At 42.3% G+C, this 245,848-nt stretch overlaps 1 protein-coding gene across 5 annotated transcripts; it reads right to left on the reverse strand.

The window, feature by feature from the left end:
* Positions 1-115,486: 115,486 nt before the first annotated feature.
* On the reverse strand, positions 115,487-222,483 carry LOC132832296 (brain acid soluble protein 1-like). Of its 5 annotated transcripts, XM_060850179.1 has the most exons (3): positions 221,432-221,597; positions 207,028-207,112; positions 115,487-116,954 (listed from the first exon to the last, which is right to left on the reverse strand). In XM_060850179.1, the coding sequence occupies exon 3, from the start codon at positions 116,941-116,943 to the stop codon at positions 116,200-116,202; it is 744 nt and encodes a 247-aa protein (XP_060706162.1). In that variant the 5' UTR covers positions 116,944-116,954; positions 207,028-207,112; positions 221,432-221,597; the 3' UTR covers positions 115,487-116,199. The 5 variants fall into 5 exon arrangements, with proteins under 5 accessions (XP_060706162.1, XP_060706161.1, XP_060706159.1 ...); XM_060850178.1 differs by lacking the exons at positions 207,028-207,112; positions 221,432-221,597 and adding an exon at positions 222,192-222,483; XM_060850176.1 differs by lacking the exon at positions 207,028-207,112.
* Between the last annotated feature and the right edge of the window lie 23,365 nt (positions 222,484-245,848).

Consider the following 245,848-nt stretch of genomic DNA (forward strand, 5'->3'; position numbering starts at 1 on the left):
GTAAAATAGGCAGTGTTGTGGATAGTGAGGAAGATGATCAGAAATAGCAAAGATAAGTGGGAAAACGGAAGACTGGGAAGCTTTTAAAGAACAACAGAGGATTACTAAGAAGGAAATACGCAAAGAAAAAAATAAGGTACGAAGGTAAACTGGCCAATAATGTAAAGGCTTTTTTTAGGATTGTGAAAAAAAAATGGTTAAGACTAAAATTGGGCCCTTGGAGACAGAAACGGGTGAATTTATTACGGGGAACAAAAAAATGGTAGAAGAGTTGAATTGGTACTTTAGATCTGTCTTCACAGGGGAAGACATGAGCAATCTCCCAGGTGTAATAGTGGCTGAAGGACCTGAACTGAAGGGAATTTATATTAAGCAGGAAATGGTGTTGGAGAGACTGTTAGGTCTGAAGGCTGATAAGTCCCCAGGACCTGATGGTCTGCATCCCAGGGTACTGAAGGATGTGGCTCTAGAAATCGTGGATGCATTGGTGATCATTTTCCAATGATCTATAGATTCAGGATCAGTTCCTGCAGATTGGAGGGGGGCTAATGTTGTCCCACTTTTTAAGAAAGGAGGGAGAGAGAAAACAGAGACTTATAGACCAGTTAGTCTGATCTCAGTGGTGGGAAAATTGCTGGAGTCAATTATAAAGGACGAAATTACGACACATCTGGATAGCAATAACAGGATAGGTCAGAGTCAGCATGGATTTATGAAGGGGAAATCATGCTTGACTAATCTTCTGGAATTTTTTGAGGACATAACTCTGAAGATGGACAAGGGAGATCTAGTGGATGTAGTATACCTGGACTTTCAGAAAGCCTTTGATAAAGTCCCACATAGGAGGTTTGTGAGCAAAATTAGAGCACATGGTATTAGGGACAAAGTACTGAAATGGATTGAAAATTGGTTGGCTGACAGGAAACAAAGAGTAATGATAAATGGCTCCCTTTTGGAATGGCAGATGGTGACCAGTGGGGTACCGCAGGGATCAGTGGTGGGACCGCAGCTTTTTACAATGTACATTAATGATTTGGATGAAGGTATTAAAAGTAATATTAGCACATTTTCTGATGACACAAAGCTGGATGGCAGGGTGAAATGTGGGGAGGACGTTAGGAGATTACAGGGTGACCTGGACAGGCTAGGTGAGTGGACGGATGCATGGCAATGCAGTTTAATGTGGATAAATGTGTGGTTATCCACTTTGGTGGCAAGAACAGGAAGGCAGATTACTACCTCAATGGAATCAATTTAGGTAAAGGGGCAGTACAACGCGATCTAGGTATTCTTGTACATCAGACAATGAAAGCAAGCATGCAGGTACAGCAGGCAGTGAAGAAAGCTAATAACATGCTGGTCTTCATAACAAGAGGAATTGAGTATAGGAGCAAAGAGACCCTTCTGCAGCTGTACAGGGCCCTAGTAAGACTGCACCTGGAATATTGTGCTCAGTTTTGGTCTCCAAATTTGAGGAAAGACATTCTGACTATTGAGGGAGTGCAGCATAGGTTCACGAAGTCAATTCCCGGAATGGCGGGACTATCTGACGCTGAAAGATTGGAGCAACTGGGCTTGTATACTCTTGAGTTTAGAAGGCTGAGAGGGGATCTGATTGAGACATATAGGATTATGAAGGGATTGGACACTCTGGAGGTAGGAAGCATGTTTCCGCTGATGGGTAAGTCCCAAACCAGAGGGCACAGTTTAAAAATAAGGGGTAGGCCACTTCGAACAGAGTTGAGGAGAAACTTCTTCACCCAGAGAGTGGTGGGTGTATGGAATGCTCTGCTCCAGAGGGCAGTGGAGGCCAAGTCTCTGGATACTTTCAAGAAAGGGTTGGATATAGCTCTTAAGGACAGTGGAATCATGGGTTATGGGGATAAGGCAGGAACAGGATACTGATTGAGGATGATCAGCCATGATCATAATGAATGGCGGTGCTGGCTTGAAGGGCAGAATGGCCTACTCCTGCACCTACTGTCTATTGTCTAAATTGCAGCAAGACCTTGATCAGATGGGGAAATGGGCTGAGAAATGACAAATAGAGTTTAATATAGTTAAGTGTGAGGTCTTGCATTTTGTAAAGTCAAATCAAGGCAGGAGTTTCATGGTGAATGGTCAGGCCTTAAGGAGTGTAGTGGAACAGAGGGACCTTGAAGTTCAGGTGCACAGTTCTCTGAAAGTGGAGTCACAGGTAGACAGGGCAGTGAAGAAAGCTTTTGGCACACTTCATCAGTCAGGGCACTGAGTATAGAAGTTGGGAAGTTATGTTGCAGTTGTACAGAACATTGATGAGGCTGCACTTGGAGTAATGTGTTCAGTTTTGATCATCTTGTTATAAGAAGGATGTTACTAAATTAGAAAGAGTGCAGAAGAAATTTATAAGGATGTTGTCAGGACTCAATGGTCTCAGTTATCGGGAGAGGTTGGACAAGCTAGACTGAGACTGAGGTGGGTGGGGGGAGGAATCCTAATTGACGAGTGTATAAGATCATGAGAGGATAGAGTGAATGCATTCAGTCTTTTTCCCAGATTTGGGGAATCAAGGACTGGAGAGTATCAGTTTAAGTTTAGAGGATAAAGAATTAAAGGGAACCTGAGGGACAACTCATTTACATAGAGTGTAGTATGCATATTGCAAGGAAATAGAGTTAGCATGCAGTGATATTTTGGTTGGTATGGAGCAGTTTGGGTTGAAGGACCTGTCTCTGTCCTGTAAATTCTATGATTCAAAGTGTTTGGAGTGATATGGGCCAAGAGCAGGCAGTTTGGACTTATTTAGTTTGGAGTTATGGTTGAAAGGTCTGTTTCTGTTCTGTATGACTCTATGTTCTGACTGTATGTGTTTTACATGTATACATATGTTTTTGCAACTTTTATTTTGGATTTTTGAATGTTGAACAAGTGGCATATGACTTTCTGTGTTCTTGAAGTGGTTTAACAACAAGCTTATCAGTATTTCTGTAGCCATGGTGATTTCTTTAAAATCTGTGTTAGAGAGAGACTACCTGAAAAGTAATTGTGCTTTCATTGACAGAGTTTACAAGCTAACAAATTAAATTATTGTGATTTCGACTTTTAGTTTAGGAGGTCAGAGAATTTTTTTCTTTGTTTAGTGGAAACACTGACAGCTTGGCAAAATAAAGATATTGGTCTCAAGTTTCTGGAAGTCATGGTGAAAGCTGGATATGTAAAACAGTTTCTCCTGCAGTAGAGAGATAATTTTAGAATTGTTAAGAACCAGATTATCTCATTATAGGCAGAGCAAGTTAGAATTTCCATCCCAGAAGTGTTTTGTTAAAATCCTGAAGATGTTACTTCAAGCAAAGGAAGTCTAAAGTCATTTGTATGAGGAGGTCATTAATATCTCTGGTCTGAGAATTGAAGCTGTGGTTAAACTGAGGCACATAGAGGTGATATAGAAGGAAAGTCTCTCTTTAATGAGTACTGTAAAGGAGTGTGTTTGGGATTAATGGTATTTTATTGGGTATTTCTAAAGCTACAAACTTCATTTTATGCAAATAGCTTGATTTATTCTAATTCGTATTAATTTGTGTAATAAACTTATGCTTTGTTGTTAAACCAAGTATCCTGCAGAGCGTGCTTATGTTTCAGGTGAAAGACAACTTTGTTAAAACTAATAAAGAACATGATATGGTTCTATTAAATAAGATACCGTTCAGGGATCTGATATAATCAGTAATAATATAAACTGGGATTATAATAACACACATTGCACTTGTTTAAATGTCAAGCAATTTACAGCCATTCTCTGGTTTGTTTCTAATGCCCTGACCAATCAGAGTCCACTGTCTGTCTTAAAGTGCAAACAAAATCAACTGGTACAGTCTCCATAACAAAGCCTTTAAAAAACAGATTCAATTTGCCTTCTAAGGAGTAATGTTTCACTAAGTGATTAATTTGAATATGCTTTTTCTGTACAAGTTCAACACAAACATATATTTATTATGTAGAATCCAGTTCATACATTCTAATTTGCTGCAAAAACATGGCAAAGTAATTTAAATAGTGAGAACTTTGGGACATGGTCATAATCTAATTTATGTAAAATTAGGCTGATAAGCAATCATCAAGCACAGCTCGTACAGCCTCATGTCTTTTTTTACTGGCCAATCTTGGGTAAGCTGGAAGTTTTTGTTGCAAACGTTTCATCCCCTGGCTAGGCGACATCATCAGTGCTCTGGAGCCTCCTGCGAAGCGCTTCTTTGATGTTTCTTCCGGTATTCTTCCGTGACGGCACTGTTCACTTCGATTGACAAAACCCTAGCCAGAGAAACAATAGCCAACCGACTGGACATACAGAACAGAAAACAGGAGGTGGAACCTATCAACAAAGACGGCATACTTAAACTACTGGACTTGTGCCTCACTACACACTTTACATTCAACAATCAGATATACGAACAAATCAACGGAACACCCATGGGATCACCAATCTCGGGACTCATAGCAGAGGCAGTTATGCAAAGGTTAGAACAAACAGCCCTACCACAAATTCAACCCAAACTCTGGGTCAGATATGTCGATGACACGTTCGTAATCATCCAAAACACGGAAATAGAAAAAACACACTGGATCATCAACGCCACACTCACAGGAATCCGATTCACGAGAGAAGAAGAAAAGGATAGCCAACTCCCATTCCTAGACGTGATAGTACAGAGAACACCGAACGGAGAATTCATCACAAGGGTACACAGGAAAACAACACACACAGACCAAGTCCTAAACTATGAAAGTAACCACCCCAACACACACAAACGAAGCTGCATCAGGACACTATTCAAAAGAGCCACAACACACTGCAGTACACCAGAACTGCAAAAAGAGGAAGAGGAACACCTATACAAGGTATTCGCCAAAAACGGATACCCGCGCAACTTTATCAACAGATGCCTAAGAGACAGACCACGGAACGAGGACATGCCACAACCAAAAGGACTAGCCACACTACCATACATCAGGAGCGTTTCAGAACTGACAGCCAGACTGCTGCGACCCTTAGGACTCATAACGGCACACAAACCAACAGCCACGCTCAGACAACAACTCACTAGAACAAAGGACCCAATACCCAACATGAGCAAAACTAATGTAGTTTACAAAATACCATGCAAGGACTGCACAAAACACTATATAGGACAAACAGGAAGACAGCTAACAATCTGCATACATGAACATCAACTAGCCACGAAACGACACGACCAGCTATCCCTAGTAGCCGCACACGCAGACAATAAGCAACATGAATTCGACTGGGAAAACACTACTATCATAGGGCAAGCCAGACAGAGAACAGCCAGGGAATTCCTAGAGGCATGGCATTCATCCACAAACTCCATCAACAAACACATCGACCTGGACCCAATATACCAACCACTACAGCGGACAGCTGAAACTGACACCCGGAAGCGACAAGGACAGACCACTATAAATACCGGAAGAAACATCAAAGAAGTGCTTCACAGGAGGCTCCAGAGCACTGATGATGTCGCCTAGCCAGGGGACAAAACGTTTGCAACAAAAACTTCCGGCTCGGCGAACAGAACCACAACAACGAGTACCCGAGCTACAAATCTTCGCACAAACCTTGAATCTTGGGTAAGCTGAATTGTGAAATAAAATCAGAGAAGCTGCTTACTACAGTAATAAAAACATCTGGGCAGATGCTGATAGCCGCTCGAGTAGCTTGAAGATGAAGAGGATAGAGCAGGTGGATGAAATGGAGTAGACTTATTGCTTGACAGAGTTAAAGGACAAATGTTAAAACTAACTTTAATTTAGACAAACATTTCTTCTGATGCTATTTCATTACAAGAGAAACATCAAAATAGTTGGATAGTCTAGGACCACGTCTAATGGTTTCTTGTATCATACCTGGAAGTGCTGTCATTTCCACTAAAAAACATTAAATGGAATTAGTTTGACCTTCTTTTATAGTTGTACATATCCAGTAAAAGAAAAAGCCAATATGTCAGAAAATGTGATTGAATTCAGAATAAGGAATTGCTACTCAACTATCAGGTCTTATTCAACATTTACAGCCACATCACAGACAAAGGTAAATAGCATACAGTTAGTATAGATGACATTTATTGCATATAATATTTTCTGAATGTGTAAGGTGAGAAGGATTACAAAAGATTGAATAGTAATATTATGAAATAATCAATAATAGTGTTTCATTACTTTACAGCATGTTTTTATTGCTGTTTAGCATTACTGAAGCATTATATTTGCCATTCATGTTTCTAAATAGTCTTGAAATTACATTTACTGAAATTTTAAAATCACAATTTCTCACTACAAGCAATGTAGTAAAATTGATCTCAATGCATCAAATTAGTTTTTGACTCCAGCTGTGGGATGAATCAATATTTTAATCTTTGGTTCTGGGTATTAAATAGAAAATCTAAGTTAAATTACTCAAAAAGTTCAGAAATCTGAAAATGTTTGTCATTAATCGTTCTGTTTTGAAAACAAGTTCATTAAAAATTGAAAATAAATTAGCAATTTTAAGCCAAATATGAAATTGATGATATTTATCTGATTATTAAAAAGGTCAAAAAGAAATTTGTGAGCAGAGATTTCAAGCAAGCATATAACTTAACTTGGCAGATACTTATCTGGGGTGATAATTGCGAGGATCTTTTAATGAAACTTTTACAACCTACAGAAAAGATAGATAGCCAGGGCCACAAACAGAGTTTTGAGTTCAGAAGAAAGGATCTCTTCTGGCAGAACTGCAGTTTTAGTTTATGGAGGTCATCGGGACAATAGAGGTAGTAAGAAATCTTAAGTTGCTTTAGCAATTCAAGTACAAAGGCAGAAAGAAGCATATGTATTTTTATCAATGAGGAAATGTTAGTGCATTAGTTGGTCTGTTTCACTCTGGAAGAGACAAAGAGAATCACACTTGGAAAATATGCTGGAAGTCACCAAAAGTAAACACCTCTGACTTGTTCAGTTAAAAATTAAAGAGTTAAGAAAGAAATTGACATCTGACTGAGGTTGAATGTCTGTCAAAGATGTTGCTGGGAAATTGGGTTGTACCTTTCTGATTTTTGCTGTTTATGATAAGATCATTCAAAATGTCTGATACAAACCTTTGTTTTTGTTCTCTTTTTTCTATATATAAAAAAAATCTTGTTAAACATACATTGGAAGCTCTTTATGAATATCTTCAGTGACTCAGCACCACAGTAAACAAACTGAAAAAATGAAACTTATGATCTGTCAAGCCAGGTTTCAGTATGGAATTTGAGGTGGCAAATATTGTCATTAGCTGGGATTTTCAGAAAGAAAATTACTTTAGATAAACTAACTATTATAAATGTGCATCATTAGTGAAAGATGGTAAACTTCTAGCCTTAAGATCATTTAAACATTTTTAATACTAACTCTTCATAGATTAGCATCTGAATATTGCTAAAAAACATATTATTTTGTCAAAGATTTTCATCTTGCACGCATCAGGTCAATTCATAGGAAATACCAAAGTAAAGGGAAAATAACATTCATATTAGAGGTGAGAAAAGTACTTATTGGTTAGCAAGTAGATTCTGATTGGTAGACAATGCATCAGTTAATGATGATTACAGTTAACTGTCATGGTTTGTTTAATTATTAAACCAGACAGGTTGACTCTGATTCAGCAAGGCATTATCCTGATAAATGGACCAGCAAATGTCTGTCACCTATTTTCTTGAGTTAAAACAAGCACAGAATATATACATGGTCTTTATGACTGCAAAGAACAAGGCACTGTGTATTATTAAATTCAGCTTCAGTTATGCGCAAATGCATCATACTGGCAAGCCTGACAAACAACCTGAAATTGGTTGGTTAGTGTAATTCTTTGCACATTCGGGGTTATCCAGTAAATGTCCAAGTGCAGAGAACATTTCATGTTGGAAACTGTGTTACGAGTTTTGCAAATGTGAGCTGGTTGGATACAGTCTGTACCTTGCTTGTTATGATATGTCGAAGGGATATGCTATTTGTTGCAATCCACCAGTCTTTGGGATTAGAATGACATTATTCACCAGGTCCTACACTAGGGACCCATTAAAAATACAGGTGCCTATGTCACTGGTCCTCTGATTAGAAAGGAGCTTGGACAGGCAGTCCATGATCCCTAATTAGATGGTGGTTCAGATGGCAACAACCTCTTCCTTAGTCACTGTTAGTAAAACCAATCATGCAAACCCACAGGACAGGAAAATTCCAGCTTTTGTCTTCAAATGGAATCGATATCCATTTTCGACAACCCTTCTAGCACAAAGTCGTAATACACATTTTGTAGCATGTGTTTCAAATGAATGATTTTTGTCATGCAGGTAAAACACAAATTGTCAATCAAAAAATTAAATCTGATCACTTTGAAATGTTATGAAAATTGTTGTTGACATTGGAAACATCCTGGAAGTATGAAAAGGCAGAATAATCTCATAACAAACTCAATGCTATACACACCCGGCCACTTTATTGAAGTTCTGCAAAGAAAATCCATTTCTGTCCTTCATTAAGATACATTCTGACACAGACAAAATCATCAAATGTTATTGTGGTTCTGTTCGCCGAGCTGGGAATTTGTGTTGCAGACGTTTCGTCCCCTGTCCAAGTGACATCCTCAGTGCTTGGGAGCCTCCTTTGAAGCGCTTCTGTGATCTTTCCTCCAGCATTTATAGTGATTTGTATCTGCCGCTTCCGGTTGTCAGTTCCAGCTGTCCGCTGCAGTGGCCGGTATATTGGATCCAGATCAATGTGCTTATTGATTGAATCTGTGGATGACTGCCATGCCTCTAGGAATTCCCTGGCTGTTCTCTGTTTGGCTTGTCCTATAATAGCTGTGTTGTCCCAGTTGAACTCATGTTGCTTGGCATCTGACTGTGTGGCTACTAAGGATAGCTGGTCATGTAATTTCATGACTAGTTGGTGTTCATGGATGCAGATCATTAGCTGTCTTCCTGTTTGTCCTATGTAGTGTTTTGTGCAGTCCTTGCATGGGATTTTGTACACTACATTGGTTTTGCTCATGCTGGGTATCGGGTCCTTTGTCTTGGTGAGTTGTCTGAAAGTGGCTGTTGGTTTGTGTGCTGTTATGAGTCCTAGTGGTCGCAGTAGTCTGGCTGTCAGTTCAGAAATGCTCCTGATGTATGGTAGTGTGGCTAGTCCTTTGGGTTCTGGCATGTCCTCGTTCCGTTGTCTTTCCCTTAGGCATCTGTTGATGAAATTGCGCGGGTATCCATTTTCTCGAATACATTGTAGAGGTGTTCTCCTTCCTCTTTTTTCAGTTCTTCAAAGTTTGTGAGAAGATTTGTAGCTCGGGTGCTCGTTGTTGTGGTTCTGTTCGCCGAGCTGGGAATTTTTCTTGCAAACGTTTCGTCCCCTTTCTAGGTGACATCTTCAGTGCTTGGGAGCCTCCTGTGAAGCGCTTCTGTGCTGATTCCTCTGGCATTTATACTGGTTTGAATCTGCCACTTCCGGTTGTCAGTAGCTGTCCGTTGCAGTGGCCGGTATATAGGGTCTAGGTCGATGTGTCTGTTGATCGAATTCGTGGATGAGTGCCATGCTTCTAGGAATTCCCTGGCTGTTCTCTGTTTGGCATGTCCGATAATAGTGGTGTTGTCCCAATCGAATTCATGTTGTTTGTCATCTGAGTGTATGGCTACTAGGGATAGCTGGTCGTGTCGTTTCGTGGCTAGTTGGTGTTCAAGGATGCGGGTTGTTAGTTGTCTTCCTGTTTGTCCTATGTAGTATTTTGTGCAGTCCTTGCATGGGATTTTGTAAACTACATTGGTTTTGCTGCTGCTGGGTATCGGGTCCTTTGTCCTGGTGAGTTGTTGTCTGAGAGTGGCTGTTGGTTTGTGTGCTGTTATGAGTCCTAGTGGTCGCAGCAGTCTGGCTGAGGCATCTGTTGATGAAATTGCGCAGGTATCCGTTATTGTTGAATACCTTGTATAGGTGTTCTTCTTCCTCTTTTTGTAGTTCTGGTGTACTGCAGTGTGTTGTGGCCCTTTTGAATAGTGTCTTGATGCAACTTCTTTTGTGTGTGTTGGGGTGGTTGCTTTTGTAGTTCAGGACTTGGTCTGTGTGAGTGGCTTTCCTGTATATCTTTGTGGTGAATTCTCCATTCGGTGCTCTCTGTACCATCACGTCTAGGAATGGGAGTTGGTTGTCCTTTTCTTCCTCTCAAGACACTATTCAAAAGAGCCACAACACACTGCAGTACACCAGAACTGCAAAAAGAGGAAGAAGAACACCTATACAATGTATTCGCCAAAAACGGATACCCGCGCAATTTCATCAATAGATGTCTAAGGGAAAGACAACGGAATGAGGACATGCTACAACCCAAAGGACTAGCCACACTCCCATACATCATGAGCATTTCCGAACTGACAGCCAGATTACTGCGACCACTAGGACTCATAACAGCACACAAACCAACAGCCACTCTCAGATAACAACTCACCAGGACGAAGGACCCGATACCCAGCATGAGCAAAACCAATGTAGTGTACAAAATCCCATGCAAGTACTGCACAGAACACTACATAGGACAAACAGAAGACAGCTAATGATCCACATCCATGAACACCAACTAGCCACGAAACGACATGACCAGCTATCCTTAGTAGCCACACACGCAGACAACAAGCAACATGAGTTCAACTGGGACAACACTACTATTATAGGACAAACAAAACAGAGAACAACCAGGAAATTCCTAAAGGCATGGCACTCATCCACAGATTCTATCAACAAACACATTGACCTGGACCCAATATACCGACCACTGCAGCGGACAGCTGGAACTGACAACTGGAAGCGGCAGATACAAACCACTATAAATGCCGGAGGAAAGATCACAGAAGCGCCTCACAGGTGGCTCGCATGCACTGAGGATGTCACCTAGACAGGGGACGAAACGTCTGCAACACAAATTCCCAGCTCGGCGAACAGAACCACAACAACGAGCACCCGAGCTACAAATCTTCTCCCAAACTTTGAACATCAAATGTTATCCTAAAACTAGTGTTTATATTTATAGATTTGAAAATGTTAATTATTTGTGTAAGAATTTTAGTCTGTTGTTGGAATTTGAAGAAATATGAAGACATTCATCTTAACTGACCTATTTTGTAATAAAATTAAACAAAGAATATTGCAGTAAAGTATTTTAAGAATCTGATTAAAATTGACTTCACTACAAGAGTTGTTAAGAACTGGAGAGTCTGCAGGAAACTGCTGCCACAACATGATCTCAACAGTTAAATTAACAGCAGGAATAAAGATTTCCTGAAGACTTAAAAAAATGTATCCAGAGTGGAAAGAATGAAAAAAATCCTCTATTTGATGTATTTTCTGTGCTCATGTATCAGCTGTTAGGCAGCGGTGTACAAGAAACCAGTTCCTGTGCAATGGTCATCTACTAGAAATGAAAAAAACGTCAGGTTCTGATCTGGAGAATTCAGAGAATAAATCAGTGACACTGTCCCTTCAGTCAGATCAGCAACCAGCTCTCACTGTAGTGGTTCCTATAGGAGTAATCTGCACTAAATACTGCACCGTTACAGATGCCAGCTGAAGAATCAGTCATAGAGTCATCAAGATATACAGCACAGAAACAGACCTTTTGGTCCAATCAGATATCCCAACCTAGTCAAGTCCCACATGCCAGCACCTGGTTCATATCCCTATAAATCCTTCCGATTCATTTACCCATCCAAACGCCTTTTAAATTCTGTAATTATTTCATCCTCCACCACTTCCTTTGGCAGCTCATTCCATACACACATCACCCTCTGTGTGAGCAAGTTGTCCCTTAGGTCTCTTTTATATCTTTCCCCTCTCACCCTCAACCTATGCCCTCTAGTTCTGGACACCCACTCACCCCCATCGCCCCTCTCCTGCAGCTACACACATTGACTGCCTTGCCATTCTTTGAGGTGCCCTTTTCTCTCCCTAGTTACCCTTTTGTATTTGTAAAAACCCGTCAGAGATTCCCCTTAACCCTATTTGCCAAAGCTATCTCATGTCCCCTTTTTGCCCTCCTGATTTCTTTCTTTTGTATACTCCTACTGCCTTTATACTGTTCTAAGGATTCACTCGATCTATCTTGTCTATAGCTGAAAATGTGTTGCTGGAAAAGCACAGCAGGTCAGGCAGCATCCAAGGAGCAGGAGAATCGACGTTTCGGGGGCATGAGCCCTTCTTCAGGAATGAGGAAAGTGTGTCCAGCAGGCCAAGATAAAAGGTAGGGAGGAGGGACTTGAGGGAGGGGCATTGGAAATGCGATAGGTGGAAGGAGGTCAAGGTGAGGGTGATAGGCAGGAGTGGGGGTGGGGGCTGAGAGGTCAGGAAGAAAATTGCAGGTTAGGAAGGCGGTGCTGAGTTCGAGAGATTTGACTGAGACAAGGTGGAGGGAGGGGAAATGAGGAAACTGGAGAAATCTGAGTTCATCCCTTGTGGTTGGAGGGTTTATACCTGACATATATTTCCTTTTTTTATCTGAACCAAGTTCTCAATTTCTCTAGTCATCCAGCATTCCCTATGCCTATCAGTCTTTCCTTTCACTTTAACAGGAATATACTGTCTCTGGACCCTCACTATCTCATTTCTGAAGGCTTCTTATTTTCCAGCCATCCCTTTACCTGTGAACATCTGCCCCCAATCAGCTTTTGAAAGTTCTTGCCTAATACCGTCAAAATTAGCCTTTCTCCAATTTAGAACGTCAACTTTTAGATCTAGACTATCCTTTTTCATCAGTCTTTTGAAACTAATAGAATTATGCTATTCTTCAAGGGCTCTGTCTACCTTCAGCTTCCTAAACCTTAAATATGAATCCTTTATCTTTTTGACGAAGCTCTCAATTTCTCTTTTCATCTAAATTTCCTGAATCTTGCCATCCTAATCCTTCATTTTCACAGGAATGTGCTGGTCCTGAACTCTAATCAACTGGCCTTGTAAAGATTCTCACATGCCAGATGTGAATTTATCCTTAAATAGTTGCCCCTGATCTACATTCCCAAGTTACTGCCTAATGTTGTGGTAGTTAGCCTTCCCCCAGTTTAGCATTTTCACGCAAGGATTCCTCTTATCCTTATCCATAATTCACTTAAAACTTACAGAATTATGGTCACTGCTTTGAAATGTAATGTAGGAAATGCAGCAGCCCATCTGTACACAGAAAGATCGTATAAATAGAAATGTGGGAATAAGCAACTTTTTTTTCTAATATTATCCAAAACGCCAGAGATAACTCCACTACTCTTTCTTCAAATATTAACTTGAGATCTTTTATGTCCAACCAGACAGGCAGATTGGAATTTGGTTTAGAGTCCCATCCAAAAGTCAGCAGCTTAGTTAGCTGGATAACTGGTTTGTGATCCAGTAACCCCAAAATTGTTGGGCCAGCTCAGGTGACCTGAAGCTTTCCTTCTGAACCTCTCCCATTGCCTGAAGCAGAATGACCTTCAGGTGAAATCACCACCAGTCATCTTGCTTGAATGAGAGAGCAGCCTTATGGTCTGGTGAAACTGTGGAGACTTTATTATTTACAAATGTTAAAGAGAAAACAAGTTGTGAGGAGGATAGAAACAGCAAGATAGACAGATAGGTTACTAAGTGGGAATAATTTTCAATTCCTCCCTCACCACTGGAGAGGTGCCAGACAATTGGAATTCAGCTGATGTGGTGGTGTTATCCAAGAAGGAAGCAAGGGGCAAACCAGAAAATTATAGATCAGTAGTCTTATCTTGGTGGGGAAACTATAGGAATCAATTCTAATGGACATAATTAATCTGCATTTGGAAGTCAAGGATTAATCAAGAACAGTCAGTATGGCTGTGTGAACGGGAGGTCATCTCTGATCAACCTGGTTGAATATTTCAAAGAAGTAACCAGGTGATTAGATAAGAGTGATGCATTTGACGTTGTGAACTTAGACTTCAGCAAGGCCTTTGATAAGGACCCTCATGGAAGACTGATAGCAAAGGTACGAGTGCATGAGATCCATGGAAATTTCAAGAAATTGGATCATGAATTGGCTGAGTGGCAGTAAGCAGTGAATGGTAGTCGAGGGATGTTTTTGAGACTGAAAGCTCTGAGGGATCAGTACTGGGCCCTTGCTGCTTTTGCTGTACTAAGTGATATAGATTTGAATGTGGGACAGTTGAGCAGTAAGTTTACAAATGGTATAAATATTGGTGGTGTGATACCATGATGAATAGTAGGACTCCGGGAAGCACAGACGATCAGAGGGATCTTGGTGTGCATGTCCATCGGTCCCTTATGGTGGCTACAAATGGATAATATGTTTAAGAAAACATATGGGACACTTGCCTTTATAATTTAAGACATAGTGTTTAAGAGCAGGGAATTATGCTGGAACTGTAGAATCATGATTATGACACAGCTCAAGGATTATGTGTAGTTCTGGAATCCACATTGTAGGAGGCATATGATAAGACTGGAGAAGGTGCAGAAGAAATTTACCAGGATGTTGCCTAGGCTGGAGTGTTTTAGTCATGAAGAGCAATTGGACAGATTGAGGTTCTTTTCCGAGGAGACCGAGATGTATAAAACTTTGAGGGGGCATAGACAGGGTACACAGGAAGAAATATTTTCCCCTTGGGAGAGGGATTAATGACCAAGGGGTATAGATTTAAAGTGAAGAGCAGGAGGAAACTATTTTCACTTAAAGGGTAGTGGGATCTGGAACTCACTGCCTGTAAGGGTAGAAGAGATTCAAAACCCTTATAATGGTTAAGGAGTATTTACATGTGCACTTAGAGTGCCAAGGTATACAGGGCTGTTGGCTAAGTACTGAAAATGGAATTAAAATAGTCAGGTAGTTGTGTTTGACCAGTGATGAGTTGATAAGCTGAAGATCTTTCTCTGTGCTGTAAATTTCTGAAACACAATGACTTGAAAGTGGCTAAAAAACATGTCAGATGAGCTGCATGGGAAAACGTGAGGTTCTTCTTGTTGACAGGATATACATGGAAGTGGAGCATTAATTACATTTTGAGAGACTGAATGTTGCAGGACAGAGGGATCACAGACTGTTAGCACACAGACACAGCAAGTAATTAAGAAGTCAAATAAATGTTAACTTTTATTGAAAGAGAAATATAGACATAGGACAATCTTGCTAAAACAGTACAGGAGAGAAGAGACTCCACCAGGAGTTCTTATTAAGGAGTGATATATTTGCAGTCAAGAAGGCCTTAAAGTGCATCTCCATCTCTGAGCCAAAAGTTCTGGGTTCAAGTCCCACACCAGGACTTGTTGACGATAGAAGGTACATTCACAATGTGGCTGAGCAAGTTCATTATGAACTTGTAAATCCTTCCAAAATAGCTGCTGGTGAGCAGGAGGAGTGGAAAAATCGCTTGGACAGCCATCCTACTTTGCTCATAAAGGTGAAGCAATCCGATTAAAGTTGTTGGTCCAAGTTCCAGATTCAAAGATGGGATAAAAAACAGAAATATTGCTGATGGACATTAGAAACATAGAAAATAGGTGCAGTAGCAGGCCATTTGGCCCTTTCAGCCTGCACCACAATTCAATACAATCATTCCTAGTCATGCAATCACAGTATTCCACTCCCATCCTCGCCCTATATCCCTTGATCCCTTTAGCCATGAGGGCCATGTCCAATTCCCTCCTAAAAACTGAATGAACTGGACCCAACAGCTTCCTGTGGAAGGGAATCCCACAGGTTCACAGCTCTCAGAGTGAAGAAATTCTTCCTCATCTAGTTTTGAATGGCTTACCCCTTATTCATAGTCTGTGACCCCACCCCCCTCCCCAGTTCTGGACTTCCCCAACATTGGGAGCGTTCTTCTTGCATCAAACCCATCCAGTTCCATCAGAATTTTATGTGTTTCTATGAGAACCCTCCTCACTCTTCTAAAGTCCTGTGAGTGCAAACCCAGTCTTTCCTCATCTGTCAGTCCTGCCGTCCCACGAATCAGTCTGGTGAACTTTCACTGGACCCTCTTAATACAAAGAATGTCACAGAGATATAGAGATGTACAACATGGTAACAGACCCCTTGGTCCATGCTGACCAAATATCCTAACCTAATCTCGTCCTATTTGTCAGCACTTGACCCAAATCCCTCTAAACCCTTCCTATTAATATACCCAAATAGATGTTTTTAAAATGTTGCAATTACACCAGCCTCCACCACTTCCTCTATCAGCTCATTGGTTACACGCACCACTCTCTGCGTGAAAAAGTTGCACCTTAGGTCCCTTTTAAATCTTTCCCCTCTCACCCTAAATGTATGCCCTCTAGTTCTGGACTCCCTCACCCCAGGGAAAAGACCCTGTTCATCTAACCTATCCATGTCCCTTATAATTTTATAAATTTCTATCAGGTCACTCCTGAACCTCTGACTCTCAGGAAAACCTCTGACTAGGAGAAGAGGACAGCACACAATACTCCAGGTGTGGTCTCACCAAGGCCCTGTTTAACTGCAGCAAGACATCCTTACTCTGATACTCAAATCCTCTCACTATGAAGGCCAGCAAGGCATTAGCTTTTGTCACTGTATGCCAAGTGACTGTCCCACCATGACACTCAGGTCTCATTGCACCTCACCTTTTCCGTAACTGTCATAATTGAGATAATAATCTGCCTTCCTGTTTTTGTGACCAAAGTGGAAAACTTCACATTTATCCACAGTATATTGCATTTTCCAAGTGTTTGCCCAATCAGCCAGTCTGTCCAGGTCACCCTGCAGCCTCTTAGCATCCTCCTCACAGCATACACTGCCACCCAGTGTAGTGTCATCTGCAAATGAGGAGATATTGCATTCAATTCCTTCATCCAAATCATTAATATATATTGTGAACAGCTGGGCTCCATGCACTGCCTGCAACTCTGAAAGGGACCCATTTATTCCAACTCTCTGCTTCCTGCCTGCCAACTAGTTCTCTATCCATGTCAATACATTACCTTTGATACCAGGAGTTTCAAGTTTGATTACTAATCCCTTGTGTGGAACCTTGTCAAAGGTTTTGAAAGTCCAGGTACACAACATCTACTGATTCACTGTTGTCTACTCTACTGGTCACATCCAGTATTCCAAAATATTCCAGAAGATTTATCAAGTGTTACGGCACAGGGTAAACCACTGTCCCACTCCACAGAAAAGATTCACCCCATGCTGTAATCTATTAAAATTCAAGAGGTCAAGAATTGTCACAAAGATCACTATTTAAGGTAAAAATTCACAACTATACTTTTTAAAGTCTAACAGAAAATAATTAATAAAACTATTTACAACTCCTTTCTCAATCTTTTACTTTCCTTCTACAATACTGGTTTGATTAAGATTTACCAAAAATATTCAAATTTCAAAACCAGCCAGCTATCGAATCTTCTCTTTGTATCTTCCTCTGTCTTCTTTTCTTAGGGATATCTGTTTTACAGGTCATTGATAGATAAAGATATCTTTAAATGAGCTATTCTTCTGGCAGTGTGCAGATGTTGGTGGCTTGGCAGTACTCGTCCAACTTTTCTTTTCGGTTTTATACCTCAAAGCATAGGATCATTTCATTGGTGTTAATATTGTCAAAATACTAAATTCAATTTGGAGTGTAGTATCTTGGGGCATAATTTAAACTGGTCGGCTGAATTTAAATTTATGTTTATCTCATAGCAACCCAGGTACTGCTAGTTGCTGGACCAAATGTTATATTTCAAATTCTCCAGCACTCTGTGTGCTTGCTCACTCCTTCCTTTCTCTTAAAGGTACACAACCCCTTACACCTTCATAACTTTTCCCCCCTTAAGATAAAATGAACCATCATAATGAAAAGATGGCTTCATTTCTTTTCCTGTTGTTCAAATACATTACCACAGCATATAGCTAACTTTAATCAAAGTTCACCTTATCTTCTTCCCATATACATACAATATTGCAAAAATGCAAATCTCATCTAAATTTTATTAGTTAAATCCACAATAACTCATCTGTGATTACATTCTTACAACCCTCTAAATGTACGATTTTTAAATTAAAAGTCTGTATTATAAGACTCCAATGAAATGATTTCATATCTTGTCTAAGAATGTTCTAAGAATGTAAGCAGATTGTGATCTGTGCACACAACCATCTCCCACACATTGTTGGTGACATACACATGACAATGTTGTAAGGCCAGTACCAACCCCAATAGATCTTTTTTGATCATGGAGTATTTCCTCTGGTGGATGTTGAGCTTCTCTGAGAAGTAACCAAGGGGCAGTTCAATCCCATCCTTATCTGCCTGTAGGTGTACACCTCCTACTCCAATGTCACAAACATCAACAGCGACTTTAAAAGGTTTTGAAACATTTGCTGTGGCGAAAACTGGTTTGGTGGTTAATATGGTTTTCAGATGGTCAAATGCCTCCTGGCGTTGCTTTGTCCACCTAAACCTGGTGTTCTTCTTCAGCAAATCGGTTAATGGTGCCTCAACGCTGCTGAAGTTTGGAATAAACTTTTGATAGAATCCGCTAAGTCCTAAGAATCAAAGTACCTCTTTCTTTGAGGTTGGTCATGGAAATTCCTCGATAGCCTTCAACTTTGCATTCCATAGGGGCAACCTTCCCTGACCAATGTTATGTCCCAAGAATGTCAACTCTGCTTTCATGAATTCAGTTTTGCTTAAGTTTATTACCAGTTCTGCTACTCATGGTCATTCAAAGAGGTCTGTCAACTGTACCATGTGATCTTTCCAGGACTTACTAAATATCACTACATCGTCCAAATAGTCTACAAGTTTGTTACCCTAGCCACAACTCTGTTCATGAGTGTTTGGAATGTGACAGGTGCGTTCTTCATTGCAAAGGACATCACTTTAATCTGATATAACCCATTTGGGGTTACAAACACAACAATTTATTTTGCTGTCTCTGATAAAGGTACCTGCCAGTGACCACACATTAAGTTGAACTTGGTGATGTAACTGGCTTGTCCGACTGTCTCAATACAGCCCTCCAGTCTCAGAATTGGATATGAGTCTGATTTTGTAACGACGTTGACCTTCTGATAATCCATGCAGAATCGTTGGGACCTATCCGGTTTGGGAACTCAGATGATTAGCAAACTCCACTAGCTCTAGCTTGGTTTGATGATATCCTCATTGAGCATGGTCTCCACCTCCTTCTGGATCTGTCTGGCTTTCAAAGAATTAAGCCGATAGGGATGATTTGGAGATGCTGGTGTTGGACTGGGGTGTACAAAGTTAAAAATCACACAACACCAAGTTATAGTCCAACAGGTTTATTTGTAAACACTGGCTTTTGGAGCGCTGCTTCTTCATCAGGTGGTTGTGCAGTATAAGGTCATAGGAAATAGAATTTATAGCAAAAGTTTGCAGTATGATGTAACTGAAATTATGTATTGAAAAAGATCTGGATTGTTTGTTAAGTCTCTCATCTTTTAGAATGGGCATGTTGGTTTCAGTTCTTTCATATGTAAATCCCAGAACTTCCTTAAAGTTACATTCTCAAGTGAACTTTAACAATAAGTGCCATGTTGGCCCAGATAATGTTTTGAAGGTGTGAGGTGCCCTGTGTGAGGCTGTTCGGTACCAATGGGAATGGCCTCAACCGGGACCTTGGGTTCATGTTGCACTGCAGGTGACCCCACTGCACCGCGTGTGGGCCCGCGCGCACACACAACACACACACGAGCTCTCTGTCATATGCTTGCACATACACTCCCAGACTCACACACGCACCCTGTCACAGACTTATTCACCTTTAAAATTACAGTCACACACACACACACACACAAGTTTGCGGGGTGAATATGTACTTGCAGAATTACATCTTATTTTTCTCAAAAACTGCATGAATCCATGGAAGATTTTGTAAATCCCTTTTTTAAGATTAGAATCAGTCTGAACATTGGGGCACAGATACAGATTTGTAACTATGTAAACCGACAGGGGTATTGTTTTATCAAAGTATTCCCTCCATCTATGTCGTGTATAATAACATTAGTCCTCCCCATCTGATTACTACATATGTCCTTACACTGAAGTAACAAATCTTTCAACTGTGTTCTGTGATGCTGCCTAATCTGCTGTGCTTTAACCACCAACACGTTTTCAGCTCTGATCTCCAACATCTGCAGACCTCACTTTTTACTCCTGAGACAAATAGCTTACTAACCTGTCCTACACCTCAAGAATTTCTCCATTTTTAAAATCTATTTTGAGGCACATCAAAATCCACATCATCTGGATTTGATTCCTCACTCTGCTAATACCTGTTTCTCCAGTTCTTTCTCTCTAGTATGATACAGTTTCAACATGTTCACATGACATACCCAATGCTTTTTTTCTATCTGGCAACTTTACTGGATAGTTCACCTGACTCAATTTTTTTCTCACTGGTTATCACTGGTCACAGTACTAACATATTATCCCCTTGGGATAACATCCAAGTCTCAGAGTTTTTATCTGCCACCTGCTTCAGTCTATGCTGTGCCCTCTTTAGGGATTTTGTACACTACATTGGTTTTGCTCATGCTGGGTATTGGGTCCTTCGTTCTACCAGTACTAAATCCCATGCAAGGACTGCGCAAAACATTACATAGACAAACAGGAAGACAGCTAACGATCCGCATCCATGAACACCAACTAGCCACGAAACGACACGACCAGCTATCCTTAGTAGCCACACACGCAGATGACAAGCAACATGAATTCGACTGGGACAACACTACTATTATAGGACAAGCCAAACAGAGAACAGCCAGGGAATTCCTAGAGGCATGGCGCTCATCCACAGATTCAATCAATAAGCACATTGACCTAGACCCAATATACCGGCCACTGCAGCGGACAGCTGGAACTGACAACCGGAAGCGGCAGATTCAAATCACTACAAATGCCGGAGGAATCAGCACAGAAGCGCTTCACAGGAGGCTCCCAAGCACTGAGGACATCACCTAGACAGGAGATGAAACATCTGCAACAAAAATCTTACCAGTGTTGTCTACTCTTTCTTTCATAACGTAGGATCTTCCCTTCTCCCAATTACTATCCCTCACAGGACGAAATTTTGGGTGGAAGCTTGTCCTAAGCACCATCTGCTAATTTTGCTGCTTTTCTCACTTCCTGAACTTTCTGTTCTTTCACATGAATTCTTACTTTACCTGGAAGTGGGTATTTAAACTCCTCCAACAAAATAATCTCTCGTAGAGCCTCAAAGCTCCTATTCTATCTCTAAAGCACACACTCATCTATCAAAATGACTATTTTAATTCTTTCAAACTCAACATAAGTCTGACCTGGTTCCTTCTTTGTGTTTCTGTCTATATGCGTCTGGTACTAATTCATAAGCACTTAAAATAGCCTGTTTAACCTCTTCATAATCTTGTGACCCTTCATCTGACAGCATGATAAATACATCACTAGCTCTGTTGACCAGTTTTTTTCTGGACTAGCATTACCCATAAATCCTCAGATCACTCCATCTGCCTCGCCAATTTTTCAAATGAAATAAAGAAAACTTCAACATCTTTCTCATCAAAATATGGCAGAGTTTTGCCATATTTGTATACATCACTACCTTCCCTTTTAATCTCCATCCTATTAACTTGACTTTGCTGATGAAGTCGCAATTTCTCAAATCTCTCTCTTTTTGCTCAGCTAAGAACCTTCTCTGTCTTTCTTTTTCCTCTTTTTCTCTCCCTTTCTTCTCTCTCTTTGCACAGCTAAGAACGTTCTATCTCTCTTTTTTCCTCTCTTTCTTTCTCTATCCCTTTCTTCTCTCTCTCCTTTTCTCTCCCTTTATCTCCGAACTCCATTTTCCTCAATTGTAATTTCTCCCTCTACTGCACTTGTCTGTTTCTCTGACACACCTAATTATTTGAGTAAATCCCTTGCAATGTCAACTTTACTTTTGCCCTTGGTCAAACCCAAATCTAATTTTTTTTTGCTAATTGTAAAAGCATGGCCGATCTCTTTTCTTCTAAACATTCTTGGCAAATTTGAGAATCATCTTCAAATCCCAGAACCTCTTTAGCAATTTTAAGAGCCATCTTTCTCACTTTTAATTTAATCAACCACAAGTCACTGAAATTAAATGAATTGTCTTAGCTACATTTTACTTAAAGATCTAGGACACTAACCTACAAGTGCTTAAATCTGCTGGGATTTTTCATATCCCCAAATCTATGCAAATCAGTCAAAACCAGTTCAAATCCCGGATGAGACCCAACCTGTTACGACACAGGGTAACCCCCACCGACTCCCCCCCCCCCCCACCTGCATCACCAGCTACATGGAAAAGATGCACCCCACGCTGTAATCTGTTAAAATTCGAGAGGCCAAGAACTATCCCAAAGGTCACTAATTAAAGTCAAAATTCACAACTTTATTTTTTCAATTTAAAAATCACACAACACCAGTTTATAATCCAACGGGTTTATTTGGAAGCACTAGCTTTTGGAGCACTGCTCCTTCATCAGGTTATAGCAAAAATTTACAATATGATGAAACTGACATTATACATTGAAAAATACCTGGATTGCTTGTTAAGTCTCTTATCTTTTATGAGAGACTTAACAAATCTGTTGGACTACAACCTGGTGTTGTGTGATTTTTAACTTTGTACACCCCAGTCCAATACCAGCATCTCCAAATCATTATTTTTATAAAGTCTAACAGAGAATAATTAACTAACAACTATTTGCAGCTCTTTTCTCTAACTTGTCTTATCCATTCTCTCTATAATACTTGTCTGATTAAGATTTACCAAAAAATTCAAATTTCAAACCCAGCTGGCAGTCGAACCTTCTCTTTGTACCTTCCTCTGTCTTCTTTTCTTCTTCTTAGGGATTTCTATTTCACAGGTCATTGATAGATAAAGGTACCTTTAAGAGAGATATTCTACAGGCAGTCTGCAGATGTTGGTGGCTTGGCAGTTCTCCTCCAATTGTTCAATTTGTCTAATATTTATATCCCAAAGCATCAGATCATTTTATTGGTGTTAATATTGTCAAAATACTAATTCAAACTTGATGGAGTTTGGTATTTTGGGGCATAATTTAAACTGATTGGCCGAATTTGAATTTGTCTCTGTCTCATAGCAACCCAAGTCCAGCTCATTGCTGGACCAAATGTTATATTGCAAACTCTCCAGCACTCTGTGTGCTTGCTCAGTCCTTCAACTCTCTTAGAGGTACAGTACCCCTTACATAACATAAGCATGATTTCTTTTTTGTGAATCCATGCTGATTAGGACCAATTCTGTTACCGCTTTCTACATGCTCAGTTACTACATTCTTAATGATTGACTCCAACTTTCTCCCCACCACTGATGTCAGCCTGGCCATCCTATAATTCCCTGTTTTCCCTCTCCCTCCTTTTGTAAATAGTGGGGCTACATTAATTACCCTCTAGTCCATTGGAACTCTTCCAGAATCTACAGAATGGTAGAAAATGATCATCAATGCACCCACTATTTCTAGGGCCACTTCCTTAAGTATCTGGGTGTAAAGCACAGGCCTTGGAGACAGATTAAGTTTTACTCCCACCAACTTCTCCAAAACCATTTCATGAATAATAAAGATTTCTTGCAGTTCCTCCTGCATTCTTGACCCTCTGTCCCCTGGCATTTCCAGAGGGTTATTTGTGTCTGCCTCAATGAAGACAGATCAATAGTGTGTGTTCAACCGGTCTGCTGTCTCTTTGTTGTCCATTATGAATTCACCTGATTCTAACAGCAAGAGACTTACATTTGTCTTACACATATCTGTAGAAGCTTTTGCAGCCAGTTTTTTATGTTTTATCCAAGCTTACTTTCATATTCTATTTTCTCTGCAAATTAAACCCTTTGTCCTCTTCTCAATTTTAAATTTCTCCTAGTCCTCAGATATGGGAAATAAGGCAGGGCAGGTGCCTGAGGTGTCAGTGGGGGAGCACTTTGGGTCCAGCGACCGTAATTCTATTAGATTTCAAATAATGATGGAAAAGGATAGACCAGATCTAAAAGTTGAAGTTCTAAATTGGAGAAAGGCCAATTTTGACGGTATTAGGCAAGAACATTTGAAAACTGATTGGGGGCAGATGTTCGCAGGTAAAGGGATGGCTGTAAAATGGGAAGCCTTCAGAAATGGGATAACGAGAATCCAGAGAAAGTATATTCCTGTCAGGGTGAAAGGGAAGGCTGGTAGGTATAGGGAATGCTGGATGACTAAAGAAATTGAGGGTTTCAGTAAGTAAAAGAAGGAAGCATATGTCAGGTACAGACAGGATAGATCGAGTGAATCCATAGAAGAGTATAAAGGAAGTAGGAGTATACTTAAAAGGGAAACCAGGAGGGCAAAAACGGGACATGAGATAGCTTTGGCAAATAGAATTAAGGAGAATCCAAAGAGTTTTTACAAATACATTACGGACAAAAAGGTAACTAAGGAGAGAATAGGGCCCCTCAAAAATCAGCAAGGTGGCCTTTGCGTGGGGCCGCAGAAAATGGGGGAGATACTAAATGAGTATTTTGCATCAGTATTTAGTGTGGAAAATAACATGGAAGATATAGACTGTGAGGAAATAGATGGTGACATCTTGCAAAATGTCCATATTACAGAAGAGGAAGTGCTGGATGCCCTGCAACGGGTAAAGGTGGATAAATCTGCAGGACCTGATCAGGTGTACCCTAGACCTCTGTGGAAAGCTAGAGAAGTGATTGCTGGGCCTCTAGCTGAGATATTTGTATCATCAATAGTCACCAGTGAGGTGCTGGAAGACTAGAGGTTGGCTAATGTGGTGCTACTGTTTAAGAAGGGTGGTAAGGACAAGCCAAGGAACTACAGACCGGTGAGCCTGACCTCGGTGATGGGCAAATTGTTGGAGGGAATCCTGAGGGACAGGATGTACATGTATTTGGAAAGGCACGGACTGATTAGAGATAGTCAACATGGCTTTGTGCGTGGGAAATCATGTCTCACAAACTTGATTGAGTTTTTTGAGGAAGTAACAAAGGGGATTGATGAGGGCAGAGCAGTAGATGTGATCTATATGGACTTCAGTGAGGCGTTCACCAAGGTTCCCCATGGGAGACGGATTAGCAAGGTTAGATCTCACTGAATACAGGGAGAACTAGCCATTTGGATACAGACTTGGCTCAAAGGTAGAAGACAGAGGGTGGTGGTGGAGGGTTGTTTTTCAGACTGGAGGCCTGTGACCAGTAGAGTGCCACAAGGATCGGTGCTGGGTCCACTACTTTTTTCTCATTTACATAAATGATTTGGATGCGAGCATAAGAGGTACAGTTAGTAAGTTTGCAGATGACACCAAAATTGGAGGTGTTGTGGACAGCGAAGTGGGTTACCTCAGATTCAAACAGGATCTTGACTAGATGGGCCAATGGGCTGAGAGGTAGCAGATGGAGTTTAATTCAGATAAATGCGAGGTGCTGCATTTTGGGAAAGCAAATCTTAGCAGGACTTATACACTTAATGGTAAGGTCCTAAGGAGTGTTTCTGAACAAAGAGATCTTGGACTGCAGGTATATAGCTCCTTGAAAGTGGAGTTGCAGGTGGATAGGATAGTGAAGAAGGTGTTTGGTATACTTTCCTTTATTGGTCAGAGTATTGTGTACAGGAGTTGGGAGGTCATGCTGCATCTGTACAGGACATTGGTTAGGCCACTGTTGGAATATTGCATGCAATTCTGGTTTCCTTCCTATCGGAAAGATGTTGTGATACTCGAAAGTGTTCAGAAAAGATTTACAAAAATATTGCCAGAGTTGGAGGATTTCAGCTATAGGACAGGTGAACAGGCTGGGGTAGTTTTCCCTGGAGTGTCAGAGGCTGGGGGGGGTGACCTTATAGAGGTTTACAAAATCATGAGGGGCATAGATAGGGTAAATGGGCAATGACTTTTTCCTGGGGTCGGGGAGTCCAGAACTAAGGTTTAGGGTGAGAGGGGAAAGATATAAAAGAGACCTAAGGGGCAACTTTTTCACACAGAGGGTGACATGTGTATGGAATGAGCTGCCAGAGGAAGTGGTGGAGGCTGGCACATTTGCAACATTTAAAAGGCATTTGGATGGGTATATGAATAGGAAGGGTTTGGAGGGATATGGGTCGGATGCTGGCAGGTGGGATTAGATTGGGTTGGGATATCTGGTCGGCATATACCGAAGGGTCTGTTTCCATGCTCTACATCTGTATGACTCTTTGACTCTAGGTATGGTACTTTTTCTGGCCAATTTATATGCCTCCTCTTCGGCTTTAACACTGTTCCTGATTTTCCTTGTTAGCCGTGGTTGAGCCATCTTCCCTGATTTACTCTTACACCAGACAGGGATGTACAATTGATGAAGTTTCTCCATGTGTTCTTTAGATGTCTGCCGTTGCCTATCCATTGTCAGGGGAAAGTGAGGACTGCAGATGCTAAAGATAATTTCAAAAAGTGTGGCACTGGAAAGGCCGAGCAGGTCAGACAACATCCGAGGAGCAGGAGAGTTCGAGGTTTTGGACATAAGTCCTTCATCAGGCATGTGGCAGGGGCAAGGAGGCTGAGAGATAAATGGGAGGGTAGGGGCTGGGCTGGGGGAAGATAGCTGGGAAGGTGTAGGTGGATACAGGTCGGGGATGATGGTGATAGGTCAGAGCGGAGAGTGGGATGGATAGGTGGGAAGGAAGATGGAAATGGTAGGACAGTTCAAAAGGGTGGTGTCGAGTTGGAGGACTGGATCTGGGATGAGATCGGGGGAGGGGAGAAGAGGAAAGTGGTGAAATCAACATTGATACCATATGGCTGTTAGGAGAAAGTGAGGACTGCAGATGCTGGAGATCAGAGCTGAAAATGTGTTGCTGGAAAAGCGCAGCAGGTCAGGCAGCATCCAAGGAGCAGGAGAATCAACGTTTCGGGCATGAGCCCTTCTTCAGGAAGAAGGCTGCTCCTTGGATGCTGCCTGACCTGCTGCGCTTTTCCAGCAACACATTTTCAGCCACCATATGGCTGTTATCAAAGGCTGCATGATGGTTATCTTCAACTGAATCCTGCATCCCAGATGTGGTAACTTACAAAGTCAAATAGCCTTTTCTCTCTGCTGATCACTTAGATCCACTGTCTATTGTGATGCTCGCTCATTTATAGGGAAACTTGTAAACTGATCTCTAAATGGCTTATTCTATCCTTTTCTCATGGCAACATGAAATTCATGAACTTCGACTCTAGTTAGACATGTTAATTAACTACTATTGGGCTCAATTCCCTTTCATACTAGATGTAAAGTGGTATTTTCCAGCCCAATTGTTCACATCCCAGTAACTTCAATACATTTTGAGGACTAGAATAGTCAAGTGCATAAATAAATTTGTAAAATAAAGCCAATCTGAAATACAGTCCATTGGTGTATAGATGTTTATTTACTCTTGAACTGGAAGGCTCTGGGGTAGATTGTCTGATAATCTGGCTAATTTCTTGACCTCACCAAGTGAAATTTAAATATCTCTGAAACTGGAAAAATTGCAAAATCAATGCTTCACAAGCAAAGTTATTTATTTGGACTTCTAAAATACAGTGTGGGTGCTGCAGTTTCTACTAATTTGTGAATCACAAGTGAGGGAAGAAGCAGAATTTCCCTTCTATTAATTAGTTTTGTCTCTAGTAATTGTGCTGAATTCAGAATCAAGCTTCAAATCACTGCCAGAACATGGAGTCAGCTTAATTGTTCTTCTGGGAAATATTGATTGTCTTGGTTCAATCCTATACACAGAAGCAAAAACATGGACGTACAGACAAGCACACACAGATAAATGCAGATAGAGATATACGGATAAGTACACACACATAGATAATCGTAAACAGACAAGCTGACACAGGCACAGTCACAAAGACACATGCCGACCAACAAAGACCACACACACACACACACACACACACACGAACACACACACGAACACACACACACAAAGGATCTGAAACATGAGGTGAGGTTCAGAATTCAGTAGGAAGCTAAGAGTTGCATAATTAAATAAGTGAGATGTGACATGACTGAGAGTGTGTGTAATGGCAGTAAAAAGAGAAAGCTATGCAAACTGACAGACCCAACCAACAGAACATGGATGTGTCTTTCGCTGTATTTTGTGCAACATGCCATGTTTACCATTGTATACTATCCCACTCAGACTATTTACCACGAAGTGAGTTGTAATCTGCACCATGGATGTTGTATTCTGCGTCTGGCTATTTTCCCTTAAAATTATAAATGTTGTGAGTGAATGAGCAATAACCTCAGAAAGTATTTGTTGCTCATCAGAACTCAATTCCTCTCAACTTGGAGCCTGTATTTAAATCTAGTCTGTCAGAGGCAACACCACAATACTTTTGTAAATGGATCACAAAGTGTGCTGTCCAGAAGATAAGGCAGCAAACCAGTTAAATTAACAGACAACATTTGCCAAGAGTTGATATGGTTATTTCTGTACATTTTATTTTGTTTCTGCTGACTAACTAACTCAACTATATCATTTTATTTTATCAAATGCAGAGAACTATTTTTCATGCATGGGTGATGCAAGAATGCTTTTTTTCAAATTAAATTACCTGAACAAAAATAATGCAACTAGGATTAAACTGATTATATATCTCCATGGCAAGCAGCTTATTACAGTTGAGCAACTAATAATGTCAGTAAACATTAGTGGCAGTGTCAGGTCACCACCCCAGCTCCTGTCATTGAGCTACAGCACTGATGCTGCCTGCGTATGTGCATTCCCAAAAGCAGAGCTGCAAGCCACTGACAATGTATTCACTAAACCTACAAAGAACTTGGTTGGTTTGTTGCCTCCCGGGTGCCAGGGTCTGAGACGTCTTGGATCGTGTCTTCAGAATCCTTAAGGGGGATGGTGTGCAGTCAGAAGTTGTGGTGCACATTGGCACCAATGACACAGGTAGGAAGAGGGGTGGGGAGGTCATTCAGGAGCTCAGGGAGTTAGGCTGGAAGCTGAAAGCTATGACGGACAGAGTCGTCATTTCTGGGTTGTTGCCGGTGCCACATGACAGTGAGGCAAGGAATAGGGAGAGAGTGCAGTTGAACACGTGGCTGCAAGGATGGTGTAGGAGGGAGGGCTTCAGGTATTTGGACAATTGGACTGCATTCTGGGGAAGGTGGGACCTGTACAAGCAGGAGGTAGGTTTGCTAGCACTCTTCGGGGGGGGGGGGTTTAAACTAATTTGGCAGGGAGATGGGATCCGGACTTGTAGTCCAGCAAGTAGGTTAGCTGTTTTTCAGGATGTCCAAGAATGTAGGGAGGCTGTAGAGAAGGTAGCACTGACAGGGAATACTTGCGGCACAGAGATGGGTTCAAGTGTGTATACTTCAACGCAAGAAGTATCAGAAATAAGGTGGGTGAACTTAAGGCGTGGATCGGTACCTGGGACTACGATGTTGTGGCCATCACGGAAACGTGGATAGAAGAGGGACAGGAATGGTTGTTGGAGGTTCCTGGTTACAGATGTTTCAATAAGATTAGGGAGGGTGGTAAAAAAGGAGGGGGTGTGGCGTTGCTAATTAGAAATGGTATAATGGCTGCAGAAAGACAGTTTGAGGGGGATCTGCCTTTGGAGGTAGTATGGGCTGAAGTCAGAAATAGGAAAGGTGCAGTCACCTTGTTGGGTGTTTACTATAGGCCCCCCAATAGCAGCAGAGATGTGGAGAAACAGATTGGGAAACAGATTTTGGAAAGGTACAGAAGCCACAGAGTAGTAGTCATGGGCGATTTCAACTTCCCAATATTGATTGGAAGCTCTTTACATCAAGTAGATTGGACGGGGCGGTGTCTGCAGTGTGTCCAGGAAGCTTTTCTAACTCAGTATGTAGATTATCCGACCAGAGGAGAGGCCATATTGGATTTGGTACTCAGTAATGAACCGGGATAAGTGATGGGCTTGTTAGTGGGTGAGCATTTTGGTGATGGTGACCACAATTCTGTGACTTTCACCTTGGTTATGGAGAGATATAAGTGCGTGCAACAGGGCAGGTTTTACAATTGGGGGAAGGGTAAATATGATGCTGCAAGACAGGATCTGAGGAGCATAAGTTGGGAGCATAGGCTGTCAGGGAAGGATGTCATTGAAATGTGGAACTTTTTCAAGGAACAGATACGACGTGTCCTTGATATGTATGTACCTGTCAGGCAGGAAAGAGATGGTCATGTGAGGGAACCTTGGTTGACGAGGGAGGTTGAATGTCTAGTAAAGAGGAAGAAGGAGGCTAACATAAGTTTGAGGAAACAAGGTTCAGACAGAGCGTTGGAGGATAGCCAGGAGGGAGCTGAAGAAAGGGATTAGGAAAGCTAAGAGAGGGCATGAAAAATCTTTGGTGGCTAGGATCAAGGATAATCCCGAGGCCTTTTATGTGTATGTGAGAAACATGAGAATGACGAGAACGAGGGTAGGTCCGATCAAGGACAGTAGTGGGAGACTGTGCATTGAGTCGGAAGAGATAGGAGAGGTCTTGAATGAGTACTTTTCTTCAGTATTTACAAATGAGAAGGTATTGTTGAAGAGGAGAGTATGAAACGGACTGGTAAGCTAGAGGAGATACTTGTTAGGAAGGAAGATGTGTTGGAAATTTTGAAAAACTTGAGGATAGACAAGTCCCCTGGGCCTGACGGGATATATCCTAGGATTATGTGGGAAGCAAGAGAGGAAATTGCAGAGCCGTTGGCAATGATCTTTTCATCTTCACTGTCAATGGGGGTGGTACCAGGGGACTGGAGAGTGGTGAATGTTGTGCCCCTGTTCAAAAAGGGGAATAAGGATATCTCCAGGAATTCCAGGCCAGTTATTCTTACTTCTGTGGTAGGCAAAGTAATGGAAAGGGTACTGAAGGATAGGATTAATGAGTATCTGGAAAGACACTGCTTGATTAGGGACAGCCAGCACTGATTTGTGAGAGGTAGGCCTTGCTTTACAAGTCTTATTGAATTCTTTGAGGAGGTGACCAAGCATGTGGATGAGGGTAGAGCAGTGGATGTAGTGTACATGGATTTTAGTAAGGCATTTGATAAGGTTCCCCATGGTAGGCTTATGCGAAAAGTCGGGAGACATGGGATAGTGGGAAATTTGGCCAGTTGGATAGAGAACTGGCTAACCAGTCGAAGTCAGTGAGTGGTGGTAGATGGTAAATATTCAGCCTGGAGCCCATTTACAAGTGGAGTTCCACAGGGATCAGTTCTGTAATTTTTATTAATAACTTGGAAGAGGGAGTCGAAGGGTGGGTCAGTAAATTTGCAGACAATACGAAGATTGGTGGAGTTGTGGACAGTGAGGAGGATTGTTGTCAGCTGCAAAGGGACTTAGATGCAGAGCTGGACTGAGGAGTGGAAAATGGAGTTCAACCCTGTCAAGTGTGAGGTTGTCCATTTTGGAAGGACAAATAAGAATGCGGAATACAGGGTTAACGGTAGGGTTCTTAGTAAGGTGGAGGAGCAGAGGAATCTTGGGGTCTATGTTCATAGCTCTTTGAAAGTTGCCACTCAGGTGGATAGAGCTTGTAAGGAGGCCTATGGTGTATTAACGTTCATTAGCAGAGGGATTGAATTCAAGAGTCGTGAGGTGATGTTGTAGCTGTACAGGATCTTGGTAAGGCCACATTTGGAGTACTGTGTGCAGTTCTGGTCGCCTCACTTTAGGAAAGATGTGGAAGCTTTGGAGAGGGTGCAGAGGAGATTTACCAGGATGTTGCCTGGAATGGAGAATAGGTCGTACAAGGATAGGTTAGCGCTAGGCCTTTTCTCATTGGAACGGCGAAGGATGAGAGGTGACTTGATAGAGGTTTATAAGATGATCGGGGAATAGATAGAGTAGGCAGTCAGAGACTTTTTCCCCAGGTACAACAGAGTGTTACAAGGGGACATAAATTTAAGGTGAAGGGTGGAAGGTATAGGGGGGATGTCAGGGATAGGTTCTTTACCCAGAGAGTGGTGGGGGCATGGAATGCTTTGCCTGTGGGAGTGGCAGAGTCAGAATCATTGGTGACCTTTAAGCGGCAATTGGATAGACAATAGACAATAGGTGCAGGAGTAGGCCATTCAGCCCTTCGAGACTGCACCGCCATTCAATATGATCATGGCTGATCATTTCTAATCAGTATCCGCTTCCTGCCTTATCTCCGTAACCCTTGATTCCACTATCCTTGAGAGCTCTATCCAACTCTTTCTTAAATTAATCCAGAGACTGGGCCTCCACTGCCCTCTGGGGCAGAGCATTCCACACAGCCACCACTCTCTGGGTGAAGAAGTTTCTCCTCATCTCTGTCCTAAATGGTCTACCCCGTATTTTTAACCTGTGTCCTCTGGTTCGGCACTCACCCATCAGCGGAAACATGTTTCCTGCTGCCAGAGTGTCCAATCGTTTCATAATCTTATTTGTCTCAATCAGATCCCCTCTCAGTCTTCTAAACTCAAGGGTATACAAGCCCAGTCACTTTAGTCTTTCAGTGTAAGGTAATCCCTCCATTCCAGGAATTGACCTCGTGAACCTAGGTACATGGATAGGTGCTTAAGCTAGGACAAATGTTCGGCACAACATCGTGGGCTGAAGGGCCTGTTCTGTGCTATATTGTTCTATGTTCTATGTTCTAGAATGGGCCTCCAACTAAACATCCAGAAAGTAAAGGTCTCGACCAGCCTGCTGCTGTCACAAGATACTGACCCCCTGACCATCAAAATCCATAGTGAACCCCAGGATAATGTGGATCATTTCTCAGACTTTTGAGCTTCCTCTTAGTATACATAGACATTAACAATGAATTTCAAGATCAACTCCAATGTAGCAGTACAGCCTTCAGACACCTGAGGAACAGAGCATTCAAAGGCCAACACCTCAAACCAAGCTCATGGTTTATAAAGCAGCTAAGGTCCTCATCCTCCTGGATGCATCAGAAACATGGACAATGTAAAGCAGACACCTCAAATTTCTGGAAAGGTACCACCAGCACTGGCTTCACAAAATTCGCAAGTATAAACAGACCAACATGAACATCATCTCTCAAGCCAATATTACCAGTATTGTGCCACATGATCAGCTATGATTTATGACCCACATTGTCAGCATGCCCGACCAAATCTCCCTAAATGAGTGTTCTACTCCAAGTTCTACAATGCATACTGATCACGAGGAGGATGGATGAAATGCGACAAGGACATACTGAAAACAAATGGAACATCCTCACTAAGGCTTGAGGATCACTTTCCCTAAAATGCACTAATTAAAAATGAATCTTGCACAAGGACACTAACAACTTGGGGCATCACTGAGTGTAGCGCATGGAGTCAACTGCAGGCAGTGGAAAGAGTGCACAGAATCCCACCTATCTGCTACCTCAAATACCACATGCTCCATTTGCAGCTTCAGGGTTGGACTATTTAGCAACTGCAGAACATCCTACTGATTGAAAGCAAGTCATCTTTAACTGTAGGGGGCTTCCAAAGCAAAAAGAGAAGAAACACTAGTGTACCCTCTTCTTACTTCAGGCTGCCAATGAGAATACAGTGGCAGAAGATACATCATTCAACCAGTGAGATTAAAATATTGCAACAGAACATGCATATCAATGCAATCTTTGCTGCATTCCATAATTCCATATCACACACAGGTTTACACGTGACACTTGTGCAGTATATTCCCATGAGAGGGAAAGTAGAAAACCAAAGCGAGAAATATTTGATGATGGAAATATTAAGAATTAACATGACCAGAGAAAGGGTGCGTGCATCAGATGACAAATTGATGAAATAGGTCTGAGCCCAACTGAGTTCAGAGATTAAATAAAAAATAAATGAGATGCAAAGAGATTATGTCAGGGGTCAGGCAGAATCCAAAAATATTTGAGATATAAAAATAAGAAAAGGGAGCAGAGTGGACCAATATAGTGTATTTTTACTTTAAGAGTAGTGTCCCATGCAATATGCACATAACCCTTAGTGGTTCAGTGGTCAGTACCAACTACCTCACAGCGCCAGGAACCCAGGTTTGATTCCAACCATAGGCAACAGTCTGTGTGGAGTTTGTATATTCTCCCCATGTCTGCATGGTTTCTTCCAGGTGCTCCAGTTCCTTTCCACAGTTCGAAGATGTGCAGGCCAGGTGAATTGGCAATGCTAAATTGCTCATAATTTTCAAGGAGGTGTAGGTTAGGTACATTACTCAGAGGTAAATATAGGGAGATGGGTCTGAGTGGGTTACTTTTTGGAGGGTTGGCGTGGACTTCTTGGGCCACGGTAGGGATTCTATACCTGGATCCTATCATGTGAAGCCACAGGCACTTTACATTGGAGCATTCAGGACATCGGCTGTGTCTGGAGACCACTCTAAAGCATTTATAATTTTAATATAAATAAACCCATCAGTGACCGTAAAACAATTCCACTTACCTGTTAAACTCCAAGAAGGGCCAGGGAGGCCAGTGTTAAATAGCAGGAGCTTTCTTAAAGAAACGTTCTCTCTGCAAACAAAATTATGACATCATTATGTCACAAACCTTTAGTGACAGTCCCCCAATACTTAGACAGTTACATAACATCCATCCCTTTTCATAAGACCATAAGACATAGAGCAGAAATTAGGCCATTCAGTGCATCAAGTCTGCTTTGCCGTTCAACCATGACTGATGAGTTTCTCAACTCCATCCTCCTGCTTTCTCCCCACAACCCTTGATCCCCTTGATACTCAAGAACCTATCCATCTCAGTCTTAAATATGCTCAGTGACCAGGCCTCCACAGTCTTCTGTGGCAATGAATTTCATAGATTCACCACTCTCTGGTTGAAGAAATTTCTCCTTATCTGTTCTAAAATATGTTTCCTCCACTCTAAAGCTATGCCCTTGAGGCCCAGTCTCTCTCACCATTGTAAACGTCTTCCCAAAATCTACTCTGTCCAGGTCACTCAGTATTCTGTATGTTTCAAATAGATCCCCCATCATTCTTCTAAGCTCCATTGAGTATTAACCAGAGTCCTCAAATGTTCCTTATATCAGAGGTTCCCACAATGAAAAGCACTCACAATATTTATAATCATATATCCAACACTTAGGAGGTAAAACTTTGCAGAAGGCATCAGTTCTAGGATGGCTGTTTGTGAACCTCAGGTGTCTATTTATTTTTCTCATTGTATTTATTGTCTAGTGTTTTATTTGTTCTAGGGGCATCATTTGTCATTGTCTTTTCCTGAGACAGCTGAACATTTGGAGATTCACACAATGTTGTGGTATTCTCTATGGTACTATCTTACTCAGGTGCTCCAGTTACTATTCCATCCTCAGATTTCTCCAGGTCTCTATTTGACATGGTTATTTTGTGGATCTTCAATCAATTCTGTCTCTGACATACACATTCTAGTTGCCAAGACTTATCTGCATGAGAGTGGTGAACTCGGCCCGGACAATCACAAAGGCCAACCTCCCATCTATAGAATCCATCTAACAGGCTCACTGCCAAGGAAAGGCAGCCAGCATTCTCAAAGATCCATCCCATCCTGGCAATGTTTTTCTACAACCTCTACCATCAGGGAGAAGGTACAGAAGCCTGAACACATGCACCGGCCGGTTTCACAACAGTTTCTACCCAACTGTTGTTAGAATACTGAATGGACTCACAAACTCTTAACATTTGCCTGTACTTGTGTTTTTTGTTTTTGTTGCTGTTTATCTATTATTTACTTGTCCATGCTACTTAACTCTGTGATCTGCCTGTATTGCTCACAAGGCAAAGCTTTTCACTGTGCCTCAGTACACATGAAAATAAATTCAATTCAATTCAAATATTCTGGATAATCAAACCTCGTAAAGACCTTTCCCAATACTTCAGTGGTTTTCTCTGATGATGTCATCTTCATGATAGCAACTTCAAGCCATTTAGCATTTCTGTCAATCACTATGAAAAACATTCACCCTCAAAAGATATGGGTAGTCAATATGGATTCTTTGTCATCACCTTTCTGAGAATTTCCAGGAGTACCAATAAAGTTCGGTTATGGACTCGGATGCCAGTTGCACATATTTCTGCCTTCTCCTGAACTGCAGAGTCAAGACCACAAAATTAGCTTCTGGATATCTCTTTCATTCTAATAATGTCACAGGGATCTTTGTGTAGTTACTTTAACACACATTGCTTTGGCTGTGGTGGAATGATGACCCTCAGTCCTCATTGGAAATATACTACTTGTATGGGTCATTCTAGCCTTCTTGTGATGCTTACCATCAGTTCTGGGCTGGTTCCTGTGATCTTCCCATGAAGGATCATGACCATCACTTTTGATTGTAGATCATTTCTCATGTTCTCGTTAAATTGTCTTGCTTTTCTTGCACTGGCTTCTAACTGTTTGAAGTTGAAAATGACTACATAAGGACTGTTTGTAGTCAACTCATTTGGTTTAGGTAATCTAGAAAGCCCATCAGCATTCCCATATAAGTTGGATTGTCATTACTTAATTGTATAACGGTGAGCTGAAAGAAACAACACCCACTTCTGCATATGGCTTACTGTTAGAGAAGGGATCTATGTCTAATGTCCAAATATTGTGGTCAATGGTCTGTGGTCTGTTTGTAGGGTAAATTCCTGACCTTATAAGTATTGGTGGAGCTGTTTAATTCCAAAAATGATTCATAGAACTTCTTTCTCTGCCTGTACATAATTTATTTCTAATTTATTTACTGATCTTGATGTAAAAGCTATTGGCTTCTCTTCCACACTGGGCAATGTGTGAGAAATGACTGCGCCCTCTCCACGAGGTGATGCATTGCATGCTGGTTGCAACAGTAACTTTGGGTCAAAATGGGTTGGGATTTCTGATTGTTCTTGTGCCTCTTTGGTTTGTATAAAATCTCTTTTACATTAATCTTCCAATTCAAATTCTTGTTTTGGCATAAGAAGCCATGTAGCAAATTAAAAGTAAATTAATCACAGCTTTGACAAAGGGTCAGTTAGACTCGAAACATCAGCTCTCTTCTCTCCTTACAGATGCTGCCAGACCTGCTGAGATTTTCCAGCATTTTCTCTTTAGGTTTCATAGTAATCACATTGGTTCCATTTGTAGAATCTGAATCTTTAATAATCACTGCTGGTTTTGGTGAAGAAAGGTTCTGTGAGATTCTTACTATTTTGTCGTAAGTTTTGGAACTCGGTTTCTCTGGCTGTACCAAATTCCTCAGGACATTAAAAGATTTTTTGTCCTCCCTCTTATCATTCAGGAATGGAGGAACAATGAGATCTGTTTCAGCTGTAATCGCTAGAACAAAGTAATGGAATCTGTCTGTGAAGGAATTCTAGCGCCCTATTTTCATCATTTGGTCCCATAAAACCAATTGTTTCTCTTTTTTAGAAATGGGAAGGGAATAGTAGCTCATGGATCTTTGAAATTTTAGCACTACCTTCCTCATACCTGTTTAAAACAAGGTATTCCTGCAAATATTAACATATTAATACTCCCTGACTTCCTCGAGATGGTTTATATTGATATGTCACTGTTACTGTGTTCACTTAAATGATCATTGTCAGTAAACAATATTCTGAAGGAAAAAACATTTCTCCAAGATATAGTTAACAGGATTCAGAGACAGTTGTCAAATGTAATAGATTCTGCTCTTAACTGTGAACTGAATTACTCTGATAACATTATTAATTTGGTGGTATAATTACTCTGATTGTGTAATTGCACGGATGTTATTACTTGTTATCAATGACCTAAGGCAATCTAAGCCGACAATAAATATACCATTATGATATTATTAGCTCAGACTTATTGTTGGTGTTAAATTGACTCAAAGCTATTCCAGTCACAAAGTCTTGGACTGATATTGTTCCTAGCTGTGTAGATTATAGATATGGTAGCTAAAGTTATCGACTAGGAGTCAGGAGCAGCTAAATCGCAATAATATTGAGGTATTGTAAAGATTGCATCATTTTATTTCCTTTGCTTTTGGAATATAGACCATAACTGGAAGATTTAAAAAACACAGAACTGCAGATGCTGAAAATCAGAAACAAAAACAGAAATTGCAGGAAAAACTCTGTGGATCTGGCAACACCTGTGGAGAGAAAGCAGAGTTGGTGTTTCAGATCCAGTGATCCTTCTTCAGAACTAGTTGTAACTGGCAAATGTTGGTACATGTGTAGGTGGTGGGTTGGAGGGGAGGGGTGGAGAGTAAACAATATAAGATAGAACATAAAACATAGAATGGTACAGCACACTACAGGTCCTTCGGCCCCCAATGTTGCACCGATCTGCAAAATTAATCTGATGCCTATCTAACCTACATCGTTCCATTATAATCCATATGTTTGTACAATGTCCATTGAAATGCCCTTAACGTCAGTGAGTCTACTGCTGTTGCAGGCCACTCCACGCCCCTACGACTCTGAGTAAAGAAACTCCTTCTGATATCTGCCCTAAATTTCACCCCTCAATTTAAAGCTATGTCCCCTCGTGTTAGTCTTCACCATCTCACTGTCCACTCTATCTAACCCTCTGATTATCTTAAACATCTCAATTAAGTCATCTCTTAACCTTCTTATCTCCAACGAAAACAGCCTCAGTTCCCTCAACCTTTCCTCATAAGACCTTCCTTCCATACCAGGCAACATCCTAGTAAATCTCCTCTGAGCCCTTTCCAAAGCTTCTGCATCCTTCCTATAATGCAGTGACTAGAACTGTACACAATACTCCAGGTGCAGCCTTACCAGTGTCTTGTAGAGCTGAAGCATGACCGCTTGGCTCCAAAACTCAATCGCCCTACCAATAAATGCCAACACACCATATGCCTTCTTAACAACCCTACGGCCTAATAGGTGGAGATAGAGCCCATAGAGAGAGAAGAACAGTGGGACAGACAAGGAATGGGCTCCTGATGAAGGGCTTTTGCCCAAAACGTCGATTCTCCTGCTCCTCGGATGCTGCCTGACCTGTTGTGCTTTTCCAGCACCACACTCTAGACAAAGGAATGGGTAAAGATCAGCCTGGGAGAACGACTAGCTGCTAACGGGGACCATTAGTAGCTGACAATGAGCTATTTGTGATAGCAGCCCATTTGATAACAAGGTCCCTCTGAACAGACTGCATTCCATGCTCTCCAATTCAACCCTAACTTTGTAATTAAGGCTGCCAAAAAGGGTGGTGCTGTTGTTGTCTGGAGGACTGACTTCTACATTGTGGAGGCTGAGCACCAGCTCTCAGATCCCTCCTCCTATCCCTCTCTGGACTATGAGCCCACCATGGAAAATCAGGCTACTGTATCAACCATGGTTGCTCACCTTATTTCATTTGGCAATCTCATCCCTACTATCTGCAACCTCATTCTCTCCTAATCCCACACAGCCTACATCTACCTCTTTCCCAAAATCCACTGCCCGGGCAGACCTATTGTTCCTGCCTGCTCCTGCCCTCCAGAACATAGCTCTTCCTATGTCAACTCGGTTTTTCTCATCTTGGGCAGCACGGTGGCTCAGTGGTTAACACTGCTGCCTCACAGCACCAGGGACCCAGGTTCAATTCTGGCCTCGGGCAACTGTCTGTGTGGAGTTTGCACATTTTCCCTGTGTCTGCGTAGGTTTCCTCCGAGTGCTCCGGTTTCCTCCCACAGTCCAAAAATGTGCAGGTCAGGTGAATTGGCCATTCTAAATTGCCCGTAGTGATAGGTGCATTAGTCAGAGAAAATGGGTCTGGGTGGGTTACTCTTCAGAAGGTCGGTGTGGACTTGTTGGGCCTGTTTCCACCCTGTAGGGAATCAAGTCGAATCGAAAATAATTGTCCAGTCTCTTCCCACTTGCATCTGTGACTCCTCTGATGCTTTATGCCAATTTGCAGGCTCCAGCTGCCTCCTCTTTACCATGGATCTGCGATCCATTTACATGTCCATCCGCCATCAGGGTGGTCTCAGGGCTCTCCACTCCTTCCTGAAAAAAGGCTGAATCGTCCCTATCCATCATCACCCTCCTTTGCCTGGCTGAGCTCATTTTCACTCTGAACAACTTTTCCTTTAACTCCTCTTAGTTTCTTCAGGTCAGAAGGGTGGCCATGGATATCCACATGGCCCCAGATATGCTTGTCTCTTTGTGGGGTGCGTTGAGCATTTCTTGTTCCAGTTCTACTCTGGTCTTCACCTGCCACTCTTAATAAATTGGTGCTGCCCACCTGGAATTGTAAAAGTTTCTCTATTTCACTTCTAATTTGCATCCTGCTCACACCTTTACCTGGTCCATCTCTGACCCCTCCATTTCCTTACTTGTCATCTCTGTTTCCATTTCTGGGGCTAGACTGGCCACCAATATCCAAAACAAACCCACCGACTCTTACCCCTGCTTGTTTATTCCTCCCTTCTCAATACTCAAGGGCCCAAACTCACCTTCCAGGTGAAGCAGTGCTTTACCTACCCTTCACAAAATCTATTCTACTGCATTCACTACTCACAATATGGTCTCCTCTACATTGGGAAACAAAGCAGAGAATGGGTGACCTCTTTGCACAGCACTTATATTCTGTCTGTGAAAAAGACCCTGAGGTTCCTGCCACTTCAACACACCAGGCGAAAGTGAGGGCTGCAGAGGCTAGAGATTAGAGTTGAAAGCCTTTCTGATGAAGGGCTTTTGCCTAAAGTGTCGAATCTCCTGTTCATCGGATGCTGCCTGACCTGCTGTGCTTTACCAGCACCACGCTCTTGACTTCAACACACCACCCTGCTGCCTGGCTAATATCTCTGTCCCACGCTTGCTGCAGTGCTCCAGTGAAGCTTAATGCAAGCTGGAAGATCAGCACCTCATGTTCCAATTGGGAACTCTACATTCATTTGGACTCAATATTGAGTTCAACAATATTAGGACTTAAGGCACCATCTTCCATGTCATTACCTCAAGCCCCACACACCAGGCCTTGTTGTTTGCTCTTACACATAACCCATTGTTAGTCACTAATCATTCCCATTAGCAGCTATTCATTCTCCTAGCCAGATCATCACTCCTTTGTCTGTCCAACTGTTCTTCCGTCCCTTTGGGCTCTATCCCCCCCTGTTGTTTACTCCTTACCCCATCCCCTACCCTATCTCCTGCATAATAACCAACTTTTTCCAAGCTACCATTACTTCTGAGGAAGTGTCACTGGAAACGTTAACTCTGACTTCCCTCCACAGAGGATGCCAGACCTGCTGAGCTTTTCCATTAATTTCTGCTTTTATTTCTGTTTTCCAGCATCTGCAGTTCTTTTGACTTTTATTCTTGAGACTGCCTGCAGTTTTTTTGAGCTTGCAACTCTAACTCAAAATTTCTCTCATTGAGTATGCGTGTGAAATTTAGATGGGATAAGATTGATATGACAACATGTCAGTCTAAAGATGTGCAGGTCAGGTGAATTGGCCATGCTAAATTGCCCGTAGTGTTAGGTAAGGGGTAAATGGAGGGGTATGGGTGGGTTGCGCTTCGGCAGGTCGGTGTGGACTTGTTGGGCTGAAGGGCCTGTTTCCACACTGTAAGTAATCTAATCTAATCTAATCTAATCTGAGATTATTATCGCATGGGGTGCAGCTGGGGTTTTCCTTTTAAATAAGTTGTAGAAATGATACAGTTTGAAGACCAATAGTAGAAGTAGCAAACAAGAAATAGTAATCTAGGAATTTCCTCAGTTCAGAATTCAGAAAACAAAAATCAGAAAACAAGACACAGAAAACAGTAGGGAACAAAACATTTTGCACAAATCGAGAATCCCTCTGAGTTGGATGAAGCTAAGTAGGCACCAGCTGAATGGTAAGAAGGAAGACTGAACTTGGATCTGAAGATGCCACCAGATGCTATGATGAGGCACAAACAGCAGACAGAACAAGAAGGATGGGAACAGCAGGAAGGAGTGCACAATAGATCTGGTTAAATAAAAACAACAATTCACAAATTTCATAATCAGACAGAACTGAGTTAAGACTTTGTGTGCAACAACCATCAAAAAGACAAACTGGTTTTCCACATTGTGAATGTAACACAATATCAGGATGAATTCAAACAGAAAGAAGCTTTTCTCATACATTCATGAGATGTCAGCATCACTAGCTAGGCGAATGTCTATAGTCCATCTCAAATTGCCATTGAGATACTAGTGCCTTCTTAAACCCCTGTAATCCATGTGCTGTAGGTAGACCCATATACCCTGAGGGAGACAATTCCAAGATTTTGTCCCAGTATCACTCAAAGGATGGCAATGTATTTCCAAGTCAGGATGGTGAATAACTTGTAGGGTGGTGGTGGGGGAGGGGCGGGGGGGGTGGGGGGATGGCGGGAGAATGTTACCATATGTTTGCTGCTTTTGACCTTCTGGATTGTAGTTGTCACGGCCTTGGAAAGTGCTTTCTGAGGATCTTTGGTGAATGTCTGCACTTGCAGATGATATACATTCCTGCTTCTGAGCATCAGAGGTGGAGGGAGTGGAGTTTTGTTGATGTGATGCCAATCATTAAGCTGCTTTGCCCCTGAAGGGGGCTAAACCTCTCAAATGTTGCTGGAGTTATTCACATCCAGGCAATTGGGGAAAAGCCTTTCACCAGACTAGTGCCTTGTAGATGGCCAACACGATTTGGGGAGCCAGAAGTTGAGATCCTACTGCACGATTCCTCCCCTCTGACCTGTACTTGCAGATACAGTATATGGCAGGTCCAGTTCAGTTCCTGGTCAATGAAATACTGATGATAATGCCATTGAATGTCAGGGGGTTGTGGTTAGAACATAGAACAATACAGCGCAGTATAGGCCCTTCAGCCCTCAATATTGTTCTGACCTTTTATCCTAGTCTAACATCAAACTAACCTACACATCCTAAATTTTACTACCATCCATGTGACGATCCAAGAGACACTTAAGTGTCCCTAAAATCTCTGACTCTACTACCTCTACTGACAGTGCATTCCACACACCCACCACTCTCTGTGTAAAGAACCTACCTCTGACATCTCCCCTAAACCTTGCTACAATCACCTGAAAATTAGGCCCCCTTATCTTAGCCATTTCTGCCCTGGGAAAAAGTCTCTGGCTACCCACTCTATCTGTGCTTCTCATCACCATGTACACCTCTATCAAGTCACCTCTCTTCCTTCACTCCACTTGAGCTCCCTCAACCTTTCTTCATAAGACATGCCCTCCAGTCCAATAGCATCCTAGTAAATCTCCTCTGCACCCTGTCAAAAGCATCCACATCCTTCCTATAATGCAGTGATCAGAACTGAACACAATATCCCAAGATTAGTCTAACCAGAGCTCAATAGAGCTGCAGCATAATCTTACAGCACTTAAACTCAAACCCCCTGCTAATGAAAGCCAACACAGGATACGCCTTCTTAACAACCTGACCAACTTGGGTGGTAACTTTGAGGGATCGATGGAGGTGGACCTTAAAATCCCTCTGTTCCTCCACACTGCCAAGAATCCTGCCTTTAACCCTGTCATCTGCATTCAAATTCGACCTTCCAAAATGAAGCACTTCACACTTTTCCAGGTTGAACTCCATCTGCCAGTTCTCAGCCTAGCTCTGCATCCTGTCAATGTCTCATTGCAATCTACAACAGCTGTCCACACTATCCACCACACCACCAACCTTCATGTTATCAGCAAACCTACTAACCCATTTTTCCACTTCCTTATCCAAGTCATTTATAAAAATCACAAAGAGCAGATGTCCAAAAACAGATCCACTGTGGAACATCACTGGTCACCGAGTTCCAGGCTGTATATTTTCCACCTACCACCACCCAATGTGGGCCAGCCAATTCTGTGTGCAGACGGACACATTTCCCTGTATCCCATGCCTCCTTACTTTCTGAATGACTTACCATGGTAACCTTATCAAACACCCTGTAACATTCATGTACACCATATCCTTTGCTCTAGCTTCATTAATGTATTTTGTCACATCTTCGAATAATTCAATCAGATTTGTGAGGCATGACTTGCCCCTCACAAAGCCATGTTGATTAGCTCTAATCAAACTATCCTTTCCTAAATAATTATAAATCCTGTCTTTTAGAATCCCATCCAATAACTTTTTTTTCTATAGGCCTCCAAATAGTTCCAGAGATTTAGAGGAAAGGATAGCAAAGTTGATTCTTGATAGGAGCGAGAGTAACAGGGTAGTTATTATAGAGGACTTCAACTTCCAAATATTGACTGGGAATACTACAGTTCAAGTATTTTAGATGGGTCAGAGTTTGTCCATTCTGTGCAGGAGGTTTTCTGTCACAACATGTAGACAGGCCAACAAGGGACGAGGCCATATTAGATTTGGTACTGGGTAATGAACCCGGCCAGGTGTTAGATTTGGACGTAGGTGAGCACTTTGGTGATAGTGACCACAATTCAGTTATGTTTACTTTACTGATGGAAAGGGATAGGTACACATTGGAGGGCAAGAGCTAAAGTTGGGGGAAAGGCAATTACAATGTAAATAGACAAGATTTAGGATGTATAGGATGGGGAAAAAAACTGCAGGGCATGGGCACAATAGAAATGTGGAATTTATACAAGAAACAGCGACTGTGTGTCCTTGATAAGTGCATACCTGTCAGACAGGGAGGAATTTGTCAAGTGCAGTAGCCATGGTTTGCGAAAGAAGTTGAATCTTTTGTCAAGAGGAAGAAGAAGGTTTATATTAGGATGTACAAGGTTAAAAATCACACAACACCAGGTTATTGTATCACCTTCATCATGTGGTATACACGGTGTTGTGTGATTTTTCAACTTTGTACACCCCAGTCTAACAACGGCATCTCTAAATTATGTTAGGATGAGATTGAAGGCTCAGTTAGGGCGACTGAGAGTTACAAGGTAGCCAGGCAAGACCTAAAGAGAGCTAAGATGAGTGAGGAGAGGATATGAGACGTTGTTGGAGGATATGAGCAGGGAAAATCCTGAAGCTTTCTATAAGTATCTACGGGATAAAAGAGTGACTAGAGTAAGATTAGGACCAATTAAGGACTGTGAGTGGGATGTTGTGCATGGAGTCCAAGGAGATAGGAGAAGCACTAAATGCATATTTTTCATCAGTATTCACACTGGAAAAATACAATGTTGTTAAGAATACTGAGATACAGGCTACTGGACTAGATGGGATATAGGTTCATAAGGAGGTGGTGTTAGAAATCCTGGAAAATGCAAAAATAGGTAAATTCCCTGGGCCGATGGGATTTATCCTTGATTTCATTAGGAAGCCAGGGAGGAGATTGCAGAGCCTTTGGCTTTGATCTTTATTGCGTTATTGTCTACAGGAATAGTACCAGAAGAGTAGACAATAGCAAAATGTTCCCTTGTCCAAGAAGGAGAGTAGAGATAACCCTGGTAAATTATAGACCTGTGAGCCTTACTTCGAGTGTGGGTAAAGTGTTAAAAAGGTTATAATCATCTCAATAGGAATAAGTTGATCAGGAATAGTCAGCACAGTTTTGTGGAAGATAGGTCGTGACTCACAAATCTTACTGAGTTCTTTGAGAAGGTGACCAAACAGGTGGATGAGGGTAAAGCGATTGATGTGGTGTATATGGATTTCAGGAAGGCATTTGATAAACTTCCCCACAATAGGCTATTGCACAAAATACGGAGGCATGGGATTGAGGGTGATTTAGTAGTTTGGATCAGACATTAGCTAGCTGAAAGAAGACAGAGGGTGGTGGTTGATGGGAAATGTTGATGGGAGTTCAGTTATTAGTCGTGTACTATAAAGATCTGTTTTGGGTCCACTGCTATTTATCATTTATAAATGACCTGGATGACGGCATAGAAGAAGGGGATAGTAAATTTGTGGATTACACTACAGACAGTACAGTTGTGGAAAGTGCTGAGGGATGTTATAGGTTACAGAGGGACATAGATAAGCCACAGAACTGGGTTGAGAGGTGGCAAATGGAGTTTAATGCAGACAAGTATGAGGTGATTCACTTTGGAAGGAGTAACAGGAATAAAGAGTATTGGACATACGGTAAGATTCTTGGTGAGCAGAGAGATCTCGGTGTCCATGTACATAGATCCATGAAAGTTGCCACTCCAGTTGGGAGGGCTGTTAAGAAGGCGTACGGTGTTTTAGCTTTATTAGTAGAGGGGTCGAGTTTTGGAACCATTAGGTCATGTACAAAACTCTAGTGCGGATGCACTTGGAGTATTGTGTCCAGTTCTGGTCACTGCATTATCGGAAGGGTGTGGAAACTTTGGCAAGGGTTCAGAGGAGATTTACTAGGATGCTGCCTGGTATGGAGGGAAGGTCTTATGAGGAAAGGTTGAGGGACTTGAGGCTGTTTTCCTTAGAGAGAAGTTTGAAAGGTGACTTAATTGAGGAATGTAAGATAATTACAGGGTTAGACCAGGTGGACAGTGAGAGCTTTTTCCTTAAATGGTGATAGCTGGCATGAGGGAACATAGCTTTAAATTGAGGGATGATAGATATAGGACAGATGTCAGAGGTAGCTTCTTTACTCAGAGAGTAGCAGGGGTGTGGAACGCACTGCCTGCAATAGTTGTAGACTTGCCAACTTTACGGGAACTTAAATGGTCATTGGATAGGCATATGAATGAGAATGGAATAGTGTAGGTTAGATAAGCTTCAGATTGGATTCACAGGGTGGTGCAACATTGAGGGCTGAAGGGCCTGTACTGCACTGTAATGTTCTATGTTCTATGTTCTAACTTTAATCAGAAACAACTAACGGCATAAAGCTGAAAGCAATCTGGGCTCTGGGCTTGTCTGAAATAGTTCAGTTGGGAGAGTATTTGACTGAAAATCTTAAGGTCCATAGTTCAGTCTTGGGTTCTGGGAATAATTTAGAGCTGTTGTGGTGCAAACGTCTATGTCTAGATTCCCTATTTCAAATTCGACCAGCTCCAGAGGTAAGTGACAATAATTCTAAATAGTCATGATTTGGAGATGCCGGTGTTGGACTGGGGTGTACACAGTTAAAAATCTCACAACACCAGGTTATAGTGCAACAGGTTTAATTGGAAGCACACTAGCTTTCGGAGTGACGCTCCTTCACTTGATGAAGGAGCGTGCTCCGAAAGCTAGTGTGCTTCCAATTAAACCTGTGGACTATAACCTGGTGTTGTGTGATCTTTAACTCCAAATAGGCAGATTACAAAATAAAAACTGAAGGGTAGATCTTCCCATTCTAACTCTTGTTGACTGAGCTGAGCTATCTCCCCTCTCTCCCTCCTCTCCCTCACTTTTGACAGTTACCAGGTTTGACACCAAAAATAATCATTTGGAAAAAAATGAGTGGCTTGCTGATGGCCTTTAATAGTTTTTAAAAAACCATGGATGATTGGATGATGGAAAAAAAGGTCAGTTGTGTTAAAAACTATTTCTTGGATATAAAATCATGTGGAAGGTCGCTTGTGGGGTTGTAGTGTTGCGGTTGCAGTGTCCCTACCTCTGAGCCAGAAGGCCTGTGCTTGAGTCCTACCTGCTCCAGAGGTATGTAATAATGTCTTTGAAAAAATGGACTAGTAAATATCTTAAAGAGGTGTGCAACATGATCTAAGAGGTGCCTGGCTTCTCCTGAGAATCCTGGCCAGATAGAAGGGAGGTTTAATCTTCAAAGAAAGCAAGTCATCGTGCTTGAAACTATTTGTATTGTCACAATTGCACTGAGAACATAAGGACCTGGAGTGAGGCTGTATAAGGCATATCCAAGACACCATCCAGAACAACGGAGCAAACATCAACACTTACACAAGACTTCATTAGCCCCTGGCTAGAAAATTGCTATTGATTTATTTACAATAAGTGGAGAAAACATTCTCTTAAGCACTGATGATTTCTCCAAATTTCCAATTGTCAGGCAGATCAAGAACAATTCAATTGCATAACGGCAGACATGCCAAGCGTCAAATTGAGTCTGCTCAGTGCACCTGAAGGGGTCAGAGTATTGAGCACAGGAGTTGGGAGGTCATCTTGCAGCTGTACAGGACATTGGTTAGGCCACTGTTGGAATATTGTATGCAATTCTGGTCTCCTTCCTATCGGAAAGATGTTGTGAAACTTGAAAGGGTTCGGAAACAATTTCCAAGAATGGTGCCAGGGTTGGAGGATTTGAGCTTTAGGGAGGGGCTGAATAGGCTTGGGCAGTTTTCCCTGGAGCGTCAGAGGCTGAGGGTGACCTTATAGAGGTTTACAAAATCATCAGGGGCATAGATGGGATAAGTGAACAAAGTCTTTTCCTTGGGGTGGGAGAATCCAGAACTAGAGGGCATAGGCTTAGGGTGAGAGGGGAAAGATATAAAAGAAACCTAAGGGACCAATTTTTCACACAGAGGGTGGTACCCTGTATGGAATGAGCTGCCAGAGGATGTGGTGGAGGCTGGTACAATTGCAACATTTAAAAGACATTTGGATAGGTATATGAATAGGAAGAGTTTGGAGCGATATAGGTTGGGTACTGGCAGGTGGGACTAGGTTGGGCTGGGACATCTGGTCAGCATGGACAAGTTGGACTGAAGGGTTTGTTTCCATGCCATACATCTCTATGTCTCTATGACTCTATGGGTCTGCAGGGTCCACTGCTTTTCATCATTTATATAAATGATTTGGATGCGAACATCAGAGATATAGTTAGGAAGTTTACAGATGACACCAAAATTGAAGCTGGAGTGGACAGCAAAGAAGAATATTTCAGAGTACAATGGAATCTTGATCAGATGGGCCAATGGGCTCAGGCGTGGCAGATGGAGTTTAATTTAGATAAATGTGAGGTGCTGCATTTTGGAAAAGCAAATCAGAATAGGACTTATACACTTTTTGGTAAGGTCCTGGGGAGTGTTGCTGAACAAAGAGACCTTGGAGTGCAGGTTCATAGTTCATTGAAACTAGAGTCACATGTGAATAGGATAGCGAAGAAGGCTTTTGGTATGCTTTCCTTTATTGGTTAGAACATTGAACATAGGCGTTGAGAGGTCATGTTGCAGCAGTACAGGATGTTGGTTAGGCCACTTTGGAATAGTGTGTGCAATTCTGGTCTCCTTCCTATCAGAAGGATGTTGTGAACTTGAAGGGGTTCAGAAAAGATTAATAAGGATATTGCCAGGGTTGGAGAATTTGAACTATTGGGAGAGGTTGAAAAGGCTGGCACCCTTTTCTCTGGAGTGTTGGAGGCTGAGGGGCGACGTTAGACAGCTTTATAAAATCACAAGGGGCATGGATAGAATAAATAGATGAGGTCTTTTCCCTGGGGTGGGGGAGTCCAGAACTAGAGGGCATAGGCTTAGGGTGAGAGGGGCAAGATTTAAAAGGAACCTAACGGGCAATGTTTTCATGCAGAGGGCGGTGCATGTATGGAATGAGCTGCCAGAAAAGTGATGGAGGCTAGTACAATACAACATTTAAAAGATGGATGGGTATATGAATAGGAAGGGTTTAGAGGGATATGGGCCAAGTGCTGGCAAATGGGACTAGATTGGGTTGGGATATCTGGTCAGCATAGACGGGCTAGACTGAAGGATCTGTTTCCATGCTGTACATCTCTATGACTCTCTGACACATTTCCAACAATGGGCTACAGTATCTGGACAGACCTGAGAGGGGTCTATATGCTAAATGGAGTGTAAACAATGTGATGTTCTCACCACAAACCTGCAAAGAAAAATGCACAACACACCTATCGTGAACACAAAAAATATACTCAAATGACAACACTGAAATGGAACATCAGCACACCACCAGCTATGGTGGTGGAAGCAGAGTCATTGGGGACATTTAAGCAACTACTAGACATGCACATGGATAGCAGTGAGTTGAGGGTTGCGTAGGTTAAGTTACAATATTTTACATTAGGATTAAATCTCGGCACAACATCGTGGGCCAAAGGGCCTGTTCTGTGCTGTACTTTTCTATGTTCTATGTTCTATGACAACAATCAACATACTGGCAACATATCTATCAAGCACGAATAGCCAAAAGTATAACCCACACTTCCAGAAAGTTACACAATGACATTAAGAAATCAAACATAAAATTGAACTTTGACCTGGATGTCATCATGTGACCTGAGGCCAGAGGCACTTTGCATTGTAACACCTTGGACGAGAGATCACTCTGGAATATTGATACTCCTTTAGCTATAAATGAATATATCGGAGAACTTGAACTAATTAGAATCCATGTACCCCATTTGTTTTACACTTAGATATCGCTGGAATATCATGACACAAAGGGGAAGGGGCAAAAGAAGTCTCTGCTTGAACGTCTGCAACAGACCTAGGGTTAGGGTTTGAGGTAGTAAGTGAGTATTTTCCATTAGAAAGGTAGAAGATGTTGTCAAAATCACAGGGAAAGAAAAGGGAACTGAGGTACAGGATTAACCCTGTGGGGCGGCACGGTGGCTCAGTGGTTAGCACTGCTGCCTCACAACACCAGGGATCCAGGTTTGATTCCAACCTCGGGCAACTGTCAGTGTGGAGTTTGTACATTCTCCCCGTGTCTGCGTGCGTTTCGTCCGGGTGCTCTGGTTTCCTCCCACAATCTAAAGATGAGCAGGTTAGGTGAATTGGTCATGCTAAATTGCCTATAGTGTTCAAGGATGTGTGGGTTAGGTGCACTGGTCAGGGGTAAATGTAGAGTAATGTGGAATGGGTTTGTGTGGGATATTCTTCAAAGGGTTGGTGTCAACTTATTGGGCGAAGGGCCTGTTTCCACACTGCAGGTATTCTATAATTCTATGAACTAAAAAATGAAATTACTAGGAAGGCTGGCTCTAGTTAAAGTTGGGAAATCTCCAGGACTGAAACAAGTGAAGTAAGAATGGAAATTGGGAGCATTGGCTATTACATTCCACTATCAGTGGACTCGAAGATAGTGCCACAGAACTAAATGTAGTGATTGGAATAAGGTCGGCCAGAGGGATCTCACAGAATATGAGTTCCCTGATTGAGGCTGATATAAATATGCGCCAGCACTGAGCTAGCTGGGTCAGTGTCACATAATAAGCACATGTAAATAAAGAGTGACTTGGTGATATGATACTGGCATTCATGGAGTTATTTCAGTGGCAATGAGAGGAAAATTTGGTCCTGAAGAGATTCGCTTGCAACATTTGTCTTTGAGTTGGGGTAAGCATTTCTGGCATCGCACTGCTATTTGGGAAGCTTGACTTGTTCGATCCTGCTGTCAGAAACTGGGTCTAGTACGTGGAAAGAGTGCATTATTTCAGGCAATTGACACGGGGGGCAGACAAAAGGCAACGGGTAATTCCCCTGCCAACTTGTGGACCCAAAGCTTTTTCAGCTCTTAGGATCTTAACCTTCCCTGAGGCACTAAATACTAAAACCTTTCAAGAGTTGACAGATTTAGCTAAGGAATACAATCATCTAATTCTAAGACATTATCATTTTTACTCAACAATTTGAGAACCAAGAATCTATATTAGGATTTTTGACAAGATTTAGATGACTGGCAGAGGTGTATGATTTTGGTTTAACCCTAAGTGAGACGCTGAGAGAACATTTGGTATCTGGGATTCATGATGTAACCATGCAAAAGCACCTACTGGACATCAAACAGGCACTACAACTGGCTTTGTCATTGAAAAATACAACAAATGGTTCTTTTGAATTACAGGGTATTCAAATGGAGTGGACACCCTGGCCAGTCTGACTGAGCTTGGGGAACACCACTTGAGTGAAGGCAGTTGCATAACCTTACTCAGGATATATCCTGAACAGAGGGACTCTGGGTCAGCCCCCAACAAAACCCCAAATGGTTAACATTTTCTTGAGGATCTGAGCCGACAGGCCATTGTAGTTGCTGCCGGTATGCAGTCTCGAAAGACAGCAAAAGAGCCCCACTGGACGTAAGCTGGAGGAAACAAGGATCTAGCACAGCTTTAGAGGATTACAAGCTTGCTAGAAGGAGCTTAGAATGGACTGAGGAGAGCCAGGAGGGGGCACATAAAAGGCTAGGAAAGAAGGATGAGGGAGAACTCAAAGGCATTTTACTCATGCATGAGGAATAAGAGAATGATCAGGGAGAAGTAGGGCTGATCAGGGATAGTGGAGGAAACTTGTGCATGGAGCCTGAGCAGATAGGGGAAGCCCTAAATGAGTTCTTTGCTTTGGTTTTCACCAAGGAAAGGGAACTTGTTGTAAATGAAAACTTAGAGGAGCTAGGATACAGGCTTGATCAGATCAAGATTGATGAAGTTGATGTGCTGGAAATTTTGGAAAATCTTAAGATTGATAAGTCCCCAGGGCCAGAGCAGATTTATCGTAGGCTGCTCCGGGAAGTGAGAAAGGAGATTGCTAAACCGCTGGTGAGGTTATTTGCCTCCTCGCTCTCCACAGGAGTTGTACCTGAGGATTGGAAGGAGGTGAATGTTGTTCCTCTTTTCAAGAAGGGCAATAGAGAAACCCCTGGCAATTACAGACCAGTCAGTCTTACATCTGTGGTCAGCAAAGTTTTGGAAAGTATTCTGAGGGATAGGATTTATGACAATTTGGCAAAACATAGTGAAATTAAAGGCAGTCAGCATGGCTTCGTGAGGGTCAGGTCATGCCTCACAAATTTTATTGAGTTCTTTGTGGAGGTGACAAGACAGGTCGACGAAGGTCGAGCTCATTCATTAAGTCAGGAAATATGGGAAACAGGGAGATTTGGCTATCTGGATTCAGAATCGGCTGGCTGACAGAAGGCAGAGAGTGGTTGTAGATGGAAAGTATTCTGCCTGGAGGACAGTGTTGAGTGGGGTCCCGCAGAGCTCTGTTCTTGGGCCCCTACACTTTGTAGTTTTTATAAATTATTTGGATGAGGATGTTGAGGGGTGGGTTAGTAAATTTGCAAATGACTTAAAGGTTGGAAGTGTCGTCGATAGTGTAGAGGGCTATTGCAGGCTGCAACATGACTTAGGATGCAGAGCTGGGCTGAGAAATGGCAGATAGAGTTCAACCCGGATAAATGAGAAGTAATGCATTTTGGAAGGTCAAACTTGAATGTTGAATATAGGATTAAAGACAGGATTCTTCGCAGTGTGGAAGAGTAGAGGGATCCGGGTGTGCAAGTGCATAGATTCCTCAAAGTTGCCACCCAAGTGGATAGGGTTGTTAAGAAAGCATATAGTGTTTTGGCTTTCATTAACAGGGGGATCGAGTTTAAGACCTGCGAGGTTTTGCTGCAGCTCTACAAGTCCCTGGTGAGACCACATTTGGAATATTGTGTCCAGTTCTGGTTGCCCGACTATAGGAAAGATACAGAGGCTTTGGTGAGGGTGCAAAGAAGGTTTACAAGGATGCTGCCTGGATTGGAGGGCAGAAATTTCTCTCTGGAGAGAAGGACGAAGAGAGGAGATCTGATCGAGGTGTACAAAATAATGAGTGGAATAGATAGAGTCAATAGCCAGAGACTTTTCCCCAGGGCAGGATTGACTGGTACAAGGAATCATAGTTTGAAGATATTAGGAGGAAGTATAAAGGAGACGTCAGAGGTAGGTTCTTCATGCAGAGAGTTGTGAATGCATGGAATGTGTTGCCAGCTGTGGTGGTGGAAGCAGAGTCATTGGGGACATTTAAACACCTGCTGGATATGTACATGGATAGCAGTGAGTTGAGGGGTACGTAGGTTAAGTTACTATATTTTACATTAGGATTAAACCTTGGCACAACATTGTGGGCCAAAGGCCTGTTCTGCGCTGTACTTTTCTATGTTCTATGTTGTATGTTCTAGACCTTAATAGAGTAAGAGCATTCACTCGCTAGTATCCAGGAAAGTGCACACCCTGGAAAGTCCACCTACAGCTGGTTTGGAACAGTTACATCGCTCAGCAACATCCCAAACCTGAAACAATCAAAATAAATATCTAGTTAAATGGAGTTCCAGTTCTAATGGAGTTCCAGTTCTAATGGAGTTCCAGTTCTAATGGAGTTCCAGCATACCAGTGATTGAGGAACCAAGCTTCAACAAATTCACTATGGACTCCAATCCTTAAGTTTGCACAAGACCTCGCACAGGCTAAGAACCTATACTAGGGAACCTCTATAGGTTAAGTGTATAACTTTGGCTCCTGTCTCTTATGAATAACAACTGGTTGAGTTACCATTGGTTGTAGTAATAGGCTTATGCCCAAGCTTGATGGAGCAAACTTGGTTGAGAAAGACCCAGCTTGATTAGCTCAACATTTTTCAATTAGAAAATAGCTGCCTGAGTGAAGTTCTAATTAAATACTTGGAAGATTTTCAAAAAGATCTTAGGACTACCAAAGGAAATAAGGCCACATTACATGTTGACCAAGATGCAGTTCCATGATTCTGCAATGCTTGCCCAGTGCCATTTGCCTTACATGCAAAATTGGAGGCAGAAATCAGGCGGCTAGAAAGTGAAGGAATCATCAAACCTGTAAAGTCTGCGGAATGGAAGACAGTGGTCATAGTGATTTTAAAGCCCGATGGGTCAGTTCGTCTTTGTGTGGATCTTAATCACACAGTGAACCATTTTTCACAGCTGGATAAATATCCAATCCCTTGCATCGAGGACTTATTCACAAAGCTGGCAAGGGCCTACCCTTCATGAAGCTGGACATGCATACCTGCAGTTGTGGTTGATGAGAATTCCCAGAAGTACACTATGATGAACATATAACAGTTTGCACCAATATACAAGACTGCCTTTCGGAATATCATCATCCTGTGCCATTTTCCAAGGGACAATGGAGAACATTTTACAAAGTCTGGCCCAGATCACCATTTATCTGGATAACATACTAATAACTGGGAAGATCAATAAAGAGCATTTAGAGAACTTGGGCATACTGCTTAAATGTTTCTCCAAGGTACGTCTCAGGAGGGAAAATATGTTTTCCAGGCACCTCAAGTGACCTCCTTTGGCTACAGAATCAACAAGACCATGTTACACCCTTTGGAAGATCAAGTGAGGGTGATTGAATTTGCTCCAGCTGGCCTCCATTCTGGCACCCTTACATGTGCTATTGAAAAACAGTCAGCCTTGAAAATGGGCTCGTGGCCAAAAGCTAGCCTTGAGGGAATTGAAGTTGCAGCTGTCAACTTCCAAGGTGTTGGCACACCATGGCTCCAAGCGAATTGTGGTGCTGACATCCGATGCCTTCCCATATGGCAACAGAGTAGTGTTGGCTCACTAGTGGCCGAATAAAGATGAGCATCTAGCACATCCTTCCGGACTTTGGTTAATGCCAAACGAAGAAAAGCCCAGATACAGAAGGAATGCTTGGTAGTCATCTTTAGTGTGAAAAAGTTTCACTAATACATTTATGGATGTAAATTTCTAATAGTAAGGGTCCACAAATCCCTGCTAGGGCTAATTAAAGAGGACAGGTCCATACTACTCATAGTATAAAATTACAAGTTAGAACATCAGTTGTGGGGCGGGGGGGGGGGGGGCAAGTGGCAAATGTGGATACCTTGAGCCACCTCCCACTGGCAGAAGCGTCTTCAACGGTGCCACCTCGAGAAGAAAGTGAGGACTGCAGATGCTGGAGATTAGAGTCAAGAATGTGGTACTGGAAAAGCACAACAGGTCAGGTAGCATCCGAGGAGAATCGACATTTTAGTCAACTTTCCTGCTCCTCAGATGCTGCCTGACCTGCTGTGCTTTTCCAGCACCACACTCTCGACTCCCACGTCTAGAATAGTCTGTTCTGGTTTTAAACTTTATGGGCACTCGTCTGGTCACTACTGACAATATCTGACTGTGGACACAAAACGTTCCCATCTTGGCAAAACTAAAACAGCGGGTGGTGGTGGGGGATACCAAAGGGACATCACAGTCAGAAGAGAAACCTTTTTGAACCTGAAGAGACCAGATCACAGTTAAGGACAGCATATTAACATGGGGAGCAAGAGTGATTATCTCGAGGAGACTAAACTCCACCAGGGTCATCCAGGGGTTTCCAAAAGAGTATGTTGGTGAGAAGTTATGTCTGATGGACAAGATTAGATGCAGACACAGCTGTGTTGGTGGGGAATTGCCCAGAGTGCCATCAAGGACAAATGTTACCAACAACAGCTCCCTCACATTTGTAGAAATGGTCAGGTAAACACAGTTAGAGGTTGACTATGCTGGTCCTTGCATGGGCTGTCTGCTCCTGGAGGCTGGCTGGAACACATTCAATCACCCTCACAGTATCTCCAACATATGTGACATGGTCTTGTTGACTCTGTAGCCCAAGTAGATAACGTAAGGTACCTGGAAAACATGTGCATTTTGATGGGTTGGCTGTGCATAGAGTTCAATTGTCAAATCCAGCGATAATGATTGAAAAGTTGTGAGCATCTTTTGCAATTCACAAAATCCTGGGGGTGTTGATCACAGACAATGAGTCATCATTTTTCCAGCAAGGAATTTTAGTATTTCCCAAAAGTGAATGGCTTTTGGCAAGTAAGGACGGCTCCAAACCATCCATCATCCAATAGTCTGGCAGAAAGAGCAGAACAAATTTTAAAAACAGGCTTAAAAAAAACAGCCTGTAGCTTCACTTGATGCCAAACTGTCCCAGTTCCTGTTTGAATATAGGATCACCCCTCGCGCAACTACAGGCATAGCTCCAGCAGAGTTGCTAATGGGGGAGAAGACTTTGAACCAGGGTAAATCCATCTTCCCAGACATGGTGGGGAGGGTAAAACAATATCAGGAATGCCAATGCGAGGTAACAAGACTCCTCTAAGCAAGAGAGATAGTTTACTTCAGGGCTCAAAGTTTGGTGTCAAAACCATGTGAATGGCCCTCCACAGATAAGAGGCATGTTGACATGAATCCAGGTCTCATGATGTGCAAAGTCTGAAAGGTGGTTCTAACCAAACACATGGACCACATGAAAGCTGCAACCGCACACATAGGGCAAGATCAAAACATACCCAGCTGCTCAGAACATCTGATAGGACTGGAATAACTTAGAGATTCTATCCCTCTGTCTAGTGTCAAAGAAACATCTGAAGATGAGAAGGACACAACAGATATTGCAACTTTGATGCTTTTACAGCCTGAAGAAGAGGATAAATTTTGGCAGAGGAGCTTCCGGTGCAAGAGCTGGGCTACGGTCTGGTACACACTATCAGTATCCGAGGCAGATTTGGAGGAACCGCAGCCAGTGCAAAATGCCTCAGGGGAAGATTGCAGGAAAGAGAACAGGCCTCCATCCCAGGCATTAGAGGAGGAGGAATGTAGTGATTGGAATGAGGTCAGCCAGGTGGACCTCATGGATTCAGTTCCCTGATTGGGGCTCTTGACCTGTATCGATAAAATGTGGGGCTGGATAAAGCACAGCAGTTCAGGCAGCATCTGAGGAGCAAGACAGCCAACATTTTGGGCATAACCCTTCACCAGCAGGGACTTTGAGAATTTCCTAAAGTTGAATGGCATTTGCCATCTAAGGATGGCTCCATACCAAGCATTATCCAATAGTTTGGCAGAAAGTGCAGTCCAGCTTCACTCAATACCAAACTATCCCAGCTCCTGTTTGATTTTCGGAGCACCCATTATGCAACTATAGGTCCTAATGAAGGGTTATGTCTGAAATGTTGATTCTCTTGTTCTTCAGATGTTGCCTGACCTGCTGTGCTGTTCCCAGCTCAGCACTTTATTGACACTGACTTCTCCATCATCTGCAGTCCTCAATATTTCCTAGTTGCTTTTAACCTGGGCTGATCAGGGAATCCTGGCTGACAGATATAAATAGGAGTTTCAGATTTCTGCTCACTCTGGGAACAGGCTCTGAGCAAGCTGGGTGAGTATTATATATTATGCACATGTAAATAAAGGGTGACTTGGGGACAGGATTTGGCCTTCAGGGAGTTAGTTCACTGGAGAAAGCTACAAGATTAGAGTGGTGCTGGAAAAGCACAGCAGGTCAGGCAGCATCTGAGGAGCAGGAAAATCGCCGTTTCGGGCAAAAGCCCTTCATCACGAATCCTGATCTCCAGCATCTGCAATCCTCACTTTTGCCTGGAGAAAGCTATAGCCTTGTTCAAAAAAGGCCATAAGGTTCAATGCAGCAGCAACAGGCCGGCTTCTCCTCAAGCAAGTTTTCAGAAATGATCATTGGAATAATATGGACAGACCCTTGGACAAATGTGAATTAATTAAGAAAAATAATCATAGATTTTTAAAAAATTAAGTAATAATTCATTAATTTGATTTGATTTTGATGAGCAAACAAAGAACATTGATGAGGGCAATATGGAATAAAAAAGACAGTTACAACATTGATATGAATTTAGCTAAGTGGCAGAAAGCGTAGAGGCATTGATAAAGATAAGCAGTGGGACTCTCCAGAGGTCAGTACCAGAACTATATTTTTTCTAGATCTATGTTAATGACCTTTCTTAAACTATACTGGACACAATATCAAAGTTTGCAATGACACAAATTCTAGAATTATTATGAACTATGAGGACAAGCTAGTGTAATGGCCAAACAAGTGGCATATGAAATTTTATACACAGAAGCTTGAAGTGATGCATCATGATTGGTGAATGGGAGAAGTAATGCAAAATTCAAGATAGAATTCTAAATGGGTGCAAGAGCTGAGAGACCATACAGTAGATTGAAAGCATTGTTAATATCTCAAGGGGAATTCTGGGGCTTATAGATATAAAGGGACAACACTGAGGGAAGTATGACAAACTATAACTATGACAAGCAATCTGGAATATTACATTCAAGTCTAGAACCTTCTTTCGTAGGACATATATGAGGTAAAACACAACACATTTGTTTTCCAAGGGCTCTTCCAAAGATTTTATCCATGGTAACAAAACCTCTGGTTTTCAGGAGCTAGTTTCAGTCTCACTGACTCCCTTATTCAGTAATGTAGTCACTCCGTACTAATACAATCTATCCTCGTGTTGATACCCTGTATGTGGCATTTGGATCCATAGAGTAGCAAGGATTAAATTCAATTATCAAGTCTCTGCGACTTAGTTTGGACAAAAATTCAAACTAATAATGTTCTGAAAGAAAAATATTCCTCATCTCTGACTTAAAAGGGAGATGTCTTATTTTTAAACTTTGCCTCCTATTTCTAGTCTTGCACACAATGGGTAAAATCCTTTTAATATCCACCCCATTAAATCAACTGCAATGGGCACAGGCCATCATTTTTCCAGTCTTTCACAAGGTGTTGGGGGGGAGGGGTCACTGACTAGGTCAGCATGTATTACTCATACCAAATTACTCATACCTTGAGAAGATTGTCCTCAACCACACCATGTACATGAAAGTACATGCAAGAGAGCCCAACTGACAATCTGAAACATGTTGTTAGTGTAATTCTTCACACACTCAAGATGCACCAGCAAATGTTGCCCAATTGCAAAATTGCATTGAATGTTGACCACTGTGTCATGAGCTTTGCTAACATGAGTTGATTGGATACAATCAACATTCTGCTTTTTGAATTGCTGAAGCTGCGCTGTTTGACAGAATCAGCCAGTCTTTGTGATGCACAGCCTACATACCTGGCATTACTCTGGCTTTCCAGTTCAAGGGGTTTTCAATATGTTTCAGCAAAAATACAATGAATGGTCCTGTTCCCCTAAGAACCCTGGCCTTACCACACTTCCACCACATTGGCTTGTCTCTTTTCCTGATTTGTCACGGACTGTAACATAATGAAGATATCATGTTAATGTGTCTATCGTCAAATATCATCTGAACATTAACCAAATGCAAATGCTTTCCTTTCACAAATATCACAGAACAGCATAAAGATCCACCAATCGATGTGGGCAGAGCTTCACTACTTTGAGGAAATGTTGTCCAAGAATGGATGGAAAACAGGATGAATTATTCAAGTTATTATATCAATTGGGCACTACTAAAGAGAGTGATAATCAATGTAGAAGATAATTAGTCCCCAAAAGGGTTCATTGGCATCATGAGAAATGCTCCACCCTTCAAGAGATAAAAGAACTCGAGGTTTTGTGGTGCAGTAGTGGCATCCCCACCTCTGGGTCAGAAGTTCTGGTTAAAGTCCCACCTGCATCAGTGGGGTGTGTTATAACACATCCAAACAGATTTATTAAAATGACTGAAAAGGACTGTTCTGGAAGGAGTTAACCAATATTATGTTGTTTCTACATTGCACAGTAGAACCATTCAGTATCAGTAATGCATACTTACTGCTAAATGTACTCTGATGTTTTACAAAGGCTCCTGCAACTCAGATGTAGTGTAACTGACTACTAAGTACTGAATAATATGCCTATTCTGTTGATCAAGCCTGACATAATTTCTGCTGAGACATCCTGTGGACATCCTTCCGCATTGCTAGCTGAAATTAGTTTAACGCAATACTGTGGGTGGTACAGTGGTTAGCACTGCTACCTCACAGCGCCAGAAACCTGGTTTCAATTCCCGTCTCAAGCGACTAACTTTGTGGCTTTTGCACATTCTCCCCGTGTCTGTGTGGGTTTCCTCCAGGTGCTCCAGTTTCCTCCCACTGTCCAAAAATGTGTAGGTTAGGTGAATTGGCCATGTTAATTTGCCCGTAGTGTTAGGTGCAGGGGTAAATGTAGGGGAGTGGGTCTGGGTCGGTGTGGATTTGTTGGGCTGAAGGGCCTGTTTCCACACTGTAAGTAATCTAATCTAAATAAGAGAGATTGTTGGAAGTACTCAACCCAAAACATCCCAATTGGTTCCAATGGACATGACCACTACATGGTGGTAGCCATGGGACTTTGCTACATATGATATACATGGGACAAGTTAAGAATATGTGTATTGAGGAGATGTGAAAAACAGAACGAGGAACAGCTGTTGTCCAAAAGCAAAAAAATAGAGGAAACAAGATCAAAAATGCAACATTCAACATAAACTGCTCATTATTATGTTACTCATACTTTGGCCATATATTTTGTTGAAAAATGTCATGCTGGAAAAACACAGCAGGCCAGGCAGCATCCGAGGAGCAGGAGAATCAATGTTTCTGGCATAAGCCCTTCCTGCTCCTCGGATGCTGCCTGGCCTGCTGTGTTTTTCCAGCATGACATTTTTCAACTCTGGTACTCCAGCATCTGCAGTCCTCACTTTCTCCACATATTTTGTTCCTTTACTTGTTCCACTATCCCTCCCTTTGACACTGCCACATAAAGTATTTAGTCATGAATGTCTCCCATTCGTTTTTGCAATGCTTCCCTGTTTTACTGAAAAAAAAGCTTATTATACTTTTAAATTTCCCTATTCTAATGAAATGTCATTGGCCTGGCATATTGCCCTGCATTTACCTCTCATGGTGTTACTTCAGCTGTTATTGGGAAGCTCAAACAGGAAGCATAGGGTTCCACAGACTTATATTTACCAGGTCATTCACAATGAATGGCAATTTCTATCAAGTGAGCAATATGGTAGATTGAGGTAAAGTGATGTCAGGATCAATATTGAAATAGTTGCTGCAAATGGATTTTTTTTTTCTCTCATGTTGATATTTTCATCCAGGTAACTGAAAGCTGTGTGAGTTATGCCACTTTAGTCAATTTGTGAGCCTTGGGGAACCCTGCTATGGAGTTAGGAATCTTTTAGCAAGCAAGTTTAAAAGTTTAAAAACTTTCAACTTCAAATGTTATAATTTGATACTGTTTGATAAAGTGCATCTTTAATGAAGGACTCTGACCTTAAAAGAAAAGTGACCATGAAATTTACCAGCTTCATGAAGGTGCTCACATGCATTAAAATACTTTATCCAATGGATAATGTGTCCTTAAACATTCAACAGGATTGAAAGTCTGATTCAAATGGATCATTCAGACACCACCCATAATTTTTACATTGATTTGAAGTTCATACACTTCTCAAGTCTGTAAACAACTAAAGAAATGCCAGACTGCTTTGATTGAAAATCCAGCTGGTGTGACTTGGAAACAAAATGAGCATATGGCTGACAGCTCATCAGGCAATTTCAAACATTGTATTGTGTTGAGTTCCGTAGAGTTTGTTTATTAACACTGCTAATGAATTTGTTAGCATTGGTTAGTTACTCAGCTGAGGAGGGGACTGTTCACTTTGCTTGATTAGAGGTCAATAAATAAAAATCACACAACACTATGTTATAGTCTAAAAGGTTTATTTAGAAGCACTAGCCTTCAGAGAGCTGCTCCTTCATCAGGTAGTTGTCTGAGCACCGGTCCAAAGGAGCAGTGCTCTGAAAGCTAGTGCTTCCAAATAAACCTCACAGAGATGCACAGCAAGGAAACAGACCCTTTGGTCCAACCCATCCATGCTGACCAGATATCCCAACCCAATCTAGTCCCACCTGCCAGTACCCGGTCCATATCCCTCCAAACCCTTCCTATTCACATACCCATCCAAATGCCTTTTAAATGTTGCAATTGTACCAGCCTCTACCACCTCCTCTGGCAGCTCATTCCATACACATACCACCCTCTGCATGAAAAGTTGTCCCTTAGGTCTCTCTTATATCTTTCCCCTCTCACCCTAAATCTATGCCCTCCAGTTCTGGACTCCCCCACCCCAGGGAAAAGCCTTTGTCCATTTATTCTATCCATGCCCCTCATGACTTTGTAAACCTCTACAAGGTCACTCCACAGACTCCGATGCTCCAGGGAAAACAGTCCCAGCCCGTTCAGCCTCTCCCTATAGTCCAAACCCTGGCAACATTCTTATAAATCTTTTCTGAACCCTTTCAAGTTTCACAACATCTTTCCGATAGGAAGGAGAACAGAATTGCACGCAATATTCCAACAGGGCCTAACCAATGTCCTGTACAGCCATAACATGACCTCCCAATCTTGGACTCAATACTCTGACCAATAAAAGAAAGCATACCAAATGCCTTCTTCACTATCCTATCTATCTGCGACTCCACTTTCAAGGAGCTATGAACCTGCACTCCAAAGTCTCTTTGTTCAACAACACTCCCTAGGACCTCACCATTAAGTTTATAAGTCCTGCTAAGATTTGCTTCCCCAAAATGCAGCACCTCGCATTTATCTGAATTAAACTCTATCTGCCACTTCTCAGCCCATTGGCCCATCTGATCAACTGTTGTAATCTGAGGTAACCTTCTTCGCGGTCCACTACATCTCCAATTTTGGTGCCATCTGCAAACTTACTAACTGTACCTCCTATGCACACATCCACATCATTTATTTAAATGACGAAAAGTAGAGGACCCAGCGCCGATCCTTGTGGCACTCCACTGGTCACAGGCCTCCAGTCTGAAAAACAGCCCTCCACCACCACCCTCTGCCTTCTACCTTTGTGCCAATTCTGTATCCAAATGGCTAGTTTTCCCTTTATTCTGTGAGATCTAACCTTGCTAATTAGTCTCTCATGGGAAACCTTGTTGAACGCCTTACTGAAGTCCATATAGATCACATCTACCACTCTGCCCTCATCAATCCTCTTTGTTATTTCTTCAAAAAACTCAAACAAGCTTGTGATACATGATTTTCCATGTTGACTATCCCTAATCAGTCCTTGCCTTTCCAAAACTATACATCCTGTCTTTCAGGATTCCCTTCAATAACTTGCCCACTACCAACTTTAGGCTCATTGGGCTATCATTCCCTGGCTTGTCCTTACCACGTTTCTTAAACATTGCCACCACGTTTGCCATCCTCCAGTCTTCCAGCACCTCACCTGTGACTATTGATGTTACAAATATTTCAGTAGGAGGCCCAGCAATCACTTCCCTAGCTTCCCACGGAGTTCTAGGGTACACCTGATCAGTTCCTGGGGATTTATCCACCTTTACCCATTTCAAGACATCCAGCACGTCCTCCTCTGTAATATGGACATTTTGCAAGATGTCACCATCTATTTCCCGACAGTCTATATCTTCCATATCCTTTTCCACAGTAAATACTGATGCAAAATATTCATTTAGTATCTCCCCTATTCTCTGTGGCTCCACACAAAGGCCACCTTGCTGATCTTTGAGGAGCCCTATTGTCTCCCTAGTTACCCTTTTGTCCTTAATGTATTTGTAAAAACCCTTTGGATTCTCCTTAACTTTATTTGCCAAAGCTTTCTCAGATCCCCTTTTTACCCTCCTGATTTCCTTCTTAAGTATACTCCTATTGCCTTTATATTTTTCGAAGGATTCACTCGATCTGTCCTGTCTATACCTTACATATGCTTCCTTCTTATTCTTAACCAAACTCTCAAATTCTTTAGTCATCCACCATTCCCTATACCAATCAGTCTTCCCTTTCACCCTGACAGGAATATACTATCTCTGGACTCTTGTTATCTCATTTCTGAAGGCCCCATTTTCCAGCCGTCCCTTTACCTGTGAAAATTTGTCCCCAATCAGCTTTTGAAAGTTCTTACCTCATACCATCAAAATTGGCCTTTCTCCAATTCAGAACTTCAACTTTTAGATCTGGTTAATCCTCTTCCACCACTGTTTTAAATCTAGTAGAATTATGATCGTTGGCCCCAAAGTGCTCCCTCACTGATATCTCAGTTACCTGCCCTGCCTTATTTCCCAAGAGTAGGTCAATTTTTGCACCTTCTCTAGTCGGTTTATCCACATACTGAATCAGAACATTTTCTTGTACTCACTTAACAAATTCCCTTCTACCTAAACCCTGAGCACTATGGCAGTCACAGTCTATGTTTGGAAAGTTAAAATCCCCTACCATAACTACCCTATTATTCTTACAGGTAACCAAGATCTCCTTACAAATTTATTTCTCAATTTCCCTCTGATTATTAGGGGGTCTATAATACAATCCCACTAAGGTGATCATCCCTTTCTTATTTCTCAGTTCCACCCAAATAACTTCCCTGGATGTATTTCCGGGATATCCTCCCTCAGCACAGCTGTAATGCTATCAAATATCAAATATGCCAATCCCCCTCCTCTCTTGCCTCCCTTTCTACCCTTCCTGTAGCATTAGCATCCTGGAACATTAAGCTGCCAGTCCTGTCCATCCCTGAGCCATGTTTCTGTAATTGCTATGATATCCCAGTCTCATGTTCCTAACCATGCCCTGAGTTCATCTGCCTTCCCTGTTAGGCCCCTTGTGTTGAAATAAATGCAGTTTAATTTATCAGCCCTACCTTGTTCTCTGCTTTGTCTCTGCCTGCCCTGATTGTTTGAGTCGCTTCTGTGCTCAACTGTATCAGTCACAGATTGATCTCTTTCCTCACTATCTCCCTGGGTTCCCCCCCCCCACCCCCAACATCCCCCACCCGCTCCCCACCCCCCCAACCTCACTAGTTTAAGTCCTCCCGAGCAGGTCTCGCAAATCTGCCTGACAGTATATTAGTCCCCTTCCAATTCAGGTGCAATCTGTCCTTCCTGTACAGATCACTTCTACTCCAAAAGAGCTTCCAATGATCCAAAAATGTGAATCCTTCTCCCATACACCAGCTCCTCAGCCATGCATTCATCTGCTCTATCCTCCTATTCCTGCCATCACTAGCTCATGGCACTGGGAGTAATCCAGATATGACTACTCTTGAGGACCTCCTTTTTAAATTCCTGCCTAACTCTCTGTAATCTCCATTCAGAATCTCAACCTTTTCCCTTCTTATGTCGTTGGTTCCGATGGGTACCATGACCTCTTGCTGGCCCCTCTCCCCTTTGAGAACATTCTGCACCCTCTCTGAGACATCCTTGATCCTGGCACCAGGGAAGCAAGACACCATTCTGATTTTTCGCTGCTGGTCACAGAAACGTCTGTCTGTACCTCAGACTAGGGAGTCCCCTAACACAATTGATCTCTTAGAACCTAACGTATCTCTCATTGCATTAGAGGCAGTCTCAATACCAGAAACTTGGTTGTTCGTGCTACATTTCCCTGAGAATCCATCACCCTCTACATTTTTCAAAACAGCACAGTTGTTTGAAATGGGTAAAGTCCCAGAAGACTGTTGCATTAACCGCCTACCTGTCTTACTTTTCCTGAAGTTAACCCATCTATGTGACTGTACCTGTAACTTTCCCCCTTCCTTTAACTGCCATCCATCACATCCTCTTGCTCTTGTAAATTCTTCATTGGCTCTAACTGTCTCTCCAACTGATTCATTTGATCTGATAGGATTTGCAACCAATGGCATTTATTGTAGATATAATCCTCAGTAACCCATAAACTCTCTCTAAAATCCCACATCCAACAAGAAGAGCATATCACTCTACTAAAGGCCATTTTTGCTCCTTCACAATCTACAGACCCAGAAAATACCACCATCTTATTCCTCTACAAAACACTGGTCCAGGCTAACTTAAATTTTATGGCTTATATTTTAAATTTAATCAAGAGACATTTATCAATAAACCATATAATCAAGAAAGAACCCACTCTACTCAGTACTGAAGACTTACTATTAGGTCACGCTTATTCACATCTGTTTCTGTGCTGTGACCTCTCCCAAACAGGTCCCTCCAAGATTCCAACAGCTGAGAAGCAGCACTACCAACACATTCCTTATCCACCAAATGGTGACTAAGGTGAATCCTAGGATTTCCTGAGTACTTTTCTCACCTGTCCCAGGAGGAAAGGATGAAGTCTTTTCATAGGTCTGTGCTTTCTGAGTGGAGGGAAAGATCACAGAGTTGGATCCCCTTACCCATAGAAAACCCACCTTCTTTCTTTACTTATTCTTATCTCCCCCAGTTAAAATGTTTGCACAGACCCACTGTGCAACTGAATTGACTCCTGGCCCAAGGACTTTGAGTCAGGGCTGTAATACTTTTGGAGGTGCTCACTCCACTGCAGATCTCTTTCATGGAGAATAATTCACCCCAGAGTGTATGATCTCTAAATCTACCCAAATAATTCTATTAGAGACAAGAGTTAATTTTAATCACAATAGTTGGCCTTCTGTGGCAAAGTAATACTGTTTAGGATTGATGTTCAAGGTTGACCTCTGATATTAAGTTCATTTTATCGCCAACTATATGGGATCTTTGGCATCCAGTTGCCCAAGCAACCAATCACATTGAAGACTTCTTACAGGCAGAAAACCATGAAATAAAAATCAGGCTTATCATCAACCTTTTATACCAACAGAAACTTAAATAATGTTTGCACATACTCATGGGATTGAGGCAAAAATTGAAAATATGACAAGCAAACAATACAGAATTATTGTTAGTCTTTTAAAAATCTGAACTTTTGAACATGGAATGGAGATTTTGTTGTAGGCTATGGAGATTGTTCCAAAATATGTTATTAATAATTAAATTATATGATGTGGATTTTCTAAGGATTTTTGTAGTTGGACTAATTATTATATCTTTATCAAGACCAGTAACCTTTTTAAAAAACATAATCTGAAATTTCAGGAAGTTACGGAAAATATGAAATCACATGACTGCAGTTTCATCAAAAGAATGTTTGCTGTCAAAAGTCAAACAAAGCAAACACTAAATACTGTCTGGATTCACTCCCCTTACTCAAAAACCCAGAATAACATCAATCAATAGGCAAATTGTGATCAATTATAAATTACATAGAAAATGGTGATCCAACTAAAATGGATCTTATAAATTGGCTTGGCATACCATTTAGCAAATATATCATTTTTCAAGATTTTATCTTCTGCCAAAGAATTTTGGCTTTCTTCTAGTATTTAGCCAGATCCGCAGTCAACAGTACATTAAAACTGATCCAAGTTCCACAGGTCTAGTCTTCACCAAAATTGAAACATATCTGCAGAACATTGTCATCTCTGCCTATTTTGGTCTGGGTGGTGTAGCTCTACTAGTGTTATCATCAAGAAACAGAAACAGCTGTAGCAACTACATAATTCTGATGAAGGACTTATGCCTGAAACATCAACTCTCCTGCTCCTTGGATGTTGCCTGACCTGCTGTGCTTTCCCAGCGCCACACTTTTTGACTCTGACTCTCCAGCATCTGCAGTCCTCACTTTCACCTCCTCGCAACTACATACTTGTTTATTCTGAGGAAGGATTAATCGATCCACAACATTAACTCTGATGTCTCTCCACAGATGTTGCCAAATCGGCTGAGCTTTTCCAGCAATTTCTTTTTTTGTCACATATTTGCCTATTCTCAGTTTCTGGATCTAGCCTCTGTTTTCTTCAGACTGCCTGCACTGCACCAATGGATTAACCAACATCTTTACCATCTAATATCTGATAATACTTATATTGATCTTTAGCCATTTTCAATCTCTTCAGAAATTTTGGTTCCAATCTCAGTTTTCGTCTTTGTTTCTTTACAAACTACAAAGGTGTAGGTAAATACTTCAGGATCTTTAAGTTCTTAGGTTATATTACCGTGCCTCCTGGTGATCTGGCTCTTTTCCACTTCGGTGTTATTGATACGATATTTACTTAATTAACTTATCTGGAAACCTCCAAATTATACCACAAACACAGCTGTTAATCTAGTTCTGTAACGCTGAATTACATTTTAACTACTTTTTCTAAGAGTTGAATCTGATCCAATTTTGTCAGTGTGGGCATCAGATTGCACGTTAGACATACGTGCATTTGGAAATGCAAGATTGAAAGCAGCTGTAGCCATTTTGCAGCTGAATTCATTCTGAGCATGACCTGGCCTTGATTTCTGGTACTCTGTTTTTCTGATTGAAGGGTCATTCATATCAAATTTCATTGTCCCTGCGGAAATCTGGGTGCAGATGGCATGAATACTTATTATCTTGCTTCAGTGTTATTAATAGATATTTATATATTTTTGCTAATTGTCTGGAGATTTGTTATGATAATCACGTGTTTTTGATAAGCCCAGTTATCCAGTTAAATATTTCCAGTCAGGTTTTTACCCAGTTCCTGATTTTGCCCATAGAATATTTTCAGCCTGCAGCAAAAGCTGCTATTGTTTTTTCTCTATCATAATATATAATGGAAAAATCTCTGAGCTTGATGCGAATAACTCTATTGCAGTAATACTTGTTCAATTATGTTACATTTAGACACAATAAAGTTTTAAAGTGTCTGGCAGGCTCTCCATTTAACCCTCTGCTTTATTTACTCTGGGACCTTTAGCTGACACACTTGAGGAGATGAGAAACATGACTATGAATTATTGTTGAAACATTCAAGAACTCAGTGGGAGGCTCCAGTTCCATTGTCTGTGATACTTCTACATTGGTTCAATACTTAAATAGAATTGCAATATCTAGTCACAGTAAATATTGCAGACAGACTTTTCTGCACATATTTTAATTACAATCTGTGAAGAGTTCAAATTGTAGCACTGTTTCATTCACTTGTCTACTCCAATAATAACAGCAGCAGGTGCATGCATTTATATCACAGTATATAATGCAATAAATTGTCCCAAAAAACTTAACTATTACAAATGAGCTGAGAAAATTATGAACAGATGCACTATGTAAAATTTTAAAATGTAGAAATATTTGGTTAATCAGATGCTTCTTAGGACATTCTATTTATTATGGATTCTGTAACATTTACAGAAAATTGTGCATATTTGTCATTGGCATTTTGTTTGTTAAACTGTCTGATATCTAAATATCAACCCAGCTCCAATATTCATACAAATCGATACCTTTCCACAGAATCATGAGAGTCAATTCATGGCCAAGAACCTGGTGCCTGCTTAATTTGTGGATCCAAACCTCATGCCTTGTCTGCAAGGGCAGGAGCTGTTGTCATCTTACAGAAGACAGGAAGCAGCACCTTTGCTTCGTATTATTAAATACCAGGGGTTAAATTTTGATAATGCAGAATCCAGACTTATTATTTCAACTTAGACATCACAAAATTCCATCTCAGTGATTGTTTGTTTTCAATTAATTCATGAACGTGGGCATACTGACTAGGTCACACTATTTATTGGCCATCCTAATTGCCCAGAAGGCGGTTAAAAGGCAGTTGCACGGTTGTGGGTCTAGAATCACACGTCAGATAGGTAGTTTCTGTCTCTAAAGTTCTAGTGACCCTTTATTGACCATCAGAGTACTTTAATGGTCAGAGCATTGAGTATAAGAGTTAGGAGGTCATGTTGCAGCTGTACAGGACATTGGTTAGGCCACTGTTCGAATATTGTGTGCAATTCTGGTCTCCTTCCTATCGGAAGGATGTTGTGAAACTTGAAAGAGTTCAGAAAAGATTTACAAGGATGTTGCCAGGGTTGGAGGATTTGAGCTATAAGGAGAGGCTTACTAGACAGGGTTTGCTTTCCCTGGAGCATTGGAGGCCGCTGGGTGACCAAATAGAGGGTTATAAAATCATGAGGGGCATTGCTAGGATAAATAGACAAAGTCTTTTCCCTGGGTTGGGGGAATCTAGAACTAGAGGGCAAAGGTTTAAGGTGAGAGGGGAAAGATATAAAAGAGACCTAAGGGGCAACTTTTTCACACAGAGGGTGGTACAGATATAGAATGAGCTGCCAGAGGAAATGCTGGAGGCTGGTACAATTGCAACATTAAGAAGCATTTGGAAGGGTATATGAGTGGGAGGGGTTTGGAGTGATATGGGCTGGGTGCTGGCAAGTGGGACTAGATTGGGTTGGGATATCTGGTCAGCATGGACGGGTTGGACCGAAGGGTCTGTTTTCATGCTGTACATCTCTGTGACTCTGTGATTCTATGACTGACTGGTCTGTACTTTCCTCGGTTATCCCTATTTCCTTTCTTGAAAAAGAGAATACCATTTGCCACCCTCTATCATTTGGTACTACTTCAGTGGATTTATGATAGAGGAAAGGTAATTGATGAAGTGCTGAAGATGTTTGGGCTCAGGAACTCCAGCAAAGATATCTTAGAGTTGAGGTGACTGACCTCCAGCAACCACACCATCTTCCTCTGTGTCAGCTATGACTCCAAACACCGGAGAATTTGCCCTTGATACCCAATGATTCCAGTTTTGCTTGAACTGCTTGAATACAGTCGAATGGAGCCCTGATGTCAAGGGCTGCCACTTTCATCTGATCTCTGGAATTCAGCTCTTTTGTCCATGTCTGAACCAAGGCTGTAATGAGATCAGGAGCTGAGTGGCCCTGCTAGAACCATAACTGCATGTCACTGAGCAGGTTATTGCTGAACAAGTGATGCTTAATAGCACTGTTGATTAGACCTTCCATAACTTTACTGATGATCAAGAGTATAGTGATGAGGTGGTAATTGGCCAAGTTGGATTGCCCTGCTTTTTGTGTACAGGACATACCAGGGCAACTTTGATAGATACCAGTGATGGAACTGCACCAGAAGAACTTGGCCAGGGGAACAACAAGTCTTCAGTACTATTGCCAGAATGTTGTCAGGACCCATAGCCTTTGCAATATCCAGTGCTTCCTACCATTTCTTGATATCACATGAAGCGAATCAAATTAGCTGAAAACTGGCATCTGCATCTGTGATGCTGGGGACTACTGGAAGAGGCCTAGATGGATCATTTATTTGGCACTTCTGACTGAAGATTGTTGCAAATGGTTCAGCCCTTACTTTTGTACAGATGTGTTGAGCTCTTCCATCGTTGAGGTTGAAGATATTTGTGAAGCCTCCTATTCCAGTGAGTCATTCAATTGTCTACTGCCATTCATGACCTGATATGGTAGGCCTGCAAAGCTTCAATCTGGTCTGCTGGTGGTTATGAGATCACTTAGCTCTATCACTTGATGTTTATGCTGTTTGGCAAATAGTCTTGTTTGGTAGCTTGACCAAGCGAACAGCTCATCTTCGGGTATGTTTGGTGCTGCTCCTGGCATGTCCTCCTGCACTCTCTATTAAATCAGGTCTGATCCTCTGGCTTCATAGTAATGGTTGACTGGGGAATATGTCAGGCCATGAGGTTACAGATTGTACTTGAGTACAGTTCTGCTGTTGTTGATGGCCCACAGTCCCTCATGGATGCCAAGTCTTGAGTTCCTCGATCTTTTCACATTTAGTACAGCAATATTGTCATATAACATGATGGAGGGTATTCTCAATGTGAAGACAAGATTCATCTCCACAAGAATTAGGCAATGGTGACTCTTACCAATATTATCATGGACAGATGCATCTGTAGCCAGCAGATTGGTAAGAATGAATCAAATATGTTTATCTCTCTTTTCGGTTCCCTCCCCACCTGCTGCAGACCCAGTCTTGTAGCTATGTCCTTCAGGGTCCAACCTGCTTGATCAGGAATACTACTGCCAATCCACTCTTGGTGATGGATGTTGAAATCCCCCTCCCAGAATACATTTAGCACCCTTGCCACTCTCAATGCTTCCTCAAAATGCTGTTCAACATGGAGGAGTACTGATTCCCAGCCAATGGACGATGGTACATGGTAATCAGTAAGAGGTGATAGTGAGATCTGGAGTTAATGTTGAGCACTCTCAGACAACTTCATCCCCATTGTATACCACTGTGCTGCCACCTCTGCTGGGTCTATCATGCTGGTGAGACAGGACCTATCCAGGAATAGTGATGGTGCTGTCTGGAACATTGTCTGTAAGGTATGAGTCCGTGAATATGATTATGTTGGGCTGTCTCTTGACTAGTCTGTGAGACAGCTCTTCTAACTTTGGCACTAGCCCCGGATGTTAGTAAGAAGGATTCTGAAGGGTTGACAGGGGTTTTTCAGCTGTTGTCTTTTCTGGTGCCTTGGTTGATGCCAAGTGGCCCATCCCATTTCATTTCTTTGTGGAGACATTGTAGCGACTGATACAATTGAGTGGCTTGCCAGGCCATTTCAAAATATAGTTGAGAGCAGGCCACATTAATGTGGGTCTGTATAGGCCAGACCAGGTGAGGATGACAGATTTCTTTTCCTGAAGGACATGAGTGAGCCATTTAGTCTCATTAGTCCTGCCAGATAATAAAAAGAAAAATCATCTTGCACAGGTGTACACAAATGGCCAAATTAGATGTAGTGTACTTAATTCAGGACAAGATTCTGTAGATTTCAAAATTTACACAACTGAAAATTTCACTTCTGTCCACATTGAACCTGGTAAGTGTACAACAGCAGGCTGCTTGGTCTCAGTGGCTTATGAATTTAAAATGACCTTTTTACCTTCTCCAATCAATTACCCATCTTCTGAAAAAGTTTGACAAGCCTTTTGAAGGGGAGGATATTTTCATTCTGCCTCGGGCCTCTCTTTAAATATATTGTCTCTTTCTGGAGGTGACTAGATGCAGTATCACCAATCCTGGATTGTGATTTTCAGCTTGTACCTACAGCCGTTCCCATCCACACTGGCAGCTGCAATGCTTTTGTAACATTTGCTGTAATCTCCATTCTACTACTTATTTGATTTCACTTTGTTCCCTTGCTGCACCCCATATACAATTATCACAAAGACTTTCTGCCAGTTCTCAACAAGTATACGTTTCAACGCTCTGCCTTTAATTGGTAATTTATTCATTTTTAACTTGCATATTTGGTTTTGTGGATTGAGTCTGAATTGGAGAGGGTGGGGCTGGAAAAGCACAGCAAGTCAGACAGCATCCAAGGAGCAGGAGAATCGATGTTTCGGACATAAGCCCTTCATCAGGAATGAGGCTTATGAGCCAGGGGGCTGAGAGATAAATGGGCAACTTGGAGGGGGTGGTGTTAGGATGAAGGTAGGTGGGAATGTAATAGGTAGATGAAGGTGAGGGTGAAAAGTGATGGGTTGGAGAGGAGGGTGGAGCAGATAGGTAGGAAGGAGGATGGACAGGTCAAGAGGGCAATGTTGAGTTGGAGGCTTGGACTGGAATAAGGTGGGTAGAGGGGAAATGAGGAAACTGGTGAAATTGATCCCATTTCATTGCAGGGTCACAAGGCAGAAGATGAGGCATTCTTCCTCCAGGCATCAGGTGGTTAGAGTTTGGTGATGGAGGAGGCCCCAGACCTACTTGTCATTGCTGGAGTGGGAGGGGGAGTAAAAGTGTTCAGCCACAGGGCAGTGGGGTTGGTTGGTGTGGGTGTCCCAGAGATGTTTTCTGAAACAATCCGCAAGTTGGTGTCCTGCCTCCCCGATGTAGAGGACACCAGCAAGTGTAATGGATGCAATCGATGACGTGTATGGAAGTACAGGTAAATTTCTGCCAGATATGGATGGTCCTTCGGGGCCTTGAAGGGGAAGGGGGAGATATGGGTACAGGTATTGCACTTCCTGCGGTGACAGGGGAAGGTAAGTGGGGAATTGGTTGGTTAGGGGTGTGTGTGGATCTGACAAGGGAGTCGCAGAAAGAATGGTCTCTCCGGAATACTGATCGGAGTGGGGAGCGAAATATATCCCCCAGTGGTGGGGTCTGTTTATAGGGGCGGATTTGGCGGAGGATGATATGATGTATCCAGAGGTTTGTGGAGTGGAAAGTGAGGACCAGGGGTGTTCTGTCCTTGACTTAGCTTAGTCCCAAGCCTCCAACTCGGCACCACCCCCTTGACCTGTCCATCTTCCTTCCAATCTATCCACTCCACCCTCCTCTCCGATCTTTATGATTCACCTTGCAGATGCAATGGCTTGAGTATTGTAAAAATATATCAGCTTTTTAAATTGGTAGGTAACACTGCAATAGAAATAGTTGAGAAGAAAATGCAGCTCTTGATTTTCACGTTTTCAAATATGTTTGCAATGAACATTTAGCAACAAGTGGTAAATGAAATTTAACACAAATGTAAATCAGACATATTGTATCATAATTGCAACATAAATGAAACAGAATCTGCAGACATTTTGAAAGGCATTGTGGATGAGAAAGAAGTTATCCTTTTCAAAACTGAACATTGTGTTGAAGCAAGAAAAAAGTTAATTGGGGAAGAAATTGAACTTTGTTTTCACTTACATGTCGAATAAAAAGGACAAGATTTTATTTTGAGGTCAGAAGCCCAATGTCAGAACCTAACCCGAACCTACCCCTACACTATATCAGAGATAGAGTGTGTGGGAGGCTTGCAACATATCCAGAATAATCCTGCAAATGCTGTCACAAGCTCTGCACTTTTTTCAACTCAACAAAATAGGTAACAATCATTCAATGTGTTCCGATCCCAGCTCACATCATTAATGGAAAAGTCAGATTCCAGACTGAAGTTTGGCTTGATCGACTGTAGCTTGGTTTGTTTTGGTTTTAACAAGGTAGTCTTTTCCTGAAATACAAACATGAGATATTGCATATTTGGTTTTAACAAAAAAACAAATGAAATGAAGATTAACAACAATAAATCCAAACTATTCACAAATAATGCAAGTTTAGAGATTTGGAAACACAGTAAAATATAATCCTATCAATCCCAATACACTCCTTTATGAATCTCAAAGCATAACTAAAGTACTCAAAACCATCCTTTGTACTCACACCAATAAGAATTTCTTTCTTTAACACTTTGATAAATTTAATTTCAAGTTGATTTTAACTCCCAGTCTAAAATATTTATTAGCTTCTTCCTGGAGATTTCATCTGCCTGAGTTCAAACATTCTCAGTTTCTTCAGATTTTTATCTAAACACTTCTGATCTTCTAATACTAAGCTCCTTAATCTAAGCTAATTTATATTTTATCTTCTTCCTTTCTCAAATGCATTGATTTGTAAATTCATCTTTACCCAAGGATCTCAGTAGCACTACCCCAAATTGAAACCTTGACAATGCAGCTTCCAAAGTCTACTTGTTAACCAATCAGTTGTAGCTTCTCATTCAGTATTATTGTTGGTTTTCCCCTTGAATTGATGTTCTTGAAAATTATCCTGATGAGTGCAAGATGAAAAGCTTTAACAAAATGTATTTTTTTCAGCAATATTCAAGTTCTGTACTACCAAAATCAATGATTTTCCACAGTCACTTATGTGTTTTTGTTGGACTCTGATCCTATCTTTGTAACCGAAGATAAATCCAACCCAAAATGAGTGGGAACATTGATAAAATTCAGGGCAGGTTCTTTCATACTCAATCTACACCTGAAGTCTGTTGACCACTATTCATTGCTGCATTGATCTCTATTTTCAGCTCTGTAATATCACCTGACTCCATCAAGTCTCATCTTAGCGGCTGTTAAATCCCTCGACCGTGATGTAGCTTTGCCTAATCCAACTCATTCCTAAAGTCTACTGCCCATGTTTTAACTTACACTGAATCGTATCCACCCATCAGCTCTTTTTGTCTTAAGTAATGGTTCTGAACAAGTTAAGATTTGAGCAATAGTGAGTTCTATTTAGTCTGATAATGTCATAAAACCTCTAGATAAAGAATTTTTTGGAGTTTCCTGATGGAGGTCAACAACATCATAGAATCACAGAATTTGCATTGCACAGAAGGAGGCTGTTCAGCCCACTGTGTTTGAATAAGGCCTTCAAATGAGCATCTTTACTTACAGGGAGCAGAAAGTGGGGACTGCAGATGCTAGAGATCAGAGTTGAGAATATGGCGCTGGAAAAGCACAGCAGGTCAGGCAGCATCCAAGGAACAGGAGAATCGACATTTTGGGCATAAGCCCTCCATCAGGAAGATGATTTTCCTGCTCCTCGGATGCAGCCAGACCTGCTGTGCTTTTCCAGCAACACATTCTCATCTTTACCTCCAGTCAATTTTCTGCTTTTCACCATGTTCTTGCAAAGTTTTCTATTCCAATAATCATTCAATACCCTCTTCAATACCACAACTAAACCAGCGATCACCACATTTCCAGGTTGCACCTTCTGTGCATTAATTACTCATTGCATGAAAAGTGTTTTCTTGCATCACATGTGCTCCTTTTGCAAATCACTTTAAATCTATGCCTTCTTGCTCTTCTTCCGTTTGTAAGTGGGTGCCGTTTCTCCCCGTCTACATCATTCAGTCCCTTCATGATTTTGAAATCATCTATCCTCTCAGCCTTTTTCTCTTTAAGAAGTCCCACCTCCTTCAATACATTCTCAGAATTGAAGATTTTTCATTCTTGCAAATGACTTCAGAAGAACATAACAACTAAGGGGGGTGTGGGGAATTTAGCCCCTCTGGCCTGTTCTGCCATTCAATATGGTCATGACTGATTTCATCTAGGCCTCCGCTCCACTTTCTTGCACACTCCCCATAACTCTTCAATCCATTACCAAATAAATATCTACTATCTCTTTCTTAAATTTACTTTTGTATTCTATATCCACAGTCAATAACTTTCCTCATCAGTCTGTTGTGTGGCACTATTTCAAATGACTTTAGGAAGTCCATATACATCACTGTTATCCTCAATGAGTCTTCCTGTTACTTCTTCAAAAAAACTCCATGAGTTAGTTAGGCATAATTGCCCCTTTAGAAATCAATTTGATTCCTTCTAACCAACCTGTCTTTTTTTCCATGGGACTACTAATTCTATCACGAATAATTGTTTCTAGAAACTTTCCCGTCAATTCACTTAAATATCTGCCTGTAATTGCTGGGCCTATCTTGAATGAGGCCATAAGTTTGCAATTTTCCAGTCTTCAAGTTTGTTCGTCACACCCATGGAAGACTGAAAGGTTGCCACCAGTGCCCCTGCAATCTCCATTCTCACTTTCTTTAAAATTCTGGATGCACTTATCCAGGTCCCAGTGTCTTGTCTACTTTAAGTGCTAACAGTCTATCCAATGCTTTTTATTAATTTTTAACCCTACAGAGTTTCTTCTTAGCTTTCCTTTGGCTGAGGGAGCATCTCCCTTTTTGGTAAAGACTGATGCAAATTATTCACTTAATACCTCAGCCGTGCTTCCTACCTCTATATGTAAACACCTTTACTGCTCTCTACTGTATATATCTTCTATACCTCTTGTTACTAATAGTTAATGTGTTAAGAGTTAATGTAACTTGTATTTAGATACTGTTATGCAATAAACTATATATCTTTTTGTGAAAGACAAGTGCCTCTTCTGCTGAGACTTATTCACAGCCCTTTATACTAACACAGGGAAGAGGATTGGTGGTAAAAAAATTATTCCATCCACAAGTCACCCAGGCATCACACCTGTTCTTGTAGACCTACATTGTCTGCTGGTCAAGCAACGTATTAATTTTAAAATTCTCTTCATTGTTTTCACATCTCTGTAATGTCGACCAGCATGTAAGTACCTAAGATATCTTTAATTTAACTCAGGCCTGTGCAATCCCCAATTTTAGTTACTGCACTATTGATGATTGCTCCTTCAGCTGCCAATGTACAAGCTCGGTAATCCCCTCCCCCAGCTTCTCCAAATCTCAGCTTGCTTTCCTTTATTAAGAAACTCCTTAAAAATGATCTCTTTAACGAAACTTTTGGTCATTGCTGTATTATCCCTTTATGTGACACAGAGTCAAATGGCTTTTTCATAATGCTCTTATAAAATGCCTTAGCATACTTTATTATATCAAAGCTGCTGCACAAATGCAAGTTCTAGATGTTGTTTCTACTTCATCTGCAGTTAATCTGCTCCTTTGAGAGAGTCATAATTCTCTGACTGTGTAAAAATGAGTCAAAACATTTCTTGTTTTACTTGGAGCTGAAAGATTGGAGTGACTGGGCTTGTAAACCCTTGAGTTTAGAAGACTGAGAGGAGATCTGATTGAGACATATAAGATTATTAAAGATTGGACACTCTGGAGGCAGGAAACATGTTTCCGCTGATGGGTGAGTGCCGAACCAGAGGACACAGCTTAAAAATACGGGGTAGACCATTTAGGACAGAGATGAGGAGAAACTTCTTCACCCAGAGAGTGGTGGCTGTGTGGAATGCTCTGCCCCAGAGGGCAATGGAGGCCCAGTCTCTGGATTCATTTAAGAAAGAGTTGGATAGAGCTCTCAAGGATAGTGTAATCAAGGGTTATGGAGATAAGGCAGGAACAGGATACTGATTAAGGATGATCAGCCATGATCATATTGAATGGTGGTGCAGACTCGAAGGACAGAATGGCCTACTCCTGCATCTATTGTCTATTGTCTATTCTATTGTCTAAATGATCTTCATCTGCAAAAACAGATCAGATTGGTGAAAATGTGTGGCTGTTGAATGTGGTTTGCTGTAAATCAAGCTGGATTATACTGGAAGGCAATGGACTAGGAAGGTAAAGTATCCCATGTAATTGACAGTATCTCCCTCTCTGATTGTGAATAAGTTTATTTTATGGGCCTGTCTTTGCAACAAATAATGGACAATCATCTTTATCTATTAGAGAGTCAAGAGTCATAGACTTATACAGCATGGAAACAAACCCTTCACTCCAACTCGCCACACTGACTAGATATCCGAAACTGATCTCATCCCATTTGCCAGCATTTGGTCCATATCCCTCGATACCCTTCCATCCAAATGCCTTTTAAATGCTGTAATTATACCCTCCTCCACCACCTCCTCTGGCAACTCATTTTTGACTCAAGAACTGCACCAAAGCCAACAAAACTTGTATCTATGACAGTGTGGAGTTTTCTCAATGGTGCAATAGGCTTTTGGGGTTATTTGCTGAGAATTATTCTTCGACCTTGTGTCCAACTTATTTGTGTGTTGCAGTCATCTCCCACTTAGTGACTTCTTTTGCCAGATCATGTAAGAGAGTGTACAACGTACAGACGTCAGGAATGAAGCGATGACAATACGTGAAGCATCTTAGCACATTTCAAGTGTGTTGCCTGTTTGTAGGATGCTCAGCCCTTGAAGTACTTTGAACTCTCTGTAGATCAGGCAATACATCTTTGCATACAATACAAAATAATTTGTTTCTGGTTTTAGTGAAAATCCACTTATCTTTGTTCAAGGTGAGGTATTATTTTCAAAGGCATTGTAAATATACGTTGAGAGTCACAGGGCCCTACAGCATAGAAAAAGACCATTCAGCCAATTACATCTGTGTTAGTCAAAACAACCATCTAACTATTCTAAACTTATTTTGCAACACTTGGCCCATAGTCTTGTAAATCCTGGAATTGCAAGTGCACATATAAATATTTCTTAAATGCTATGAGGGTTTCTGCCTCTACAAACCCTTATAATATTTCAACTTCTTGTTTTAAATCTATGTCCTCTGGTCATTGATCCCTCTATCAAGTGGAACAGTTTCTTCCTGTCTACCTTATCTATGTCCCTCATAATTTTATGCATCTCAATCATGTCCCCTCTCAATATAGCCTGTTCTAAGGAAAACAGCCCCAGTTGGTCCAATCTCTCTTCATAACTGAAACGCTCCAGCCCAGGCCGTATCCTGGTAAATCTCCTTTGCATCCTCTCCATTACTATCACATCCTTCCTTTAATGTGAATCCTAGAATTGCAAAAAATACTCCAGTTGTGACCTAACTAATGTTTTATACAGTTCCAGCATTACTCCATGTTCTTAAATTCTATACCTCGACTAATAAAGGCAGGAACCCCATATATCTTCTTCATATATCCCCATATATCCACCTGTCCTAATATGGGACCGGCGTACCATAAGACCATCAGACATAGGAGCCGAAATTAGGCCATTCAGCTCATCACGTCTGCTCTGCCGTTCAATCATGGCTGATAAGTTTTTCAACCCTATTCCCCCACTTTCTCGCTATAATCCTTGATTCCCTTGATATTCAAAAACCTATCTATTTCAGTTTTAAATGTACTCAATGACCTGGCCTCCACAGCCTTCATTGGCATTGAATTCCATAGATTTCTCACACTCTGACTAAAGAAGTTTCTTCTTATCTCTGTTCCCTTTACTCTAAGTCTATGCCCTCGAGGATTAGTTTCTCTTACTAATGGAAAAATCTACCCAACATCAAATCTGTCCAGGTCATTCAGTATTCTGTATGTGTTCAATTAGGTCCTCCCTCACCCTTTTAAACTCCATGGAGTATAGACCCAGAGTCCTCAAATAATCCTCATACGTTAAGCTTTTTATTCCTGGGACCACACTTGTGATCCTCCTCTGAACATGTTCCAGGGCCAGTACATCCTTCTTGAGATATGGGGCCCAAAACTGTGCACAATACTCCAAATATGGTCTGACCAGAGCCTTATAGATCCTCAGAAGTACATCCCAGCTTATATTTAAGTCGTCTTAAAATAAATGCCATCATTATATTTGCATACCTAACGACTGACTCAACCTGCAAGTTTACCTTGAGTGAATCCTAGACTAGAGCTTCCAATTCTCTTTGCACTTCAGACTTCTAAATTTTCTCCCCATTTAGAATATAGTCCATGCCTCCATTCTTCCTACCAAAATGCATGACCTCATACTTTCCCACATTGTACTCCATCTGCTACTTCCCTGCCCACTCTCCTAACCTGTCCAAATCCTTCTGCACCCTCTCCACCTCCTCAATGCTACCTGTCCTTCTACCTACCTTGGTATCATACTTGCACACCAAGGTCCTTCTGATCCTCAGTGCTTCCCAGGATCCAGCTTTTTATTATGTATTCCCTTCCCTTGTTCTGTCTCAGTGCATCATTTCACATTTATCCAGATTGAATTCCTTTTGATCATTTTATCTGACTCGTCCAACTATATCCTTTTGCAGTCTAAGGTGATCCTCCTCACAATTTATCACCCCAACAATTTTTGCATTGGCCGTGAATGTACTGATCAGTATTCCAACATTCTTATTTAAATCTTTCATATGTGCTACAAACAGCAACAGCCCCATTATTGAACCCCTGGACATAGTGATGTCTCAAGTTCATTTTCAGTTGTTCCTAAATATGACACATGACACCACTGATGTTCCGTATTCCTTCAAATCCTTGCAATCCAGATTGAACCATAGACTGAAACATCTCAACTTCTGAATTGACTCCAGAGTTGAATATCTTTGATCAAAAATATCTGAGTGCAGATTACTATGATATTTCAATTCTTTTGAAAGTTTAATTTGATAACTTATATTTGAGATCTAGCTGAGGAAAATATTTAGCTCCATTCACTTTCTTAATGATATTAATAATTATCAGTGTCAAGTGTATTTCTTATTTGGGAGAAGATTTGTAGCTCGGGTGCTCGTTGTTGTGGTTCTGTTCGCCGAGCTGGGAATTTGTGTTGCAGACATTTCGTTCCCTGTCTAGGTGACACCCTCTGTGCCTGGGAGCCTCCTGTGAAGCGCTTCTGTAATGCAATATCCTGGTAAATCTCCTCTGTACCTTTTCCAATTCCTCCACATCCTTCCCAAAATATGGGGACCAGAACTGTACACAATATTCCAAGTGTGGCCGCACTAGCATTTTGTATAGTTGCAAATCAATAGTTATTTTAAGGAATTCCTTCAGCCAGAGAGTCGTGTATCTGTAGAACTTATGGCCGCAGAAGGATGTCGAGGCCAAGACATAAAGTGTATTTAAGACTGCAATAGATAGGTTCTTGATTAGTAAGGTGATCAAAGCTTTTGAGGAGAATGGAGCTGAGAAACAGCCCCAGCTATGCCTGCCTCTTCGTAGCATATATGGAACAGTATATCTTCTGCAGTTATACTGGCACCATCACCCAGCCTTTCCGGCACTACATTGATGACTGTATCAGTGCCACCTCATGCTCCCATGAGGAGATTGAACTGTTCATCAACTTGACTAACACTTTCCACCCTGACCTTACATTCACCTGGGCCATCTTGGATACCTCCCTTTCCTTCCTGGAGCTCTCCATCTCCATCACCAGCGACTGACTCAACACTGACCTCTATCTCAAACTCACCAACTCCCATAGTTACCTGGACTACACTTCCTCCCTCACCCCCAATGAAAACATGATCCTTCACCTCCTCAATATCTGCTCCCAAGAGGAGCAATTCCACTCCAGAGTGGCTGTTGGTTTGTGTGCTGTCATGAGTCCTAGTGGTCGCAGCAGTCTGGCTGCCAGTTCGGAAATGCTCCTGATGTATGGTAGTGTGGCTAGTCCTTTGGGTTGCGGCATGTCCTCGTTCATTGTCTTTCCCTTAGGCATCTGTTGATGAAATTGCATGGGTATCCGTTTTTGGTGAATACCTTGTCAACAGATGCCGAAGGGAAAGACAACGGAATGAGGACATGCCGCAACCCAAAGGCCTAGCGACACTACCATACATCAGGAGCATTTCTGAACTGACAGCCAGACTGTTGCGACCACTCGGACTCATAACAGCACACAAACCAACAGCCACTTTCAGACAACAACTCACCAGGACAAAGGACCCGATACCCAGCATGAGCAAAACCAACGTAGTATACAAAATCCATGCAAGGACTGCACAAAACACTACATAGGACAAACAGGAAGACAGCTAACAACCCGCATCCATGAACACCAACTAGCCACGAAACGACACAACCAGCTATCCTTAGTAGCCACACACACAGACGACAAATAACATGAATTCGACTGGGACAACACTACTATTATAGCGCAAGCCAAACAGAGAACAGCCAGGGAATTCCTAGAGGCATGGCACTCATCCACTGATTCTATCGACAAACACATCGATCTGGACCCAATATACCGACCACTGCAGCGGACAGCAACTGACAACCGGAAGCGGTAGAGACAAGCCACTATAAATGCCGGAGGAAACATCACAGAAGCGCTTCACAGGTGGCTCCCAAGCACTGAGGATGTCACCTAGAAAGGGGATGAAACGTTTGCAACAAAAACTCCCAGCTCGGCGAACAAAACCACAACAATTTAAATCCAGTTTTAACATCTAAACGATACTTTGCCTCCTCGACAACAATTCGGTCTACCACTCCAGGTTCAACTAGGGCGCAGAATGACAATTCTAGACTTTCATCATTCTGTTATTTCAACGACTGCTTCCTCAATTTTCTACCTACTCAGTTTGGATCATTTCTGATATTTTCAAATGACGAGTTGATCCTTCTTGAAAACATTCAATGATTTGGCCTCAATCATTTTCTGTGACAGAGAATTTCACAAGTTCACCACTCTCTTAGTGAAGACATTTCACCTCATCTCAATATTGTTAGTCTGTGAGCCCCGGTTCTGGATTCCCCTGTCATTGTGAACATCATTCCCGCGTTTACCTTGTCTAGTTACGTAGAACATAGAACATTACAGCGCCGTACAAGCCCTTCAGCTCTCGATGTTGCGTTGATCTGTGAAATTAATCTGATGCCCATCTAGCCTACACCGTTCCATTACTATCCATATGGTTGTCCAATGCCCATTTAAATGCCCTTAACACCAGCGAGTCATAAGTCTACTGTTGCAAGCAGTGTGTTCCGCGTCCCTAGTACTCTCTGAGTAAAGAAACAACCCCTAATATCTGTCCTATACCTATCACCCCTCAATTTAAATCTATGTCCCCTTGTGTTAGCCTTCCCCATCTGAGGAAAAAGGCTCTCACTATCCACTTTATCTAGCCTTCTGATTACGTTATACATCTCAATTAAGTCACCTCTCAACCTTCTTCTCTCCAATGAAAACACTCTCAGTTCCCTCAACCTTTCCTCATAAGGCCTTCCTTCCACACCAGGCAACATCCTAGTAAATCTCCTCTGAACCCTTTCCAAAGCTTCCACATCCTTCCTATAATGCAGGACCAGAACTGCATGCGACACTCCAGGTGTGGCCTTACCAGTGTCTTGTACAGCTGTAGCATGACCTCGTGGCTCCAAAACTCAATCCCCCTACCAATAAATGCCAACACACCATATGCTTTCTTAACAATCCTTTCAAACTGGGTGGCAACTTCCAGGGATTTATGCACCTGGACACCGCGATCTCACTGTTCAGCTACACTGCTAAGAATTTTACAATTAGCCCAGTACTCTGCATTCCTGTTACTACTTCCGAAGTGAACTACTACATACTTTTCCGCATTCAACTCCATTTGCTACCTCTCAGTCACCTCTGCATTTTATCTATGTCCTTCTGTAACCCATAACGTCCTTCAGCACTATTCAACACTCTGCCTACCAGAGTGTCATCTGCAAATTTACTAACCCACCCTTCACCCCCACCTCCAAATCATTTATAAAAATAACAAACAGCAGTTGCCCCAAAACAGATTCTTGCAGCACACCACTGGTAACTAAGCTTCAGGACGTACATTTTCTATCAACCACCACTCTCTGTCTTCTTCCGGCGAGCCAATTTCTGATCCAAACTGCTAAATCACCTTCAATCCTGAAACTCTGATTTTGTGCAATAACCAACCGTGTGAAACCTTATCAAATGCCTTACAGAAGTCCAAATGCACCACATCAATTGCCTTACCTTCATCCACATGTTTTGTCATCTTCTCGAAGAACTCAAAGGTTAGTGAAGCACAACCTACCCTTCACAAAATCGTGTTGACTATCCCTAATCTAATTATTTTTTTCCAGATGATTATGAATCCTATCTTTTATAACCTTTTCCAACATCTTACCCACAACTGAAGTAAGGCTCATTGGCCTATAATTAGCAGGGTTGTCTCAAATCCCCTTCTTAAACAAGGGAACAACATTTGCTGTCCTCCAGTCTTCTGGCACTTCTCCTTTTGACAATGATGACATAAAGATCAAAGCCAAAGGCTCTGAAATCTCCTCCCTTGCTTCTCAGAGAATCTGAGGATAAATCCCATCCGGCCCTGGGGTCTTATCTATTTTCAGATCTTCCAAAATTGCTAAAACCTCCTCTTTGTCAACCTCAATCCCATCTAATCTTGTAGCCTGTATCTCCACATTCTCACTCACATTGCCCTTTTCCAATGCGAATACTGATGAAAAGTATTCACTAAGCGCTTCCCCATGTCCTCAGATTCCACGCATAACTCTCTACTGCTATCTTTGATTGGCCCTAATCTTATACTAGTCATTCTTTTATTCCTAATATACAGTCATTCTTTTATTCCTGATATACTTATAGAAGTCCTTAGGGTTTTCCTTGATCCTATCCGCCAACAACTTCTCATGTCCCCTCCTGACTCTTCTTAGCTCTCTCTTTCGGTCTTTCTTGGCTAATGTATAACTCTCAAGCACCTTAACTGAGCCTTCACACCTCATAAGCCTTCCTCTTCCTCTTGACAAGAGTTTCAACTTCTTTAGTAAACATGGCTCTCTCACTCTCTCTGTCTTATAGGTATATAATTTTCAAGGACCCGCAGTAGCTGTTCCTTGATAAAGCTCCACGTTTCAAGAGTGTCCATCCTCTGCAGTTTCCTTCCCCATCCTATGAATCTTAATTCTGTGAGAATTTTATAGATTTTTATGAGACTCACCCCTTGTTCTTCTAAACCCCAATGAAAAGGTTCTAACTGGTCTAGTCTCTCTAAATATATCAGCCCTGTCATCCAGGAATCAGTCTGATAAACCTTTGTTGCACTCTCTCCATCACCAGAACAGCCTTCCTCACATAAGGAGATCAAAACTGTGTACATCATGTTCCAGGTGTGGTCTTACCAGGGCCCTGTTTAATTGTAACAAGACATCCCTGCTCCCATTCTTGAATACTCTCACTATGAAGGCCAACATATTATTTACCTCCTTCACTACCTACTGCATCTGCACGCTTACCTTCAGTGACTGGTATACAAAGACACCCAGGTTGTGTCACATCTTCCTCTTTCCCAATCTGTCACCATTCTGATTTTCATTTTTTTTTTGCTTCTAAAATAGATCTCTTCACATTCATCACATTATACTGCCACTGCATTTGCCTACTCACTCACCCTGTCCAAGTCACACTGAGGCATTTCTGCATCCTCACAGTTCACCCTCCAAACCCAGCTCTGAGTAATCTGCAAACTTGGAGATATCAAATCTTGTTCCCTCATAACTAAACGAGGTCCAAGCACTGACCCTGATCACAATTCTTCCTGGTGAATTCTTAGAACATGTTAATTGTATTAATTGCATGTTTGACAACCTCAGATATTAAATTCCAAGTCACTGCTAAGCCAAATATAATTTACATTTTTTTATTCATAATTACTGTAGCCAAAATGCTCAGATTCAAAACAGTAAATATTTTACAATATAAAATTTAAAAATTGACATCTGTTTGCTTTGTAAAACATTCAGTCATGCCCTCAGAAATTCTGGACCAATGCAATAAGAAACTCAGGTACCTCAAGGCATGTTTGCCTGAGCGATAGTGTCCACATGATCTCTGTTTAAGCTTTTGTAATTATACATTTTTTAAAATCATTTCACGGAATGTGGGCATTGCTGACTAAGCTGGAATTTATTGCTAAATCACCTTTAATTGCCTGGAAAAGGTGGTGGTGAATTGTCTTCTCCAATCACAAAAGTTTCTGGGTGGCCTAGTACATGAATCACAAATAGATATACAGGTACAGCAACTGATTAGGAAGGTAAATGAATGTTACTACTCATTGAAAGGGGATTGGAATATAAAAGTAGCAATGTTTTGTAACAAGTGCACAGGTGTTATTGAAACTACTTCAAGAGTACTACGTACATTTTTGGTCTGATAATGTAAGAAAAAGTGGAAAACCATTTAGAACAGTTCAATGAAAGTTCACTCAACTGATACTTGGGATATGGGTCCCCTCATAAATGGAAAGATTACCCCTGTTTCCATTTATGTCTAAGAGAGTCAGAGAAAGTATTGTTGAAATATATAAAGCTCCTGAGAAGTCAGGGTGGATGTTGAAAGGACATTTCCCCTTGTGGGACAGACTAGAACAAACCACAGTTAAAATAAGAGTTTTCCATATCAGATGCAGATGAGGGGAAATGTTTTCTCTTAGAAAACTTCCCCATTGAGTGCTCAAGTAGGGTCACTGGATACTTTGAGACAATTAAAGAGATAAAAGAGGTTGTGGATAGCACTATCAAGCAGTAGTTGCTAAGCAATAATGTGCTCACTGACATCCAGTTTGGGTACCACGAAGAACATTCAGCTGCTGACCTCATTGTAGTTTGATCCAAATGGACAAAAGAATTGAATTCTAAAGTTGAAGTGAGGTGAGATCCACTGCCCTTGACATCAAGGCATTATTTGACTGAATGTAGCAAATCTAGGGTCAATGAGAATCAGAGGAAAATTTTTACATTGGCTAAAGTCATACCTAGAATATAGAAAGATGGTTGTGGTTGTTGTAGGTCAGTTATCTCAGCTTCAAGATGTCATTGCAGAAGCTCTTCAGTGTGATGGAGTTTATGCCCAACCATCTTCAGTTGCTTTATAAATGACCTTCCCTCTGACATAAACTCAGAAGATCGAATACTCCCCAATTGCCTGGATGGGCGCAGCTCCTACAACACTCAAGAAGCATGATACCATCCAGTGCAAAGTATGCCACTTGATAGGCACCTCTGTTCCCACCTTCAACATTCATTCCTTCACCAGCAATGCACAGTAACAGTAGTGTCCACCATTTTCAAGATGCACTAAAATAATTAACCAACTCTCCATTAACAGCACCTTCCAAGACTGCACCTCTACCAATCGGAAAATCAAGAGCAACAGATATGAAAGGACACAGCCACCTGGGGAGGCAATTCCAGAATTTTGATACAGCATACTAAAGAAATGGTGATATATTTCCAAGTCAGGATTATGTGGGGTTTGGAGGAATCATGCAGATAGTGGTGTTCCCATGCAGAGTGTAATGGGATAAAGTGGAATCACTGAGGTCGCTAAGTAAGGAATCATATTTTAAAATGTTAAGATGGAATTTCTTTATATAAAACCTAGTACTGTTTACTTTAATTAATACCTAGATGTTTCTTTGGTGCCAGGATCAAGGATGCCACCGAGTGATTGCAGGACAGTTTTCTGGCAGAAGATGATTTGTTAGAGGTCCTCATTGATACTAATGGTTGGGTAGGAAGGGGAAATATAGTCCTAAAAATAGAACTTCACAAACCAAGAAAAAAAAATTAGCAAAGAGAAGCTCAAAAGTGGTAATGTCTAGATGACGTACATTACCTATTCACTGGTGAATAGAGAAATTGTGGGATAAGACAGGTGAATGCGTGTCTGGAACAATGGTGCAGGAGGGAGGGCTTTAGATTCCTGAGACATGGACTGACTGAATCTGACATTCCTTCAAATTATTTTTCCTGCTTTATGGAGCTCAAAGTGGTATACAGTAGTGGTTTGAGTGAGCAGAAATCAATGCATTGGCATGGTAGTTGGTGTGCACAGAAACAGCACGTCACTGTGAGACTTCAAGACAATGCTGACTCTCGGAGGCACTACCAGATCTGATTCTTGAGAGTGTATTGGGAAAAGTAGAGCAAATGTCAGTAAAGGAACATTTCAGTGACAGTATCATTGTATCATAAAGTTTATGATGATAGTGGAAAATGACACTAGGCAGTCTGAAGTAAGAATAATTAACTAGCAGAGACCTGACTTCAATATGGCAAGAACAGAGTTGTAACAGATAGACTGAAGTCAAAGCTTGGTGGGAAGAATTGTGTCTGAACAATGGGTTACTTTCAAAGAACAGAATATTGTGAAAATTATGCTTATAATAGGTAGAAAATACAGTTTAAAACCAAGCTGAATGCAAAATGTTCAGAACAGAGCTGATGAAGTAAACAGAAAAGCAAAGTATGTTTATGAAATAATTTTGGCAGCTAACAAAGAGGAAATTGTGAATAAAATAGAGGACTAGGGCTGATGAGTGACCAAAAATGGGATTACACTTGGAGGTGAGGGACATGCCTGAAGTGTTAAAGAAATATTTTGCATCTGTAATTTACCAAGGGGCAGATACTGCCAGGTGATGTTGTCAGAGGAAGAGGCTCAATCATGATAAGGCTTCAAATTAAATAAGAAGGAGATATTGGATAATGTATTGGTACTTAGAATTAACAGAATGCAGGACCAGATGAGACACATGCAAAGATTTTGAAGGAAAAGAGAATGGAGAGTGGAACTTCAGTCATGGTGTAACTTCAAGGAACAATAATCCACACTATATTAATAACCACATGGATAAATGTGGCATAATTAAGAAGAGCCTGCACATATTTCCTAAGGGAAAACTATGTTTAACTTGCAGGGGTTATCTGATGAGGCAAAAGAAAAGGTTCAATGAATGCAGAAATGGACTCTCAAAAAAGCATTTGATATAGTGCCACACAGCAAGCCTGCTTCTATCTGAAAGGAACCTGCATATTCTTTTAATTCTTGGATGGTTTTGTCTTCCTTTCTAAAACAAAACTTGTTTTACTCTGTCTTCCTGTGTAATAAGACATCTTGTTTCTAAGCCATGTTTTCCTTATCTTTGTTTTTCAAAGCATCAAACTATTTACTTCAGGGATTTTTAAAATAAATTTTACTTTAATTCATGTAAACAAATAAGCAGAAAACTGTCACAATTTTCAAACTCAAAATAAAAATTAAATATGTCTTCCCTATTTAACATATACAATTTGGAACAATAAATCAAATATAAAGATATACTTGGCTCTGCCAATCTTAGAACTCAATTTTTTCAAATAATAACAAAGAATTATGAAATTCCATCACAGAAGAATGTACGGAAGTTTGAGAATATTGCATCAAATGTTTCCATTATACATGGCACAGAATCTCATTCCCAGGAGAATATTTTTAACAGAGAGGACAGTTTGGTGCCATGGATGTTTTCTGATTTACAATGAGAGCTTAGTCTTACCAAAAGTCCTAAGACTTGATATATTAGAATTGAGACCATTTGGCTATTCTGAAATATTAAGCTTGATCAGGAATGCTGTTTGATGGCCAGATCTTTCAAAAGCCTTAGAACAGAAGTTATTGAAATATATTACTTGCGTATTCATTTTTGGAAGTGAAGAAATTACTTGTCATTCTCCTATCCTTCAAAATGTTGAACACAGAAGTGAAATGTTCCTGACTAGTATTCAAGTTGGCTAGAGGACAAGTGACTAGAGTGTCATTCAGGGATAGTGGTTCTGTTGTGGGAAGGGATGTTCACCAACTATGGGATCTCAGACCTCATCAATTTGGACAATAAGCCACAGTTTGTTAATGGCCTTATAAATATACACAAACAAATGTATATATATATATATATATGTTATTTAAGGAATGTATAGTATTATACAGATCTGAATGCATCACTAGCCCCTCCCCACCTCCCCCAAAATACTCACAAATCTATGGTGAAGCACAAAGGACATATGAATATTAAAGGTATTGCTATCAAAGAACAATGACATTCATCCAGTACTCTTGAATCCCCATTCAATGCCACTTCAAAATGTTTTCGCTTCCTGTAACTGATTAATAAGACAGAGGCTGAAAACTTAACTTCTTAATGGACAACTCATGCTATTACAACTAACAGAGGACTTGAACAAGGTGAGGGAGTCAGAGGATAAGTTATATTCTAAACAAACATGGATCAATAAGACAGAATATGTGTTGTATCTCTGAACCAGAAGAGCCAATACTTGTCTTGGCCAAGTGCTTGAACAATATTACATCTATTGTTCTGCATCATCGAAATCAATAAAGGCAAGGTATGTGAAATAACAGCACAGAGGCTGGTACCCCGTTACCAAGTCATCCTTTATTTACCTGTGCACAGTACACTGGCTGTGGCCAGCCAGATCAGAATCAGCTTCCTGAACTGAGGAAATTTTAAGTCCCCGTTTATTTTTTTCCCATTCTCACACTACTGCTGCAGAGCAGTCATGCTTATTTATCCCCACAGAATCTGTATTGTTGTGTGTGTGTATGTGCAGGGACTCAGTGAAGACAGAAATGTGCAAAATAATTCATTCAATACTTCCACCATCATTGAAACACCCACGTGACCAGGGAATCATTAACAAACAAAGCTCAAGGGCGATATTTATGTGAAAAACAAGGAAAGGGCAAGTGTAGGGATTAAATCAAAATAGAATTGGAGGGGGAAATGAGGCATTCCACCCTCCATGGTGCTCACATCTCCCTAAAGGGCTTCCTGATTGGGGCTGTTAACCTGGACCAATCAAGGAACTTATACTCAATGAGATCTACCTGGTTCCAATCAATACACTATGATGAAACAGATAAACATAGTATCCACAAGGATAACATCTACGTTATTCAATACAGTTCAACAGAACAGAGACATTGTGTTCATCAAGAGATCCAGATATTGGATTGAATGTTGAACTGATGTCAATCAATGGGAAGCTGGAAGAGCCCAATAGGTCAGACAGAATCCGAGGAGTGTCAGTTTGAAATCCTTCGTCAGGACTGGGGTGGAGGAGAGAGCCCAGAAGTATATACAGGGAGAGGAGTGGGCATGGGGGAAGGTTAGGTGGGATGGTGATAGGTGGATGCAGATAGGGGATTATTGTGATTGGTCAGTGGGAAGGATGGAGTGGTTAGGTGGGTAGGATGATGGGCTGGTTAAGACATGTTAGGGAGGCGAGAAGGAAGGGTGGAGCTAGACATGGGATAGGGTTGGGGGAGGAGGGACTTTAAAGCTAATGAGGTCGATGTTGAGGCCATTGGGAAGTTAGCTTCCCAGATGAAATATAAGGTGTAGTTCCTCCAGTTTTCATTTGGCCTCACTCTGACAGTGGAGGTGGCTAAGGACAAACATGTTGTCGGATGGTGGGAGGGGGAATTAAATTGGATGGCAACCAAAAGGTTGAATTGGATAATGTGCGCAGAGCACAAAAGCTCCATGAACCAGTCCCTGAGTCTGTTTGGTTCCCAAAGAGGAAACAGGAGCAAGGATGGCGGAAATGTCAGAAGATGATGTGTTGGATTCCGAGGTTGGTGGGATGGTATTCTGGACTAAGGGGACTGTATCCTTACTGTTGGGGAGAGAAGTGCAGAAGATAGAGGAGGCCTAGTTGAGGGCATCCTTAATTATTGAGGCCTGAAACTATGGTCCCTAAAGTCAAAGGACAAATGGGATGTCCTGGAGTGGACTGCCTCATCCTTGGAGCAGATAGAGTCATAGAGATGTATAGCACGGGAAAAGACCCTTCGGTCCAACCTGTCCAAGTCGACCAGATATCCCAACCCAATCTAGTCCCACCTGCCACCACCCGACCCATATCCCTCGAAATCCTTCCTATTCATATACCCATCCAGATGTCTTTTAAATTTTGCAATTGTACCAGTCTTCACCACTTGCTCTGGCAGCTCATTCCATACACATACCACCTCTGCATGAAAAAGTTGCCCCTTAGGTCTTTTTTATATCTTTCCCCTCTCACCCTAAACCTATTGCCCCTCTAGTTCTGGACTCCGCCCATCCCCACCCCACCCCACAGAAAAGACTTTGTCTATTTATCCTATCCATGTCCCTCATGATTTTACAAACCTTTATAAGGTCACTCCTTAGCTTCTGACATTCCAGAGAAAACAACCTCCAAGCCTGTTCAGCCTCTCCCTGTAGCTCAGATCTTCCAACCCTGGCAATATCCATGTAAATCTTTTCTGAACCCTTTCAAGTTTCACAACATCTTTCCAAGAGGAAGGAGACCAGAATTACACACAATATTCCAACAGTGGCCTAACCAATTGTTCTGTACAGCTGCAACATGACCTCCCATCTCCTGTACTCAATACACTGACCAAGAAAGATGTGGTGGAGCCTGAGGAATTGGGAGTATGGGATAACAGGTGGGCAGGTGAGAAGAGGTGTAGTCAAGGTAGTTGTGGGAGTCAGTGTGTTTGAAATGGACATCAGTGGTGAGTCGGTTTCCAGAGAATAGGATGGACAGATCCTTACTGTATCCGAGGTACTGAGCTATGTCTTCTGACAATGCTCAAGCTCTCATCAATGTTCAAAAAAACCAAAAATGACTTATTCAGTATCTTCAAATGTGCAGAATTTAGTCTGAGAATCACTGAGAGCTCCAGCACAATCATAAGATCAGAAGACCATAAAACATAGGAGCAGAAATTAGGCCATTCAGCCCATCACGTCTGCTCTGCTATTAATCCGGGCTGATAAGTTTCTCAACTCAATTCCTCCACTTTTTCCCTGTAACCTTTGATCCCCTTGACAAACAAGAACCTATCTATCTCACTCTTAAATATACTCAATGATCTTGTCTCCATAGCGTTCTGTGTCAATGAATTCCATAGATTCACCACTCTCTGGCTGAAGCGGTTTCTCCTAATCTCCTTTCTTCACTCATTGCTTATTGCTCTGGTGCTGTCAATTTCAGCATTCAATTTGCAGTGTGAAACTTTTTGTATATATTTATAAGATGACCTTTACCAAGATAACATTAACATTTTGCCCCAATATTATATTAAAATATTTGTAATTATACAATAGAACAGATTTCTGGAATTGAGACAAGGATAGAAAATCTTACTGAGGTACAAAAAGGAACCAAACAGACTTTGTTGATAAATGGAGTTCAGTTTAGTCGAAATACAAATGAAGTACTTGGGAAATAAAAGGGATGGAGAGGCTGAAGCTTCAGCGCAGCCTGGAACTGTTAGAGTTTTGCTGACATTCAGGTCTTGTTTTCCAAATGCATTTATTTCTGCAACAAAAACCAACAGGTTACGTTATGGGTTATGGGTATTTTACGAAATCACGAATATCAAGCAGAGCAAATCTAGAATTAAGGAAAGGAGAAAAATTTATTTTGGGTTAAACGCAAGGTTTATGAAGGTTTGTAACTCAGGTTGAGGTTTAGGGTATAGGTTTGCTCACTGTAGGTTTGATATCCAGACGTTTCATTACCTGGCTAGGTAACATCATCAGTGGCGACCTCCAAGTGAAGCGAAGCTGTTGTCTCCTGCTTTCTATTTATATCTTTCTCCTGGATGGGGTTCCTGGGGTTAAAGTTTGGAAAGCTTGTAGCTGTGTCTGTCACTTGACTGCAGAATGATGACCTTACCTGGCAATATCTAACAAGCTTCTATTTGGTGAAAAGCCATTAGCCTAAAATCGTATACTTTGAACAAAAGATCGTTGAACTAAAACACAATCTGCCTGTACTCAGATGGTGCCCAAACTACTCAAAGTTTCCAGGTTTTTTTCTGTTTATATTTCAACCCGGTTTATGTTATCAAGATACTGGCATTTCTATAGACTGCTCAAAGGTACTCATTTTTCTCATTCCCGATGAAGGGTTCATGCCTGAAGCGTCGATTCTCCTGCTTCCCGCATGCTGCCTGACCTGCTGTGCTTTTCCAGCACCACACTCTCAACCCCCACTTTTCTCATATAGCCATGTCCACAGTATAAGATATACAGACTAGATTCGTGACACAATACGCATTAGTTTCTTTCACGTGAGGTAATAAACCATTATTTTTTGGAAGCTTGACCCTTGCCTCCATCTATAGTTAACTCAAAGCAGTATTCTGCTATAAGACCATAAGACCATAAGACATAGGAATGGAAGTAAGGCCATTCGGCCCATCGAGTCCACTCCGCCATTCAATCATGGCTGATGGGCATTTCAACTCCACTTACCCGCATTCTCCCCATAGCCCTTAATTCCTTATGACATCAAGAATTTATCAATCTCTGCCTTGAAGACATTTAGCATCCTGGGCTCCACTGCACTCTGCAGCAATGAATTCCACAGACCCACCACTCTCTGGCTGAAGAAATGTCTCCGCATTTCTGTTCTGAATTTACCCCCTCTAATTCTAAGGCTGTGTCCACGGGTCCTAGTCTCCTCGCCTATTGGAAACAATTTCCTAGCATCCACCCTTTCCAAGCCATGTATTATCTTGTAAGTTTCTATTAGATCTCCCCTTACTCTTCTAAACTCCAATGAATACAATCCCAGGATCCTCAGCCGTTCCTCATATGTTAGACCTACCATTCCAGGTATCATCCATGTGAATCTCCGCTGGACACGTTCCAGTGCCAGTATGTCCTTCCTGAGGTGTGGGGACCAAAACTGGACACAGTACTCCAAATGGGGCCTAACCAGAGCTTTATAAAGTCTCAGTAGCACAGCGATGCTTTTTATATTCCAACCCTCTTGAGATAAATGACAACATTGCATTCACTTTCTTAATCACAGACTCAACCTGCATGTTTACCTTTAGAGAATCCTCGACTAGCACTCCCAGATCCCTTTGTACTTTGGCTTTATGAATTTTCTCACCGTTTAGAAAATAGTCCGTGCTTGTATTCTTTTTTCCAAAGTGCAAGACCTCGCATTTGCTCACGTTGAATTCCATCAGCCATTTCCTGGACCACTCTCCAAAACTGTCTAGATCCTTCTGTAGCCTCCCCACTTCCTCAGTACTACCTGTCTGTCCACCTGACTTCGTATCATCGGCAAACTTCGCTAGAATGTCCCCAGTCCCTTCATCCAGATCATTAATATATAACATGAACAGCTGCGGCCCCAACACTGAACCCTGTGAGACACCGCTTGTCACCGGCTGCCGTTCCAAAAAAGAACCTTTTATCCCAACTGTCTGCCTTCTATCAGACAGCCAATCCTCAATCCATACCAGTAGCTCACCTCGAACACCATGGGCCCTCACCTCGCTCAGCAACCTCCTGTGTGGCACCTTATCAAAGCCCTTTTGGAAGTCAAATAGACCACATCCACTGGGTTTTCCTGGTCTAACCTACTTGTTACCTCTTCAAAGAATTCTAACAGGTTTTTCAGGCATGACCTCCCCTTACTAAATCCATGTTGACTTGTTCTAATCCGGCCCTGCTCTTCCAAGAATTTAGAACTCTCATCCTCAATGATGGATTCTAGAATTTTACCAACAACCAAGGTTAGGCTAATTGGCCTATAATTTTCCATCTTTTGTCTTGATCCTTTCTTGAACAAGGGGGTTACAATAGCGATCGTCCAATCATCTGGGACTTTCCCTGACTCCAGTGACTTTTGAAAGATCTCAACCAACGCCTCCGCTATTTCCTCAGCCACCTCCCTCAGAACTCTAGGATGTAGCCCATCGGGGCTGGGAGATTTATCAATTTTAAGACCTTTTAGCTTTTCTAGCACTTTCTCTTTTGTAATGGCAACCATACTCAACTCAGCCCCCTGACTCCCTTTAATTGTTGGGATATTGCTCATGTCTTCCACTGTGAAGACTGACGCAAAGTACTTATTAAGTTCTCCAGTTATTTCCTTATCTCCCATCACTAGGCTTCCAGCATCAGTTTGAAGTGGCCCAATGTCTACTTTTGCCTGTCATTTGTTTCTTATGTATTGAAAGAAACTTTTACTACCATTTCTAATATTACTGGCGAGCCTACCTTCATATTTGATCCTCTCCTTCCTTATTTCTCTCTTTGTTATCCTCTGTTTGTTTTTGTAGCCTTCCCAATCTTCTGATTTTCCAGTGCTCTTGGCCACATTATCAGATCTCTCTTTTTCTTTAATACATTTCCTGACTTCCTTTGTCAGCCATGGCTGTCTAATCCCTCCCCGGATATTCTTTCTTTTCTTGGGGATGAACCTCTGTACAGTGTCCTCAATTATACCCACAAACTCCTGCCATTTTTGCTCTACTGTCTTCCTCACTAGGCTCTGCTTCCAGTCTATTTTTGTCAGTTCCTCTCTCATGCCCTCAAAATTACCTTTATTTAACTGTAACACCATTACATCCGATTTTGCCTTCTCTCTTTCAAACTGCCGACTGAACTCTACCATATTATGATCGCTACTTCCTAAGTGTTCCCTTACTTTAAGATTTTTTATACAGTCTGGTTCATTACAAAGCACTAGGTCCAGAATAGCCTGCTCCCTTGTGGGCTCCATGACAAGCTGTTCCAAAAAGCCATCCTGTAAGCATTCCATGAATTCCATTTCTTTGAATCCACTGGCAACATTATTTACCCAGTCCACCTGTATATTGAAGTCCCCCATGATCACCGTGACCTTGCCTTTCTGACATGCCTTCTCTATTTCCCGGTACATGTTGCACCCTGGTCCTGACCACTATTAGGAAGTCTGTACATAACTCCCATTATGGGTTTTTTGCCTTTGTGGTTCCTCAATTCCACCCACACAGACTCCACATCATCCGACGCTATGTCATTCAGTGCCATAGATTTAATTTTGTTCTTAACTAACAAGGCAACCCCGCGCCCTCTGCCCACCTCCCTGTCTTTTCGATAAGTTGAAAATCCTTGGATGTTTAACTGCCAGTCCTGACCCCCCTGTAACCACATCTCTGTAATGCGTACCACATCATAATCATTCACGATGATCTGTGCCATTAGTTCATCTGCTTTGTTACGAATGCTATGAGCATTCAGGTAAAGTGCCTCAATGCTAACTTTCTTATCATTGGAGATATTGGAAGTCATAAGATGTCCTAAGTTATCCTTCCTTTTTGCTGCATTCCCAGTCTGCCTCAAGTTTAAATCCGCCTGGACACATGCTATCCTGCTGCTTATCTTTCCATTTAACACCATACTCCCTGTCGCTTTCACTTTCCCTTCCCCCCAACTCAAAAGTTTAAAGTCCTACTGACCACCCTATTTATCCTCTTCGCTAGAACATTGGTACCTGATCGGTTCAGGTGGAGAACGTCCCAAAGGTACAGATCCCCCGGTTCCAAAACTGTTGCCAATGCCCCATGAAGTGGAATCCCTCTTTCCCACACCAATCCCTTAGCCACGTGTTTACTTCCCTAATTTTCTTATCCCTATGCCAATTGGCATGTGGCTCGGGCAATAATCCGGAGATTATGACCCTTGAGGACCTGTACTTCAATTTCCTTCCTAGTGCTTTGTAATCCCCAAAAAGGTCCTCCACCCTAGCTTTACCTATGTTGTTAGTCCCAACGTGGACCACAACAACTGGATCCTCCCCCTCCCGCTCCAATATCCTTTCAAGCCGGTCGGAGATGTCCCGCACCCTGGTACCGGGCAGGCAAAACCTAAGCTCCAAAACTAAGATGTTACTATTTGCAAATTAATAGAAAAATTATTTCAGTTCAGTCAAATCCGATTTGTAAATTATTTCTGAACATGTATGCTTCTCATTGCAAAGCATCTGCTGTTGCCTCGTGACATTGTTGCATTTTGTCAGTTTGTGGGTTTGCTGATTGTTGAGTTCAATTCACAAAAACACAGTAAATCCTGGGTCAAACATTGTACCTCGGTAGCAGCGGAGCATTGAAACATTGACATTTCCTTATCAGCCTGCTTACGAATGTTTTTTTTAAAGACACAAAGCATGTTTATGTAACAGCCTGAAGCCACATAGTTGAATTAAATTCCAGAATACCTCTAACCCAAAATCAAAGCAAACAAGAATAAACAACAGTTGGTCAGTCTGAAGAGGTTGAAATAAGTTGATGACTAACTGTTCCCTCTTGATAAATACTTTTGCTGATGACTTGAGATAAGATGTTCAGTATATACCCCAATCTTATCTGGTTTGTTACATTTCTCTGTGCAATGATCCAACTAGAAACAAATTAAAAATAAGGATATCAACACAGTAGCTCAGATCAGGATGTTAAATATTATAAGCTTCAGTTGGTAAAGAGTGAGATATAAGGTATGTAAGCAATTGTTCATTGTTTATTTTATGTCTAATTTGTTTATTTTATGTTTAATTTCAGTTAACCTTCAACATTCCTTTGCCTATTTCTTTGAAGCAGATGCTGGTCCTGTATTGTCCTGGACTTATAATAAAGAGGCACCAGGCTAATATTCTGGGGCAAAGGCTTGAAACACATTACAGCATTTGGTGAAATTTAGTTAAAAAAATACTGGAATAGCAAGCTCGCTAATGGCAATGATGTAAAACAGGCAGCACGGTGATACAATGGTTAGCTGCCTCACTGCACCAGAGACCCGGGTTCAATTCCCGCCTCAGGCAACCACTGTGTGGAGTTTGCACATTCTCCCCGTGTCTGTGTGGGTTTCCTCCGGGTACTCCAGTTTCCTCCCACAGTCCAAAGATGTGCAGATTAGGTGAATTGACCATGCTAAATTGCCCGTAGTGTTAGGTGGAGGGGTAAATGTAGGGGAATGGGTGGGTTCGCAGGTCGGTGTGGACTTGTTGGGCCAAAGGGCCTGTTTCCACACTGTAGGTAATCTAATCTAATCTAAAACACACCTCATTCACTCATGCTCACTAAGCAAAGCAATCTGCCATCCCTGCCTGGTCAGGCTTTCATGTGACCCCAGATCCATGACAGTCTGGTTAATTCTTACCTGCCCTTCGAAATGTCTGAGTGAGACACTCAGTTGTATCTTAACAAAACCTAAAGAAAGGAATGATAAGGGTCCAAACATTTACCATTGGCCTCAGCATTAGTAATGATAATAGCAAGCACAGGGCCATAGACAGAAAAGTCCTCCTTACAAACGAGGAGAACTGTCTCACAGACGAGTCAAGCAACAAATTGACATTCTCATACTCACAGAATCGTGCCTTACAGACCATATCCCAAACTCTGCCATCCAAGAGATGTCAATACATTGGGGTTCAGAAAGGAGGGATTTGTCCTGGGAATCTTCGACATCGATTGTGGCCCCCATGAGGTCTCATGGCATCATGTAATACATGAGCAAAGAAATATCCTGTTAATACCACATATGACCCAACCCCAAATCTTCAGCTGGTGAACTGATGCATCAGATCTCCTCCATGTTGAACACAAACTGAAGTGAGCACTGAAGGTGTCACGATGAATGTATTTTGGGTGGGAGATTTCAAAATGTTGTACAAGGCACTAGTCAGAAGCGTGATGGAATTCTCTCCACTTACATGGATGGGTGAAAATCCAACAATGCTTCAAGAATTTTGGTACCACCATTTCTGGCAGTGCATTCCAAGCTCCAACTGTTCTCTGTGTAAAAGACTTGCCCCTCACATTTCCTTTGAGCTTTATCTCGCTCACCTTAAATATATGCCCTTAGTAACAGACATTTCAACTCTGGGAAAAAGATTCTGACCAACTCTTGGTCAAATGAAGGTTTGTGGGTCCCGCTGATATCCATGGTGAACAGTCTTCCTGCCCTTCCTGCAGGACAACCTGTAATCAGGCAGTGCTGAACCCTCGGGCCACACTTAGTTAGCTTTGATTGATTAATGTAGCCAACTTCAGCACCAAACTTTAGAAAAGGGGTTAATAGTCAGTCTGCAAAGGAAATCCCCAAATATAAAGCACCAGAATAGTAGAAAGCTTTCTTTCTTTGGCAGTCCTTCAGGGTCAAGGATGGTTCAGATAAAGAGTTGTGAGTTTCCTGTGTCCTTTCCACTCACCAACTGTTTGTTATTTGTTGCACCTCAGCTCGGCTGTCTGTTTTGTGGGCAGCACGGTGGCACAGTGGTTAGCACTGCTGCCTCACAGCACCTGAGACCCGGGTTCAATTCCCGACTCAGGCGACTGACTGTGTGGAGTTTGCACGTTCTCCCCGTGTCAGCGTGGGTTTCCTCCGGGTGCTCCGGTTTCCTCCCACAGTCCAAAGATGAGCAGGTCAGGTGAATTGGCCATTCTAAATTGCCCGTAGTGTTAGGTAAGGGGTAAATGTAGGGGTATGGGTGGGTTTTGCTTCGGCGGGTCGGTGTGGACTTGTTGGGCTGAAGGGCCTGTTTCCACACTGTAAGTCTAATCTAATCTAATCTAATCTAATCTTATCTGCAGGGTTGTTTCCTCTCACTCAAGATTTGATGAAGCTGTCAGTTCAGGAATGCCTTGAATTTGTGGTCTAGGAGACCATGTATTCTTGTCCAACCAGTCTTGGTGTTTCCTGGTCACGAGGTTAACTGTTTCCACGCAGGTGCTGACTATGGTGTCTTCAGGATGGACCAGGGATGTGGACATTCTGCAGCTCTGGCACATTATTCATCACCAGCCTGGCTATGAGGCATCACCTGAATAGATCTTTCTTTGCATAGTTTTTGATTCCAGCAATATTGAGTCTCCTGAGAGAGAGGTTTTGTTTCTGCTTCTGCAGATTGGGGGCTAGATTGATGGAAACAGTAGAGTGTATGCATCAGTGTAGTGGACACTGAAGAAGGTACAGCAGGATCTTGATCGGGTGGGCCAATGGGCTGAGGAGTGGCAGATGGAGTCTAATTTAGATAAATGTGAGGTGCTCCATTTTGGAAAGGCAAATCAGGACAGAACTTGTGCACGTCATGGTAAGGTCCTGGGGAGTGTTGCTGAACAAAAAGACCTTAGAGTGTAAGTTTATAGTTCCTCGAAAGTGGAGTTGCATGTAGGCAGGATAGTTAAGAATTCATTTTGTATGCTCACCTTTATTGGTCAGTGCATTGAGTAAAGGAATTAGGAGGTCACATTGCAACCATACAGGACATTGGTTTGGCCACTTTTGGAACACTACCTACAATTCTGGTCTCCCTACTATAGGAAGGATGTTGCAAAGATTTACAAGGATGTTGCCAGGGTTGGAGGATTTGTGCTATAAGAAGAGGCTTGGCTGAGGCAATTTTCCCTGCAACATCGGAGGCTGAGGGGTGACCTTGTAGAGGTTTATAAAACCATGAGGGGCATGGATAGCGTGAATAGCCAAGGTCTTCTCCCTGGGGTACAGGAGTTCAAAACTAGAGAGCATAGCTTTAAGGTGAGAGGGAAAGATTTAAAAGAGATCTAAGGGGCAACATTTTCACACAGAGGGTGGTTCGTGTATGGAATGAGCTGCCAGAGGAATTGGTGGAGACTGGTACAATTACAACATTTAGAAGGCATCTGGATGGGTATATAAATAGGAAGGGTATGGAGGGAAATGGGCCAAATACTGGCAAATGAGACTAGATTAATTTAGGATATCTGGTCAGTATAGACGAGTTTGACTGAAGAGTCTGTTTCCGTACTGTACAACCCTATGACTCTATGACCTTCGGGTAATCTGTCCTGACAATGAAGGGGATAAAGGATCGGTTGGCCCAATTCCCAAAAAGATGGTTTTGCTCTTGCCTCAATTTACCTTGGTTTCCAAAGCCAATTTGAACTTGTCACGGATGCTGATGAGTCACCTAACAGCTGATCCAAGCAGAAAATAGCAACGTTATCCATGTACAAGGAGGCATTCACCTACAGGCCTCTGCTGCCTGGAGTAGTCATCAGGCTGACTGATGGACTGAGAAAATGCCTCAGTTCATGTAGAACAGTTGGATCGAATTGTAAATTCCCTCCCCAAAACCCATTTTGGAAAGCACGTCCCACTCATAGCTGTGTGATATCCTGTCAAAGGCCTTCTCCTGGTCCAGGCTGATGAGGCAAGCATCCACTCCTCTGTCCTGTACACAGGTGATCATATCCCAGAAAAGCACAAGGCTGTCAGAGATCGTCCTGCCCGCTACAGCACAGGTTTGTTCAGAGTGGATCACGAATCCCAGAGCAGACCTAACTGGGTTAGAAATGACCTCAGACAGGATTTATAGTCTGCATTCAGTGTGAGATTGGCCTTCAGTTTCTCCCCCTTCCACTTGTGGATGAAGGTGATGATACCTTTCCTCAAGGAATTGCACATGCTACCTGACAGAAGCATACTGTCATAGACCTCCAGAAGGTCCTGGCCACAGTTCCACATAGCTAAATGCAACTCAACCAGTGCGTCATCATTTCCAGGAACCTTGTTCTTTTCTAAGGACTAGAGGGCCTTGTCAGGCCATCAGAGATAACAGTTGGTTCAGCCTCTCCTATGTGCTGCCATCTAAGACCTCCGTGAAAGAGGACAGGAACACCTGGGGGGGGGACTGTGTGTGTGGTCTCTGTGTCATACAGTCTGACATAAAAGGATTTGCTGATCCTCAGGATGTCAGACTGAGATGATGTTACCAAGTGATCTTCTTCCTTCAGCTGAACATATAGCTCTCCTTGCTGGAAGAATAAACCTGAGCACATCTCATCTTGCTGTACGGTATGGACCCTGGACCAAAAGATGATCTTGGAGGCCTCTGAGGCAAACAGTGAGGCTTGCTGTCTCTTCACATCCTGGAAAATTTCTGTAACGTCGATGTCCATCGTCTGCAGGAGGAGTAGGTCCTGTATACTTTTCTGGAGTTTGGCCAGCTTTCCCCATCTCTCTCTCACTTTCAAACACCTTTGAGGATAATGAACTCTTGATGTTGCCCTTGATTGTTTCCTACCAATCTGCTGGAGATTCAAAAAGAGCTATCGTGGTTATCTAAACAGTGTAATCCCCTTTTAAATGAGATTTGATTCCCCACAATGTGGAAACATGCCCAACAAGTCCACATCGACCCTCTGAAGAGTTATCCACCCAGATTCATTTCCTTACATTTACCCCTGACTAATTCAACTTGGGCACTAACATAATTTGGCAATTTATCATGGCCAATTCACCTAACCTGCACATTTTTTGGAATGTGGAAGGAAACCGGTGCACCCAGAAGAAGCCCACGCAAACACTGGGAGAATGCCTGTGTAGAGTTTTCACAATTGTCTGAGGCCAGAAATGAACCTGGGCTCCTGGTGCTGTGAGGCAGCAGTGCTAACCACTCAGTCACTGTGCTTTTGAGCTCCTCAATGTTTTTTAGGGTCAACAATTTCACATTCAGCTTCCACGTTCCCTTGTCAGCCCATTGGTCATGCTGTAGGTGACATTCGGCCAGCAGGAGGAAGTGGTCCGAAAAGAATACTGGTTTGGCGTCAGTGGATCTGACTGAAAACATGTGGGATACAAATAGGAAATCTATCCCTGAGCAGATAGTCACGGCCAGATAAGCCTATGTGTATCTATACTGTGCTCCGTCTGCAGAGGTGCTGAAGGTATTGTGCAGCTTGATGACTTTAACCGTTTTCATCATTTATATAGACCACAGCTTGGGTCCCAATGCTGATCCCTGTGGAACTCCATTGGACATAGGCTTACAGTCACAAAGACACCTGTCAACAATCTCCCTCTCCTTCCACTCAGCCATTTCTTGATCCAATTTGCTAAATTTCCTTGAAGCCTATGGCCTCTTATCCTTGCTATCAGCTCTCATTCAGGACCTTAGCAAAAGCCTGCTGAAGCCCAAATAGTCTACACAAAATGCATTGCCCTCATTTACACACCTGATGATCTCTTCAAAAGTTTAATCAAGTTAGTCAGATTGACATTCCCTTAACAAAACCAGAATGACTCAAGTTGCAGGTATTGCATCAATGCCTCGTCTGATCAGATTGTGACTTCTCTTTTTCTGAAACTTTATGTTCTCTTTCCCACATTTAGTAAGAAATAAAAGTAGAGCTGGTAAGAAAACATAAGGTTCAACAAAAAGGGAAGTTACAAACAGATATCTTGAGGCATCGCTAAGCAGGGAGTGAGATCATGTACCAACAGGATAGATAGCAAAATTTAATACTTACAATGTTAGGTAGACAAATGTTCATTTCATAAATTTAAAACCTTAAATTGCCAGTCTTTTTAACTCAATCATTAATATAAACAAACAATTCCTTGTTCCCTTTAATGTGAAAAGTCAATTGAGCTGGTAAAACTTTCTGTCCAATTCTTCCTCCCATCTTTAGTTTAGGGCAAAGAATTTGATTTCTGTGCACTTCCAGAATAAATGAAGGACAGTTCTGTGCTGCCATCACTTACCTGTTATTCAGATCTGGCACATTCTAATTGTGGTACAAAAGAGAGTCACTACACAGAAGATTAATATGCGACAAGGTTCAAGGTGATTTGATAAAAGTAGCTTATTGTCCTGTCAGTTAAATCATACCACAAATAATCTATCATGTGAAGAAGCAAAGTACCCCAAATAATTCAGTGCATTATGTTTTATTCAAGCTCCTTTAGTTAGCATTTAAGCCTGACTACAAAAGGAAGCATTATATTTATGTCTTATAGAAATTAAGGTGATGCAGACAGTAAACATGGCAAGGTGAGAAAAGGACGTAAGTCTCCTGATCCATACTTGGGGGTGGGGTGGGGTTCAAGGCAGGGTAGTTCTGAATCTTTATCCCTGTCAGAGAACTGTCCAATTACAAATTGATAAAAACATTGACTGCAGATGCTGGAAACCAGATTCTGGATTAGTGGTGCTGGAAGAGCACAGCAGTTCAGGCAGCATCCAAGGAGCAGCAAAATCCTCGGATGCTGCCTGAACTGCTGTGCTCTTCCAGCACCACTAATCCAATTACAAATAGAGGCCACACACCGACTTGCAAAATTGACAAATACTGGTTTATTTCTCACAATATTGTGTGGAAGAAAAATTGACTGTTCTGATACAAAACAGACACCTTGCACAGCTAAATCAAGGATTCTCCTCCCTGAGCAATAGGTACAGTCAGTTTTATAGGGTTACAGCAGGGTAATGTTAATTAACAGACAGTGTAGATTCGGTAACAGTTCATAGAAAACAATTGTTTGTCCAGCAGTAACCATCAGTTAACAATTGTAACAGGTTTAACTAATCTGCACAAATGGGTGCTAATGGTTAGCATCCTGGCTTCAATAGGTCCCGAGAGGTGTATTCATTCTTGTCAGGTATCTTGGTGCCATAGTCTGCATAGGCTTTGTGGGGATTGAGTATCTGGAGAGACAGGGAATGCCCTCGAGGTTTCAGCAGCACCGATACGATTGTGAGGTAGGAAAACCAGTGAGATCATCTGGGTAGTGTATTCCTTCAGTCAGGAAACTGTTTAGGTAATGTCTCATTTCACTGTTAGTCCCTGAGCTGAGTGTGGCATTATGGTTGGGTTTTTTTTTAGCTAAAAACAGACATGATTTCTGTGAGCAAGTGGTGGGCAGGCAAAGTGGTTTGCTTTTCTCCCACAATACCGCACCAATATTCCTAATTATATGAACTCTGTGCCATCTAGTCTATCTCAACAGGAACTAACATTAAACACCGCTCCATCATAACCTTGATTAAGAGAGGCATGTATCCCACACATTTTCCTAACCACCTCATCTACCTGTCATGTTGACTTCTAGGTTCAATGGTCATGCACGTTAAGGTCCTTCTGATCTTCTATAATTTGTAGTATCCTACCATTCAATATTTACACGCTTGCTTTGTTAGTTTTCCCAAAATACTTTGCCAGATTGAATTCCACTTGCCACTGTTCTGTCCACCTGATCATCCCATTCATATCATCTCGTCATCTAAGGCTTTCCTTCTATTTACCAGAATGCCAATTTTGTGTCATTTGTTAATTCACTGATCTTAACTTCTATATTTGTGTCTAGATAATGAATCTACACTACAAACATCAAGGAACCCAGCACCAAACCCTGCAATACACCATTGGTCACAGGCTTCCAGTTATAAAAACAACCTTTGATTAACTTTACCTCCTGCTTCTAAGCCAGTCATGAATCCAATTTGTCAAATTACCCTGGATCCCAGGAGCTTTCTCCTTCTAGATCAATTCTCCCATGAGACACCTAGTCAAAATTCTCAGTGATATTCAAGTAGACCACATCCACTGCACTACCCAGACCTGCACACTTCATGACCTCTTTGAAAAGGCGAATGGGCCTCAAACATTTGTTAAGTTATGGTAACTCCTGGGGTAAATAGAATGGATAACTGAATTTATAATCAATATTTTTATAAGTTATATTTTTGAATTAAAAGCGCTTTCCTATTTTTGATATACAAAAGTATGTTTTATTAAATGTTGTAGGGCTTCCAGTTTGGTTCTGTCAGTTAATTATAAGAGTTTGAATTTCTTTGTTAAATATTACTCGTCCGGTAGAGATTGTAACAAGGTCAGCCATGAGGTTCCTGATTGGTCCAGGTTAATAGCCCCATATCATGAAGCCCTGACTGAGAGATAAGAACACGGGTGTCAGAGGTTCTGTTCATTCTGAAAACTGGATCTGAGGGAACTGGATCAGTGTCAAGGATTCTCCATGTGCAAATACAGGGTGATGTGGTGATACCACCCTCTGTGGAATTACATTAGTGGCAATGGGAGAAAAGTACAGTCCTGAAGAAATATATTCGCAATAGTCATCTTTAACATTGGGGTAAGCATTTCTGAAATCATGCTGTTATTTGGGAAGCTTGACTCACTCAATCCTGCTATCAGACTAGGCCCAGCATGTAGAAAGAATGTATTATATTTTCTGGGCAAATGACATTAATGCAGATGAAAAGCAGCAAGTTGTTCTCCTGACAGCCTGTCGACTCACAGCTTTTTCAGTTATTAGGACCCTAATTTTCCCTGAGGTACCAGATACTAAAACCTTTCAAGAGTTGACAGTTTTAATGAAGGAATATATTGACCTCAGCCTCCTCTAACTCTCAGATTCTATTGGTTTTTACTCAGCAGTTTGAGAACTAAGGGAATCCATATCAGGAATTTTGACGAGGTTAAGATGATTGGCAGAGGCTTGTGCCTTTAGTTTAACCATTAATGAGATGCTGAGAGGACGCTTGGTATAAGGGATTAATGATGTAACCATGCAAAAGCACCTACTAGCTGAAGCCCAACTGGACATCAAACCAACACCACAGCTGGCTTTATCATTAGAAAATGTGGCAAGTGGAACTTATGAGTTGCAGGGCATTCCGATGAAAGGAGACCCTCTTTCCAGTCAGACTGAACCTGGGAAACGCCACTTGGGTGACCACAATTGCATGTCCTCAATCAGGACATATCCTGAACAGAAGGACTCTAGATCAGCCCACAGCAAAACTCCAAACCAAAACTAAGCCTCGGCCAAATGATTAAAATTTTCCACAAGAACTCATTGTAGTTGCTGCTGGCATGTGGTCTTGACTCGGCCAAAATGTCCCACTATACCTAAATTGAGTAAGGGACGTCATAAGCCAGTATTCCAGCACATCCTGGAAAGTCCACCTACATCTAATTTGGAACAATTAAATTGCTTAGCAACGTCAGAATCAGAACCCCTTAAAATAAACCAATCTGGTTAAATGGTCACCAGGGAACATTTACACATCGAGGGTACACGCTTGATGGGGTGAAATTGGTTGAGAAATATTCACTAGATTGGCTCAACATTTTTCCATTATGAAACGGCTGCTTGAGTGAAGTGCTAATTAAATGTCTGGAAGATTTTCAGGAAAGTCAAGGAACTATCAAAGGAGCCAAGACCACATTACATATTGACCAGGAAGCATATGGCTTAGAAGGGCGAAAATATGTGTCCCAGGCACCCCAGGTGACCTACTTGGACTATAATGTCCACAAGACTGGGTTAGATGCCTTGGAAGATAAAGTGAGGGTGGCAAGTCCATACATAACCTGGCACATTTGCATCAACTCTTAAATGGTCAGCCTTGGAAATGGCCTTGTAACCAAACCATAATGTTCAAGGAAGTGAAGAAACAGCTATCAATCTGTAAGGCAGTGTCATACTAGATCCCAAGTGAGGTCTGGTATACAATGTCTCCCCATTCAGATTAGATTACCTACAGTATGGAAACAGGCCCTTCGGCCCAACCAGTGCACCTTCTGAAGAGAAACCCACCCAGACCCATTCCCCCATTCTGACTAATGCACCTAATGCTACAGGGCAATTTAACATGGCCAATTCACCTGGCCTGCACATCTTTGGATTGTGGAAGGAAACCAAAGCACCTGGAGGAAACCCATGCAGACATGGGGAGAATGTGCAAACTCCACACAGACAGTCGCCCGAGGCAGGAATTGAACCTGGGTTCCTGGTGCTGCAAGGCAGCAGTGCTAACCACTGAGCCACCATGCCACCACTACCTCAGCATTGAGGTAGCATCAGCTCAAAGGTGGTCCAATGGAGAGGAATGCCCAATAGCTCAGAGTTTAGCTAATGCTGAGTGTAAATACACCTCGGTGGAGTGGGAAGGTTTGACTGTCATACTTGAATTCAGGAAGTTCCACCAATACCTTTATGGATGTGGATTTGTGACAGTAACAGATCACAAACCCCTACTAGAGGTACTTAAAGAGGGCAAGGCAGTGCCACTCCGAGCTTCTGTGATGGATTCTAATTCTAAATGCATACAATTACAAGTTGGAACAAGTGGCAAAGGCAGATGTATTGAGCCATCTACCACTGGAGTTATCCCATCGGTGATACCACCACTGGAAGAGTCTGTAATGGTTTTAAATTTTCTGGAGACACTTCCAGTCAGAGCTGACAATATTAGACATTAGAAGCAGAAAGATCTGGACCTGGCAAAACAAACAGCTGGTGCCGACAGGCAAAACAAAAGGGCCATCACAACCAAAATTGAAACCTTTTTAGATTTGGAGAGACCAGATCACAGTAGAGGACAACATATTATTAGGGGGAGCAAAAATGATTGCCCCAGCAAAGGTCACCACCAGAAACTAGCTGAACTCCATCAGAGTCATCCTGGGGTGTCTAGAATTTAGGTATTGGTGAGAAGTTACATCTGGTGACCAGGATTGGATGAAGATATAGCCACATTGGTAGGGCAGTGCCCAGAGTGCCAACAAGGACAAACATTACTGACAGCATCTTCCCCACATTGCCCAGGTAATCCTGGGACTCAGTTACACATCGACTATGCAGGTGCTTTAATGCATTCAATGTTCTTAGTCATTGTGGATGCCCACTCAAAATAGTTGGTTGTGCATAGAGTTCATTCGTCAAACATTGAGAAGACGATAGAAACACTGTTCGTATTTTGCAATAAACTGACTTCCTCTTAAAGACCACTCCCTCCATGACTGCCTCGTCAGGTCCACACCCCCCCACCAACCCAACCTTCACTCCCGGCACCTTCCCCTGCAACCGCATGAAATGCAAAACTTGCGCCCACACCTCCACACTCACTTCCCTCCAAGGCCCCAAGGGATCCTTCCATATCCGCCACAAATTCACCTGCACCTCCACACACATCATTTACTGCATCCGTTGCAACCGATGTGGCCTCCTCTATATTGGGGAGACAGGCCGCCTACTTGCGGAACGTTTCAGAGAACACCTTTGGGACACCCGGACCAACCAACCCAACCATCCCGTGGCTCAACACTTCAACTCCCCTTCGCACTCCACCTAGGACATGCAGGTCCTTGGACTCCTCCATCGCCAGACCATAGCAACATGACGGCTGGAGGAGGAGCGCCTCATCTTCCGCCTAGGAACCCTCCAACCATAAGGGATGAACTCAGATTTCTCCAATTTCCTCATTTCCCCTCCCCCCACCTTGTCTCAGTCCCAACCCTCGAACTCAGCATCACCTTCCTAACCTGCAATCTTCTTCCTGACCTCTCCGCCCCACCCCCACTCCAGCCTATCACCCCCAACTTAACCTCCTTCCAAAATATCGCATTTCCAATGCCCCTCCCCCAACCTTTTATCTTAGCCTTCTTGGCACACTTTCCTCATTCCTGAAGAAGGGCTCATGCCCGAAACGCGATTTTCCTGCTCCTTGGATGCTGCCTGACCTGCTGCGCTTTTCCAGCAACACATTTTCAGCTCTGATCTCCAGCATTTGCAGTCCTCACTTTCTCCAAGGCTTAAATAATTAGCCTACAACTTCAGTAGATACCAAACTGTCCTGGTCCCTGTTTGATTATAGGGCCACACTTCAGGCAACTAAGGAAAAGCACCAGCACAGTTGCTAATGGAGAGAAGACTTTGCACCAGGTTAAATCTGACCTCCCTGGATCTGGATGAGGATGAAATGGCATTAGGAATGCTAATGATGGACACAAGATTCTGCTAAGTGATAGAGACAGTTTACTTCAAGGGATGAAGTTTGGTGTAGAAAACCCGGGGATGGCCGTGCATGTGTAAGAGGCAAGGTCAACACAGTCAGGTCCAGTGGCGTATAAAGTTCAGGTAGGTGTGACGATTCTGAGCAAGCATGGGGACCATATGAGACCTGCAATCTCTCAAACAGTGTGGGAGAAAAACATGCCAGCTCCTTGACTGCCTTTCTGACTGTTCCAGAACCCTCTGGGTTCTCCCTCTTTGTCAAGCATTGATGATACCTTGAAATCTAAGATGGTTATGGCTGATGTCACCACCTTGCTGCTTTTGCTGTCTGAGGAAGAGAATAAATTTCTTCCAACATGTTCCAGTCACAAGAGGCAAGCTACTGTACGTTACAGATTTAGAGGAACCTGACCGCATTGCCCTTTGATGAGAAGGGCACTGCTTGTTACTGGCCACAGTGTTTCCTTTCTTCCTGGTGGTGGAATATAAGTAAAAAAAGAATAGGAGTTTTAGATATGCTGTTCACTCTGAGGTGGCTCTGATGGAGTTAGATCAAGGATACTCCACATGTAAATAAACGATGGCTTGAGGACAGGATACCGGCCTCTGGAGTTATTTCAGGTCCCTAATAGAATTAGAACAGTGTACAGAAAAAAGCTGATTGACATGTACAAAGTAAAACTTAATGCATTAAGAGGGCTACTAGAGAGAAAGCAGTCATTGGTAAGGAGTATGGAGGAGCATGGCTCCAACATATCACAGGCAGTAGTCACCCAATATGTGGAGATTGCAATGGATTCTCAGAATCAGCTCTCAATATCTTCATTTATGTGGGCTCAGGTTGCTGGCACCTGATTCTGGATGTCTGATTGGGTAAAAGAGCTTTCAAGTACTCTCAAATGCCAACAATATATACATTAACAGTTGACTTGACTTGCTGAGACATGTCCCAGAGACTCCACAGAGGAGGAAGGTGCTGCAATCTCAGTGATAGGATTTATGTTTCCACCATTTATGACTGCATCATTGGTCAGTACAGCCGTTGTCTGCCACACTGAGATGGTGCAGTTCAAAGCTAGATTTGCAAGACCCAAAATATTCAAGAGCATCCTACAAGGGCATCTGCAAACTCCCTTTATATAAACATGAAAAGCATTTCAAAAGCAATGTTGCAACCACTGGGCTTGCACTGCATAACAGCAAAGCTACTATACAGTACAGGCACTGAAGGGATACAGAGGATGATTAATCAAATAGCATATGTGTGATGAAACTGTGGCTTAGAGAGGTGTACTTTGTCCAGTTTTGAAGCAATTTTGAGCCATTGGTGCCAAGCTGTCTCCTCCAGCTATTAAACAGTTTGTGAAGCCTTCTGTTTTTCAGTTAGAACCAAAGAAGCAGCATGAATGGGTGGAGTCAGGCTCCCACAGAAACTGAATTTTTGTTTAGTTTTCAGTAGTTGTTGGTTTTGAAGCTCTCATACATCTCCTTGCTATAGCAAAGCTCTTTCTTGAGTTCTCTCTCTGCCAGAACTTTCTCTTGATGTTCTTTCCTACTGGAATGGAGAAACATTGCATGTGAGACAATCTATTTTACTGAATTTGCCTTTGCCACGGGTGTGTTGAGGGGTGTTCCTATATTGGAACAGTTGTTGAGTTAAGTAATCTATTATTCTGTTACGTTTTCCAATAGAGTTAATCAATCATTCTTTCCTTTCTTTGTATTTTAACTGTAGAGTAAGAATAAAGTGTGTTTCACTTAAAGCTGAGTAATTAATCAAATTATATCTGGAACACAGTACCTTACACTTGTCTTTAAATAAGATAAAAGTTAGTGTCTAGGCTATCTCCTTGACATATGTGCAGGAGGTTTAATCTCATCTATAACAAATGAATGTTGGATGTTTTATTGAATTAATTTTGTATAGATAAATTACTTTGCATTTCCGTTTTATCCTTTTTAGGATCAAAATAGATTATCTCACCTTTCCTATTTTGAAGTCCATTTGTCAATTTCTTTTCTCATTTGCATCTTCTTTCTTCTTTTTCTCTTCATTTGCTTGCTTCTCTACCAGTTGAGACTTTTGCTGACGTTATGGTGACAATAGTGGAATTTATACAAGAGCCAATTTGTAGAGAATAGAACAGGCTATCCCAAATGGCTGCTCTTCCAAATAGTAGCCAAGTATCTTAAATGGCCTGAGACACAAAACATAAACATGGGAACGAGGAGCAGGATTCGGCCATTCAAGCCTGCTCTGCCATTCAGTGTGATTATAGCTGATCCTCTACCTCAGCATTGTACTTCTACTGTCTCCCCATATTACATGATGCTTTAAAATCTGAAAACGTATCTATCACTCCAATATATTCAGTGACTTGGCCTTCAAGCCTTATGTGATCAAGAATTCGACTGGCGGACCACTCTCAGAATGAACAAATGTTTCCTCAACTTAGCCCTAAATGGTGTACTCCGTTTTCTGAGACTGTCATTCGTTCTCTGGTTCTAGATTCCTGAACCAGCGAAAAAAAAATCCTCCCTGCATCCAGTCTGTTTCAGTACCTTGATTTTCAGTTTAATGGTCTTTTAATGGCACAGTGGTTGGACAGGAATGGTGTGGGGTATCATTAACCAAGTTTATAGCAGGTATCCCTTGTAAGTTAAGCAGCCATCCCTGGTTCATCATGGTTGCTGAAAGATTCCTGGTACAGTGGACTGGCATGGGAATGCACTGTGACTGCTGCCAGGTAAGTTGGCATTTACCAGCTGACAATAATCACACACATATACCAACCCAGCTGAGTGAAAGGCACCCTTTTAAATTTTTGTATATCTCACCTTTCGAGATTTGCTGTGTTTGAAGAAATGTATGTGCAGTCGATGGTACCTTGAGTGATGGAGAAGCCCAATTTCTTGGTAAAGTCATATGCACACTCCCTTGACTTCTTTTTGTTCAGAGACAAACAATAGAGTTTTCTCTCCTAAAATTCAGAGCTTCCTCACCTTGCAGAGTTGTAAAAGCTTCTCTGTTTGCCAGTCAATATTCATTTATTGACTAAGACTTTACACTGAACCTTCATTTGCGCTCTCGGATGGACAGGAAAGATCCTTGCATTCTTTCAAGAAGAAAAGTGAAGTTTTTTCTGGTGTCCTATAAATATTTATTAAAAGCAGATTTTCTGTGCTTTATCATTGTTGTTTCTTAGTACTTCCTATACACAATTTGGTTACCCCATTCCCTACATTAGTGGCTATTCTTCAAAACTATTTCATTTTCTGTAAAGTCTTTAAGATGGCCTATGAAAGTTATTGTGTATATGTATATTTTCCCTGTTATTGAGGATTAAATAAACAATGTTTCATAACAGGAGAAAGTAAAAGGGTATGAAAAAAACTAGGTGCCATATTTGGGACAGTTTTTTGTTCTTCTGCCTAACTCTATCAGTTGATGCTGCTTCAGCATGAGTCACAGTAATCGCTAACATCATGTCAGGCCTCTGTCACGGTGCATTACTTGTGGCGTCCCGCAATGTGCAAAGCCTTTCCACTAAACACAATTAAATGAAGCAATATATTTTCACAATTGAACAGAGGAGTTGGCAGGTGATATGTGATGTGGGTCCAACAGACAAAAAAAAAATCATCAGTCCTACCAATGAAAGGGCATTAAAGGGAGAAGCCAGCAACTTTGTCAGATCTTCAAAAAGGTACACGTGGAATTATTATTATTATAAAAGAAGGGACAGAGAGTGGAGAACATTCATTTCTGCTCCTGACACGAAGGGCTCTGTCTCATTCAGGTCTTTCAGCAAACAGGAATCAATGTTTCTCCACTAATTTGTAAATAGTAACTGTTAAAATATCGGAACTTAGAAATTCAGCTCAATTTCAAATTGATGAGGTGTAAAAGGTTCATTTACCTGATGTATAGTAGAACAAAAGCAGAGGAGGAAAACATATTTATGATTTGATAGTTATAGTGCATAATATCACAGGTTATTTCCTAGGTTTAGTTCCTTTTGTAAATCCATTAACATAAATGGCAAAAAAAAATTGAGCATAATGACATCATATCTCTTAAGAAACTGACAAACGGATACTTCCTTCATTAGCTCTAACACACTATAACTTTAGTGTCTCAAAGATTGTATTGTATTTTTGCAAGAAGCCAAACTGCATCATTGAAACAGGTTTATGGGTTAGAATAAAAATAATTTCAAACTGCTTTGGTTATTTTTACATGACTTTTATTACTGTTGCACCATTAATACAACCACAGATAATTCCAATGCATCCATTTTTCAATTCTCATCATTTTCAACATGTGCTGTGGTAGAGGAGGCATTAGTGACACTGAATGGAGGAGAAGCTGGAACTATAATGAATGCAGACTTGTTTGCAACTTACTGTGAAACAGAACTACAGGTGCACCCAACAACGGACATGCATTAACTGATCAAGAGAAATCTATATAGGAAACATACAATGAGAAGTGTGTGTTAGTCTGAAGTAACTTTGAGACAAAACTATTGTTCCTGGTCTGTCATGAGAAAGGGAACATGGTGGCTTATATCTGACAGCTGGTTGTACCTCACTGTGTAAAATCAGGTGGGAATATAAAGATGTTATCTGAAGATCTGATTAGTTTGGCACAGTTCCACGAACTATCACTCAGCAGAGTCATAAACATTATTCACTATGTTGGATTGAATCAGTGAGGCACATCATTTACAGCTGTTGAGATTTTCATTCCACTCACTCAACTTCCAGACATCAATATTTAAGTCCAGCAATTTTCCAAATGTCACTTGAAATATCCTGATGTAATTTCTGAGTATGGGATATTTGGATGTTTTCTGGTAAAAGACAGTGGATCAAGTTTGTTAGTACAGTCGGAATTGAATGCAGATTGTGAATGGTTGTTGAATGAGGCTATCATTATTCTTGCACAGCTAACGTTTGATCAGTAAAGGCTGAAGAATTCTCTGAAGTTGTAACATCTGCTGGAGTAGCATTGTCTGAGACTTCAGGAACAGCTGGAGTAGAGATTGGTGCATCTACTGCTGGTGTCTCCTGGGAAGAAACAGCATCAGTGGTGCTTGAGGCAGAGTCCAAATTTTGGGGCTCTGCTTTTTTACTTTCCTCTTGAGCCACAAGAGTAGATGCGACCTCAGTCTGTTTGGCTTCCACTTCAACCATGCTTGAACACTTCTCTTCTGTTTTGCTTTCAGGAGCAGGTGTTAGGGTTTCAGAGGGCTGACTGGATGTCACTTCAGTGCTGGATTCAGGCACGGCTGAAGATTGGCCATCTGCAGAACTACTCATAGGGGCAACCTCGGTTTGTTCTGTTGGCTTTTCTGCGGTTGGTTCTGTAGACAGAGGCTCTGTTTTGGCTTCAGTGGAATCTTGTGGCTTTTCAGCTTCCTGTTTTTGAGTTTCCTCTTTTTTCACTGTTTCTTTATCTTCTTCCTTAGTTTCAGCTGTGTTGTTTGCAGCTGTGTTGTTTGCAGCCTGACTATCTTTGGCCTCTATCTTTCCACCTTCTTCAGATGTTTTGGCCTCTTCCTGCTTTTCCTTTTTTGCCTCTCCATCCTCTGCTGCTGTTCCTTCAGCCAATTTATCAGCGTCTTTGTCGCTGGAAAGTTTATAGTTCTTCTTCTTCCTGTTCAGTGCGTTTCCCATTTTACAGTGCTCTGTAAAGAGTAATAAAGGTAAATAAAAATAAGGTTGACTGTCTCTTTCACATTAATTAATATTACATCGCAATGATCTTGGATGGAGAATATAATCCAGCATGATAAGTTTACATAGTTCCTATTATAAATTTATAATGGAAATACAATGATAAAAATGTATGATTTAATGTGAGTTGAAAATAAGGCCTCCATTCTCTGGTCTGGTTTATCATTCATTCTCTGACTGGGCTCCCCTGAAAACAAATTTTCAACAACAACAATACAGTCTGGACCTAGAAGGTTCTGGTCTTGAAAGCACAAATATCTAAATGGTAAAAAAAGAGATTCATGGAAATTATGATGGTACAACTGATCACATAACCCTGACGTCACGAATTGAGAAGACACGAATCTAGAATGAGTCTCTGAAGACAGAGAGAGTTCAGGCACCACACCAGCCTACTATACACAGGGGTAAATTAAGGCGTTTTAAAGAAATACAGAATTAGTTACTTCGTGATAAGGAGCAAGCTGTATGTCAGTAGGCACAGACAGCCCAAGATATTCCTAATGTGGAGATGTCAGTGTTGGACTGGGGGTGTACAAAGTTAAAAATCACACAACACCAGGTTATAGTCCAACAGGTTTAATTGGAAGCACACTAGCTTTCAGAGCGGCGCTCCTTCATCAGGTGATCCTATATTCCTGACAGATATGTCAAACTGCAGGAAACAGGACTAGTTTAAAGCACAAGATAAAGCAGTGTAGAAGTCAGGGACAAAATTTCAAGCGCCAGAATCTAAAATTAAAATAGAATCCAAGTGACAACGCTGAAAAGGAATCACCAAAAAACTTTACAGAAAAAGAACTGGAAAAGGGTTGACCCCAAATTTTGAAAAACTTGAAAATAACTTGGAGAATATACACTGAAAAATTAGAATATTTCTTTGTTGAGCAAAATTGCATGTATTTAACTATTTTTTTTGAGTGATAGTACCTCAGAATGAATGCATGAGAAAATTTGGGCAAGAATTTCAAAAGCCATGCAAAGGTTTCAATTAACTTAAAGCAGAAGCATCACTTGGTGCTGCACGAAGATGCTAAACCTGCTTGTACACTACCAGGAAATTTCTCATTCTCCAATGGGTAACAGATTAAAAATGGGGTCATTTTGCCAGTGACAGAACTGACACAATGATATCCAGGGCTAATAACAGTTTGCAAGAACTCAGATCATGGAACATAGAACATTACAGCGCATTACATTGGGCATCTGTATTGCACTGCCCTGTGAAACTATTCTCGTCCGTCTGCCTATCCAATGACCATTTAAATGCTTGTAAAGTTGATGAGTCTACACCTTGGTTATGGAGAGAGGTGCGCACAACAGGGTAGATTTTACAATTGGGGGAAGGGAAATTACGATGCTGTAAGACAGGATTTGAGGAGCATAAGTTGGGAGCATAGGCTGTCAGGGAAGGATGTGGTGGAAGTGTGGAACTTTTTCAAGGAACAGATACGACGTGTCCTTGATATGTATGTACCTATCAGGCAGGATAGGTGTGAGGGAGCCTTGGTTGACGAGGGAGGTTGAATGTCTAGTAAAGAGGAAGAAGGAGGCTTACATAAGGTTGAGGAAACAGGGTTCAGACAGAGCAGTGGAGGGATACAGGATAGCCAGAAGGGACCTGAAGAAAGGGATTAGGAGAGCTAAGAGAGGGCATGAAAAATCCTTGGCGGATAGGATCAAGGATAACCCCAAGGCATTTTATGCGTATGTGAGAAACATGAGAATGACGAGAACGAGGGTAGGTCCGATCAAGGACAGTAGTGGGAGATTGTGTATTGAGTCGGAAGAGATAGGAGAGGTCTTGAATGAGTACTTTTCTTCAGTATTTACGAACGACAGGGACTGTATTGTTGAAGAGGAGAATGTGAAACGGACTGGTAAGCTAGAAGAGATACTTGTTAGGAAGGAAGATGTGTTGGACATTTTGAACAACTTGAGGATAGACAAGTCCCCCGGGCCTGACGGAATATATCCTAGGATTATGTGGGAAGCAAGAGAGGAAATTGCAGTACCGTTGGCAATGATCTTTTCGTCTTCACTGTCAACGGGGGTGGTACCAGGGGACTGGAGAGTAGCGAATGTTGTGCCCCTGTTCAAAAAAGGGAATAGGGATAACCCCGGGAATTACAGGCCAGTTAGTCTTACTTCTGTGGTAGGCAAAGTAATGGAAAGGGTACTGAGGGATAGGATTTATGAGTATCTGGAAAGACACAGCTTGATTAGGGACAGCCAGCACAGATTTGTGAAGGGTAGGTCTTATCCAAGGAACAGGAAATTCGACGTTTCGGGCCGGAGCCCTTCATCAGGAATGAGGAGAATGTGCCAGGCAGGCTAAGATTAAAGGTAGGGAGGAGGGACTTGGGGGAGGGGCGATGGAGATGTGATAGGTGGAAGGAGGTCAAGGTGAGGGTGATAGGCTGGAGTGGGGTGGGGGTGGAGAGGTCAGGAAGAAGATTGCAGGTTAGGAGGGTGGTGCTGAGTTGAGGGAACCGACTGAGTCCCAGCTCGCGGACGCCTCCTCTTATCCCAGCTCGCGGACGCCTCCTCTTATCGCCAGCTCGCGGACGCCTCCTCTTATCACCAGCTCGTGGACGCCTCCTCTTATCGCCAAACGCCAGCTCGCGGCCGCCTCCTCTTATCGCCAAACGCCAGCTCGCGGACGCCTCCTCTTATCGCCCCCTTGACCATGACCCCACCTCCCACCACCAAACCATCATCTCCCAGACCATCAATAACCTCATCACCTCAGGGGATCTCCCATCCACCGCCTCCAACCTCATAGTCCCACAACCCCGCACCGCCCGTTTCTACCTCCTGCCCAAAATCCACAAACCTGACTGCCCCGGCCGACCCATTGTCTCAGCCTGCTCCTGCCCCACCGAACTCATCTCCGCATACCTCGACACGGTTCTGTCCCCTTTAGTCCAAGAACTCCCCACCTATGTTCGGGACACCGCCCACACCCTCCACCTCCTCCAGGATTTTCGCTTCCCCGGTCCCCAACGCCTTATCTTCACGATGGACATCCAGTCCCTGTACACCTCCATCCCCCATCACGAAGGACTCAAAGCCCTCCTCTTCATCCTTTCCTGCCGCACCAACCAGTACCCTTCCACTGACACCCTCCTTCGACTGACTGAACTGGTCCTCACCCTGAATAACTTCTCTTTTCAATCCTCCCACTTCCTCCAAACTAAAGGAGTTGCCATGGGCACCCGCATGAGCCCCAGCTATGCCTGTCTCTTCGTAGGATATGTGGAACAGTCCATCTTCCGCAACTACACTGGCACCACCCCCCACCTTTTCCTCCGCTACATCGATGACTGTATCGGCGCTGCCTCGTGCTCCCACGAGGAGGTTGAACAGTTCATCAACTTTACCAACACCTTCCATCCCGACCTCAAATTCACCTGGACTGTCTCAGACTCCTCCCTCCCCTTCCTAAACCTTTCCATTTCTATCTCGGGCGACCGACTCAACACAGACATCTACTAAAAACCAACTGACTCCCACAGCTACCTGGACTACACCTCCTCCCACCCTGCCCCCTGTAAAAACTCCATCCCATATTCCCAATTCCTTCGTCTCCGCCGCATCTGCTCCCAGGAGGACCAGTTCCAATACCGTACAGTCCAGATGGCCTCCTTCTTCAAGGACCGCAGATTCCCCCCAGACGTGATCGACGATGCCCTCCACCGCATCTCCTCCACTTCCCGCTCCTCCGCCCTTGAGCCCCGCTCCTCCAACCGCCACCAAGACAGAACCCCACTGGTTCTCACCTACCACCCCACCAACCTCCGCATACAGCGTATCATCCGCCGTCATTTCCGCCACCTCCAAATGGTCCCCACCACCAGGGATATATTTCCCTCCCCTCCCCTATCAGCGTTCCGCAAAGACCACTCCCTTCGTGACTCCCTCGTCAGGTCCACACCCCCCACCAACCCAACCTCCACTCCCGGCACCTTCCCCTGCAACCGCAGGAAATGTAAAACTTGCGCCCACACCTCCTCCCTCACTTCCCTCCACGGCCCCAAGGAATCGTTCCATATCTGCCACAAGTTCACCTGCACCTCCACACACATCATCTATTGCATCCGCTGCACCCGATGTGGCCTCCTCTACATTGGGGAGACGGGCCGCCTACTTGCGGAACGCTTCAGAGAACACCTCTGCGACGCCCGGACCAACCAACCCAACCACCCCGTGGCTCAACACTTTAACTCTCCCTCCCACTCCACCGAGGACATGCAGGTCCTTGGACTCCTCCATCGGCCGAACATAACACGGCAGCTGGAGGAGGAGCGCCTCATCTTCCGCCTGGGAACCCTCCAACCACAAGGAATGAACTCAGATTTCTCCAGTTTCCTCATTTCCCCTCCCCCGACCTTGTCTCAGTCGGTTCCCTCAACTCAGCACCACCCTCCTAACCTGCAATCTTCTTCCTGACCTCTCCGCCCCCACCCCACTCCAGCCTATCACCCTCACCTTGACCTCCTTCCACCTATCACATCTCCATCGCCCCTCCCCCAAGTCCCTCCTCCCTACCTTTTATCTTAGCCTGCCTGGCACATTCTCCTCATTCCTGATGAAGGGCTCTGGCCCAAAACGTCGAATTTCCTGTTCCTTGGACGCTGCCTAACCTGCTGTGCTGTAACCAGCAACACATTTTCAGCTCTGATCTCCAGCATCTGCAGACCTCACTTTTTACTCGAAGGGTAGGTCTTGCCTTACAAGTCTTATTGAATTCTTTGAGGAGGTGACCAAGCATGTGGATGAGGGTAGAGCAGTGGATGTAGTGTACATGGATTTTAGTAAGGCATTTGATAAGGTTCCCCATGGTAGGCTTATGCGGAAAGTCAGGAGGCATGGGATAGAGGGAAATTTGGCCAATTGGATAGAAAACTGGCTAACCAGTCGAAGTCAGAGAGTGGTGGTAGATGGTAAATATTCAGCCTGGAGCCCAGTTACAAGTGGAGTTCCGCAGGGATCAGTTCTGGGTCCTCTGCCGTTTGTAATTTTTATTAATGACTTGGATGAGGGAGTCGAAGGGTGGGTCAGTAAATTTGCAGATGATACGAAGATTGGTGGAGTTGTGGACAGTGAGGAGGGCTGTTGTCAGCTGCAAAGGGACTTAGATATGATGCAGAGCTGGGCTGAGGAGTGGCAGATGGAGTTCAACCCTGCCAAGTGTGAGGTTGTCCATTTTGGAAGAACAAATAAGAATGCGGAATACAGGGTTAACGGTAGGGTTCTTAGTCAGGTGGAGGAACAGAGTGATCTTGGGGTCTATGTACATAGATCTTTGAAAGTTGCCACTCAGGTGGATAGAGCTTGTAAGAAGGCCTATGGTGTATTAGCGTTCATTAGCAGAGGGATTGAATTCAAGAGTCGTGAAGTGATGTTGCAGCTGTACAGGACTTTGGTTAGGCCACATTTGGAGTACTGTGTGCAGTTCTGGTCGCCTCACTTTAGGAAAGATGTGGAAGATTTGGAGAGGGTGCAGAGAAGATTTACCAGGATGTTGCCTGGAATGGAGAATAGGTCGGACGAGGATAGGTTGACAGTTCTCGGCCTTTTCTCGTTGGAACGGCGAAGGATGAGGGGTGACTTGATAGAGGTTTATAAGATGATCAGAGGAATAGATAGAGTAGACAGTCAGAAACTTTTTCCCCGGGTACAACAGAGTGTTACAAGGGGACATAAATTTAAGGTGAAGGGTGGAAGGTATAGGGGAGATGTCAGGGGTGGGTTCTTTACCCAGAGAGTGGTGGGGGCATGGAATGCGCTGCCCATGGGAGTGGTAGAGTCAGAATCATTGGCGACCTTTAAGCGGCAATTGGATAGGTACATGGATGGGTGCTTAATCTAGGATAGATGTTCGGCACAACATCGTGGGCTGAAGGGCCTGTTCTGTGCTGTATTGTTCTATGTTCTATGTTCTATGTTGCAGGCAGTGTGTTCCACGCCCCTACTACTCTGAGTAAAGAAACCAACTCTGACATCCGTCCTATATCTATCACTCCTCAGTTTGAAGTTATGCACCCTCGTGCTAGCCATCACCATCTGAGGAAAAAGGCTGTCACTGTCCACACGATCTAACCCTCTGATTATCTTGTGTCTCAATTAAGTTCATCTCTCTCTAATGAAAACAGCCTCAAGTCCCTCAACCTTTCCTCGTAAGACCTTCGCTCCATACCAGGCAACATCTGAGTAAATCTCCTCTGGACCCTTTCCAAAACTTCCACACCCTTCCTAAAACGTAGTGACCAGAACCGCAAACAATATCTCAAGTGCAGCCGCACCAGTGTTTTGTACAGCTGCAGCATGACCTCATGGTTCCGAAACTCGATCCCTCGACTAATAAAAGCTAACACACCATGTACCTTCTTAACAGCCTTATCAACGTGGGTGGCAACTTTGAGGGATCTATTACATGGACACCGAGATCTCTCTGCTCATCTACACTATCAAGAATCTTACCATTCACCCAATACTTTGCATTCTTCTTGCTACTCCCAAAGTGAATCACCTCACACTTGTCTGCCTTAAACTCCATTTGCCACCTCTCAGCACACCTTGGCAGCTTATCTATGTCTCTCTCTAACCTACACCATCCTTCAGCACTATCCATAACTGTACTGACCTTAGTGACATCCTCAAATTTACTAACCCACCCTTCCATGCCCTCATCCAGGTTGTTTATAAAAATGACAAACAGCAGTGGACCCAAAACAGATCTTTGCAGTACATGACTAGTAACTGAACTCCAGGATGAACATTTCCCATCAAGTACCATCCTCTATCTTCTTTCAGCTAGCCAATTTTTGATCCAAAGCGTTAAATCGCCCTCCATCACATGCTTCTGTACTTTGTGCAGTAGCCTACAATGGGGAACCTTAATAAAATGCCTAACTGAATACCACATACAGCACATCAACTGCTTTATCCTCATCTACCTATTTGGTCACCTTCTCAAAGAACTCAATAATTTTTGTGAGACATGACCTATCCTTCATGAAACCATGTTGACTATCCCTAATCAACTTATTTCTGTCGAGATGATTATAAATCTTATCTCTTACAATCTTTTAAACACTTTACTATAACCAACGTAAGGCTCATTTGTCTATAATTGTCTCTACTCCCCTTCTTAAAAAAGGGACCAACATTTGCAATCCTCCAGTCTTCTGGAACTACTCTTGGAGACAATGACAACATAAAGATCAAAGCCAAAGGCTCGGCAATCTTCTCACTGGCTTCCCAGAGAATCCTACGATAAATCCCATCTGGCCCAGGGGACTTATCTATTTTTACACTTTCCAGAATTTCTAACACCAGCTCCCTGTGAACCTCAATCCCACTTGGTCTAGTAGTCTGTTTCTCAATATTCTCCTCAACAATACTGTCTTTTTTCAGTGTGAATACTGATAAAAAATATTGATTTCGAGCTCCCCTCATCTCCTCTGACTCCACGCACAACTTCCCACTACTGTCCTTGATTGGCACTAGTCTTACTCTAGTAATTCTTTTATCCCTTATATACCTATAGAAAACCTTAGGGTTTTCCATGATTCTGTCCACCAACAACCTCTCATGTCCCCTCCTCACTTGTCTTAGTTCTCTCTTTAGGTCTTTCCTGGCTACTTTGTGACTCTCAATTGCCCTAACTGAGACTTTGCATCTCATCCTAACATAAGCCTTCTTCTTCCTGTTGACAAGAGATTCCGTAAACCATGGCTCCTGTGCTCGACAACTTCCTCCTGTCTGACAGGTACGTACTTATCAAGGACACACTGTTGCAGTTCCTTGAATAAACTCCACATTTCTATTGTGCCCTTGCTCTGCAATTTCCTTCCCCATCCTATACATCCTAAATCTTGTCTAATCACATCGTAATTGCCTTTCCCCCAGCTGTAGCTCTTGCCCTCTAATGTATACCAATCTCTTTCAATCGCTAAAGTAAACATAACTGAATTGTGGTCACTATCACCAAAGTGCTCACCTACCTCCAAATCTAACACCTGGTCGGGTTCATTACCCCGTACCAAATCTAATGTGGCCTTGCCCCTTGTTGGCCTGTCTACATACTGTATCAGAAAACCTTCCTGCACAGAATAGACAAAAACTGACCCATCTAAAGTATTTGAACTATAGTATTCCCAGTCAATATTTGGGAAGTTGAAATCCTTCATAACAACTACCCTGTCATTCTCGGTCCTACTGAGAATCATCTTTGCTATCCTTTTTTTACAACTCTGGAACTATTCAGAGGCCTGTAGGAAACTCCGAACAGGGTGGCCTCTCCTTTCCTGTTTCTAATTTCAGCCCATACAACCTCAGTTGGCGAGTCCTCAAATGTCCTTTCAGCAACTGTAATACTGTCCTTGACGAACAATGCCACATCCCCACCTCTTTTACCATCTTCTTTAACATCTAAATCCTAGAACTTGCGACAACTATTCCTGTCCCTGCTCTATCCAAGTCTCTGAGATGGCCACAACATCAAAATCCCAGGTACCAACCCATGCTGCAAGTTCACCCACCTTATTCCGGATGCTCCTGGCATTGAAGTAGACACACTTCAAAACAACTTCTTGATTGCCCATGCCCTGTTGTGACCCTGAAATCTTATTTTAGACCTCCCTACTCTCAACCTCTTCTATACGTGAACTACAATACTACAATTTAGGTCCTGTTCCCCTGCTGAATTAGTTTAAACCTTCCCAAGAAGCATTAGCGAATGCTCCCCCCTCCCCCGCCCCAGGATATTGGTACCTCTGTGGTTCAGGTGAAGATCATCCTGTTTGTAGAGGTCCCACCTACCCAGAAAGACCCCAATTGTCCATGAATCCAACACCCTCCCTCCTGCACCATCCCTGTAGCCATGTGTTCAACTCCTCTCTCTCCCTATTCCTCGCCTTACTAGCACATGGCATGGGTAACAAACCAGAGATACCAACTCTGTCCATTCATTTGTGAATGATCTGATATAAGCTGCAGAGCTCGGCTGAGAGGTGACAAATAGAACTTAATGCAGAAAAGTCTGAGGTGATTCACTTTGGAAGGAGCAACAATAATAAAGAGCACTGCGTTAATGGTAAAAGTTTTAGGAGTGTAGATGAGCAGAAAGGTCTCAGTGCATACATCCCTGAAAGTTGCCAACCAGGTTGTTAGGGTTGTTCAGAAGGCATACAGTGTGTTAGCTTTTATTCGTAGATTGATTGAGTTTCAGAGCCACGAGGTCATGCTGCATCTGTACAAAACTCTGGTGCGGCCGCACTTCAAGTATTATGTACAGTTCTGGTCACTGCATTATCAGAAGGATGTGGAAGCTTTGGAAAGGGTTCAGAGGAGGTTTACTAGGGTGTTGCTTGGTATGAAGGGAAGGTCTTATGAGGAAAGGCTAAGGGACTTCTCTCTAACGAGAGAGAAGGGTGAAAGGTGACTCAACTGAGACATATAAGATAATCAGAGGGTTAGGGAGGGTGGACAGGGAGAGCTATGATGTGATGGCTCGGATGTGATGGCTAGCACGAGGGAACATAGTTTTAAACTGAGGGGTGATAGAGATAGGACAGATGTCAGAGGCAGTTTCTTTACTCAGAGTAGCGGGGTGTGAAATGCCCTGCCGGCAACAGTACTAGACTTGCCAACTTTAAGGGCATTTAAATAGTCATTGGATAAACATATGGATGAAAATGGAATAGTGTAGGATAGATAGGCTTCAGATTGGTTCCACAGGTCAGTGCAACATCAAGGACTGAAGGGCCTGTACTGCAGTGTAATGTTCTATGTACTTTCTCACTCAGTTAAAACAAAAGGGCTGTAAGAAGATCCATCCTATTTTAGCAAAGAGCAAGTTTTTGCATAAAACTGAATGAGAGTCGTGTGTTCCTGCAGACATCCTTAGTCAAAGAGTCGAGATTACTAACTTAATTTATTTCACCATTCAAGGTATTGCTTCAACCATTAACTCTTTGGATCACCTCTGTGCCAGAGATTTTCCAAAGGACAATGTAGGAATCCTGAAAGGGAAACATGAAATCATTTACAACACGGATAACATCTTAGTGTGTTATAAAAAAAGAGGTTCATGACCAGTGTATCAAAGACATATCACAGATGCTACAGAACATCGGCCTTACACTAAACATGAGAAGCCAATTCTTGTCAATGATGATTATATTTCTTGGACACACTGTCCAAGTGCTGAAAATGTGTTGCTGGAAAAGCGCAGCAAATCAGGCAGCATCCAAAGAGCAGGAGAATCGACATTTCGGGCATGAGCCCTTCTTCAGGAATCTGAAGAAGGGCTCATGCCTGAAACGTCGATCCTCCTGCTCTTTGGATGCTGCCTGACTTGCTGCGCTTTTCCAGCAATACATTTTCAGCTCTGATCTCCAGCATCTGGAGTCCTCACTTTCTCCACACTGTCCAAGAGCAAAGCATAATATTAAATCCAAGGAAGGCTGAGGCAGCAGTGAATTTCTGATGCAACATTGTGTAACTAATGTAGTAAACTTCTTTGGGATAACAGATTAAATAGGAAGGTTTACCCTCAGCTGAGGCAGTCTTACTCAACCTAGAAAGGAGCTTTTGAAGAAAGGTCAACAATGACACTGCCATCAGGAACTGACTACAAACTTTTGACAACCAGAAAGATGTTACTTTGTCTTAACCTGTCAACACATCATAGTGCAGTCACTTTACTGGCCTTGGATATATCCTCCACAGGACTAAGAGCAATCCTTAATCAAGTACAAATTTATGGAACATGAAAATCAATCTGCTTTATGTCAAGAACTTTGATGGAGATCAAACTGACTTACACAGTTATTGAAAAAGGTTAACAGTTAAATTGCAGTGTGAAAAGTTTCATGAGACTGAGACAGACCATAAGTCAGTAACATTGGTAATATTATTAAAATAGAAAGAAATCTCAAAAATGCTTCCATGCATACAATGGAGAAGGCTTAGGCTGATGAATGAAACTATGGGATAATTTATGTTCCAGGCAAGATGTAAGCAATGGCAGGTGTATTCTCAGGGCAGCAGTAGATTGATTAGAAAAAAAGGATCCTAATCTTGTTGAAGTAAAATTTTATTCTACAACAATAACCAAGACTTACTGAATAACTGAGGGAAATGGAAACCAATTTGTGCAGCTCAAAAATCTGGCAAGGAGTGTACATATGTCAGCCAATTGTACCTGCATGGAAGGTTTGGAAATTATCCAGCAGACTCAGGGTGGCAAAGATACCAAGATTAGAAACAACATTTGGCAATAATAGAAGACTTATTTGTGGACAACCATAGAATGGTTATACCAAAGTCAATGAGATAAGAAATTCTACAGAGACTCTATGGAGGATGTTTAGGTATAATTAAGAATGCAATGATGTGTTGTTCCAAACATGCGCAGCACACAAACAAGTGCACACAGAGCCAATGCTTTCCTCCAGATTTGTGGGAAGGCTATAAGGAGAGCTAGCACTGGATTTATTTGATTATAGAAAGATGGATATTGTCTCAGTCAACTATTATTCAAGATGATTTGAAATGGCAAGACTTCAAAACGCCCCTAACAGTCTCAGATATCACAGCAGTGAAAAGGATTTTTGCAATACACAGTTCCCAAATGAAGAATAATCAAACAATGGATCTCAATCCATGAATGGGGAATTCAGAAAGTTCACTTTAGAGGCAGGAATTAACCGGGTGACAAGTTCTCTAGACCATCTTCAATCAAAAGTATAGGCTGATAACAAAAATAAGACTGAAAAGCCACTGATTTGTAAGAATACACAAAAAGAGCAATCACTGATTAATGAATACTCACCACAGGAATTGCTAATGAGAAAGAGGTTAAAAACAAATGGACCAGTTTTGGAACATCACCTCAGGTCAAACGTGGCCTCTCAACACCACAAGAAGCAAAACTATTAGAGAAAGTTACAGCAAGATGCAGCTGACATGGCACAACACGGATAAACATACAAACCTTCAATTTTAAAGCTAGGGCAGAAAGTATGGTTAACGAGCAAGAAGTCAGAAGCCACAGTCATCAGACAATCTGAGCAACTGAAATCTTACATTGTCAGATCATTCAGGAGGAACGTGAAGTCATTGATATTACTCAAGCCAAGAAAGGATACTGAGTATGATGATCACAGAACATGGGACAGCTACACCTGTTATACATCAGACAGTGTGTAGTGATACAATTATTCCAGATGCAACACAATATCATCATCTTATGATGAACACAAGTGAACCAGATTGGGAGGTCCGGTGAAGCTCCAAATCAGGCAATTAGGGGAAGGAAAGTTGGTGATAACAGTGACCATGATGTTACTGATTACAAAGGCTATGCAACTGATTAGAAATAACTACTAAAATAATATATATGAGTTGATAGAAATTTGGGGGTGGGGAGAATATGATATAACAAAATTCATGTAACTGATCATATTTGGACAATATTGGAACAGTATAGGTTAGACGAGCATCACAGGTCGGCACAACATCGAGGGCCAAAGGGCCTGTACTGCGCTGTAACGTTCTATGTTCTATGTTTCTGACATCAGTGGGAGAGAAAACACCAGTCGAAAATGAACGTGAAAAGAGAGGTTTCAGACTGGGGAGCTGTCTTTGCTAAGTGATTTGCTACAGGTGTAAATACATAAGTTTTACAGTACATTAATAGTTGAACAGCCTTATTTAGTAACAAGGAGAAAGCAGACACAGGAACAGCGGATATGCTGATCTCCTCAGCCCAAGGTATTACAGACTGGGATTTCACAGTGCAGGAAGCAGGTCTGGCTTAAAATTCAATGTGCTGCACCTAAACCAAAAATGGTAATCATTATGGGCAAAGTGTGACCATGGATAAGAATTCTGTTCTCTTGAATCTCACATGTTTATCCTTCCATAGGATGCAGCACAAACTCAGTGAATGCATGCCCCATCAGTACAGGAATAACTCCTCAATCGTCTGGCCTTAGTGGGACTGAAGTATTCAGTTTTAATGTTCAAAACATCTGCTTAGAAAGGTCTTTATTTTGGGTCCCTTGAACTTGTTTCCCTATTGGCAAGGGATGGGGGGGTTGGTAGAAAGACAGGGCAAGAGAACAGATGTTTATTGATAACTAATGCTTGGACAGGCTTCACCTTCTCTGTTTGGTGAGTTCCTGATGGTCTGCTGGTGGTGCACACACTGTTAGCTGGTAATTACACAATTCTTCTCTTATTCCAAAAAAAACTCCAGATCTAGAACTCAAAATCGAAGAATGATTGCTGAATCATCTTTTCCTGACCAATTGAAAATCTTAATATTGAAGATAAGGGAACCAATTTAAAAAGCAAGTTTCACAAAATTGTGAATAAATGTACCTGAACACCCTGTTCTGTATTTTAGAAGCTTCAACAATTTTCCTTCTGCAATACCCTAAACAATGATACTGAGCTGAATTTGCATTCCCCTATCCAAGTATATGCTTAATTTCTCAGGGTGCAGCATTATTGTTCACTCAGCATTCTTTAGCTATGTGTATTTTCTCTTGATTAATTATTTGAATTAATTGAAGAAAAGCTAAGCAGCAAATTCAAAAAGTTTTAATCATGTTAGAATTACCAACACAGTAACACTGAAAATGAAACATAATACGTGACAACAATCTGTGTCTCCTTGAAGATCCTTTCTATAAAACTTTAAAGGAGAAAGTGAGGACTGCAGATGTTGGAGATCAGAGCTGAAAATGTGTTGCTGGGAAACTTCTTCCTAAATTACCCCCATGTTTTGTTTTTTCCACTAAACACAAAAAATGTCATCTAAAATGAGAACAAAACTGTATGACTTTAAGATGGGTATTGAATTGCATTTGTGTAACTGAGTCCAAATGACCATTTGCCTTCTAACTGTGCTTTACCTGAAGACTACCCTCAGCTTTGGTTCCACATGTGCAGCAGAGGAAGTAACTAGAGATCAAATTGTACCATTGACAACTTTGTACACCCTCTAAAATACTACACTTACATTTCATTCATCATTAAATATTTCCAAATTTACATTCATTAAAATGTTTGGCACTGATCAGTTGGAAGTTTTTATTTATGTCTGGCTTTGTAATCTGCATGAAGATTGATTATGCAACTCACAAAGTTCAATACAGCTGACTATTGACCCTGTTACTGCAGTATTACTCTCCACACCTTCAAACCCACAATGCTGCACAAGAATGAACAAATAATGGAAATATGAAAAAAGCTGCTTTCCAAATGCTGAGTTTGTAAGTTGATTAAACTATTTCCTTTAAATAAAATGCAATAGTCTGAAGAAAGGGATGTGATCAGTTATGTGGAGACAAACTCATGTGACCCACTTATTGTGGAGACAAAAGTGCAAATCTAAACTGAGGAAAAGAAAGGTGTAAGTTTTAACATTGTGGTACAAAGAAGAAGTGACTTGGTCTACCTGTTCCCCTGACTCTCCAAGTCAATCACACAGAGAAATTTCAGGAAGAAACACCATATTAGCACCATATTAAAGGGAGTTGATTTTGAACAGATATAGCAGCTCAAATCTAGGCATCAAAGAGGCACTGTGGGCCATCAGGAACAGCAGAACTGTATTCACCCACAGCCTGTAATTTCATGGTATATCACCCAGTCTCCTATTCCTTGGGTTGATCCCAAGACAAGGGATCAACCCCTGTTTAAAGGAAGAGGGGAGGGCATGTAAGGAGCAGCTCCAAACATACCTAAAAATGAGGTGTCAATCTGGTGAAGCTTCATACAGGAGTATTAACGTTCCAAACAATGCTCACAGCATCCCACACAGATCAGATTTAAGCTCTGAAAACCTGCCACATCCTATTGTGAATATGGTAGATAAGTAAACAAGTCACTGGAAGGGGAAGCTCCACAAATATCCCAGGCATCAATGATGGAAGAGCCCAACACTTCAATGTAAAAGATAAGGCTAAAGCATTTGCAATCTTCAGAAGGAAGACCAATTGGATGATCCCTCTCAGCCTCTTCCAATGGTCCCCGACATCACAGATGCTAGTCTTCATCCAATTTGATTCACTTCACATGGTATCAAGTAATAGCTGGAGGCACTGGATGCTGCAAAGGCTACTGGCCCTGAGAGCATTTGGTAATAGTACTGAAGATTTGCACTCCACAATTAGCTGCACACCAAGGCAGACTGTTCCAATACAAATACAATACATATATCTAATGTGGAAAATTGTCAGTTATGTTCTGTCCACAAAAAGCAGGACAAATTCAGCCTGGTCAATTACTGCCTCATCACTCTACTCTCCATCATCAGTAAAGTGATGGAAGGTGTCATCAACAGTGCTTTCAAGCAGCACCTGCTCAGTGATGCCCACTTTCAGTTCTGCCAAGGTCACTCAGCTCCTGTCTTCATTACAACCTTAGTTCAAACATGGACAAAACAGCTGAATACCAGAGGTGAGGTGAGAGCAGCATTTGACGCAGTGTGACATAATTTATTCCTAGCAAAGCTGGAATCAATGGCACAAAGAAGATACTTGTGATTCCTAGAGGTCAATCATTTCAGTCCTACTGCATCTCTGAGTTCCTCAGGGTAGTGCCCTAGGTCCAATCATCTTCAACTGCTTCATCAATAATTTTCCCTCAATAATAAGGACAAGAGTGGGGGTGCTCACTGAAGTTTGCACAATATTTAGCCCCCTTCACAACTCCTCAGTTTTTGAGGCAGTCAGTGTTCATCTACAGTGTGACCTGGACTACATTCAAGCTTGTGAAGGTCAGAGGCTAGGAATTCTGTGGCACATAATTTACCTCACAACCCTGCTATGCCTATTCACCATCTACAAGATATAAGTTAGGAATACCCTCTGAGGGGAGGCATTGGGATACTGATATTATTTCTGGATTGTTAATCCAGAGATCCTGGAATTGTCTGGAGACCTGGGTTTGAATCCTACCATGACAGATGGTGGAATTTTAATTTAATAAAAATCTGGAATTAATTGTTGATTGTCAGAAAAACCCATCTGGTTCACTAATATCACTTACGGAAGGAAACTACCATCCTTACCTGGTTTGGTCTACATGTAACTCCAACCCACAGCAAACTAGTTTATTCCTAACCACTCTCTGGGCAATTAGGACAATAAATATTAACCTAGCAAGTGATTCCTTCATCCCGTAAATGAATTAAAAACAAATATGGTGGGAACTCTTCCAATTTTCCTGAATGATCGCAATTGAAACAACAGTCAAAAAGCACCACACCATCCAGGACCAATTAACTTGCTTTATTCCCATCACCTTCAACATTCAATCCCTTCACCACCAATGCTTCATAGCAACAGTGTGTACCATCTACAAGATGCACAATCGCTATTCATCAAGACTCAGATATTTCCTTCCAAACTCACATCTATTTCCAACTATAATGATAAGAGCAGCAGATGTATGGGAACACCACTGCCTGCAAGTTCCCCTCCAACAGACTCACTATCGTGACTTGAAACTATATCAGTGTTTCTTCACTGTCGCTGTGTAAAAGTCTTGGAATTGCTTCCCTAACAGCATTACGGGTATCTCAACATTTCATGGATTACAGCGTTCACCAGCATCTTCTCAAAGACAACTAGCAATGGCAATAAGTGTTGGCCTAGAATGCATTTTCATGGACAATTTAAAAATGGTTAGCACTGAGTCAGGCAAAGGTAAAGGACTATGGATAGGGTAAATAGACAAGGGTTTTTTCTCTGGGTTGGGGGAATCTAGAACTAGAGGGCACAGGTTTAGGGTGACAGCAGAAACATTTAAAAGGAATCTAAGGGATAACTTTTTCACGCAGAGAGTGGTGCATGTATAGAATGAGCTCTCAGAGGAAATGGTAGAGGCTGGTACAATTACAATATTTAAAAGGCATCTGGATGAGTATATGAATGGGGAAGGTTTAGAGGGATATGGGCCAAATGCTGGCAAATAGGACTCAATTAGTTTGGGATATCTGGTCGGCATGGATGAGTTGGACTGAAGGGTCTGCTTCCATGTTGTATACTTCTATGACTCTATGACTGTTCTTAGGTTAACCAGTAAAACAGGAAGCTGCTGATGAGAGATTCCCTGTTTGAAGAAACCTAATTTGTTAATAGTTAGATACTGATAATTTGCTGTAGTGCCTCATTGCTGGAAGGCCACATTAGTTTGCTCATAGATTGAATAAAAAGACTTTGTTGTGGTTCTGTTCACCGAGCTGAGAATTTGTGTGTCGTATGTTTCGTCCCCTGTCTAGGTGACATCCTCAGTGGTTGGGAGCCTCCTGTGAAGCGCTTCTGTGATCTTTCCTCCGGCATTTATAGTGGTTTGTCCCTGCCGCTTCCGGTTGTCAGTTCCAGCTGTCCGCTGCAGTGGCCGGTATATTGGGTCCAGGTCGATGTGTTTGTTGATAGAATCTGTGGATGAGTGCCATGCCTCTAGAAATTCCCTGGCTGTTTTCTGTTTGGCTTGTCCTATAATAGTAGTGTTGTCCCAGTCGAACTCATGTTGCTTGTCATCTGCGTGTGTGGCTACTAAGGATAGCTGGTCGTGTCGTTTCGTGGCTAGTTGATGTTCATGGATGCGGATCGTTAGCTGTCTTCCTGTTTGTCCTATGTAGTGTTTTGTGCAGTCCTTGCATGGGATTTTGTACACTACATTGGTTTTGCTCATGCTGGGTGTCGGGTCCTTCATTCTGGTGAGTCGTTGTCTGAGAGTGGCTGTTGGTTTGTGTGCTGTTATGAGTCCTAGTGGTTGCAGCAGTCTGGCTGTCAGTTCGGAAATGCTCCTGATGTATGGTAGTGTGGCCAGTCCTTTGGGTTGTGGCATGTCCTCGTTCTGTTGTCTTTCCCTTAGACATCTGTTGGTGAAATTGCGCGGGTATCCGTTTTTGGCGAATACATTGTATAGGTGTTCTTCTTCCTCTTTTTGCAGTTCTGGTGTACTGCAGTGTGTTGTGGCCCTTTTGAATAATGTCCTGATGCCTCTTCATTTGTGTGTGTTGGGGTGGTTGCTTTCGTAGTTCAGGACTTGGTCTGTGTGTGTGGCTTTCCTGTATACCTTTGTGGTGAATAAAAAGACTTTGTTTATAGTACTCTGGAATATTGACTCTTCTGGAAATCCTGTAAAACTAGGAGGAACTTGGAACTTTAAACATAAGATTACGGGCAGATTCATGTTGAAATGTTGGGAAACTTGGTGACCAGTTGGAGATCTTGCATCATATTTCATTGTTCCAGAAGGCATCTCATATCTCATTGCACTCAGACACCTGGCAGCCAGCAGTCAGCCTTCCCTCAGGATCAAGAATTCCAGGTGGAAAGCCTGGCCTACACAGACTGGCAATGCTCTATATTTACCAAGGACACTGTGACTGCTGCTGATAAGCCAACACCGAAGCTCTCAGGTCAAGGAAGGGCACAGAGCACAGATGAGTGAGGAGGGAGTGATATGATAGGGTGGGGATTGCAGAACTAAGAGGTTGATGAGGGTCAGGCAACAAGGGCAAGGAAGGGACCCCTCACTTCGCAGTTCTAGGTGCTTTATTCAGGTCTCAGTACCTTTGACTGACAGAATCCCTCCCCCAGGAGCTGGCAAACATGTCAGGGCTTCTTTTTTCTATGTTAAGCCATGTTCCTACCTCTGCCAGTGGTATGAGACACATAAGTGGGCATTATTTGGGACAGAAAGGTCATTCATTGTCCTTCCCATCAAGTGCTTAATCAATGTGGAGTTGATTATGAATCCCCCATGCAGAAATGGGGGAATACACTCTGTTTCCATGGAGAGTGTACAGTAATTTATAAAAAATTAAGCTTTTGGTAATGTTAGATGTTAATAAGGAATATCCAATAGACAATAGACAATAGACAATAGGTGCAGGAGTAGGCCATTCTGCCCTTCGAGCCAGCACCACCATTCATTATGATCATGGCTGATCATACTCAATCAGTATCCTGTTCCTGCCTTATCCCCATAACCCTTGATTCCACTGTCCTTAAGAGCTCTATCCAACTCTTTCTTGAAAGTATCCAGAGACTTGGTCTCCACAGCCTCCTGGGGCAGAGCATTCCATACACCCACCACTCTCTGGGTGAAGAAGTTTCTCCTCAACTCTGTTCGAAGTGGCCTACCCCTTATTTTTAAACTGTGCCCTCTGGTTTGGGACTTACCCATCAGCGGAAACATGCTTCCTACCTCCAGAGTGTCCAATCCCTTCATAATCCTATATGTCTCAATCAGATCCCCTCTCAGCCTTCTAAACTCAAGTGTATACAAGCCCAGTTGCTCCAATCTTTCAGTGTCAGATAGTCCCACCATTCTGGGAATTGACCTCGTGAACCTACGCTGCACTCCCTCAATAGTCAGAATGTCTTTCCTCAAATTTGGAGGCCAAAACTGCACACAATATTCCAGGTGCGGTCTCACCAGAGTCCTGTACAGCTGCAGAAGGACCTCTTTGCTTCTATACTCGATTCCTCTTGTTATGAAGACCAGCATGCTACTAGCTTTCTTCACTGCCTGATGTACCTGCATGCTTGCTTTCATTGTCTGATGTACAAGAATACATAGATCTTATTGTACTGCCCCTTTACCTAACTTGACTCCATTTAGGTAGTAATCTGCCTTCCTGTTCTTGACACCAAAGTGGATAACCACACATTTATCCACATTAAACTGCATCTGCCATGCATCTGCCCACTCACCTAGCCTGTCCAGGTCACCCTGTAATCTCCTAACATCCTCCTCACATTTCATCCTGCCACCCAGCTTTGTATCATCAGCAAATTTGCTAATATTACTTTTAATACCTTCATCTATATCATTAATGTACATTGTAAAAAGCTGCGGTCCCAGTATAGATCCCTGCGGTACCCCACTGCTCACCGCCTGCCATGCCAAAAGGGAGCCATTTATCACTACTCTTTGTTTCCTGTCAGCCAACCAATTTTCAATCCATGTCAGTATTTTGCCCCTAATACCATGTGCTCTAATTTTACTCACTAATCTCCTATGGGACTTTATCAATGGCTTTCTGATAGTCCAGGTATACTACATCCACTAGATCTCCCTTGTCCATCTTCAGAATTACATCCTCAAAACATTCCAGATTACTCAAGCATGATTTCCCCTTCATAAATCCATGCTGACTCTGACCTATCCTGTTACTGCTATCCAGATGTGTTGTAATTTCATCCTTTATAACTGACTCCAGCATTTTTCCCACCACTGAGGTCAGATTAACTGGTCTATAATTCTCTGTTTTCTCTCTCCCTCCTTTCTTAAAAAGTGGGACAACATTAGCCACCCTCCAATCCGCAGGAACTGATCCTGAATCTATAGATCATTGGAAAATGATCACCAATGCATCCACAATTTCTAGAGCCACCTCCTTCAGTACCCTGGGATGCAGACCATCAGGTCCCGGGGACTTATCAGCCTTCAGACAGTCTCTCCAACACCATTTCCTGCTTAATATAAATTCCCTTCAGTTCAGGTCTTCAGCCACTATTACACCTGGGAGATTGCTCATGTTTTCCCCTGTGAAGACAGATCTAAAGTACCAATTCAACTCTTCTACCATTTCTTTGTTCCCTGTAATAAATTCACCTGTTTCTGTCTTCAAGGCCCAATTTTAGTCTTAACCATTTTTTTCCTTTTCACAATCCTAAAATAGCCTTTACTATCCTCCTTTATATTTTTGGCCAGTTTACCTTCATACCTTGTTTTTTCTTTGTGGACTTTCGCTTTAGTAATCCTCTGTTGTTCTTTAAAAGCTTCCCAGCCTTCCAATTTCTCACCCATCTTTCCTAAGTTATACTTTTTCCCTTTTGTCTTTATATGGTCCTTAACTTCCCTCATCAGCCACGGCCACCCCTGCCTCCCCTTAGGATCTTTCTTCCTTTTTGGAATGAACTGATCCTGCACCTTCTGCCATTGTTGGTCCACTGCCACCCTGCTCGGGTATAGAACTTTGGCCAGCTCCTCCCTCATAGCTCCATAGTTCCCCTTATTCAACTGAAATATTGTCACTTCCAATTCTACCCTCTCCCTTTCAAACTGCAGATTAAAGCTTATTGTATTGTGGTCACTACCTCCTAATGACTCCTTTACTTCGAGGTCCCTGATCAAATCCCAGTTTGTTGCACACCAGATCCAGAATTGCTTTCTCCCTAGTAGGCTCCAGCACAAGCTGTTCTAAGAATCCATCTCGGAGGACCTCCACAAACTCCCTTTCTTAGGGGCCAGTACTATCCTGATTCTCCTGGTCTACCTGCATGTTGACTAGCTTTAAGCTTTTCACTAACTTAGTATTTTGATTATTAAGGTGGACAGGAAAGTGGAGTTGAGCTCAAACCCTTACTGAAAAGCAGAGCAGGCTGGATGGGCCAAAAGACCGAACCCTGCTCCCAGTTTGTCTGTTGAATGTAGGTGTGTCGTAGCATTGCTGACCTAACCACTGGCCTAACCAGTGACACCCACATTATATCACCAAATAAAAAAAGTCTGACTACCAAATAATGTTCAGTATTTGTAAATTTTAGTTTATTACAATAAAAGCCTTAAAGTGTGAAATTGTCAGCAGATCCATTCTGTCAATTGTTGATAAATTCATATCTGTTTTTAGACATGCAATTAGTCACAAAAGGAGTCAGAACAACTCACTGATTTCCATGTTTCCATCAGGGAACACAAAAATGCCTCAATGTCCAGCTGTGGGGAGAAAGGCTCAGGATCTGGCTCCCACATTCTCATTTGGAGGTTTGACACCTGCATTTTCCAGGGATCAGGAAATGGGCAGCGAAAGGGGGAAGGGATGATTGCTCAATTTGTAGGTGCCTTCATTAGCATTCCTTTCTAGGCAATGGAGCAGGAATGCTTCTCACAGATCAATTTCTGCCACTGATTATGTACTTTTTTCCATTCTAATCACTGTCTCGTCCCAACCCTCACCCCCTCCCCATCCTGGCCCCTCTCTTTTCTCCTAAATTCTGGAATCTGTCTCCAAGGTTTCGTGATAGATACAGGACAGATGTCAGAGGTAGTTTCTTTACTCAGAGAATAGTAAAGGTATGAAATGCTTTGCCTGCAACGGTATTAGATTCGCTAAGTTTAAGTACATTTAAGTCGTCATTGGACAAGCATATAGACATACATGGAATAATGTAGGTTAGATGGACTTCAGATTGGTATGACAGGTTGGCACAACATCGAGGGCCGAAGGGCCTGTAGTGCGCTGTAATGTTCAATAATTCATAACTATAGACTGCTGACATTGTTTATTTATCCACCAGCAGTCCATTTGTTTGACTGATGGGAAATGGAGTTGAAATATATAGGTGAAGCTAACCACAATAAATTCAGCAAGATTTCCATATCCTCAGGCTGTTGCTTCACTTGGTCACTTTTCCTAACTCTCCAGAAATATTCGGGTAAATTGCTTCTAAAGAGAGAGCTAAGAGAAGCGAGAAGGGGACATGAAAAGTCTTTAGCTGGTAGGATTAGGGAAAACCCAAAGGCTTTCTATAGGTATGTCAGGAATAAAAGGATGACTAGGGTAGGTATCGGTCCAGTCAAGGATAGTAGTGGGAAGTTGTGTGTGGAGGCGGAGGAGATTGGAGAGACACTAAATCAATACTTTTCATCAGTATTCACTCAGGAACAGGACACTGTTGCTGATGTGAATATGGAGTCACAAATGATTAGAATGGATGGCCTGGAAATATGCAGGGAAGAGGTTCTGGGAATATTGGAGAGGATGAAAATAGATAAGTCTCCTGGGCCTGATGGCATTTACCCTAGGATCCTATGGGAAGCTAGGGAGGAGATAGCAGAGCCATTGGCCTGGATTTTTATGTCGTCATTGTCAACGGGAATAGTACCAGAGGACTGGAGGATAGCGAATGTGGTCCCCTTGTTCAAGAAAGGGAGTAGGGATAGCCCTAGTAACTATAGGCCAGTGAGTCTGACTTCAGTGGTGGGCAAAGTCTTAGAGAGAATGGTAAGGGATAAGATTTATGAACATCTGGATAGGAATAACGTGATCAAGGATAGCCAGCATGGTTTTGTGAAGGGCAGGTCGTGCCTCACAAACCTTATTGAGTTCTTTGAGAAGGTGACTAAGGAAGTGGACGAGGGTAAAGCAGTAGATGTTGTATATATGGATTTTAGTAAGGCGTTCGATAAGGTTCCCCATGGTAGGCTAATGCTAAAACTACGGAGGTATGGCATTGAGGATACATTAGAGGTTTGGATTAGGAATTGGCTGGCTGGAAGGAGACAGAGGGTAGTAGTTGATGGACTATGTTCATCTTGGAGTGCAGTTACTAGCGGTGTACCACAAGGATCTGTTTTGGGACCATTGCTTTTTGTTATCTTTATAAATGATCTAGAGGAAGGGCTTGAAAGCTGGGTAAGCAAGTTTGCGGATGACACAAAAGTCGGTGGAGTTGTGGATAGTGAGGAAGGAAGTGGTAGGTTACAGCGGGATATAGATAAGTTGCAGAGCTGGGCAGAAAGGTGGCAAATGGAATTCAATGTAGCTAAGTGTGAAGTCATTCACTTTGGTAGGAGTAACAAGAAGATGGATTACTGGGCTAATGGTAGGCTACTTGGTAGTGTGGATGAGCAGAGGGATCTTGGTGTCCATGTACACAGATCTCTGAAAGTTGCCACCCAGGTAAATAGTGCTGTGAGGAAGGCATATGGTGTACTGGGCTTTATTGGTAGAGGAATTGAGTTCCGGAGTCCTGAGGTCATGTTGCAACTGTATAAGACTCTGGTGCGGCCTCATCTGGAGTATTGTGTGCAGTTTTGGTCGCCATACTATAGGAAGGATGTGGAGGCATTGGAACGAGTGCAGAGGAGGTTTACCAGGATGTTGCCTGGAATGGTAGGAAAATCTTATGAGGAAAGGCTGAGGCACTTGGGGCTGTTCTCATTGGATAAGAGAAGGTTTAGGGGAGATTTGATAGAGGTGTATAAGATGATTAGGGGTTTAGATAGGGTCGACACTGAGAACCTTTTACCGCTAATGGAGTCAGGTGTTACTAGGGGACACAGCTTTAAATTAAGGGGTGGTAGGTATAGGACAGATGTTAGGGGTAGATTCTTTACACAGCGGGTTGTGAGTTCATGGAATGCCCTGCCAGTAGCAGTGGTGAACTCTCCTTCTTTATGGTCATTTAAGCGGGCATTGGATAGGCATTTGGAAGTTATTGGGCTAGTGTAGGTTAGGTAGGATTCGGTCGGCGCAACATCGAGGGCCGAAGGGCCTGTACTGCGCTGTATCTTTCTATGTTCTATGTTCTATGTTCATCACCCATTCTCCATTTTCCAACTGTCTTTTTCTGCCATGTCTTCCTTCATTAGAATACACATTATAAATGTACCCAACATCCAGCAAGCAAAATGACAGAGTCACAAGATAACAATCAGGATGTAGAACCCTTTGACTACAGTCAGGGCCTAATGAAGCTAATTACAGCATCCAGAATGACAAATGTTGGTACAGTAGGATAATGAGTATTCTCTAAACATCCAGAGGATTAGCATCCAGATGAAGCAGTGCTTCACCTGCACTCAATCTAGTCCACTGTACTCACTGTTCACAATGCAGTCTGCTTTACACTGGAGAGATGAAACACAGACCGAGTGACCGTTTTACAGAGCACCTATGTTTATCAGTAAAAATGACCCCAAGTTTTTTGTTGCCCGGCACATTGACACATCAGTGTGTTCCCATGCCAACACTTCTTTCTCAAGTTTGCTGCAGTGCTCCAGCATGGCTCAATGTAAGCTGGAGGAACAACACCTCATTTTCTGCTAAGGTACCTTACATTCTTCAGGACTCAGCATTGGAGTTTAATAATTTCAGTGCATGAACATCTCCTTCCTTGTGAATTACCCAGCCTCACAACCCCAGGTCTTGGCATGACATGGGTTGCTTTCAGCACACCAAACCCATCATCACCATCTAGCTTCTATTTTTCCTTGGCTTATTAGCAACATTTTCTTCATCTGCTAACGTTTTTCTTCTCTCTATCTGGGCTATGTCTATATCGAACTCCTTTTGCCACCAACTCCCATCATCAGTAGAAATGCCACATTTTCCTAGTTGCTTCTTGTTCTGAAAAAGGTCACTGGACTCAAAATATTAACATTGTTTTCTTTCCCCAGATGATGCTAGTCCGACCAAGTTCCTCCAGCAATTTCTGTTTTTGTCTTAAGTCATCTAGAGCTAGCATTAATGATCTCGATACAAAAAGCACCATCACAGCTGCTGGAGAATATAAAGTTAACTAGTTAATTAAATCTGGTGTAAAAAAGCATCTCAGCAATGGCAGCCATAAAATTAGAAGGATGTTATAAAAATCCATTTGGTTCACTAATGTCCTTTAGGAAACGAAATCTGCCATCCTTACCTGGTCTGACCTATGTGTGACTCCAGACCCACAGAAATGTGGTTAACTCTTAACTGAACATAGAACATAGAACAGCGCAGTACAGGCCCTTCGGCCCTCGGTGTTGTGCCGACCTGTGATACCAGTCTGAAGCCCATCCCACTTACATTATTCCATGTACGTCTATATGCTTGTCCAATGATGACTTAAATGTACTTAAGTTGGCAAATTTACTGCCATTGCAGGCAAAGCATTCCTTACCCTTCCTACTCTCTGAGTAAAGAAACTACCTCTGACATCTGTCCTATATCTATCACCCCTCAATTTAAAGCTATGCCCCCTCATGCTCGCCGTCACCATACTTGGAAAAAGGCTCTCCCTGTCCACCCTATCTAGTCCTCTGATTATCTTATACGTCTCTATTAAGTCACCTCTCAAACTTCTTGAGAACAGCCTCAAGTCCCTCAGCCTTTCCTCGTAAGACCTTCCCTCCATACCAGGCAACATCCTAGTAAATCTCCTCTGCACCCTTTCCAAAGCTTCCACCTCCTTCTCATAATGCGGTGACCAGAACTGTACACAATACTCCAAGTGCGGCCGCACCAGAGTTTGTACAGCTGCAGCATAACCTCATGGTTCCAGAACTTGATCCCTCTATTAATAAAAGCTAAAACACTATATGCTTTCTTAACAACCCTGTCAACCTGGGTGGCAACTTACATGGAGATGTCTCTGCTCATTTACACTACCAAGAATCTTACCACTAGCCCAGTACTTTGCACTCCAGTTACTCCGACCAAAGTGAATCACCTCACACTTGTCCACATTAAACTCCATTTGCCACCTCTCAGTCCAGCTCTGCAGCTTACCTATGTGTAACCTATAACATCCTTCGTCACTATCCACAACTCCACCGACCTTACTAACCCACCCTTCTACGCCCTCATTGTTTATAAAAATGCCGAATAGCAGTGGACCCAACACCGACCCTTGCGGTACACCACTAGTAACTGGACTCCAAGATGAACATTTACCATTAACCACCACCCTCTGTCATCTTTCAGCAAGCCAATTACTGATCCAAACTGCTATATCTCCCACAATCCCATTCCTCCACATTTTGTTCAATAGCCTACTGTGGGGAACCTTATCAAACGCTGAGGAGGACACTCAGTTGATAGAAATCAAATAAATGAGGATGTTTGCAGCAAAAACCAGCATCATCTTCATGTCTTATGTCTTGTGTGAATGGATAGAAATCGTTTCAGGAAAGAGATGACAAGTCTGTTTTTTAGCTGAGCTGCCCAAGACAATGTGGCCACAGAACTGAAAGGATTACCAGATTATGTTTAACTTAAAAGGAAAAAGAACTAAATAACCAATTAGAAAGGTAAATGCTTATGAGAGGTCTTATTTTACACTATATAGAACATAGAAAAGTACAGCACAGTACAGGCCCCTCAATCCATGATGTTGTGCTGAGGATCAATCCTAATCGAAAATAAAATAACCTAACCTATGCACCCCTCAATTCACTGCTGCCCATGTGCAGTCGCTTAAATGTCCCTAATGATTCTGCTTCCACCACCACCGCTGGCAACACTTCCTTGTGCTCACAACTCTCTACGTAAAGAACCTACCTCTGACATCTCCTCTATACCTTACTCCTAACACCTTAAAACTATGACCCATTGTGGCAGTCAATCCTGCCCTGGGGAAGAGTCTCTGGCTATTGACTCTATCCATGCCTCTCATTACATACCTCAATCAGGTCACCTCTCTTCCTCCTCCTCTCCAGACAGAAAACTCCAAGCTCAGTCAACTTCCCCACATAAGACAAGCCCTCCAGTCCAGGCAGCATCCTGGTAAACCTTCTTCGCACCCTCTCCAAAGTCTCCATATTTTTCATTTAATAGGACGACCAGAACTGGACATGATATTCCAAGTTTGATCTCACCAGGATTTTGTAGAGCTGCAGCAAAACCAAGCAGCTCTTCAATTTAATCCCCCTGTTAATGAAAGCCAAAACACCATATGCTTTCTTAACAACTCTATCCACTTGGGTGGCAACTTTGAGGGGTCTATGCACTTGATCAGCAAGATCCCTCTGTTCCCCACACTGCCAAGAATCCTGTCTTTAATCCTATATTCAGCATTCGGGTTCGACCTTCTAAAATGCATCACTTCACATTTATCCAGGTTGAACTCCATCTGCCATTTCTCAGCCCAGCTCTGCATCCTGTCTATGTAGCGCTGCAGCCTGCAGTAGCCCTCTATACTATCAACAACACCTGCAACCTTTGCGCCATCGGCAAACTTACTAACCCACCCCTCAACCTTCTCATCCAAGTCAATTATAAAAACTACAAAGAGCAGAGGCCCCAGAACAGAGCCCTCAACACTGACCTCCAGGCAGAATACTTTCCATCTACAACCACTCTCTGCCTTCTGTCAGTCAATCAGTTCTGAATCCAGATAGTCAAATCTCCCTGTATCCCATACCTTCTGACTTTATGAATGAGCCTATCATGGGGAATCTTATCAAATGCCTTGCTGAAGTCCATGTACCACCACATCCTCTGCTCGACATTCGCCAACCTGTCTTGTCACCTCCTCAAAGACCTCAATAAGATTTGTGAGGCATGACCTGCCCCTCACAGAGCCATGCTGACTGCCTTTAATCACACTATGCTTTTCCAAATAGTCATAAATCCTATCCCTTAGAATTCTTTCCAAAATCTTGCTGACCACAGATGTAAGACTGACTGGTCTGTAATTGCCAGAGATTTCCCTATTGCCCTCCTTGAAAAGAGGAACATTCACCTCCCTCCAATCCTCCGGTGGGACTCCTCTGGAGAGTGAGGAGGTAAAGATCTTTGCCAGCGGCTTAGCAACCTCCTTTCTCACTTCCCAGAGCAACCTCAGATAAACCTGGTCAGGTCCTGGGGACTTATCAATCTTAATATTTGCCAAAATTTCCTGCACATCAACTTCCCCAATCTTGATCTGTTCAAGCCTGTATCCCAGATCCCCTAAGTTCTCATTCACAACAAGGTTCCTTTCCTTAGTGAAAACCGAAGCAAAAAACTCATTTAGGGCTTCTCCTATCTGCTCAGATTCTACGTACAAGTTCCCTCCGCTATCCCTGACCAGCCCTACATTCACCCTGATTATTCTCTTATTCCTCACGTATGAGTAAAACACCTTTGGGTTCTCCCTAATTCTTGCTGCCAAGCTTTTGTTGTGGCCCTTCCTGGCTCCAACCGGAGTGCATTTCTGAGCTCCTTTCTAGCAAGCCTGTAATCTTCTAAGGGTGTGTTAGATCCTTGCTTCCTCCACCTTATGTAAGCTGCCTTCTTCCTTTTGACGAGAAGCTCCTCTGTCCTTGTCATCCAAGGTTCCTTAATCTTCCCCCTTCTTACCTGTCTCAGAGGAACAAATTCATGCATCACTCACTTTTAAATGCTCCTTAAACAGTCTCCACATGTCTGCTGTGCCCTTTCTGTGGAACAATTGCTCCCAATCTGTACTTCCCATCTCCTGTCTGATAGCATCATAATTTCCTTTTCCTCAATTAAAAATCTTCCCATGGTAACCGTGCCTTTCCCTGTCCATGGCAATGGCAAATGTGAGGCAGTTGTGATCACTGTCACCAAAGTGCTCTCCCACTGCGAGATCTGACACCTGTCCTGGCTCATTGCCAAGCACCAAATCCGAAATGGCCTCTCTTCTCATCGGTCTGTCTACATATTGAGTAAGGATACCCTCCTAATACACCTGACAAAAGCGGCCCCATTCAAACTATCTGCACTAAGGAGTTTCCAATCAATACTGAGTAAGTTGAAGTCACCCATAACAACAACCCTGCTACATCTACATTTTTCCAAAATCTGCCCGCCTATGAGTTCTTCAAACTCTCTGCTGCTATTAGGTGGTCTGTAGAAAACCCCCAATGAGGTGGCTGCTCCCTTGCTGTTCCTAACGTCCACCCGCACTGACTCAGTAGACAAACCTTCCTCAACAACCTTCGTTTCTGTAGCTGTGATGCACTCTCTGATTAGCAATCCTACACCCCCTCCTCTTTCTCCCCCCTCCCTGTTCTTTTTAAATGTTCTAAACTGAGGAACATCTGGCAACCATTCCTGCCCCTGTGAAACCCACATCTCCGTTATGGCCACGACATCATAGCCCCAATTACTGATCCATGCTCTAAGTTCATCACCCTTATTTCTGACACTCCTTGCATTAAAGCAGACACGCTTTAACCAATCCCTTTGTTCCATCACATGAAAAATCTCCCTGATAGATTCACTACATCTTGTGATTGCACTATCTACAACTGACCCACCTCACCCCCTCAGGTGTGTAGCTCTGCTTCCCACCCCCCTGCCAAACTAGTTTAAACCCTCCCGAACAACTCGAGCAAATATACAGGTAGTACTGGGATAACATATGTTTCGGCAGCGCTATTTCACTATAATATTGCACATGCCAAAACCTCCACACTGGTCCGCCAATGCACTGGTTTCGGTACTGGTCTTTGTGCCAGTCTGCACGTATGCTGTGTCAGGTGCTGACATAGCAGCTTTCTATGAGAGGTACTGTAAAAAACTGCTGTCTTATATTTTTTAAATATTCTGTGTTAAATTTACTTTTGTTTGATTATTAAATATAATTTCAACCTTCATTCAGGCTGTATTATACTTTGCATTAGACTTCTGGATGATTTTTGAGCAGTTGCAAGTAAATATTCTGCTAGTCTTCCCCTCACCCCACTTTTCCCATAAGCCCCATTATTTCTATTCAGCCATTTTCTATTCAGTGAGTTTTCACTGGAATGCAACTATGGTGTTATAGGCGAACTACATGTACACATTGCAGATTTTCTGAAAAATCCTTCAGCTATAAAGAGAGACTAGATAGACTCAGTTTGTCTTCCAAAGAACAGAGAAGGCTGAGGGGGATTTTATTGAAATATACAAAATTGTGAGGGGCATAGCCAAGGTGAATAGGGAGAAATAAATCAAAGAATTGTAGATGCTGGAGATCTGAAATGTAAGCAGAAGTTGCTGGAGAAAATCAACAGGTCTAGCAGCAGCTGTGAAACGAAAGCAGAGTTAAGACCTCAAGTATGGTAACTCGTCATCAGGTAAGCAGAAACTTTCCTCCCTGGACCACTCAAGTTGATGCAACGGTCAAAAAGGCACAACAATGGTTCTTCTTCCTCAGGACACTAAACAAATGTGGTATTTCCATAAGGACTCTCACCAATTTATATATATGCACGATAGACAGCATTCTATCTGGATGCATCACCACTTGGTATGGCAACTGCTCTGCCCAGAATCATAAGAAATGAAAGAAAGTTGTGAACACTGCCCAGTCCATCACACAAGCCAACCCCCCACCTATTGCCTCTATCTATATTCCCCACTGCCACGGAAAGGCAACTGACATAACCAAAGATCCCTCTCACACTGATTATAATCTCTTCCAACCTCTTCCACCAGGCAGAAGCTACAAATGCTTAAACAAACATACCAACAAGTTCAAGAACAGCTTTCCCCCGATGTTATTAGACTTTTTAATAGACTCCTCAAATTTCAAATCTCATGTTGACCTTGCTTTTTATGATTTGGAGATGCCGGTGTTGGTCTGGGGTGTACAAAGTTAAAAATCACACACCAGGTTAAAGTCCAACAGGTTTAATTGGAAGCACACTAGCTTTCGGAGCGTCGCTCCTTCATCAGGTGGTAGTGGAGGGCTCAATCCTAACACACAGAATTTATAGCAAAAATTTAGTGTGATGTAACTGAAATTATATATTGAAAAATTGTCTGTTAAGCCTTTCATCTGTTAGAATACAGTGATAGTTTCGCTTCTTTCATGTGTAAATCACAAAACGTTTTTTTAAGAAGTTACATTCTCAGATTAGCTGTTAACAATGGTGATATCTAGACAATAGCTATCACCTGATGAAGGAGCATCGCTCCAAAAGCTAGTGTGCTTCCAATTAAACCTGTTGGACTATAACCTGGTGTTGTGTGATTTTTAACTTTGCTTTTTGTGTACCTTCTTTGCAGCTGTAACTTGGATTCCTTGCTCTGTTCATTCACCCTATGACCTTTGCATGTTATGATCTGCCTGTACCGTACACGAAACAAAACTTTAATAAATCAAATCAAATCAAATTAATACAAGGGTTAATAAACAGGGGACTCAGTTTTAAGGTAAGGGGCAGTAAGCTTACTGGGGATTTGAGGAAAAAGGTTTTACCCAGAGGATTGTAACTCACTGCATAAAAAGATGGTAGAGGCAAGAACCCTCACACATTTAAGAAATATTTAGATGAACAGATGAAACACCTTAGCATACAAGACTTCAGGCCAAGTGCTGGGAAATGGGATTAAAATGGAAAGATGTTTGGATATGGTGGGTGAAGATCCTTGTCCTCTGCTGTAAAAGTCCATGACTCTTAACTGAAAACCAAACAATGATTATTGTTCTACAATTCTTTGATCCAGTGTAGTAAAATGACATCCCAATTGAACAGAATACACTTCATACAATTCATGTGTTGGTCAGGTAGCACAGATGGTTCAGGCATAGTGTTAATAATACCAAGGGTGTGGGTGCAATCTCCATACTGACCTGGTGTGTAGTCATGATTTGATAGTTGTGGATTTGCACATGCTTTGTATGTGTTTGCCATTTCTTTAGGATAAACATGTGGATGAAAATGGAATAGTGTAGGTTAGATGGTCTTCAGATTGGTTACACAGGTCAGTGCAACATCGAGGGCCAAAGGGCCTGTAATGAGCTGTAATGTTCTATATTCAACAAAGTTGTTACTTTCAGCCCAATCACACCAGTTTACACTTCACGGATGGCATTGCACTGTTCTTCTAACAGTGAAAATATAGCTTTCATGTTTCCTACTTAGACCCTTTGCTGGAAGATCTTCAATGTCCTGTTTGTCAACTGGAATTGTAAAAGGATCTTGGGGAAGTCTGAATTTCAGATAAGCATTTTTTGAAGGTATGCATGAGCCTGAATTATATCATTAATTATTTAATTTAATTTAAAATACTTACCTATTTTCTTCCTTATTTTGGAATTACAAATTTTACTTCCATGTTCCAGCTGAAAAACTAAACATATTGAAAGATAAAAATGGATGATAAGTCAGCAACAAGACATGTCACTATTATGAAAAGTTGGGAATCTTATAGGTGCCAAAGACGTATGAGCCATGACAGGATTTGTGGCAGAACCAGGTGAGAAGTCCAGCAAGGCCCAGCTTGGCACCAGAAGCCTCCCAGGACCATGTGCAGAGTGATGTATTTCTCAGCTGGCAACAGGGTGTTGCCAATTAAGGGGGTTATTATCTTTACATGACTTATTAATGACCAATTCATCTCATTAATGTTTAGATAAAAATTATTAACATGGAAGCCAGAGCAGGGACTTGGTGCTTTTAGATTGTGGTTGGATGCCTGGAGCTTCCATGGTGTCATTATCAAACATTATCTCAGGACACGGTCCACAGACAGCATCTTGTGGGCACAAGCATTTGACATGTGCTTTTTCCTGATGACCATCACAACGCCACTCAGATTGACATGCAGGGAACGCTGGAAGTACAGACTTGAATTTCTGGGCACATTGGCAACTAAATTGAAAGGCACTCACTTAGTGCCTACCTGCATGCTCACAGCTGCAAATGTGTTGCTGGTCAAAGCACAGCAGGCCAGGCAGCATCTCAGGAATAGAGAATTCGACGTTTCGAGCATAAGCCCTTCATCAGGAATAAGAGAGAGAGCCAAGCAGGCTAAGATAAAAGGTAGGGAGGAGGGACTAGGGGGAGGGGCGATGGAGGTGGGATAGGTGGAAGGAGGTCAAGGTGAGGGTGATAGGCCGGAACGTGGCTGAAGAGTTTCTGTGCAGAGGAGATGACCTGGGGGGTGCAGTGAGAGAGGGACTCACTGAAATCCTTGTAGAGGGAGGAAGAGAGCTTCTTCAAGGAAGGCATCCTTGTAAGAGGATTCGCAGTAGGTTAAAATCTTCGAGTAAAAAATGAGGTCTGCAGATGCTGGAGATCACAGCTGCAAATGTGTTGCTGGTCAAAGCACAGCAGGCCAGGCAGCATCTCAGGAATAGAGAATTCGACGTTTCGAGCATAAGCCCTTCATCCACAATGTGCCATGCAATGCCACTTTGGCATTTGCACTTCAGCCAGAGCGAAAGACTCTCAGTACTGCCTTATTGAAGTGATGTTTTGCACAGATACACTAACAGGCTGCATGTCATTAGGGATCTGTCTAAAGGGTTGGTGGGAATGAGGGTGGAGATGACGATAAGGCTGGGTGTGTGCTGAAGCCTTTATCAATGGCAAACTGAGATGTCAATCTAACACCGGCAGCGTATACCAACTGCCTATGCAGCAAACGCCCTGCCCATTTAATCAACCAAACAGCCATGTTGGAGAGTGCCTGGGGGTGAGTCTTCAGTCCAGGCAAGGGGAAAGTGGCCACTATCTGTTAGGGGTGTTTTGGTATCATCCAGCAGGGACACAATCCAGGGGCTTGGCCGTGGTCAGTCATCAGCTTGGGACACTCACAATCAGGGATCTGTCTGGGTACAATCTGGGAATGGGCAATGGTCAGTCCTGTGGCACTAGCAGCAGCAGTCAAAGGAATTGTGTATCATCAGCTGGGGAGCTGTAAAGACAGTGGTCATGAATCTGGTCAGTTACATCCAAGGGCTGCTCATCAAAGTCAGTCAGGGTCTGGAGAGAACACATTCCTGGGGGTTTATCTGTTGATGTTAAGAAGGATGCATGCAGCTTGAAGGGGTAACTGGATGAGCATCTAAAAGGGGTGGAGATATCAAAGCTTGAGGGCAGGGAGGGGATGGGAAAAGGCAGAAGCTTTCGTGGGAGTGGGAATAAGGACAACAATGGGGCGGCATAGTGGCTCAGTGGTTAGCACTGCTGCCTCAGCGCTAGGGATCCAGGTTTGATTCCAGCCTTGGGTGACTGTCTGTGTGGAGTTTGCACATTCTCCCCATGTCTGCGTCAGTTTCCTTCAGGTGCTCTGGTTCCCTCCCACAATCCAAAGATGTGCAGTTAGGTGAATTGGCCATGCTAAATTACCCATAGTGTTAGGTGCATTAGTCAGGGGTAAATATAGGGTAGGGGAATTGGTCTGGATGAGTTACTCTTCAGTGGGTCAGTGTGAACTTGTTGGGCCAAATGGCCTGTTTCCACACTGTAGGGATTCTGTGATTCTATGGTTGGATTCTATGATTGGGGAAAGTCAAGGTGAATGGGATTGTATGTGAAATGTCATCAGAGGGCATGGCAGACTATGGGAAGATGGGTTAGTGACAATGACTACTGTCAATGGCCATCACAAGAGTGTGCAGAAGAGTGGGGGGGGGGGGCAACATTAAGGCCAAATGTTGAAGTTCAAGGAGCAGGGAATATAGTTGGAGATGGATTTTGATGCAGTAGGTATTTACATGTAGATTTGAATGGAAGTATACTGTCGGGTTAGGGTTGGGGTTAAAGGGGAACTTTAAAGATTCCAGTATTGATGGTGTCCACTGCAAGCGGCATTCTCAACCATCACATGACATTCTCTAGACATGAAATGCAACTAGAAAATATCTAGAACAATGCCCGGAGTGGGTGAAGTCAGTATTGTGTATGGGCAAAATCTTGAGATCCATGTCTATTGGGCACTAGGACAATGAAAGGGCAAATACATGAAAAATGGGAATTGCTGGAAATGGTAAGCCCGTCTGACAGCATTTGTGGGGAGAAATGTTTTAGTCGAGTGATCCCTCCTCAGCATTCTGAGGAAGGGTCACTCAACCCAAAACGTAAACACAGATTTCAGTCCACAAATGCTGTCAGGCCTGCTGAGCTTATCCAACAATTTCTGTTTATGTTTCTAATTTACAGCATCCTCAGTTCATTTGGTTTTTACATTAAAAATGGGCTTGCAAACACCAATGCCATTTTATTTGTAAATGTTTCTTCACACACCTACAACACACGCAATGTGAATGTGCTGATGTGTCAAGTATTGGTCAATAGCAAATTGAAACATCTGGTTGGTGCTGGATATACAAACCTTGTCATCTTAGACAAGGCAATGACCCAAAAGGAGGTGACTGCTGGCCAAAGATGAGCTCCTTATGCAACCTCTACAAGTCCAATGGGAGGTGATACATATATTGATAGTTTGTTCTGAATGCAGTGAAAAAGCTTCATGACTGATGCGGACTGCGATAGGAAAGGGTTTGAAGTGCAGCCAAAACTCCTTTCTTAACAAAAAGTGTTTGTCACTCAGCCAGTGTAGTACCTTTACCAAGTTGATCACTTCCTCAGGCTGATGGTGAATGAATGATAGAGACATGGGTCTCATAACCGAGTGCTACCTGTCTCACTATCTGGAGGAGCATGTGTAGTCCTCATCTCCAGAGTATGTCACCACCAAGTGTTTTGACACCTAAGAATCTCTTCTGCTCCTTATGTGTGTTATTTCCAGCGAGAGTCTTGCTGGTAAGATGTTGGTTGCTACAACTGTCTTCCAAAGAAGATGAAGGGCTTATGCTCAAAATGTTGATTCTCCTGCTCCTCAGATGCTGCCTGACCAGCTGTGCTTTTCCAGCACCACACTCTTCGATACAGGAGGAAAATAACTTTCTAGCCGTGACTCCATTTCCTGAGGTGTTTGAGGCGTCTTGTTTACTGCAGGCTATGTATGCTGGAATGGACTTGAGGATGGCTGGAGGGGAAGACCATCCTCTCCTGGGGCTGTGAAGGTGTTAGTCACTTTGAACCTCTACACAACTGGCTGCTTCTAGGAAGTGACAGGTGGCTTGTGAGAGATCACTCAGTTGGGCACACAAATACAGCAGGGCAATTACCAATGCCATCTGTGCAAAGTCACATCAGCTTGTTAACATTCCCCATGATGAGGTCAGTGCTGCAGCCCATGCAGTAGGATTTGGGAATGTCGCTGACTTCTCCCACGTCATTAATGTTCAGGTGATCTGTGATCATGGTTGACACATCCTGGAGGTGTGGGGCCATCATCCTGCCAGCTCTCACAACTCCTCCAACCTGGAGCACTCTTATGTGCCAGGTAATTATGAGGGTCCAGGGGTCTTACAAGATGATTCCTGGAATCAAGGACTGTGACCATGGCACATTCCTAACGAAGAGTTTATGCTCAAAACATTTACTCTCCTGCTCCTTGGATGCTGCCTGATCTGCCAGCACCACATTTTTTGACTCTAATCTCCAGCATCTACGTCCTCACTTTTTCCATAGCTCATGATACAATTGCATACCTCACTGACCAATAAAGAGGACAATACAATCCTGCCCAGCCCTTCAATCAAGCATTCGACCATGGCGAAGCAGATGATGGGGCTGCTGAAGATATAGTTCCACTGTTTGGGATAATCTGGGATGAGGTGAGCAGTGAGATTGGAGCAGACAATGAGGCCACTGTGATATAACTGGAGGAATGGGAACTGCCATTCAAGAAGGAGGATGAGGACATTGCGAAGGGGAAAGTTTTCATTGTCCATGACAGAGTTTGGCTGCGTCAGGCACTGCAAGGCAGACAGGATGTGAGTGACACCCAGTTCCTGTTGATTACAGCTGGTTGCTGCAAACAATCCAAGACTGTGAAATAGCTGTTTATCATGACGCCAGCAGTTTGTTTGCATCGTGGAGGTGACTTGCAGCCTCTATTCATTTTGCTGTGCTCAGTTTTGCAACCTGTGAACTGGACTTGGCAGTAAATAAAAGATTATGTGGAGAACTATCCAATTGCTTGCCTAAGTGTGATATTTCCCAACTGGATTATGACAAGATGAGGGCCTACACTTGACATTGGGGACAGAAATGAGGTAACTCAAGATATATCTTGTCTAAACACCCTGACTAAGGACAGTTAAAGTGTGTGGTCTAGGGTAAGAGAATGGGGTTGTATGTACGAGTGTCGGTTATGCCAGCTTTGTTCAATGAGCAACATGTCATTGTGACTGCTGGGCCATTACATTACCAGTGTGGAGCAATGGCTGATGGCCCACTCTTGTCCAAATGCACAGCAGCCTTTCAGAGATGGCATAGGTACAAGGGATGACAATCTTGCAGCAGATACCTACTGAGTGATGAATTGTTTTGGAAATGGCGCGTGGTAAAATGGGGGCAGAAGTGACGTGACAGATGCCATGGGGCAAGGCAGGTAGTTAATACAATGCATTTGGTAAGATAAAGCAAAAAATCCCATTTGGCCTCATGCCAAAAGCCCTCCAAAGACCTCAATGTAACTCTCTAAGCCAAAAATACAGATGATTCAGCCCATAACTCGATTTCTCTCTTCAGAAATGCTACCAGACCTAACATATTTATGTCCAAGTTGGGAGCTAGAGTACGTTTTTACTCAGCCCTTTCAGTGCTCTTCTACACTCAGCAATGTTATGATTGATCTGAATTTAACCTCAGCTCCACACTCCCACCAATCCCGAGTAACCTTTCATGCCCCTTTTTTAATCAAGAATCTTCCACCTCCTTCGTTAAAATTTCAAAAGCTTTTCCTTCACCTCTTTATCTCGGGGTGAGTATTCCAAACACTGAAGACTTTTGGAGAGAGAAAAAAATCTCCACATTGCTGTCTTAAATGAGCAACCCTTGGTTTTAAATAATGTTCCCCAATCTAGATTTTTCACAAGAGAAAATTTCACACACAACTTGTTACATTTCCTTGGAATCTTCTCTGTTTCAATCAAGTTGCCTCTAATTCCTCTCAACTTTCAATGGATACAAGTCCAGCTTGTCAAACCTTTCCTCATAATATAATTCTGAGCTGAAAATGTGTTGCTGGAAAAGCGCAGCAGGTCAGGCAGCATCCAAGGAGCAGGAGAATCGACGTTTCGGGCATGAGCCCTTCTTCAGGAATGAGGAGAGTGTGTCCAGCAGGCTAAGACAAAAGGTAGGGAGGAGGGACTTGGGGGAGGAGCGTTGGGAATGCGATAGGTGGAAGGAGGTCAAGGTGAGGGTGATAGGCTGGAGTGGGGGTGGGCGCGGAGAGGTCAGGAAGAAGATTGCAGGTTAGGAAGGCGGTGCTGAGTTCGAGGGATTGACTGAGACAAAGTGGGGGGCGGAATGAGGAAACTGGAGAAATCTGAGTTCATCCCTTGTGGTTGGAGGGTTCCTAGGCGGAAGATGAGGCGCTCTTCCTCCAGCCGTCGTGTTGCTATGGTCTGGCGATGGAGGAGTCCAAGGACCTGCATGTCTTGGTGGAGTGGGAAGGGGAGTTGAAGTGTTGAGCCACGGGATGGTTGGGTTGGTTGGTCCGGGTGTTCTCTGAAACGTTCCACAAGTAGGCAGCCTGTCTCTCCAATATAGAGGAGGCCACATCAGGTGCAGCGGATGCAGTAAATGATGTGTGTGGAGATGCAGGTGAATTTGTGGCAGATATGGAAGGATCCCATGGGGTCTTGGAGGGAAGTAAGGGGGGAAGTGTGGGTGCACATTTTGCATTTCTTGCAGTTGCAGGGGAAGGTGCCAGGAGTGGAGGTTGGGTTGGTGGGAGGGGTGTGGACCTGACGAGGGATTCACTGTGGGAGTAGTCTTTTCAGAACGCTGATAGGGGAGGGGAGGGAAATGCATCTCTGGTGGTGGAGTCTGTTTGGAGGTGGCGGAAATGACGACGGATGATACAATGTATATGGAGGTTGGTGCAGTGGTAGGTGAGGACCAATGGGGTTCTGTCCTGGTGGTGATTAGAGGGGTGGGGCTCAAGGGCGGAGGAGCGGGAAGTGGAGGAGACGCGGTGGAGGGCATCGTCAATCACATTTGAGGGGAAATTGCGGTCTTTGAAGAAGGAGGCCATCTGGGTTGTTCGGTATTGGAACCGGACCTCCTGGGAGCAGATACGGCGGAGACGAAGGAATTGGGAATATGTGATGGATTCCTCCTGGGAGCAGATGCCCTCCACCACATCTCCTCCACTTCCCGCTCCTCCGCCCTTGAGCCCTGCCCCTTCAATCGCCACCAGGACAGAACCCCACTGGTCCTCACATACCACCCCACCAAACTCCATATACATCGTATCATCCGTCGTCATTTCCGCTACCTTCAAACAGACCCCACCACCAGAGATATATTTCCCTCCCCTCCCCTATCAGGGTTCCGAAAAGACCACTCCCTCCGTGACTCCCTCGTCAGGTCCACACCCCCCACCAACAAAACCTCCACTCCCGGCACCTTCCCCTGCAACCACAAGAAATGCAAATCTTGCGCCCACATCTCCCCTCTTACTTCCCTCCAAGGCCCCAAGGGATCCTTCCATTTCCACCACAAATTCACCTGCACCTCCACACACATCATTTACTGCATCCGTTGCACCCGATGTGGCCTCCTCTAAATTGGGGAGACAGGCCGCCTACGTGCGGAACGTTTCAGAGAGCACCTCTGGGACACCCGCACCAACCAACCCAACCACCCTGTGGCTCAACACTTCAACTCCCCCTCCCACTCCACCAAGACATGCAGGTCCTTGGACTCCTCCATCGCCAGACCATAGCAACACGACGGCTGGAGGAAGAGCGCCTCATCTTCCGGCTAGGAATCCTCCAACCACAAGGGATGAACTCAGATTTCTCCAGTTTCCTCATTTCCCCTCCTCCCACCTTGTCTCAGTCAAATCCCTCGAACTCAGCACCACCTTCCTATCCTGCAATCTTCTTCCTGACCTCTCCGCCCCCACTCCCACTCCGGCCTATCACCCTCACCTTGACCTCCTTCCACCTATTGCATTTCCAACACCCCTCCCCCAAGTCCTAACTCCCTACCTTTTGTCTTAGCCTGCTGGACACACTCTCCTCATTCCTGAAGAAGGGCTCATGCCCGAAACGTCGATTCTCCTGCTCCTTGGATGCTGCCTGACCTGCTGCGCTTTTCCAGCAACACATTTTCAGCTCTGATCTCCAGCATCTGCTGTCCTCACTTTCTCCTCATAATATAATTCCCCAGGCAAGGTACTGGTCTGGTAAACCTAGTCTGAATTGTTTTGAAATAATTTACATTCTTCCTTAAATAGGGAAACTAATACCCTAGATGTTGTCTCCCCAATGCCTTACCAAAGTAAAGCACACCTCTCTACTTTTATATTTGATTCCCATTATGATAAATGACAGCATTCTTAAGCTGTACAATTCACTTGCTGGACATACATAATAAACTCCCAAGATTCACGCATTAGGACACCCAGGTTCCTCTGCATGTCAGATTTCTGCAATCTCTCATAGATCATAGAATCCCTGCTGGATGGAAGCAGACTCTTTGACCCAGCAAGTCCACACTGACCATCTGAAGTGTATCACACACAGACCCATTCCCCTATTATTCTACATGAACCCCTGACTAATGCACCTAATGTACACATCCCTGAACACGATGGACAATTCAGCATGGCCTATCCACCATAACCTACACATCTTTGGATTGTGGGAGCAAACTGGAGCACCCAGAGGAAACCCACGCAGACACAGGGAAAATGTGCAGACTCCACACAGTCGCCTGAGGCTGGAATCAAACCCGGGTCCCTGCTGCTGTGAGGCATCAATGCTAGCCACTGAGCCACTGTGCCGCCTCTCACTACTTAGATAATAAGCTTCGTTTTCCTTCTTGCCAAAATTGACTGTTTTGCAGTCCCCTACATGTTAGGTTTGTTAGGTTTTGTCCACTCACCTAATCTATCAGTATTATTTTGTAGCATCCTTGTGTCTCACTCAGTATTTCAAGAATTTTCTGTTCTTTTTATATTTGAGACTTCACAAAACTGCCCGAAGGCGTTGAACCAATGAACACGGTCCAAATGATGAAATGTCAACTCAGAAAACAGCTGACTACCAAACTGTACCTTGTAGCTAAGATTCTTAAAAAACGGTTTCAAAAACAAGAAATATTGAAAAAAAAAATTAAGTGTGTCAAAACATGACTATAAAAATGTTTACCACTATTACCAAACACCCATTGAAAAACAAACTATTAGGTTGGCTTTGATGTTAAGATAGAGGGCACCCATGCATTAAATATAGCAATGCCCAATTGTAGCTTTGCACCAAGAGACTATACACAATATGTTATACATTACATGACTCAATGGATCTTGTGATGTGATACTGTCAGGATATACTGAACACTGAATCAGTACATCTCAATTTTTCTGGATTTTTTCTCTGGCTCATATTATTTGAGAAATATTCAAAATCTACTCACACCACAAGTTTATCACATTGCCAAAAATGATATTTTTTCCATTTGGCAGACTTACGATATTAATAAACATAAGACAACAGTCACATCAAATTGATTTCTTAAAGAAGGGGTTTAAAAGCCAACTGCTTACCCTGAACCCAGATTTAGAAAATGCCACAACCTTTGGAATGTAGATGCGATTCCACCACAGGCAATGAGAGACGAGCAATTTCAAGATTTCTGTTAACAGGACTCCACAGAGAGCACCCAGAGTCAAGCCTAGTGCAACCACAATCTTACACACAATCCTGCAACACTGCTTCAGCTCATGTGATTAACTACGAAAAGGAATTGTGTCAGCACCCACATCCTGCCACAGTTGCACACAGAATCTTTGCAGAAAGAAGCACCCAGCTGTCTATTTATATATGTGACGTCTGCCAACATCACACAGGGTGGAATTCATATCTAATCTACTAAACATATGTAACGTTCAGATATATGTTACCAAAGACTCTGCACAAGTTGCAATAACCGAATATTTTAAACCAAAGTGGCTGTCAAAACCAGTGGTACCTCCCTCGGCTCTGGCCCAGTGAGGTTGCACTGTGTTGCTGGAAAAGTGCAGCAGGTCAGGCAGCATCCAAGGAGCAGGAGGATCGACGTTTTGGGCATGAGCCCTTCTTCAGGAATGAGGAGAGTGCGTCCACCAGGCTAAGATAAAAGGTAGGGAGGAGGGACTTGGGGGAGGGGGCGTTGGAAATGCTATAGGCAGAAGAAGGTCAAGGTGAGGGTGATAGGCCGGAGTAGGGGTTAGGGCGAAGAGGTCAGGAAGAAGATTGCAGGTTAGGAAGGCGGTGCTGAGTTCGAGGGATTGACTGAGACAAGGTGGGGGAGGGGAAATGAGGAAACTGGAGAAATCTGAGTTCATCCCTTGTGGTTGGAGGGTTCCTAGCCGGAAGATGAGGCGCTCTTCCTCCAGCCGTCGTGTTGCTATGGTCTGGCGATGGAGAAATCCAAGGACCTGCATGTCCTTGGTGGAGTGGGAGGGGGAGATGAAGTGTTGAGCCACGGAGTGGTTGGGTTGGTTGGTGTGGGTGTCCCAGAGGTGTTCTCTGAAACGTTCCACAAGTAGGCGGCCTGTCTCCCTAATACAGAGGAGGCCACATTGGGTGCAGCAGATGCAGTAAATGATGTGTGTGGAGATGCAGGTGAATTTGTGGCAGATATGGAAGGATCCCTTGGGGCCTTGGAGGGAAGTAAGGGGGGAGGTGTGGGCGCAAGTTTTGCATTTCTTGTGGTTGCAGGGGAAGGTGCCGGGAGTGGAGGTTGGGTTGTTGGGGGGTGTGGACCTGACGAGGGAGTCACGGAGGGAATGGTCTTTTCGGAATGCTGATAGGGGAGGGGAGGGAAATATATCCTTGGTGGTGGGGTCCGTTTGGAGGTGGCAGAAGTGACGACGGATGATATGATGTATATGGAGGTTGGTGGGGTGGTAGGTGAGGACCAGTGGGGTTCTGTCCTGGTGGCGATTGGAGGGGCAGGGCTCAAGGGTGGAGGAGCGGGAAGTGGAGTAAATGCGGTGGAGAGCATTATCGATCACATCTGGGGGGAAATTGCGGTCTTTGAAGGAGGCATTTGGGTTGTTCGGTATTGGAACTGGTCCTCATGGGAGCAGATGCAGCGGAAACGAAGGAATTGGGAATATGGGATGGAGTTTTTACAGGGGGCAGGGTGGGAGGAGGTGTAGTCCAGGTAGCTGTGGGAGTCGGTTGGTTTATAGTAAATGTCCGTGTTGATTCGGTCGCCCGAAATAGAAATGGAAAGGTCTAGGAAGTGGTGGGAGGAGTCTGAGATGGTCCAGGTAAATTTGAGGTCGGGGTGGAAGGTGTCGGTAAAGTGGATGAACTGTTCAATCTCTCTCATGGGAGCACGACGCAGCACCGATACAGTCATCGATGTAGCGGAGGAAAAGGTGGGGGGTGGTGCCAGTGTAGCTGCAGAGGATGGACTGTTCCACATATCCTACAAAGAGGCAGGCATAGCTGGGGCCCATGCGGGTGCCCATGGCTACTCCTTTGGTTTGGAGGAAGTGGGAGGATTGGAAAGAGAAGTTGTTCAGAGTGAGGACCAGTTCCGTCAGTCGAAGGAGGGTGTCAGTGGAAGGGTACTGGTTGGTAAGGAAGAAGTGGAGGGCTTTGAGTCCTTTGTGATGGAGGATGGAGGTGTACAAGGACTGGATGTCCATGGTGAAGATAAGGCGTTTGGGACCGGGGAAGCGAAAATCATGGAGGAGGTGGAGGGCGTGGATGGTGTCCCGAACGTAGGTGGGGAGTTCTTGGACTAAGGGGGACAGGACCATGTCGGGTATGCAGAGATTAGTTCGGTGGGGCAGGAGCAGGCTGAGACAATGGGTCAGCCGGGGCAGTCAGGTTTGTGAATTTTGGGCAGGAGGTAGAAACGGGCGGTGCGACTATGAGGTTGGAGGTGGTGGATGGGAGATCCCCTGAGGTGATGAGGTTATGGATGGTCTGGGAGATGATGGTTTGGTGGTGGGAGGTGGGGTCATGGTCAAGGGGGCAGTAAGAGGAGGTGTCCGCGAGCTGGCATTTAGCCTCAGCGGTGTAAAGGTCGGTGCGCCAAACTACTACTACTACTGCCTCCCTTGTCTGCACAGGTTTGATAGTGAGGTTGGGGTTGGATTGGAGGGAGTGGAAGGCTGCACGTTCCAAGGGCGAGAGGTTGGAGTGGGTGAGAGGGGTGGAAAGATTGAGGCGGTTAATGTTGCGGCGGCAGTTGGCTATGAAGAAATCGAGGGTGGGTAAGAGGCCAGCACGGGGTGAGCAGGTGGATGGGGTGTGTTGGAAGCAGTAGAAGGGGTCGTCAGAGGGTGGGCGAGAATCCTGGTTGAAGAAGTAGGCACGGAGGCGAAGGCGGCGGAAGAATTGTTCGATGTCTCGCCGAATGTTGAACCCGTTAATCCGAGAGCGTAGGGGGATGAAGGTGAGGCCTCTGCCACAACGGCTGGAGGAAGAACGCCTCATCTTCAGCCCAGGAACCCTCCAACCACAAGGGATGAACTCAGATTTCTCCAGTTTCCTCATTTCCCCTCCCCCCACCTTGTCTCAGTCAATCCCTCGAACTCAACACCACCTTCCTAACCTACAATCTTCTTCCTGACCTCTCCGTCCCCACCCCCACTCCGGCCTATTACCCTCACCTTAACCTCCTTCCACCTATCGCATTTCAACGCCCCTCCCCCAAGTCCCTCCTCCCTACCTTTTATCTTAGCCTGCTGGACACACTCTCCTCATTCCTGAAGAAGGGCTCATGCCCGAAACGTCGATTCTCCTGCTCCTTGGATGCTGCCTGACCTGCTGCGCTTTTCCAGCAACACATTTTCAGCTCTGATCTCCAGCATCTGCAATCCTCACTTTCTCCTAGGTTCCATTGAAGCCTAACATATATTCAACTTCTACTTTAGCATGGTGATGAACCCAACAATTAAGTTTATTTTCAAACATCTCCTGAGCTGTTTTACCAAACGTCTTAGTAGAAACTTTTGGTGCAGCTCTCACCTGTCACCATTAATGGTGTTTTCACTTCTTCAGCACAGTAGGGTTTTACCTCAAGATAAACGCTATTAGAATAAGAATACTGGAATAGCCTTGCCCAGCATACTGCAGATTACGGAAGTACAAGAATTTTGCAAATGTCATTTCATATTATCAGCAAAGTAGAACTGAACACATCCTGTCAGTTACTTAAAATGTCTACCACAGGAAGGCGGCCATTCATAACCAGGCCATCTTTTATAGGTTCAGACAAAAGTCAAGTTAAAATGGTCCAATAATTTATTGGAGCATTCAGAATCTTTATGACTTGGTAATAGTTGGTATTATGAAAGGTCCTTGCCAATGATCTCTACTTGGAAAAATATGCAAAGTAAATTGTGCAACCATTCAGAAGTAGTATTTGATTTGTGCATGTATTCAGACTGTACAACGAGGAACTTGCATTATAGAAAATACACCTTGGGTCAGGTAGTAACCTCTGAATTGGGAACTTGTTATTATTGAAATAACATTCCTGTACTATACTGAGGGAGTCCAATTATTAAACCAATGTTCTGTTTACCTTTTAAATGTTCTATACCACTATTTCAAGAAGGCCAGTAATTGCTCTCAACATTTAAGTTAATTGTGAACAATACGATGAAAGATAGATTATATTGTCTTCTATGTCATTGGCCCCTGTAGGTTTCTGTAAACAAATCTGCTTAATACCTAAAATCACTGTATTTGAAAATAATCCACTATAGGTGAAACGGTTTGAGACATCGCTAAAAGACACTATAAAGCACACTCTTCCAATCACAAACAAAAGAGAGAACTCTGCAGATGTCAGATGCAATCCATTGTATGTTACAGTAAAAAGAATTATTAAGGAATTTAAACTAATACAGTCAATACACAAGTTGCAAACTTTCATTACACCATTAAATAATTCAAGGTTGTTGGAACAATATCACTCTAAAGAATTTATAATCCATTGAGTCCTGTACCCTCCTGAATCCTGCAGGATTCCTCCTATCATATCGCTATATACTTTCTAACTGTTAAAATCATCTGTTTACTGCCATCACTTCAAAGTTTGAATGTTTGCCTTTTTGTACCATTCCCAGCTTTAACTTCTCTTCCCTCTCCAAACATCTTCAACATGTTGTCATGCCTGAAATTTCTGCCTGTTTTTCCTAGAATCTACCCACCCTTTCAAGGTGGCTCTGGAGTTGAGGAAAAGCCTGGGATTTGTAAACTAAATGTATCAGGTTGGTTTGTACTCTTTCCTCCTTACACTTTTACCAGAAACAGATTCACAATAGTAAACAGTATCTGACAGTCACAAGAAGCCAATTAAGATCATTGAGATCATGGAGGCAAATGTGCAGTTGGTATGCCCAGCAGCTTGAGCTTCACAAGGTAACTCACACAAGCACGATGCAGGAGCACAGGTGCTATTGCCATGATTTCTCTTGAGAATTGCTGCGACTAAGGGAGCTCAAACATCTTGAGGCACCTTCATCCTCAAGTCCCTTTCATTACATTAGTCTCCCTTATATCCCAATCACTGATGTTTGCATTGCCATCATAATCACAGGAAATGCTGCCTCTTCAACCTGTTTTCTCCGTTCAATTGGATGCAATCTCAGGGACTAGTTCCTGTGACATTGTACCTGAAGTCCTGTCATGAGCATATCCAGGTTGATGAAAAGTCCATAAGACCAAGAGCAGGAGTAGGCTGCTCGGCCCATCAAGTCTGCTCTGCCACTCAATGAGATCATGGCTAATCTGATAATTCTCAAATAAAAGCAAAATCCTGTGGATGTTGAAAATCTGAAATAAAAACAGAACAACTCTGCAGGTCTGGCAGCATTTGTGGAGAGAAAAAAATTCAAATCTGAAATGGGTCTGAAGAAGTCATATTAGTCATATCAGATAATTCTTAACTCCATTTTCTCCTTTATTGACTAAAAATCTGTCAGTCAACCTCAGCCTTTAATATACTTAGTAAACCAGTATCAACAGCTGTGGTCAAGAATTCTACAGATTTATCACCCTCTTGAGAGAAGAAATTTCCTTATCTCTGTGTTAAATGAACAACCCCAGATTGTGCCCTTTGGTCCGAGATTCTACCACAAGGGAAAACATTCTAACCTGTTAAAACCCTAAGAATCTTATGTTTCAACAAGGACACCTCATTATTCTAAACTCCAATAAGTACAAAGTCAAAAAGTGTGGCACTGGAAAAGCACAGCAGGTCAGGCAGCATCCGAGGAGCAGGACAGTCGATGTTTCAGGCATAGTATAAGCCCTAAACATTGATTCTCCTGCTCCTCAGATGCTGCCTAACCTGCTATGCTTTTCCAATACCACAATTTCTGGCTCTGATCTCCAGCATCTGCAATCCTCACTTTCTCCAATAAGTTAAGGCCCAACCAACTCAATGTCTTCTCTTAAGACAGTTCCTCCATACCCAGGATCAGCCTAGTGAACTTTCTCTTGACTACTTCCACAACTAGTATATTTTTCTTTGGATAAGGGGACCAAAACTACTCTCAGTATTTCAGTTGATGTTTGCCTTGTACATTTTTATGAAGATCTCCCTATTTTTATATTCTTTTTTTTTAAATTAAAGTCAACAGTCCATTTGCCTTCTTTATTACCTACTGAATTTATACAGAAGGAGTCCCAAACGCATCTGTTCTGTAGCTTCCTGCAATCTTTATCCATTTAAATAATATCTAGATCCTTTATTCTTCATGTCAAAGTGTATAACTTCATATTTTCCCAATCATATTCCATTCACCAGGATTTTGTCCATTTGCTTAACATAACCACATTCTTCTGCAGAATGTTTGCTTTATCCTCACCACTTGCCTCCCACCTATTTTTGAATCATCCACAAATTTGACTATATAGTCCATTCATGAGGGGAAAGTGAGCCCTGCAGATGCTGGAGATCATAGTCAAGAGTGTGGTGCTGAAAAAGCGCAGCAGATCAGGCAGCATCTGATTCTTCTGTTCCTTTGGATGCTGCCTGACCTGTTGCACTTTCCCAGCACCACACTGTCAACTACAGCACATTTATTGTTCATCATTCAAGTTATTTAAATATATAATAAATAATTGTGACCTCAGCACTGATCCCTGTAGCACTCAACTGGTTAGAAGTTGCCATACTGAAAATGACTTCCTTCATCACAACTCTCTGTCTTCTATGAGTCAGCCAAATCTCTGTCATGCTAAAGAACTACCCTGAGCACCACAGGCTCTTATTATATTAAGCAACTTAATATCTGGTACCTTATCAAACAATTTTTGGACATGAGAATGAACATTTATTCCATGACCAGGAACTGAACCTGGTCTATTGTGGGGAATGTGCCAAATCCTAACCACAAGACCACAAACAATGATCCCACTTAGCTGTACAGCCACTTATGGGGTCTGCCACAGTACACACAACCCAACTAGCACTGACTTCTGGTTCCAGAGCAGCATGGACAATTAGAGGGAATGTAGACCTCTACCACCAAAATTAGAACTCTGAAACTCAGAGTAGATTAGATTACTTACAGTGTGGAAACAGGCCCTTCAGCCCAACAAGTCCACACCGACTCGCCGAAGCGCAACCCACCCATACCCCTACATTTACCCCTTACCTAACACTACGGGCAATTTAGCATGGCCAATTCACCTGACCCGCACATCTTTGGACTGTGGGAGGAAACCGGAGCACCCGCAGGAAACCCACGCAGACACGGGGAGAACGTGCAAACTCCACACAGTCTGTCGCCTGAGTCAGGAATTGAACCCAGGTCTCAGGCGCTGTGAGGCAACAGTACTAACCACTGTGCCACCGTGCCGCCCACTAAGTAGTAAGATCTAACTCTAAGTAACTCTGATAAAGGTCAACTATCTCTCTTTGCCCCTGTCAAACTATCTACAACTACTCATACTACTGACCATCTCTCTAAATTTCTCAACCTTTCTTTCCCCCTCGAAAATGTTTTTATCAAGGTTATGTTGACTGCCCTAACATCCCTTAACATGCTTTGCTGTTAGTGGCTGAATTTTACACCCTGTGACCATCAGCTTTGACAATGAATGACTCACAAATTTCATCCCACTACCCTACCCAAACCAATCAGAAATGCTGCAGAGTCAGGAGAATAGCTGGCTGGCTGTCTACTCTTGGAAATATTGTGGCCCTTATTGCCCAGTAAAATGCATTTATCAGCTTCTTCAGATGTCAATTAGTGCTTTACCAATTGAGGAAAGCTTTTCAGCATCAGCTGTGTGGATTGAAGTGGGGCAAGCTGGATATGGGGTGTGATCTCCTTTGTAGGGTATGTTCTCTGGGCCCATCAGAGGTGCCCTCCTACACCACCCAAGGTTATAATTTCATCTTTACCGCCCCCTTTGGCCTCTCATTCCAGATTGTGACTTTGCACTCAAGCCTTGTCAGTCTGGTCCCAACCAGTGACACTGTAGACTTTTCTCTGAGTCCGGGTTCTTTGCCAGGACTGTCAGTCAACTATGCTGCTCCTGATTAATGCTGCTGGGACCACAGAGCTACTGACCATCTGACTATGCTGCTCCTGATTAATGCTGCTGGGACCACAGAGCTACTGACCATCTGACTGGCAAGTAGATCTCTAAAGCTGGCGTTCTTCCCAAGGGAGGGATGAAATTCTTGACTTAGTGACTAACACTGCTCCTGGTATTGAACTGATGTAGGACAGCTCACAGATCCTGGATGGAAGCACCACCAAATATTTTCAGCAATGATGGGGGGGGAACAATTACATGCCACAAAAAAAAGTACTTTGTTTTTCATAATGCTCCTGATGGGTACCTTGGGATGTTTTACTTCATGAAAGACACTACATAAATACAAATTGTCATGGTATTTGACTTCAATTAATATCAGTTATGTGAAGGACAAAGCAGCAACTATATAAAAATAAATAATTTAGTGTTTTAAATTCCGTCTATTTTTAAAAATGTTTGAAAAATACCTTTACGACTCTCTATCACTTGTGGGAGGGTCAATTATCATTTTTGGATAACAGGAAATATTTGTCCTGTTGAACCTTGACCTGGAAGTAGACCCAACAGGGTAAAATTTCAAAAGATGGAAGCCAAATGGTTGATATGTTGAGAGGGCAGATGCTGAAAATGTGTTGCTGGTTAAAGCGCAGCAGGTCAGGCAGCATCCAAGGAACAGGAAATTCAACGTTTCGGGCATAAGCCCTTCATCAGGAACGTCGAATTTCCTGTGCCTTGGATGCTGCCTGACCTGCTGCGCTTTAACCAGCAACACATTTTCAGCTCTGATCTCCAGCATCTGCAGACCTCACTTTTTACACCGAGAGGAAGATGGTCAGCAAGGAGGATATCTTTGAGGACTGGTGGGTTTTTTTTCACTTTCCTAAGTGATTCAGTGTCTAGACTTGTTAATACCTTACAAAGATAAAGGCAGTTTAGCTAGTACCAAAGGATTAACATGAATAATAGGATCTGAGAATTAAGAAAGTTCCAGATAGAGGTTCAGTTGTACATGAGATTGCATGAGTGGTACCTTGTTTAGAAGATGACTGCCCCCTGCAGTGGATTGCTCAGTTCTTTGAAGGAAATGGATTGGAATTCTCACCAGGAAGAGCTACGTTTGGAGAAACTGTGATTGAAATTTGTGTCATACAGGTGAAATGGGCAGTGTAAACACGCATGGGATTGACATCTGTTTTAAGGACTGTTCCATCTGCAGCTTTGATCTTTGTACTAATTATGATTTGACTTATTTTTCGAATCAAATTGATTCTGATTCTTTCTACAATAAATGCTTCAAAAATGAAATATTGTTTGGTAATTGCTGCATTTGAGGGGAATCATTTTGCAATTCTGCAAGTTTCTCTGCTTAGTCTGTGCAAGGGAAGTGATATGAATAATGTACTGCCATTTTATAACCACATCCTCATTCTGCAGTGCGATTGGCAAACTGGCCTAGACTTAACCAGCACAGGCTTTAAACCCTCCAGGTAGCAGATAATAACAAATGCTCCCCAGCCTTGCAGATTTTCTTTCTCTTCAAAGAACTCTCTTATTTCCTTGTTTATAATCTCTCACAGAATGTTATTATGTGAAAGTATCAAAACATTTTCATTAACAATGTGTCATGTTAAACCAAATAGAGTTAAACAGCACTAAAGTCAATGATTTGCTTTTTTGAAGCCATTATAAAGACCAGGATTCCTTTTAAAAGCTCAATTAAATTGCTTTCCAATCTGGTCTTCCATTTCAAAATCTCTCGCAACTTAAATTATTTGCTAGGACAAAGATGGAGCTGAAGCTCTGTATCATTGCCAAGTAATATCAAGAAAAATTGCCATAAACACAGCTCAAATATCTAAATAACGAAAGATGATAACATTTCTTTAGCACTGACCAATTCCCACTTTCAGTATAATTCACATTTTGGTATAAATAAGAAAACTATTTTTATTTATTACTAATTATCAAGCAACAAAACATGACGAATATCAAATCAAATACTTGATTTCAGAGTCTATTCCTTTTGCAACCTATAGCCATTGACTGAAACTCAAACAGACAACTTAAACTTGGTAGCCTCTTTGACTCCAAACTGAGCATTGATTTACAATTTCTTTTTATTTCATTAAGACTACTTACTTCTACTAGATTTCACCTCTGGCTTGGTATATCAGAAACCCCCATGCAAGCCTTTATTAGCATTTCAAATGGAAACTCTGTTGCCCACACCATGACTCAATGCGACCCCTGAGCTCAGTGATCGACACTCACTTTTAATCAAAAAATGCCTCAACTTTAATTTTGAAAGCCACCCAAGTTCTCACCTCACCAGAGTTTGAAACTCCTCCAGCCTCATAACCACTGCACGTCCCCATTTCTGCCCTCTTTGGAATCCTTGATTCTAATCTCTTCAAAATTGGGGTGGCACAGTGGCTCAGTGGTTAGCATTACTGTCTCACTGTGCTAGGGACTTGGGTCATAGTGATGTATAGCATGGAAACAGGCCCTTCAGTCCAACCCGTCCATGCCGACCAGATATCCCAACCCAAACTAGTCCCACCTGCCAGCACCCGGCCCATTTCCGTACAAACCCTTCCTATTCATATACCCATCCAACTCCCTCCTAAATGTTGCAATTGTATCAGCCTCCACCACTGCCTCTGGCAGCTCATTCCATACGCGTACCACACTCCGCGTGAAAACGTTGCCCCTTAGGTCTCTTTTATATCTTGCCCCTCTCACCCTAAACCTATGCCCTCTAGTTCTGGACTCCCCGACCCCAGGTAAAAGACTTTGACTATTTACCCTATCTATGCCCCTCTTAATTTTATGAACCTCTATAAGGTCGCCCCTCAGCCTCCAACGCTCCAGGGAAAACAGCCCCAGCCTGTTCAGCCTCTTCCAAAAGCACAAATTCTCCAACCCTGGCAACACTCCTGTAAATCTTTTCTGAACTCTTTCAAGATTCACAACATCTTTCCAATAGGAAGGAGACCAGAATTGCACGCAATATTCCAACAATGGCCTAACCAATGTCCTGTACATACACAATATGACCTCTCAACTCCTGTACTCAATACTCTGATCAATAAAGGAAAGCATACCAAACACCTTCTTCACTATCCTATCTACCTGCGACTCCACTTTCAAGGAGCTATGAATCTGCACTGCAGGGCCCCTTTGTTCAGCAACATTCCCTAAGACCTTACCATTAAGTGTATAAGTCCTGCTAAGATTTGTTTTCCCAAAATGCAGAACCTCGCATTTATCTGAATTGAATTCCATCTGCCACTTCTCAGCCCATGGGCCCATCTAATCAAGATCCCATTGTAATCTGAGGTAACCTTCTTCGCTGTCCACTGCACCTCCAATTTTGGTGTCATCTGCAAACTTACTAACTGTACCTCTTATGCTCGCATCCAAATTATTTATATAAATGACAAAAAGTAGAAGGCCCAGCACCGATCCTTGTGGCACTCCACCGGTCATAGGCTTTCAGTCTGAAAAACAACCCTCCACCACCACCCTCTGTCTTCTACCTTTGAGCCAGTTCTGTATCCAAATGGCTGGTTCTCCCTGTATTCCATGAGATCCAACCTTGCTAACCAGTCTCCCATGGGGAATCTTGTTGAACGCCTTACTGAAGTCCATATAGATCACATCTACTGCTCTGACCTCATCAATCTTCTCTGTTACTTCTTCAAAAAATTCAATCAAGTTTGTGAGACATGATTTCCCATGCACAAAGTCATGTTGACTATCCCTAATTAGTCCTTGCCTTTCCAAATACATGTACATCCTGTCCCTCAGGATTCCCTCCAACAACTTGCCCACCAACAACATCAGGCTCACTGGCTTGTCCTTCCCACCCTTCTTAAACAGTGGCACCATATTTGCCAACCTCCAGTCTTCCGGCACCTCACCTGTGACTATCGATGATACAAATATCTCAGCAAGAGGCCCAGCAATCACTTCTCTAGCTTCCCACAGAGTTCTCAGGTACACCTGATCAGGTCCTGGGGATTTATCCACCTTTACCCATTTCAAGACATCCAGCACTTCCTCCTCTGTAATATGGACATTTTGCAAGATGTCACCATCTATTTCCCTACGGTCTATATCTTCCATATCCTTTTCCACAGTAAATACTGATGCAAAATATTCATTTAGTATCTCCCCCATTTTCTGTGGCTCCACACAAAGGCTGCCTTGCTTATCTTTGAGGGGCCCTATTCTCTCCCAAGTTACCCTTTTGTCCTTAATACATTTGTAAAAACCCTTTGGATTCTCTGAAATTCTATTTACCAAAGCTATCCCATATCCCTTTCTTGCGCTCCTGATTTCCCTCTTATGTATACTCCTACTTCCTTTATACTCTTCTAAGGATTCACTCGATCTATCCTGTCTATACCTTACATATGCTTCCTTCTTTTTCTTAACCAAACCCTCAATTTCTTTAGTCATCCAGCAATCCCTATACCTACCAGCCTTTCCTTTCACCCTGACAGGAATATACTTTCTGTGGATTCTTGTTATCTCATTTCTGAAGGCTTCCCATTTTCTTGCTGTCCCTTTACCTGCGAACATCTGTGCCCAATCAGCTTTTGAAAGTTCTTGCCCTAATGCCATCAAAATGGGCCTTTCTCCAATTTAGATCTTCAACTTTTAGATCTGGTCTATCCTTTTCCATAACTATTTTAAATCTAATAGAATTATGATCGCTGGCCCCAAAGTGCTTCCCCACTAACATCTCAGTCACCTGCCCACCTTATTTCCCAAGATTAGGTCAGGTTTTACACCTTCTCTAGTAGGTACATCCACATACTGTATCAGAAAATTGTCTTGTACACACTTAACATATTCCTCTCCATCTAACCCTTTAACACTATGGCAGTCCCAGTCCATGTTTGGAAAGTTAAAATTCCCCACCTTAACCACCCTATTATTCTTACAGATAGCTGAGATCTCCTTACAATTTTGTTTCTCAAATTTCCTCTGACTATTAGGGGGTCTACAATACAATCCGAATAAGGTGATCATCCATTTCTTATTTCTCAGTTCCACCCAAAAGATTCCCTGGATGAATTTCCAGGTATATCCTCCCTCAGCCCAGCTGTAATGCTATCTCATATCAAAAATGCCACTCCCCCTCCTCTCTTGCCTCCCTTTCTATCCTTCCTGTAGCATTTGTCTCCTGGAACATTAAGCTGCCAGTCCTGCCCATCCCTGAGCCATGTTTCTGTAATTGCTATGATATCCCAGTCCCATGTTTCTAATCATGCCCTGAGTTCATTTGCCTTCCCTGTTAGGCCCCTTGTGTTGAAATAAATGCAGTTTAATTTATTAGTCCTACCTTGTCCCTGCCTGCCCTGACTTTTTGACTCACTTCTGTTCTCAATGGTACCAGTCTCAGATTGATCTCTTTCCTCACTATCTCCCTGGGTCCCACCCCACTCACCTTACTAGGTTAAATCCTCCCGAGCAGCTCTCGTAAATTTCCCTGTCAGTATATTAGTCCCCTTCCAATTTAGGTGAAACCATCCTTCTTGTACAGGTCACTTCTACCCCAAAAGATGGTTGATTCCAGCCTGGGTGACTGTGCACACTCCATACAGACATTCTCCCAGTATCTGCGTGGGTTTCCTCCAGGTGTTCCGTTTCCTCCCACAATCCAAAGATGTGCAGATTAGATGGTTGGCCATGCTAAATTGTCCATGGTGTTCAGGGATGTGTAGTTTGGGTGCATGGATTAAAGGTAAATGTAGAGTATTAGGGTAGTGAGTCTGGGTGGGATACTCTTCGGTGGATCAGTGTGGACTTGCTGGGCCAACCAGCCTGTTTCCACACTGTAGGGATTCTATTCTAAAAAAAGGTTGATGGCGAGGTGTTCTGATGCCAAGCTGTAAGATCTGGAGTACTTTCTGTAAACCTGCTCACCTCTCTGCCTTTCATTCCTCCTTTTAAGACACAATTTAAAAGCTACCTTATTGACCAATTCCAGTTTGCTTGATAAAGTGGTAACAGCTTAGATGAGTAGGACAAGCCAGATGATTGAAGCATTTATACTGGAGTGCTAAACTACCACAGCACGAGACTGCCTGAGATCTAGGTGTAATGTTCTTGTTATTACTTCCCTCCTTCAAGGTTGAGTGTGCTGGACTTTTTTTAATCACATGATGTGGGCGTCATTAGCTCAATCATTATTTATTGCCTATTCCTAATTGCCCAGAGGACATTTAAGAACTGACCACATTGCTGTGGACCTGGAGTTACAGATAGGCTAGACCATGCAATGATGGTAGATTTCCATCTCTAAAGGACATTAGTGAACTAGATGACTTTTATGACAATGAAAAATTGTTACTTGGTCACCATTTTATGCTAGTTTTTTTTACTGATTCAAAATGTCACCATTTCCTGTGGATTTGAATGCATATCCCCAGGACATTAGCCTGGTGCGCTGGTATACTAGTCCAGTGATAGTCGCATGACACCATTACCTCTCCTTAACAAATGTCATTCACATGGTTCCACAAAAGGCCGAGGAAGAACCAACCCAGATCCCTGGCACTTAAGGTGTCAAATATCAGAGATTAAATCCTGGTTAGTTAGGTTCCAGGCAAATATTTTTCAAGTCAGAGTTTTATCTCAACTCACACACGATATGATCAAACATTCCTGAACACTTGGTGCCCATAATATATATCAAGTGTCCATCCAACTATCCTTTAACTAATATATTGTGTTAATCTGTTCCCTTGTTCTATTTGATCCTGGTCACCCCTGTCAGACCTTACAAAAAATTATACAGAACTGCCAAAACCCCAGATATAATTCTATCAGGGCCAGTGCCGGAGTCTCAGCTTTTCATAATCTGCATCAATGACACCTAAGAGGAGAGTGAAGACATAACAGTTAAATTTGCTGACAACACAAAGATAAAAGTATTTCTGAAGAAAACAAAGGAATTGCAGATAGGCGAGACAGGTTGTGACTGGGCAAAAACCTGGCAAATAGTTTTTTTCTTCTTATTTGCTCACATGATGTGGGTATCCTTGGCCAGGCTAGCATTTATTGCCCAAAGGATACTGGCATTTATTTTGAGAGGACTTGAATATAAAAGCTGAGATATACTTCTGGGGCTCATAAGGCTCTGGTCAGACCACATTTGGAGTATTGTGTACAGTTTTGGGCCCTATATCTCAGGAAGAATGGAGCATGTTCAGAGGAGCTTCATGAAAATGGTCCCAGCGATGAAAAGCTTAACACTTGAGGAACATTTGAGGACTCTGGGTGTAATATTCAGAGTTTTCAGTTTTGACAAAGGGTCAGTTAGACTTGAAATGTCAGCTCTTTTCTCTCCTTACAGATGTTGCCAGACTTGCTGAGATTTTCCAGCATTTTCTCTTTTGGTTTCAGATTCCAGCATCCGCAGTAATTTGCTTTTAGACAGTTATGAGTCAATCACATTGCCATGTGCCTGGGATCACATAAGACCATAAGACATAGGAGCAGAAATTAGACCATTCAGCCCATCAAGTCTAGTCCACCATTCAATCAAATTGATAGGTTTCCCACCTTCTTCCCATAACCCACCTTCTCCCCATAACCCTTGATCCCCTTGATACTCAACTTATCTATATCAGTCTTAAATATGACCTGGCCTCCACAGCCTTCTGTGGCAATGAATCTCATAGATTCACTACTCTGATTGAAGAAGTTTTTCTTTATCTCTGATCTAAAAGTTCTTCCCTTTACTCGAAGGCTGTGCCCTTGGATCCTAATCTCTCCTACTAATGGAAATATCTTCCCAACATCCAATCTGTCCAGGCCATTCAGTCTTCTGTATGTTTCAATTACGTCCCCCTTTATTTTTCTAAACTCTGAATATTACACACAGAGTCCTCAAATGTTCCTCAAGTGTTTAGCTTTTCATCCCTGGGACCATTCTCATGAAGCTCCTCTGAACATGCTCCAGGGCCAATACATTCTTCCTGAGATATAGGGCCCAAAACTGTGCACAATACTCCAAATGTAGTCTGATCAGAGCCTTATAAGCCTCAGAAGTATGCCTCAGCTTTTATATTCAAGTCTTCTCAAAATAAATGCCATCATTGCATTTGTCTTCCTAACTAGTGACTCAACCTATAAGGTTACTTTGAGAGACTCCTTGACTAGAACGCCCAAGTCTCTTTGCACTTCAGACTTCTGAATTTTCCAGCCATTTAGAAAATAGTCCATGCCTCTATTCTTCCTACCAAAGTGCATGACCTCACATTTTCCCAAACTTTATTTCATCTGCTACTTCTTTGCCCACTCTCCTAATCTGTCCAAATCCTTCTGCAGCCTCCCCACCTCCTCCTGTCCTTCTACCTACCTTTGTATCGTCTGCAAATATCATTAATGTATAAAGTAAAAAATTGTGGTTCCAACACTGAGCCTTGCAGAATACCACTTGTCGCTGGTGCCATCCTGAGAAGGACCTTTTTATCCTCATGTAGGTGAGGCCAGGTAAGGATAACAGATTTCCCTCCCTAAAGGACATTAGTGCACCAGAGAGTTTTTATGACAATTGACAATGGATTCATGGTCATCATTAGGCTCTTTAATTCTCGATTTTTTATACTGAGTTCAAATTCCACCATCTCTCATGATGGATTGGAACCCTGATCCCCAGAACATTAGCTGAATTTCTGGATTAACAGTCGAGCATTAATACTACTAGGCCATTGCCTCATCCACAGATGAAATATAATGTATAAAAATGTGAAGCTGTTCAATTTGACAGAAAGAATAAAGCAGGAGTAATACTGAAATGGAGAATAACTGCAATATTCTAAAATGCAGAAGGATTGATGTGTTCTGGTGCAAGGGTCTCAAAACGTTAGATTAGATTAGATTCCCTACAGTGTGGAAACAGGTTCTTCAGCCCACCGATCCTCTGAAGAGCAACCCACCCAGACCCATTTCCCTTTGACTAATACGCCCAACACCATGGGCAATTTAGCATGGCCAATCTACCTATCCTGTACATCTTTGGACTGTGGGAGGAAACTAGAGCACCTGGAGGAAACCCACACAGGCACAGGGAGAATGTGCAAACTCTACACAGACAATTGCCCGAGGCTGGAATCGAACCCGGGTCTCTGGCGCTGTGAGGCTGCAGTGCTAACCACTAAGCTACTGTTAGGATGCTGGCATAGCATTTAATCAGGAAGATTAATGGAATGCTGTTTTTTATTATATGAGGGATTGAACATATAAGTAACTATGTTATACTTTAGTATACAGCATGTCAGTGGCATCACATCCAAAACACTTGCAATTTTTGCCTCCTGATTTAAGGAAGGAATGTAAATGCGTTGGAGGTGATTCAGAGGACATTTACTAGATCAAGATCTGGAATAAGTGGGTGTCTGGTAAGAAAAGTTTGGACATTCTGCATATATTTTCACTATGGTTTCGAAGAGTGAGGGGTAACTTAACTGAAGTTTATTTGATCTTGAATGGTCTTGACAAGGTGTACATGGAAAGAATGTTTCCTTTTGTGGGTCAGTCCAGAACCAGGGGACACTTAAAAACTAGAGTTCACCCTGTCAAGACAGAGAAGAACAGTTTTCTCTACTCTCAGAAGGTGTGAGATTTTGAAACTCTCTGCCTAAAAAGGCAGTGGAAGTGTGGTCATTGAATGCTGCCTGGATCCTCGAATGCTACCTGACCTGCTGTGCTTTTCCAGCACCACACTTTTTGACTCTGATCTCCAGCATCTGCAGTCCTCAATTTCTCCTGGTCATTGAATATGTCTAAGGCAGAGGTGGATAGATTTGTGTTAGGCAGGGAATCAAGATAGAAAGGAATGTCGAAACACAAACTGATCAGCCATGATCTTAGTGAATCATGAAGTAGACTCAAGAGGTCCAATGGTTTCCTTCCTCCCCTATTTCAAATGCTCATATATTACATTTTGGTGGAGAACATAGTAATTTATATAAATTATCTGGCCTTAGGAAGGAAGGGCACAATATTAATTTACAGGCAGCACAAAGGTATAAAGTGAGGATAAATGAAAATGTCTGAAAGAGAGTTTGGGAGAACAAAGACTGCTCAGTGGATGTCAAATGAAATTGAAGAATTGAATTGAATTGAATTGGATTGAATTTATTGTCACTTTGTACAGAGACACAGGCAAAAGCTTTGTCTTGTGAGCAATACAGGCAGATCACAGACTTAAGTAGCACAGACAAGTAAATAATAGGTAAACAGCAGCAAAAACAAAAACCACATGTACAGGCGAATGTTAAGAGTTTGTGAGTCCATTCAGTATTCTGACAACAGTCGGGTAGAAACTGTTTTGAAACCGGCTGGTGCATGTGTTCAGGCTTCTGTACCTTCTCCCCGATGGTCGAGGTTGTAGAAAAACATTGCCAGGGTGGGATGGATCTTTGAAAATGCTGGCAGCCTTTTCTTGACATTGGGCCTGGTAGATGGATTCTACAGATGAGTGTTGGTTTTTGTGATTATTGGGACCAAATTCAACACTCTTTGAAACCATCTCCGATCTTGAATACAACAGTTGCCATACCAGGTAGAGATATATCCAGACAGAATGCTCTCGATGGTACATCTATAAAAGTTGGTAAGGGTATTCACCGTCATGCCAAATTTCCTCAGCTGCCTGAGGAAGAAGAGGCTTCATTGGGCCTTTGTAACCAGTGCATCCACATGAAGAGTCCAGGAAAGCTTGTTGTGGATGACCACTCCCAGGAGCTTGACACTCTCCACTTGTTCCACCTCCGTGCTGTTAATGTGTTGGGGGGGTACTCACTGTTAATGAGTAACATCCCGCCGAAAGTCAATAATGAGTTCCCTGGTTTTGCCGGCATTGAGAGCTAGGTTGTTCTCAGTGCACCATTTTTCCAGGTTTTCCACCTCCCGTCTGTAGTCTGTTTCGTTGCCATCTGAGATTCGACCGACTATGGTGGGTGCAATCAGCGAACTTGTAAATGGCATTAGTCTGGTATTTGGTGACGCAATCATGGGTACAGAGTGAGTATAGTGGGATGAAGGGCTTATGCCCGAAACGTCGAATTTCCTATTCCTTGGATGCTGCCTGACCTGCTGTGCTTTAACTAGCAACACATTTTCAACCGAGTATAGTGGGAAGCTGAGTATGCACTCCTGGGAGGCTCCAGTGTTGAGTGTTAGTGAGGATGAAATACTGTCCCCAATCTTCACTGAATGTGGGTCAGGAAACTGAGGATCCAGTAGCAGAGAGTGGGGCTTAGTCCGAGATCACTCAGTTTAGTAATCAGTCTCAAGGGAGTAATAGTGTTAAAGGCTGAACTGTAGTCAATGAGTAGGATTCTTGTGTAACAGTTCTTGGTGTCAAGATGTTCTAGGAAGGGATGATGGGCAAGTGATATGGCATAAGATGTGGATCAGTTAGTCCGATAGGCAAATTGGAGTAGGTCAGGAATATTGGGGAGACGGGAATTGATTAATGCCATGACCAGCCTTTCAAAGCACTTTATGCCCACCGAAATTAGGGTCACTGGGTGGGAGTCACTGAGACATGCTACATGAGCCTTCTTATGCACAGGGATGATGTTGGCCTCTTGAAACAGGCAGGGACAGTGGCCTGCTGCAGGGACAGGTTAAAGATGTCTGAGACGACCTCTGCCAGTTGATCTGCACATGCTTTGAGTGCACGGCCTGGTGCTCTGTCTGGTCCCATTGCTTTCCTTGGATTCACATGAAGGAAAACTGATCTGACCTCCAATGCAGTGACTGTTGGGGATAGGTTCATCGGGACTTGTCAGAATAAATTTGAGAGTATGTTGCTGGAAAATCACAGCAGGTCAAGCAGCATCCTAAGAGCAGGAAAATCAACGTTTCAGACCAAAGTCCTTGGGGTGGCACGATGCCTCAGTGGTTAGCACTGCTGCCTCACAGCACCAAGGTCCCAGGTTCGGTTCCAGCCTTGGGTCACTGTCTGTGTGGAGTCTGCACATTCTCCCCGTGTCTGCATCGGTTTCTTCTGGATGCTCCGGTTTCCTCCCACAGTCCAAAGATGTGCAGGGCATATGAATTGGCCGTGCTAAACTGCCCATATTGTTAGGTGCTTTAGTCAGAGGGGAAATGGATCTGGGTGGGTTGCTCTTCGGAGGGTTTGTGTGGACTGGTTGGGCCAAAGGGCCTGTTTCCACACTGTAGGGAATCTAATCTAATCAGGAATGGGGCTAGGAGTGTTGGGGGTGGAGATAAATGGGAAGGGTGTGGGTTTGGGGAGAAGGTAGCTTTGAGTCTCCGCTCGAAACGTTTATTTTCCTGCTCTTCGGATACTGCCTGACCTGCTGTGCTTTTCCAGCAACACACTCAACTCTGATCTCCAGCATCTGCAGACCTCACTGTCTCCTTGTCAGAATAGATGTTAATTCTCTGTTGAAACTCTGCTCAAAGTGAGCATGGAAGGTGTTGAGACAATCTGGGAGGGATGTGTCATCATCTGTTTTCTTGCACTGTCTCTTTTTAAAACCTGTGATGTCATTCAGGTCCTTGCTATAATCGCTGGGTGTCTGTCTGAGTCTCTAGTTTGGATCGGTATTGGTCCTTGTCTGTCTTAATGGCTCTGCGAAGGTCATACTTGGATTTCTTATATTTGAGTGGGTCTCCTGATCTGAAGGCCTCACGCCTGGTTTTTAGCAGGTTCTGTACGTCCTGATTCATCCAGGGTTTCCTGTTGGGGAACACCCGGATTGACTTCCTTGGTATGCAGTCCTCCACACATTTGCTGATAAAGTCTGTGATGGTGGTGGCATACTCATCAAAGTACCCGTGGACTGTTTGAACACGACCCAATCAGCCAATTCCAGTCAGCCCCGGAGTTGATCCTCTGCTCCTCCGACCAGCACCGGACCTGTATCCACAAGGGGATCTCCTGCTTGAGCTTTTGCCTGTAAGCCGGGAGAAGAAACATGGCATTGTGGTCAGAGTTCCCGAAATGACGGCAGGGGAAAGAGCAGGAGGCATCTTTCACAGTGGTGTAGCAGTGGTCAAAAATGTTCGGACCCCTGGTGGAGCAGTAATGTTCTGGTGGTACTTGGGCAACACCTTCCTTAGATTGGCTTGATTGAAGTCACCAGTTACATTAAACAGGGCCTCAGGGTATTCATTCTCCAGGGTGTTAGTGGTGGAGTACAGCACATCCAGAACTCCCTCAATGTTTGCTTGTGGCGATATGTACACAGCAGTTAGTATAGCAGCGGGCAATTCCCTTGGTAGATAGAACAGGCGGTATTTGATGGTGAGGTGTTCAAGGTTTGGGAAGCAATGGTTGCCCAGGGTTGCAATGTCTGTGCACCACAAGCTGTTGATTAAAAAGCAAACCTCTCCAACCCTTTGTCTTACCTGAGGACACTGTACGGTCCACACGATGGACCGTCAGCCTGAAGTGTGCAGTCGGGAATGAATGGATTGAGACAGGTTTCTGTGAAGCAGAGTGCGCAGCAATCCCGCAGTTCATGCTCGAAGCCGAGCCGTGGTCTGAGTTCATCCATCTTGTTCTCCAGAGATTGTACATTTGCTAGGAGTAAGCTAGGAAGGTGGTGGGGGGGAGGTGGGGTAGATTCTTGAAACAGTGTAGTCTCAGTCTTACTAGCAGGCCGGGATGCTTACCCCTCTTCCTCACAGGTTTCTTACATTTGAGTGGTCTGGTGGAATGCATTACAACAGCTTCTAGTTAAATGGTCCTTCCTCAGACCCTATGGAGCAGGTGGTTTGCAGTTTAGTGTATTTTTGCAAATGGAGGGAGCTGAGAGCATTCTAAAAGCATTTAGATCAAAAATATTAGAATTGCTTCTTAAAATTAAACTATTTTTTTGTCCTTAACCAAAAACATCAATGCAGGTGGGGAACAAAAAAATGGACCAGTGGGGAGTGGGGGTGAAGCAGTTAAGATGAAGTGGGAGGCTTTACCTGCAGGTCCACACTTACCACAATCCTTTCAGCACATCTGTTTTAAATTTGTAGATTAGGTCAAACGAGAAAGGAACAGGGAACTTTACACTTGAAGTACTCAAGCATAAAGGAAGTCACTGTGGTTTTTGTTAACAACATAGAATCATTGATGGTAAATCTGCTGCTAGTTTTATATTCTCTCAACATTTATTTGTATTGATTTCAATTTTTGATCAGTTTGTACTCTTACACAAGGCCAAAATTGTCCTCAAATGTACACTAATACATTCCTGTATTCTTGTCAGCTGCATTTTCTTCAAAGTCACACCTAATATCTTGATGGTAAAATTAGATAAGAACAAAAAAGCATTGCATTTATACCATACTTTTGTACAATCTCTGGTCATAATAAAATGCTTTGCAGTTAAATGTTATACTATGGGGAAATGAAGCTGCCAAATTTGTGCTCAGCAGGTTTCTTCAAGTGACAGTCATGTTACGGCTGGATAATCTTTTTCTGTTGATGTTGTTTGGGGATTAAACGTTGGCCAATGTATCAGAAGAACAGTCTTTGACTTCTTCAAATAATATGAAGGAAGTTTAACATCAGGATCCAAGCTTAATGTCTCATTGCAAAGGCCAACTGCATTTGTAATAAGTTGTCAGGTGCGTTATCTAAATTGTTAATTAAACTGATAACCAGATAAAGGTTAAAAAATAATCCAAGAACTTGAGAAATAGAACATAGAACATAAATCGAGGCTACAGGATTCTAAAGGAGGAGGAAGAGCAGCCAGAAGTCATGGTACACATCGGTCCAATGACATTGATAGGTAAAGGGAGGAGGGCCTGAGAAGAAAGTAGATGTAGTTAGGCTGGAAGCTAGACAGCAGGATAAGCTACTGGTGCCACATGCTACTGAGTTGAGGAATAGAGAGCGAGTGCAGATGAACTCACAGCTGCAGGGCTGGTGTGTAGGAGGGAGGACTTCAGATATGTGGATCACTGGGATATCTTCTCGGGAAGGTGGGAGCTGTACAAGTGGGACGGGTTGCACCTGAACTGGAGGGGCGCCAACATCACAGAATCATAGAATCCCTACAGTGTGGAAACAGGCCATTTGGCTTAACATGTCAACACAAACCCTCTGAAGAATAACCCATCCAGAGCCATCCCCTTATCCTATTACTCTACAGTTATCCCTGACTAAGGCACTGACATGCACATCTCTGATTCTGGATTAGTGGTCCTGGAAAAGCACAGCAGTTCAGGCAGCATCCAAGGAGCAGTAAAATCGGGCAAAAGCACATCTCTGAACACTGTGGGAAATTTAGCATGGCCAATTCACCTAATCTGCACATCTTTGGATTGTGGGAGGAAACCAGAACACCCGGAGGAAACCCACGCAGACATGGGGAGAATGTGCAAACTCCGCACTGACAGTTGCCCAAGGCTGAGATCGAACCCAGGTCCCTGGTGCTGTGAGGCAGCAATGCTAACCACTGAGCCACTGTGCTGCCTATATCCTGGGCAGGAGGTTTACGAGAGCTCTTCAGGAGGGTTTAAACTAGATTGGCAGAGGGTGGGAACCTGAGCTATAGACCAGATGATGGAGTAGGCAGTGAACAACCAGATACAGCATGCAGACAGTCCGTGAGGAGGAATGGGCACTTGATCGGGGAAAGTTGCAGTCAGTGTGATTGGTTGAATTGTGTCTATTTTAATACAAGAAATATGTGAGGAACTTATATGAGGAACAAGAGAATTGTCAGAGTGAGGGTAGGGCCGATCAGGGGCAGTGGAGGGAACTTGCGCTTGGAGTCAGAGGAAGTAGGGGAGGTCCTTAATGAATACTTTGCTTCAGTATTCACTACTAAGAGGGAGCTTGATGTTTATTAGGAGAATGCAAAGCAGACTTTTATGCTCGAACAGGTGACGTTAGGAAGGAGAATGTGCTGAAAATTGTGAAAAACATAAGGATAGATAAATTCCCCCAGGTCAGGCAGGATATAACTTAGATTACTATAGGAAGTGAGGGAAGAGATTGCCACACCTTTAGCGATGATCTTTGCATCCTCATTATCTGCTGGAGTATTGCCAGATGATTGGAGGGTGGCAAATGTTATTCCCTTGTGGAAATCAGAGCACATTTGATAGCCCTTCACTTGATCTTCCAAGGCATATATCCACCTTGCAGCAATATCTAGGCACTATGTCCAAATTCTCTAAGTGCTCCTCATTGGTCTTCCCTATTATTAGTATGTCATCTAGACAAATGGCAACCTGGGATAGACCTTGTGAAATATTCTCCATCATCCACTGAATAATTCTACACGCTGACAATACCCCAAAAGGCAGTCTCCTACATTAGTACAAACCTTATGGGCATTAATTGGAGCATACTTCTGGGAATCATCTAACTGCAGTTGCAGCTATGCCTGGGTCACGTTCAGCTTCATGAAGCACAGCTCCCCTGCCAGCTTTACATATAAGTCCTCTATGTGAAGGATTAGGTATTTATCCAGCTGTAAAAGCAGTTATAGTTTGTTTAACATCCCCACAAGGACAAACTGACCCATCAGGCTTCACAAATCAGTATAACAGGTGCTGCCATTCCACAAACTGCATTGGTTTGATGATTCCTTCACTTTCACCCTCTGATTTCTACCTCTATTTTTGCCCGCATGGCACTGGAAGGCCTAACAAAATCATGGAATTGCTTCCTGGTCAATATGCTCGATGGGCTGGCTCCTTTGATAGTCCCTAGATCTTCCTGGAAGATTCTGGCTATTTAATTAGAACTTCACTCAGGCACCCATTTTTAAACAAAGGATGTTGAGCCAATCGAGGTGAGTCGTCTCAACCAACTTTACCCCATCAAGCTTGGGCCGAACCTTTTACAACAGTCAGTAGTAATTGAACCAGAGTCGAGAGAGTGTGGTGCTGGTAAAGCACAGCCAGTCAGGCAGCAACCAAGGAGCAGGAGAATTGACGTTTTAAGCATAAGCTCTTCATCAGGAATGATGGCTCATTCCTGATAAAGAGTTTATGCTCGAAACACTATTCACCTCCTCCTTGGGTGCTGCCTGACTGGCTGTGCTTTTCCAGCACCACACTCATGACTCTGATCTCCAGAATCTGTAGTCCTCCTTTTCTCCCAGCTGAACCAGCTACTTCTCATGAGAGACTGGAACCAAAGTTGCACTCTTAATCTGTAAAGGTTCCCTGGTGTAGGTTCTCAGTCTACCTGAGGTCTTACGCAAACTTAAGAGTTAGAGTCCAAAGCCAATTTTGTTAACAATTGGTTCTGCGATCACTGAAATTGGTACATTAGTATTCACCTCCATTAGAACTGGGTGACCATTTAACTAGATAATTATTTTGAATGTCACTAAGCAATTTAACTATTCCAAACCAGGTGTAGGGTGTACACTCTCCGGGATACCAGCCTATGAGTTTTGTTCCGCCTAGGAACCCTCCAACCACAAGAGATGAACTCGGATTTCTCCAGTTTCCTCATTTCCCCTCCCCCCACCTTGTCCTCAGTCCCAACCCTCGAACTCAGCATCACCTTCCTAACCTGCAATCTTCTTCCTGACCTCTCCTCCCCCACCCCACTCCGGCCAATCACCCTCATCTTATCACCCTCACCTTAACCTCCTTCCACCTAAAGCATTTCCAATGCCCCTCCCCCAAGTCCTTCCTCACAACCTTTTATCTTAGCCTGCTTGGCACACCCTCCTCATTCCTGAAGAAGTGCTCATGCTCCTTGGATGCTGCTCCTTGGATGCTGCCTGACCTGCTGTGCTTTTCCAGCAACACATTTTCAGCTATATGTTCTCTTACTCAAGTTAGGTCGGGTGGGACTCTTTTGTGAGTCCGCATAGTGGCAGCAAATACAATGACTTGTCAGCCCAGAAATTTTTTAACTGTTTGGCCAAGGATTGGCTTTGTTTTGAGGTTTTGCAATGAGCTGATCTTGACTCTTCTGTTCAGGATATGTCCTGAATGAGGGCTATGAAATTGCTTTTGCTCAAGTGACGTTGCCCATGCTCAATTGAACTTGTGAAGGTGTCCACTTCCATTGGAATACCCTGCAACTCATATGGTCTACTTGCCTTATCTTCCAATTATGAAGTCAGTTGTCGTACCTGTTTGAAGTCCATAGAACATAGAAATTACAGTTCAGTACAGGCCCTTCAGCTCTTGATGTTGCACTGACCTGTGGAACCAATCTGAAGTCTATCCAGCCTACACTTTTCCATTTTCATCCATATGTCTATCCAATGACCATTTAAATGCTTTTAAAGTTGGCAAGTCTACTACTGTTGCAGGCATTGCCTTCCACGCCCCTACTACTCTGAGTAAAGAAACTACTTCTGACATCTGTCCTATATCTAACACCCCTCAATTTAAGGCTATGTCCCCTCGTATTAGCCATCACCATCTGAGGAAAAAGGCTCTCACTGTCCACCCTATCTAACTCTCTGTTTATCTTATATGCCTCAATTAAGTCACCTCTCAACCTTCTCTCGAATGAAAACAACCTCAAGTCCCTTAGCCTTTCCTCATAAGGCCTTCCCTTCATACCAGGCAACATTCTAGTAAATCTCTAAAGGCTTCCACATTCTTCCTAAAATGCAGTCGCCAGAACTGAATGCAATACTTCAAATGTGTCCGCACCAGCATTATATACAACTGCAGCATGACCTCGTGACTCCACAACTCAATCCCTCTGCCAATAAAAGCTAATACACCATAAGCCTTCTTAACAACCCTATCAATCTGAGTGGCAACTTTTAGGGATGTATGTAAATGGACACCGAGATCTCTCTGCTCATCTACACTACCAAGAATCTTACCATTCGCCCAGTACTCTGCATTCCTGTTGCTCCTTCCAAAGTGAACCACTTCACACTTTTCTGCATTAAACTCCATTTGCCACCTCTCAGCTCAGCACTGCAGTTTATCTATATTCCTCTGTAACTTGCAACATCCTTCAGCACTATCCACAATTCCACTGACTTTAGTATCATCCATAAATTTAGTAACCCATCCGTCTACACCCTCATCCAGGTCATTTATAAAAATGACAAACAGCAGTGGCCCTAAGACAGATCCATACAGTTAACCACTAGTAACTAAACCCCAGGTTGTACATTTCCCTTCAACATACGGCTGCGCTTCAGCTAGTAAGTGCTTTTGTGTGGTTACTCATTAATCCCATATACCAAATGTCCTCTCAGAATCTCATTGAGGGTTAACTGAAGTCACATGCCTCTGCCAGTCATCAAAAATCCCGATATGGATTCCCCTGGTTCTTGACTGCTGAGCAAAACAGATAATGTCACAGAATTAGAGGAGGTTTGTAGTCACAATATTCCTTCTCTAAATCTGTCAACTCTTGAAAGGTTTTAGTATTTGGTGCCTCAAGGAAGGTTAGGTTTCTAATATCCAAAACAGCTGCGGGTCCACAACCTGTCAGGAGAACAACTTGCTGCTTTTCATCTGCACCAATGTCATTTGCCCAGAAAATATAATGCATTCTTTCCACATCCTGGGCCGAATCTTCAATAGCATGATCAAACAAGACAAGCTTTCCAAATAACAGTATGACGCCAGAAATGCTTACTCCAACTGAAAGACAACTATTGCGAGTCAGTTTCTTCAGCAGTGTGCTTTTCTCTCATTGCTACTGAAATAAATCCACAGAGGTCAGAGTCCCATCACCAAATAACCTTTTATTTCCATAAGGAGAGTCCTTGACATTGATCCAGCTCCCACAGAGCTAGCTCTCAGAGTGAAAAGGATTTCTGACATTCCTGTTTATATCTGTCATCCAAGGCTCCTTGATTGGTCTGTCAATCAGGTCCAATCAGGGAATTCATATTCTATGAAGTCCACCTGTCTGACCTCATTGCCAGAAAGTGCAGGGAAAAATCTTATGAAAGCGATTAGGAATGGAAAGACGGGTTTGAAAAGAATTGGTAGGTAATAATAGGGAGAATCCCAAGATGTTCTCCAAGCATATCAACAGAAAAAGATAAAAGTTTATCAACAGGAGGGAGCAAGGCTCATTAGGGACCAAGTGAGCAGACTGAGGTTACCAATAGGGTTTTAAAGGAATACTTACTCAGGAAAAAGAAAATGTAAGTATAGAATTCAAGATGATGATGGACTGTAAGGCTCTTGAGCAATTTGAGATGTGTAGTTTAATGAGTGCAGGGGATTAGAACTACTGATGGGCTTTAAATTAGACAAATCTCCATGTCTGTTGAGTTGAATCCCAGCCTACTGTGGGAAACGAGGAAGAAAATTACATGGCCTCTGACTCAAATTTTTACTTCCTCTCTTTCTACACAGAAAACGCCAAAGGACATGAGGACAGCTAATGTGGTTCTGCTTTTCAAGAAGGGTGGTAGAAACAAACTAAGGAATGACAGATCAGTGAGTCTCACATCAGTGCTAGGGAAACTATTGGAGAAATTTCTAAAGGAGAAAATTAATCTACACTTAGAGAGGCAAGGTTTGATCAGGGATAGTCAGCATGACTTTGTCAGAAAGAAGTCATACTGAATAAATTGATTGAATTTTTCAAGGAGATGACCAAGTGTGTAAATAGGGTCGTGCCATTGATATAATTTATATTCGATTTCAGCAATGCACTTGACAAAGTCCCACATAGGAGGCGGGTAAAGAAGAAAAAATCTCATGGAATCCAGGGTAACTTGGCAAATTGTTTCCAAGATTGGTTTTGTGGTAGAAGGCTATTTGTGTAACTAGATACCAGTGGTGAATCCCTTATTGTTAAAGATATATATAAAAATGATGCAGATGAGAATGCAAGCAAGGTGATAAGTACATTTGTCAATGATGCGAAGATTGGCAGGTGTTGATATGAGGAAGAAGGCCTTAGATTACATGAAGATATAAATGAATTGGTCTGATGGGCAGATCAGTGGCAGATAGAATTTAACCTTGAAAGCTGTGAAGTGAAGCACTTTGAAACATAAGAACATAAGAACTAGGTGCTGGAGTAGGTCATCTGGCCCTTCGAGCCTGCTCCACTATTCAATAAGATCAAGCCTGATCATTTCATGGACTCACTTACCTGCGCTCTCACCATATCAATAGTAAGAAGACAAAGGGCTACTGAATGACTATCAGAACACGATGAAGCTCAGAGAGGTATTGGGGTACATGTTCACAGATCCTGAAGATGGTAGGACTAGTTATTAGGGTAGTAAAGAAGGTATATGTGAGACTTGTCTTTTCAGTAATCTAAGTAATTGTACAATAGTTGTGTAGACTATAATTATAGTAATTGTATAGATTATAAGGAAATTATGTTGAAGCTGACATAAGTTTGGTTAAGCCACAGCTAGAGTACTGTGTACAGTTCAGGAATGCACACTACAGGAAGAAAGTGATTGCACAAGAGAGAATGCAGAGGAAATTCACCACGATGTGGGCTAGGATATATCAGTTCAGCCATGAAGAAAGGCTGGGTAAACTTGAGTCCTTTTCTTTAGAGCAGAAAAGGTTGAGGGGACCTGATAATCATGTATAAGATTATAAGGGGCATAAACAGAGTGAATAGAAAACAAATGTTCTCCTTAATTAAGCAAGGGGGTATTATATTTAGTTGTGAGTGGGCAAATAGATGGCAATTTCAGAATAATATGGATCTGTTCCTGTTGAAGGAAAAACAGAATGGACAGGGTGTTCTTTTAAAAAGTGAACAATTGAGAAATGTTAATGTTTAAAAGGACTTGGCTGTCTGTGCACACCAGTCACTGAAAGCAACCATGCAGATGCGGGAAGTAGTTGGGAAAACCACTGATATATACAGTATTGGTTTTCGTTGCAACGGGGTATGAGTTCAGGAGCAAAGAAGATTTTCTGCAGCTGTACAGAGCCTTGGTGGAACCAGACCTGCAGCTTTATAGGCAGTTTTGGTCTCCCTACTTAAGAAAAGATAAACTTACCATACAGGGAGTACAGTGAAGGTTAGCCATATCGATTCTTGGGAAGGCAGGTTTGTCGTATGAAAAGAGGTTGGGTCATCTAGGCTTGCAATCACTAGACTTTAGAAGAATGAGGGAATTGATTGAAATGTGTAAAATTCGGATACAGCTGGACAGACTTGATGCAGGAATGATGTCATCCCGAGTCAAGGGTGGGGATGGTAGTGTCTAGAACAAGAGGTCAGTCTCAAAATATGAGGCATTCCAAACTGAGCTGAAAAGAACTTTTTCACCCAAAGGGTAGTGAACCTGTGAAGTCTCTCACACAGGCTGTGAAGGATAAGTCATTGAATATAGTTATTTATATAAGAAGGCAATGGATAGATTTCTGGCAGCAAAGATCAAGAGGGAAAGGGAGGGAATGGGCATATGACACTGAGGTGGAGGATCAGCCATGCTCATTTTGAATAGCAGAGTTAGCTCCACCAGTCCCTATTTGCTATATTTCTATCAATATGAGATAGTCATATTTCATCATATTCTAAAGTACTAAATAGAAATCAAAGACAATTCTGAAGAAATTTCTTTGCCCAGAAAATGGTGAGAATACAGAATTCACTATCACACAGAGTGGAATAACACAGATGAGAGAGAAGGAAATTGTTGATTCTGATATAGGTTTAGATGAGGAAAAATAGGAAAAAAACTTGATAGAACAAAGATATCCCATTATTGGCCTGCTCCTTTACTGTATTAGATCTGATATACTCCTGTGAAACTAATTCGCAAATCGAGTTATAGAATCAAAGAGATATACAGCACGGAAACAGACCCTTCAGTCCGACCAATCCATGCCGACCAGATATCCCAACCCAATCAAGTCCCACCTGCCACCATCCAGCCCATATCCCTGCAAACCCTTTCTATTCATCCAAATGCCTCTTAAATGGTGCAACTGTACCAGCCTCCATCACTTCCTCTGGCAGCTCATTCCATTACGTACCATCCTCTGCTTGAAAATGTTGCCCCTTAGGTCTTTTTTATATCTTTCCCCTCTCACCCTAAGCCTATGACTTCTTAGGGAAGAGACTTTGCTTATTTATCCTATCCATGCCACCCATAATTTTGTAAACCTCTATAAGGTCACCCTTCAGCCTCTGACACTCCAGGGAAAACAGCCCCAGCCTGTTCAGCCTCTCCCTATAACTCAAATCCTCCAACCCTGGCAACATCCTTGTAAATCTTTTCTGAACCCTTTCAAGTTTCACAACATCTTTCCGATAGGAAGGAGAACAGAACTGCATGCAATATTCCAAAAGTGGCCTAACCAATGTCCTGTACAGCCATAACATGACCTCCCAACTCCTGTACTCAGTACTCTGACCAATAAAGGAAAGCATACCAAACGCATTCTTCACTATCCTATCTACTTGCGACTCCACTTTCATGGAGCTATGAGCTTGCACTCCGAGGTCTCTTTGTTCAGCAACATTCCCTTGTGTTTTCCCAAAATGCAGAACCTCACATTTATCTGAATTGAATTCCATCTGCCACTTCTCAGCCCATTGGCCCATCTAATCAAGATCCCATTGCAATCTGAGGTAACCTTCTTCGCTGTCCACTACATCTCCAATTTTGGTGTCATCTGCAAACTTACTAAATGTACCTCTTATGCTCACATTCAAATCATTTATGTAAATGACAAAAAGTAGAGGATCCAGCACCGATCTTTATGGCATTCCACTGGTCACAGGCCTCAGTCTGAAAAACAACCCTCCACCACCACCTTCTCTCTTCTATCTTTGAGCCAGTTCTGTATCCAACTGGCTAGTTCTCCCCGTATTCCATGAGATCTAACCTTGCTAACCAGTCTCCCATGAGGAACCCTATCAAACGCCTTACTGAAGTCCATATAGATCACATCTTACTGCTCTGCCCTCCTCAATCATCTTTGTTACTTCTTCACAAAACTCAATCAAGTTTGAGAGACATGATTTCCCACGCACAAAGTCATGTTGACTGTCCCTAATTAGTCCATGCTTTTCCAAATACATGGACATCCTGTCCCTCAGGATTCCTTCCAACAACTTGCCCACCACCGACGTCAGGCTTACTGGTCTATAGTCCCTGGTTTGTCCTTACCACCTTTCATAAAAAATGTCATCACATTAGCCAACCTCCAGTCTTCCAGTACCTCACCTGTGACTATTGATGATATAAATATCTCAGCAAGAGGCCCAGCAATCACTTCTCTAACTTCCCACAGAGTTCTTGGGTACACCTGATCAGGTCCTGGGGATTTATCCACTTTTACGCATTTCAAGACATCCAGCACTTCCTCCTCTGTAATATGGACATTTTCCAAGATATCACCATCTATTTCCCTACATTCTATATCTTCCGTATCCTTTTCCACAGTAAATACTGATACAAAATACTTATTTAGTATCTGCCCCATTTTCTATGGCTCCACACAAAGGCCGCCTTGCAGATCCTTGAGGGCCCCTCTTCTCTCCCGCGTTACCCTTTTGTCCTTCATGTATTTGTAAAAACCCTTTGGATTCTCCTTAACTTTATTTGCCAAAGCTATCTCATGTCCCAGTTTTGCCCTCCTGATTTCCCTCTTAAGTATACTCCTACTTCCTTTATACTCTTCTAAGGATTCACTCGATCTATCCCGTCTGTACCTGACATATGCTTCCTTCTTTTTCTGAATCAAACCCTCAACTTCTTTAGTCATCCAGTATTCCCTATACCTACCAGCCTTTCCTTTCACCCTAACAGAAATATACTTTCTCTGGACTCTCATTTTCGATTAGATTAACTACAGTGTGGAAACAGGCCCTTCGGCCCAACAAGTCCACACCGACCCACCACAGCGCAACACACCCAGACCCATTCCCCTCCATTTTACCCCTTCACCTAACACTATGGGCAATTTATCATGGCCAGTTCACCTAAGCTGCACATTTTTGCACTGTGGGAGGAAACCAGAACACCCGAAGGAAACCCACGTAGACACGGGGAGAATGTGCAAACTCCACACAGTCAATCACCTGAGGCGGGAATTGAACTCGGGTCTTTGGCGCTGTGAGGTAATAATGCTAACCACTGTGCCACCGTGCCGCCCTCGTTATCTCATTTCTGAAGGCTTCCCATTTTCCAGTCGTCCCTTTACCTGCAAAAATCTGCGCCCAATCAGCTTCTGAAAGTTCTTGCCTAATACCATCAAAATGGGCCTTTCTCCAATTTAGAACTTAAACTATTAGATCTGGTCTATCCTTTTCCATCACTATTTTAAATCTAATAGAATTATGATCGCTGGCCCCAAAGTGCTCCCCCACTGACATCTCACCTGTCACCTGCCCTGCTTTATTTCCCAAGAGTAGGTCACGTTTTACACCTTCTCTTGTGGGTACATCCACATACTGAATCAGAAATTTTCTTGGACACACTTAAGTAATTCCTCTTCATCTAAACTTTTAACACTATGGCTGTCCCAGTCTATGTTTGGAAAGTTAAAATCCCCTACCATAACCACCCTATTATTCTTACAGATAACTGAGATTTCCTTACAAGTTTGATTCTCAATTTCCCTCTGACTATTAGGGGGTCTATAATACAATCCCAATAAGGTGATCATCCCTTTCTTATTTCTCAGTTCCACTCAAATAACTCCCTGGATGTATTTCCAGGAATATCCTCCCTCAGCACAGCTGTAATGTTATCCTTTATCAAAAATGCCACTCCTCCTCCTCTCTTGCCTCCCTTTCTATCCTTCCTGTAGCATTTGTATCCTGGAACATTAAGCTGCCAGTCCTGTCCATCCCTGAGCCATGTTTCCGTATGATCTCCCAGTCCCATGCTCTTGACCATGCCCTGAGTTCATCTGCCTTCCGTGTTTGACCTCTTGCATTCAAATAAATAGTTTAATTTATCAGCCCTACCTTGTTCTCTACTTTGTCCCTGCCTGCCCTGACTGTTTGACTTGCTTCTGTTCTCGACTGTACCAGTGTCAGATTGATCTCTTTCCTCATTATCTTCCTGGGTCCCACCCCTCCGCTTTACTAGTCTAAATACTCCTGAGCAGCTCTAGCAAATCTGCCTGCCAGTATATTAGTCCTCTTCCAATTCAGGTTCAATCCGTCCTTCTTGTACAGGTCACTTCTATCCCAAAATAGATCCCGATGATCCAAAACTGTGAATCCTTCTCCCACCTCCTCAGCCATGCATTCATCTGCTCTATCTTCCTAACCAGGTTAGTTAGAGCTAAATGCTTACTGGAAATTAGACTCGAACATGCTGAAAAATACAGTATCAATCTATTTGTTTCCAAGCAATTTATGCAGTTATAATTACCAGAGAAAGATTCGTCTTGGCTCTTAAAAGGAGTATTTCTTAGTATCAGTGAAGGAATTGAGTAGAATACAGATTTGTTCAGGAAATAGGGTCGTGATTTACTCTCCATATTGTTCAAATAGTTATTGAAGTTTGTCAGTGCACTAGGAATGCAGAAAATATTTCTGACAATCTTTCTAAAATTGCCGTCAGCAAGTCTTTGCACAGTTAACAAATGAAATCTGCACACAAAATGATACACTAGGTTAAATTACAGCTGCTGCAATTGAGAGTATACAAAGGTTTTCATAGGGTTGATGGACATTCATTCAATGAAGTTAGGCTTTTTTCCAAAATGACTGCTAGATAAGGTTTGCTTCTAGACACCTCTTCAGTGTGATTCCTCCACAGAGGGGAAAATTTCCTTGGTGCTATTTCGACATCCCTTTAATGGGAATCCTCAGTGGGGCTTTTGCGAATTATACAACACGGATTTATAAAGCTCAAAATTCATTAAAATAAAGCATAATTATTCCCATGAACATTTGCTCTCAACGCAATGTCAGGAATCTCAGAAAGAAAATCTTAAAATTTCCAAACAGGAACTGAAGAAATCACTAAATGGATAAACGTCCTTACAGATTTTGATTTTCTTCAAGAGGAGACCAGATTTTGAATCAATTTAATTCCCAGGTATAGGTCATTGCTTTCTTCACAAAAATAAAAATGAGAACATTTGAGCTGCCTGAAATACAGAATATTAATTGTTTATAAATACTCATATGCTCAAAGTCCTTTGAATAGTTTTATTACATGAATGAAATTGAGCGAGTTGTGCCTAATTGGTCTAGCTAAGGAATGCAATTTATCCCACTTCAGGGCTAGATATTTGAAATTTAAACGAAAGTTGTTTGCTGTTCATGAGAAGCCATTAAATACTCAATTGATAATCATGATCATTGGGTAAGTGGCTAAATTCTTCTGTGTTTTTAAAAATACCTTTGAATATTGTTGAGTAGAACTGGATGGTAAATATTCTGCTTTTACTTTGATGTAACCATATCAATCAAATTTAAGGCTAGGAACAATTGACTCAGACACTCTGAGAAATGGAAATCAGATTGAATTTACTCTGCTCCTTTGTTTCTGTCAGTACTGAGTTTTCTATTTCTAGGAAGGAATTTCAGAAATGCAAACTTGGCAGGCAGTGATAGGGGCCAGTTGAGTCTGGGGAAGTATCAGGGCCGGTAGTGATTCAGAAGCAGGAAAATTCCCAAGGAGCCTGCTGTGTCTGCAATTCTGTAGGATTTCATTGTATAATCCACCCAGTGTTGCTCAAACAACTATCTGGCTATTGGAATATCCAAGTTAATGTAATACGAAGAAGCAACTTAGCCCCTTGTTTCTGTGTTACCATTAAACTTAGCTCTATTAACTTTGATCCATAAAATCTCCCATGTTAACCTTTATCTAATTAAAATCTACAAAATTCAGTATTAACAATTTTAATTGCTACATCGCTCATAGCTCCTTGGGAGTAAATTTCATAGTTCCACTATACTTTGCGAGAAATAGAACTTTCTAATTTCAATTCTTAAATGAATAGGCATAATTTTAAGACCGTGTCTATTTGTTCTGGACTCTTGAATTCAACAAAACATAGTACATAATAAAACATAGTATGTCACTATCCACCTCAGCAAAACCTGTAAACATTTTCAACACAACCACTCAATCACTCCTCAACTGTATACAGTCAAGAGGATATGCACTAACTTTAAACAACCTGTCCTCATAATTTAACATTTTAAACTTTCGTTATTATCTATATTCATTCCAATAGGAAACACAAAGCACATCCCAAAAATAGGAGATAACAATGTGGCAGGGAAGGCACAGAGGAACTTTTTAAAAAATCAACATCAGAAGCCACAAATACTCATTTTGGAAGAAAATTGAAGGAAAAGTTGAGGATAAAAACAGAATAGGAAGTAGAAAAATCAAATGTGGACGGGGTGGGGGGGGGGGGGTGACATTGAGAAGTGGACTGAGAGAAGCTTGAAATAAACATAAGAAAAAGAAAAACAATACCAATGGAACCCCTTGGGCTATTGTGAAAATAAATGAATGAACTAGAGAAATAGTATTAACAGAAAGCTATCTCAAGGCCAACAGGTTTATTGAATTTGACTATCTGCATCCCAGGATCTTAAAGGAAGTGACTGCAGAGATAATGGTACATTGAAAATAAGTTTATAATATTTCCTCAATTTTAAAAATGTCCCTACAGTTCAGAAAGTCACAAATGTAAAAGCTCAAGGAGAGAGCCAGAAAACTACAAGCCACAGAATCACAGCAATGTTACAGTTCAGAAGGAGGCATTCAGCTCATTGTTTCTGCACTGGCTCTCAAAATGAGCATCATGACTTAGTGCCAATCTCCCACCTTTTCCCCATATATTTGCACATTATTTCTATTTAAATAACCATCCTATATCCTTGGAATGCCTCAGTTGAACCAGTCTTCACCACATTTCCAAGCAGCGCATTCCTACCCTAACTCCTTGTTATGAGAAAATTGCAAAATACTCATTCAGAATCTCACTCATCTCCTGTGGTTCCAAACATAGATGGCCTTGTTGATTTTTAAGGGGCCCTACCACTCCCCAGTTACTTTGTTATCACCTTTGCTTCTTTTGTAAATCACGTTAAATGTGTTCTTGATTCTTTTATGAGCAAGAACAGTTTCTCAATATCTACTCTGTCAGCTCCTTCATGATTTTGAAAACTTTTATCAGATCTCTTAGCTTTCTTCTTTCCAAAGAGATCATCCCCAACTTCTTCAATCTACCCTCAGAACTGAAATTTCTCATCATTGGAACATTCTTGTAAATGTCTTCTGCACTGTCTCCAATGCATTCACATCTTACACATTCTGTGGCATCAAGAACTGCACATAAAATTCCACCTAACTTGTATCTTGTGCAAGTTTGTCCTTCCTCCGTCTTACGCTTGTAAAACCCAGGATACTGTATGCCTTATTAACTGCTCTTTCCACCTTTCCTGCTACCTCCAATATATGTACTCACTGATTTCTCTGATCTTGCAACCAGAATTGTATACCTCATTTTGTATTTTGTGTATCTGTGTTCTTCCTGCTAAAATACATCACCACACATTTCTCAGCATTGAACTTCATCTGCTACATATTCACTCAGTCCAGCAACTTTAAAGTTAAAAATCACAACACCAGGTTATAGTCTAACAGGTTTAATTGGAAGCACACTAGCTTTCAGAATGTCGCTCCAAAAGCTTCCAAGTGTGCTTCCAATTAAACCTGTTGGACTATAACCTGGTGTTGTGTGATTTTTAACTTTGTACACCCCAGTCCAACACCGGCATCTCCAAATCATGACTCCAGCAACTTGGCAATGTCTTTTTAAAGTGCCACACTTTCCTCTTCAGTTTACAACACTTCCAAGTTTTGCATCATCTACAAATTGAAAATACAGATCTGAAATTTTCCCCTGCATACCAAGATTGGTTGGAAAGTGGGAGACCTTCAAAACTGAGATAACAAGAGTTCAGAGACAGTGTATTCCTGTTAGGGTAAAGGGCGATAGGGTGATAGCTGTAGGAAATGCTGGATGACTAAGGAAATTGAGGTTCTGATCAAAAAGATGGAGGTATATATCAGGTACAGACAGCTGGGATTCAGTGAATCCCTGGAGGACCATAAGGGCAGAAGATGCATTCATAACCAGAGAAATCATGAGGGCAAAAAGGGACATGAGATAGCTTTGACAAATAGCATTATATGGAGAATCCAAAGAGTTTCAACAGAGACATTCAGGGTAACAAAGTAACTGGGGAACGGTAGGGCCCCTTAAAGATAAACAAGGCCAATTATGTTTGGAACCATAGGAGATGAGTGAGATCCTAAATGAGTACTTTGCATCAGTATTTACTGTGGAGAAGAATGTAGAAGCGAGGGAACTTGGAGAAATAAATAGCGGTATCTTGACAAGTGTCCATATTACAGAAGAGGAGGTGCTGAACATCTTAAAATCACATAAATTCCCAGGACCTGATCAGGTGTAGCCCAGAAGCAAGGGAAGAGATTGCTGGACCCCGGCAAAGATATTTATGTCATCGATAGCCACAGGTGAGATGCCAGAAAATTGGAGTTTGACAAATGTGGTGCCATTATTTTCAAAAGGTGGTAAGGAAAAGCCAGGGAACCATAGTATCAGTGATGGGTACGTTACTGGAGGAGATTTTAAGGGATAGAATTTACTTGTCTTTGGAAAGACAAGGACTGATTAGGGATATCTAACATGGCTCTGTATGTGGGAAATCATGTCTCACAAACTTGATTGAGTTTTTTAAAGGGATGACAAAGAAGTTCGGTGCAGGTAAAGTGGTAGACGTTGTCAAATGGATTTTAGTTAGAATGTCTGAATGGTAGACTGGTTAGCAAGATTAGATCACGTGAAATCCAGGGAGAGCTAGACAAAATTGGCTCAAAGGTAGGGACAAACAGTAGCGGTAGAGGACTGTTTCTCAGACTGGAGGCCTGTGACCAGTGATGTGCCACAAGGATCAATGATGAGTCCACTGCTTTTCATCATTTATGTAAATGATTTGGATGTGAATGTCGGAGGTATGGTTAGTAAGTTTGCAGATCACACTGAAATTGGACATGTAGTGGCCAGCAAAGAAGGTCACTTCAAAATACAATAGGACCTTGATCAGATAGGCCAAGGGGCTGAGGGTTGGCAGATAGAGTTTCATGTAGGTAAATGTGAGGTGTTATATTTTGGTAAGGCAAACCAAGGCAGGACATATACAATTAAGGTAGAGTCCTACGGATTGTTCAATTCTAGTCTCCCTGCTATAGGAGAGATGTTATTAAAGTTGAAAGGGTTCAGAAATGATTTACAAAGGTTTTTGCTAGGGCTTTTCTCCTTGGTGCATTGAAGGCTGAGGGGTGACCTTATAAAGGTTTATAAATTCATGATGGGCATGGATAAAGTGGATAGCCAAGGTCTTTTCCTCAGATTAGGGAAGTCCAAAACTGGAGGGCATAGGTTTATGGTGAGAGGGGAAAGATTTAAAAGGGATCTGAGGGACAACTTTTTTAAGCAGAGGGTGGTGTATTTATGGAATGAGCTGCCAGAGGAAGTGGTGGAGGTGGGTACAATTGCAACAATGCACTGGATGAAATGAGTAACGGTATTATAGTCCAATTTGATTATGCACTGTCTGCATGTCTGGTTGCTTCATTGCAGAAAAAGCATAATTGCACTTGAGAATGTACAGAGGATATTTACCAGGATGTTATCAGGAGGAGAAAGTGAGGACTGCAGATGCTGGAGATCAGAGCTGAAAATGTGTTGCTGGAAAAGCGCAGCAGGTCAGGCAGCATCCAAGGAGCAGAAGAATCGACGTTTTGAGCATGAGCCTTCCTGAAGAAGGGCTCATGCCCGAAACATCGATTCTCCTGCTCCTTGGATGCTGCCTGACCTGCTGCACTTTTTCAGCAGGATGTTATCAGGCCTGGAAAAGTGCATCAATGAGGAAAGATTGGATAAATTAGGGTTATTCTCCATGGAACAGAGGAAGCTGATGAAAGGTTTGATTGAGAAGTACAAAATCATGAGGGGCTCAGCAGACAGTGACCTATTTACCTTAAATTGAGGTCAGTGGTTAGAGGCATAGATTTAACGTGATTGGTGGAAAGATTAGAGGGGAAATGAGGGAAGTTTTTTTGCCCCAGCAAATGTCAAATATCCTACTGAATGAGTAGGGGAGGCAGAAACTTTCCACTTATCGAAAAGGTGGCGGGATCTGTATCTGAACTGCAGTAACCTCCAGGAATGTGGACCAAAACCTGGAAAATGAATTTAGTTTGTTTTTCACTCAGCACGGGCACAATGGACATCATGGCCTCCTCTTTTATGACAAATGATTCTATGATACATAGTTATATAGGCAACAAGGTGGAGGAGTCTGAAAAGGGAAATTGATAGGACAAGTAAGTGGGCAAAAACTTGACAGATGAAATTTAGTGTGGTGAAATGTGAGGTCATATCTTTTTCAGGAAGAATAGAAAAGCAGCGCATTGTTTAAATGGAGTCACAACGCAGCATAAACACAGAAGGATCTGGATGTCCTTTTACATGAATCACAAAAATACTTAACATGCAGGTACAGCAAGCAATCAGGAAGGCACATGGAATGATTGTAATAATTGCAAAGGAGATTGGAAGAAAAGGAAATTTCAGGGCATATAAGGAATATACAGGGCATTGACAAGCCAACTCCTAGAGTGCTGTTTACACAGTGCTGGATCCACTATTTTTTTGTCATTTATATAAATAATTTGGATGTGAACATAAGAGGTAGAGTTAGTAAGTTTGCAGATGACACCAAAGTTGGACATGTGGTGGAATGCGAAGAGGGTCAAAGAGGGAGAAAATGAGGTCTGCAGATACTGGAGATCAGAATTGTGAGTATGTTGCTGGAAAAGCACAGCAGGTCAGGCAGCATCCGAGGAGCAGGAGAATCGACGTTTGAGGGCAGAGCCCTTCATCAGGAATGAGGCTGGGAGCCTCAGGGATGGGGAGATAAATGGGAGGGGATGGGGCTGTGGAGAAGGTAGCTAAGAGTGCAATAAGTGGATGAACGTGGGGTAAAGATGATAGGTCAGAGAGGAGGGTGGATCAGATAGATGAGAAGGAAGATTGACAGGTGGGACAGGTCATGAGGATGGTGCTAAGTTGGAAGGTTGGAACTGGAGTAAGATGAAGGGAGGGGAAGTGAGGAAACTGGTAAAGTCCTCATTGAGGGCCCTAGGGTTGAAGGGTCCCGAGGTGGAAGATAAGGCATTTTTCTTCCAGGCGTTGGGTGGTGAGGGAGTGGTGATGGAGGAGGGCCAGGACCTGCATGCCCTCAGCAGAGTGGGAGGGAGAATTGAAATGTTCAGCCTTGGGGCAATGGGGTTGATTGGTGCAGGTATCCCGGAGATGTTCTCTAAAGCACTCTGTGGCCAAACATTTCAACTCCCCCTCGCACTCCCTCCACCACCCAATGCCTAGAGGAAGAATGCCTTATCCTCAACCTCATGACCTGTTCCACCTGTCAATCTTCCTTCCCACTTATCCACTCCACCTTTCTTCCAACCTATCACCTTTACCCCCATTTCCATCCACCTATTGCACTCTTAGCTACCTTCTCCCCAGCTCCACCCCCTCCCACTTATATCTCCACCCCTGAGGCTCCCAGCCTCATTCCAAAGGAAGGGCTCTGGCCTAAAACTTCGATTCTCCTGCTCCTCAGATGCTACCTGACCTGCTGTGCTTTTCCAGTAACACACTCTCAAGAGAAGAAGGTTACCTCAGATTACAATGGGATCTTGGTCATGTGGACCAATGAGCTGAGGAGTGGCAGATGGAGTTTAATTTAGATAAATGTGAGATGCTGCATTTTGGGAAAGCAAATCTTAACAGGAATTATACACCTTAATGGTAAGGTCCTAGGGAGTGTTTCTGAACAAAGAGACCTTGGAGTGCAGGTTTGTAGCTCCGTGAAAGTATAATTGCAGGTAGATAGGATAGTGAAGAAGGTGTTTGATATGCTTTCCTTTATTGGTCAGAGTATTGAGTACAGGAGTTGGGAGGTCATGTTGCAGCTGTACAGGACATTGGTTAGGCCACTTTTTGAATATTGTGTGCATTCTGGTCTCCTTCCTAGTGGAAGGATGTTGTGAAACTTGAAAGGGTTCAGAAAAGATTTACAAGGATGTTGCCAGGGTTGGAGGATTTGAGCTATAGGGAGAGACTGAATAGACTGGGGCTGTTTTCCCTGGAGCATTGGAGGCTGAAGGGTGACCTTATAGAGGTTTACAACAGCATGAGGGGCATGGATAGGATAAATAGGCACCTCCCTGGGGTGGGGGAGTCCAGAACTAGAGGCCATTGGTTTAGGGTGAGAGGGGAAGATATAAAAGAGACCTAAGAGGCAACTTTTTCACACAAAGGGTGGCATGCAGATGGAATGAGCTGCCAGAGGATGTGGTGGAGGCTGGTACAATTGCAACATTTAAAAGGCATTTGGATGGGTATATGAATAGGAGGGTGCTGGCAGGTGGGACTAGATTGGGTTGGGATATCCGGTCGGGATGGATGGATTGGACCAACGGGTCTGTTTCAGTGCTGTACGTCGCTATGACTCTGTGACTCTATTGGTCTCTTTACATGCATAGACAGTTCAAAAAGATTCAACAGACTGTTGCCTGGGATGGAGGGGATTGTAAAGATCATGTCTTTTTATTGTTCTTTTGTACTTATGATTGTCAACTAAAATGGGAAAACAGCTGTTTTAAAAACCAAAGATTGTTGAGGGATTGCCACATTTTTTTGAAAGCAAGTAACCTGACACTCTTTGTAAGTGGTTATACAAAGTTGCTGGTTCTTCGCAATACTAAAACATTTGCAGATAAGCTGGAACCAAGGAATGTGTACAAGTGGAGATTCAGTCAGCAACAAGAAGTCTGTGGACTTGTGACCAGTTACCAATGACAACAACTTTTGATCAGTTCCCAGATCGCTTTGTAAGTATGAACCAGTTACCCTGTGTCTCCTACATACAAGAGAAAGCATCTGAAGAGGGCTGATCGAGAAGCAAGGTTCTGATAGCACAAGAATCATCTTAGCAAAACCCATGAACTGTTTACCTAGTCTTCCTTCATTCATTTCCCTGTCTGTGTCTATCTGTATGTAAGGGGGACTTTATAAGCGAGTTGGAGTTTTAATTTGTAGTGTTACATGCCAACTGTTCTTAATTGTTTACCTGTGCTAATTTTATTTATTTGTAATAAATAGTGGTTCTTGTTGAGTACAGAAGCCTGGTCGGTTGTATCAACCAGAGTCTGAAAGATGGGTAAACTGGGTAATTCTGCATATTTCTGCCTGGTTTAAAATTTAACACAGCCTGGTGGCTAACTGTCAATCAGCTTTAATGGCTACATTCTCCACAGTATTATTTCTACTTGCTAACCAATCAGCACAGTCTTCCCATGCTGCATGAATATTGATTTTTCCTTTGGTACTCTTGTCAAATATCCTAACTAATGTGAAGCAAACTCAAAAAATACAAAACATGGCTCTTGTATTGAGAGAGCTGTATCAAACATATTGAGAACCTGAATCAGAACCAATAGATTAGATTTCCTACAGTTTGGAAACAGGCCCTTCAGCCCAACAAGGCCACACCGACCCTCCAAAGAGTAACCCATCCCCCTACCTATATTTAACCCTGACTAATACTACAGGCAATTTAGTAACACTATGGGCAATTTAGCATGGCCAATTCACCTGACCTGCACATTTTTGGACTGTGGGAGGAAACTGGAACACCCGGAGGAAACCCACACAGACACAGGGAGAATGTGCAAACTCCACACAGTCAGTCACCTGAGGTGGGAATTGAACCTGGGTCTCTGGCACTGAGGCAGCAGTGCTTACCACTGAGCCACCGTTGGATGTTATTATTTAAACAGCAAAGTGCTATGAATGAATGGAGACCGCTTCAACAACTAGTAGAAGGGGAATGGGTAGTCATCTGGCAGATGGTATTGTAACTAAGTATTTTGGTGGATCATGGAATGTCAATCATAGAACTGTTATTGTGCTCAGCCCATTAGATTTGCATGAGGTGTCTGAATGAGCATCCTGAATTAGTGCCTTTCACCTCCCTTATCCCTGTGCATTATTTAAATATAAACAATCAGCCAATACCTTCTTGAATGTCTTGATTGAACCTGCCTTCGCCACTCTTCCAGGCAGTGCATTCCAGACCCAGGCAACTCAACTTGTGTAAAGACTTTCCTCACCACATTTGGCATGTCACTTAGGTATTAGGAAAATGTGAAAACGTTTTTTTCTTAGCCAGGGTTACATTAAGATTTAACTATTTTTTGCAAGATATGCCAAACACAAAAACATAGAAAATAAGAGAAGGATGCCATTTGACCCTTTTGATATGATTATAGTATGATGATCCAATTCAATATCCTGCTTTCTCCCTGTATCCTTTGATTTCTTTAGCCCAAACAACTGTATTTATTTCTTTCCTGAAAACGTTCAAATCTTTTGGCTTCAACTACTTTCTGAGGTAGCAGATTCCACAGTTTAACCATTCCTTGAATTAAGAATTTTTTTCAACCCCATCTCAGTCCTAAATGACTTACCCCATATCCTTCAACTGTGATCCACAGTTTTGGATAGTTTGGTCATCAGGAACACCCTTCTAGCACTTATGTTGTCTAATGTTGTTCGAATGTTGTAAGTTTCTATGCAATCTCCCAGCCCCACCTTCCTCCTAAACTCCTGTGAATATAGTCCAAACCAATCCAATCTTTCTTCACACATTAGACTTGCCATCCCAAAAACCAGTCTGCTCTGTCATGTAGTGGGGAAACCCCAAACCTCATATTTCCCATGGTCATTGGCAAAGATCTTTTATGCAACTTTTCCCAAGACTCTGGATTTCCTGTGCTATACACTTCAGTCAGCCTATTGGACATGAAGCCTACTCTTGAATTTCTGCCAATGCTGTTCAAAAGTCAGTAAATAGTCAGTAGTGTATAGGGTAACAATACCTTCAATTCTTTTTTGTAATCATAAAACTTTTTGGAATACCTGCGTAATCTTATCTAACATTTGACTTTCTCTGCTGAAGACTTAGAAGAAAAGATGAAGACTGCATAATTAACATGTCAAGATCAAAGAAGCCCATGACTAGTCGCACACAAATACTTTTAACTAGTCCACCAAGACTCGGAGTGAAGGGAAGGTGAATCACCCATGACCGAGGAAGCCATACTGTACCATTCAATGGTATCATCTGCTGAAACATCTGTTTCCCACCAGGCATTTATAATTGCATTCATTCTGAAATTGAGGAAGAAGGTCTCAGGAAACATGTAGTTATAAATGGATTGGTCAGATAGGTAGATCAGTGGCAGATGAAATTTAACTCTGACAAGTGTGAGGTGATAGACTTGGGAAGAAGTGACAAGACAAAGGAGTATTCAATGAATGGCAGGACATTAGGAAACTCACAAGAACGGAAGTATCTTGGGGTTCTTATCCACCGGTTCCCACAGGTGGCATAGCTGCTTAAGTGGGTAATTAAGAAGGCATATAGGATACTTGCCTTAATTAATCTAGGCTTAGATTATAAGAGCAGAGAGGTTATGCTAGAGTTATGCAAAACTTTGGTTAAGTCACAGATAAAGTACTGTGCATAGTTCAAATCACTGTGCATCAGGAAGGCTGCATCCGAGTGGGTGCAGAGGAGATTCACCAGGATGTTGCCTGGGATGGAGTGCTTGAGGTCTGAAGAATGGTTGGATAAGCTTGGGTTACTTTCTTTGGAGAAATTGAAGGCTGCAGATGCTGGAGATCAGAGTAAAAAGTGTGGTGCTGGATAAAACTGCAGGTCGGGCAGTATCCAAGGAGCAGGAGAATTGAATCGATGTTTCGGGCATAAGCCTTTCATCAGAAATGAGGCCTTGGTCAGGAATGGTTTCTTTTCTTTGGAGCATTTTCTTTGAATTATTTTCTTTGGACCAGAGAAGGTTGAGGGAAATTTGATAGAAGTGAATAAGATTATGAGGGGCATGGACAGGGTTCTGGTTAGGCCCCATTTGGAGTATTGTGTGCAGTTTTGGTCCCCACACCTCAGGAAGGACATACTGGCACTGGAACGTGTCCAGCGGAGATTCACATGAATGATCCCTGGAATGGTTGGTCTAACATATGAGGAACGGCTGAGGATCCTGGGATTGTATTCATTGGAGTTTAGAAGATTAAGGGGAGACTTAATAGAGACGCACAAGATAATACATGGCTTGGAAAGGGTGGATGCTCGGAAATTGTTTCCGTTAGGCGAGGAGACTAGGACCCGTGGACACAGCCTTAGAATTAGAGGGGGTCAATTCAGAACAGAAATGCGGAGACATTTCTTCAGCCAGAAAGTGGCGGGTCTGTGGAATTCATTGCCGCAGAGTGCAGTGGAGGCCGGGATGCTAAATATCTTCAAAGCAGGGATTGATAGATTTTTGATGTCTCGAGGAATTAAGGGCTACGGGAGAATGGGGGTAAATGGAGTTGAAATTCCCATCAGCCATGATTGAATGGCGGAGTGGACTCGATGGGCTGAATGGCCTTACTTTCACTCCTAGGCTTATGGTTGATAAAAAGTAGGTGTGTGTGTGTGCACATAGTGCAATGGGGTCATCTACTATGTGACATGAGTCCAGGGGTACTGAACTTGAGATATATATATATATATATATACACACACACAAGACAAGCATTCCTACACACATAGACACTCACTCTCCTACAGACCCATACACTCACGCACACAGTCTCTCATATGCTCTCTCACACACACCCTCTCTCACAGACTTATACCCCTTTAGATGCGCGCACACACACTCTCTCTCTCTTTCTTTCACAGACACTCATAACCCCAGACTCCCTCCCTCGCCACATGAAGACAGACACATATAAGTTTGTGGGGTGAATTTATACTGGAGCATTACATTTTACTTTGCTGAAAAAATGCATGAATCCATGTAAGATTCTGTAAATCCAATTTTTAGATTAGAATCGGTCTGACCATTGGGGCACAGACAGCCTCACACAGGGCACTTCATACCTTCAATACATTATCTGGGCCGACATGGCATCAATTGTTAAAGTTCACTTGAGAATGTAACTTTTAAATGTTCCGCAATTTACATATGAAAGAACTGAAACTAACCTGCCCATTCTAAAAGATTAGAGATTTAACAAACAATCCAGGTCTTTTTCAATATATAATTTCAGTTACATCACACTGTAAACTTTTGCTATAAATTCTGTGACTGAAGATCTTATACTACACAATCACCTGATGAAGGAGCAGTGTTCCGGAAGCTAGTGCTTCCAAACAAATCTGTTGGACTATAACCCTGTGTTGTGTGATTTTTAACATTGGTAAGTTATTGAAGGAGATTCTGAAAGACAGGATCTAGAGGGATTTGGAAAGGCAAGGACCCATTTGGGATAGTCACTATAGCTTTGTGCATAAGAAATCATGCTTTATGGATTTGAATGAGTCTTTTGGAGGGATGACCAAGTTAAGTAAATAAGGGCAATTTACATGGACTTTAGTAAGGCCTTTGACAAGGTACTGCATGATGGGTTGTTGAATAAGGTTAAATTTCACAGGATCCAGGGAGAACTAGACAATTGGATACAAAATTAGCTTGAAGGTAGAAGACATAGGGTGGTGGTAGAAGGTTGTTTTTTCAAATTGGAAGCCTGTGACCAGTGATGTAAGTGGATCCACTGTTATTCGTCATTTAATGAATGATTTGGATGATAATTTAGAAGGTATAGTTAGTAAGTTTGCAGATGACACCAAGATCGATGGTCTAGCGGACAGCAAAGAAGGTTATCTAGGATTACAGATAAGCTAAGATCTTGATTAACTGGGCTAATGGGCTAAGGTATGGCAGATAGAATTTAATTTAGATAAATGCAAAGTGCTGCATTTTGGCAGGACTTACACAGTCAATGGTAGGGTCCTGGGGATTCTTAAAGAACAAAGAGATCTAGGGGTACAAGTTCATAGCTCCTTGAAAGTGGAGCCACAGGTAGACAGGGTGGTGAGCATCACCATGCTCACTTTCATTGGTAAAAGCATTGAATATAGGAGTTGGGATGTCTTGTTGCAATTGTATGTTGGTCAGGCCACATTTGGAGTATAGCATGCAGTTCTTGTCACTCCACTGTATAAAGAGTATTATTAAACTAGAAAGAGTGCAGTAAAGATTTGCTGGGATACTACCTGGATAGAAGGTTTGGGTTTTAAGGAGAGACTGTGACTTTTTTCCTCTGGACTGTAGCAGACTGCGGGATGACCTTATGGAGATCTATAAAATGATGAAAGCGAAAGATAAGCTGGATAGCCAACAATTTTTCCCCATGGTAGGCAAGTCTAAAGCTAGAGGGCATGGGTTTAAGGTGTTGGGGTAAGATAAAAAAGGTCTGGAGGGGCATTTTTTTCAGAGTGCTGAGTGTCTGGGCTGCTAGAGTGGTGGAGGTAAGTACAGTTTTGTCATTTAACAAACATTTGGACAGGTACATGGATAGGAGAAGTTTGGAGGGGCGGGGACTAAATGCTGGCAAATGGGAGTAGATTTATTATGGAAACTAGGAGGCATGCACAAGTTGGCTGAAGTGACTGTTTCCATGCTGTAAACCTGTATGACTCTAAGAACCACAGCAATGTGGTTGAATCTTAACCGCCCTCTGGATTTTTAGGGATGACCATAAATGCTGGCCAGCCAGCAATGCCCACATCCCAAAAATGAATTTTAAAAAAGGGTGCCCTCTATTGAGGGGTTGGACAGCTCAGTTCCCTGGATGGCTGGTTTGAGATGCAGGATAATGCCAACAGCATAGGTTTAATTCCTTTTCCAGCTGATGTTACGATGAAGAACCTTCCTTCTCAACCTCTTCCTTTATCTAAGATTTGGTGACCCTGAAATTAAACCACCACCAGTCATTTCTCTCTAGTGGGAGTGTAGCCCAATCATCCAGTAGGATTATAGCAACTTTATCTTTATTTTCAAACTCCGACTTGAGCAATAACTTTATCAGATGCCATCCAGAAATCCAATTACAATACATTCACAGTTTTTTCTCTATCCATAGGTAGATATTATTCCTTCAAAGAATGCAAATAAATTGGTTGAAAACAATTTCTATTTCACAAATCTATACTGACTCTTCCTGATCACTTTAAGCTTTTCAAAGTGCATAGTAATAACCTCCTTGATGACCATTTCTAGCATCTACCGTGGTAAGCATTAAGCTACCTCTCCTACTGATTCCTGTTTTGTGCCATAATCTCTTTTTGAATATCTGCAGTTTTATTAAAGTTGGATATTTTAAACAACTGGATAATTCAATGTTTTTCCAAGTAAAAATGAATGTAATTATTTGCTGAAAATGTCTTTTTTTTTGGCAGTACCACTATGGTAGTACAATTCTTTAGATTTGTATTCTCCTCTGCTTTGCACCATTCATTACTTTCAAACATTTTCTTTGTGATTTTCAATGCTTTTGATATGTAAAGCAGTGTCAAGACAAACATATTAACACATATATGCATTCATGGAAAATAACACGAGGAAGATATAGGATGGTCTGTCCACATAGTGAGAAGAGAACAGTTCTTTTAACTTCATTGTTATTGTAATACAAAACCAGAATCTAACAATTCCACAAAAAGTGAAATAACTTGTTCTGTGAATACAAGTATTATCACATCAAAATATTTGGAAGCACTTCATACAATTAATTATTTGGAGTGCAGTGAGTTGTTCTATATGCTAATCTGATAAATTGCACGGTTTCAATATTTATTTGACAATGAATGCTTTCCCCCTGTGCTTCAGCAGAACTAGGAGAAAGTAAGGACTGCAGATGCTGGAGATCAGAGCTGAAAATGTGTTGCTGGAAAAGTGCAGCAGATCAGGTAGCATCCAAGGAGCAGGAGAATCGACGTTTCGGGCATGAGCCCTTCTTCAGGAATGAGGAGAGTGTGTCCAGCAGGCTAAGATAAAAGGTAGGGAGGAGAGACTTGGGGAAGAGGCATTAGAAATGCGACAGGTAGAAGGAGGTTAAGGTGAAGATGATAGGCCGGAGTGGGAGTGGGGGCGGAGAGGTCAGGAAGAAGATTGCAGGTTAGGAAGGTGGTGCTGAGTTCGAGGGTTGGGACTGAGACAAGGTAGGGGGAGGGGAAATGAGGAAACTGGAGAAATCTGAGTTCATCCCTTGTGGTTGGAGAGTTCCTAGGCAGAAGATGAGGCGCTCTTCTTCCAGCCGTCGGGTTGCTATGGTCTGGCGATGGAGGAGTCCAAGGACCTGCATGAATGCCATCCCATATTCCCAATTCCTTCGTCTCCGCTGCATCTGCTCCCAGGAGGACCAGTTCCAATACCGAACAATCCAGATGGCCTCCTTCTTCAAAGACCACAATTTCCCCCCACACGTGATCGACGATGCTCTCCACCGCATCTCCTCCACTTCCTGCTCCTCCACCCTTCAGCCCCGCCCCTCTAATCGCCACCAGGACAGAACCCCACTGGTCCTCACCTACCATCCCACAACCTCCATATAACATCACATAATCCGTCGTCATTTCCGCCACCTCCAAACAGACCCCATCACCAGGGATATATTTCCCTCCCCTCCCCTATCAGCATTCCGAAAAAACAACTCCCTCCGTGACTCCCTTGTCAGGTTCACACCCCCCACCAACCCAACCTCCACTCCCAGCACCTTCCTCTGCAACCGCAAGAAATGCAAAACTTGCACCCACACCTCCCCCCTTACTTCCCTTCAAGGCCCCAAGGGATCCTTCCATATCCACCACAAATTCACCTGCACCTCCACACACATCATTTATTGCATCCGCTGCACCCGATGTGGCCTCCTGTATATTGGGGAGACAGGCTGCCTACTTGGGAAACGTTTCAGAGAACACCTCTGGGACACCCGGACCAACCAACCCAGCCATCCGGTGGCTCAACACTTCAACTCCCCTCCCACTCCACCTAGGACATGCAGGTCCTTGGACTCCTCCATCGCCAGACCATAGAAACACAACGGCTGGAGGAAGAGCGCCTCATCTTCCGCCTAGGAACCCTCCAACCACAAGGGATAAACTCAGATTTCTCCAGTTTCCTCATTTCCCCTCCCCCACCTTGTCTCAGTCCCAACCCTCGAACACAGCACCACCTTCCTAACCTGCAATCTTCTTCCTGACCTCTCTGTCCCCACCCCCACTCCGGCCTATCACCTTCACCTTAACCTCCTTCCACCTATCGCATTTCCAATGCCCCTCCCCCAAGTCCCTCCTCCCTACCTTTTATCTTAGCCTGGTTGGCACACTCTCCTCATTCCTGAAGAAGGGCTTATGCCCGAAACGTCGGTTCTCCTGCTCCTTGGATGCTGCCTGACCTGCTGCGCTTTTCCAGCTTCCGCAGAACTAGTATGAGACTGCAGAAGGGAGCAAGAGGGAAACAGCAGTGATCAATCTTTGCAACAGCTAAACATCTACTTCCCAGAAATTTGAAAGACAATAATTTTGATGGCATTAATTATTCACCTTAAGATGTAAAATTCGCATTGCATATTGAGGATTCAAAGTGCCTGTCTTGCTTTGAGGGAAATGACAAAAAATATATGATGACAATATAGTTTGTAATCTTATTGGACAAATAATGTAGAGTTCTGGACTAATGTAGCTCACAGCACTAGGAACCAAGGTTTGATTCACGCTTTGGCATCTGATGTGTGGAGTTTGTGTTCTTCTTGTGTCTGCTTCGGTTTCCTCCCACAGTTCAAAGGTGTGCAGGTTAAGTGGATTGGCCATGCTTAAAAGAAATGCTCATAGTGTCCAGCGACATGCAGGTTGGGTGGGTTAGCCATGTTAAAAACCCTATACAGTGATAGAGTGGGACATGAGCCTGGATGGAATGCACTTTAGAAGGTTGTTGCAGACTTGATGAACCAAATGGCCTCATTCTGCACTGAAGACATGGATTCACATTCTAGCATGGCAGCTGGGGTTTTAAATTTAATAAACTAACAACTCTGAAATAAAGCAACTGGTCTCAGGAGTGATAACCATGAAGCTACTGGATTGACATGAAAGTCCCTTTAGTCCGTGAATATGATTTAGGGAAGGAAGTCTGTCCATAACTGGTCTGCCCTTGATTATGTTCTAGATGCTTGGCATCATTGAGCACGATTAGATTAGATTAGATTCCTTACAGTGTGGAAACAGGCCCTTCGACCCAACAAATCCACACCAACCCTCCGAAGAGCAACCCACCCAGACCCATTCCACTACATTTACTCCTTCACCTAACACTACGGGCAATTTAGCATGGCCAATTCACCTAACCTGCACATTTTTGGACTGTGGGAGGAAATCGGAGCACCCGAAGGAAACCCATGCAGACACAGGGAGAATATGCAAACTCCACACAGACAGTTGCTTGAGGTGGGAATTGAACCCAGGTCTCTGGCGCTGTGAGGCAGCAGTGCTTGGAAACACTAAGAGTAAGCGGCCTTTTGAGCCTGCTCCACCACTCAGTATGATCATGGATGATCCTCTACCTGGGGCAGCACGGTGGCTCAGTGATTAGCACTACTGTCTCATAGCACCAGGGACCCAGGTTTGATTCCAGCCTCGGGCGACTGACTGTGTGGAGCTTGCACATGCTCCCCGTGTCAGTGTGTATTTCCTTTGTGTGCTCTGGTTCCTTCCACAATCCAAAGATGTACAAGTTAGGTGAATTGGCAGTGCTAAATTGCCCATAGTGTTCAGAGGTGTGTAGGTTAGGTGCAATAGTCAGGGGAAATACAGAGTAATAGGGTAGGGGAATGGGTCTGAGTGGGATATTCTTTGGAAGGTCGGTGTAGACTTGTTGGGCCAAATGGCCTGTTTTCACACAGTAGGGATTCTAAGGTTTAACACTATATTGCCATTTTCGCTCCATAGTCTTTGATGCCTTTAGATATAAAAAGATTTTTCATCATATCAGGCAGTCTAGTATGAGAGGTCATAGATTGAGAGTAAGGGGTAGCAGATTTAAAACCGAGTTGAAGGGAAATTGCTTCTCTGAAGGATTGTGAATCTGTGGAAGAGTGTGGTGGATGCTCAGACTTTATAAACTTAAAGAGGAGGTGAACAGATTTTAAATTAGTAATGGTTTGGTGGGTTGTGAAGAGTTATTTGTGAGTGAGGTGAGATCAACCATGATCTTATCAAGTGGCGGAGCAAATTCAAGAGGTTTAATTGCTTATTCCAGTTACTAGTTCTTATGTTATTATATCTAAAGATCTTTCAATCTCTTTTTAAGTATACTCAGTGATCCGACCTCCACAGACTTCAATAGTAGTGAATGTCACAGGTTGACAACCCTCTGGATGAAGAAAAGTCCTAAATGGCCAACCCATTTCCTGTGACTGTGACATCTGAGCTGAAAATGTGTTGCTGGAAAAGCGCAGCAGGTCAGGCAGCATCCAAGGAGCAGGAGAGTCGACATTTCGGGCATGAGCCTTTCCTCAGGAATCACTGTGACATCTAATTCAAGACTACCCAACCAGGAGAAACATCCTCCTTGCATCTAGTCTGTCCCTCCTTGTTAGAATTTTGTGTTTCCATCAGAGTTCCTCTAAACTCCAGTGAATTTAGGCTGGGTCAAACCAATCTCTCCCCATCTAGCCACCCTGTTATCAGGCTAGTGAACCCCCATTGCATTCCCTCGATGGAAATCATATCCTTGCTGAGGGCTAGGAACCAAAGCTGCATGCAATACTCTAGGTGTAGTTGCACCAAAGCCATACACAGCTGTGGAAAGGTAGCCCTATATCAACTCCTCTTGCAATTAAGATCAAAATACATTTGCTTTCCCGATTGCTTCTGCACCTAGCTGTTTACTTTCATTGACTGGTGTATAATGACACTAAGATTCCTTTGTACATTCACGTTTCCCAAAATATCACCATTTAAATAGCACTCTGCCATTCTGTTTTCATGAACCACTTGTGAATTTCTACATATGCTGCCAGACCTGCTGAGTTTCTCAAGTATTTTCTGTTCTTGTTTGTGAATTAGACACATGTTGTGAAAGGTAATAAACTATTGGATAAAAAAAATTCCTTCAATGCCCCCATCATGAAAGATTGGCAGGTCAAGTTTATTACATCTTAAATCCAGTTTTTGTAGTACCACTCCAATACTGAATCTAATTCCTTTTTATTGTGAACTAGTTTCCTACATAATACTGAATTCTGGATGATTTTTCCTCAATTTATTTCATCCATTGAAAATATAGTAAACAAAATTAATTTAGTTCCCAAATGTTTCATAAGTATGACAGAACTTGAAGAAATATACCCACTAAAGATCAATTTTTATTCAGGATGAAATGCAGTGATAATCTTCACCGCAATTATCAGTCTTTCACTCCAATTATCAATCCTTCAAATCTCTTTTCTGACCTATTCTCAGACAGCGACTGTTGATTAAGCATGCAAGGGGATTGAGTTTAAGGGTCATGAGATCTTGTTGCAGCTCTATGAAAATTGGTTAGACTGCACTTGGAATACTGCATCTAGTTCTGGTCACCCTATTATAGGAAAGATGTGGATGCTTTGGAGAGGGTTCAGGGGAGGTTTATCAGGATGCTGCCTGGACTGGAGGGCTTATCTTATGAAGAGAGGTTGACTGAGCTCGGACTTTTTTCATTGGAGAAAAGGAGGAGAGGGGACCTAATTGAGGTACAAGATTATGAGATGCATAGATAGAGTCGATAGCCAAAGACTATTTCCCAGGGCAGAAATGATTAACACGAGGGGTCATAGTTTTAAGCTGGTTGGAGGAAAGTATAGAGGGGATGTCAGAGGCAGGTTCTTTACACAGAGAGTTGTGAGAGCGTGGAATGCGTTGCCAGCAGCAGTTGTGGAAGCAAGGTCATTGGGGACATCTAAGAGACAATTTGACATGCATGTGGTCACAGAAATTTGCATACATGAGGATCAGTGGTCAGCACAACATCATGGGCTGAAGGGCCTGTTCTGTGCTGTACTGTTCTATGTTCTATGTTCTAAAATGTAGATCACAAATTGTCAACCTGTTTTACCCCTGCTTGAATGTCTTCTTTATTGAGTGGAACACCAATTCACTAAGCCTTAATAATAAAACTACTTTGAGTAACATCACATTTTATAAATTTTAGATGACTTCAACATTTAATTCATCAAGTTTAATTAAACTATGTTTATTGAAAAAATAGTGAGGTACATAATTAGATGAAAGAATTATCAAATAAAAATTAAATGAAATTAATTAATGACCTTGTGAATTAAGGCATCCAGTTAGCGTTCTGATCGTAATATGATTGAACTACATTCTGTTTGACAGAAGAGTAAGTCCAAAATTATGAAACTTAAACAAAGGCAGAAGGCAGAACCAGCTAATGTGAAATGGTAAATTAAATTAAAAGATAGGTTCATTGAGATGCAAAAGTGCAGTAGTAGACATTGAAAAGGATATGCCATAATAGACAGAATTAATACATTTCAATGAGAAAGAAAAAAGTCTCAAGGGGAGGATCCACACTTTGAGATTAACTAAAAAATGTCAAAGAGTACCAAATTTATATTGTGCAATGATTTGGAGATGCCGGTGTTGGACTGGGGTGTACAAAGTTAAAAATCACACAATACCAGGTTATAGTCCAACAGGTGTAATTGGAAGCACACGAGCTTTCGGAGCGACGCTTCTTCATCAGGCACTATCACCTGATGAAGGAGCGGCCCTCCAAAAGCTAGTGTGCTTCCAATTAAACTTGTTGGACTTTAACCTGGTGTTGTGTGATTTTTAACTTTATATTGTGCAAAGATATGTTGCAAGTTAGAAGATACAAAGAAAGAATCAAAGAATGACTGAAAAAAGTAATTAGGAGGAAAAATTAGAGTACAAGAAAAAGCTAGTTAGAAATGTAAAAACCCATATTAAGAATTTTTCTAAATATCTTAAAAGATTTTTTTAGAAATGAGCATTGGCTCTTATAGAAAACAGCCATGTAAATTAACGATGGAAAACAAAGAGCCAAAATTAAACAGGTATTTTGCTTCAGTCTTCACAATAGACAAGACATGTAACCCCTCAAAAATAACTATAAATCAGGAAATGGAAGGCTGGGCGGAATTCAAGAAAACTACAATGACTAAGAAAGTGATATTAAACAAACAGTTGGGAGCTATGAGCGGATATCTTCATCCGATAGTCTTAAAAGGAGTGGCTCATGAAATATTTGATGCATTTGGTTTTAATTTAGCAAAATTATTTACATTTGGAAAAGTTCCCATTAGATTAGAAAATAGTGTAAGCAACTCCTTTATTCAAAAGTTGAGGGAGACAGAACATAGGAAAATACAGGACACTCAGCTGAACATCACTGGGAAGATGTTAAGAACTATTATTAAAGACATTTTAGCAAAGCACTTTGAGACATTTAAGATAATCAGAGTCAACATGGTTTTGTGAAAGGCAAAACATGTTTAACAGACTCATTGGAGTTACTTGAAGAACGAACATGCTGGGAACCAACGGATATGGAGAAGTTAAGCTTTCACAAAGCATTTGATGAAGTGGTGCATTAAAGGTTATTGCAGAAAATAAGAGCTCATTATAAAGGAAGTAACATATTGGTGTGGATAGAAAATTGGTCAGCTAACAGTAAACATAGAGTAGTCAAAATAGGTTATTTCCTGGTTGGCAAGACATAATGAGTGGCTCACCACAGGGATCGATGTTTTACATTTTATATAAATGACTTGGTTGAAAGGATAGAGGGATGTTTGCCAAATTTAACAATGACACAAAGATAAGTAGGATAGTAATTTATGAAGAGATAAAGATAAGGCAAATAGAATGCAATGTCTTTTTGATGGGAAGAATAAAAAAAGGCAGCATTTATGATCGTCTGAGAGAAAATAAATTCTGCTCATCTCTATCTTAAATTTATTTTTATAAAGTAACCTCTCAGTTTTGATTCTCCACAAGGGGAACTATTGTTTCCTTATCCATCTCATCAAGATTCCTCAAATTATCCAAATTGTGCAACGCTCCAAGATGCAGAGTGACCTGGGTGTCCTAATACATCATACAAGGGGGCACCAGATGCAGCCAGAATTCCTCTGCTCTTCCAGTTCCTTTTCCTTTTTTCTTTCTTCTCCCTTCTGCAGTTTTTCTTCCCCAACCCCCAATTTTCAACTTTTTAAACTTCTGGACTTCGAGTAGTTTGAATATTTTTAAAACTTTGTATTCCAATACAACACTTTTTTTAAAACACTATCAATTCTGTAGCAAGCACTTAAGATATTTATAACTTGGTACTCTGTACCTAAGATGGCTCCAAAGTAATGACATTACAAACTTTTCATGCATCATTCAAGTGCATGTGATAATAAAGACTATTCTATTCTAATGTATGTATCATAACAGATTAATATGCATATGCAGCAAAAAAGTTAGGAAATTTAGTTAATTATATCACTCATTGCATGAGGAATATAGGGAGATTAGGCTTCAGCTATATGTGACATCTAGAATTCTACACTGAGCACTAGTCTCTTTATTTAAGTAAGGGCATAAATACAGGTTACAGAAGGCTCACTAGACTAATATCATGTAATGAGTAAACTGTCTTTAGAAAATATTGGAAAGGCTAAGATTGTATCCACTGAAATTTAGAAAAGCAGGAGGCAGCTTGATTTAGACATTTAATGATTTGAGGAATCTTGATGAGATGGATAAGAAAACAATGGTTTTCCTTGTGGAGAATCAAAACTGAGGGGTCACTGGATAAAAATAAATTTAAGGTAGAGATGAGCAGAATTTATTTTCTCTCAGATAATCATAAATGCTTGGAATCCTCTTGTTCAAACATTGCTGGAAGCAGTATCTTTGAAACCTTTTAGGACTGAGTTGGATAGATTTTTGGTAAGTGGGGGAAGGAGGTTGAGTTGAACACCCTCATAGGTAGGGAGGAATGGAGGGAAACAGATCAGCCATAGTCTTATTGAATGCTAGAGCAGGACAGAGGGGCTGTATGGTCTACTCCTTTTTCTCATTTCTATGTTTACATAAATGTGTGTATGTTTATAACCTTGGAGTTGACATTGGATTTCAACTTCAAATAAAATTGACAGATTCTGTAAAGCTCATCTTTCACACTGAGTTATAACAATGGTAAATATTTTGTTTACTAAAAAGATAGTAAAAGTACCTAAATATATTGGAAAGCGTGCAAACTGAAAATGTCATTATTGCAAAAGTGTTAGAACATGGAAAGACAAATTGATTGGCAAGTCAAAACTAAAATTGATTTTGTATTGAATAGAATTGCTGAAATATTAAATATATCTGACAATATCTGTAATGTATAAATAGATATTACAATCATGAATCAATGGCCAGCATATTATCATAAAACCAAGAACTGTGGATTTTGAAAATCTGAAGCAAAAAAAATTGTTGGAGAAACTCAGCAGGTCCGGCAGCATCTGTGGAGAAAAAGCAGAGTCAATCTTTCAAGTCCAGTGACCCATCTTCAGAAGTGTATTATAAAGCTTCCAATCAACTTAGTATCGGTTAGCTTGCAGAGCTAACTAGTCATAAGCATTTGTTTTGCAAGACTGTGTCATTCACAACATTTGCCTGACACTTGCAAGTATATGAAGTATTTCAAGACTCTGAAAGCTTCAAAACTTTTTTAAAGTTTTTGTACAGTTGATGGAGATTGTCTGAGAATGAAAGATGGAAATAGGGACCCATCGATTAGAACATTTTTGAATAAACTAAGTAAAAGTCCATCTATATTAACTTGGATCTGGAAATACATTTTGAATGGGATAAGTTAAGATGATTTTAGAAGTCCCAAATGAATAACTTTAGTCATTACTGCCTCAGCCTCCGCTGCAAAAACTCTGAGTTCAAGCCTCCACATTATAATTTGGATGAGTACTATTTTTCTCATGTTTTATGTTCATGGGACATTCCTAGCAATTTGCTTAGCTGGGAATTTTTCAGTTCCTTTCAAACCACATCAACATTGACAGAGGTTGATTGCTGACTCTCTGCTCTAAGAGTGCAATACATGCACCTATTGAACTGAAATGCTTGTTAACTGGTTTATTGCCAATGATGTACCATGTGAATCAATGTAAATCAGTAAAGGCAGTTAAAAAAAATGGGTTAACTAAGGACCAAAGTTTCCTAATATTGCAAATCAGAAGTGTTGTGTAAATGAAACCAATTTACTTGTTTTGTTACATTTTGATTTCTATGTGAGATGGCATGATAACAGGATTTAACTTGAGGCAAGTGTGAGTAACCAGGTTCATTTCTCATTAATCTGATTATATTGTCATTCAGAGCACATATGGGTGTGAAATATTGTACTAAACTAATCGTTGGAAAGTCACAAGTTCACCATTGTGTGCAATTTGCCTTTGCTATGCTAGAAATTGATTCTGAACATTAAAGTTCAGCTTCTCTCTCCATAAACATGGAAGTCTGTCTGAAGTAAAGTACTGGCATTGAATATGATGCTGCTTTGGAGTTTTTTGTGAGGCGTAGCCCAGTAAGATATCTCCATTGTTGTGGTCAGTGGATTGATTTGAAGCTATCACTTGCCAATGGTTGAAATGAACAACCATAGTCATTTGCCAAAATTATAGTGTTAAGACAAATGTATTGCATTCTCTGGGTTTAAAGCTGACAACATAGAAGTGACCTGAAGTTTTATTTGAAATTAGATGGGCAACTATGTTATACGAATTTTAATGTGCTATGTAATGTTACAGGTGCTAATTGAGTTTCACAGTACAGATGACCTTTTAATAGACTTCGGAACATTTTTAATATTCCCATCTGCTCCAGTTGGATCTGTGAAGTTCAATGAAATGTTTCTTCATTACTTAGTGCAAACCTAACCATTTGGTATAGATCACTGAGATTAAGTCTAAAACACTTGGTGATCAGTCAATTTAAAGCAACCATATATTTGCTGCTCAAAATCTTCTAATTCATCAGTAGTCGTCAACTATAGTTTATGGCAGTAGAAGTACAGTTTTGTAGTTCCATTTTCATTTGCAGCAACAAGGCATTGTCTACATCTCTCTCGCCTTATCCATGTTAACTTGAAAGTTGTATTTACTTGTGAACATTCACCCATCCACCACATTTCCACCCAGGAATAGCTCAATTGTGTCACTTATGGGGAAGGGAAATGCCATTAATACAAAATGCAATATGCATTCCTTGAATAATGTGAAGATGCTTAAGCAGTTGGATTTATGGAAGAGGTTTTAAATGGTTTAATAAATATTATTTCACATTATGAAGTTTGATTAGCACTGAATTAAGAGACCATTATTGCCATGCAGAAAGTTTCAAAAAGATTCAATAACAGATTCTGCTCATGGTTTAAATACATGCACAAACATGGCATAATGGTGGAGAACAATAAACCTTCGACAATATGTTTAAATATTTAAAATTTCTGGATTTCAGTTCTAGTTATAAATAATGATAAAGTAATTTGAAGTGCTCATTGTCATAATAAAATCCTGATTGATTTAAAGAGTCTTTGCTGTCTAGAAGCTGACAAAAGAAGCAGACTTGAGAGGCCAAATGAACTATATATGCTTTTATTTTCTATGTGTTGATAATATGCATGCAAAACAGCCCTCTAAATGATATAAGCAACAAATATTATTGATAACTGCATTGAATGCTCCACAATTATGTCACCAACATACAAATGAAAATTCACAGAACAGGAGCATAATGCCTGAAATTAAATAAGGATTATTCAGATATATTTCCACATAGTTTTGCCCTTACATTTGAGGAGGAACCTGACATCGAATCATTTGTGTATTCCAACATACTAATGAAAATAGAGTTGAATTTTAAAGGAATGTCACCACAAAGTTCAATTTTTATGCAAAATAATGATATCACTTCAATGCAAAAATGCCCACGTCACCTCTGAAACATAATGTTGCAGATCATATTGAATTGTTATTATTCACCTTTTCTGCAAAGCAGTAATGAATATCATAACATCCTTTAGTAATGGTCAATGTTTTCAAAGCTGTCAGCAGTTGGAACTTGCCTGGAGAATGTTTGGTTAAATTACACCTAGACTTAAAATGATTTGAGAATAATGAAGGGCCTCACTCTGAAAAGTCACATGTTTATCAGAGAAGGTAGATGAAGAAACACATGATAGGACAAGTTCATCCATCTACAATTTTTTTTTGTCTGCCATATCTATGACATCAAAATCAAACAACACATTTTGGAATGCACATTTTTGCAGTAGTGTTCTTTTAACATTTAGGTCTCTACACAGCAACTTAAAAACATTAATGAGAAGGGAGTGTTGCTTCAACATAGTTTCAATCAGTTGTTGCAATATATTTGAATACATTTACAGCCAAGCCCATCCCTAAAGCACCCAGGAATTTGTAGTTGATGCTAGACTGCATTTCCCGGCTTGTCAACTGAAGTCTTGTGGTTCCAACATTTTTTATATATTGGTCATTCATACAGATTTGTTTTGCTCATTAAAATATGAAAATCACAAATAAATGTTTATGGAGTCAGATATAAATCCTAGAAACTACAAGGTTAGTAAGATGCCTTGATTCATAAGGAGGAAGGAATTGTGGAATTTAATCAGGTAACAATTTCTATTGTTCTCCTGACTACACCTAAATGACACAATGATTTACTGATATGCCTTCATTCCACACCCTGCAGTAAGGCGCATGCGTCATGGGAAACAAAGGAACTCAATGGCTTTCGACCTGAAAATGCGCTGCAATGTCCGCAAACCCTGAGCAATGAGTCTGGAAAATCCACCCGATAAAACTGCTCTAAGTTACCAAGCTTTAGAGAAGAAAAAGAAAGTGACCGAAATTTCTACGTTTAAATAGTAAATCATGTTCCAAATTTACCATAATGTCCTTACAGTAACGCTTCCCCCCGGACATCGGTATCAATTAGAACTTGATGCAAAGCATTTATAGTCAATTCTTTCCCTAATAGTCATACAACCACAGGTTTCATCGAAATACTAAAAACCGTTTCCTAGATGGCTTTAGCGAGTGTCTATCATTCGACTGTGCATCTGTAAGGTGCTGGGAATAGCAGCTGTTAAACATTTTTTCTATGCTCAGAAATCCTATGACAATGACATGATTAGTTAAATTAAATTGTCGTTCTTTTTTGTTCCAAGATCAATTTTAGACAAGGCCAAAGTGATTTATCCCTCATAATTGCAATAGGTTACTGTGCTAAATGAATAAGACTTGTTGACTTGCATCCCTCCCAAATACATCAGCTTCGTAAAGCTTGTTTTACAAAGAATAGAGTCTCTAATCAAAAAGATTCAGTCATCTGAAATGACACATTTTGCATTCACACATTACAGCAGAGTCCTTAAAAACGCACCCACTGCCTTACACCAATAATTCAAATGGCTGCTTTGTTTCCGAAAATGCTGTTGCTCTCCATCAGATCAAAACCTTTCACATTTGAGCATTCACCCGCGCGATTTTTCACCGAAATATTCTGCTCCGTGCCTTACCGTTATTCCGATGTGAAGCTGCTTACACAGTCTGTGTGTGTGTGAAAGCGGAGTTTTCAGTGCGGGACTCAGGCGGCACACCTCTAGAGCTGCATATCGCCGGAGAGTGTGGGCAGGAGCCGAGTAAACCTTAGCCCATTTGTAAAATAATATCTACTCGGAGATGGCGCAGTGAATACAATTGGACACAGAGACCAGCATCACGTGCTCTTTAAGCGTTCCAAATTGCAGCTTTAAAATATGTCATTAAGTGGTTTAATTTTAAAGATCTTCATAACAATTTGGTACTCTTTGACTAGCGCAGCCTGTTTTGTTTACAAATGTAACCTTCCGGATGAAATTTTAATTTAATCCCTGAAATGTTAGTCTTTATAACAAACTGCCCATTGATTGAAACGACAAATGCATTTCATACAATGAGTTTTTTTTAAATTGGACGTTTATCCTGAGTTGCGAATTCATTTGTGATTGCGAGTGGAGGCGAAGCGGATCTTTTCCTAATTAACTTGCTGAAGGTGTTAAGAAGCAAGGACCGATTTGTGTTGTTACATTAGCAACGATTCCTCTTACATGCTGTGTACGGGTTAGACCGGAGGCTGGTGAATAACAAAGATCTTGGAGACCGAAGTTCTCTGGCGCCCTCTGCAACGTTTGTTCCAATTTGTCTTTGAGTTTCAACCGCTCCAAGAGAGACTCTCAGTTCTCAGCTCTTTAATATGAGAAGCATCGTTAACTCTTCAATAAGATGTTACACACTTACCAGAGTCAGATGGATCTTGAATATTCACTGATTAATAAGACTGATTTCTCGGCTTTTCAATCAGGTGGAAGTTTTGTGGTACTTTTAGCAAAACGCGTGTTTATCAAGTTTTGAGCCGGGTTTCGCTGTGAGTTCATCGCTTGCTGCCTGTGTCACTGGGACGAATATCCTCATCGTTGGCCGAGTTGCTCGGTTTCCATTCGAAAGAAATGCACTGAGAAGGCTCCCAAGCAACCAGCGCGTGTGAACTGAATATAGATCAGCTCCCGTCTCCGTGGGAACTAGAACCGCATGTGCGATCCACGGTGAGGCACAGACTGACTAACTCACCCGAACCTAGAGCATTGGTGATAACACAAGGACTATAAATAAACCAGATTATAGTCCAACAGGTTTATTTGGAAGCACTAGCTTTCAAAGTGCTACTTCTTCATCGGGTGGTTGTGAAGCAGGACCATAAAACATTGAATTTATAGCAAACGATTACAGTGATTCAATAATACTTTGAACAAACCTAGATTGCTATGTCTTTCATCTTTTAGAATTGATTTGCTGGTTTCGGTTCTTTAATATGTAAAGCCTAGAACTTCTTTTAAGTCACACTCTCAAGATAATTTAAGGTTTCGTAACAAAAGGTGATAGCTCACAAATGTGTGAGGTTGGAGTCTGTCTGGACCCCAATCTTGAGTAGACTGGTCGTCTTTCCGAAGTGGAATTTACAAATGTTATATGGATTATATTATAGACCCCCTAGCAGTCGGTGGAAATTGAGACCCAAATTTGTAAGGAGATTTCAGTTATTAGTAAGAATAAAAGAGTGGTTATGTTAGGGACTGCTATAGTGTTAAGGAATTTGTTAAGTGTATACAAGAAAACTTTCTGATTCGGTATGTGAATGTACCTACTAGAGAAGTTGCAAACTTGACCTACTCTTGGGAAATAAGACAGGGAGGTGACTGAAGCATTTTGGGGCCAGCGATCATAATTCTATTAGTTTTAAAATAGTAACGGAAAAGGATAGGCCAGATCTAAAAGTTAAAGATCTAAATTGGAGGAAGGATAATTTTGATGGTATTAGGCAAGAACTTTCAAAAGCTGATTGAAGGCAGATGTTCACAGTAAAGGGACAGCTAGAAATTGAGAAGCCCTCAGAAATGAGATATCAAGAGACCAGAGACAGTATGTATTCCCATTAGGGTGAAAAGAAAGGCTTATAGGTGTAGGGAATGTTGGATGACTAGAGAAATTGAGGATTTGGTTAAGAAAAAGAAGGAAGCATTTGTCGGGTATAGACAGGATAGATCAAGTGAATCCTTAGAAGAACATAAAGGCAGCAGGAGTATACTTAAGAGGGAAATCAGGAAGGCAAAAAGAATGTCTAAAACGCATTCATAGGCTTTTCACAGCCTGCAACACATCATCAATTAGGATGAACTCCTCACCAAGACCTTCCCTACACCTCCACTTCTCACCTTTAAACAACCTTCAAATTTTAAACAGATAATTGTTTACAACAATCTGTCCAGCCTTCAGGACAACATTGACCACAACACTGTACAACCCTGTCATGGCAACCACTGCAAGATGTATCAGAGTGATGACACGGATACCACCATTACATGTGGGGACACCACCCACCTTGTACGCTGCAGGGTACTCATGTGACTCGGCCTACATTGTACATGGCACATTAGTGAAACTACGCAGACAATGGATGAATGGACACAGGGCAACAATCATCAAGCAGGGGTGTTCCCTCCTAGTTGGCGTACACTTCAGTGGTCAGGGACATTCGGCTTTGGACCTTCGGGTAACCATTCTCCAAAGTAGACTTCAGAATAGGCAACAACGCAAAGTGGCCGAGCAGAGGCTGATAGCCATGTTCAGTATCCATAGAGATGGCCTCAACTGGGACCTTGGATTCATGTCACACTACAGGTGACCCCAGTGCACTATACAGTCACTCTCACACAGACACAGACACACACTCTTTCATTCTCACACATTCACGCAGACCCTCTGTCATACACAAGCTCTCTCTCATATGCGCACTCATACATCTCCCACACTCACATCCATGCATGCACCCTCTCATAATCTTATACCCCATCGCACCCACACACAGTTAACTAAGCTTGCACACAGACTAACACACATTCACTCATGTGCGTGCACACTCACATGCACACACTGACTCTGTCTCTCTCTCTCTCTCTCTCTCTCTCTCTCTCCTGTACTTGCACACATATATAAGTTTAAGGGGTGAATTTGTATTTGCAGAATTATATTTGCAAATTCATTCTATTTTGCTCAGAAGATGCAGAACCTGAAAGCAGTCAACGCAAGCAGTCAATCCATATCATATTTCTAAATTCCACTTTGGAAATAGACTGACTCAAGATTGGAGTACAGACAGACTCCAACCTAACACCTTTAAGGCATTGTCTGAGCTGAGTTGTCACGTTTTGTTATAAAAACTTAAATTATCTGGAGAATGTGACTTAAAAGAAGTTCTGGGATTTGCATATTAAAGAACTGAAACCAGCAAATCTATTCTAAAAGATGAAAGATTTAAAAATCTAGGTTTGTTCAATGTATCACTGTATCACTGTAATCTTTTGCTATAAACTCTGTGTCTTATGATCCTGCTTCACAACCACCTGATGAAGAAGCAGCACTCTGAAAGCTAGTGCTTCAAATAAACCTGTTGGACTATAATCTGGTGTTGTGTGGCTTTTAACTTTATCCACCCTAGTCCAACACCGGCTCCTCCAAATCATGTGAACAGAACGGGGTGGTTCGAGTCAACAGGAAACATCTCAAATTGCCAATCTATTGTGATTACTCTTAGAGCTTCAGAAATTAAAGTATTCATTTTAACTATAGACCCCAAGTTAATTGCAAGTCTTGGTATGAAGACAATTTGAGATATTAACAGTTTAGGTATGCGCTGGGAAAGGCTACCCTCTCCCCAGTAGCAAGGTGGAGCAATGGAGATTCCAAAGCCAAATGAACCCCAACTGCCTGGGGCGAGGGAGTTGAGGGAGGGACTTCAACAGCAGCCGAGGAACTATTCTGTCCAATGGGTGCACATGCCTCACACCCTCCCCACATCACCCCTATATAGTTACAGGTCCCCATGCTTCATGTCAGTATAATAGAGATACCTGTAAGACACATGCTTATGACTTCATCACAGTACCATCGCCTGTGACCTGAAGGTACCAGGTCTAAAATTCCATCTTGTCTCTAATCACTTGAAAAGGACAGTCTAACTGGAAACGTGCTTCTCTCCTGTTAATACTATTTAAGGCACTTAGGTTCCTGAGGCCTGTAACGTCTGTACATAAGAATTGCAAGAAATCCTGTTGGATTCATTATGTCACAGGTGATGACATAAATATTACTACATTAGATAAAATACCCTCATACTCACACCATGATAGCACTGGTGACTATGCAGGAAAGAGCCTTGTGATACATATTAGTTAAACTAATTAGAGACCAATCAGATAACAACTTTGGACAACTGCAAATTCGACCAAAGGGAGAATTTTTCATTCTATAGCAGCATCTGCTTCTGTGATTACACTCCGCTGTCATTATCTGTAGGTGGGGCATTAACAACCAAGTAAGCAGAACTCATTTGTTTTTGATTAGAATATAGAGTTTCAAGGCAAAAGCATTTCCAGATTGTCTTAAAGGAAAGAAAACATAAAAAGGTTGCACTTTTGAGCTGCAACCAAAGCCAATGTGATGTAATATACATAGATAACTGTTTCTCAGAACAGAAGCTGCAAGTCTGCGTTCTTAAAGAGAAAACAGTTTTGAATCTATACTGATACAAAAGTCAGGGATACGTGGCTTAAGGTGATACAATCCAACATTTTAAATAGATATGTCACTCCATCTTCACTCCAGAGTAGACGGATGTAAACACAGAATTTGGGAAGAGAGATTGTGTGGATCTTGGGCAGATTGACATAGGGAGTGAGGAGGTAATGGAGGTTTTGGTAGGCTTAAAAGTGGACAAATCCTCAGGTTCGGATGAGTTGTATCCAAGGTACAGTGAAAAGGAGGAAAGAAATTATTGAGGCTTTGACCCAAAGTTTTAATTCCTTTCTGACAAGTTAAGAATTGCCAGAGGATTGGAGGACAGCTAATGTAGTTCCACTTTCAAAACAAGGGAATTATAGACCAGTGAGTCTCACATCATTGGAGAAAATTCTGAAGGAGAAAATTAATCTCCACTTGGAGATGTGAAGTTTGATCATTGATAGTCAGAATGGCTTTGTCAAAGAGAAGTCACATCTAATAAATTTGATTGAGTTTTTTGATGAGGTGACCAGATGTGTAGATAAGTTGAATACAGTTAAGATAGTTTATATAAATTTCAGCAAAAGCTTTAATAAGGTCCCACATGAGAGACTAATAAAAAAAAGGTGGATAGTATCAAGCTTTTTGAGTAGTCTTGAGGTTGCACTCATCCAGGTAAGTGAGAATTATTCCATCACATTCTTGGTGTGAGCTTTGTAGATGGTAGACAGGCTGTGGAGAGTCAGGAGATGAGTTCCATCATAGGAGTAAGTCAAGTCAAGAGTAGCTTTATTTGTCATTTCTACCATGTACAACTGATACAGTGAAAACGAGACAGTGTTCCTTCAGGACCAAGGTGCTACATGGACAGCACAAACTACACGGTCATACACAGTGTGACATGAAGTGCAGAAGAAGTGCAAAACACTCAATACTGCACAGTCATTCTTGACACATCAAAATAATAGGCACAGTGGTGTACAAATTATGATGGAATAAAAGAATGATAACTAATAAACATTGTTCTGGCAGCAATTATAAGTTGTACAAAGAGTTTCAGAGTAACACTGTTCATACAGTGTTAAGGAGCCTCATGGCTCGGCAGAAGAAACTGTTGCACAGTCTGGCCATGAGAGACCGAATGCTCCAGTACCTTCTGCCAGGTGGCAGGAGGGGGAAGAGTTTGAGTGAGGGGTGTATGGGGTCTTCCACAATGCTCTTAGCCTTTCAGATGCAGCGTGTGGTGTAAACGTCCATAATGGAGGGAAGAGAAACCTCGATGATCTTCATAGTTCTCCTCACTATCCGTTGTAGGGTCTTACTATCCGAGATGGTGCAATGTAGACTTATGTGAATATGCAGCTTAAGTTACATTTAGTTCCGGCTTTCTTCAGTTCCTGGAAACAGTCGAAGAAGTCACAATGTTATATATTTGGGCAGTTGTGTGCAGTAGGATTTTCTGACACAGTATGTAGACAGGCCAACATGGGGTGACGCCATATTGGATTTGGTACTAGGAAATGAACCCAGCCAGGTGTTAGATTTCGAGGTAGATGCTCACTTTGGCGATAGTGATCACAATTTGGTTATGTTTACAATAGCAAAGGGCAGGGGTGGGTATATACCGCAGGGAAAGAGATACAACTGAGGGAAAGAGTCGAGAGTGTGGTGCTGAAAAAGCACAGCAGGTCAGGCAGCATCTGAGGAGCAGGAGAGTTGATGTTTCAGGCAAAAGCCCTTCATCAGGAATCATTGAGGGAAAGACAATTAGAATACGATTAGGCAAGATTTAGGATGCATAGCATGGGGAAGGAAACTGCAGGGGATGGGCACACTTGAAATGTGGAGCTTATTCAAGGAACAGCTACTTGCAGGTCCTTGATTATAACACACCCATCAGGCAGGGAGGTAGTTGTCAAGAGGGGGAGCCATGGTTTACTAAAGAAGTTGAAGCTCTTGTCAAGAGAAAGAAGAAGGCTTATGTGAGGATGAGGCTTGAAGACTCAGTTAAGGGCTCTGGGAGTTAAAAGTTAGCCAGAAAAGATCTAAAGAGAGGGTGAAGAAGAGCCAGGAGGAGACATGAAAAGCTGTTAGTGCATAGGATCAAGGAAAACCCTAAGGCCTTCTATAGGTATATCATGAATAAAAGAATGACTAGAGTAAGTTTAGGGCCAATCAAAGATAGTCGTGTGTGGAATCTGAGGATTTAGGGGAAGCGTTTAATGAATACTTTTCGTCAGTCATCATATTGGAAAAGGGCTATGTTGGTGAGAATACAGAGGTACAGGCTATAAGATTAGATGGGAATGAGGTTGACAAAGACGAGGTTTTAGCAATTTTGGAAGATCTGAAAATAGATAAGACCCCAGGGCTAGATGAGATTTCGGATTCTCTGGGAAGCCAGGGAGGATGTTGGCTTTGATCTTTATGTCATCATTGTCGACAGGAGTAGTGCCAAAAGACTGGAGGATTTCAAATGTTGTTCCCTTGTTTAAGAAGAAAGTCAGGACAATTATAGACCTGTCAGCCTTATTTTGGTTGTGAGTTAGGTTTTGGAAGAGACAGGATTTATTCTTTCTGGGAAAGAATAATTAGATTAGGAAGAGTCAACAGGGTTTTGTGAAGGGTAGTTTGTGCGTCACTAACCTTACTGAGTTCTTCGAGAAGGTGACAAAACAGATGGATGAAGTAAAGCTGTTGATGTAGTGTATATGGACTTTGGTGTATAAGGCATTTGATAAAATTCCACACAAAAAACAGAGTTTTGGGATTTTTTAAAATTACATACATTAGATTACATACAGTGTGGAAACAGGCCATTCGGCCCAACAAGTCCACACCGAGCAGCGAACTCACCCTTCCCCTACATTTACCCCTTTACCTAACACTACGGGCAATTTAGCATGACCAATTCACCTGACCTGCACATCTTTGGACTGTGGGAGGAAACCAAAGCAAACCCGCACAGACAATGGGTAAATGTGTAAACTCCACACAGACAGTCGCCTGAGTCGGGAATTGAACCCGGGTCTCTGGCACTGTGAGGCAGCAGTGCTAACCACTGTGCCACTGTGCTGCCCTCACACCAACAAAGGGATTGAAGGTGATTTAGCGAATTGGGTCAGAAATTGGCTAGCTGAAAGAATACAGAGGGTGGTAGTTGATGGGAAATGTTCATACCGGAGCTCAGTTACCAGTGGTGTGCCACAAGGATCTGTTTTGGGGCCACTGCTGTTTGTCATTTTTATAAATGATCTGGAGGTGGGCATAGAAGGATGGCAATAAGGTAGACAGAGTTCTGGGTTGCAGAAGGACATAGATAACATGCAGAGCTGAGCTGAGAGTGGTAAATGGAATTTAATGCGCAAAATTGTGTGAGGTAGTTCACTTGGGAAGAAGTAACAGAAATGCAGAGTACTGGGATAATGGTAAGATTCTTGGTAGTGTAAATGAGCAGAGAGATCTCGATGTCCAGGTGCATAAATCCCAGAAAGTTGCCATTCAGGTTGACAGGGTTGTTAAGAAAGCATATGGTGTATTGGCATTTATTGGTAGGGGGGATTGAGTTTCGGAGCCATGAGGTCATGCTTCAGCTGTACAAGACACTAATAAGGCCACACCTGGAGTATTGTGTACAGTTCTGGTCAGCTCATTTTAGGAAGAATGTGGAAGCTTTGGAAAGGGTTCAGAGGAGATTTACTAGGATATTACCTCTTATGGAAAGAAGGTCTTACAAGAAAAGGCTGAGGGAACTGAAGCTGTTTTCATTGGAGAGAAGAAGGTTGAGAGGTGACTTAATCAATACGTATAAGATAATCAGAAGGTTAGATAGGGTGGACAGTGAGATCCTTTTTCCTCAGATGGTGAAGACTAACAGTAGGGGACATAGCTTTAAATTGAGGGGTGATAGATTTAGGACAGATATTGGGGCAGTTTCTTTACTCAGAGAGTAGGGGCGTCATACTGCCTACCTGCAACAGTTGTAAATTCGCCGATGTTAAGGACATTTAAGTGGGCATTGGACATACAAATGGATAGTAATGGAACGGTGTAGGTTAGATGGGTATCAGATCAATTTCACAGGTTGGCACAACATCAAGAGCCAAAGGGCTTTTGTTGCATTGTAATGTTCCATGTTCTGTGTTCTAATTCCTGAACCATGCAGTGATGCAGCAGCTCAGGGTAATCTCAATGAACCCTCTGTAAAATGTGGCAAGGATGGGTGGGTGGGAGGTGAGCTTTCCTCAGTCTATACGGAAAGTAGAGATGCTGCAGGGCTTTCTTGGGTATGAAGCTGGTGTTGAGGGACCAGGTGAGATTCTTCACTAGGTGGACCCCAAAAAAGCTCTTCATGATCTCCACGGGGGCACCGTCAATGTTATCTGTAAGAATAATAGGATGGTTATGGTAGGGATTTTAACTTTCCAATTATAGACTGGGACAGCCATAGTGTTAAGGGTTTAGATAGAGAGGAATTTCTTAAGTGTGTACAAGAAAATTTTCTGATTCAGTATGTGGATATTCCTACTAGAGAAGGCGCAAAACTTGACCTACTCTTGGGAAATAAGACAGGGCAGGTGACTGAGGTGTCAGTGGAGAAGCACTTTGGGCCCAGTGACTATAATTCTATTAGTTTTAAAATAGTGATGGAAAAAGATAGACCAGATCTAAAAGTTGAAGTTCTAAATTGGAGAAAGGCCAATTTTGACAGAATTAGGCAAGAGCTTTTAGAAGCTGATTGGGTGCAGATGTTCTAAGGTAAAGAGGTGGCTGGAAAATGGAAAACCTTCAGAAATGAGAGAATGAGAGTCCAGCGAAAGTATATTTCTGTTAGAGTGAAGGGAAAGGCTGGTAGGTATAAGGAATATTGGATGACTAAAGAAATTGAGGGTTTGGTTAAGATAAAGAAGGAAGCATATGTCAGGTATAGACAGGATAGATTGTGTGAATCCTTAGAACAGTCTAAAAGCAGTAAGAGTTTACTTAAGAAGGAAATCAGGAGGGCAAAAAGAGGACATGAGATAGCTTTGGCAAATGGAGTTAAGGAGAATCCAAAGGGTTTTTACAAACATATTAAGGACAGAAAGGTAACTAGGGAGAGAATAGGGCCCCTCAAAGATCAGCAAGATGGCCTTTGTGTGGAGCCACAGAAAATGGGGCAGATACTAAACAAGTATTTACTGTGGAAAAGGACATGGAAGATTTGGAATATAGAGAAATAGATGGTGATATCTTGAAAAATGTCCATATTACAGAGGAGGAAGTACTGGATGTCTTGAAATGCATAAAAGTGGATAAATCTCCAGGACCTGATCAGGTGTACCCTCAAACTCTGTGGAAAGCTTTGTGTCATATTTGCATCATCGGATGCTGGATGACTGGAGGTTGGCTAACATGGCACCATTTTTTAAGAAAGAAGGTAAGGACAAGCCAGGAATTGTAGACCAGTGAGCCTGACGTCAGTGGTAGGCAAGGTGTTGGAGGAAATCCTGAGGGACAGGATATACATGTATTTGGAAAGGCAAGGACTAATTATAGATAGTCAACATGGCTTTATGTGTGGGAAACATGTCTCACAAACTCAATTGAGTTTTTTGAAGAATTAACAAAGAGGATTGATGAGGGCAGAGCGGTAGATATGATCTATATGGAAGTCAGTATGGCATTTGATAAGGTTCCCCATGGGAAACTGGTTTGCCAGGTTAGATCTCATGGAATACAGGGAGAACTCACCATTTGGATACAGAACTGACTCAAAGGTAGAAGGTGGTGGTGGAGGCTTGTTTTTTAGAATAGAGGCCTGTGACCAGTGGACTGCCAAAAGGATCGGTGCTGGGTCCACTATAAGTGATTTGAATGTGAGCATAAGAGGTACAATTAGTAAGTTTGCAGATGACACCAACATTGTAGGTGTAATGGACAGCAAAGAAGGTTACCTCAGATTATAACGAGATCTTGATCAGATGGGCCAATGAGCTGAGAAGTGGCAGATGGAGTTTAATTCAGATAAATGCGAGGTGCTGCATTTTAGGAAAGCAAATCTTAGCAGGAGTTATACACTTAATGGTAAGGTCCGAGGGAGTGTTGCTGAACAAAGAGTCCTTGGAGTGCAGGTTCATAGTTCCTTGAAAGTGGAGTCACGGGTAGATAGGATAGTGAAGAAGGCGTTTGGAATGCTTTCCTTTATTGGCCAGAGTATTGAGCACAGGAGTTGGGAGGTCATGTTGCAGCTGTTGTTGTGGATGTACAGGACGTTGGTTAGGCCACTGTTAGAATATTGCATGCAATTCTAGTCTCCTTCCTATCGAAAGATGTTGTAAAACTTGAAAGGTTTCTGAAAAGATTTTCAAGAATGTTGCCAGGGTTGGAGGATTTGAGCTATAGGGAGAGGTTGAATAGGCTAAGTCTGTTTTCCCTGGAACGTTGGAGGCTGAGGGGTGACCTTATAGAGGATTATAAAATCACGAGGGGCATGGATAGGATAAATAGACAAAGTCTTTTATCCTGCAGTGGGGGAGTCCAAAACTAAAGGTCATAGGTTTAGGGTGAGAGGGGAAAGATATAAAAGAGATCTAAGAGGCAGCTTTTTCATGCAGAGGGTGGTATGTGTATGGAATGAGCTGCCAGAGGATGTGGTGCAACATTTAAAAGGCATCTGGATGGGTATACGAATAGGAAGGGTTTGGAAGGACATGGGCTGGTTGCTGGCAGGTGGGAGTAGATTGGGTTGGGATATCTGGTCAGCATGGACGAGTTGGACTGAAGGGTCTGTTTCCATGCTGTACATCTCTATGACTCTATGCCCAGTGGAGGGTGGTCACACCATGCCCTCCTGAAGTCAACAATCATCACTTTTGTTTTGTCCATGTTCACATACAGGTTGTTGGCTCTACACTAGTCCATTAGCCACTGCACCTCCTCTCTGTATTTTGACTCGTCATTCCTGCAAACGAGACCCATACAGTCGTGTCATCAGCGAACGTAATGATAAGATTTGAGCTGTGCATTGCTGCACAGTCATGTGTCAGCAGGGTGAACAGCAGTAGACTGAGCACGCAGTCCTGGGTAGACTCCATGCTCAGTGTGATGGTGTTGGAGATGCTGTTCCCAATCTGGACAGATTGAGGTCTCCCAGTCAGGAATTCCAGGATCCAGTTACAAAGGGAAGTATCTCGGCCCAGCAAGCTCAGCTTTCCAATTAGGTGCTGAGGAATGATAGTGTTGAAAGCAGAATGGAAGTCATAGAACATAGAACAATACAGCGCAGAACAGGCCCTTCGGCCCACGATGTTGTGCCGACCTGTGGACTTTTCTCAGCTCGTCTCCCTACACTATCCAAAATCATCCATGAGTTTATCTAAGGATTGTTTAAATCTCCCTATTGTGGCTGAATTGACTATCTTAGTAGACCGGGCATTCCATGCCCTTACCACTCTCTGCATAAAGAACTTGCCTCTGACATCTGTCTTAAATCTATCACCCCTCAATCTGTAGTTATGCCCCCTCGTATAAGCTGATGTCATCATCCTAGGAAAGAGTCTTTCTCTGTCTACCCTATCTAATCCTCTGATCATCTTGTATTTCTCTATCAAATCCCCCCTTAGCCTTCTTCTTTCCAATGAGAAAAGACCCAAGTTTCTCAGCCTTTCCTTATAAGACCTTCCCTCCAGACAAGTCAACATCCTGGTAAATCTCCTCTGAACCTTTTCCAATGCTTCCACATCCTTTTTGTAATGAGGCCAAGTGTGGCCGCACCAGCGTTTGTATAGTCCATGACCATCTGATGTAGGTGTCCTTCTTCTTCAGATGGGTGAATGCTCAATGGAGGTGATGGAAATGGCATAATCTGTTAAGCGGTTTGGACAATATGTAAACCGCAGAATGCCCAGTGACGGAAGAAGCAGGGTCTTAATATGCCTCATCACAAGCGTCTCAAAACACTTAATGATAATGGGTTTTGGCGCAATGGGGCAGTAGTTGTTGAGACAGGATCTGATGACTTCTTCGGCACAGATAACCTTGAAGCACATAGGAACTGTGGCACAGCTCTGGGAGATGGTAAAGATGTCTGTGAGAACATCAGTACCTCTGAGCGCTCTGCCAGGGATGTTATCTTGTCCAGCAGCCTAACGTGGGTTGACTCTGCAGAAGGTTTTCCTCACATTGGCCGTGGTAAGACACAGCACCTGGTCATTGCGATTGGGGGTGGACTTCCTTGTTGACATGTCATTTTGTGCCTCAAACTGGGTAGAGAGGTAGTTCAACTCATCTGGGAGGGAGGCATCATCAGCACAAGTAGGCGATGCTGTTCAGTGGTTGGTGATGGCCTGTATGCCCTTCCACCATGTAACCTCCAAGTTGATGGAATCATCATCGATTGCTGCCTCCCTGAACATGCACCAGTCAGTGTGCTCAAAATAGTCTTGAAGAGCAGAAATGGCTCCTGCTGGCCAGGTTTTCACCTGCTTCATAACCGGTTTAATATGTCTGATGAGCGGGCTGTTTACTGGGATTAGCATAACAGCGATGCGGTCTGAGGAGCTGAGGCTCTGCCCTGTCTGTGTTGGAGATATTTGTGTAAACCAGATCCGTGTATTCTCCCATCAAATCGCAAAGTTTACATGCTGATAGAATTTAGGGAGCACAGTCTTAGAATTGAGTGGTTGAAATCTCCAGTAGCAATAAATAGTCCATCAGAGTGTGCATTCTGCAGTCCACCAATAGCCCCACACAGTTTACAGAGTCTCCTTTGCATTGGCACTGGGAGGAATATACGCCCTGACTATAAGGACAGCGGTGAATTCCCGTGGCAAATAAAAAGGTCTGTGATTAACATTCACAAACTCCACCAGTGATGAACAGTAACTGGAGACTAGTGGAGAGTCTTTGCACTATTTCATGTTAATGTAGAGACACAGACCCCCATCCCAAGCCTTACCGCGCAGCGCTACATTTCTGTTGGCATGAAACAAGGCGAGCCCGTCTAGCTGGGTGGCGGTGCCTGGAACTCTGTCACTGAGCTGGTCTAGCTGGGTGGCGGTGCCTGGAACTCTGTCACTGAGCTGTGTTTCCATGAAAACAAGGATGAAGCAGTCTCTGAACTCACAGAGAAACCTGCCTCAGATGGATGCAGTCCAGTTTGGTGTCCAGGGAGCAAACACTGCAGAGTAGAATGGATGGGAGAGCTGGCCGGCTAGGGCTTGTTTTTAGGTGAGCATGAAACCCTGCCCACATACTGTGCTTCCACCTCCTCGCACACCAATTCCAATGTCTCAACGCCCAGCCACTGGCATCAGCTGTTCCTTCAGATCTCTCCATTCAGCTACATTTTCAGCCAGTTCCTGTACTTTGGCAGTGTTTTCAGACTGTAACAGTAACTGCAAACACTAGGTTTCGTGTCCTGCCTGTTCCTTCTGGAATTAAGTAACCCTTGGTTGGGAAAGGCTACTGCTGCACCGCCCTGAGGTCAGAAGTGGGGATGTTTGCTAATTATTTGACGATGTTCAGCACCGTTCACAACTTCTCAGATACTGAAGCAGTCCATGTTCAGATGTAACAATTTCTGGACAATATCCAAGTTGGGCTGACATGTGACAAGTTATATCTGCACCGCACAAATGCCAGAAAATGACCATCTCCAATAAGAGACAATCTAACCAGTCTCTTGACATTCAGTGGTGTTACCATCACTGAATCTTCCACTACCAATATTCTTGAGGTTACCATTAACCAGAAATTCAACTAGAGTCTCCACATCAACACAGTAGCTCCAAGAGTAGGCCAGAGACTAGGAATACTGCAGCGAGTAACTCATCTCCAGAATCCCCAAAGTGTTTCCATCATTTACAAGGAACAAGTCAAGAGTGTGATGGAATACTCCCCACTAGCTTGGATCAGTGCAGCTCCAACAAACTTTAAGAAGCATGACATCATCCAGGACAATACAGCCTGCTTGATTGGCATTACATCCACAAGCATCCATTCCCTCCACCACCGATGCTCAGTTGCAGCAGTGTGAAATTATCTACAAGCATTGCAGAAATTCACCAAAGGTTCTCAGACAGGACCTTCCAAACCAACAACCACTTCCATTTCGAAGGACAAGAGCAGCCGATACATGTCCATCTTCAAGTTCCCCTCAAAGCCACTCACTGTCCTGACTTGGAAATATATTGCCATTCCTTCACTATTGCTGGGTCAAAAATCTGGAATTCCCTCCCTGATAGCATTGTGAGTCAACCCACAATAGATAGATTGCAGCAGTTTAAGTAAATAGTTCATCACCACCTTCTCAGGGGCAACTAGGGAAGGGAAATAAATGCTGGCCCAAGCAATGATACCACATCACAGAGATGAATTTAAAAAAAAGATTGAGATGATTAGTATCCATTCATTTTTGTATGCAAGTGACTGACTCCTTCACAATGGAAGACACCAGTAGTATACAGAACTTGAAAAGAATTGGGGGTCAAGGTGAGGATAATGGCCATCTCTAAGAAGAAGGTGCTCAGAAGCTGAAAGGTCTGAAAGTGAATAAATCACCAGACAAGATGGGCTACTCCCCAGGGTTCTGAAGGAGATCACTGAGGAGAAGGGCCAGATGGACTACTCCTATTCCTGGATCTTCAAGTTGAGGCATTGGAATCAATGGAGTCAGAGGAGATCCCAGAGGACTGGAAAAATATTAATGTAACACCCAGGTTTAAGAAGAGAGAGAGGCAGAAGACATAAAAATAAAAGTCAGTCAGTCTCACCTTGGTCTTTGGTAGATATTAGAGTCCATTACTAAGGATGAGATTCAATGTGCATAATAAAATAGGGCTGTACAGGAGATTGCAAATTATGATAAGAGCCAATGGTTTTAGAGGCAAGGTACTAGCATGGATTGGGGTTTGACTGGGGATAAAAGGCTCTTTTTCAGGATGGCACCCAGTAGTTCCACTGGGGTCAGTATTGGGATCACAACTCTTAACATTATACATTAACAATCTGGACAAAGGAACTAGGGGCATTGCTAATTTTGAAGATGGCACAGAGATAGGGTTGAGGGACAGGTGGAGTTGAGGCAGTAGAGAGTCTGCAGAAGGAGTTGTACAGGCTAAGAGAGTGGGCAAAGAAGTGGCAGATGGAATACAATATGAGAAAGTGTGAGGTTATGCACTTTGGTACAAAGAATAGATGAATGAACTATCTTCTAAATGTGGAAAGGCTTTAGCAATCTGAAGCACAAATCATTGTTCAGGATTCTCTTAAAGTTAACATGCAGGTTTCAGTTGGCAGTTAGGAAGGAACCATAATGTGAGCATTCATTGAAAGAGAGCTAAAATATGAGAGCTGGGATTTACTGGCAACACTGTATAAGCTCTAGTCAGAATACATTTGGAATATTATGAGGAGTTTTGGGCCATTTATGCTGGCCTGAGAGAGGTACAGAGGAGGTTCACAAGAATGATCCTGGGAATTAATGGGTTTGTCAGATGAGGAGCAGTTGACGATTCTGGATCTGTATACATTGGAGTTCAGAAAAATGTTTAAGGATCTCAATAAACTTATAGAATACTAAGAGGCCTGAATAGAGTAGATGTGGATAAGATATTTTCCCTAGTAGGAGAGACTAGGGCCCAAGGACACAATCTCAGAGTATAGAAGTGAGATAAGGAAGAATTTCTTCAGCCAGAAGGTGATGAATCTTTGCAATGGATTTCTACAAGGCTGTGGAGGCCAAATCATTTAGGGTATTTTGAATTGAATCGAATTTATTGTCACATGTACCGAGGCACAGTGAAAAGCTTTGTCTTGTGAGTAATACAGGCAAATCACAGAGTTAACTAGCATAGATATTAAATACTAGGTAAACAGTGGCAAAAACAAAAGCACGGGTATAGGCGAATGTTAAGAGTTTGTGAGTCCATTCAGTAATCTAACAACAGTAGGATAGAAACTATTATGAAACTGGCTCATGCATGTGGTCAGGCCTCTGTACCTCTGCCCCAATGGTAGGGGTTGTAGAAAAACTTTGCCAGAGTAGGATGGATCTTTAAGAATGCCGGCGGCCTTTCCTTGACAGCGGGCCTGGTTAATGGATTCTATAGATGGGAGGTTGGCCTTTGTGATTGTCCGGGCCGAGTTCACCAGTCTCTGTAATTGTCTCCAATCTTGAATGGTATAGTTGCCATACCAGGTAGTGATACATCCAGACAGAATGCTCTTGATGGCGCACCTATAAAATTTTGCAAGGATATTTGCCATCATGCCAAATTTCTTCAGCAGCCTGAGGAAGAAGAGATGTTGCTGGGCCTTTGTAACCAGTGAATCCACATTAAGAGTCCAAGAAAGCTTGTTGTGGATGACCACTCCCAGGAGCTTGACACTCTCCACTCGTTCACAATTTAAGACACAATTAGATAGGCCCTTTATGAGAAGGGGATCAAGGGTTGTGGGGTGAAGGCAGAAAGATAGGAAAAGGCAAAAGAATGGGAGAAGGTAGGAGAATTAGCCATGATCAAATTGCAGAGCAGTCAAAAGGTCAAATGGCCTAATTCTTTTCCTATAGCTTTTGGTCAACTTGAGAAGTTTCCACTTACCTAGTCAAATAACACTGTGTATAATCATTAACAGTGGGACGACATGGAATTTATTGACAAAACCCCTGGCCACATGACCCAAAAGGCCATGTTAAGCCACACCATATCAATATGTGCAGGCTGCAAAGGAACAAATGACTCAAGGACATATTCAGGAGAATCTCGTGACCCAATCAGCAATCAGGATGGCCACATCAGCCAGTGCATAGAACACAACAGAGATGGTCATAAATTTGACGGAGGGTCTTGCGATATTAACAATGGCCTCTACTTTGGTGGTGTAGGTATGGACAATTTGCCTATGTAGTGATCAGAAAAGAATATTATAGGAATACAAAAGGGGCCCACAGTATACCCTCGAGAATGGAAAAAAGAACTGGGATGAAAACTAGTATATACAGTTCATTAGTTTAGGGCTTTACTGAGAATCTATATGATCAAGGAGAAATCTTCAGCACCTATATTTGGCCAACTTCAACATTTACAAAGAGCCAGAAGAGGAGGGACTGAAAGAGGGTAAAAGGACAATAAAAAGTTTGAATCATTTCAAAGTATGTCCTCACAGTAGTAGATGTGAACATATAATGATTTGATTGGATCATATACTCATGTGAGCATGATTTATATGAATGATCTGGATGAGAATATAAGAAGCACAGTTAGTAAGTTTGCATAATGATACCAAAATTGGAATTGTAGTAGACAGTAAAGAAGGTTATCGAAGATTATAAAGGAATCTTGACCAACTGGGCAAATGGGCCAAGGAATGGCAGATGGAATTTAATTGAGATAATTGTGAGGTATTGCATTTTGGTAGGAAGAACAAGGGCAGAACTTATTTAATAGTTGGGCCCAGGGAAGTGTTGTTGAACAGAGAGACCTAGGGGTTCAGATACATAGCTCCTTTAAAGTTGCATCAGAAGTAGACAGGATGGTAAAGAAGGCTTTTGGCACACTTGCCTTCATTGCTCAGCCCATTGAGTATGGGAATTAGGACACCATGTTGTGATTGTACAGGACATTGGTGAGGCAACTTGGAGTAGTATGTTTGGTCCTGGTTATCCTGCTGTCAGAAGGATATTATTAAATCAGAGAGAATACAGAAAAGATTTACCAGGATGTTGCTGGGTCTGGAGCATTTGAGTTATAAGGAGAGGCTGGATAGGCTGGGACTTTTTTCACTGGAGCTTAGGATGTTGAGGGGTGACCATATACAGGTATATGAAATCACGAAGGGCATAGGTAAGATGAATAGCAAAGGTCTTTTCCCGAGGTTAAGGGAGTTCAAAACTAGTCATTATAATTTTTTGGTGAGAGGAGAAAGATTTAAAAGATACCTGAGGGGCAATTTTTTCACAGGGAGAATATGGAATGAACTTCCAGAAGAAGTGGTAGATGCAAGTATAGTTACCATATTTAAAAGGCATTTGGACAGGTTTGTGAATTTAGAGGGATATGGGCCAAATGCAAGCAAACATGACTAGTTTAGTTTGGGAAACTTGTTCGGGCATGCGCAAGTTGGATTGTAGGGTCTGTTTCCATGCTGTATATCTCAATGACTCTATTACTGGCTGTTATAAGAACACAAGAAACAGGAGCAGTAGTAGGCCATTTAATAAGATCATGGCTGAATGTTCAGGAATGTTGATGAGATATTGTTCCTCCCTTCCCATCCCCCAACTCCCTTCCCAGCCCCTTCCCCTCCCTTCCATGCCTCCCTGCCACCAACCGGTTTCATTCCTCCCATTGACCAACCAGGTCATACTCTCTACCTGCCTTCACCAATCCCCACTTAATCACCCTGCCTCTGCCACTCCCTTAATCTGCAGCTCCACCCTCACACCCACTCCCAGTTCTGAAGAAGTGTTGCACCCGAAACATCAACTTCTCCACCTCCTGATGCTGCCTGGCTTACTGTGTTCTTCCAGCCTTCTGCCTGTCCACTCAAAATAAGGGAGAGCACATTTAGGACTGAGTTCAGAAGGAACTTCTTCACCCAAAGGGTTGTGAATCTGTGGAATTCCCTGCCCAGTGAAGCAGTTGAGGCTACCTCATTGAATGCTTGTAAGACAAAGATAGAGTTTTGAACAGCAAAGGAAATAAGGGTTACGGTAAGTCAGCAGGTAAGTGGAACTGAGTCCATGAAAAGATCAGCCATGATCTATTTGAAATTGGGGAACTTGATGTTGAGTCCTTTGGGCTCTCGGTTGCCCAGGTGGAAGATGAGGTGTTGTTCCTCCAATTTGCGGTGTGGTTTATTGAGGCCAAGGGTGATCATGTTGGAAAAGAAGTGGGAAGCAGAATTAAAATTGGTGGTGACTGGGAGGTCTGGTAGCCCCTACAAGCCCAGCCACAATGCGAGGTGAACTGTTCCATAAGTTTACGTTCAGTCTCCCTGATGTAGAGAAGACCACATTGGGAGCACCTGATGCAGTAAAATAGGTTGGAAGAGACAGGTGAACCTCTGTCTCACCTGGAAGGACTGTTTGGGGCCCTGAATGGATGTGATGGGAGTGGTGTACCCATAGGTTTTGGATCTTTTCCATTTGCAGGGGAAGGTAGCTGGGGGTTTGGGTGATTGCTGGGGAGAGTGGCACAAATCAAGGACTATCGAAGGGAATGGTACTTGCAGTAGGCAAAGGGGGTGGGGAGGGAAAGATGTTCTTGGTGGTGGTGTCTAGTTAGAGTTGATGCAAGAGTTTAAGGATGATATGTTGGATTTGGAGATTGGTGGGTGGTAAGTGAGGCCAAGAGGAACTGTCTTTATTGCATTTGGAGAGGGGGGTTTAGAGCAGTGGAATGGGGAATGGAGGTGGTGCGGCAGAGGGCTGTATGGATGACAGAGGGAGGAAAAGCATGTTGTTCGAAAGTGGTGGACAGCTGAGATGCTCATGAGTGGAATGTCTCCTTGTCCAAGCAGATGTGGCAGAGGCAGAGGAATTGAGAGAATGGCTTCACGCAAAGTTGTGAGGTGCACATGGGGGTTTACCTATTAATGCATTTTAAGATGTCCAGCACCTCTTCCTCAATAATATGGGCACTTTTCAAGATACCACTATTTAGAACATAGAACATAGAAAAATACAACTCATTACTGGCCCTTCGGCCCTCAATGTTGCGCCAACCTGTGAACTATTCTTAGCTCGTCCCCCTACACTATCCCATCATCATCCATGTGTTTATCTAAGGACTGTTTAAATCTCCCTAATGTGGCTGAGTTGACTACATTGGCAGGTAGGGCATTCCACGCCCTTACCGCTCTCTGAGTAAAGAACCTGCCTCTGACATCTGTCTTAAATCTATCACCCCTCAATTTGTAGTTATGCCCCCTCATACAAGCTGACGTCATCATCCTAGGAAAAAGTCTTTCCCTGTCTACCCTATCTAATCCTCTGATCATCTTGCATATCTCTATCAAATCCCCTCTTAGCCTTCTTCTTTCCAATGAGAACAGATCCAAGTCTCTCAGCCTTTCCTCATAAGACCTTCCCTCCAGACGAGGCAACATCCTGGTAAATCTCCTCTGTACCTTTTCCAATGCTTCCACCTCCTTCCCAAAATATGGTGACCAGAAATGTACACAATATTCCAAGTATGGCAGCACTAACATTTTGTATAGTTGCAGCATGATATTGTGGTTCCGGAACTCAATCCCGCTACCTAACACACTGTACGCCTTCTTAACAGCACTATCAACTTGGGTGGCAACTTTCAGGGATCTATGTACATGGTCTCCAAGATCCCTCTGCACATCCACACTACCAAGAATCTTTCCATTGAGCCAGTACTCTGCTTTCCTGTTATTCTTCCCAAAGTGAATCACCTCACATTTAGCTGCATTGAACTCCATTTACCACCTCTCAGCCCAATTCTGCAGTTTATCCCAGTCCCCCTGCAACTGGTAACATTCTTCTACACTGTCCACTGCTCCACCAACTTTAGAGTCATCTACAAATTTGCTAATCCATCCACCTATGCCTAAGTCTAAGTCATTTATAAAAATGACAAGCAAAAATGGTCCAAAATAGGTCCTTGTGGCACATCACTAGTAACTGGACTCCACGCTGAATATTTTCCACAAACCACCACTCGTTGCCATCTTTCAGAAAGCCAATTTCTAATCCAAACTGCTAAATCACCCTCAATTCCATGCCTCTGCATTTTCTCCAACAGCCTACCATGTGGAATCTTATCAAAGGCTTTACTGAAGTCCATGTACACCACTTCAACTGCCCTACCCTCATTTACATACTTGGTCACCTTCTCAAAAAACTCAATGAGGTTTGTGAGACACGACCTGCCCTTGACGAAACCGCGTTGACTATCTGAAATCAAATTGTTGCTTGCTGGATGATTATAAATCTTATCTCTTATAATCCTTTCCAAAACCTTTCCTACAACAGAAGTAAGGCTCACTGGTCTTAGTTTATTTCCCCAAGCTCTCTAGCTTCCATATCCTTCTCCACAGTAAACACTGATGCAAAATATTCATTTAGTATCTCCCCCATCTCTTGCAGTTCCACATATATGTAGCCTTGCTGGTCTTTATTTCCCTGTATGTCTCTGTTAGGGTGAAGGGCAAGGCTGGTAGGTGTAGGAATGCTGGATGACTAGAGGAAATTGAGGTTTTGGTTATGAAAAAAAGGAAGCATACATCAGGTTTGAACAGCAAAGATCATTAGCGGAATATAAAGGCAAAAGGAGTATACTTAAGAAGACAAAAAGGGGACATGAGAAAACTTTGACAAATAGAGTTAAACAGAATCTACAGGGTTTCTATAAATATGTTAAGAACAAAAGAGTAACTACCTGGACTCTCATTATCTCATTTTTGAAGGCTTTCCACTTTCTAGCCATCACTTTAACTGTGAGTATCTACCCCCAAACAACTTTTGAAAGTCCTTGTCTAATATCAAAATTGACCTTTCTCCAATTGAGAATGTTAACTTTTAGAGCGGGTTTTTCTATAGGCTTTTCTATAACTATTTCAAAACTAATAGAATTATAGTCACTTGTCCCAAAGTGCTCCCCCTCTGATACCTCAGTCACTTATTTCCCATATCTAGGTCAGCTTTCACTCCTTCTCAAGAAGGTGCTTCCACATTTGAATAAAAAATTGTTCTTGTACACATTTAACAAATTTGTCTCGATCACAGTCACAGTCTATGTTTGGAAAGTTAAAATCCACTAACATTACCACCCTATTATTCTTACAGATAACTGAGATCTCCTTACAAATTTGCTTCTCAATTTCTTGCTGATTAATGGAATAGTCTACAGCTGAAGAGTCGAAAAGTGTGGCATTGAAAAAAGCACAGTAGGTCAGGCAGCATTCGAAGAGCAGAAGGGTCAATGTTTCAGGCATAAGCCCTTCATCGTGAATGTGGAGTGGGAAAGGGGCTGAGAGATAAATAGGTTGGTGGGGATGGGGCTGGAGCAAAGGTAGATGGGTTGTTGATAGGTGGATGTTGGTGGGAGGTGATAGAGATAGGTCAGTGGCGACGATGTGGATAGGTGAGAAGAAAGATGGACAGGTAGGTCAGATCAAGAGGGTAGTTCGAAGTTGAAGGATTGGATCTGGGATGAGATGTCGATTGGGGAGATTTGGAAACTGGTGAAGTTAATGTTGATGTCATGTGATTGTAGGGTTACAAGATGGAAGATGACATGTTCTTCCTCCAGTCAATGGGTGGCTTTGATTTGGCGATGGAGGAGGCACAGGATTTACTTGGGGGAGTTGAAGTGGTTGGTCACAGGATGGTAGGGTTGGTTGATCTGTGCAGGCCAGAGTTGTTCCCTAAACCCCAACAAGGTGATCATCCCTTTCTTATTTTTCAGTTCCACTCAAATAACTTCACTGGACATGCTTTCTGGAATATCCTCCCTAAGTGCAGCCACAATATTATCCCTAATCAGAAACACCACTCCCTCTCCTCTCTTGTTCCCTTTCTATCCTTCCTATCTTCCTTGGAACATTAAGCTCCCAGTCCTGTCCAAGCCTGATTCATTTCCCTGTAAAAGCTATACTATTCCAGTGCCATGTTCCCAAAATTGCTCTGATTTCATCTGAGAGGCCTCTTGCATTGAAATAAATGCAAGTTTAATTCATCAATCCCATCCTGTTCTCTGCTTTGCTACTGTCTGCCTTGACTATTTGACTTTCTCCTTTTCCCAATTGTACATTCTTCCAACTGATTCTGTTTCTCACTATTTTTGGGTCCTTGTCCCCTGTCCTCCGTACTAGTTTAAATCCTCCCAGGTTGTTCTAGTAAATCTCCTCACCAGTATATTCAACCCCTTCCGATTCAGGTGCAGTCCGTGCTTCTTGTATAGGTCACTTCTACAACCAGAAGACATTGCAATGAACCAATGCCCTTCAGCAGCGACATATCCATAGAACATAGAACAATACAGCACAGAACAGGTCCTTCAGCCCATGATGTTGTGCCGACCACTGATCCTCATGTATGCACCCTCAAATTTCTGAGACCGTATGCATGTCCAGCAGTCTCTTAAATGTCCCCAATGGCCTTGCGTCCACAACTGCTGCTGGCAACACATTCCACGCTTTCACAACTCTCTGTGTAAAGAACCTGCCTCTGACATCCCCTCTATACTTTCCTCCAACCAGCTTAAAGCTATGACCCCTCGTGTTAGTCATTTCTGCCCTGGGAAATAGTCTCTAGCTATCGACTCTATCTATGCCTCTCATTATCTTGTATACCTCAATTAGGTCCCCTCTTCTCCTCCTTTCTTCCAATGAAAAACGTCCGAGCTCAGTCAACCTCTCTTCATAAGATAAGCCCTCCATTCCAGGCAGCATCATGGTAAACCTCCTCTGAACCCTCTTCAAAGAATCCACATCTTTCTATAATAGGATGACCAGAACTGGACACAGTATTCCAAGGGCAGTCTAACCAAAGTTTTATAGAGCTGCAACAAGATCTCACAACTCTTAAACTCAATACCCTTGTTAATGAAAGCCAAAACACCATATGCTTTCTTAACAACCCTGTCCACTTTAAGGGATCTATGTACCTGCACACCAAGATCCCTCTGTTCCTCCACACTGCAAAGAATCCTATCCTTAATCCTGTACTCAGCTTTCAAATTTGACCTTCCAAAATGCATCACCTCGCATTTATCCAGGTTGAACTTCATCTGCCACCTCTCAACCCATCTCTGCATCCTGTCAATGTCCCGCTGCAGCCTACAGCAGCCCTCTATACTGTCAATGACACCTCCAACCTTTGTGTT

The sequence above is a fragment of the Hemiscyllium ocellatum genome, chromosome 34, assembly GCF_020745735.1.
Source record: "Hemiscyllium ocellatum isolate sHemOce1 chromosome 34, sHemOce1.pat.X.cur, whole genome shotgun sequence".
Taxonomy (NCBI): Eukaryota; Metazoa; Chordata; class Chondrichthyes; order Orectolobiformes; family Hemiscylliidae; genus Hemiscyllium; species Hemiscyllium ocellatum.

Excerpts from the sequence above, each read along its gene's own strand:
- LOC132832296 (XM_060850178.1), bottom strand. The coding sequence starts at position 116,943 with ATGGGAAACGCACTGAACAGGAAGAAGAAGAACTATAAACTTTCCAGC.